The 254,830-nt window shown below is 40.7% G+C and overlaps 20 protein-coding genes, 1 long non-coding RNA gene and 2 other non-coding genes across 34 annotated transcripts; 10 read left to right on the top strand and 13 right to left on the bottom strand.

Annotated features, from left to right (window-relative positions):
- Nucleotides 1–22,941: 22,941 nt before the first annotated feature.
- Nucleotides 22,942–35,922, bottom strand: LOC140307673 (nuclear receptor coactivator 5). The gene is made up of 9 exons (XM_072386653.1): nt 35,713–35,922; nt 35,450–35,536; nt 33,947–34,020; nt 32,053–32,176; nt 28,114–28,313; nt 26,390–26,668; nt 26,129–26,305; nt 24,001–24,234; nt 22,942–23,872 (listed from the first exon to the last, which is right to left on the bottom strand). Exons 1-9 carry the CDS (start codon nt 35,772–35,774, stop codon nt 23,835–23,837), a joined length of 1,275 nt encoding a protein of 424 aa, XP_072242754.1. The 5' UTR covers nt 35,775–35,922; the 3' UTR covers nt 22,942–23,834.
- A 1,473-nt stretch (nt 35,923–37,395) lies between these two features.
- On the bottom strand, nt 37,396–63,144 carry cnot1 (CCR4-NOT transcription complex, subunit 1). Of its 7 annotated transcripts, none has more exons than XM_072386649.1 (49): nt 63,003–63,144; nt 61,205–61,499; nt 59,194–59,301; nt 58,720–58,818; nt 58,093–58,161; nt 57,887–57,941; nt 56,503–56,706; nt 56,200–56,368; nt 55,921–56,047; nt 55,030–55,140; nt 53,514–53,684; nt 53,178–53,305; nt 52,767–53,007; nt 52,564–52,683; nt 52,173–52,295; nt 51,906–52,057; nt 51,657–51,807; nt 51,281–51,494; nt 50,962–51,087; nt 50,119–50,243; nt 49,734–50,020; nt 49,574–49,652; nt 49,193–49,438; nt 48,963–49,103; nt 48,698–48,877; nt 48,235–48,351; nt 48,026–48,136; nt 47,822–47,899; nt 47,405–47,582; nt 46,921–47,075; nt 46,201–46,497; nt 45,921–46,061; nt 45,538–45,642; nt 45,252–45,371; nt 44,909–45,103; nt 44,616–44,758; nt 44,344–44,452; nt 43,969–44,138; nt 42,157–42,388; nt 41,804–42,052; nt 41,431–41,594; nt 41,192–41,309; nt 40,995–41,096; nt 40,663–40,836; nt 40,399–40,548; nt 40,131–40,311; nt 38,711–38,843; nt 38,485–38,619; nt 37,396–38,390 (listed from the first exon to the last, which is right to left on the bottom strand). In XM_072386649.1, the coding sequence occupies exons 2-49, from the start codon at nt 61,304–61,306 to the stop codon at nt 38,312–38,314; spliced, it is 7,164 nt and encodes a 2,387-aa protein (XP_072242750.1). In that variant the 5' UTR covers nt 61,307–61,499; nt 63,003–63,144; the 3' UTR covers nt 37,396–38,311. The 7 variants fall into 7 exon arrangements, with proteins under 7 accessions (XP_072242750.1, XP_072242747.1, XP_072242752.1 ...); XM_072386646.1 differs by having other exon boundaries at nt 49,193–49,448; nt 49,575–49,652; XM_072386651.1 differs by having other exon boundaries at nt 51,293–51,494.
- A 1,639-nt stretch (nt 63,145–64,783) lies between these two features.
- Nucleotides 64,784–68,683, bottom strand: setd6 (SET domain containing 6, protein lysine methyltransferase). The gene is made up of 9 exons (XM_072386645.1): nt 68,597–68,683; nt 68,355–68,429; nt 67,693–67,837; nt 67,463–67,604; nt 67,192–67,386; nt 66,952–67,096; nt 66,697–66,877; nt 65,412–65,548; nt 64,784–65,260 (listed from the first exon to the last, which is right to left on the bottom strand). The coding sequence occupies exons 1-9, from the start codon at nt 68,621–68,623 to the stop codon at nt 64,919–64,921; spliced, it is 1,389 nt and encodes a 462-aa protein (XP_072242746.1). The 5' UTR covers nt 68,624–68,683; the 3' UTR covers nt 64,784–64,918.
- Nucleotides 68,684–68,789: 106 nt separating this feature from the next.
- trnap-ugg (transfer RNA proline (anticodon UGG)) lies at nt 68,790–68,861 on the top strand. Its single transcript has one exon. It is a non-coding gene; the product is annotated as a tRNA-Pro (tRNA).
- Nucleotides 68,862–69,996: 1,135 nt separating this feature from the next.
- trnap-agg (transfer RNA proline (anticodon AGG)) lies at nt 69,997–70,068 on the top strand. Its single transcript has one exon. It is a non-coding gene; the product is annotated as a tRNA-Pro (tRNA).
- A 1,222-nt stretch (nt 70,069–71,290) lies between these two features.
- Nucleotides 71,291–72,167, bottom strand: LOC140306744 (cholesterol 25-hydroxylase-like protein 1, member 1). The gene has a single exon (XM_072385337.1). It carries the CDS (start codon nt 72,122–72,124, stop codon nt 71,291–71,293), a length of 834 nt encoding a protein of 277 aa, XP_072241438.1. The 5' UTR covers nt 72,125–72,167.
- Nucleotides 72,168–75,862: 3,695 nt separating this feature from the next.
- Nucleotides 75,863–89,284, top strand: prdm11 (PR domain containing 11). 2 transcript variants are annotated; one of them, XM_072386663.1, is made up of 8 exons: nt 75,863–76,047; nt 78,174–78,251; nt 79,383–79,642; nt 79,751–79,818; nt 81,338–81,525; nt 82,297–82,800; nt 83,499–88,017; nt 88,160–89,284. In XM_072386663.1, exons 2-7 carry the CDS (start codon nt 78,224–78,226, stop codon nt 85,649–85,651), a joined length of 3,201 nt encoding a protein of 1,066 aa, XP_072242764.1. In that variant the 5' UTR covers nt 75,863–76,047; nt 78,174–78,223; the 3' UTR covers nt 85,652–88,017; nt 88,160–89,284. The 2 variants fall into 2 exon arrangements, with proteins under 2 accessions (XP_072242764.1, XP_072242763.1); XM_072386662.1 differs by having other exon boundaries at nt 82,267–82,800.
- An 8,372-nt stretch (nt 89,285–97,656) lies between these two features.
- cd59b (CD59 molecule (CD59 blood group) b) lies at nt 97,657–102,650 on the top strand. Its single transcript, XM_072385294.1, has 3 exons — nt 97,657–97,842; nt 100,406–100,507; nt 102,297–102,650. Exons 1-3 carry the CDS (start codon nt 97,788–97,790, stop codon nt 102,494–102,496), a joined length of 357 nt encoding a protein of 118 aa, XP_072241395.1. The 5' UTR covers nt 97,657–97,787; the 3' UTR covers nt 102,497–102,650.
- Nucleotides 102,651–104,230: 1,580 nt separating this feature from the next.
- On the bottom strand, nt 104,231–110,868 carry kcnj11l (potassium inwardly rectifying channel subfamily J member 11, like). Its single transcript, XM_072386644.1, has 6 exons — nt 110,765–110,868; nt 109,764–109,926; nt 109,256–109,495; nt 108,916–109,185; nt 108,609–108,816; nt 104,231–107,063 (listed from the first exon to the last, which is right to left on the bottom strand). The coding sequence occupies exons 2-6, from the start codon at nt 109,920–109,922 to the stop codon at nt 106,630–106,632; spliced, it is 1,311 nt and encodes a 436-aa protein (XP_072242745.1). The 5' UTR covers nt 109,923–109,926; nt 110,765–110,868; the 3' UTR covers nt 104,231–106,629.
- Nucleotides 110,869–113,018: 2,150 nt separating this feature from the next.
- Nucleotides 113,019–123,323, top strand: LOC140307658 (uncharacterized). 3 transcript variants are annotated; one of them, XM_072386629.1, is made up of 13 exons: nt 113,019–113,524; nt 113,621–113,714; nt 114,577–114,664; nt 115,593–115,929; nt 116,612–116,705; nt 117,417–117,504; nt 117,691–117,997; nt 118,137–118,230; nt 118,408–118,495; nt 118,799–119,117; nt 119,991–120,084; nt 120,172–120,259; nt 121,581–123,323. In XM_072386629.1, exons 1-13 carry the CDS (start codon nt 113,464–113,466, stop codon nt 122,157–122,159), a joined length of 2,331 nt encoding a protein of 776 aa, XP_072242730.1. In that variant the 5' UTR covers nt 113,019–113,463; the 3' UTR covers nt 122,160–123,323. The 3 variants fall into 3 exon arrangements, with proteins under 3 accessions (XP_072242730.1, XP_072242731.1, XP_072242732.1); XM_072386630.1 differs by having other exon boundaries at nt 113,621–113,744; XM_072386631.1 differs by having other exon boundaries at nt 113,621–113,744; nt 115,541–115,929.
- Nucleotides 123,324–127,246: 3,923 nt separating this feature from the next.
- On the top strand, nt 127,247–130,144 carry LOC140306697 (uncharacterized). The gene is made up of 3 exons (XR_011915778.1): nt 127,247–127,391; nt 129,272–129,310; nt 129,990–130,144. It is a non-coding gene; the product is annotated as an uncharacterized lncRNA (long non-coding RNA).
- A 1,386-nt stretch (nt 130,145–131,530) lies between these two features.
- LOC140307666 (protein FAM3C) lies at nt 131,531–135,477 on the top strand. Its single transcript, XM_072386642.1, has 6 exons — nt 131,531–131,611; nt 131,814–131,872; nt 133,508–133,558; nt 133,629–133,713; nt 134,345–134,471; nt 135,359–135,477. Coding segments are annotated over exons 1-6 (414 nt in total). The 5' UTR covers nt 131,531–131,609; the 3' UTR covers nt 135,449–135,477.
- Nucleotides 135,478–137,595: 2,118 nt separating this feature from the next.
- actr6 (actin related protein 6) lies at nt 137,596–143,163 on the top strand. The gene is made up of 11 exons (XM_072386641.1): nt 137,596–137,814; nt 138,951–139,068; nt 139,140–139,208; nt 139,294–139,417; nt 139,884–140,019; nt 140,100–140,156; nt 140,235–140,333; nt 140,699–140,777; nt 141,098–141,269; nt 142,050–142,188; nt 142,750–143,163. The coding sequence occupies exons 1-11, from the start codon at nt 137,747–137,749 to the stop codon at nt 142,877–142,879; spliced, it is 1,191 nt and encodes a 396-aa protein (XP_072242742.1). The 5' UTR covers nt 137,596–137,746; the 3' UTR covers nt 142,880–143,163.
- Nucleotides 143,164–143,561: 398 nt separating this feature from the next.
- fcsk (fucose kinase) lies at nt 143,562–157,353 on the bottom strand. Its single transcript, XM_072386626.1, has 23 exons — nt 156,930–157,353; nt 156,146–156,297; nt 155,700–155,750; nt 155,484–155,609; nt 155,257–155,329; nt 154,331–154,428; nt 154,164–154,244; nt 153,847–153,966; nt 152,881–153,052; nt 152,136–152,242; nt 151,847–151,948; nt 151,222–151,395; nt 150,673–150,746; nt 149,440–149,795; nt 148,654–148,888; nt 148,415–148,581; nt 148,060–148,287; nt 147,830–147,973; nt 147,464–147,583; nt 147,199–147,386; nt 146,764–146,863; nt 145,978–146,201; nt 143,562–144,030 (listed from the first exon to the last, which is right to left on the bottom strand). The coding sequence occupies exons 1-23, from the start codon at nt 157,009–157,011 to the stop codon at nt 143,953–143,955; spliced, it is 3,252 nt and encodes a 1,083-aa protein (XP_072242727.1). The 5' UTR covers nt 157,012–157,353; the 3' UTR covers nt 143,562–143,952.
- A 768-nt stretch (nt 157,354–158,121) lies between these two features.
- pclaf (PCNA clamp associated factor) lies at nt 158,122–160,782 on the bottom strand. Its single transcript, XM_072385293.1, has 4 exons — nt 160,647–160,782; nt 159,592–159,675; nt 159,321–159,501; nt 158,122–158,252 (listed from the first exon to the last, which is right to left on the bottom strand). Exons 1-4 carry the CDS (start codon nt 160,690–160,692, stop codon nt 158,216–158,218), a joined length of 348 nt encoding a protein of 115 aa, XP_072241394.1. The 5' UTR covers nt 160,693–160,782; the 3' UTR covers nt 158,122–158,215.
- A 1,107-nt stretch (nt 160,783–161,889) lies between these two features.
- Nucleotides 161,890–171,486, top strand: nedd1 (NEDD1 gamma-tubulin ring complex targeting factor). 2 transcript variants are annotated; one of them, XM_072386633.1, is made up of 16 exons: nt 161,890–161,974; nt 163,407–163,550; nt 164,958–165,052; nt 165,570–165,686; nt 165,791–165,931; nt 166,589–166,818; nt 167,079–167,280; nt 167,421–167,544; nt 167,694–167,822; nt 168,073–168,129; nt 168,217–168,306; nt 168,897–169,063; nt 169,142–169,334; nt 169,443–169,584; nt 170,314–170,380; nt 171,186–171,486. In XM_072386633.1, the coding sequence occupies exons 2-16, from the start codon at nt 163,415–163,417 to the stop codon at nt 171,288–171,290; spliced, it is 1,995 nt and encodes a 664-aa protein (XP_072242734.1). In that variant the 5' UTR covers nt 161,890–161,974; nt 163,407–163,414; the 3' UTR covers nt 171,291–171,486. The 2 variants fall into 2 exon arrangements, with proteins under 2 accessions (XP_072242734.1, XP_072242733.1); XM_072386632.1 differs by having other exon boundaries at nt 167,691–167,822.
- A 149-nt stretch (nt 171,487–171,635) lies between these two features.
- Nucleotides 171,636–175,525, top strand: lyrm5b (LYR motif containing 5b). The gene is made up of 3 exons (XM_072386643.1): nt 171,636–172,123; nt 173,269–173,334; nt 175,177–175,525. The coding sequence occupies exons 2-3, from the start codon at nt 173,287–173,289 to the stop codon at nt 175,381–175,383; spliced, it is 255 nt and encodes an 84-aa protein (XP_072242744.1). The 5' UTR covers nt 171,636–172,123; nt 173,269–173,286; the 3' UTR covers nt 175,384–175,525.
- On the bottom strand, nt 175,409–179,864 carry LOC140307664 (uncharacterized). The gene is made up of 11 exons (XM_072386640.1): nt 179,769–179,864; nt 179,220–179,445; nt 178,110–178,167; nt 177,660–178,029; nt 177,434–177,528; nt 177,269–177,361; nt 176,607–176,682; nt 176,429–176,520; nt 176,234–176,352; nt 176,061–176,160; nt 175,409–175,650 (listed from the first exon to the last, which is right to left on the bottom strand). The coding sequence occupies exons 2-11, from the start codon at nt 179,351–179,353 to the stop codon at nt 175,579–175,581; spliced, it is 1,209 nt and encodes a 402-aa protein (XP_072242741.1). The 5' UTR covers nt 179,354–179,445; nt 179,769–179,864; the 3' UTR covers nt 175,409–175,578.
- Nucleotides 179,865–180,183: 319 nt separating this feature from the next.
- sycp3 (synaptonemal complex protein 3) lies at nt 180,184–185,572 on the bottom strand. Its single transcript, XM_072385292.1, has 8 exons — nt 185,446–185,572; nt 185,277–185,358; nt 184,926–184,960; nt 184,718–184,835; nt 183,889–183,988; nt 182,884–182,982; nt 180,761–180,865; nt 180,184–180,536 (listed from the first exon to the last, which is right to left on the bottom strand). The coding sequence occupies exons 1-8, from the start codon at nt 185,570–185,572 to the stop codon at nt 180,483–180,485; spliced, it is 720 nt and encodes a 239-aa protein (XP_072241393.1). The 3' UTR covers nt 180,184–180,482.
- A 2,239-nt stretch (nt 185,573–187,811) lies between these two features.
- On the bottom strand, nt 187,812–190,713 carry commd9 (COMM domain containing 9). Its single transcript, XM_072385291.1, has 6 exons — nt 190,626–190,713; nt 189,985–190,101; nt 189,557–189,696; nt 189,058–189,092; nt 188,234–188,337; nt 187,812–188,123 (listed from the first exon to the last, which is right to left on the bottom strand). Exons 1-6 carry the CDS (start codon nt 190,677–190,679, stop codon nt 187,986–187,988), a joined length of 588 nt encoding a protein of 195 aa, XP_072241392.1. The 5' UTR covers nt 190,680–190,713; the 3' UTR covers nt 187,812–187,985.
- Nucleotides 190,714–191,876: 1,163 nt separating this feature from the next.
- cetp (cholesteryl ester transfer protein, plasma) lies at nt 191,877–203,810 on the bottom strand. Of its 2 annotated transcripts, XM_072386639.1 has the most exons (18): nt 203,369–203,810; nt 203,125–203,291; nt 201,612–201,726; nt 201,387–201,518; nt 199,826–199,896; nt 198,881–198,968; nt 198,727–198,796; nt 198,578–198,638; nt 198,021–198,112; nt 197,685–197,779; nt 197,100–197,184; nt 196,944–196,994; nt 196,713–196,865; nt 195,167–195,234; nt 193,546–193,585; nt 192,882–192,954; nt 192,449–192,534; nt 191,877–192,358 (listed from the first exon to the last, which is right to left on the bottom strand). In XM_072386639.1, the coding sequence occupies exons 2-18, from the start codon at nt 203,258–203,260 to the stop codon at nt 192,281–192,283; spliced, it is 1,494 nt and encodes a 497-aa protein (XP_072242740.1). In that variant the 5' UTR covers nt 203,261–203,291; nt 203,369–203,810; the 3' UTR covers nt 191,877–192,280. The 2 variants fall into 2 exon arrangements, with proteins under 2 accessions (XP_072242740.1, XP_072242739.1); XM_072386638.1 differs by having other exon boundaries at nt 203,125–203,810.
- A 1,980-nt stretch (nt 203,811–205,790) lies between these two features.
- Nucleotides 205,791–215,106, bottom strand: herpud1 (homocysteine-inducible, endoplasmic reticulum stress-inducible, ubiquitin-like domain member 1). The gene is made up of 8 exons (XM_072386625.1): nt 214,714–215,106; nt 213,190–213,267; nt 211,941–212,018; nt 210,610–210,806; nt 209,905–210,015; nt 209,451–209,822; nt 208,377–208,497; nt 205,791–207,549 (listed from the first exon to the last, which is right to left on the bottom strand). The coding sequence occupies exons 1-8, from the start codon at nt 214,864–214,866 to the stop codon at nt 207,361–207,363; spliced, it is 1,299 nt and encodes a 432-aa protein (XP_072242726.1). The 5' UTR covers nt 214,867–215,106; the 3' UTR covers nt 205,791–207,360.
- A 1,476-nt stretch (nt 215,107–216,582) lies between these two features.
- Nucleotides 216,583–229,496, bottom strand: slc12a3 (solute carrier family 12 member 3). Its single transcript, XM_072386628.1, has 26 exons — nt 229,242–229,496; nt 228,737–228,874; nt 227,927–228,002; nt 227,726–227,821; nt 227,495–227,634; nt 227,283–227,393; nt 227,052–227,163; nt 226,724–226,854; nt 226,521–226,605; nt 226,077–226,237; nt 225,548–225,655; nt 225,302–225,425; nt 224,661–224,762; nt 223,102–223,257; nt 222,916–223,015; nt 221,146–221,257; nt 220,918–221,055; nt 220,422–220,528; nt 220,237–220,319; nt 219,963–220,034; nt 219,742–219,840; nt 219,535–219,646; nt 218,518–218,604; nt 217,031–217,169; nt 216,875–216,942; nt 216,583–216,728 (listed from the first exon to the last, which is right to left on the bottom strand). Exons 1-26 carry the CDS (start codon nt 229,494–229,496, stop codon nt 216,587–216,589), a joined length of 3,054 nt encoding a protein of 1,017 aa, XP_072242729.1. The 3' UTR covers nt 216,583–216,586.
- Nucleotides 229,497–254,830: the final 25,334 nt, after the last annotated feature.

Below are 254,830 nucleotides of genomic sequence, written 5' to 3'. Positions count from 1 at the left end.
TTCTGCCATGTTGCACAAAACCAGCAGTTTTGATGCAAGATGATTTTTCTATCTACGTTGACTTTGATTTCATTGCAGACAGTTTAAACTGAAGACATTTTATGTTTATTCTCATCAGCTTCGTTTATCAGTATACACTCACCGGCTACTTTATCAGGTATACCTTGTTAGTAAAAGGTTGGACCCCCTTTTGCCTTCAGAACTGCTTTAATTCTTCGTGGCATACTTTCAACAAGGTGTTGGAAACATTCCTCAGAGATTTTGGTCCATGTTGGCTTGATAGCGTCACGCAGTTGATGCAGATTTGTCAGCTGTACATCTATGATGCAAATCTCCCGTTCCACCACATCCCAAAGGTGCTCTGTTGGATTGAGATCTGCTGACTGTGGAGGCCATTGGAGTCCAGTGAACTCATTGTCATGTTCAAAAGACCAGTCTGAGATGATATGAGCTTTGTGACGTGGTGCATTATCCTGCTGGAAGTCGCCATCAGAAGATGGTACACTGTGCTCATAAAGGGATGGATATATAAGTCTGTATATATGTATATATATACAAGGGCTGTCAAAATCAATCAATTAATTGTAATATACATACACATATATATTTAACGTGTTAAATTTGACATATTTATAGACACCAATAGAACGTGCACATGTTAATCTTGCCTAAAAAGCTAATTTTGCGTTAAAAGGTTAAATTTTGGCTAACTTGTGTTATTTTTGAGAGCTCTACCAAAATTAACACAAATTGACCCGGTAGCCACTAATTCAACTGCGACAAGCGGTTCAGAACCATAAAACTAAAGCCAAAGAACTCAGGAACAGTTTTTATCCCCAAGCTGTGACCTCCATCACTGAAGATGGAAATATATTGCATTAAAGAAGTGTCACTTCAGTCACTGTATTTGCCCTGGACAATGTGTTTTTAAACCATACAACTGATGCTGCTTTAGGTTTTTATTTTTCTTATTCCATTGTTTGTAGGAGTATGGTTTTTTTTATGCTTCTGTTATTTTCACTTTTATTCTATTTCTATAATGACAGAAGCCATTAAAGAATTTCATCGTACCTTGTGTCGACAAAGGTCACATCTCTCATTCATTCATTCATGCATGGTGACTGGGTTTAGTAAAATACATTTCAAAGTGTCAAACCTTTGCTTTGAGTTGAGTAAATTTCCTACATACCTTTAAAAAAGTTCCAGAAGTCCTCCATAAAACGGATCCTCCTTTATTCTCCAGAAGAGAGTTGAACATTTCCTTTAAGTGTTGCTATTGTTCATTTTATTCAAAGCAAAGCAAGACATTATTTATAATCATCACCTCTAATATAACTAAATATGCCTGAAGAATCAGGAACATCCTAATGAACACAGCCAACTCACATCCTCTGTCAGTGCACACACTTTTGTTCAACTCAAAACTGTGAAAGCAATTATTTAAACTGAATTCATTGGTTCAGCCTCAGGAAAGACGCATTTCTTTGTGTTAGTTTTGAACAAAACAAAAAAAAAGTGTGAAAGTGTGTGTAAAAACCACATGCAACCATACAATGAAATGGTTGTATTCCTGAGTGTGTCTCCATCACTCTGGGCTGCGCCTGCCTCGGTCGCGAGGGGTTGAGAAAAAGAAACAGTGGCAATGTGACAACATTACAACGAAAACCAAATCGACTTTCTTTCGTTGCCTTTCTTTCTTCATGGTCTCTGTTCTCATTGAGTACTTAGCTCCAAACAAAGCCACGGTTCCCCCGGCGATCTCCCTCTGCTGGGAACACACCCCCTTCTTCCTAATTTTCCTCCACCAAAACAGAAAAGAGCTCCGTTAAAGAGCGTCATTAGTGCCAGGCCATTTTTTTGTTTTCATACTCTCAGAAGAAAGAGGAAGTGTTATCTGTGGCGGACAAACTTAACCCAATTAAGATCTGGTGGGGCGTAGGGGCTTGGCTTGGGACACGGCTGAGGCTGCCAGCTTGCCAACCAGGCACACGGCCAGCCAGTCAGCCAGACAACCAGCTAGGAAGGCAAGCAGCCAGCCACCCACTCAGTCAGCAAGTAAAACAGTCAGTTAGCCAGGAAACCAACCAGCTGCCAGTTCAGTGCACCTATCAGCAAGTCAGTGAAACATCTTAGCTGTCACGAAACCAGCCTGACACTTGGCCAGATATCAGAAAGCCAACAGCTCCGCCCTGCTGCAGTTTGACTTTTAAGAACTGAACTTGGGGGCTTTCTTGTTGACTGGATGCTCCCTGCTTTATCTACAATATGTGTATGTTTGCATGTGCCACGGCCAACTGTGCAGTAAAAAATGGGTTAATGAGGGGTTGCAGAGAAGAAATGTTTCATTTACAGAGTGTTGCAGTGTAGCAATGTTACAGTTCAGTAGAATTTTAGAGTTTATCTGTGCAGAGAGCAAAGAAATCACTGAATGAACTGACGATTAATGGCCAACACTTGATACTTGTGTTATGGATAGGAATTTCTCTTTTGTATTTTGTACTTTAAAGGTGCTGCAAATAAAAATCTGATCATTAAGAGGCAGTTAATTTCACTATTGATGATGCTGTGCTCTGTTTCCAACATAATCTCATGACAGAAATGGTCCATTTCCGAAGTCTCTGTTGACTAAACAGAAACAGCTTTAGTTTTAATTTATCCACATGTTGATGTCCTATGTCTTTCTCTTGTAAGTGATGGTGTCCATTTTCCACATCTTGTTGGTGTTTAATTAATGGTAGGTAGAAGAGGATAGTGCATCAGGTTTCTAGAGATCGCTGGTTTGAGACTCGCCCCGCATGATGTTGTACTTTTCCACTTCACTTCCATTCACAAATTCTTGCTTTTCTGCCGTGTTCTCAGCTGAAAAAGGTTAGGGTTAGGCATGAAAAACACATAATTAAGATTAAAATCAATGTACATGTCACAAAATACATGAGATTGATCTGGATCTTATGGAAGCCGAGAGAGAACACGCTTTAACACATTCTAATCAAATCAAAAAGAGATCACAGCTCATTTCGTTGTGTTTCGTTAACAAGTTAATTATGTCACCTCAAGATAACAAGTCTTGTTTATACAGGATAATGGATTCATATATTTTGTTAGTTTGACCGAGTAAAGTTTGTTTTCTCCTCACCGCTAACAGTGAGATGACCTGAAGAGCAGCTGCTGGCTGAAGCATCCACACACACAGCTGAAGCTTTGAATGGAGCATTTTTCAAGCAGGAATCATATGGTTTTCATATCTGGTTACAATCTGACTCGTCTCCTAGCTGACTGCCTTACTGAATAAAGCAGATTTCTAAATTACTTATTTTCCCTGGTGCTGACTTGCTGACGTCCTGCTCAAAACAACATACAGTTACCATGTGTTGGCCTGGTGTTTGTCATACAAGTGTACACAGACTCTCTGCACCTGTTATAGCTGCTTTTATTGTTGGTGTAGAGGCACATACGTGCACAAACGCAGCAAAATTAACTAAATTTCACCATAACAGTAGCGTTGGAGTTGGTTAAACTCGTACCTAAGATGCTACTGTCTGTCTTCTGTCTCAGAGCATTAATTTACTAAATACAGTGCAGGAAACAGAACTACTCCGGTATGTCTTGTCTTGATGTTACGGATCCTCTCCAATTGTCATTACAGTGATAATTAACATTGAAAGTAGGTGTTATTACAGGAACCTCATCTTTTTAAACTCACTATAATCAGCTTGTGACTTTGAGAAACCAAGGCTCATTTTCTCATGATAACAAATGTCGTACTCTGCAGAAAATGAGATATATTAACTTGTGCTTTGTTAGCTTAAGATAATGGAATAATCAACTAAAAATAAAACATTTAACAAAGTTATCTCTGCACACCTACGTAATTGTCAAATGACAATTTGACATTGTGCAAAAGTTTAACCGAGCTCAGCTATTTTTAACAGATATGTCTGAGTTTGAGGTTAAAGTCGTCCACTTCTGAGCTTGAGAGCAGCCTCATTAGTACAAGACATGGGCATTTGACTTTTACTTTAAGACTTACAGGTGTCATGATCCATGGTCAAAGAGATGGTAGACCCAAATGCAGACAGGCTGACTTCAAGTGGATGAATCAAAAAGTCTAAACTAAGGGCGCTGCCAAGCAGGACCTGTACAAACTAAAGGCTGAGCACAACAAGGTAACCAGACAGAATAAGCACGGGAAAGAGAACAACAAACTGAAAAAAATGACTGAAATGACCTGAGAGCTATAAAAACCGATGGCGTTGATGAGTGATCTAACAGGAAACAGGTGTGCACGAAAACCTAAGGTTGAAACGTCATGGAGTTAAAATAAGGTGGCAGCAAACATTTTTAAGGACCGCACTTACTTACTCTCAGCTGTGATGTGGGTCTGAAGCTCTGAAGCTACAAATGTTCCAATAAATATTCTACAGAAAGTGTTTTATCTATTACAGTCTTTACATGTTGTGACATGAAAACTAAGTCATATATATATTTTATAGAGATAATGAAAAAGGACAGAAAAGATTAAAAAGTGAAACATTGTGCTGCCACAGGCTTCTTATACTCAACCTCATGCCCTCATACTTATCCAAATAAATCACAATTAGCACAGCTGGATGAAAATAATCGAGCATGGATGGTCCAGTGTATCCTCTGCTCAATCAAATAATCAAGGAAGCAATGGAGCTCCTTCCATTAGTATTTAGATAATTCAAACAGCTCTTATCATGGCTGCAACTTAGATACTTCCAGGTCATTTCACTCAGTTGGGAAGGTTCCTCAACAAATTTACAATTCAACCGAATCCCAAGAAAGGACCTCCAACTAAAGCAAGGCCTGAAAGTAAGTAGAAACTAAACCGAACATACATGAATACAAACAAAGTTTAATACAATGACAGAAAAACTAAGGACCTGGGAAACAAATGCTAGAATCGAAACAGGACACAAACAGAATACAAAGTCGTACGACAGCAAAACAACAGAAACTAACAGATACAAGTGGAGACAAAAGGAGAATACGTGAAGAAGAAAGGCCAAAGGAAATACCAGAACTCAAACAGAATCAAAACACACAGCAGAGAGAACAAGAAATATGAGGAACAACTAAACCATAGGGCATAGAAGGAAAAACAAAGCAATTACAATGATCAGACTAAGATAACAGAAGTGAACAAAACATGAAAAATCAGGAAAATAAAAGGCAAAAAATAAACTAAAAACTAATAGAACATACTAGAAGAGACAAGTAGAAAATCCATGACTTCTTTAAATGACAGTGGGATGAATAACAAGCCTCTTTGTCATACAGTCTGCTGTACTTGATGTTTCTGAACCTCTCTGCAGTCCTAAACACTGACAAGCATCTCTGAGCCCAGGACGGTTTGGAAGCTCAAACGACTGAAGGACGATCTGCTTAACATGTGACAAAGGTCTGGTAATTTGTGTGTGTGTGTGTCTGTCATGCAACAGAAGCATTGAAATGGTGTTATTTCTCAAACAGAGCATTTGCAATTAACCAAACAACAAAAGACCTCGTGTTATATGCAAATGTGCATCGAGACTGAGACATCATCGCCCCGAACACGGGAGCATACACCCTCATACAGACACACACAGCAGCGTATTCCAAAATCATCAAACCTTCCTCCCCTGGTGCCACACCTCACACTGGCACACACACAGACACGCTCACCCCATGATCCACGCACAAGTGCCAGAGACACACTCTAACAGCCAAACATGTTGATAATTAGAGCCTTGTTATTGGAAGGTGTTATCACAACAATTAACACCCTAATGTGTGTATGCATGTATGTGTGTGTGTGTGTGTGTGTGTGTGTGCAAGGGTTCTGGTAGGTGGTGAGGAAGTGTGTGTGTGCATGTATGTGTGTGTGTGTGTGTGTGTGACGGTGGTGATGTGAGGGAAGTGGTTGTTGTGTGCGTGCGTGTGTGTGTGTGCAAGGGTTCTGGTAGGTGGTGAGGAGGAAGTGTGTGTGTGCATTCCATTAATTCTGCTACAGAAGCTCGACACACACACACACGCAGCGAGTGTTCGGTGTAACAATGAAACAGTTTCCCATTTGATGAAGATCCTGTGAATTCTGACACAAAGGCAGCAGGAATAGGTGGAGTGATAGATTCTGATTGATATCCAGTGGGGAGCAGAAAAAATGGGGAAGGGGGCTGGCGGGCAGGGGGAGCGAAGGGTAAACTAAGGGAGAACGATAATGAAGGGAACTGTTCAGGGCATGATATTACCTTTTATTGTACATATTTTGCATTGTGCTTATACAGAGTCGATGCGCTCCTTTTTGAAGGGAGCAAGCATTGACCCGACGGTGTGAAGGGTTAAAACAGGAAAGGGACTGAGTTGAGTGTTGAGAGAAAAATTACACATGGAGATGGGCAGGAGTTTTCCCACACTGGGAGAAGACATCTGACTGGAGCAGAGATGGGGTACGAGGCTGATATCGGACCGAGGACCAATCAGGGAAAGCAAAGTCTAAACCACTGCTTTTCACCAACGTTTGGACAAATATTATTTACATCATGTTTGTTTGGCAAAAGTTTATTTTGCAAAAGAGTGTCACCCTTTTTCTGATCAGACTGCCTGGCAGAGACAGGTCCACAGCGCTGTGGAACTTTTAATAAATTCTGAGCTAGACTCTCAGACAAACGAACATGACAGAACTGACACCAGATGGGGGACGTCAGGGGTGGACAACAGAGGAAATAATGGCGGAGGAAGGAGAGAAGAAGGCATTCATTTTAATTGTGCATTCATGTCTTTTCACAAGTCTCTGCTTCAATGAAAAAGACTCGTGATGACAATGCAAATGGAGAATAAATGAGTCCACTCGAGAGGCGAGGAGGTGGAAGGAGTGCAGGCAGAGGTGGGAAAACAGAAGGAACAGTGTTAAAGGCTGGGGAGGTGAGGAGAAGAGGGGAGGTCATGTTTTAATGAATGGTGAGAGAAAAGAATTTAAAAGAATTTGAAACTTGTCCTGAATGAACCCAGAACTGTTTCATGTAGACACACAATTAAAATCAGTTTAATTCTGTGGAGACTTTTTGTGGTAATGTCTGTAAATACTCTGCCACAATCGGCCAGAACATTCAGCCATTTCCCCTGATCAAAGTCTGTTTTGAGCTTTCTCTGCCATGTAAAATTCACACTGGAGTAGTTTGTCCCTCCATGAGATTGTAAAGCTTTATGATGTGATTCCCCGTAGTCTCCGTAAATCTGGATGCTTGTAGAGATTTCCCAAAGCGGACAAGATACTGCATATGTTTTACAATCCAAACAGAAGGTTTGTGGAATAGTGAACAATATTTCTGTATATAATGTGGCAACTTGTTCGATAATCCAGAATTAGATTTGTTGTGCAGTCTGTCCGTCAGGTCTGCTCTGCTTTGCACTGAAATGATCATTTCTCCCACGTCCATCACTTGAAGGAAATATTTCATCTGTACGATTAATTTCAAATACTAAAAATGAGCCACTACACTACTTTTATTCATAAAAGAATATCAGCTCATCTTTAATTTGATGCCAGCAACACGTGTCGAAAAAGTTGGGACAGGTCCTTTTTTTCCCACTGTGTAGCATCCCCTCTTCTTTTAACAACATCTGTAAACATCTGGGAACTGAGGAGACCAGCTGCGGGACCTTTATCCCATTCCTGTCTGATAGAAGATTCCAGTTGCTGAGCAGTTCTGTTGGTTAAAGGTCTGGACTGCAGGCAGGTCAGTCCAGCACCCGGACTCTTCTACGACAAAGCCGTGCTGTTGGAATAGATGCAGGATGCAAGGCCTTTCCTGAAAAAGATGTCACCTGGATGGGAGCAGATGTTGCTCTAAAACCTGTTTATACCTTTCAGCATTGATGGAGCCTTTCCAGATGTGCAGGTTTCCAGTTCCATAGAAACTAATACACCCCCATCATACCATCAGAGATGCAGGCTTTAAACTGAGAGCTGATAATTAGCTGGATGGTCCCTCTCCTCTTTAATCTGGAGGACGCAGCGTCCATGATTTCCATAATGACTTTTACATTTTGATCCATCTGACCACTGAACAGTTTTCCACTTTTTTCTCAGTCCATTTTAAAGCTTTGGTCCAGAAAAGACAGCAGTGTTTCCGGATCATGTTCACATGAGGGTTCTTCTCTACATGCTAGAGCTTTAACCTGCATCCGTGGATGTTACAGTGAGCTGCGTTCACAGACAGTGATTTCTGGAAGTGTTTCTGAGCCCATGCAGTGATTTCCGGGACAGAATCACGTCTGTTTTCAATTCAGTGCAGCCTAAGCTCTTCATGATCAGACATCTAGTACTGATTTGTTTCCCTTGCCCACACAGATGTCTCAAGATTCTCTGAATCTTTTGACAATATGTACTGTGGATGATGGAACATTCAGTCATCACTATTTTCATAATTCTGAAATCGCTCCACAAGTTTTATCTTTATTTCTGAGAGACTCAGAAAACACACGTTTATAGAAAAAAAACAATCTTGTCACTGACCTGTTGCCTGTTAACCTGATCAGTTTTCAACATCCCCCTCCAAATGTTTCTTTTATGTACAACTGACTTTTCCAGGCTTTCGTTGCTCCTGTTGCTGCCATTAAATTAAACACGAGCTAACATATCTTTTTACAACAAATGGTGAAAAAAAATCTCCCTTTAAACATGCGTTATATTTTCTATGTTCTATCTCACATAAAATATTAGTTTATTAGATTTTCAATTAATTGTTTATTATTTTATATTATAAAATCAAATAAAAAAAATTGTTAAATACATCTAAAAGATTCCAGGCGATAATTCGCTTAAAGCAAATTGAAAACATCCCAGGTGGGAAAAAGCTTTGAAATACAGCACATCGGATAAAAATCAGCACTCGACAAATAAGATAAGATACAATTTATCTCTTGTAGACATCTCTGTAAAGGCAAGAAAAATACCTCAGTAAGATGTTAAAATTATGAATTTAAGGCACTAGAGTGACAACAGTATGCTGCTTTCAAACACACACAGTGTCCAATCAGAGTGTGTGTGTGGGCTGGTGTAATGAGGTGAAGACGGTTGTCCATTACTTCCTGAGTTGATGGGCTCCTCGCAGCAGCGCTCCCACAGCTGGAGGAGAGGAGGAGGCGAACACCACACACATTCAGGCATACTCGTGTATGTTCTGTATGTTTGTGTGAGTGCATCATTCTCTCCTCCCACTTGGACTTATATCAGTAGTGATAATAATTATATTAATGTATAAGTCCTATGTTTTAGCAATAAAAGATTGAAAGTCTTATACAGTTGTGTAGTTTTACGTTGATTAACAACCAGAATTCCTCCGCAAGCTCAGGGAGCAAAACATTAAAACCTGATTGAAATTCATTATCTGCAGTTTGATCAATTTTTACAAGATTAAAACTTGAATTTCTTGTGTACTTTAAGTTGTTATCGCTTGCTGTCCTGTAGAGGTGTTCATTTAATACTTGTGAATGAAAATCCTGATCCCATTTCTTAGTATTCATACTTTCAGTTATAGTCAAGTTTTCCTCAACTCAAGGGACTTTACATTAATATACCTTCACACTCTTGAGTATTTGCCTCACTTTACATCAATTCTGCACCCTGAGATTAAAGTTTTGCGACTTACTTTTGAACAAAGTGCAAAAATTATGTATTTCAGATTAATTTATGATACACTAAACAAATCTAAACTTTTCTTCAAGATTTCTGTGTATACTCCTACAAGCAAGCTTAAACTGTACGTTTTCTTAAAACATTACTGCCAACTTAACATATTAATTTAGTGAAGCGTTCATATTGTGAGAACAAAAAGATGAAACTGACAGGAAGGAGCCAACTTTATAGCTCTTTGAATGATTTCCAAGAGTTGGTGTGTGTCGCCATCTAGAGTTTAAAAAGTGTAAATGTCATAAAAATGGCCCATTACATATGATCAGAGTCTGGCAAAGAGTATGTTATTATAAAAGAGGTCATTAACTCATATCTATTGGTAATAAACCATTTAGACGCCTGAAACCAAGGGTACAACTTTGAGTTGAACATTGGGTTGGCTGAAGCAGGTCTGAGGACATGCCCCGCATGAGAAAATCTTTAACTATATATATATAGTTAAAGATAATTATTACTCAAGTTGGCTTGTCCTGTCCCAGCTTTTTTTTTTTGCGATGGTGTCGCAGATACGTTGATCCTTTTAATTCTTCATGAGAAATTCACTGGATCCTATCAGTCAGAAACCACAGGGGAGTGTTTTGTGAACATGACAGGAAATAATAAAGATATCTTATCGATGTTGCTTTTTGACTTTTTTTAATTTAAATTGTGCCTTGTCAGAGCATACTATTCCTACCTGCTCATCTGAAACCTCTCTCTAGTTGCTCTCAACTGGTCTCTCTTCACCTAGTTTGATCTGATACACATTAAAACAAAACACAAAATAATTACTCATTCTAATTTCAAATCATCATGAAAGTGGTCACTTTTTCACCATCACTGATCTTATATAAAACCAAAAAAACTTTTGGGGGAGGGTGAAGCTACGGATTAACCACCAACCCTATTAACTATGGCATATTCTTCTATTTCCCTCTCGCCTGGTCTCCCTGTGTAAGAATGTTTGTTAAATGTCAGCCCTGTGAGGTACAATCAAGTATTTTACACCCTTTTTTCAGTCTTTAAGAATATTCATGACGTGGTGGAGTCATATACACCTAGAAAACGTCATATGACCTCATATGGAAAGGAAAATAAAAAACACAGAAAATTATTATGAATTTCTTTCTAAATGTTATACAGCTGTTCTTTAAGGGCTTAGGGCTCAGGGGGAAATAACAGATAATGACAGATAGAGCTGGGTATCATCAGCATAACATTGGTATGAGAAGCCATGTGATCGGATGATCTGTCCCAGTGAGTTGGTGTATATGGCAAAGATAATAGGTCCCAGTATTGAACCTTGGGGGACCGATGTGGCGAGGTGGTGCGCTGCAGAAGTGTGACCAAGCCAGGATACTTTGAAAGACCGACCAGTGAGGTATAATTCAAACCAGGAGTGTGCTCTCCCTGTGATGCCCATGCTCGAGAGTAAGGACAAAAGGATACTGTGGTTGAAAGTGTCAAATGCAGCTGATAAGTCGAGCAGGATAAGTACAGAGGACTTAGCTGTCGCTCTGGCTTCTTTTAAGGCTTCTGTCACAGCCAACAGAGCCGTTTCGGTGTCCACTTTTAAACTCAGATTGGTTTGGGTCAAGGAGGTTGTTATGTGAGAGGTAATCGGTGACCTGCTTAAAGACCGCCCTTTCAATGATTTTAGACAGAGGAGAGAGACCATGAGTTGGATGGAGGGAAGGTTTCTTGAGCAGCGGTGTAACCTGAGCTTGCTTGAATGTGGTAGGAAATGTGCCCGATGTCAGTGAAGCATTAATCACATGCGTGACTGCTGCAGTTACAGTAGGAGCAATGGATTGGAGAAGATTAGTAGGAACGTGGTCCAGCGGGCATGTAGTAGGACGGCTACATGTGAGAAGTTTAGACACACTGCTCTGAGCGAGAGGGGTAAATGAGGAAAATGATGCAGTAGGACTTCTTGCATGCAGATTTTGTGGTACGAGGTTCGGTAAACTGTTTGCTTATAGCTGCCACTTTGTCAGTAAAAAATGAGGCAAAGCTGTCCGCTGTTAGATTGGTAGCAGATAGATTCTAACAACACTCAGTGGGATTACATGCTTGCCATCGGATCGGATTAATGACTAAATTACAATAATATTGAGTTATTCAGTTCATGTAGACACCTTAATCTGACAAGAAATCGAATCGGATCGGGTTACTTGCAATCGAATTAATACCCCGAGATAACTCGATCCAAATGCCCACTGAACGTGCACGTAGACGACAGTGGATTGGATCGAGCGCTCTGCGCATTCTCGAGATTTTTTACCACAATCGACACCCGAAAGTCAAAGGAGATGATATTACAGTTGTTGTTGGAAAGCAATAAACAATGCGATGGAGAATGCGCCGTTGTGCATCGTCTGTGCCATAACCAGCTCATCACAGATGGAGAGGGACGTAGCTTCATCTTGCTCTTCGTTTGCCATCTTTCTCGAATGATAGTTTTGTTGTTGTTGGTGAAGACGTCAACAGGAAGTGGCTCTATTAGCGATAGTTGAAATGGATACAACGCCACCTATCGTACTGGGGTATGACAGGTTTTGTGCAGTGATTCGATTCATTCACCGCCATATATCCAAGGATAATTACCCTTACTCAAATAAGGAGCCCAACCCAAATATAGCTATAATCGAGTTAATAATCGAGTTAATCACATCATGTAGACCCAGTGACTATCAGCCCAGTTCTTTATCAATACACTTGATAATTGGTTATTTGTGTTATTTCTCCCCAGTGTGGAGAAAGATCCAGAACCAGAACCAGAACTGGACCAGAGACAGCATCAGCATGTTCAAGATGCACAAACAATTTATTTTACACAAATATCAATCACCATGACGACAAAGTCAGTGGTTTAAAAAGAGGAGGTATAACTGCTCAAATGTGTTTGTTTTTATTTAATTTCATGTTTTAGTTTCTTCAGACGCTGAGAATAAAAGTTTTAGTGGACAGTTGTTAGTTTTCAGCCCCTCTAAGGTTTTAGAAGGACTTTAAACAAAGCTTTGGCTCTGAATGGTTTACCTGCTGGTGTCAAACAGAACAACACACCATCAATTCAAGTTAAAGAATCATTTTATTAACTCACATCAGACTGAATTAATATGTCAAATCAAAGCTTTATATTATGGGCCGTGGACATAATTGACATCAGAGGTGAATCATATTTCTGAGTGGAAGACATAAATGTAAATGCTGTAATGAACAAAAAGATCAGAAAATGAAACTAAACCAACACAATAACCAAGATAGAAGACCCTGTGGAGAAGGGCAGAGTAATCAGACTGAAATCAGGACTAAAGGAGCCACAGGTGTCCTCCCACCTCCCAGCAGAACAAACAGACACTCGTTAATACCACAACCAACCACAAGAGGACCCACGGGGTCATCACAAAGGTCATCATTAGCATCATTTAAAGCTGAACTCCCAGTGAAATGGATCTGAGGTTTCTTCTGGAACACATGTCCTTTGTTCGCTCTTCAGAAGGAAAATCCAAACCCAGATGAATACATGTACTTTTCATATTTGTTGGTTTCATGATGCCACCAGCTGTCCCTGTATTCATGAACCAATCAGAATCACGTTTGTTCACACAGTTTGGAGGCACTGGGTCTAAATTCAGAATAAAGTGGAACATGGTCTACAACTGTTTGGCTGTCCTCAAGTCAGCAACATGTGAATCAGCTCCCTCTGATTATACTGATGCTGACCAACTGATAGAAACACTAAGTTGGAGGAGCTCCACCAACAACAAAAGTGACTCCATCATTATTTAAAGTCTCTCCGTGTTCTGCTCTCAGGACTTTTGGAACTTCTAACTGAATCTCAGTGGTTTAAACTTTAGTTTCTCCATTTTTCTTTTAAAACATCAGGCTTGTTTTCCTGTTTACTGATCATTTTACTGCCAGGTTGACGGAAAAGAAAAGTTTCTGTGTGAAGCCAAAAACATGTTCAATTGGGTTCACAAAGACAAAGAAGAACAAATCCTGATGAATATAATCTACTCTGTTTCTGTTTTGTTTTATTTGTTCTTTGGTCAGCAGATGTTGGTCTATAGGAGGTTTTAGATGAACATAAGATCAGTCTGAGGAGGAGATGTGAACATGTGACTGAGCTCTACATCACAGAGGGACAGAGTGAAGAGGTTAATACCCAACATGAGGTGAGGCAGCTTGAGACAGCTTCCAAGACCCTCCATGACACTGCAATCAGGTGCCACGACATCCTTAAAGCCTTACCTGAGCAACATGGAGCCATCAGAGTGGTTCTGACCAACTGCGTCGCTGGTGTTGGAAAAACCTTCTCAGTGCTGAAGTTCACTCTGGACTGGGCAGAGCGCTTGGAAAACCAAGATGTCAGTGTGGTGAAAAGCTTCCTGGATGATGAAAATGTGGCAATCCAGAGCACTGGTGGAGGTGCATGGCACTGGCCCAACACACCAGCACCAGCTGTGATCCAGCCTGTCACTGGTTGATGTGGTGAAAGTGTTGAAGGTCAACATCACTACTCCATATCTGACTGCTGGAAGGCTTTATTTTTTTTGTGGATAAGGAGGTTACTTAGAGACCACAACACAAACTTCCACACATACACCTATTTTTGTCTGTTTTCTGTCTAATGTCTTTATTTGTCCTGTCCTTTTGTGTTCCACTGTCACCGATTCTAGTCTTCTCTGACAACATAAAGGTTTTTTTGTTTTTTTTTTATAAATCAAGGTTTTTTTTTGTTTTTTTTAATCAATAAAGCTTGTGGTCAAAGAGGGCTGGTGATGGAAAATATATATATATATATATATATATATATATACGTTTTAAAGAATTATTTAAATCAACAGAACAACCAAGAACCCCTTTGTTCAGCATTTAAGAGGCTGGATGACAGATTGTGATTGGTCAGCTGATGCCACCTCCACCAAACCTGGCATCATAGCACCGCTCAGTGAAACCTTCACTGTGTTAAAGATGAGCTGAATAAGCTGAACCTGCTCTGAAGTTAAGGCTCTGATGAGCTTTCTGAGGCACAAAGTCACAGATCTTCTCCCATGAGTCCATCTCTGTATCAGCATGTTTGTGATAAAGATGCAGGTCCAACATGTTTAAAGACAGTGGGTGCTCAGAACATTCCTCCAGCCCATAATTCACCATATAGCTCTGGGATAAAGACACTGTTCATGACCTGTACATCTCTGTACCATCTGCTCTCTTTGGGCCTCAAACTGGACGGCTGGAGAGAACATGTGTGATGTGATCAAGCACACGGTTTGTATTTAAAAGAAGGAGAAAACACAGGAATACGAATACAAAGACTTTATTGTCAGTTAAATACATAGATTCAGAAAGTTGTGGAATTCTTCATCCAAAGCTTCTTCTGAACTTCCGGTCCCGTCAGGTCCATTAAACCCAACTAGAAGTTATAAATCAGAACAGTTCACATTAAAAAGGTCGACTAATAATTATTTATGTAACAGAAATTTGGCTCATAAGAATGTTTTAAAACTTACACCCAGCAGCGACGTCCTGAGAACCCTGAGAGGTAGGGTGGGATGATCCGCAGGTGGGGGTGGGATGATCCGCAGGTGGGGGTGGGATGATCCGCAGGTGGGGTCCGATGATCCGCAGGTGGGGTGGGATGATCCGCAGGTGGGGGTCCGATGATCCGCAGGTGGGGGTCCGATGATCCGCAGGTGGGGTGGGATGATCCGCAGGTGGGGGTCCGATGATCCGCAGGTGGGGTGGGATGATCCGCAGGTGGGGTCCGATGATCCGCAGGTGGGGGTCCGATGATCCGCAGGTGGGGGTCGGATGATCCGCAGGTGGGGGTCCGATGATCCGCAGGTGGGGTGCGATGATCCGCAGGTGGGGGTCTGATGATACACAGGTGGGGGTCTGATGATCCGCAGGTGGGGGTCCGATGATCCGCAGGCGGGGTCCGATGATCCGCAGGTGGGGGTCCGATGATTCGCAGGTGGGGGTCCGATGATCCGCAGGTGGGGTGCGATGATCCGCAGGTGGGGTGCGATGATCCGCAGGTGGGGGTCCGATGAGCCGCAGGTGGGATGTGATGATCTGCAGGTGGGGGTCCGATGAGCCGCAGGTGGGATGGGATGATCTGCAGGTGGGGGTCCGATGATCTGAAGTCAGTGACCACCCGTAAACAGCCCTTGATTACTCTGATTTCTGATGGTCCAACCGAGGCTACGAGACAACAGGTTTTTACCCTCGGATGGGTTTCGGTCACTTGCTCAATAGCAGATATTCAATTTAGCAAAGAAACTCAGAAAAACTTACACTAGCAGACACACAAGGCTCTATCCGTAAAGTTCTGATACTTTCAGTGTGCTGTAGTGAGTTTTTAAAGCTCTTGCTTTAGTGAGAGGACCGCTTACCGAGAGTTAACCAAGAAGTTGTTTAAAGGAGGTGAGTGACCATCCGTTCACAGCCCCTGATTACTCTGATTTCTGATGGCCCAACCGAAGCTACTAGACAAGTTTTACCCACGGATTTCACTATAAGATAAATAAGTTTCAAAGACGACAGAGTTGCATCGTCTTAATCGGCTGTAGGTAGATGTAGTGCTGAACTGTTATTGAATAAACGCTTCAACAGTCAGTTAAATGTAAATTAACGACATCAATTTACAGTTAATGTAAATTGGTGTCGTTAATAGACAATTGAAGAAAAGACGTTGTGATGTTGGAGCGCAAAAACTTTATTTGGAAAAAGAAGGAATAGACGAAGGACGCATAGAAAGGTAAAAGAAAAGTAAGACTTACAGTTCGCTCATCTGGTTGTAGATCTTCAAACGTTCTGCCTGTGGAAGAAGGAAAAAGAAGGGTGTTAAGTTTTACAGAAGAAGTTTGTGGGTCAACTAGGTTCAGAGATGAATTCAAACAGAGACATTTAAGAGTTTTTAATCTTTTCATTGGTTTTGAAGCTCCATTTTGATCAGAAGTATAGTTTGCAACCATTAAGCTACAGAATCTGGATGCGTTCATGTTACAGCTGTAAACCTGAAATATATCATAGCTTCTTCTGCTGCTGTATCCGACCAATTCAACTGTTTAAGAGCAATTTAACACAAACTTCTGATAATTGGGATCATCCAGCATAAACCGGGAAACTTCTCCCCTTTCATGTCTCTTCCACTAAATTGAACCCATTGTTCTCAGTGTATTTGAGGGGAACAGAGCTGCTCACATGATTTTATACCGTTATATGAAACCGATTTACATAAGAACTCAGGAAGCATCTGGCTGCAGACAAGATGGCCGACCTTGTGTAGCATCTGAACAGACACAGTTAAAGCACTTCATTAACTTTGGGACCAACAATTGATCCATTTGAGATGTAATTAGATGCCCTCTTTAAATGTCCACCATCTTGTCTTCAGGCAGATTCTCAGAATTCATGTAAAATATCGGCTGAGCCATGAGCAGAACCTTAACGGGTTATCCAGTCCCAACAAAAGGCTGATAACCAGTCTGGGAATGTTTTATGAAATCAAATCAAACAGGATGCAAGTACCTCTGGCTTCTCGTTTCTCGTGCCTTTTGTCTCCGCCCACTGTGCGATGTGTGTCCAGGTCCAGTCATTCCAGCACAGTTCTGTTGATGAGAATCAGAACATCAAAACCACATCTAACCAAGATCTTAGCATCAAGTTCAGACACATTGGATTGGATCAGAGATAAGTTTCAGTGCAATCTCTTGGTTTCCTTAGCTCGGCTACTTTTTTTTGTTAAATTGGCTCTGTATGAATTATAATTGGCTTTGTTCTTAGACATTATGTATTCATATTCTGTATTTTACTAAAAACCTATGTTCCTAGTTTTTACTTTTCCACTCTGCTCATACTACACAATAGATGACCTTAAATGGTCCAAGACTTTAAGATAGCATAACTCGATTAAATAACTGGATCAGATTAAGCTTCTGTGTCTTGTCAGACAGACTGGTACACGCCTAAAACAACACTCACACACACACAGTCTAAAAACTTGCCAATTACACTCTGTCGAGTGCGAGTACAACCTCTGTGAGATAAAGCTGAATATAAATATGAAATGTTTCCGGATATCGGGGCTCAGCCTGATGGATTTCCTGCAAGAGCTCGGTCACTCCGAGTCCAGCGCTGCCATATACTTTACATGTGATCACTAATAAATACTTTGTTTAACTTAAGATTTCTGCAGCTTGTTCTTGGGCTTCCAATGAAAGGATCAGGCTATTAAATCTTTGAAGCGTTTTGAGGTGACATTTGTTGTAATTTGGTAATTTATAAATAAAACTGATGTACTGAGGGCCCAAGCAATTTAGTGCTTTATGAGCTACTTTATTCTGTATTTTACAGGCAGCCAGAAGAGGAACTTTAGTGATGTGCAATGCATTCAAATGCCCGAGTTTTTATCAGAACTCTGAAGGAGTTGAAGCCACCCTGCTGATTGTTTGGATGAGCCTGCTGATAACGCATTACAGTAGTTTACACTGATCAATATGAATGAAAGCAGTTGTGGTGACGCTGATAAAAATCAATGAAACTGAGATCAGATGCAAACATCCATCAGCTCTTATCGTGTTCTTACGCAATTGTGTCAACATGGAAGCTCTTCAAGTCTCGTGTAGGATATCTGAAGTTAAAAAGTCAGGCAGCATTTTTTAAATGACCGTTTTAAGAAGGTTGACGTGTAAACTAGACTTATCAGAGAGAATAAGTGAAAGATGAGGCATACCTGCCGGGAAACAATCTGCGAGAACACGCGAGAAAATAATGTTTTTGGAGGGAAAATGTTTTACTTCCTGTAATCGGTTTCCTTGTGAATGAAAACGTTTATCTTTGTAACCTGCAACACTTAATTTGATAAACATTTAACCTATCGGCTTATCCGTAACAATCAGGCGTGTTTATGCATTTCGCGGACTTAAAGCTGCTGTTCTGCTATGAACCGCATTGAATTAGAGGCGGGTTGAGGCTCTCGACAGCTCCCTAACCTGTCGGTGAGCAGCTTTAAAGTTCTGTTAACATGCAGCTTTACATGTTAAACACGTTTAAATCAACACCACCCAGATGCGGCATCCTGTCCAAATAAAACTTATTTCTTACCTGTTGTTGGGATGCGTTTCCAATCCTCAGCAGCCTAACTCTGTTAGGCGTCTGGCGTCGCAGTTAGTGAGGGACTCAAAAAGCCCAGCTGATATAGGTTCCCGCCAATTGCGCGCTCACCTGCAGGCACACCTGCTCTAATCAGGCGGAGCGCTCACCTGCGCGCACACCTGCTCTAATCAGCCGGAGCGCTCACTTGCGCGCACACCTGCAGGCACACCTGCTCTAATCAGGCGGAGCGCTCACCTGCGCGCACACCTGCTCTAATCAGGCGGAGCGCTCACCTGCGCGCACACCTGCTCTAATCAGCCGGAGCGCTCACCTGCGCGCACACCTGCTCTAATCAGCCGAAGCGCTCACCTGCGCGCACACCTGCTCTAATCAGCCGGAGCGCTCACCTGCGCGCACACCTGCTCTAATCAGGCGGAGCGCTCACCTGCGCGCACACCTGCTCTAATCAGGCGGAGCGCTCACCTGCGCGCACACCTGCTCTAAGAAGCCAGTTTCATTAACGCTTCATCTGTTTTCTCTTTGCTTTACGTGTTTTCTATTAGAGTTAGCTCAATACTTTACACCTCTGTGAAATCTCTGAGATGTTTCCTGTCTATAATATTACTAATAATAATATAATTGGAGTTCTGTTTGGGGATGCTTGTAGGTCTGACTGTAGAACACTCGAATCTGTTGAATTACAGTGAAGGCTGTGTGGTGCTGATGTCCACAAACTGGTTTTGTCTGCCCAGCAGTTTGGTTTTACCTCTGCTGTTCATGCACAGAGCAAAAGAACTGTCCTGCTGTGGCTGAACAGTTCTAAACCTGGGCATTACCTATTGGATAAGCTAATAATTTACTTCCATGCATATCTAAATTATATCTATACTGAATCCATGTTCATTGTGTGTATACTGGAAAGAGATTTAACTTATCAAGTTTATTTCTTTGTTGAAAATGAACATGAAGACTTATATTAGTAATGGGAATAGGAATATTTCACGTGATTTAATAAATCATATAAAGTAAACCCACACAGCTCAGTTTATTGTGGCACAAAATTACTGAACTCAAGCTACTTTTATTAATATGAAGGTACTTTCACATTAATACAAAATATAACAGGAAAATGGTGCAAATTTCATGAAAACGAGCAACACAAAAGCTGTATTTATTCCTTTTTTCTTTTAAATAACCACTGTAGGAGTTAGTCATCTCCTAAATACGCTTCTGTCTTCCTCAAAACTGTTAACATCAAAGGTTTTGTCAAGGAAAACAATAGAAATGTTCAGTTCTGCCATTGGAGAAACTCAGCTGCACATGTTTGAACAATGAAGGGATTCTACAGAGAAGGAAGATAAATTATCTGAGTAATATGTTTAATTATACAGGGTATCATGTACCAGGTCTTATAATCTGAGATATACCAAGTTTTCAGCTAATAGCTCTTTGGGAATCACCTTGTTGCTGCAGAAATGCTATTTTCTGTCTGTCAAACTGTGTTTTCTTTGCTGTTTTTCATAGATGCAACTGAAGAAATGGGAACAAATGATGTGTCTTTGTGACAGGCTGCTGGTAACAAAGTGCCTAAAGATTCAATTTAAAATGGCTTCTTTGCTAAATTGTCTGTTCTGTGTCGACACAACACTGGTTCATCCCTTGAGTTCGGAGCCTTTTCTCTGCTTGAATGATTCATAGGTCAGAGTTAAGTGGCTTAAAGAAATAAAAGAACACTGAAAATAGTTCAAGACCCCTTTAAAGATTACAGGAAAGTTTGGTTTCTTGGAAGTAAATCATAAGGACTTTGGGTCAAGATCAAAACATTTGTAGAGTACATTGTCCAGTTTTACTTAGTTAAAGTTATAAATGAACAGCCTTACTGTACAAATAACTCACAGCTGCATTCTTATGCACAACGAGCAGAAATAAAAAACTAATTAAGGTAATAAGCACTTCACAGCCTCGTCTTCTCATCCCTCTTCTGGTTCTGCCTCCTGAGCTGCTGTTCCTCTCAGCAGTGACTCACCAGTTTTTTATCCAGGCAAAGTCATCCTGCTGGCTGCAGGAGAATGCCACCTGTGAAACAAGTTTCCTCGCTACTAACCTGATTATTAGGTTTCTCCAATATTCTGTTGTTCACTGTTTCCTGGAAATTCTTGTTATATGTGGCAGATTCAGGAAATTCTCTAAAGGCTTTCGTTTCGTTTTCATCTCATTCTAAAGGCCATATCTTGAGTTATTATTAGAGAAAAAGCTGAGAAGGTAAGTTGCAGGTGACTTTAGTAAGACGTGATCCACACTAATCTACCTGCAATTTAGAATTTCTTGTTATGATGACGAGGTGATGCAAGTGTGTGCAGTTTTGGGTTGATTGCATGAAAGCCATTAGCAGAAAACATGGTCACCTTCTAAAAACTTAAACAGAACACAAAGGAATAGACTAAAAGTGAAAGCCAAAGTTAATTGAGCCAATCTGTGGTGCAATTACAAATGTTTTAACTTGCGGCACAATATTGAATGTGGTGCACATCAGAAGGCACTTAGAAGTGGGAGTACTCCATGAAAAAAGATGCTCTCAGCCCGTCTCTCTTCACCTAGTTTGATCTGATAGACATTAAACCAATACACCAAATCAACCACAGCAAGCCTTTTTGCATCCTCCAAGTTTGGCATTTTAGCCAAGCTTACAAGCAGAAGAGAAGACGAATAAATGTTAATGGTTGAGCGCGCTCATCTGTTGTTAGCGTACACATAAGTACAGTATAGCTCGACAGAGATTGCTCTCTAACAGACGAGAGACAGAAAGAGGGAGGTCCGCTGGGTGAGCGACTTTCACTTTTAACGGGAGAGAGCGGCGCACCGCGCTGCTACAGCTCGTCTTCAGCAGAAGGCAAGATAAACACAAACAAGTCAAGCATGGATCATTTCCAACTCTATGTATGTTAGGAAGTATTAGTTTTACTATCAAATAGTGGCTCATCCTAAATTGAGATCGTGGTGTCGCGCCTGCCGGACGCACGCACAAGTCTGAGTTGGGCAAAACCAAATCTCAGAGCAGGAGGGGTCGCAGACAAAAGTCACTATTTTTTTACTTCTAAATTGAGAAAACCTACCATTGTCGTGTTTATAATACTTAACATTCATTATCAATAATTATGATGTCATATTGGGTGGGTTGTGATGTCTGGTGTGGATTATTGGTTGGGTTGCAAAAAAAAGTGAAAAAGGTGTTCTGGACAGACGAGACCAAGATGGACCTGTATTAGAGTGATGGCAAGAAGACCTAAAGGAAATACTCACGATCCAAAGCAGAGCAGCTCCTCTGTTAAACATGACGTAGGCATGTATGGCTGCCACAGGTACTGGCACACTTATCTTCGCTGATGATGGAGCTGCTGATGGCAGCTGCACATTGAATTCTGAGCTGCATAAAACATCTGATCTGCCTCCAAACTCATTGGACGGAGCTTCATCCTGCAACAAGGTAATGATCCCAAACATCCTGCTGGAGCAGCAGCAGTTTCTCAGAGCGGAAAAATGTGCGTGTGCTGCGTTTTTTTTTTTAAAGCTGACCCAGTCACCTGATTTAAATCCAGCGGAGCGGGCTTTCTACATGCTGAAGAAGAAACTTAAAGGGAAACCCCCCCCCGAACAAGCAGGAGCTGAAAGTGACTGCAGTAGAGGCTTGGAGAGCATCACCAGAGAAGATACTCAGCGCCTGGTGATGTCATCAATCAGTCATTGTGTGTAAAGGATATGCAACAAAGTACTAAACATGGCTGCTTTAATGTACCCACCATTACTCTGTCCCAGACAACCTGAAATGTACGAAGATGACTTTAAATCAAAGTCTGGGATGTGACTTTAATCACGAATGAAATGTTTGATTTAGAGAGAAAGCTTAAAGAAAGATGCGTCTTTGTTCAGAACATTATAGCGGGACCTGTACATTTATATTAACTTGTACAGATGTTTACTTTAGTCTCTTTTGCTTCTTTTTAAAAACTTGAGCATCCACAATAATGAAGTGCTAGAACACAAGTTGACCAAGTGAGTAGGAACATACGTCATTTTTAATTCTTAATCTTTAAATCTCTTTGAAACAAACAAACAAAAAAAAACATCAAAAATCTCAAACCAAATCCAAAATACTAAAAACACTTTAAGACATTTTATTCATACCAGTTTAACACGGCTGCACCTATAGTTAACCCATCTGCAGCACCAAATGGATGAATATTTACATTATATCCTTTTTGAAAATGAAGACATCAAGTACAAGATTTAAACAATATCTACAAAACAGAAAAGTTGACAGGCAGCTGGAAGGAAAACGAGTCTCTTTACAGATATCCTACATGTTGTACAATGGCTGCTTTTCCCAAACAACAGAGCTGAGAAATCTGCCAACATGATATCTCTCATGCACTTCTACCTCATCCTAACAAACGCAGAGTTGCCTTTAGGTGTGGAAATCAATTTTAATAACCAACCAGAAAGATTGCAGAAATCCTAGCAATGATAAAAAGACGTGCAGAAATCGTAGGACAAACCAAACGTTAATCCAGAATCACAATGAGCCATTTTTAATCATGCTGCTGAAATACTCTCCTCCAGAGACTCTCTGAGGTCTGCTGGTGACATTTCAAGCACCATCTTAAAAGGAAAATAAACAGAACTGACAGGTTACTTGGCAGAACACACACACAAAAAGGAAGAATTCTTGTTACCATCACATCGGAGCGGCCACATGTGAGCGTTAATGTGCAAACTGGATGTACGAAACATTACAAAGAAAAATAAGTTCAATGATGCCTGAGGGATTTTGAAAAAGACACTTAAAACTGTCAGTCTGCATACTCCAGAACATCCTGCATCAATTCATCCACACGAACTTAAAAATATCTAACAATTATCACACTATATTTTAGTTGAATGTGTTTACTACTTACTTTAGGAAAAAAAAGTTAGTGCCGCTGAAAGGTTAGCTGAAATGCTTTTAAACACTGTAAGCTGCATGTGGTACAGTTCTTGTATGTGGATGTAGTTTTTAGTGTCGTGGGCCACTCAGTCGTGGAAGAGGGACACCTGAGAAAAAGAAAGACACGACAAAAAAGTTCTTTCAAAAAGTTCTCTCCATAAACGGGGGATTGAATCCTAAAATCATTTTCAAACTACTGCAACCACACATCACAAAAAAACATGAAATGACCCACCTGGGGTGGATAGAAGTGGAGGGCGAGAACTCTTTAAAGTGGGAGGGGTCACTCGAGGCCCGTGGGGGCCTCTGGGGTGGAATAGGGGACCATGGAGGAGTAGGGGCCCTCGAGGCATACCAGAAGGACCGTAAGGGTTATGTAAGGACAGGGAACCTCGAGGGACAGGGGGCCCTAACGGGCCGGGAAGCCGATGCAAAGAAAGCAGCGGTGGAGGTTTGGTTTTGGGAAAAGCTACAAAGAAAAATATTGCAGAACATTATGAAGATGAAAAGAAGAAAACCACATCAACATGAAGATGGAGCAGATTAAAGTATGTTGTATGAATGGAAGTTATCTGTAGGCAGTACTGAGCAAAAGTTCTGATCAACCCCTCATTTCCTTACATTTTCCTTCCAAGCATCCAGAATTTCCATCTTTTTAATGAGGAACTCCGGTATTTTCAAACATAGACCTTATTTCTGGCATGAAATACATTTATTGATGAAGTGGTCCCAGTAGAGGTGTGTGTAGAATTCCCTCCGTTAGCTCTCCTATAGCTGCAAGTAGCCACATAACAGCAGCTATGAGCTAACAGAGCTATAATACACGTTAGTTTATTCATTCGTCTTAAAATATTGGTGAAATAAAGACAGATAATGCCTTATTTAGAGGCTGCATCGTCTATGCCCCGTTCACTCCGTTATATGGATCTCCAGTTATCTAAATAGCTTCTGAAGGACGCCGACTTTCGCCAAACTGTTCTCGGTGAGTAGATAAACGCATTTCACGCCAGAAATAAGGTCTAGGTTTAATAATACCGGAGTTCCCCTTTAAGTGTTCTTAAGCAACAGTTCTCCAGGCCTTCTGAAGATCTTTCAAAGTTTTTCTTTGGACTTTTGCTGTTTTTCACTGAAGTCCAGTTCTTGTACCTCACCATTTAACAGTGCAGAAAAAAGGTTCCCAACTCAAGGGATGAACCAGTGTTGTGTCGACACATAACACACAACTTAGCAAAGAAGCCATTTTAAATTGGATCTTTAGGCACTTTGTTACCAGCAGCCTGTCACAAAGACACATCATTTGTTCCCATTTCTTTAGTTGCATCTATGAAAAACAGCAAAGATAACACAGTTTGACAGACAGAAAATAGGATTTCTGCAGCAACAAGGTGATTCCCAAAGAGCTATTAGCTGAAAACTTGGCATATCTCAGCATGGTGTGCAGTGTGTCCTTAAAACATTTGAGGAAACTGGACAAGTGGAGGACAAAAGAAGAAGTGTCAGGCCTAAAACTATCTACAGCAGATGAACAGGATCTGAAAGTGATGTCCTTAAGAAAGAGGAAAAAATCCAGCAAAGACCTGACAGGACCTGAGAGATGCATCTGGACCTTCAGCTGATCCAGCTACTGTTGGCCCAAGCCTCATCAGAAATGGTCTCCATGGAAGGGTGGCTGTCAAGAAGCCATTCTTAAGGAAGGGAAACAGGGAGAAATGGCTGAGCTATGCCAAATGACACAAGAAGTGGACTGAAAATCAGTGGCAACAGGTCTTATGGAGGGATGAATCCTCCCCAGAGCCCAGACCTCAACATTATTGAAGCAGTGTGGGATCATCTGACAGAGAACGGAACAAAAGGCAGCCGACATCCAAAGAAGAGCTTTGGGATGTCCTTCAAGAAGCCTGGAGAACTATTCCTGAAGACTACTTAAAGAAATGACAGAAAGCTTGTCTCAGAGGGTTCAGGCTGTGTTGGAGAATAAAGGAGCTCAGACCAGATATTCACTTTAAAGCTCATGATACAAACTCTGTTGCCTCATATGCGGCATTTTCATTTAGGTTTTACATATTTCAATCAACTGCTGCATCTTTTCCCTGTTTTCTGAGAAATAATAGTTGGCTTAAAACTTTTGCACAGTACTGCACATAACAACAGACACTTATTAAAGTAATAAACATAACTAAAAACTAACATCGAGACCCAGTTTGTTCATGCTTTCTAAATAAAAAGTGAAAAGCTAGAAATGGCAGGCAATATAGATGTAGGAACAATAAAAAGAGTAACTCTGACATAAGATATTGTTGCCAGCATGTGGTCCTGAAATCTAAATAAGTAGCTGACTAATTGGTGCAGTCTGAAGTCCTAACCTGGTGAAGGCAGGAGAGGTACAGGTGGAGGTGAGGAGTGATCCGCCATAGAACCCCCTGCTAAAGATCCAGACTGAGGCTGTGAGGGTCCAGGTGGAGTAGGAAGCAGAGGAGGTGGTTTCCCCAATCCTGGAGGTAACGTATTCCCTGTGTCACCATCTGTGTTCGAGGCTAGAGCTAAAAAATATAAAATGAATAAGAATTGCAGCCAGTCACACTGACAGTACGAGGCCAAACCCCTGCTGGTGCCACGTGTTTCACCTTCTATGTGTTCCAGCCGGGAACTGATGTACTCAGAGACGGTTTCCAGCTCCTCGGCGTACAGATGGACTCCCTCCGCTAACAGCATGAGAAGCTGCCGTGTTTCAGAGGGAACAGCGTGGCGTGCGATTTTCTCTCTGTCGAGAAAGTCATCCAGCAGCTGCGACGCCTGCGCTGCAATGTCTGCAGGATCCCTCGGTGGGCGCTCTTTGGGGAGTCCACGACTGTACTCGGCTTGGACAAAGTCCATGGCCTGGTCTTTGGGCATGTTGCGATGGACTGAGGGGGGAATGGAAGGGTTAACGGTGAGCTGAACTGAGAAATGAAATCAAATCAAATCTGTGGGGTTCTTTGGTTTCTCTCACACCAGACTGAGAACTATGGTCTTTATGTGATGTTACGATCAGTAAATTTGTGATAAGTTTTTACTTCGTTAAGCTCTACTTTTGAATGGAAGCTGGTGTGTAATGGAGGGGCAGCAGTAAATACTGCTTTTTATTTAGCTTTGTGCTTGCAATGACCATTTAGTATTAAATTATGCATTTAGATGTGTCTTCTCAGGAAAATTAATCCTTTTAAATGATTTGTGCATTTTCTGGTGATAAATAATATCAGCTTTATGAGGTTTAGGGGCATCTAATCGTGTTTAAATGAATTCATTTTGTCCAATTTGAACATGTGTTTATGGTGAAATGTATTTTTTCTGTGTCACGTGCTACACAGAAGCACCGTCGTTTTGATCCCGTTTATCTGTGTTATGCAGGTGTGTTTGCACATGGTGCACTAATGAGTTTTATTCAACAGTAGCTGAGGTCATCTGATCTGCTGGTTAACACAGGTCCAAACTTGTTCCGGCAGGAAAACACAAACAAACTCTGATGCAACCCCTTCATTTTCCACCTCCATCCAAACAGACTTAAAATGAGTAACTATCATATTTATTGTGAAGGTCCGGAGAAGATTAACCGCACGATTCAGGCATGAATAGAAGCCGCTTCAACCCTAAAACTAATACAGAAATCTAAAAAGGAACACAATAGCAGATGGTATTCTACAGCAGAGATCAGGAGTTTCGCTGCACTCAGTAACTGATACAATCTGATCTGATCAATCTGAAAACACCCTCATTAGGTGAAACTTAAGAAACCAAGTCTTAACCCTCAAAAATTCTAATAAATATGGGGACCTCAACTTGGGCTCCATGTTGTCACAAAGTCCTCATCAGTTGGTGCCCCATCAGCTTTTGGTCCCGTTGGGATTTAACGCACAACCCGGCTGTGATCAGACGCACGTCGAAGGTAGAGAAATACCGAATGAAGTCCAGTCGAAACAAGCCGGACCAACTAAGCTCTCTGACAGAACGATGACTCGTATTCCAAACATGCAACTCAAGTTGTAATGTTTTTGGGTCCTTTTGTCAGCTTTTTAAGTGTGCAGTGCTCTGAAGTGTTGGACAGTTTGTCCAAACACTGTTACTGAATAAATACTGCGTACATTTGATGGACTTTTAAAACACTTAATGTGAACATTTCAGTCTGAGTAAACTTTCAAAGTGGAGAATTGTCTGCATGTTGATGGGAATATTTCTTGTTTTTGTGCATGTCAGATTGTAGGTTGTATAAATGATATTAAACATAAACTGCTTCGGATGGTTGAAAGGGATGGAGGGTTGTACTTAAGGTAGTTTGGGCAAGCTTGAAGGAATACGAGGGGTACGAACTTACTTTTGAGGGATTCTGAGAATATGATAATAGTGCAGGAGGACAGAGCTACGTTTTTCTGCTCCACCAGTATACATAACGGGGAGCCATCTGCTCGGACATCCTGCAGGGCCCGGGTCAGGCCCGATTCCGCTTGAAGGTAGAGCATTTCCACTGACAGGCCACGCTCCTGCAAGCACTGGCTTAGCGATTTGGGGTAATCCCTTTGAGAGGAAGAGAAACACTTTGTTAACTTAACATTTCTGTAGTGCATGTGCATGATCTGGTATACAGAGGAACCTTGACATACATCTCTGATGGGATCAGAGGGTCATCTCTTGGCTGAACATGTGTTTTACCAACAAAAACAAAAAAACAGTTTTTATTCCTGGAGTTTTGGGTGACACTAAAGCCCTTTTCAGACAGGTGTATGAAACCTTTACTTGATCTGTTAACACAGGTCACTTATGTTCATGTTCCTGAATACTTCATAAGGCCATACCCAGCCATGCAAAGCTACAATACCATAACAACTCATCTGTTGAAATCTCACATCTCCAGAAGAGCTGGGAAATTTTCTGAAAATACAACCACTTAAATATGTAATTTGTCAATTTGTTTGAACCTAAATCGACCCGAGAGTCCAAAGAAATTATTTTCAATATCTTCACAAATAAAAACTTAGATGTTAATTTAAAATATAATGCCAGTAACACAGGTTTATATAATCTACAGTAACAGTGTTCTGGAAGATTCTCCAATCAGCAGATTACCTGCTGACAGGTGAGGGTGTCAGGATTGGGTATAAAAGCAGCATCCACCAAAGTTTAGGCTCTCCAACAAGGATGGGTCGTGGCTCACCACTTTGTACCAAACTCCATCAGAGAGCCATCAATAAGTTAAAAAATAAAGAGTAAGATTGTAAAGAACTTTGGTCTTTTAGCATCTACAGAGCAGAATATTGTGAAAAGATTCAGGGAGTCTGGGGAAATCTCAGTGTGGAAAGGCCAAGGACAGAAACCACTGCTGGATGAGCTCGGAGCCCTCAGGCAGCACTGCATGAGAAACCGTCAGGCCACCATGATCAATACAGCCACATGGGCTCAGGAGGAGCTCGGAAAAGCATTTTCACTCAACACAGTCCACGGCTGCATCCAGAAATGTGACCTGAAGCTGTATCACACCAGGAGGAAGCCATATATCAGCTCTGTGCAGAAACACGGCCCGGTTCTCTGGACTCCAGCTCATCTCAGATGGACAGAAAGACAGTGGACACGTGTTCTGTGCTCAGATGAGTCCAAGTTTCAGCTGCTTCTGGGAAAACTGACGTCTGCTTCTACAGAGATGAGAAAGAGCATCCAGGCTGTTATCAGAGAAAGGTTTAAAGCCGGCGTCTGTGATGGTATGGGGCTGCATTAGAGTCCATGGCATGGATGGCTTCATCTGTGTGAAGGTACCACTGATGCAGAGCTGGATGTTGGAGTTCTGGAGAGACAGATGCTGCCATCAAGGTGACGTCTTTTCCCGGGAGGTCCGTGGTTATTTCAGCAGGACGATGCCAGACCTCATTCTGCAGGACTTCCAGCAGCTTCATACACACAGAGTGTGTGTGCTCGGCTGCCTGCCTGCAGTCCACATCTGTCTCCTGCTGCAGATGTTGGAGCATCATGAAGAGGAGAACAAGACAACAACAACCAGGAACTGCTGAGCAGCTGAAACCTTGGATTCAGCAGGAATGGAGACAGATTCCTCTGAGAAACTGCAACAATCAGTGTCCTCGGTTCCCAAAGCATTAAAAAGTGTCATTAAAGGAAGCTGATGGAACACGATGGGAAACATGACTCTGGAACAACTTTTACTGAGTGTTGCTGCATCAGATTCTACATTTGTTTCCATTTTCTGAAAACTATTACTCTGGACTTTGATAAGATTTAAGTTTTTATAACATTTTTTTAAAATTTCCCAACGTTTCTGGTTTAGATCCTATGTTCAAATTTGTTGAACAGGTTGAGTTATTAACAGTGTTTCTTGCAAATAAAGATTTTGTTGCACCTACAGTAACAAATGTAGTTGTGAGGTTTAGGGCTCTTTAGAAGAGAACATATGTAGCTACCCTGCATCTCGTTTCAGAGTAATCAACCTTTTTTGTGCACCATTTAAAAGGGCTTAAAGTCTACAAATCTCTGAACTTTTCAGAAAGATGCTGGTGTGCTAATGGTTGTTTCTTGGAGGTAAACAATCATGTGGATGAAACCGTTAACCCGTGGAACCCTCATTAGTGACAAAAATGATCAGAAAAAAGGCAAAAACTTTTTTGGATCGGCTCGTTGACCCTGGGGGGCTTTTTATCACTGTTCAAGTCGCACGCTTGTTATGAGCTCGAGCAAGAAAGATGTGAATGGAAGCCCTTTGCGTATGAGGCCCGGGGATAGGGGACATCAGAGAAGGCCCTTGAAGTGGTGTATAAAGATGAAGAAGTGGAAAAGTGACGCTCATCCAAACATGAAACCGACATGTTCAGATGCTGTGAGAGTTCATGTCTGAAAAGGGCTGCATACAAGTGTTTGGTTCTGTTGAGTTTAGCGTTGTAGCAGGTCTGTGTTTGTGTTATAAACCAGGTAAAACAGAGTGAATCGGTTTGATGTGTTAGACTTTTCTGTCTAAGAATAAAACACCACAAAACCTTTAAAATGGTCGCAGCAGCTGTTGGAGATGTTTGAGACTGTTGCTGTTTAACTGTGGATAAAAGCATGGATCTTTAATAGTTAACAGGCTTGGATGGTTGCTTGAGTGTGCCCAACAGCAATATTAACATCTATTTTGTGTTGAAACTGAACGCCTGACTCAATTTTTGGCAATAATGGGTACTAAAGCAATAGCTTCAGGAACAGATCTGGTGTTTAAACACCAGTGGAGGATCCTGTTTTGCACCAATAAAATGCGACTATAACAGTGTAATTAACGCTATTAATGCTACGCTGCTTCTTATTTTAATCCTGTTTCTGCCAAAGAAACACAGTGTAAATAAAAACAACTTCATCATTGTCATTTGTGTTAAAATAATCGGTTCATATATTTTTGTGGTAGTGCAACACGTAGAAAGTGTCAATTTTAAATGTGCTTCTATTATCACAACTTTAAACATTTTTATTCATGTAGAAAATAACTACTTGTGTCTGTTGTGAGCCACAGGGGTCCAAAGATGTTTTGAAAAGATGTGATCACACTGGATTTAATATGTGATGATAGCTTTTCATAAGTGAGCGCGTACAAGCGGGAGTGATGCAGTCCAAAACCACATTATCTGTGTGTGTTATTCGAATTTTGAGAAGTTTGAATTTGAACTTCTTTGGTTAGACGAACCCGTTTTAAATATAAAGGCTTTTTGTTGGACTAAAACATTACATTTTTTGCCTGGTGTCGTGTAAAGTTCCTTAATGTTGCACATTTTTACAGCGTTTAGGGTGTTTTTAGCTCATAACTGCTTTGAAACAACCAGAGATTCGTGTTTTATTATTATGATTTGTCAGCTTTCTTGTCGCATCTTGAGCTCCGTTTCCTTATTCGTTCTGAAGCTGGAAGAGTTTGAATGTTGTGTTTATAATCAGTTACAACTATTCCTGTAGTACAGTGTCATGTTAACAGCTTTTATGAGTTATTGTTTATATCATAGTTAAGATGAGTGAGACAGAAAAGTGGGTTTAAAGAGCTGAGCAGACTGGAGCTACACCTCCTGATAACAGCAAATATTTGAGGTTTGTCCCATCTACTGGAGTCATGAGGAATATTTCCACTGCATTAAGATAACAGTCAAACTCTCAGGTCTTACAAGACAACCCCAGTTATAGCTCATGTAAAGACTTTAAAGGTCAGCGTGGTCATTCGATACGTCTGAACAGACGTTTAGAACACAGGAGCCTCACAGGAGTGGTTGTAGTTTGGACCTTTGGTTGAAGTACTCACAGGCACTCGTTGGTGACGGAGAGGACCACGCAGTCAGGCGGCTTCCTCTCCTCCTGCACCTGTCGGTAGAACTTCTGATACAAGGCCTTGCGTCTGTCCGCTGGAGTGCAGGCGTCCGGCTTGGCTGCAGGTTTGAGGAACGGTTAAAGATGTGGAGATGAACCGTGTGATCAGAGTCGATGTAAGAGGACAAAGTTTAAGTTGAGAAACAACATTTTTGCAACTCTGAATAAGCAGTTTACTACATTAAATACTACATTTAAAATACTTTTGCATACAAACCAGTCATGCTTGTAAGGCAGCTGAGCTGAAATAATACTCTATCATGAGATCACGATTATCCACTTACAGCTTTTCTTGCACTTTTATGTGAACATAACTTTGTGTTACATTCCTGCTGATGTATAAATCTTTCCTTCCTTTATTTATATAAATAAAACTGGTGATCCTCATTCAACTAAATCAGTCAGTGGGTTTACATGATGAGATTAACTCAATTATAGCTATAGTTGGGTTATGCTCCTTATCTGAGGGTAATTATCCTTTGTTACATGGCGGTGAATGAATGGAATCACTGGCACAAAGCATGCAATACCACAGCAGATAGGTGGCGCTGTACCCATTTCAACTATCGCTAATAGAGCCTCTCCATCTGTGATGAGCTGGTTATGGCACAGATGATGCACAACGGCGCATTCTCCATCGCGTTGTTTGTTTCTTTCTGACGGCGGCGACAACAACAGTAATATCGTCTCCTTCGACTTCAGGGTGACGATCGCAGGAAAAAATCTGGAGCATGCGCAGAACGCTCGATCGTTATCTCGGGGTCTTAATTCGATCGCAAGTAACCCGATCCGATTTCTTGTCGAATTAAGCTTGTTACAAGAACTGAATAACTCAATCTTATTGTAATTTAGTCATTAATCCGATCCGATGGCGCTCATGTAACCGCTCTGACTGTCTCTCTCTGAAGAAAAATAAACGGGGCACTTCCTTGACTGTGTTTAAATACCGTAATTACAACAGCTGGCTGGTGTTGGACCGTTCGCGGTTTCTACTACCATTGGTTGATGCATTTGTCATACTGCAGTTTGTGGTGTGTTTTCAGACGGTTCTACAGCTTTTTCTACATATCAACGTCACTTGATAAGTAATTGAGGGATGAGCTCTCCTCCTTCCTGTGTGCCAGGCATTTGGGTTTTGTTTCCACGCTCCGTTCTAGGAAGCTTCCAGCTGTGACTGGTGCATGCAGGCACATGGTCAAGAGGCAGTGCTTCATTTACTTTCGCTTAGCTTTGCATTCCATTCATTTTCTATTCCCAATTCAGGGTTGCAGGGGGCTGGGGCCCAGCCCATCACAGGGTCACACAGAGACCATTTAGAGTCTCCAATTAAGCTAACGGCAGCTGGTGTAAACCGGAGTATCTGGAGAGAACCCACAGGACACATGCAAACTCCACAGAAAGCCCGGCCGGGATTCAAACCAGGAACCAAAACCCTCTCACTGTGTGGGGACGGTGCCATGCAGCCCATAGGTGGAGAATTCATTTTAAATAACAGACGATCACGAACATTTAATAGTAGGAGGTCAAAATCGAGAGTTTTTGTTAAGAACCTTTGAGAGTATTTTGAAAACGATAATGTTTCTGTTTATGCATTTAGCAGACGCTTTTATCCAAAGCGACTTACACTAGTAGGCAGTCAGGCTAAGGGGGTCTTGCCTAAGGACCCCTACTTGAGGTAGTACCTTTCATGCAGGGATTTGAACCCATGTCTCCCACACGAAAGAGGTGAAGAGCAAAGAATGTGAAACGCACCAAATAAATTATTCTTGTAAATGTGTTGGCAGGTTCTCACAAAAAAAAATAAAAATAAATAAATAAAATTGTCTCACCAGCTGGCTGATGCTTGAATCCTTCGAACTTCACAGTGCTGCTGAAACTCTGAATTTGTTCCAGTTCTTCATAACTATATAAAAAAAACACAAGTAAAAATAAGTTTTTATAATATAAATGGGGGTTTGTTCTCTGGGTCATGATGATGTTTCACACATCTGATGAGTTTCTGAAATTTAAAACCCCATGTTAAGATCACAGTGAGTTCCTGTCAAAAATCTCACTGCGATGTGCATCAAAGAGTGGATTTCAGAGGTGAATGAAGCACATTTAGCCAAGAAAGAAGTAATCATTTTATTTCTCATGCCGTTTCTTTCAGGAAGACGGAACATCTGCAAAGCCACTGCATACACAGCTGAACGTTTAGGATGCCTAATTTGTCATCTCTGACTGAAAATAACAGCGACAGTCAGCCCTCATCCAAGCCTTATCTGATACCAACAAAGAGGAGTTAAAAACAGCTGCCTTAAGTAGTAGTGCGACTAAAAGACTGGACAAAAGAAAGATACAATCTGTCCAATTTTGGGGCATGGATAGCAAGCAAATTGCCTGCAAAACGGCTAAAAAAAACATGATATGACTGTTCAGTCAGAATTGAATGCTTTAGACTATCCTTTTCAACACAAAGCAGGATGTGAAGCAAAATACTGAACTTAATGTCACAGCTGAGGAAATTATGTCAAGTGAGGCCAACCTCACCCCAAAAACAAGTAAAAAGTACTTTTGCCCACATCTTCAAAATGTATTAGTGCCACAATCCAGACTTAGAAATTGGGAAAACCCTATTTTCAATATGCAGCGTCCATGAGACAAGCATCACCCATGAATCATAAAATATGTCAGCCCTAACCTTGTTCATTTTATTTAACTTGAATCATGAGGAAGTAAGCCGATGAAAGCAGCCAATGTCCAAAGAAAAACACTGAAAGTGCTTCAGAAAGCCTGGACAACTATTGCTCAAGACCACTTTAAAAGATTAGAAGAAAGTCTGGTTGCTTGGGAGGAAATATAAAGAAGTGAGAGCTGGATCAAGACTTTTGAACAAAGCTGTAAATATAAAGACTGTCAGCTTGTAGGTTTATATCAGACGTTTTACCTATTTAAAATCCGTTTTCCCCCCCAACAAACTCAAAAACAACGTATCTGTTGGGCTCTCATTAATAAATAGGACCCAAAGGTCTCACGGAGTATGCTGCAGATTCACTAGTTAGAATGTAATTGGACTCATAACAGTAAAAAGCAATTAAACTTTAAATGTAACAGAATATGGACCTCTGTATGGTAGTATAAGCTGCTCAGTTATATTATATAAAAAGAAAAATGTGGTAATTTCCCCTCAGTGTCCCATCCTTGGATATTGTTTCTTCTCAGTACACAATTAACAGTCTGGAACTAAGCAGAGAAAACACATTCATTGCGGAGTTTCCCGTCATTTCCATTACTTTCAGCACAAACAATGCACTCTGATGTAATCGAACAGGCGTTCAAGAACTGGCTCATACCTGTCCAAAGCATCCTTTAAGTCATCCGTCCTCTCCTCTCTGGTGGGGTACGGAGCTGCTCTCCGAAACAGACGGAGTGGCTGAGCACTGCACAACACAAGAATCAGCTTTATTGGGCGGCATTACGCAAATCTAAAGTTTAAACCGAGTGATGAGATCAGTTTTAAGTTGGTGAGCGGTTTTGTTTTGTCCAGTGGCTGCTTTTTAGCATGCTAGTTGCTAAAGCTAATGCTAATTGTCCGAACAGCAATGAACGGACTCACCTCCCGTTTGGGTTTCCTGGCGGTCGCCGTCCACCTGCAGATGACTTCGCCCAAGACGACATTTTATCTTCACTGCAGCCTCAGCAACCTAATGTTTTTATTAACACGAACTGAGTGGGTATTCCCCGACGCTGCTCCACCAGTGTTGCTAATCTGTCTGCACTGGTGGAAATTAAGTTAAGGGAAGAGAAGGAATTCTTCTTCTACGAGTGGTCACCGCTCTCACCGCAAGTTTACAGGCATCTACCGCCCCCTGCCGGACGACGACATCAGCGGTTTACAACTTTTCTTTTCATACTTCTTCTACTTATTGATGTTATCAAATAAACAAGTTCAACACAGCTCATGCAAGACTGTCATCCCTGCCCTTTGACAGTTAACTAGAAGTACAATAGTTAATAATATTATATTGACAGTTATTAACAAGCCAATAATGGTACAAATGTGTACATTTTCAACAAGTCATCATTTCTATAAGTGACATTATCTGGTTTCTTTTAGTTGTGAATTAAAATACAATGAAACAAAAAACAAAGCAATTCATTAAAAATAAAAAAATACAACGAAAACAAAACTGCAACCTGTCAACATTTCAGACAAAAAATTAGGATATTTCTCTAAGAAAAATATATCTAAAATCTTTTCGTGGTGCATCTCTGAGATGTTGTTTGCAGATTGCAACTAGTGCTAAGTGGACCCTTCTTTTCAGGGTCTCTCTGGGAACCCTGTGAGGGTAAGCTACCAGTTTCAACATCTAGAATACCGTTTAGTTAGTAGTTAAAAGTAGGGTAAAGTTGGCCAATACATAGTTGTCAGATTTAAGTATTCTGCAAAAGAAAAAAAATGGTTATAAAGAGTCCTTTTGAACATTTTTGAGTCTTAACTTGGGAAGCAGTGGCACGTCAGTCAGATTTATTTTACGTTTCCAATAAAAACTTTTCCTATTTCTTTTTTGTTATATATAAAAGCTTAGTTTACTCGACACTGTTGCAACTGTCCATTCCTCACCTCTTGTTCTTTAAAAAGGTTAATTTATCAGTGTGTGTAAATATAAGGAGTGAGAGTGGCTGTTGATAAACAGCTGGAGCTCAGGAGAAGAACAGTCGGAGGGTTGGTGGGGTTAGGACCACATGTGGAAGTGTGAACCCCACGCTGCCGACTGAAGCATGTGTGAATGATTAGAACAAAAAGCACTGTGACATGTAGAGTGAAAGCGCTCCGAGTGGTCACATTGACTAGAAAAGCCCTATACAAGCACAGCCCATTTACTATTAAAAACATTAAGGTAAAATAAGACATATTACTCAAAATTCACATTAAACTTGGTCTTCAATTGCTGCCAATTTGGAAAGTAACTAATGACAGGGTTTTCCAAAAGAATCAGAAAATGTTAAAAGAAAAAGTGATGAATCAGATGAGCTTAAAACCGTCACCAATGAGTCTGCTCATGTTTGTACTGTAAACTGAAACTGGGCACTGAAGCTGCTTAAAGAGAAACAAATTCATTTCTGATAAAAGTCACGGTAGTTGTTGTGTCAAAGACGGTCAAACTGCACAGAACTAGTTAAAACATTTTCCTCCAACATAGTGGGACTGAGCCAGCGAAGGAATCCCTCCGATGAAGCAGGACCTAAAGAAAACTACCTGGCGTTTTATCACCTACTCCTGAAAGAAAACACATGATTGCAGTTTGAATGCTTTATTTCCTGTATGTATGCATACTGCAGTTAAGTAGCAAGAACTAAAGGCAAACTAGAAAGGACTACAAAATACAACACACGGACCAATACATTTACAAAACATTCAAAATGTTACAAAATGGGCTGTATTGGTCCTTCTATTGTTCTTCAATTTGGATCTTTATACAAATTGTCAAGTTACGATGTTACCATCACTTTGCACAATTTTACAAATGCCAGGGAGAGACCTCAAAGAGCCGGTTTCATACTGACAAACCATCAGCAAACCGTCTCCACCAACACACCAGGAGCAGACCCCCACCGCACCTGGGAGTCTTTACAACAACGTTCAGTCCCACTCAGGAAAATAAAAAAAGAAAAAGGAAAAACAGGAATCAAATGAAAGTAGCAGGCAGTTTTCTTTTTTTTTTTTCTTTTTTTCTCTTCTTCAATCAACCATTTCAGCCTCTGAAAGCAAAAGTAAAAGTCAGAAAAGAGGTTTTGTGTGGGAGGGAAGCAACCAAGGACTTTGGTAGTGAGTGAAAATATGTTTCGGTGTCTTTACATGTCAGGATACATTTTATTTGACATGAACATTGCGATCTGTTTGTCTACTTCCCTGCCTCCCTTTTTTTTTTTCAATATTTACATAAAAAGCATCAAAATAAGTATATTAAACAACATGTCCCAATCCATTCTCTCCGTCTCAACTCCACCCCGGAGGGGAAAAAAACGAAAATCTAACTCTTCAGATCCGTGAGCAGTAGTCCTTCCACATCCACGTTTGAAATGGTATCCTGCGGTAGCCAGTTTATCCAGTGCCAACAGTAAAGTGGGAGGTGTGTGTATGTTTGGTGGGGGCGGGGCGGGTCAAGGCCACGGCATCTCTCCCAGCAGTTATGAGCTGGCTGGTGCACAGGCTAGCTGGCGCCGGTGCCCTCCATCACCTGCTGGGCCTGCTTCTGCCCCATGCAGCACTGGGCTACGGACTGGAACAGCCTGGAGACAGACGACAGGGCTGAGACGTTAAAGGAGCTCAGAACAGTGACTTTAATGCATCGCCTGTTAAGCTGCAGCCGCACAGGGGACCTACTTTTCAATCTCAGGGGCACAGTGCACAAAGTCGTGACTCCAGAACTTGAAGGCAGGATTCTTGATCAGCTCAATGAAGGTGATGAGAAGACCCCACGGGTGAGGCCTGTTCACAATCAGCCTCTCCAGCAGAACTCTGGAAGAAGAAGAAAAAGAGTTTCACCGACAGAACTTTAAATCACTACTTAAAATTCACGAGCCTCCAGACTCAGGACGGACCGCCTCACCTGGTGATCTGCTCCTGGATGGCCTCAGTGTTGGCCTCAGCAAACAGGTAGAGCATGGTGCAGCTGAAATAGTGAGTGTGGCTATTTGGGTAGCGCAGCTGATTGGCGATTGCATTCAGGAACAAGTAACGCCCTGGAAAGACGAGAGAAAAAACCTGATCAGTGCTCTGCTTTGCTGCCCAAGCTGAACATCTAAATCTGGTCCTGAGCTGCCCACAAAGACGCAGCATCAAGGTTTCCACACGCTTTTCTCATTTATCTCGACAGAATCTGAACCGAGAGATACACAAGAACTGTCCAACTCTAAAGTAAAGGTGCTCCGACCTGAACTTTTTGGGCCAATCACTGACTGCAGAAAAATACACAAAGTGTATTTGATTTATAATGTAACATTATTTCCTAATGTTCTATTTTTTCTTTTTTAAATAAGATTTTGCCAACATCACACTGACAGATTTTTATTTGCTCCCCCTACAGGTGTGGGATGTAACACCTCTGTCATAAAAACAAACCTCCATGTGAGCCCTGCACATGTACAGCAAAACAAGTATTTGTTGTCATGTTGAAGAGGCCACAAAGACGCCATCCAAAGCCAACGAAAATGTCCTAAAAACAAACCATATGGTGCAGGGCTGGAAACCAAAGCTGCCAACTGCGGTATCACAGCTCCCGGGCACTCGGTGGCAGTTTCAGACCCTGGGATGTTACTCTAGAAACATGTTACCGTGTCTTCCCTCTGATCCCTTTATGGTACTCTATGTCCAGCTGATTCACTCTGTTCTGTGAGTTGCAGTCGTTTCATAAAAGGAGTGCAAATTAGAGCTGTGTGGTAATGATCAATGACATGTAATGCAGACTGTGTCTATATGCTAATTAGCCACGTGTTTGTTACTCTATGTTAATGCCTGTCTCGAGATTCAGGCTGCACCCCGACGTCTCGCTTGTTTATTACGGACCAACTCATGTGGAACCCATATTGTTACCCAACGGTAACATGGACTTGAAGTCCGCTCTTGTGAGTTATCAGTGAAGTTACTTTGTTGTTGGACAACTGCCTGCTGCTTGTGTTGGATTTTTGTGTCTGAATTTGTTTCAGATGGTTTTGAGATCTGATCCGGATAAAAAGCCTCAGCAGCTCAAAACAAATAAGTTATTGGACTAAATTCCAGTTCAGAGTAATCATGTGGCCCTCACATAGGATGTGCTTCAGACAGTGCAGCTCCACTCTCCATTTAAAAAGAAAACAATTGACCAAATCAAATTATCTAGGGTGAAAATCAGCGGACAATGATTGGTGCGTAATCGATCGAAGCACCTTTAGTTTATACACGACATAAGATGTTGGCTCAACACCCGAGTTACATTATGTAATTACACAAAATGTTCTTTCTTTTAGATCTTTATCATCCTGCTTCTTTACCCTCAGTGTCCAGGTCCACAGCAAGGTTCTGGAAGATGTCCATGTGTGCAGAGTGGGTGATGGTGCTCATGGAGGGGGTGCTACCCTTGCTGTGGATGTGAGCGATGGCCTGTGTGCCCACATACAACACCAATGCATTGATCAGCTGGATGTTGTAACGGTTTCCTGGTTCATTTGACACCTGTGGCAAATATTAAGAAAAAATGAGATTGCCTTTATCTTTATAACTAAAACTCCACAGTGAAAAGAGGATGGACTCTGATCGTACCTGCAGGTTACTGCGCAGCTCAGATAGGAAAGTGACAGGTGAGCGGGTCTTCAGATACGAGTCCAGATCCTTCTTGAACTGGGACGGCATTACACCTGTGAAGTTGGTGAGGATGCGAGGAGCGATGTTGATCTCACTCAGCATGTCCACCTACAATAGTCATATCACCCGTTAGGATTCTTACACAAATTAACACGAAATGTGCAAGTCATTAAAACGGAGCAGTGGGAACTGTGGAGCCCCCACAATTCTCTGTCCGTATACCTTCAGATTGGGTGTAAAGGGGTCAGGAAGCCTCATGTTGCGTGGAAAGGCACTGAGGATAAGGTTACGGAGCTGGATGCAGTTGGGCGGGATAACATCACAGAAGCCATAATGGTAATCACACAGGAACTCTGGGAAGTCGTGGAGCAGAACCAGGAGCACCCGCAATGTGCCCTAAACAACCAGCAAGAACAAACGGAGAAACAAAGATCAGCTAACATTAAGGCCTCAACTAAGGAGTATAAGCACTCGTTTTTATGCTTCACTTCAAGAAGTGTCAAGGTTTCATAGAAACCTATTTAAACAAGAAACAGAAATACCACGAAGCGCACCTTGTAGAGGATTTGCATAGGTTTGTTGAGCTCTACATTCCTCAGGAAGGGGGCAAGGTACTTGAAGAGATCAATCAACAGCTGCGCGTACATGGGCCAACCCTGGAAGACAACATCAGTCCATTCATACAGAAATTCACAAATACGTTCATGGGCATTAAATAACAAGTGCGTGACAATGAAGTGGTCGCCTTTACCTTCTGCTGGGGCGTGTGTGCTAGCATCCTGGCAATAAAGATGCGATGGGAGATGAGCTCCAGCCAGGCGTACACGAATCCAGGTGCTTTGGTGGGCCTCAGAATGTGGAAGGTATTGCTGCAGATAAAAGCACAAAGTGAGAAGGACAAATATTTAAATCCTCTTCAGCAGCATCTGAGGCTTTAGTCTACCAACTGATAGCAGCCCTCAGGCTGGAGGAGATTATGTGACATCCTACCAGAAGGCAGTAAGTGTCTGGAAGTTAATGGTCTCGAGGACATGTTCGGGGGCATTGAGCTCCAACAGCAGCATGATGAAAATGCGGTGGTACGGCAGCTGCTGGAATTCTGTCTGACGAACATCATGATCCTGGATCAGAACACCAACTACAATACCCAGCACCTGTAAGGACAATGTGTGGTCAATACAAATCAAGTTAACCAGGGTAGCTTGACCAATCACAGCTTTTTTGTTCAACTTAGGAGCTGTTGACATGTTACAAACAGTAGAACCATGATCAGACTACAACAAACTTGTTCTGTTAAAGGCTGGTAGGAATTCCATCACTCATCTTTGACCCGATATCAGGCTATATTTGACTGTTGCTGTACCTTGTTGAGGAGGTTGATTTTGGTCACTGTATTGGTGGCCTCTCCAGAGTGTTTCACCAGTAGGGCTATGAGCCTCACAAAGGCGTCGAGGTTGTGGTAACACTTTGCTCTGATGATGGCAGCGCTGGCGGCTGGGTTGTGCTGTTGTTCAGCCTGAGCCCGGTAGCTGATCTCCACACACATTTCTGTGCACAGTCGGAAGAAGCGCGTGATCAGGTCATCCGTCTTCAAGATACCCTGCTGGTGCATCTGGAGAGGAAAAGCATAAACTGGTGAACCAGAGACACGAGGAACATCATTACTCATCACTGTGTGTCATTTGCATGCGACTTAAAAGATAACTGGGTGTTAACCTGGCCAACAAAGGCAGAGAAAGCCTTTGTGCTGTCCCTTCCAGCAGCAGCTGAGTGATACAGGTTGACCCATTCCCTCAGGAGGTACTCCGCCTTCTCTCTCAGACCTGGGGGATCATCATATTCTGAAGCCTGTGAAATCCCAGAGTGCATCATGAAGTTGGGTCCACCATGGGCCCGGTCCATCATGGCTTCGTAGTTTGAGCGAACAACATCCATCAGTTGGGGAAGTCTAGAGGTGAGGAGATGAGCACAGAGTCAGTTTTGCTGCAACTAACAGGGTTTTACGCATATAAAGTCAATTTGTGGACCAACTCAAGTGGCAGAAAAATCTACCTGTCGGCACTGTTGAAAAGCAAGAATGGAGTAAAAGGTAAATCAGAGAATACAGCGAGTTGCGAGAGCACCACACAGAGCACGATTGATGGTTCAGTTATACGGACAATCATACGACCTCGTCACTTTAGACTTGCAGTCCAAAATACTGCTACCATCAGTATGATGACTCAAGGTTCGTTTGATTGAGCTAAGATGCGCTAACTGACCACATCAGAAACCAAATGCATTTATAGACATTCTTCTCTGGAAGATTTAGTGAAAAGCTGCTGAAGAGGGGATAGAATATTGTTTAAAAGGAGTGATAATTAGCTCCCAAAAAGGACATTTTGTGTATTTCTTGTGTGACAAGCACCACAAAGACTTTAAAAACTGAATAAATAAAAAAATAGCTTCTTACAGCAAGTTTTGTACATGAACGCATTAAAATTAGTGCTTTAATGAGTGGTGTTAGGACTTCTAAACTTAACAAACATGGCAAACATGACGGGAGTTGCTCTTTCTTGTGGCACTGAACAACATTCTTGTGAAGGTGTCATGCTAAATTATGCCTGCACGCACGCTGCAGGTGCACATTCTGGCAGAAGCCCCAGATTATTTCTGCTCTAGTAATCAGGCATGAAAACCAAAAATAGAACCAATTCAACTCCATTAGAAAATTAAACAGAAGTAGTTATAGACCTGTGCAGAACTACGCTGCAACACAGCAGACAGAAAGTGACAAAAAGTGGTGTGAAGGTTTCAGAAGACCGCAATAACGGAGTGAAAGAAATAAGTGAAACCTGCCAGCTGAATCCGAAAGATGCAACTCTGTGCAGAAGAAAGTCGGAGAACACCCGTAATATAAGTTGAACTTTTGCTTTGACGCAGGCAGCTGTGTGTTCACCAACTGTCCTCACTTGGGTCATGTGCTGTCACCCGGTACGATCTTATCTGTTGTGGTGTTCCTACACCAGATTTTCACACAGCTGCTGCTCCGTTTTCCCAGTTCCTCTTTGGTATATGGCTTGTTGTTGTTTCTGGATGTTTTGAAGATGCACCCCCCCCCGTCCTCTGCTGGAGTTACCTTAGCCTACCTTAGATGTATTTGTCACTGAGCCTCTGCTTTCATTATTGTGTGAAAATCATCAAATAAAGCAGATTGTGCACTAAAAACGTTTTTCTTTGATTTTTAATATCTTGATAATTAAAAATAAAGTAGATAAACACAGATATGCACGCGTGTTTGCTTAGATGCCTGAACGGCCTATGTTCCTACACTTCAGAGCACTGAAGAAGGTAAATTAGAGTTGGTCACAAAAAAAGAGATAAAACATGAATTAGTTCATTTTGGGACTTCATTAAGAATTTGTGAACTATGAACATGAACTAGTTCAATTTAAATCAATGTGAACTGAACTTTAAACTAGTTCCTGTGAAGTGTAAATTTGCTCCCTGGTGTGGTGTGTGTGTATAAATACTGTTGTGCTTCTTTACCCCTCTGGTGCGTTGGCTCTGGAGTGTGCACAGATTCTCATTAAAGCCTCGATTGTTTGGAAGAGGTCAGCTTCAGTGACGTGGCTCACGCTGCGTTCATCCACCAGCAACAGCTTCACCAACTGCATGGCAAATGCAACCGCCATGTAGTGCAACCCATTTTCCATTGACTGAAAGGAAACAAAAACAGCTTCATGAGTAACAGATCAAATAGTACCTGAGCAGACTTGTATAGGCAATGTGCAGCAAAAACTGAGGAAGTACACCAAGGTTATGTTTGGTATTACAAATATCTAAAGTATCACTACGGAATAGGAAAGAACTACTAAACACGAGACACCAAAAAACAGTAAACAACTAAGCAGAACATATTACCTGTGCCAGGTGCACGTCATACTGCTGCATATTAACTAGATGGTTTCTGATCAGAAGTTCCACTGCTTCTACGTTGTATTTGTATTCATCACGGCATTCAATCAGACACCTTGAAACACAGTAAGAAAGTTACACACAAACTACGTCCAGCACAGTGTAATTCAGATAAAATCAATTAACTGTTCACATTTACAACATTCCACCAGCTTCAGTAGGCGATGTTAAAATGTTAAGAGTTAAAGAGTGCAGGATATTTCATTTTTTCTACTCGCCTGGTGATCTGCTTGTTGCACCACTGTGGCCCATAGGCACGTCCATCCTGCAGGGCTTTCAGCACCAGCAGGTGGCACTCCCTGTAGCGAAGCAGCAAGTCAGCATCAGCCCCACTTGTAGCATCCAGAAGACCTTCAACAGCCTGGAAGAACAGAGAGCAACTCAGTCGCACATTAACTCGTGCAGTTTCCCCCGAGAACAAAATTTCCATCTGTGCAGATGTGTAAACGGGGGCGACGAACTTGGAGGATACAGCAATCTGACAGATACCCGTGAAAATTAAGTGCGCTACCTTCTGCAGGAGGCCGAGTGCAGCAATGCCATCCCTGGAGTTTCGAGCTAAAGCCACAGCTTCCAGTAAGGTCCGCAGGGCCTGAGTCAGAGGATTCATGGCAAGGGCTGGAGAGATGGCATGAAGATGCTGCTCCAAGTCTGCCATACACTTATCATAGATCTGAGCCACATCATCAGTGGCCCATGCTTGTTGCTAAGATAAAGAGATGGAATCCAAGTCTCAGATAAACATCGTAAAACAAATTCATGGCATAACAACCGTGAGCATTTAGTGAACAGTTTTCTGTCCGAGTTTCTCTTATCCTGGATATGAGGACTGTTGTCACAGAAAATAAACTCACTTTCATGGGCTGAGCCAAGAAGCCGGTGGGTTGGGAAAGATCATTGCTTGGTAAAAAACCTGGAATGTTCCTTGCAAACTCCTCATAAACAGCCAGCTGCTTGGGGTCCACTCCTCCCACCTGCACACATACAAGCATTTTGTTATGCTACATGTATGAAATTCCCCAGACTGTTCCTCCGAATAGATTTCCTTTTGTACATATTGTAGATTTGCACTGACAAAAGCAACACAGCAAGTGTTCTTTTTGTTGCCATTTACATTTCTTAATATTACCGTGATCTTACCTTGAGTCTGATCTGCTCCGGCATACGCTCAGCCTGGTAAGTCAAGACAACGGGATCACAATAGCGACGTCCCTCTTGGCGTGCGTGTTTCCTCAGCTCAAACTCCTTGAGTAGAGGCCAGAGGGAGTTATTTATTAGTGACATGCAAAATAAACAAAAACATTGAAGCAAGTAAAGGGAAAATTATAGTTTTGATGTCTTAAAGCCCACAATTCACACCAGGAGTCTAACTATGTGATCAAATAAATCTATATCAGCAAATAAAAAAAAATTAATTAAAAAAAACTTGTCCACAATACAGATCATTCAAAATGCTTGTCAATGTTCAGCTCGTCTCATACAAAAAGTTTGGGCAGCTGAGATAGTCGATTTAAAAAGCTCACCGTGGCTAGTCTCTTATCCATTTCAGGGCCAGCCTTTTCCACAGCAGTTTTCTGGATAAAGCAGCAGGCTAATTCACAGTTGTCTTGAGCAATCCTGGCTGCAGCCTCTTCCATCATTTCCCTTTGCTGGGGGGTTGGTGCCTGAGAGATGGAACAGTAAATTACAAAATGAGGATCAATGCATTCTACCAAGAAGAAACTGTGTAAAGGGAGGGTGTGTAAGGAGAGAGTTGTTTTCATGTACTTGGGATAAAAGCCCTTGTTTAGGCTTTAAATTTACCCTGAGTGCAGCAGCGAAGCTGTTTTTCAGATTGGTGGCGATGCTCATGAGCAGGGGCTCGCGGCATGTGATCATAGCCATGCCAGCAGTCAGGTTCCTCATCATGTGGTGGGCAGCCACGCGCATGCGGGACTCCTCCGAATCCAGGGCAAAGTCCTTCCTGATGATCTGCTCGCAGGTTGTCATCGCTATTTTGATAGAGCGGTCAACCACAGGGTGCACAAGCTCCTGGACCGCCCGCTCCACTGACTGCCGAACACATTGTTTCAACTGTGGATGAGCCTGCAGCAGAGGGATCTAACAAGATGGAAAGAGGCATGAGAGAAATGTTGCAGTAAAAGCCAAAGAAAAACAGTAAAATAAATACACGTTTAACTGAGAATGCATGATCCTGTGTCTTTTAAGAGGACAAAAGTATTCATCGGTGTGCTCAAATTATTTATTCATCATCTTAAAGTCGTTGGAAACTGAGTAACACATGAGCAGTCTGCACACGCCACAGATGAGTAAACTGGACACTGGATTTTCTTTGCAATATGAATCTTATAATGTTCAAACTGTATTAAACATCTTTGAACATGTGAAACAGTTGAACTCGCTAACAAAAGGCATCTTTTTCTTGCAACAATTGTGCCGACTTGTGTGGATGCGTGGAATGCCTTTATGTGCATGTGCTCGTCTGCCCCCTGACACCAAAACCATGAATTAGCTTATACTTACAGTGACATTTATATTGATGTGTGGAGCCAGGCCTGCCAAGGCATACACATTGATGTCATGGTAACTGAACTGTGGGGTGGGGGGGCCGGTGGTTGTGCAGGTGGTGGTGGTAGTTGCTGGGGTTGAGGGAGGAGCTGCAAATGGAACGAAGTCTCCTGTTGGTCATAAAATGCTAATTTGATTAAAATCACAAGAAAACCTGATTGAAAAGCCAACATCAACAAGAAGGAAACACATAAAACAAAGCTTTTTAAAGAGTGATAGCGACATTCTATATTTCAATAGTCACATTTTCAGGATTCTGTTGTGCGAAATGATTAAATTAACATTCAGTATAAAATACAATGAATATTAAAAGGAGTTTCATTTCTTCAATAGTTTTAAGAGGGACAAGTTGCAGTTTTGTTCTCACATGAAAAACAAATCCAACCATGGTTCAAAACAGAGAAAAAAAGAAGAAAACAACTTAATGAGAAGTATCAACCTGTGGTAGAAACTGGAAGCATCTCCTCTGGTGGCTTTGCCTCCTTCTTTGGTGCAGACAGCTGCTCCTCCAGGCTCTTCAGCTTCTCCTTGTCCTTCAGCAGGTTTCCTGGTTTCAGATCATTGATGTCCAGAGACAAGTTCTTACACAGAACTTCAATCTCAAACTTTAAGTTCAACTGCAATAACCAAGACAAGAATGACAGTGATTATTTGTCCAGATGTATAATATTTCATTTTGTCCTGTGAAGTCATTGATAAATCAAAATTAGTAAGCTCCAATATGGCTGAAATGTGTTCAAATCCATAAACTCTAATAATCATAACAGTTGAGGAAAAAGCAGTCTACGAGGTGAGCTGCACCTCACATCTACAAACACGGACTCTTAAGTGATTACGTGACAGAGTAATCTATTACTTTGAGATCGTGCTCCTGATGCAGCTCAGCCAGAACATTCATGATGGCCATGGTCCAAGGATTCTGAGGCCTGAAAACCTAAAGCATTGAAGAAACACACAATTATTAACACACAGCTATCTGTGTATTCCGGAGAGAACCATGGGTTATTCTAATGTGTGCAGTAATACGAGTGTAAAGTCAATCTGGGCTTATGATCCTTACCATGCTTCGCAGACTGGACTCCAAAACTTTGGCCACAAAGGGAACCACATAAAGGAGCTCCTGCTGGCCTTTCACATAGGCTTCCAGTAACAGAGATTTGAGTTCCAGATCCTGTGGGGTAGGACAAAAAAAGTATTCAGCTAACTAAAACAGAAGGGCCACAGCATCATTTTACAACAGAACCAACAAACTTAAAAAAAGAATCTTACTGTATAAAGGATAGGCTTGTTTTTGGCTAGTGTAATCATGCCCAACCAGTGGCCCAGGTTCTTCAGCAGGGAGCGATCAGAGAAATTAGCAGCTGCCTTGTCCGAGGTCAGAAGCACCTTTAAGAAAAATATGAGCAATTTTTTTATTTATTTTTTTTTTTTTACCAATTCTTATTGTTTTTCCAGCAGTACTTCAATTTGGTACGTAGGAACACATAAATATGAATTTATCTAGCATGATAATGTGAGTTCAGAAGACGTGCAGTTGTTCTGGCAGACTGGCCAGCTGCTTGATGCCTCATATGTGAAAAAGTACAATATATTTTACACTTGGCAAGTTTGGCACAGGCTGATATTAAAGATAACAAAATTACAGCAGGTATCAAACAAGATTTGGGATGAATGCTTACAATTTTCAAGTCTTCAAAGTGTAAAGTTACCATCTTTGCAGCCCAAATCTTACCTTGATATTCCTGTAAGTTTCATTGAGAACCATCTTGACAAACTCAGGGTTCTTCAGGGTGTCCAAAAAGTTGGAATAAAGACTGTGAAAGTTGGGCTCAATGCTGACACGCTTCATCACCAGGTACTGAGACACCCATGGCATGAATTCTTCTTTCACCGTCTCTTTCAACTCTTCAACCTGATAAAGTAAACTTTGCTTTAAAAAACATTTCTGAATATCAGGGCTCTTCTGGTGAAGTATTATTTTATCCATTTCTCTTTACCTTCTGTGTCATGTTGGACTGAGACAGGTTATTGAAGATAAAAGCTATCTTCTCCTGGACATTCTCTGGAGGCTCAACAATCCTTTCTGTTTGGTCAGTGGCTACCAGCAGGGTGTCAATGTTGGTAGTGTTTATGGAAGGCTGCACATAGGTACAAGCATGGAAATAATTAATTAGGAGTACTGACAAGACTCATAGTAAAGCTACAGTCATCAGCAAATCAAACCTACAGGCATATCCTTCTTGAAGCTGCTGGGTGTTGGTCTCGCGATGGTGGTTGTCTTGGCTACCGTAGTTGTAGTTGTGGTGGTGGTGACGAGCGTGCTGGGTTGGCCTGGCTGTGGGGCCTTCAGGCCACCAGGTTGCTGTGACTGGGCCTGGGCTTGAACTTGTGCCAGTGCCAGGCTGCCTGGTGTTGTGATGGATCCCTGCATCTTCACCGGAGGGTCCCGTGACTGTTGGCCATACTCGATATACTGCACGCACAGGATATTTGAAGAGGCAGAGCAAAAGATTTACTTTTATCTGTATGGATAGGTGTCCCCAGAGACGGAAAGTAAGGCAAACACTTTACATACAAACACAAAAATAAATTAAGGAAACCTGATTACCTCTTGTAAATGGTGGGGAAATTGCAAGAAGTGAGCAATTGAGGCCAGATGTTGGCAATACTGAGGGTAGTCCTTAAGTCTAGAATTACAAATAAGATGTCAGCTTGACAAATAATGACTGATAATTATACTTATTTTTGCAAAGAAAGAATCTCAGTACCTGTTTTTGAACCTATCTAGGGCAGCGATTCCAAAGTAATACATTTTGGATCCATATGGTTTCCGTAAGGCTTCAAGAACATATCGGAGGGCCAGGCCCAGTGCCATGTAGGTGACGAGGCCCTTCTCAATAATGCCACCAAAGAGGCAGGCAGTGATGTGCAGCTCCTTGTCTGGATACTGTGGGAAGAATCTGTATTCCTCAAACAAGTTCCGAAGCATGCAATTAAACACCTCCCGTTCCCGCTTGATGGTCGAGTCCTTGAACCTCTGAAGCATCTCCAGTACCTGGATAGGGGAGCATCAACAGTACTTAAAGCCTGTCCAACTATTTTACCAGTACAACTGAATTTGTATTTTGCCAAAAACATGTTATCATGACTTACTTCATCCACAGACATCGTGGGGTGAGGTGGGTGGTTGTAGATACGCTGGAAGTAACTGTTTGCTTCGTCGTCTATCTCCTTGCTAAAGTGCTGGTTTGCCTCAGGCCACACCTGAGAAAGATCAGCTGGGAAAGAGCAAAGCTCCATTATTATTGTGTGGCTAAGGTTTTAATTAAACAGTGGTGACACATGGGCAAAGCAATTCAAACAATGATAAAAATCAGTGAAGTCAAGTGATACAATCAGGCATCAAAAAGGTGTCTTAAGAATTAAGACAAAATATTTTTCTAATGGCTTCAGGCCTCAAGACTTAACCAGCGTCTTTCTCCATTCAAAACAGCTTCTGTTCAATGTGGATCAGGGATTTATCACGCTTTTAAAAAAATGCCAATAAAGCCAAACACACGGAAGAGATCCCCTATGTTTATGTGTTCCATCAGACCAGAGAAGAAAATAACTCTTTGCTGTGATGTGGAATTCACGTTTTTTAGATGGTTTACAATCGAGAGACAGTAACTGATCCAAGTCAGACCTTTTTGATACCTGAAAAGTAGGCAAATTACATTGAAGTGGGGCTGTCAGCATAAGCAGACAAGGAATGGAAGACTGATCTGTATTTCCTCTGATTACATCAGATATGAGACAAGGCAGAAATTTCAGTCACTTCAAGAGTGACGAGATCAAAAGTTTACACCAATTGATATCGCACATTTAAGCGCATTAGAATTAAATTTGCAGATCAGAGCCATAATCATCATCGCAGAGGAAATACAGTGCAGAGCAGCGCAGGGCGGGGCTCTCAGTCACACCACTACCACCACCACTTACAGGCCTTCATCTTACTCTGCTGAAAGGTAGGCGGGTTCAAGCCTGGTGTGCTCATCTTCCTGGTTCCAAAAGGATCAGTGCTTACTGATGACATCCCCAAACTAGAGCCAATACCAGAGCTAATACCCGAGCCCAAGGGACCTGGAAGTTACAAAACATTTCAATATCTTATCTTTATATCCTTATCTTTGATATAATATTTACATCATTTTAATGCAACTGCAACTAATACCCCTAACGTAACCTTTTAATGAAAACTAATAGCACTGAAAATGTAGTACGACTTAAGTTAGTATGAACGTGTAATGATGAAAATAATCAAACAGCATAGTACCAGAGTCCATACCAGGGAGCTGCGAGGTCAGACTGCCAATACCACCAAACGGCGTGCTGGGGTTAGGGTTGGGAAGAGGGGGGAAGGCCTTTGCTGGGGACTGGGGATTACTGAAAGCTGAACTCAGTGAGGTCGGGAAGCCCTGCATGCTCTGAGTGTGCGAGGTGGCGGTGCCCCCCAGGTTCAAGGAACCCATGCCAGTTAAAGGGTCCATCTGGAGAAAAGCACGAGGATGAGAAGTTCATTAGGCGGGAATTTACGGTGTAAAAAGTTAATTTTAGGACTATTAAGAAAATCCAAATTTACAATGTCAACATATCTAAAAAAAAATAAAAAATAAAAAAAAAATCGCCTGCATCATGCGGTTTTCACATACCTGTACAGGTGAGATGGCATCCAGGCTGCTGGTGCTCGGGGCACGTCCCTTTGGCATTACTCCTGGTGGTGGCTGCCGAGCTTTATTCATTACATTGCTGCAGTTGGCAACCATGGTAAGAATGGTCTCTGACAACTCCTGTGAAACACTCCTGAGAATAAAAAAAAAAAAAAACAAATCATTGAATGGGCCTGGAACAATGAAAATGATACAACACAACAAGTGAGACCAGGCAGTTAAGTTTCTCACCCAGCACAGGACTGCAAACATGCAAGCATGGTGGCTAAAGTCTCTGGGGGCAGCTGGGCACTTTTGGGCTGGTCCTTGTCTGGGGCCAGACCCCCCATAATTGATGGGCAGCGCCTCTTCAGGAATGTCACGCATGCCTGGATGAAAGGTTCCTAATAAAAAGATTTTTTAAACAATCCATTAATATTGTTGGGATAATAAGAGTCAAATAAAACAGGAATACACGCAACACTGATAAATAAATCATAGTTTAATCTTGAGATTTACCCCATGCTCTCTGATTTTGTCAGTCAGCCATTTATCAAGTTTGAGGTATTCACGTCGAGAGGCAAGTGCAGCGAGGTCAATAACAAAGGCAAATGGAGTACCATTCAGCAGCATGGACAGAGACTGGTGAGGGAAAAAAAAAGAAAAAAAAAAGAGGAAATTAGACTTAACTTAACTGCTGACAACTGATGAATTGTTGACATATTTGAGATAAAACAGATTCAGTAACTTTCTTCAAATAGTTTTTTGCTATTGCTACAAACTCAAACGTGTTTTGGCTTCCTTTGTCATCATTTGAATGCCTAATTTCAGCTACTAAAATGTATCCTAATTTAATCATTTCTTTAAAAAGAAGCCACAGGATTACAGTATGTCTAGTTCTTGAACAAACCTTCAAGTCCTGTGCCACATCCAGGATGCGAGATAGCTTAGCCTGGTCATACTGCTCCCCTCTCATGTACCACTCAGCCATAGAATGCATAATTAGCTGACGAATGGATGGAGACTGGCCCTGTTGGAGGTGTAATCCAGGTTAATTACTAAATTATGAACGAAAAACAGACAAACATGCTGGAATTAGAATACTCCACCAACCTGTCCATGCCAAGCATAGTGCAGAATAATGGCAGAGTTGGGGTGGTTGCCCAAAAAGATGGGCATTAGGGTAGAGATGAGCTCATGTCGCAATGTGTGCCAAGAGGTGGAGATCTGCAGCAGTGCCAACACCAACATGTCTGGGCAATGTTTGATTGGGAAGCTGAAGAGCTGCTTCACCTGTTCATACTGCCCAACCTCAGAGAGTCTGAGAAGACTTTCCACCAGGTCCAGGCTTTTCCTGAGAAGAGTTCAGGAGAGTAAATCAACAAGGATTCCTTTGATATTCAAGTGCTGTAAGTGAGTGACTCAAGAACCCAATACAGGCAGCAGACTAAATCATGTCTCCACTTTCAGAATAAAGCCTGAAACGTATATACCGTAAAAAAATAAGCATCAAAGCTTTCATACCATGTGGCAATCTCCCTGTTGTCATCCTCTGGTGGGGCTTTCAGGATGTCAATCGCCACACTGTGACAAGGGTAGTCTGCAAAGCAGAACACTTCTGGGTTCATCAGGGAGTGCTGAATGAATGACAACTGGGGAAAAAAAAAAAAAAAAGAAGTTAGGTTAGACATTTAAAAAGAAAAGGCAAGGCTTCACACTTTGATTACTCATACTGCACCAGATCCTCACAGAAATGTACGACGTCACAATTACTTTATTTTTAAGAACAATAATTCCGTTCAAAGTTAGCAGTTAACACCATTAAGCATCACACTAAAGTGGGAGATATTTGTCAGTCACCTGTCCCTCAGCATGTTTCCACGGTCGATAGATGAGATCAACGGGGAACACCTCCATACCCAGCCCTCTTTGGATACCATACACCACGATATGCAGGCCTTTACTGTCCCGGATTATAAAGCCTGGGTGGTCCAGTTCATACGTCACCTCTTTGAAGTTTAGGTTGGGATTCTGGGTTGTACAGAAAAAAAAAAAATTGAAACATTAGGCACGGATTTTTCCAGCATTCACTGTGACATCCATGACAAACCACTGTGTACCTTTACAAGCCTGTTTTACAAAAAAACTGGGACACGGTAAAAAAAACATTCTACCGTCAGTTACACACTTCAAAAGTTTACTTCTAGGTGGTTGGCAGATTAAACCTTTGTGAGCAAAGTGTTTAAGAATTTAGGAATGATTCTCAACCTAAAACTGCAAAAGAATTAGGAGATTTCATCACAACAGTAAATATTATTAAAAGACTGAGCAAGTTGAGAAAAATCACGATTAAATGTTTGAGATCTTCCAGCCTTCAGAGAGCAATGCATTAAAAATCAGACAGGATTCTGAAAACACTGTACGGGCCTGGGAACATTCAAGAAAAGTAGAGAAAAAGAGCTCGTCTCTGCATCTACAAATTCAATTCAAACTGCGTGTAAAAAATAAAAAAACATAAGATTAACACTCACTGAACATGAGCTGAGCTGAAGTAGAAAGCTGTGGTTTGACCAATCTGAATTTAAAGTTTTCTTTTTGGAAGTCATGAACATTCTCCAGGTTAAAAAGGTTTCATATCCTCTCACAGTTAGTCGATATGGGGATGTATTAGTGCACATTCATGAGGGGGCCACGTCACAGTCTGCATGTATTACAGCAGCAACACTGCTTCACTGGCCCACTTTTCATCCTTTGAGAACGTGCAGCATTGTAAACTCAAAGTGTGACACAGGATGGCCTGAATTGTGCTGCTGAAATAATCAGCCCACAATGGGGATTTCCTTCCTTTTCAAATTACAGAAATTAGTCATTTTAGTTCACAAACACTTACAGAAAATTGGCGACAAGCTCTTGAAACCTTTTTTTTTTTTTTTTTTTTTAATGTGGTTCAGGCGTCAAACTCAAAATTTCCTTTTTTCAACAAACTCATTTTGTTTATATACCATTTCACATTCAATTAGGTCATTTTTTCTGACTTTTTGACCCAGTATCTTTGTTTTTGGAAGCAGGGTTTAAACCCATGTACTGGTGTAATATTGACTGATGAAATCAGGTAAAGTTTCTGTAAAAAATGCTGGTTACATCAAACAGTTGTTGAGGTTGCATAAATCAGGCTAATAATCACAGAAAAATATTGTGTTCAATTAATGTAGGTAAAATGCCATCAGATTTAGAGGAAATCCTGAATCGGTTACAATAAAAATTAGTTTGAAATTACTTGCTGCATTCTAGTCACACAAAACTGTGTGTGGAAACCATTCAATTAGTATTTAGGAAAAGTTAAGGGGGATTTTAATAAAAACGATAGTTCACTTACCACTTCTTTGACAATGTCAATGAGAACCTCGACGTTCCACGTATGTGCCTGCGAACCATCATTCTTGTCCTTTCCATCACTCCAGATACCACTTCCTGGAGCTGAGATGGACTGTGGGTGAGAACAAAGATAAAGCTCTGATGCTCCACAAGTCAGCGTGCTCAAAACAGGACAGGCTGTATTTTTCTAAGATTTTAAAACCAATGATGCTTTATTAGTAGAAATTGCATCAAACTGCTGTCTCTTATCCTGTCCAGCAGCACAAAAAGAAAATCCCACAAGTTCTGAGTTGATAAAACTAAAACGGTCCAGTTTTACTCCATTAAAGACCCTTTTCCACTCGTACCTACTTGACTCTACCTCACTCAACTTTTGGGGTTTTCCATTAAGTTGTAGCACCTGGTACCAGTTGGATTTTTAGCACGTACTTCAGCCGGGGTTCCAAGCGAGCTCAGTCAAGCTAAAAATCTACAGACTGCAGGCCACTGACAGGCCAGGGAGGGACGTCTCTGTACGAGTCATGAAAGCGAGGTAAATGGCTTCACGCAAAGCCGACCGAGCAGCAGGCATACCATCGCCTCGATGTCCTTCATTTTTGCGAATTACAAATGACCTCACAGGACTTTTGGACTGCCTTGCTATAACGACCCCACCCACATTGAAGTGGTAGTCGATTGTAATAGAAAACAACCAAAACAGAGTCGAGTCGAGCCAAGTATGTACTCGTGGAAAAGAGCCTTAAGTTTGGACCTTTCACTCTGTGAAAAAATTACAACTGCAATAAAACAGAATGTTTTATTGAATCCACATCATGAAAAAACAAATTCAAATAACCAATGTGCCCTTAGACATGCCTTATCTTGTGGCCTTTTGACCAGATAAGTAGCTTACCTGAAGTGGGATGCCGTCAGTAAGGCCAGAGTGGGTTCGAGCCATCATCCCCAGGACCCTGGCTACCTGGCTGGCTGTCACCTCTCTAACTCCATACTGAAGGATTATGTTTCTGCATTCATCCAGACTGGACAGATGACACAACAAACGGGGGTCAAAGCCAAATATAATTCACCATCTTCAGTGTTTGTATACAATCTTAAATCACTCAAATCTCATTAGGGCAAAGATGGGACAGTTAAAGTCAGTTTGCCGTTAGTACGGTGCCAAAGTAGTCACCTGGCACAGAAGCCATAGCCAACTTCTTGGATGAAGTCTGCAAGAGAACTCTCCATGATGGTTTTAGCTAACTCCCCCGAGTCTGGTAGGATCCTGTCCATGAGAATGTCCCGTTTTTCAGGGTACAGCAGTGGTGCGAGCACCACAGGGCAGCGCTCCTGGGGGAAATCTGAAACCCAGCACACATGCACAATTTATACAGTTTCGATCCAACTCGTCTAACTAAGCCACAAAACTTCAGTAGGAGATATTCACGATACATTCAGGTGGTCGCAATAGAATTTCCGCAAAAGTCCTTCATACCTCGGCAAAGTGTTTTGAGGAAGGCGTCAATCTGCTCCTGCCCTACCCCACTGGCTCCCTTCTGGCCAAACAGTAGATGGGAGAGCAGCAGGTGCAACACCTCTATAGCAATGTCCTGGAAGCCACCTTCCTGGTTTCCTCCAAGATCTGCGTCAACGTATGATCGCAGGAGGTCTGGAAGCTTCTGCTTGATGAACTGCGCAGCTGAGAGACAAAAACAAGCACAGACACACTTCAAAAATCTTGGCTATACGAATACTAAAAAAACATGCCATTTCCTGCATCTCTATTGGATGAAGAGTTCAGATTATTTAAACAAACACTGGCAATGCATCTGTCCCAAACTAAGTTTATTCTAATCAGGGTTAATCTGTTCATTAAAGAAGCTGCACTTTTTGACTTGGACGCCATTATACGGACATAACAGGTTGATTATTCTGTTATCAAGGTAACAAAGCTCGTTTTCATATAATAAGTTCTTTTATCAAGAAAACTGCCTTTTCCCCTCCTCAACATCACCACATTATCAGGAGGATAAGAGGGTTCTTGTGTTTGTTTTTTCAATTATGCTGCAATGACAGTTTGGGAGGATCCACATCTTAGTCAAAGCATGAATGTGTAACTCTGTTTACAGCACAGAGTCTAATAAATGTCTCCTCTCGAGCACAGACAGTGATGTCGGAGATCGATAAGAGTTTAAACGACTCCGCTTCAGCCAGTAACTTCCCTCCGGGACTGTCTGCATTGACAGGAAAACCAACTACGAGCCCGAACTAACGAAAATTATCAACCCATTATTGATGAATAATCGTGTTAAGATTTAAAACAATCCCTCTGTACTTTATTACATGCCTCAGTTACGTAAATAAGCTTCAACATAGTTTCTGTTTCAGGCACAGACTTTGACACTTAAAGTATTCCATAAAACCTTAAATTTTCTTTTATCAGTTACAGCACTTCCGTACACTTTGTAATTACCCCTGATGCTCGTTGGAGATTTCTAAAAAGTTGGATTATAACATGTTCCTTCATCACAGGTCCTATTAGTGACAAATCTAATAACTGCTACCCATGATACTGTCAGCATGGCCACAACATTTAACAGCTGCCAGGAGTACAACCGTCTGCAGATAGCTGAACACAAACCCTCTGATGAGGGGTGTGACAGCACTACACCACAGCCCCTCGGTTTAAAAGCTTTTAAAAATAAGTAGCATGTTCATTTCAGACAGGGTGGAACTCTTAAATCAAGAATCATATCAAATTAATTTGGAATTGTTATGACAACTTTGTAGTTGTTACTGACAGGCAGACTTTAAGAGCAGGATTTCAGATTAGGTTTGTAGCAGGTTGAAACACGTGTAGGCTCTAACAGAACACTTACCAAAACCACGAAGGTCTGCGTTGCTGGAGTTGAGCAAAGCGAGGCCAAATATCACCTGTGAAATTAATTGATTAAATAAAATATGAAACAATTATGGGGTCTAATGTGTCTTATGTTCAGTCATTTTTTTCCCAGAATTGTCAAATCCACAGTAAAGAGTTCAGATTGTCCCTTTAAATCTAGCTCTTAGTGCAGAACTGATTTACCTCTTGGACTTTGCTGAGCTTAAGAACTTTACTCAGTTGAGTGAAGAGGTGGGCTGAAGGCTTCAAACTCTGAAAGACACATTAAATAAAATAACTTCATACAAATTACAAATAGACCGTACTGAAATCGACAGATTCACTTGGGAGTTTCTGTGATGTGCTTAAGAACAAATAATTATTACTATACCATCATACTATGTGCACCCTTCACTTCACCTCAGTGTGATGTCCTTTTAGTTTAAATTACATTTGAATTTGGCTTTTCATGTTCCACAGTGTAGCAGAGTAAACTGGAACAAAGTGTTGAGTTACTGTTACTCGAGTCGACTACAACTCAATTAAATTACTGCAGGTAAAGAAAAAAACATTAAAAAAAAATAAAATGTTGGATCAATGTTGAATATACACATCTAAAAAGGTCAGGCCAAAATATCTGAATCTGGTCACAAGCTTTGGTTCTAATGGAAGGGAAGCAAGCTTCTGGCAGAGCACTAGCAGATGATTACAGCTGCATCAGAAAACACATGAACTGACCTGCCGAAATATGGAGAAACACTGATATGTCTGTATATACATGGTTGTACGAGTTAAAGCCTGAGCTCCAAAATATAAGAAACTGCTCCATACCTTCTGGTAGTGAAGGGGATTGTCAATGGCGTAACACAGAGTAGAGATAAAGTTAGGCTTTGATATCAGCGACACACACTCCTGGATCAGAAACTGCGTCTTGGGCAAGTTGAAAAGAAAAAGAGAGAAAAATAAAGGAGAGAGAAGAGAAGCGGGTGAAATACAAGATAAGACGTGTCAAAAATCAATATGAAACAACAGTCAGCGATAAAAAACTGACTGAACAATCATGAAAAGGAAGTAACTGCTTTCAGTTCAGAGAACAAAGCATTAACACCCGGTGACTTATGGGCACAGTTCTGTTCAGCATAGATCATAGAAGCATAGAAGTTTCCAAATAGTCTTAAACAACTAAGAGAGTGTACAACAAAGTAGACTGAACATATCCAGACTTCATTTCTGGTAGCTGGCTCAACAAAATCAACACAAAGATCATAGAAAAATTGAAAATATGCTTTTCTGACCAAAGATTACCTGGTGAAAGTCCTTGCCACTGCTTTTACCATCGCCACTGAAATCCACATGGGAGAAGAGACAGCGTAGTAGATGCCTGTCTGCCTCAGGACCGTGACGATTTACTATCTGGAATTTCACAAAAAGTGGACATCAGATATTTTAGGCACCCAGCTGACTACATCATTTCTTCATAGTGGGACATTTACAGGATTTCCTAACTGCAGACATAGGGCTAGGCAATATGGAACAAAAATTATTTATTTGCATTTCTAGACAAAAAGACAAACAAAAACTATATCTTGGCTTCTTCTACAAATATTTACTATTAGTTTAAGCATTTGCATTGTCCCTGATATCAACCACAATCAGCCTCCAACATCAGTTTGTTCCTTTCCTTTATGTTCCCATAAAATGCATTTTATCACAATCACATTAAAACGTCATTCTGTGTTGGGTTTTTTTGACAACGCAACAAGCCAGAGATAGTAACTGAAGTAAATGTTTTTCTATCGTATAGCACAACCCAACATGATTCCACTACTCGTATCAACTTCCAATATAGATAGTTTTCTCACGGCAGGATCATCATTATGGTGAAGTTAAAGTTAGTTTGAGTTAGTGAATTCAAGAGATTTGAGAATCTTTAATGGGCGATTATAACTGTGCACCACAGAGCTCACCTCCAATCAGCAGAGAAATAAAGAGCCATTGATACTATGGCACTTGGTTTTGCAACACTTGCCCACAGATTTGCAAAATGAGAGCTAAAACTCCCAAACAACTTCTTTCTTCAGAGAGCAAGGAAACGTGTCAATGTGTGCAGGACTTCAGAACTGCAGCAGCGCTGACATGGACACAGGGGAGCATTTTATCGAACCAACTGGTGGTCTGCAGCATTTTCACATCACAGCGTAGTACTGGCTCAGCTCACTTGTAACCTCAGCTAAGGACATACTGAAACAAGGTCTTTTATGGAATACTACCACTGTAGTACACATTAAGCAGCACTAACTGACCTTACAAATCTGACACGACAAAATTACTGCGAGCAACAGCTGTGCTTTCATTTCAGCTGTTTTTACATATGAAATGATGACTTAGAGATAGTTGGTTCACAAGTGCAGCTCACATCAGAATGTGATTGAGCCACCCAGCAATGCAGACAGGTGATGAGGAAAAAAAATCCACCTGTAAGGTGTTCTGGTAACTTTCTTCATTAAAAAGAAACTACAGGTCCTCCAGAAGTTTGCTAGATTTGATTATAGGTGCTTTTAGAAGAAAAAAAAAAAAAGAAGAAGCACGACAAAACCATTTAGTTAGCAGTTAACAGTGAATAGAAGTTGAGAGCTAGTGTGCAGCTCACCAGTTTAGTTCACATAAACAGAAGGCAGAAGCCAGGCAGCGCCGTGAGCATAAAACAAGGGAAACACTAGCACAGCTTTCCAGAAGAAACTAATAATTTAATACAACACTAAACCATAGCAATAAAATAAAATCTTATTTCATAAAATAAGATTAAGAAATTGTTACACAGCACTGCCCTAACTCCAGCACAGTTCCCGACACCGCCGCTCATTCACCTCTGAGATAACATAGGAGGTAGTAACAGAGGATAAGCGGGTTGCGTGCGTAACGGCAAGCCGGCATTGAAAAACGCACCGCTCTAACCAACAACGCTGAAGTGGCTCAACTGATTCCTCAACACCAGCTTGACGTGTGTAAGCGCACACCGATGCAGGGACGAGTCTCCTCTGTCTGGCAAGTGTGAATTACCAAAGAGGAACAGTGAGTTAACAAGGACAACTTTTATACACTAATAAGCATCAACTGATGTGTGAAAAGGGCCACAGATTTCCAAACCATTGACAATATAGAGAAATTCAGTTGTGTAGAGAGAAAAATGCTACTCTACTCTAGATTAAGTGAATACATATTTGCAAATTTAACTGGCTTGATGTAGAAGCATGTAAAGAAATTGCTGACAGATGTTTTAAGAATGAATTTATTTGAGGTTGCCGCCACTACTCACATGCTGTATTTCTTGCTGGCTGGCTCGGTAGTTTTTCTTTGTTAAATTGTCCACCAGATAGCTGATTTGAGACAAAGCCAGCGAGAGCGAGTCAAGATTCATTGCTGGTTGGGGCGGAAGCAGGCGGCCGAGCACGGCGCAAAATCACCATTATTCCCCTTTAGTCACTTCAGTGATAGGTTACTTCTGCTCCCCCCCCCCAAAAGGTGTGACAAGTGTTGGCTTCCAAATATGTGTTCCGACCAGTGGTTCCCAGTGCTTGCAGAGTCTTTCAGTTTAAAATCAAGTTCAGCATCTGTAACGAAAAGACAAAGTATTTATGAGTCATCTGACAGACAAAGACACCGTTTTGAGCTACCCTTAATTTAACAGTGTAGCTTTCTAGCAATTCAACATAAACACAAAATAGTTTGACAGGCTTTGAGGCCTGCTTTGTTTGACAGACCCAAAAGTACACCAAGACAAGTTTTCGTCCTGGTAACTTGGTCATTTACATACCCATGAATTCCAAAGTTATGTTCAATCGAAGTTACAGCTAATTAGTTGTTTTTTTTTTATTATAATGTAAAGGGTTACTCAACTACATGTAAGTAGACAGTACTAGGCCTCACCAGTACCCTCCTATATGGTATACAGAACCAAAATGTGCTAGTCGCCGTTCAAAAACACTAACAGAGTACGTGACAATTGCAGCATCCAACATATGAATTGAGAGTAGCAAATTGGCAAAAAATGTGAAAAAACAACCGTTAAAAAACATTCGCTGGAACAAAGAACAAGCTACCGCTAGTTAGCAAACGAAATCAGCCAACCACTTTCAAGCAATACTTATTAGTCGGTGTTTAATTGAGCCATGATTTCACCGGATATGCTGATAGTATATGAGGTAACATAAACTAACAGGTATAAAACTGCATACACCTTTCAGGGACCACAGTCCTGTAGCAAGCGGGTCAACTATCTGTGTACTGTAGCTACCACCGCCATGACGCTGATAAACACCGCTACGAAGTTAACGTTAGTCAACATGTTCCCTACATTTTTCACCCAACATCGACTCTAACCGTTACAATCGTAAAACAATATGTTTTATGTTCCCTTAATCTATATTCTTATCTCAAGTTACCAGTATAGCCTTGCCGTGGTCTGCACAGAGGAGTGACAGATGTTAAACATTACCAACTCTCTGAAGGCTAACTGCTAATGCTAGTAAATTAGCATATTCGAGAAGCTAATGTTAGCTACATGAGCCCGTCTCAAGCAAGTGAGCACGAGACCGAAACCCCAATTTCAATTTTAAGTTCTCACATTTCTAAAAATACAATTACATACATGATCAATCACAGAGCCACAAAGAGCAAATTTCGGCCACGAGCTTGAAGGCCGTGGGTACTCCCGACGAGTTTTGAACGATCGAACTAGCTAACCATAGCATTAACCTTGTTAACGTTAGCTTGTTTCCTTGGTCTCCGACTATTCTATGGAATTGCTAGCATAGTTGCCAACGCTGATGATATTTAAACAATGCGTAAACCCTACACCAAACTAATGTCAATGTCGTCTTCAGCGTCCACTTGATTATCACGATTATGGAAAAGTTCCTATATTGCACTGAAAACACTGTTAAATTGAGGAATTCTTACTTTGTGGATTAGAGCTATATGACATTTGCTTCTCAGCAAATAGACCTCCCCTTCGTTGCTGACCAACGGCAATCGTCCGTATTAAAAATCACAGATTATGTTTAATGTATGAGTCTGTCGATCGTTTTTAAGTTAAATATATTTTAAAGTCTCACCGTGCTCCCAATAAAGTAATTTAGGTCTTCATCCCTAGTCCCCCACAACAAACTTGACGAAATGGAAGGGTTGCAATGCTCCAGAACAGTTTGATTTTCAAAATAAAATGGCGACTGTCACCGCCGCGGCGCGCTCACGCGGCGAGACTAGTGCATGAGTTTATTCGCGCCCCCCTTCGACAGACGCCTGAACTGTTGAAATGGCCACTAATCTTAAAGAAGTAATCTTTTTTTTTTCAGACGGTGAAAAAAGGAAATAAACTGTTTTTCAGGTCTTTTATGATCCATTTTAACAATGAACATTTAAACGAACATTTGGACAGGATTTGAAGCTGCACTTCTATCTCACTCGGTACTTTGACTTTAAATAAATGAATTAATTTAACTTGCGAACAAGTCAAATTTACAATAATGTACAGTTTTAGTTTGTTGTTATAACACAACTTAAAAAATTACAACCACGAACAAATGACATCCATATTAGTAATACTACATCAATCTAGAAATTTATATGAACCTGAAGGTTCTGCAGTTTTCACTATACTTTAAGGAAACCTTAAGGTAACACCCCCTAAAGATTACATTCATAATGAAATTTCAAGAGAACATTTAGGGAACTAAAGGTTCCCTGAAGGATACTATCATCCCTGACACTGTGCCCTTTATAGAACGACCCCTGAAGGTTACAGATGTTGAGAAAACATTCTGTAAAAGCAAATCAGGTAATTCACCTGAAGTGTTCTCATCACATTGCTTTACTGAGGATGTATTTCATACATCATCATAATGTAAAATATTACATCAGGTCATTTAAAAAAAGGAAATAAAAAGCCACAAGATTCACAAAGAGTGTTGCCACTTGCTCACAGTCAAATTGTCATATTCATCTGCATGATCCCAAATAGAATATAGACTTACCACAGGTGAAATCAATTACGTTGACAATTATTACGTGCCCCAGCAAATTTTGACAACAAAGCAGAATACCTAAAAACAAGACTCTCCCCCAAATGGAATGCAGCCATATTTAACACACCTATGCATTTCCTGCTATGACATGTAAAAATGTCTGATGTTAAAAAGGTTGATAGGTCACTTTGAACATGGTGGCTGCAAAGAATGAAAGCATCCTCATAAAGGGAGGTCCAATGTTTCTTATACTAAAGGAGGTGATAACGGAAACATTTTACTTCATTAGCATTTAGAGAATTCAGCCAGCTCTTATCATTGCTGCCACTTTGATGCCTGCAGGTTTTTTAATTCAGAAACCATTCAAACACAACAACTGTTCGCAACCAGTTTAACTTATCATGTTTGTAAAAATAATGATCTCCTTGCTAAACAGCACCAACACAAAAAAGCCTAGTTGTGGAAATCCTATACACGATCTGAATTTGGTCAAATAGGATGTGTATATATACATATGCAACCTTGGACAAATTTGTCCTTTTTTTATTTTTATCAAATCAAATCAACAAATTTGGTAATCAAGTGACATTTCCAATAAATTCTGCTGGATCTCCTCTCATTTTCTAATAAAGTCCAGCAGACACGGGAGGGAATTCTGACATCCACTGTCATGCAACAGATTCAACGAGTCTTAAACGTTGTAAAGGTTCTGTTTTCTTCTTCAGGGAAATGTTGAGACTTCAGAATCCCAGTGCAATTAAGAACAACCCTTACTTGATACAAGGGGCGTCCTCAGTGCTTCCTAAAAATGATATACCTTGTCATAAATTTGACTCGTTTTCTTGTCCAGTTAATAACCAACACTTCAAATGTCAACATTTCTTACATTATTTATTGTCTTTTGTGGTACAAATGACATTTTCAGAAAGATACTGACTGTTTGGAGACAGAAGTTTCGAACACTTCGGATTAAAAAACTCCCACCACGGCCCCTGTCACAGCTCAACTCATAACTTGGTGAGCTCCATCAGTCTGTTCAGGATCATCTTCTGACCAAAGCGAACCTGCAGTGCCCTCCTCTGCCTGCAGCTCAGTCCTTTAAATGCTGCCCTGTCCTCCATTAGCACCCGATCGCTGTCCACAACTTTTTCCTCCTCCTCCCCGTCTCCATACGACCTCAGAGTAAGCCGGGCTGCTTCATGAATCAATTGTTTCCACGAAGGCTTTAATTCAAGAAGACCCTCGCTGGAGAGAGCCTGGGAAATCCTCTCATCATCCTCATCATCATCGTCCTCCCATCCTTCGTTGTCTTTGAACTCTGAGAACTCCTCTTCTGACATGCAGAACACCTAAAAAAAAACAAAAAAAAAAAACAGAGGGTAATGTTTCCGCAAGCAAACAACTTACTGGGCAATGAGGTAGTACCTCGTGTTTTTTCGGACTTTTGCTCGGTGTATAATCATACTGATGTAATTAGTACTGTTACATGCGTGTCATCACCTTGAGTGCAGTGTGTAGCTCTGAATCTGTAAGGCAGCCCTGCTTACTGAAGACGAAGGCTCCTTTGTCTTGCGTCATCTGACAAAGCAACTCCCAACGCTCCTCAATCAGACGCCGGTCCGAATCAGACTGAACACCTGCAAAGAGGAGAGCAAGATGAGCTCTAACTCTGAAGTTTCCGCACAGTTAGCGTTTCTTAAATTCATTGGCTCCCTGTTAAATTCAGAACAGAATTTAAAATTCTTCTCCTCACATATAAAGCTCTTAATGACACAGCACCATCACATCTTAAAGATCTCATAGCTGGATATTTTCCCAACAGAGCACTTTGCTCTCAGACTGCAGGTTTACTTGTTGTTCCCAGAGTTTCTAAAAGCAGAATGGGAGGTAGAGCCTTCAGTTATCAGGCCCCTCTCTGTGGAACGAGCTGCCAGTTTGGCTTCAGGAAGCCTCTTTAACTTTTCTTTTTGATAAAGCTTATAGTTAGGGATAGCTCAGGTGACCCTGAAACATCCCATAGTTAAGCTGCTATAGGCCCAGACTGCTGGGGGAGCTCCCATGATGCACCTCTCCTCCCTCTGCACTCTTTACTCTCCATGCATATATGACATCATTGCTGTCATTAACTTGTGCTTCTCTCTTTCAGCAGGTATCCCTGGCCTGGTGCTATGGTGCTTGTTGTTCCTCTTTCCTGTCCTCTCAACCCTCAGCCGGTCCAGGCAGATGACCGCCCTTCCTGGTTCTGATGGAGGTTTGTTCCTGTTAAAAGGGATTTTTTTCTTTCCACGCCTCGTGCACACTCAGGACAGGGGATTGAATCAAAGAGAAGTTTCAGTGCAATCTCTTGGTTTCCTGAGGCAACTTTTTAGAAAAAAAAATTGACTTTGTATGAATTGGACTAATTTAAAATGTCAGGAATTTGATTGGATTGGATGATGATTGGCTTAATTTGGACTTTGAAGTGTCTTGAAATTACATTTGATGTGATTTGGTGCTCTATAAATAAAATTTAATTAAACTTAATTGGAATTAATTTGAATATTGCACCAACAGTAATGAGCATATTAGTTTACTCATGTCAGTAATTTTTCACTTCACCGGAGGACACCATCTTCACCGACATCTCACTGATGTACTAAATTCTGTCTTCTAAATTGTTCAATTTACACCTCCAGACGTGTCTTGCATAGACAACCAACTTGTCTTTTGTTTTTGAACATTAATGATGTCTCTGGTTTGGCCACATGACTGAAAAGCTGAAACACTTCTAAGGAATGGCGATCACCTTGTGTGGCGGCTTTGTAGAGGTTGATGACGGGGATGTCAGCAGTGTCATTGCTGTTGCTTTGATACGGCTCAGTGAAGCCGTACATATGAAGAAGCTGACAGTTGGCCATCTGCCCATAGGTGTTAAATACCTCCTCCCCTTTATGGATGTGGCGCACACAAACCATCTTCAGACTCTCCTAAAAGAATAAAAAGGAATGTGGAACAAGAACGGTTTCAAACTGTAAAACAGAAAGTGGATGTGTCTCCTCACTGGTGTGAATTCCAGATTAGCATTGTGATTGGACACGTGGTTGAGCATGTCTGCCATGGGAACCATCATCGGTGGGTTGGGGGCTTTCTCCTCCTCGTCCTCCTCATCCTCTTCATCGTCTTCCTCATCCTGTGGCTCCTGGAAGCTACAGAGGAGAAGAAAAAGCAAAGGTTGAAGGAGATGACTGGTGAATTTCACAGAACAGAGATACAGAGACCTATTTGTCTTATGTATGCTAACCTGTACGCCATGACAAAGGCCACCAGCTGTGTGTAAAGATCCAGTGTGTGTGTGTTTGGGTTCCATAGGTCAGGATGCCTGATCATGAAAGGCAGAACAACATCTTTATACTCCCGCTGGATGTTGGATAAGTCTGTGTCCACCGCCTCTGGGATGCCTGTTCCCCTCAGCAGTTTGACTCGCTCCTCCTTAGACCTGATGGGAGGACATGAAATTCTAAAAATGTGTGAAAGTCACACAGCAGATTTCTTAGATAGGAGTTAAAACAAACCAGAACATGGGATGATCCAGTGCTTTGAAGTCAGACCACAGAGAAAGGTAAGGTTTCCAGTGGGACTGCGAGGGCGTGTACTCATACAGCAGAGCCAGCAGCAGGGGAACCCAGCCAGAGGAACTCTCCAGAGACAACTTCTCTGTGGAGGAAGACGAAAACGTTACAAACAGCAAGGCAGAGATACAGTCAGCTATCATCAATATCTCTAACTTATTTGAAACCTTCACCTTTTTCCAACAAGGAAGAAACCTTTGTCGTTCCCTGGTGGAGAAGAGCTGATCTGGGGATGGTAAATAAAACCTCTCCTTCTTCAATGCTGTCCTTGGCGAGCATCCCATAATCTGCAGCTGTTCCCTCTTTACTCACATATACCTACAGACACATCAACTCAGGGATCAACTCAGCTTAAGAGAGCTGTGCTGTAAACCTCAATGAGCTGAAGCAATGTTGGAAAGAAGAGTGGGCCAAAATTCCTTCACAACCATTTGAGACACTGATAACGTAAATTAAGTCTTTTACATTGATCTCATGACATATTCCACTGAGTTATAGCACAATCATGAGGAAAACATTGTTTTGTAAAGTGTCCTTCAGTTTTTTGAAAGGCGCTTTTCAATAAAATGTATTATTAATATTTTTAGAACACACAGGAGGTTTTGTTTTTGACCCCTGAATCCCACCGTCGTAAAGACATCTTTAATTTAATGTTGGGTGGCTTGAATTATGCAGATCAAAATTTCCTTATAACAGACAAATGCTTTTCAAAATTACACCCATTTTAATTTACAGTTTATAAATTCTGCAGCCCAAAACAAAACATCTTAGACATATTTATCTATATACTGTGTTGAGACTGAAGTCGGCTTGGGTGCAGGTTATAATAACACACCTTACTGCTGAGAACCAAACCAACTCTGTCGCACCACTGAAGAAAGTCCTGCAGGGACTCTGAACCATCATCCACCTGTCAGAAGAGATATATGGACAAAAACTTTAACATTAGAAGTATTTGAAAGTAGCAGCTAACGAACTCTCAAACGCAACAGTGGGCCACTGTAGCTGAAGACCACAAACACAAACATCTAAACAGTTAATCAGTAATATATTATTGTATAAATGGATAAATGTAACCTTTTGGCGCTTGGCTTCTGTTGCCATCTTGTCAGTGTGACACTAACTGCTCAACTAGCCGCTAAGCTAACACGAGGACTGAAGACGTGAGATGAAGACTGAAGTTTGACCCTAACGATAACCCGTAGGCAGCTGCAGAAATATTATTAATTTACTTATTTAAAAACTTAAATGTTCACCGTGATTCTCGTGTGGCTCGTTGGTCTAGGGGTATGATTCTCGCTTTGGGTGCGAGAGGTCCCGGGTTCAAATCCCGGACGAGCCCAGAGCTTTTTTCTGTACTGGCAGAGTCTCATCTTTAGTGTGTACGACTAAATCACCGATATCAGTTACCGGCAATTTCGTTACGTTACAAAAATACATCGACACTTTGTACAAACGAAAACTAGAGTCAAGAAATGTACGATTTGTAGGTTTTATGGTGTAAAGTCCCCTCTGCTAAAAATCAAATCACTGATTTTTATAAGCATTTTTCTGTCCTGGTTTGGATGCTGTGCTGCTGGAAGTAATTTGTTTTTACATATGTGCATAACCATGGCTGATTGGAGCAGCTAACTGAGCTTTTCAAAGCCCAAGCAATGCCTGGGATAAGAGCCCAAATCAAGATGAGTTGAAGAGGAGACGTCTAGGATGCAGACAAGCAGCAAATGGAGAAAAAAGGAGGAACTCATCGTTTCTTTGCTTGATCATCATGAGAAGAGTGAGATCATGGGCAGATAAAGTTGACAAGCTTGGACCCCTAATAAGAATACAAAAGGAATATCAGGAAGGCAATGTAATTTTTTCATTGAGACATGGCTGCAAGAAAAAATTTAACGCTTCTCTCCTCAGCTTTAAGACTATTCAGGCAGACAGAGCATGCTGACAGAAATGCAACTGTAAAGAAGGAGACTTACAGAGCTTGTTAACAACAGATGGTGTAATCCTGGATATGTCAGTGAGAAGTACCGTCTCTGCATCCCAGATGTTGAACTGTTGGCAGTGAATTTCTGTCCATATTGTCTACTGTCTGCTGTATATGTGCATATAATGGCCATTATTTTCTTTATTATAGTTTTGCTGTTGTCCTGGAACTAGTTCAGGATTACGTCTGTACTTTTCTTAACTTTCAAACTCTGTAATTATGTACACATTTACAAAGGAATGTGTAAACCCTCTTGTAAATCTTCATAATGTGCGGGTGTGCGAGGAGTGAGAATTTTGGGCACAGTGGTGAACGTGTACACAGTAGGATGAAGCAATTTGGGCACAGTGGTGAACGTGTACACAGTAGGATGAAGCAACCATTTGTACCACTAGAGGGTGCTACCGCATTAAATGAAGTATATGGTTCCAACTTCCACATCACCAAGTTTGGACCTTGCAGTGCAGGATTACAGATGTTTTCGGTTTCTAGGAGAGGCTCGTTGGTCTAGGGGTATGATTCTCGCTTAGGGTGCGAGAGGTCCCGGGTTCAAATCCCGGACGAGCCCTTATTTTGCATACAGTAGTTGATGTTACATGGACAACACATACATGACTCCAACAACAGCTGTTATAGCAGTCTTGTTACGTAGTATCACTAAAAGAAATACACAAACTGAACTCAGAGTCATAAACTTAATCAATACAAAAGCCCAGTAACAAAACGTGAATACCTAAAACAGTGGAAATTCTCAAAGATTCAAATATATCATCATATAAAGACACTAAACTGAAAATTATCCAGAGTTGGTTTTCAGACAGGTATTAACCCTAATTCTGATATAATTATCTAATTACATAACAGAATGTAAAAGTACCTGAAGCATGAATTTGCATAATTATGTAACAGCTATATTAGTTTCATCCACAGAGGAACATGCAAAAAGCAAAAGATTTAAACGATTAACATAACTCACCAGGAGGTGCTTTACTGGTGCAAATGTGTTTACAAGCAGATTTTGTGTGTTTGTTTGCTGTTGTTGATGGTGAAAAGGATTTTTGAGCTTAGGGAATATGAGGAGAAGGCACACTGGCAACCCAGTGACATATAAGATATAAGCATGTGTAAGATATACAGTACTTCAGAAAGCCTGGAGATTTATTTGTAAAGGATTACGAGGAAATCTAGCCTCTTGGAAGTAAAACATAAAGAAATGGTGGGCAGATTAAGACAAGTATTACAAAATATGTGGAGAATAAGAAAACAGTTGAAAAGAAGTGTATGAAAGTGTGTTCAACATTCCTTGTTTTTTTGCCAATACCATTTTAAATGAATTTCACACTCAAGTCAGCATGGCTGAGTCCAATCAGAGCTCAGCACTTTGCCAAGCATGGGTTGGCCCTAATGCTTCACTGAACAAAGTGTGACAAGCTTGAAAATGAGATTCCTTGTTGATAATCTCGATATTCTTTTGTGGAAATCTTAATAAGCTCAATGTTGCTGAGTAATGTTCTTTCAGAGATTTATATGTTGTAAGAGGATTATCACAAACTGTAAACAGGACTTTTTATTTGCTTTGCTTGCAGGTTTAAGTGCTGGAGGTTGAAGGAAGTGAACTTGCGTGCACACACAACTTTTATTTCACACATCAGGCTTCTGAATATGTGTTTATTAAATAGAAAGTTATTCACAGAGAAGCTGAAGAAAAATGACAGGCATGGAAGCAGTGAATGCAACACAAGTAACAGACTTTTGAAAACAAGTAGCAGCCACAGAGTTGTTCTCACTTATCATTTTCTCATACTTTTTTCACCCAAATTGACGGCACTGCCAAATATTTTGTCCCAGTGGCTGAAGAAAGGAGCAAAGTTCCTGCTGGGCCACTGGTGGTGCATGTCGTGAGCAGGTGCACCACCCAGAAGACCAAAAGGCACTAGATGATTCAGGGTCCATGGCAGGTCATAGCCTATGTGGTCTTCTACAGACATCCAGATACTGACAACCGTCACACACCATGTGGTTAGTGGATGACACTTCAAAAGAATCGGGTCCAGGTTGCTCCAGAAGCCCACGGTCATCAGCTCTGGGATGCTGAGCTGCTCAGTAGACCACGAGAACGGTGCCATGTATTCATGGTGAACTGCATGGACCCAGCGGTAAAGCTGTGGATTCTTGTGGTGTATGAAATGCCAAATGTAATACTGAGTGTCAAAGAGGAGAAGTACAGCCAGTCCGTCAATAAATACCTCATACAGAGCTGGAGCTTCCTGCGGCAGTGTTGGTGTCGGCAGTATAAACATGCCAATTATTACAGCTGGCAGAACAAAGAAGATGTGATTGTACAGAGCTTTCATGAAACTTTTAGCCATCATCCCCAGTGTTGGCTGCCTGTCTGGCTGGATCTTGTACTTATGGAATAGAGGCACCCTTTTACCCAAGAGGTCCAACACAGCAAAAGGTAAACTGAAGAAAATGTAGCTGGAAAAAGCAAGAATGACAGGAAAAAAGGGAGAGGAGATGAGAGGTAGGTGGTGAAAAAGCAAATAATCCCAGAGTGGTTGCAGAAGACGGTCCGAGGCCCTGGAGGGCAGGGACAGCAGAGGAAGCTCATTGATGTTCAGCATCTCTGTGTGGGGCCAAGGCAAAGGCTGCTGCAAGGCTTATGGCCGAGACAAAGTCCAGCTTTATATAGTGGACTTCAACTGGAGGGATTTTGCTCTGAATCAAGTGGAACCCCAGCTTTTATTCCCCCTTTCAGCTCAACGTCTAAAAAACATACCTTCACAAGATTAACAACAACATTCAGCTCAGGCCTTGCCCACTGTTAACGTGAAAATTCAAAGGTTTTGTGCAAAATAAATTAATGTCAGCTACGTTGACCAGATGATGAAGATGATGCAAAAGAGGCAATACAGAATGAGAAAGTGATAAGAAAAGTGATCAGAATGATCAATCTCATGATACATTTTATAGAACATTTAGACAAATTGTGGTGTTGGATTATAAAATAGACTTTGTATTTTTAATTCCTCAGATAAACAGCAGTACCACGCAAGTGGACAGTTGTTAATAAACAATAAGACATCATACTAAATGCTTTCAACAACTATTGAACTGTTGATCAGTCCTCCTCATCAGCTTGGAGGAATTATCCACATTCCTCCACAGCTTGAACTCGGGGTCATGTACATTAATAATCTGATGCAGTAGAAATAAATAAATAAATGGTTTTAATTAAAAAAACTGCATTTTTCAAAGAACAATATCTACTTGATAATGATAATACAAAATTTGATTAATCTAATCAATTTACACAACAACAACACCAGAGAAAAAATTTGATCATATATCAGGGCTGCAACCAAATAACCACACCCTCCATTAATTCACTCACTGAACTATATTTGTACTCCTTTTATTAATTTACATGACTGTTATCTATCCATCATTTCTTAACATTTTCTTCCAAGCAGCCAGACTTTCTTGTAATCTTTGAAGTGGTCGTGAGCAATAGTTTTCCAGGCTTTCAGGAGGTTTTCCAAAGTTGTTTTCTTTTGGACATTGGCTGCTTTTTCACAGAATTTAAGTCCAGTCTGTGTACCTGACCATTAAGCCACTTAACACTGACCAATTAATTATTCAAGCATAAACAAGGTGATTCCCAAAGAGCTATTAGCTGAAAACTTGGCATATCTCAGCATGGTGTGCAGTGTGTCCTTAAAACATTTGAGGAAACTGGACAAGTGGAGGACAAATGAAGAAGTGTCAGGCCTAAAAAACTATCTACAGCAGATGAACAGGATCTGAAAGTGATGTCCTTAAGAAAGAGGAAAAAATCCAGCAAAGACCTGACAGGACCTGAGAGATGCATCTGGACCTTCAGCTGATCCATCTACTGTTGGCCCAAGCCTCATCAGAAATGGTCTCCATGGAAGGGTGGCTGTCAAGAAGCCATTCTTAAGGAAGGGAAACAGGGAGAAAAGGCTGAGCTATGCCAAATGACACAAGAAGTGGACTGAAAATCAGTGGCAACAGGTCTTATGGAGGGATGAATCCTCCCCAGAGCCCGGACCTCAACATTATTGAAGCAGTGTGGGATCATCTGACAGAGAACGGAACAAAAGGCAGCCGACATCCAAAGAAGAGCTTTGGGATGTCCTTCAAGAAGCCTGGAGAACTATTCCTGAAGACTCCTTAAAGAAATGACAGAAAGCTTGTCTCAGAGGGTTCAGGCTGTGTTGGAGATTAAAGGAGCTCAGACCAAATTTGTGCTTGCACATGCTTCAGTAAATCCCTGCACCTGTCTACCGTTTTCTCTGCAATATATAAAGAAGAGGAGTTGCTCAATACTTCTGCACAAATTTTTTTCATTTATGAATTGTTAAGAACAGTCATTGTTAATAATGTAACAGGCTGGCTGGGGGCTCCCTTCTTTTTTGTCTCACTATCTCAGTTACTATACCTGGAGAGAGCAGAAAGGTCTGTGCATGCTTCAGCTCGGGTCAGTTATATTCTCATTTTCCTTCTCAAACATCTGGATTCATTCTGGACACTTTGGGAAACATTTTAGCCATGAATTGAGATGCTAACCAGACAGTCTTCCACAGATAACGTTGCCACAGTTGACTCCCATCCCAGCCTTGTAAATAATCGAGGCTATTTGCCTAATAAATTCTTACTTACCTCCATGACCATGTTTATTTCTGCTCAGGGTCCTACAATGCATTAAAAACATAACAAACAGTCATTTCAAATGTATTTAAATGAACTGAAACAACACTGCATGCATTTCATATTGTAGATGAGCATTTTCACTCTAGTGTAAATTTAATGAATTTGTTTGAGTTTAAGATAATTTGGTGCCTTCTTGTGGGAGCAGGATAGTACTGCTTGTTTCTGTTGTCCACAGATTTTGGCCTCATACTGTTTGAACTTCATAAAACAGAGACATTGAGCTCTGATTCCACTTTTACAAACATAAAAAGCTTATTTTAGAGCTGTTTTTGTTTGTTTTAGTCAATTGGAAAATCATGTGACCAGGACAGTTGCTGCATATCTGCATTAAGTAGCACCTCCACCATCAGTAATGAGGTCATTGTCTTTCTTTTCATTGTAATCCTTCATTTATGGGGAATAAATATATTTTTTTAAATTTATCTAGAAAGAGACCAAATGACAAAATTTAATGTCCCCGATAATGCCTCCCTAAGTACTGACCTCCCTACTGAAAAAATAAGTATATCATATGGACCTGCAGTCAGAAAAATCCTCAGTAAATGTGGCAATAATCAGTCAACTTCAAGTTTATTATTTTGCAACAACTAGTTTTGTTCTACGTATATTTTAGTTGTAATCAAATTGTAGAAAAACAAAATCAAAATTGTATTTTGTGTGCTGTAGTGGAACACCTTAAAATATATAGTTAGTACACTTCAGTACATGACTGTGTATGTACTAATTTACAATCTCGATTAGCAAAATAAAGTTGACTTACTTCCTTTCATGAGAATGTAAAGATTTATTCCTGAAGTGCAACTTGTCAATATGCCATCAATAGCATTCTTAATCATACTTTTCACATATTCTTATAAATAAAAAGTAGTCTTTAATGGTAACTTACTAATATACTCTGTTATAACTTGATGGGTTTGAATACAAGTATTGAAAGTGCACTTAAAATTAGCCTTAAATGTCATTTTAAAAATACTATAACGTCAGGTTATTAAAAAAAACATATTTCAGAAAATCTCAGTTACAACAATAATTCAGTTTGAGAATATACTATTGGAGTATACAAAAATATTGAACCTACCAGAAACCTTTATTCCAGACTTTATGTACTAGGTCATGTGAAAAGAAAGTACACCCTCCCTCAATTCTAATTATGAGGTCCCATTTGTGCAAAATAAAAGTTTTCAGCTTTGCTTATATCCACTGAACATGTGACAAAACATTTGTCCGTGTTAATGTAAGTTTGAATACTTCAGCTATGGCAAAACTACACCGTTAATATACTCAAGTCTGAGGTTTTACACATATAGACACATTTCTGTCTTCTCTTTGAACCGCAAACACGTGAATATTTTATTGATGATTACTTAAGGTGTGAAGCTGCAGACACTGTCCCGTTTCTTATCATGATTATTATCATTATTGTTGTTGTGTGTTGTGTTCTGCTCTGTTCGGTAGAACCACCGCTTCCTTCTGGCCACTTTGAGCCGGGTTGAGGTTTGACGTGAAGCGGCCGAAGCCGCGCCGCCTCTCGGTCCTCTCTGATCGGACTCTGCCTCAAATTCAATCGGTTAACTTTAATTTCTGCGCAGATGCTTTCTTCCGTTTTTCCATGTCATTTCCTGTGATAAAAAATGGTGGTCACAGCACGGAGAGGCGACTGAGTCGGTGCAAAAAAATTCACTCCAAACTTTGCATCGGCCGGCACCGAGGAGCAAGCGGCCGGGGTCGGTGCTCTGCGTCCGGTGGGAGGGGGAAGAGAGCGGAGCTTAACCCGGGGGAGACGTTCCGTGTCCCCACTGAGTCTCCGCACAAGGTGGGTCTGTGTCGGTGGCCACTGTGGCCAGTGAAAATGGCTTCCGAAAACAGCAGGCAGATTGCCAGATGCCTGCAGATGGAAGCGGAGCGGAGCGGAGAAAGCGTGGCGTAGATCCCATCTGAGCCGCCAACATGACAATAATCCGCTAATTTCTCACATTAACGGGAGGCTGATGACGTAGAAAGTTGAAGGCAACTTTAGTTTGATTGTGTTTTGTGGCTCTGCTGCACCCCAGCTGAGAGGAGCTCCTGCAGAATGTAGTTGATTTCCAGATGGATGCAGGACTCAGTTCCTGTCCGGGACCGAGAAACTGGTTTAACTCTTAAATCAGTCTTAGATTAATGTTCAGCTCTGTTAGAGGCACAAAATATCTGTCAGATAAAGAGGAGGCCAACCAATACAGAAGACTTAAATCTCATTTATAGCATGTATATTTTAAATGAAGAGTTTAAATAAGTCAGTCATTAGTTGGCCATGGTTTGCTTAGTTATTTTAGATGCAGAACTCAGTTACAGCTTCTTAAAAGTGACACATTGATGAATATATTTGCCAGCCTGTGACATAAAAAACGCTATGTGGATCTCCACCATCGGATTCACAGTCCGACATGCTCTGTAGAATTGCTAAATCCTTCTGAGCACTGATCCTTCTTGGTTGTGACATTGCATGCCAGGCATTCCCTATTTGTGGTTGTTTCTCGCCAACAACATTTGCACCTTTAACGGCACTCCCTTCCTTCATCGAATCTAAACTGTACGATGTCCATTGAGTCTTACAAAAGGGCACATCAGTTATAATCAAACCCACGTAGTCAACTTGAAAGAGGCCATTTCTCAGGTAACACAATTTGTCTTAGACCCTTGTCAAATGCCAGCACAGTTTTTGTTACAAATGTAATCGTGGAAAAATGGCAAATATTTTTGGTTAAGTGCCTTTTATGGCCAGTGAGTCTTACAGAAGGGCACATCAGAGTTGCTGGCCGCAGAATATCCTGTGTGTGGGGGTGGGGTGCTGGCAGGGACACAGCTCAATAATTAGGCTTCTTTACACAGCAATGGAGGCAGATAGTGGTATGTTAGACTTATTCATTGAAGGCTAAAGTCTGCACTTTGGGACTTCTACACACAATAAATCAACCAAATCCATTTCCAAGTGTGTAAAATCCAGTGTTGGAAAAAAGACTTTCCACAGAATAAATTAAATAAACACAGAGAAAAATGTGTAAATCAGTTTCTTACAAGGTGACAGCTAAGACTCTTCAGTTAAGTAAGAAACTTTAAGTTTCCGTCGAAGCTTTTGTCATTTTATCACAAGTGTGCGTATGGAGAGGTGTCCAGCATGCCCTAAACAAAGGCTATGGTCAAACATTCACTATATGAATTATCTTGTCCTAATATTTTATCTTGGGAAAAGAAAGGGGGGGTTAAGGTAAAATGGAAGTTTGTAAAGAGTGATGAAAAGACGGCAGTGATGTGAGTCTGCAGCCTTGAAACTACAGATGTGTTGGATAAAAAGTGTTATCTTATCATGTTGCCACACAAAGTCTTTATCAAATGTATATTATCATGGCGGCTTCCTGATTGCTGAATCTTTCTTAGCAAAAAATACTTTTTAACCGGATTAAAAACAACTTTGCTCCTGTGTACATTAATCACATGCAGAAGAATGTTAACTTGAACATAAATCATTCAAAATAGCCTGTAAATATATTCATAATCTGTCTTTTATCCTGTGATAAATTGTCCAAAAAAAAAAGTAAGATTATTGTCAGACTATTTAAAGTCTGAGAATTTCAGACATTAGTCCTCTTTGGTCCTGCAGACCATCCTGCAACACTTTTACTGGTGTAAACACCAGAGGATGCATACAGCTGATTCTTGTCAAATCAGTGCTTCAGAAATCAGCTGATGAGCTTACATCAACAGAAATCAGCAGATCCCTGTGGGTTCCAGTTGATGGGTCCTTCAATCTTTGGCCAACAGGGGTCGCTTTTTGACTGGGCATCTTGAGACGTTACTGAATTCAAAGCAACCACTGCTACTGTTAGCTCACCTGATAAAGACCAGCCAGGTGACAAAGGGATGACCCCCAGCAGCAGTAACAGATTGTGTTTTGTTCCACAGAAGGTTGTGAAGAGGACAGCGATCCGGCTTTCTACCAACATGGTTCCACCATGAGCGAGCACCCGTTGGACCTCTGGTGTGAGTTTGAGCTTCATCTCTTCCACTGTGTCAGAGCTGCTCACTTTAACTAAACAGAAATAAAGCAGCTTGTCACTGTGCATAGGTGACGCTGCTTACCTTCATCTTTAACAGTTTTTATTTGCACTCCGATCAGTGAATAGCTAAATTAACGCAGCTGTTAGACCTTTCCAGTACATCACAGAGCGAGGGGTTTGTAGGGCGTAAGAGAGGCTCTGTGGTATACATTCAACACTGAACTGACGGAGCACTGACCTGTACACAGTTTTGATTTGCAGTGTGGAACTTTCAATGCCGATTGACACCGTATATGCGGAGTACTGTATTTCAACTCCAAGTGCCAGATGCATAAATCTGTGTCTACACAAAAAGGTAAAAATGTTCACACGTGCCAGAAAATCTGAACAATCTCTAAATATTTGTTTTCTTTTTGAAGTTTCATTATGTTTTACACAGCCACTACTACCATCACATTGATATGACTGTTGGCTTAAGGCCAGCAAAAAATTATAAACAAATTCTAACAATGGATAATGAGAGGTTCAGCAGTTGAATATCACCCGGTCTTATATGACATTGACGCCCCTCATTTTGAATGAAGAAAAATAGAGGACAGGGCTTGAAAATGAAATGCAGGAGTTTTGGGAGCAGAAAATTGGCGACTGTGATATTACCGGTAGATGCAACTGATTTTGTCCAACTTAAGGCAGCTTGTTCAGTCAGGTATATGTAACACTTTTAAATGCTCTCATTTTGGCATGAAGCTGCTGTTGGACAGAACAAAACTGGGACTCAACTGTGTCCAGTGGAAACTAAGACTGAGACAAAAAGGCAGAAAGAAGATGGAAGTTCTCAATCAGTCAGAAATGTCCAGTGCTGCACATCAAAGTACTAATACCCTCAAGTGTACTATAAATAACAACCGAGTTCTTTGTAATGCATACCCTGGTATTTTTGGACTTATACGGATTCATTTTTTCATGTTTAAGACTCTCATAACTTAGAACTGTGTTTATTGTCGAATTGAATATTAATAAACACAGTATTGATTGCATTATATAGGGTAGGATATAGTGTTGAATAATGAAACCTTAAATTGTTGCATCTTTTGATCTTGCGTTTGTCCTCCAGTCTGTGAGGAGTGTCAGGACTATTTCCAGAAGGACTGTCCATCTCATGGGCCCCCACTGTTTGTTCCTGATACACCCGTGGCTCCTGGATTGGCCAACAGGGCGGTGCTTACGGCCCCATCAGGCCTGGAAATTTTCACTGAGGGAGACGAGGTGGATGTTCGTTGTGTGGATACAACCTTTCCGAAGGGGGCAGTGTTCGGCCCGTATGAAGGAGAGCTGGTGTCCAAGGACGAATCCTCTGGCTTCTTCTCTTGGATCGTAAGTTCGACCAGTCTCAAGTCAGTATAATGCCAGTTTATGATGAGTTCTCACCCACATTTTCAAGCCAACTGTCTCTGTTTTCCTTTTCTCTGTTTGATGTTCCAGATAATTGGCTTGAACAACACCTATCAGTCCATCGATGGCAGCGATGAGACCAAAGCCAACTGGATGAGGTGAAGTTTAACACATACTCTGTAATTATATACTTGTAAAGTAAATAGGCCCATGTAGTGTTTACTCATGTGACCCGACAGCTTTAATCTCAAAGATAACCAAGTTTGTAGGACTCCTTATTCAGCTTCATGGTTCCGTATACCTCAAGTGTCGACCATCAGATTTGGGAGTTAAAATGTTAGAGAAGCTCTGCCGGAGGTGAGAGTTGATCATTTCCTGGACTGGTGCCAAACATTCCCTAGTTAGACGCCGGGTGCACCGAGGGCATCTGGCACCTTCCTTGACACCTGAACTAACAGGTGGTGAGGTGTTGACAGCCCCTGCTCCTCTCATCATTCAGGTTTCCGAGACATATGGTTGTAGATTTGATACTCAAGACAAGATTACAGAATCAATCATTGACTTGACACGTGGAGTGTCCTGGAGCCAAGTCCCTGGGATAGTCTGCCAAAGTGCTGCAAGGAAGAATCCGCCCTATATTTGAACCACTCATTCTGGATGAGCAATTCAGTTGTCTCCTGGTTTTGGAACACTAGATGAGCTCATTAACCTTGCAAAGATGCAGGAGGGTGTTGGGGGGGATTTGCCCAACCCATTTTGATGTGTTTCACCGACTTGAAGAAGGGCTTGTTCCTCCTGCCGTACTGTAGGAGGTGATTTAGCAGTATGGGGTTATGGGCCCTTTGCTCTGGAGCATTTGGTCTCTCTGCAATCGAAGTGGGAGCGTGTTTGTTGGCAGTCACACTCATTTCAAGTGTGTCGGACTCCGCCAGGGCTGCCCTCTGTCGCAGATGCTGTTCATAGCCTTTATGGACGAATATTCTCAGTACAGCCAAGAGACGGTGGGTGTTCAGTTTGATCAATTTAAGACTGCATCTTTGCTGTGGTCATGCTGGCTTCTTCAAGCAGATGCTCTTCTAGACACCTCCCAGGGGAGCTGTTTAAGACATTTCCTACTGAGAAGAGGTCTTAGGACAGACCTTTGAGTTACCGAAGACATTGTACCTTGGAAACACTTTGGTGTTCAGTGGATCATCCAGTGCTCTCTACTCAGACTACTGCCCTGCGACTCGGTCCCAGATAAGTTACAGTGCATGGGTGAGTGGGTAGTCCTATAGTTTGTCAGCTACCTGGAGCTTTAAAAAAAGTGATTGAATCTGAAAGACATTTTGCTGACTGCATTATTGATCTCGCAGTCTGACCTGATCACCTACACGTAGATGACATTTACGTTGCAGAAAGAGATTAATGACTCCTCCCTCCTTGGCAGCAGCTCATCGTTGAAAAAGAAAAACAGTCCCGGTTAATGAAAATTTGAGTAACTCTGGCAGAATGCTATCTGGTTAGCTGTGTAGCAAAACTTCTATCCTGTGAAAATCAGTTTTAATTGTACCATAGTCGACTTGTTCCCTAGAATCACTTCATGGCTCAAACCCCCTCCCCCAATACTGACCACATGAGATTTCCAACTAAATGTGTCTGTTTTGGGGGGACTTGGGGTGGTTTTTTTACCCACAGGTTTGTCCGAACCTCATCAGAGGAGAGTGACAGGAACCTGACGGCGTTCCAGCACGGTGAAAACATCTACTTCAGAGTGTGCCGAAAGCTGGTAGCTGGAGAGAGGCTGAGGGTTTGGTACAGCAACGTCTACATAGAACGACTTCACTGTGTCTCTCAGGACAGCATTGACCGCAACCTGGATACAGGTGAGGCAGACAGATGGCATATGAGAACAGTGAATGGAGCCACAGGGGTGTTTATAGTGTGGACAATCCAGTGGAGTCAGAATAAAATCTAAGGCAGTGTATGTCCATTTTCGCACATCACCTGTGGCCTAATCCCAACTACCACACTAGTCCATAGTTTTTCTTACTTTTCTTTTGGGAATCAAGTGTTGTTCAGCTGGCCAGCCATATTGACCCCAGTGCTCCAGTTGAAGGGCTAAATGACCACAATTCCATGATCCCTAAAAGTAAAGAAGCAACTTAACTCCCTAAAACTGAGGGTTGAGGCCGAAGGGGAAGTTGAGGTTGGGCCTTTATCTGTAGGTAGATATGATGCGCCTGTTTCTTCACATGGCTGTATAATGAATTGTGTTATCAGCAACACATTTGGGAAAGCAAATCAATGTTTTTTTTTACATACCTTTTGGATACCTTCCAGACCCACATCTTGTTGTTGGCTATGGCTCTCTGGTGTTTTTTTTTTATTTGAGGTGATAATTTCCTGAGTATGAAAAACAGACAAATATGCTTCATTATAGAGTGATGGTAAACTTTATCAAAGATGCCTTTAAAAAAGTCCCACATTGAGTACTGACATCTGCCCTCCAGCAGGTGGTGCTGTTTACCCACTTGTTTTCATTCTGTTTTTATCTCAAACTGTTTCAATTCAAATCAACATATAATCACCATGACTCAGACTCTTCTGTTCTCTTGACCTTTCAGCTGTAAATGTTGGAACTGGTTTTGTTCCAGATCTTGGGAAGCCAGCAGCACAGCCCAAACTCCAAGAGGACTTCAAATCTCCTTGCCTGCGGTCAGCTCTGCAGGGCAAACTGTGCCCCAGTAAACAGCCCTGCGAAGAGTCAGATGGTCAGCCTCCTGCCAAGAGGAAGAAGATCGACCTCATCTTCAAAGATGTTCTAGAAGCTTCTCTTGAGAAGTCCAGCAAGTCAAGGTCCAAGTCTTGCCTCCTAGGTGAGAGTAAAGGACCGGCACTGGGCTTCAGTTCATCTGAAAGCAGCTTCAGTGTTCCCGACCTGAAGGTGGAGGAGAACCAGAGCACTGAGGAAGCCTCCACTTCCTTCTGTCCTAACTGTGTCAAACTGAAGAAGAGGATCCTGGAGCTGGAGGAGGAGCTATCCCGTCTCAGAGGCGAGCAGGGGGACACAGTCGGTTCTTTGATGTCAGAACGGACTGAGCCCCAACGTGATCAGGCCCCACCACATCCTGAGCAAGGCCCCGTCGAGGATTTTCAAGGTGGGTTCTGAAAAATGTTGCAGAGATGTCACTGATGATGGGAAGCAAGTCCTCATGTGTGTGATGATTTCTTTTAATCTTCACTGAAACAGTCTTGTGATAAATGTTTGTGTTTTATGGAAGAGTCTTCTCAACTTTTATTTGTGATAGTTATGTTGCTGATATGTTCACCAAATGTTTGAGTGATCTCCTATCACAATCATTTAATCCTCCAACCTTATTTCTTCCTCAAAGATGATGGTTCACCGCTATCCTTCCACATTTTAATAATGCATTGCACAGTAACTGGAGTTAACATGTTTTCCACAGCCACAGGATGCGTTTTGAACCACAGTTGTTTAAGGAATGAGAAGCCACATTCCTATAAACCAGGGATGTCCACATCCGGTCCTCGAGGGCCACTGTCCTGCAGGTTTAGATGTTTCCCTGCTTCAGCACACCTGGTTCAGATGAAATGGATCTCTTCAAAAGATTGTTAAGTCCTGCACAAGCCTGCTAATGATGCCTTGATCTGAGTCAGGTAGCGGCCCTCGAGGACCGACTTTGGACATCCCTGCTATAAACTGTTATAAAAGCTGTTAGTCTGAATGAAATATCTAACATTTCTTTACGTTGCATGATATTAAACAATTAGATTACTTTGTTTGATTGTACTTCAAAGTTTCTTTCAGCAGAGACTAATGACTCTGTCTTTGCAGGGATGGAGCCGTTGACTCCCACTCAAGTGGTTTTGGATGAAGACGACCAGGACGTGGACTCAGCTGATGAGTCAATTGTAGCGGATCTTGTGATTTCTCCAGAGGACTCCTCAAAGCTTTACTCTGGGGGAAGCAGACGGATTCGCCGCTTCAAACAGGAGTGGCTGAAAAAGTTCTGGTTCCTTCGTTACTCACCGACCCTGAATGAGATGTGGTGCCATGTCTGCCGCCAGTACACCGTCCAGTCATCTCGCACCTCAGCCTTCATTATCGGCTCTAAGCAGTTCAAGATCCACACCATCAAGCTCCACAGCCAGAGCAACCTCCACAAGAAGTGTCTGCAGCTGTATAAGCTGCGCATGCACCCAGAAAAGACGGAGGAGATGTGCAGGAACATGCTGCTGCTATTCAACGCAGCGTACCACTTGGCTCTAGAGGTGCGCCCCTTCTCTGACCTCCGTCCACTGGCAGAGCTGCTGAAGAAGTGTGAACTCAAAGTGGTTGATCAGTACATGAATGAAGGTGACTGTCAGATCCTCATCCATCACATCGCCCGCGCTTTAAAGGAGGATCTGGCTGAGAAGATGCGTCTGTCTCCCTTTCTGAGTGTCATAATGGATGCCCAAAATGATGACATTTTCTCAGATGCAGTGGCAGTTTATGTCCAGTTCATAACCAGTGAGGGCTCCCCCAACACTGAGTTCCTGTCTTTACAGAGACTGAGCGTGGCCAGTGTGGACGGATATCTCCAGGTTATGGATCGTGCCTTCAGTGTGGTGGGCCTCAGGTTTCAGGACTTGCTGGTTGTGGGTCTTGGGGTGGATGGCACCAACATCTCCTCTGGAATGAGAGCAAACCTGTACATAGCAGTCCAGAAGACATTTCCATGGATCCTCTGCCTTCCCATCATGATCCATCGACCTCATTTGGAGGTGCTGGATGCCATCAGTGGAAAGGAGCTCTCTTGCCTGGAGGACCTTGAAAACAACCTCAAACAGCTTCTCAGTTTCTACCGCTACTCTCCTCGCATGATGGCTGAGCTGCGATCTACTGCTCCAACACTGTCAGAGGAAACTGAGTTCCTGGGAGACATCAGAGCCGTACGATGGATTATAGGAGAACCAAACGTCCTAAATGCTCTCATCAAGGACTATTTGGAAGTTGTGGCACACCTCAAGGAGATCAGCAACCAGACACAGAGGGCTGACGCTGCTGCCATCGCTCTCACCCTCCTCCAGTTCCTATTGGACTATCAGTCGGTAAAACTCATCTACTTCCTGCTGGATATCATAGCTGTTCTCTCACGATTAGCCCTCACCTTCCAAGGGGAATACCTGCTGGTGTCACAGGTCGAAGCCAAGATAGAGGACGCGATTCAGGAGATAGGCCAGTTGGCAGACTGCCCCGGAGAATATCTGCAGGAGTTTGAGGAAAATTTCAGAGAAAGTTTCAATGGTGTTGCTTTGAAGAACTTGCGTGTTGCAGAGTCCAAGTTTCAGTCCATCCGAGAAAAGATATGCAACAGGAGCCAAGGCATCCTGTCTCAGAGGCTGGACTTTCAGAGCCGCTCCTTTGCTAAAGCCTGCAAGGTCCTGGACCTGTCCACCTGGCCTCACAACCATGAGGACCTGCAAGCCTATGGGGAGGAAGAAATCCAGATTATATTTAACCATCTCGAGTCCATTCCCTCTGTAGGTCAGGATGTCCGTTCGGATACCAGAAGCAGCCTGGTGGTGGAATGGAAAGATCTGAAAGCAGACTACTACACTATGAACGGTTTTAAAGAGGTCATCAGTCACATATGCAGGTACAAGCAACGTTTTCCGCTGCTGAACCGGATTGTGCAGATTGTCAGGGTCCTGCCCAGCTCCACAGCCTGCTGCGATAAAGGCCGAGGGTCTCTGCGGAAGATCTGTAAGAACAATCATTCCCGGCTTGCCCCAGAGCAGATGAATGACCTGCTCACTGTGGCCGTAAACGGGCCGCCCATTTCTAACTTTGATGGGAAGCGAGCGTTGGACAGCTGGTTTGAGGAGAAGTCTGGCAGCAGCTTCTCGCTCCCAGCTGAGGTGTTGAACAGGATGTCTGCTGCCGATCAAAAGTCTGTCCTGCACAGCGTTGATGTCAACACAGAGTTCTACCCTGACATCTAACAGGCAAACCCAGCGGTATACTATAGTAAGAGAGTGATACTGAAATGCCACTTTGGCTGTTTGTCAACCAGGTTATTCTCAAAAACAGAGAGTAGAATTTCTTAAAATCTGTATACAAGTGTACAGGTGCATCAAGACACAAAGTATTTCAGTGATGCTGATGAAAAGATCAGGAAGAGTTAATGTTACTCACATTAAGTTTTCAGTTGTAGCGGTCAGAAATGGAGTTTTCCTTCAGCTTAAAGTGAGTTGAAAAGCCCTTTTCAGACATGGGAGTACATAAGGATAAAACATAATGTTAATGTTTTCATCTGTACCTCAGTTCTACACAAGTGTGCTTTTAGTCCATAATTCCACCTGAAATACGAACTATACCCCCGAGTGGTCAATGTGAAGAAATGTATTTATTTCCAGAAGGATACACATTTCTCTGCAGTGATGGTAGATGCTAATTTCAGATCTTCTTTTTCTTTCTTCTTTTTTTTTAAAAAACAAACAGTTTAGGGCTGCAACTAATGACTGTTTTGATAGTCGACTAGTCATCGATTATTGAAACGATTAATCAACTAATCGGTTCATTACTAATTAAAGCAATTCAAAACTGAAAAAGGATATATTCAAGTCATATTTTATCTTGACTTTTAACATTAACTGAAAATGCTAAGAAGAGTGCGGCTGTAATGCACCAACAGTCAAATCAATACCAAAAAGTGAAAAAGAATACCGCCTGGTTGTAACTTTGGACTGTGAAGTTGAATGATACCATTTTAATGTTGCACTTTAATGTTAAAATCCAAGACAAATCCGCTTATTTATAAGTATCTCCCAGAGCTCCAACCTGCTTTCTTTTCAAATGTTCATGCATGACCAATGTGTTCCCATGATACGTGAGGTCGGATTTACAAAACTTGCAGGTAATCTTTTTTTTCTGAGTGTTGAGGGTGAAATGCTCCCAGACCCTGAACACTTTTGGACGAGAGGACGATCATTCAGCCGCAGCCATTTCACTGAGTTTATACAGGTCATCTCAGGTTATTATTTACCATAACGCGCATGCATCTCTAAGCAGGGATGGGTAGGAAGTAAGATCACTCACTCCGTACGAAAAATGATGTTCAGCTCGACGGAGTGAAAAAGATGTGTGACGTAACCGACAATTAATTAAATACGTCGACGACTAATTATGTTATCGATTTTTGTCCACAACGTCGACTAATCATTGCACCCTTAAATCAGTTTGAACATAATCTGTGCATGGAAGAACCACGATAAATGTCATGAACGATGCTGCATCAGCTTTTTATGTTACACAACTCGCCATCCATTCAGTCCTGTTTTTTGCTCAAAGCACCTTCAGTTTTCACTTGAAAATTTGCTCAAACTTGAGTTATTTCTGTTAATTTGACTCAGCGGCTATGAAAAAAAAAAGCCAAAACTTTGCTGTAGCAAATGGTGGTAAGGAAAACCATGAAGGAGGAAAGTTCTTTAATAATATGATCTGTTTGATTCCTCCTGAAAGCAGGTAATATGCCAAATTAAGACCCAATGCTTCTGCGTGTGGCTGTTAGACGAGTCTTGAAAGTGAATGTAATTCAAGTTGATAGAGAAAAGCTTTGGGATCTCATTCAGGTCTTAAGGCAACATATTCAGTTACTTTCAGGACAACAGAGCATGTCTGAAAGGGGCTTTCGTTGGTTATGATGACAGGAAAAGAAAGAATGACAACAACCAGCACAACTAGATATAGCCTAAAAGGTTTCTACTTAGGATGCACAATCATATCGGCATTCAGCCGATGAAAACTTAGATAACAGTTAGATAACAATAGTGGCCAAAAATCTATGCTGACATGCAGATAAAGTCAAATTTGGCCTTGTCATTTCAGGGTTGTTTGGTAGGATGTGATCACCCAATAACATCAAAACAGGGATGAATGTTGCTTAAGATGTTTTAAAAACATAATTTTAGCATATTTTAGATGTAATCTTAAGTTTTGTTTTTTTCTCAGATACTGTAAATTTGAGCCATCTCAATAAGAGTAGAAATAATATTGTCAATTCCTTTAAAGAGGAGGCTTGGTGATTATTATTATATAAGTATTGCAATTGGTCCGAATTAGCTGGAAAATATTGATCTATCCAATATCGAAAATCCAGTATCGTGCATCCCTAGTTTCAAAGTTCAGTTTCTGTATCTCCAGATATAGATTTGAAACAAAAGAAATAGACAAAGTTTTCACATAAACACTCACTGTATTGTATTTCTAGTACTAACTCTATTTTATTTGTAGTGAAGTATTACTGAGCATAACCATGAACCCAGCTGTTTGTCAGAGAGGCCTTTTACATTGGACTTTATGGGTGATAGTGGCACAGATGATAAAAAAAATGGCTGGGACCAGATTTCTCTGTCACAGTTATGGGCAGACGAGTTTTTAATAGAGATCATGATTCATCTGGATGGATGGATTAAAGGACAGACCTAACTGGCACAAAGAGTCCGGGGGAGGGGTGGGGGGGCTTTGAAATGCCACAGATAAAGACACTAAACGATCACAAAAAGACAAAGACTTACACAACTGCAACTGAGAAAAGACTGAAAACAAAGACATGCAAGATCATATCAAGAACACACAAAGACAGCAACAAATCTTACAGTGACCCTTAATACGCACAAGATATGACAATGCAGACTCAAAATGAACAAACAAAGATGGAAAATGTCCAAAGAGACCTAAAGTGATCACAAAGAGAAACACATAACGTCTGTGTCGTTGTAACTGTGTTCCATGTGTGTGCTCAGGGTTGCGCTGTCTCATACTGTGTCCACGTTCAGCTGGACATCATGCTGGAAGCCTCCTTCTCGGGTTCACTGACGAGCATTGTCAGGCTGAGCTGCACTTGTCAGATTTAATAATAAAGCACTTGTCACCAGAATAACAGCCAGTTACTCATTGGGAACAATCAGTTAGTGTCAAACTAAAAGTCTGTGCTACTGAGCCGCTCTCTGCTTAAGCTTATTTACGAGTGGGACATTCAGACTCGTAGTGCCTGAGAGAAATTAAAGTGTAAGAATGTATACAGGCTTTATATTTCTATTAGAAATGCATTTCGCCCTGCGTACACTGTATATTCTGGATTAACTGTCCATACTGTAAATGCTTTTGAGCCTGTTTTTAAGAAAAGTATTTTCTTGAATAAAATGATTGTGCCAAAATGATTAAATGCATGAAGCAAAGGTTTCCTGCAATATCATGTTGTATTTTGCCATATTTGTTTAGATGTTTACAGCAGCTAATGATCTATGTTAAATATGTTCTGTTTGAGTGATGCATCAGCATCATATTTGAATGTTTAGCAGGATTTCTTCCTCTTGAAATAAGTTTTAACAACTGCATGATCAACTGATGCTTTAAGCATATTCTTAAGAGTTTCACAATTATCGTGTCTGGTTTCTAATGCAGAAATGAATGTGAGGATGTGAATAAAACAAGCTTAGAAAGTCTTGAACTCAGCAGGATGAGCAGACAATCGCTTTATTCTTACCAAATATTACTGATATTTGATCTTTGTCTGTAATTTAAAGGAACAGTCTGACATTTTTGGGAATACAACTTATACATGTTCTCTCAAAGGTGCTTTTTTCTGACTCCTGGACATAATGTTTCTGACTGTGACAGTGTTTCCCAGTTAAAATGAAGAACAACGGTTTCTTAAAGATGCAGTCGTGAGGTTTTTCAGAACGTAATAAAAAGGTCAAGGTCTTAGAATGAAGTAAATGCAATCTCAGATGAACAACACCTGAAATATTACACAGTGTCATTATTTACTCAACAAAAACTAAGTTTTCAACAGCTTGTAGAACCACCTTAGTAGTAGCATCTGTCATACACTTATTTAAGCTTATCTAATGAATTACCATGTTGTTATTATTCAAACTAACAGTTAGTGAGGTAGTCAGTCTTGTTCAAACTAACTGTTAGCAGTTGGGTAGAATGGTGATAATGGTGCCGTCTGTTTGGATAGAGGAGTTAGAAGACATCCCCATATGCTGTTTATCCCTTTAACATCCTGCTCTATGATATGGTAATGCTCATTTTTCAAAGATTAGTGGAAGTGAACCTACCTAAACCAGCTCTAAAACTTGGTTTTGGTATGTAATGCTAGAAGAAACCATTTGTGCTTCCTCGAGAAGTAAAGTCTGTTATATCCTTTCTTTTCGACTGCCTCAGTGTTGCTGAGGAAGCGCTCACTGCAGGTGCATCTCAATCAATTAGAATATCACTAATAAGTCAATTTATTTCAGTAATGCAATTCAAAAAGTGAGCCTTATAAGCTGAGTGACATATTTCAAGCATTGATTTCTTTTAGTTTGGATGATTATGGTTTACAGCTAACGAAAACCCATAACTCAGTATATCAGAAAAAATAATATTATGTAAGACTAATAAAAAAAATATATATTTTTGACACAGACATGGTGTCCTACTGAAAAGTATGTCCATGTACTGTACAGTACATGCACTCAATACTTAGCCCGGGATCCTTATGCATGAATTACTGCATCTGTGCGGCATGGCATGGAGATGATCAGCCTGTGGCACTGCTTAGATGTTATGGTTGCTTTGATAGTGGCCTTCAGCTTATCTGCATTATTGGGTCTGGCGTCTCATCTTCCTCTTGAGAATGCTCCATGGATTCTCGAAAGGGTTTTGGTCAGGTGAGTTTGCAGCCCAATCCAGCACACTGATACCATGGTCATCAAACCAGGTACTAGTACTTTCTGCAGTGTGGCCAGGTGCCAAGTCTTGTTGGAAAAAATAAATCAGCATCTCCATAAAGCCCTCGACACAAGGAATACGACAGTTGGAGCCAATGTCGTGGATATATCTGTGTGTGGTGGCTCTTGAAGCACTGACTCCAGTCATCACAAGGCTGCGGTTATCCCTGTTGCTTGTGCACATTTTTCTACCACACTCTTTCCTTCCACTCAACACTCCATTATATTCTTGGATACAGCACTCTGTGAACAGCTAGCTTCTTTAGCAATGACCTTTGTGCCTTACCCTCCTTGCGGAGGTTGTCAATGACCGTCAATGACCGTCAAGTCAGCAGTCTTCCCCGTGATTGTGTAACCAACTGAACCAGACTGAGAGACCTTTTAAGGGCTCAGGAAACCTTTGCAGGTGTTTTGAGTTAATTAGCTGATCAGAGTGTGGCACAATGAGGCAAACATATTGAACTTTTTCATTACATTCTTATTTTCTGAGATACTAAATTTAGTTTTTTTTGTTAGCTGTAAGCCATAACCATCAAAACTAAAAGAAATAAAAGCTAGAAATATGTCACTGTGTGTGTAATAAATCAATATGATATATGCATACTGCTTACATCTCACAAAGTTTCAACTAACTGAAACATCACAGACAGACAATTTAAGTGAAGCATTGTGCAGGAGTTAGAGAATTGTTTTTACAACTGTCAAGTCCATAAGTGGGATGTTGTTGTAACCTTTAAAACGAATCTGTCAATCTGTTGTGAAATAGTGACAAATGTTGAACTACTTGTTTAATAAAGTACTGTATTCAACTTTCAGTCTGCAGAGGAACTCAGTAGGAAGTGAGGGGGCCCCCGGATGGGTCAGAGGTTCTGGAGTCCGCCTTCCATTTGACATACAATTTATCCCTCAAAGCAACAAATCACACATTCAGTACTGAAATTATTAAAAGAAAGAGTTTGTCTCCAGGAGACGGAGAGCAAAGATTTAATCGGAGCACAATCAGCTTCCTGCCAAGTTTCACAGCCACATGGACACCAGTCAGCAGGAGAGGAAGGGACTGACGGCACTGGAGCAAATAGGGTAAACAGCAGAGACAAAGAGAGCAGCAGGAGATGCTCAGAATGCTTCCATGTGAGAGGAGGCAGGGCAATCAAGTCTGAGTATCTGACTTCAAGAGGTCAAGTCAGGTCCAACAAGTGTGTGTTGCTGAATATGAGCTGTTGTGTCTAAACAGTCAGGGCTGTCGACTCGGACCTGTTGGATCCGAGCAGTCAAGTCCGAATTGTTATGTCTGGACTGTCGGGTCACTGCAGTTAATTCAGGGTTCTAAAGTCTGAGCAGACAAGTCTATGCCGTTCAGTCCAAGCAGTTACATCAGACTTGTTGCATCAGGGCTGTTGAGGGTGAGTATGCACAGTTGAATCTTAGTAATCAAGCATGAGAGGCCGAGTAAAGGCGAGTAAGACCTGAGTCAAGACCTTCGAGTATGACTTGTTGAATCTGAGCACTCAAATCCCAGCCATCGCATCTAAGCCGTAGATTCTGAGCAGTCGAGCCTGTGCTATTGATGCTGCCAGAGGGTGTGAACGGATGCTGGCTGATGGTGAAACTGTGACATCTTTGTTGTTCTGAATGAAGTGCTCTTTGTCAGCAGGCGAAATAAAAGGCGTTGAACAGAGTCTGCAGCTGCCTGCGGCCTGATCACCTGCAGACTCATTAGTTTATAATCACCCCACAGAGCGTGTATGTTTTCCTCTCATATACACAACAAAAGGTTTGTGTTTGAAGATGACTTTCATCTTTTTTCCTCATATTGCTGCATCTGTCATGTGAGTTTAAAGCAGCAATGATCATTTCAGTTACAATTCATTAAAATTAATTAAGAATAAATCACATCCTGATGTATTGTAAAGAAGTGGAAACAGAGGCCTTACAGTGATAATAATAATATTGATAAATCTTATTTTTGGTAACACACATCATAGAGATATTTTTCTTTGCTAACCTTTTGATTTGAATACTATCCTGTACTTCCTTAGTCCACCACAAAAATGGTGATAAATGTTACAATCAATTATTTTTTTGGGGCATTTTTGTCAGTTTTCGTCCTACTTTTCTCTGGCTTCCCCCTACCATCCAAAAACATGCATATTAGAGTAAACGGTGACTCTGAATTGTCTGTAAGAGTGAGTTAGCATGATTGTGTGCCTCTGTGATGGGTTCTGGACCCCATCTCTTGCTGAATTGGATAAAGTTGGTTAGAAAATGAATGGATGTTTACTATTGATGGGTCACAATTCCCATCATGTCAGGTGGATGCTGCACACGAAAATACACTCGGGAGTCTTTGCCATCACAACATTTCCGTGTATATTGTTTTTCTGTGTATGTACTTGTGTTTTTGTCTAGTTTATCTCTTCATTTTTCTTTTTCCTGTTGCTTTCGCGTTCTTCAGAATAAAACAAAGAACACAGAAAAATGAAGACAAGGAAAACGAATCCAAAGTCAGAAAATTCACAAATTACAAAAGGGAAAGTAGATGTCAGGAGGTTGAATATTCTTTGACCTTCATTTCATATAAGTGAGAGTGAATCCAGAAGTTTAGGATTAGGTGAAAGGTACCAAAATACAATTGACTATAGTGTCAATATCTGTCTTCATCGTGGGGGTGTCTTTATCAAATTAATGCTCCACAGAGAAAGTGAAGTATTTCCAATGAAAAGTGACTGTTTGAGACAAAAGGGCTGCACGCAGCCTCAGGCAGCTGCTGCTCGCCGGACAGTTGCTCCTCTGTCAGCTGCAGCTGACGGTCCCGTCTCTCACGAGCTGGGACGTCCATCCCGACCTGAACCCTGCGTTACACAACACTGACACACACTGTGCAGCTTTCAGATATCACTACTGAAACCTTCTGAGAGCTGTTTCTTAGTTTTGTTAAAGATTTTTTCAAGCTGTTCCTCAAAACGTCAGAATCAGGAAACTATTGAATTGACTTTACATCCACATGCACTGATGATTCATGCATGTAAAGTGTGCCAAAAATTAAAATCAGGCCCACTAAACACTTTAAACTAATACTGTACATGTGCTTTGTTTTTCCACTAAACTTTCTGCTTTAAGGACCAATTTGGAGTATGTAAGAACACCTGTAGGCTTGAATATAGAATATATCAAGGCTAAAAGATCTGATGTCTCAGCAGGACCTGGAAAAACTAGTCCATGCATTCATCTTTAGTAGGCTTGATTATTGTAACAGCATCTTTACAGAACTACCTAAAAAATCAGTTAGACAACTGCAGCTCATCCAGAATTCAGCTGCTCGAGTCCTCACTAAGACCAAAAAAGTGGAGCACATCAGTCCACCTCTGAAGTCTTTACACTGGCTGCCTGTTCATCAGAGGATAGACTTTAAAGTTCTGATGCTGGTCTATAAAGCTCTGAATGGTCAAGGACCAAAATACATCAGTGACCTCCTGACCCACTATGAACCTTCCAGACCCCTCAGGTCATCTGGATCCGGTTTTTTATCAGTTTCCAGAGTCAAAACCAGACATGGAGAAGCTGCATTCAGCTTCTATGCTCCACATGTCTGGAACAAATCAGCTGAAACACTCAGTGTATTTAAGTCCAGGTTGAAGACACATCTATTTTCAGCTGCATTTGAATAAGCTTGACTTTCAAAACGGAATTATATTTTAACTATTGATTTTATCTTTCATATATATAATTTTTTCTGATTTGATCTATTGTTCCTATTTCTTTCTTTTGCTTAAATTTTAAATCATGCTTTTTATTTTTTATTTCTTCTGTTTTAATGTCTCTGTAAAGCACTTTGAATCACCTTGTCGTTGAATTGTGCTCTACAAATAAAATTGCCTTGCCTTGCCTTGCCTAAACTGAAAAATTCAATCAACTGAACACCCACAGGGAAAGTTCAGAAATTAGACTGAGAAGTAATTTCCTGTATCAGTGCTATCATAAATAATAGATTAAAAAAAGATTGGTTGACAAACATTTAGAAAACTGAAATAAAGCAGGGGAAGGTGTTGCAGAAACCTTCTGAGATTGCCAGGAATTAATTGGTGTTTGTATTTGTAGCTTAGCAACAATTTAGCTGATGATGAAGACAATATACAGAGAAACACACAGGCAACAGTTCAACATCTGGGGGGCAGAGACGCTCCTTCTTAGTGACATGACAGGGATTACACCATCTCTGGTTAACAAGCTCTGCAACCCTCCTCCTCTACTCGTGCCTCTCTGTCTGCTTGTTTAGTCTTAAAGCTGAACTGAGAGCTGTTCCTGCAGCCATGTCTTGATGAAAAAAATTATATTGCCTTCTTGATGTTCCCTTTTGTATGCTCACCAGGGGTCCAAACTTGTTCATTTTATCCACCAGTGAGCTCACACTTCCCATGATGATTCAAGGGAAGAAATGGTTTAAACTTCCTCCTCCTTTTTCTCCATTTTGTTCATGCTCTGCGTCCTGGATATCTCTTCAACTCATCTTGATTTGGGGTCTTATTCCAGGCATTGCTTGGGCTTTGAAAAGCTCATTCAACTAATTTCAGTTGTATTATAGTGTAGTTACCAGCAGCAGTACAGCATTCAAAAATCTAAAAATTGTGTTTTTACTAACGAAAAATATCAAGTAGATACAATGACAGACACCATATGTTTAAAACTGCAGCAGCAGTCTTTATCTTGTGTATGTAGCACTTACATAACCTACATGTTCCTTACACCGTCACTATGTCACACGGTGGTAGACACATCAGGTTCCTTTGGTGTAAGAATGCACATTTGTTGCTTAATTGTGGTTTCTCAAAACCTAAGATGGCTGCATAATTTCTGAGACATCAATCCGTAAAAAACTAATTATGTATGTTATTTATACGTATAAAACCAGCCAAAGGTTTGGACACATGTGTTCGACCGAACGTTTAACTGGTGCTGTACATGTGAGCTTAAACAGAAATAGATGAGAAAATAACTGAAAATGCTCTTGTATTGTGTTATATGTGTTGATATTTCCACATTATTTTCATCATATTTATATTCCCTTTATACTGGTATCATATCTTTAAACAGATTTATTGTTTTTGTGGCACTCCTATCGGCCCATGTTTGTGAAGCAACTCTAAAGGTTAAGATGTTGTGGTTGCGTCAGCGCCTCTGGAGCCTCTGAGGCGTCTGCAGCAACAAAAATACTCACATACCAAACTGATTCCAGTTTCTCCCACGTTACAGAGGAAACAGACTGAAAGGCTGCCCTGTGGGTGGATTAAAAACTCACACAGAATAAGTCATTAATGTAAGATGAGCAGCACGTCTAACAATCTGGATTCACTTTGGGTGATATATTATAACATTTTAAGTCACATCAAACACCACCAACACAGCAGTTTGTTTAATGAAATAAAACAACTTCTATAAAGTCTAAAATATTCGGAAATATTTAAAAACACTGGAAATTTAAACATCAGAAATATTTTAGGCTCTGCTCTGATCGCAGAGGCAGAATTCAGGTGCCGCTCATCGTCTCATCACAGGCTTGTTCTGCAGCAGCCATCAGTCAGCTGTTTGCAACAGGACTGAGCTTCAAGTTTCCTGCAAAAAAATCTCTGACTGAGTGAAAGTGTCGGAAGGCAGATTGTTGTTGTGCGTAATGAGGAGCTTCATCAGCTTCACATCCCAGCTGGACAAAAGGAGCAGTTCATTGAGTCCAAAAACACTTTATGGAATCTAGATCATTTGGATAAAAGCAGCATCAGAGTGAGAAAACCATGAGAAGACTGATACAGAATCCATCCTCAAGACCTTTTACACAACAGGAAAGTTCTGCAAGGACTCACTGTGTTTCCACCACAGGGATCAAAGTCTTTATTAAGTTCCAGAGAAACAATTTTACCCCAAAGCGTCCCTGTAAGGGAGCTACTACTTTTCAAAACACGGGAACTTACTGGTGAGGTTTGCATCATTGAATATTTCTGATTAGTCGACCACTCACAGCATTCTTTTCGCCTCTACTTTCAGATTCTGTGGCATAAGGAAGGAAAACAGAAAATCAGTGGCAACAGGTCTTATATCAGGACTCTGGGAACCTCAGGGAGGGGTCTCCTGCTGGTGCCTAGATTCAGGACTAAACAAGGTGAGGCTACGTTTCAGTTTTAAGCTCCTAAAATCTGAAACAGTCTTCCAGAACATGTGAGACAGGCCTCAACTCTGACAATGTTTAAATCCAGACTGAAAACAGTTCTTTTTAGCTGTGCATATGACAACTGAAAGTATTTATCTGCACTCTTCGCTTTTAATTTAATCAGTTGATGATTATTTTTATGTTCTGTGGAATTATTTTATTTGCCTACTTATGATTCTATGTATCTGTAAAGCACTTTGAATTGCCTTGCCTTGCCTTGCCTTGCCTTGCCTTGCCTTGCCTTGCCTTGCCTTGCCTTGCCTTGCCTTGCCTTGCCTTGCCTTGCCTTGCCTTGCCTTGCCTTGCCTTGACTTGCCTTGCAGAGGAATGAATCCTCCACAGACCTCAACATTATTGAAGCAGTGTGGGATCATCTTGACAGAGAACGGAACAAAAGGCAGCCGACATCCAAAGAAGAGCTTTGGGATGTCCTTCAAGAATCCTGGAGAACTATTCCTGAAGACTCCTTAAAGAAATGACAGAAAGCTTGTCTCAGAGGGTTCAGGCTGTGTTGGAGAATAAAGGAGCTCAGACCAAATATTCACTTTTTGCCATATACAATATATTCTATTTACAAATAATCACTACACGTATTTCCTCTATTCTTAGAAATATACAAAGAAATGAGTGGTGACTCAAGACTTAAGCTCAGTACTCACATCTATTTTCAGCTGCATTTGAATAAAGCTCCAAATAAGCTTGAGTTTCAAAACGTAATCATATTTTAACTACTGATTTTATATTCAATCTTATCTTTATTGCTCTGATTTGATCTATTGTTCTTATTTCTTTCTTTTTTGTTTAAATTTTAAATCATGCTTTTTATTTCTACTGTTTTAATGTCTCTGTAAAGCACTTGAATAATTTGTTGTTGAATTGTGCTCTACAAATGAACTTGCCTTGCTTTACTGTAGTTGAGAAGCAGTGTACATAGACAAGATAATAAAATCCACAGTGAGGCAGACGCCAAGTGATTATTAGAGAAGGAGGAGGACGTTTGAGCAGACAGCAAGTCTTTGTGGTCCAGTGGACAAAGAGCTGCTGTCAGTGTCACAGTCGTCTTCTTTGGGTCACAGACGTGTACCGAGCCGGACGCACTGCTGCCGCCGCTGCCGCCTGCTTCACTTCAGCTTCTCTTTTTGTGTGCAGGGAGACGACATGAAGCACTGCCTCGGATTTGTCCTGCTGCTTTTTTCTGGGATGCTCCATGCCGGTAAGGGGAACGGGACACAAACTGGACTTCTGTAGACTCACACCTACATGCTTTAATTCTCATTTGAATAAGATACTGTGAAACTGTGAAATTAGCATTTCCTCTTTGAACATTTTATCATTCATCGAAAGGGTTAGGTCAAAAAAAGTTTCTTTTATTTAAAGCAAACACAGTGGCTTCATTTAACTGACAGATAAGAAAACAATAAATTATATATGAAGACAGCAGAAAAAAATAATTAAAGTAAGTAAGTAAAGCTAAATAAAAGAATAAAGAACCACAGAGAAACATCAGAAAGGACTGCATATCAACCATTTCATTCATAAGAAGCAAATGTGTGTGTGTAATTAGTGTGCATCTGATTTCTCTTCATAAGTCAAAGGAGCAAAAACACAACAAATGAAAATCTGACTCTTCAGAAATGCGGCACACTTGTGTTACTCACATGCTCATCTTTCTTTAGATGAGACTTCTTGCTCCGTGGCTTATTTCCACTGATTTTGCATGTGTGGAGAAACATTAAACCAGTCTCTGGGAATTTATTTTTAGCTGCATCTCCTGTTTTTTCCCACCTCTCAATCACAGGATAAATATTCTTAAGCATTTGGATGTGCTTCTGACAACAACATTTGCAGTGACAGCAGATGAAAGTTCATCACGGTGGCCCATAATTTACACAATGATAATACATCACAGCCCACAGTTCAAGTTTCCGCCCTCTATGATTCGCTCCAACATTAATAAAATCATCTGCTGTTTAACTGCCTTTGATTAAAAATCTCAACTGTACATCACCTTCACTGTTGCTGAACCCTGCTGCTCAGGATTTAAGAGATAACATGACCCATAAAAGACAACAAAGGAGCTGAAGTCATGCAGCTGATCGGGCTCACAAAGCCCACTTATGTGCAGAGATAAATGACACTTTCTAGCCACTAGGCCAAAATGAAACTGTAACCTCTGTGTTATTTTTGCGATGACTCCAAAGATAAACCCTTTAACTGCAAAGCACATTGGCTAACAACAGAAATACTATTGATTATGTTTTAACAGTAAATTATTGTAAATTTCAGAAACTACAAATAAGCACCTCATAATTAACCAATAATCATTTTACTAACAGTTGCTGTAAAGATAAACAACTTATGGTATGTTAGCTGTTACATTCGTAGTATTTAACTGTAAAGACACAGTGAGTGAGGCTAATTCAGTTCAGCTTTTGAGCTAGCTCAACATTTTAGCTTCTATTATTGGTTATAGAAATAAAATGATTTGTCTTGTAAATAACAGTGTTGTGCGCAAGTTGATAATTTTAATTCTGACTTCGAGCTGTGTTGTGGCAAACTCCTCCACAAGAACTTCTTTGCCTACAAATTATGCAAATTTTAACAGTTTTGTAAGTCTTTGAATTATGATAAATTATGCAAACAAATAGCTGCTGGTTTTCTGAAGTTTTCTTTGGCATTTGAGAATTATTTGCATAAGAAGTGTCAGAGATCGTGGAGGAGCAGGAGGCTGAGGACCCTATTAAAACTAAAGTAAAGCGATGCTGGAGCAGGACAAACAAAACCATGAACTGAAGGTACAAAAACAAAAAGACAGAAAAAGAAACAACTGACAGAAACTACAGGAAACTCACAGAGGGACACAACATGATGAAGTGAACTATGAAAAACCAGGAGAAAACCAGGAGAAAATATATTGAAGGAATGATGAGGGAAATTAACAACAGGTGGGGCAATTAGCAACAGAAACCAGATGTAACCAGATGTAAAGATGAAATAAGTACAACAGCAAACATGTGGGGGAAATATTACAAACTAAAACAGGAAGCAGGACATAAAATGCTAAATTAAACCAAATAACTCAGTTTAAAAACTTTCCAACAATCATTGCAGTGTTTCAGGCTGCAACAATAAAAAACTAAAAAAACTGTGAAATATTAGAGGAATTGTTTAAATGTTAACCTGAAAAACATACAGAATGTGTAAAATTCCTACAACTGTTGGATATTACTTACTTAACCCTATTTGGGAACTTAAAACATCTTATTATAATTATCTCCCTGAGTCTCTTTGACGAACTTGAGGAACGCACAGTGTGACCCACAAAGACAGCAACGCTAAGATAATGAAACAGAACCATCCTTTAATTAACTTAATCTCAGGTAGTTCAGCTGATTTCACGCATTTCACAGGAAAAATTATCCATGGTTTTATTTTAGTTCTGTTCTACTTAATTCTAGCTGAGGGGTTGATGTCCTTAACTGCAGTTTGACTTGTTTGATCATCAGAAACAGTTGGTCAGTTTGATTAATCTGAACAAATTAAACTACTTAGGGTTCAAATTAAGCTGCTATTCAGAAGCTTAAAAGATGCAAAAGCTGATTTAAAAGAGAATAAAAGATGATGTTTGGTGAAACAGACCATAAGAAAACATGGACCCACCTGATATTTTCATACTGTCAGAGCTGTTTCACCTGCGATTACCCTCGCAGTAAGTTTGATGAAGCTTTCTTCTGACAGTCTCTGAAATAAACACTTGTCTTTTCACTTTTTTTCAGGATCTGGACTTCGCTGCTATAAGTGCTCAGATTACACAGGACGCTGTGAGAATGTGCAGGAGTGCACTTATGAGGACTCGTGCATTTCTCTGAGTGAGAGAGGTCAGTTTTGCAAAACCACAGCAACTGCTCAGAGGTCACAGAAATATTCGGGTTTTTCTTTATCGAAACAAATCAAACATATAAAAACTAAACATCAGTGACTGAAGAAACCTTTTGATGCTCCAATGTGTTACTGAGTTTGTTCTATTACACGAAACATTAATGAAAATCATTAAAGTCATTGAAATATCAAGCAAATGCTGTTAAACGCTAACTGGGATTCACGGCAGGGTTTTGCAGCCCTCCTGGTGTTATACATGCTGCAGTATGTCGTTCTTATGCAGGAGTTTGAGCACACAAGTCTCTCAATGCAAGAAATTCAAGCTGATAAAAACCAAATCAACTATTTACATAGTGATCCAGGCACAAACCTTGAGCCTGGTCCTTGACTCATAAAAACATGAGATTACATGTGTTTTACTTGTGTAAAACATGTGTTTTACTGAAGAAGACAGAAAATCAAAACTTATCATCACTTTTGGGTCAGAACCAAAAAAAGCACCTCTTTTGTGTTTGTGTTCAGCTGCAGATGGTTGACAGTCACACAAGGTTTTCTCCCACTCTTCTTTCCAGCGTTGCTTCAGCTCATTGAGGTTTGCAACATTGGTTTCTGCACAGCTCTCTTAAGGTCCCACCACAGCATTTCAGTCAGGCTGAGGTCTGGACTCTGACTGGACCATTGCAACACCTTGATTCTTTTCTTTTTCACACATTCTGTTGTAGATCTGGTGCTGTGTTTGGGATCATTGTCCTGTTGATGAGCCAGTTTCAGCCCAGCTTTAGCTGTGGGACAGATGGCCTCACATTTGACTCTAGAATACTTTGGTATCCAGAGGAGTTCATGGTGGACTCAATGACTGCAAGGTGCCCAGGTCCTGTGGCTGCAGAACAAGCCCAGATCATCAGCCCTCCACCACCGTGCTTGACAGCTGGTATGAGGTGTTTGTGCTGATATGCTGTGTTTGGTTTCCTCCAAACGTGCTGCTGTGCATTATGACCAAACATCTCCACTTTGGTCTGGTCTGTCCAAAGGACATTGTTCCAGAAGTCTTGTGCTTTGTTCAGATGCAGCTTTGCAAACCTAAGCTGTGCTGCCATGTTCTTTTTAGAGAGAAGAGGCTTTCTCCTGCAGCCCTTCCAAACAAGTCATACTTGTTCAGTCTTTTTCTGACTGTGCTGTCATGACCTTTAACCTTTAACATGCTAACTGAGGCCTGTAGAGTCTGAGATGTAGCTCTGGGCTTTTTCACCTTGGGGTGAACTTGCTGGGACGTCCACTCCTGGGAAGATTGACAGCTGTCCTGAATGTTTTCCACTTGTGAATAATCTTTCTCTGTAGAATGATGGACTCCAGATAGTTGGGAAATGGCCTTATAACCCTTCCCAGATTGATGGGCAGCAACAATTGCTTCTCTAAGATCATTGCTGATGTCTTTCCTCCTTGGCATCTTGTTAACATACACCTTGATGCTCCAAACTCCTGCTTTTATAGAGGTGCTCACACTTACTGATGATCAGTAAGTGCATTGATCCGCAGCACCTGGCTGCTACTTACCCTCTTACAGTGTGACCTCATTTTAAGACCTTGTAAGCACCAGATTGTTTGATGTGTAAAACCTTACGATAGTATTTATATTTGTGAAAACAACTCTGAACTCATTTCCTTTTTTAGAGTTTACCTCAGTACTTTTTACTATTTTAATTATTTAAAATTTACTTTTCAACATAAAACAACGGACGTGTCATTTTTATTTCTTTCCAGCTCATTTAATCAGTGTTTTGTGTCCAGGTGGGAAGACCATCCGTCAGTGTATCAGATACACAGACTGCGACATCGCCCGCCTCACCCAGATGTTCCCATCGATTTCCAGCTTCACGTACAGGTGCTGCAACAACAACCTATGCAACTCGGGTAACACCATCACCACGGCGACTCCGGTCCTGGCTCTGATGGGTTCCCTGCTGAGCCTCTGGTGGTGTTGGGTGTAACGCTCTGTATTCACTCTGTATTTTTAAGTTGACATATGGGTCACATTTGTTTTCTTTTTCAGCTTCTCAGGTGTTTGTTTTTTTTGAAAACCACACAAACTTCAATTTTCTTTACTAATTTTTAATTTCACATTGTGAATTTTTTAACAATAAAAACAACAAAATGAATTAATGTCCAGTGTTTTTTATTTTTCTATTCACCTTCTCAGTTCGAGCTATGGAGCCAGGACAGGGACGTACGTTATGTGTTTATGCATTTTTTTTATGGATATGTTCAAATGTTTGAATGTTTACAAGTCAAATCTAAAAGTGTATGGACCAAAGCTGCAGAAATGAAGAAAATCAGTGTCAAAACGTGTCTGGTTGGAGCCACATAAAGAAGACCCACCCTCCTGGCTCAGTGACTGGATAGTAAGGTGCTGCTCCTCATTGGATAAAGAAAACATTTGATGGTTTCCATTGACTACTCTGATGCTTTATCTGTATGGTGGAAGATGCAGATTTGATTTGAAATCAAACATTAGCATCCACTGATCAAAAACTTATTAGACAGTCACACATTTGAACATATTCATGGAAAACGTTTTCACAAATTTAAATTTGGTGATGAAGTTATGAAACGTATGTCAAAGCCTAAGCTTCGTATGGAACAATCAATAAATTTAAGTAGATGATAAGCAAATGATAATCATCCCCCAAAATGCAAGAAAAGATTTGTTTGACTGATCAAAGTTATCAGTTCAAGGATTGATTAATATGGAATCACCATTCTGGGAGCATGTTCGTTCAGCTGTTTTGTTTTCTGGAAGAAAAAAATCACAAATATGACACAAAATAAATCTAATTAATAGCCTAACATTCTGGTTTTGTAAAACATACCTAAAAAGGTTTGATACAACTGATAGAATCTTCATCAGTCCATAGAAGTTGAAACTAGGGTTGCGGTGTTATCAATGATGGTGGAAATGTGCTCGTTTTCTTCAGCCAGTCATCTTTCTAAGCTTCATTGTACCTTCACCAAACTAAAGTTTCAGCATCATCTCCTTGTCCAAAGCAGATTGGTGATTAATCTCCGAATCTCTCTTCCAGCCAATCAGCTTCAGTCCATGACTGCTTCTCTTTGGCTCACATTAACCTGGCTTTCTTCTCTTTAGGTGTCACCGATTGGTTTACTTTTGGCTTTTCTGGATGTTTTACTAAGTCAGAATTTAAGTTGTTAGTTAACAATTATTTCATTTCATCTTTGTTTTTCTATTTGTTAAACTCACAACATATTGTTTATCTATTAAGTTTGTGGTTTTCCCTTCAAAATAAGAGAGATGAATGAACACCCTCCAAAAGTGATAAGATGACTTTTTGCCAGGGGTTGAGGGCCACTGATACTGGAACCATCGGTGATCATACTTGGATAAGGGGATGGAACTGGAAAGCAACAAAAAAAAAAATATTGAAATATGAAATTTTTTTTTTTATTACCAGCACACTGATCAGAAGAGGTTAATCTCCCAAAATACATCATACTGACATATGGGGGAAATGGTAGAAGTTTTTCTGTTTATTGACCAGGCTCCTTGGAACCAGAGATGTTTTAGAGCAGCACCTAGTGGCCCACATTGGTATTACACCTTAAGTCACATGTAGTCCATAATTTTCTAGGTCATATAATATGATTTGCGGATCTCTGATTATGTTCAAATCTATTTTTCAATAGCACAAATAATCTAATGAAATACAAACAAAAAAACAAATTTATTGAATGTCAAAAATAACATCTGAAAGACTGAAAGATTCTTTTTTGAACGCACTTTTTGTTTACACAGAGCTACGACAGCACAACAACCTGTGCCGGAACCTCAGTACTGGTCTTACATGTGCTTTATTTACAGTTTAATAATCAATATACACAGCAGAGTCGCAAGAGGAGAAAATAAATTACAGCAAAATAGGTGAAAGTACCACAAAAAACATGACAATCACAAGACAACACGGAAATATTTTCATCAAAACTCTAACAGTGTCCCAAAGACAATAAATACACAACCATTCAAGGCAGATTTGAGTCTGTAGTGAGTTCAGATGGGAACGTGAGAAAAATAGGTGATGCACAAAGAAGAATAAATGGGTTTAAGTGGTTGTTTGAATCAGATTTATTATTTTATACTTCTTTGTGCTTGTTTTGTGTCTGTTTTTGTCACTTTTTAAAATTTCTTTGTGGCTCTTTTGAGTCTGTTTGGAGCTGTCTATCTCTACCTCAGGTTTATTTGCATCTTTCTGTTGTTGTTTTGTGTTCTTTATAAACCACATTTTGAGAAAAGTTGTCCAAAGCCCAAAGAAGTGATTTTCAGTGTCTTCATTGACCAACTTCATTGTATCTAGAAAATAGAAACAGATGTAGAATATGAAGCAACAACACACTCAGTAAAAGTTATTTCCCATTGTGTTCCATCAGCTTCCTTTAATGACACTTTTTAATGCTTTGGGAACCGAGGACACTGATTGTTGCAGTTTCTCAGAGGAATCTGTCTCCGTTCCTGCTGAATCCAAGGTTTCAGCTGCTCGACAGTCCCTGGTTGTTGTTGTCTGGTTCTCCTCTTCGTGATGCTCCACACATTTACAATAGCAGACAGATGTGGACTGCAGGCAGGCAGCCGAGCACAAACACTGTGTGTATGAAGCTGCTGGAAGTCCTGCAGAATGAGGTCTGGCATCGTCCTGCTGAAATAACCACGGACCTCCCGGGAAAAGACGTCACCTTGATGGCAGCATCTGTCTCTCCAGAACTCCAACATCCAGCTCTGCATCAGTGGTACCTTCACACAGATGAAGCCATCCATGCCATGGACTCTGATGCAGCCCCATACCATCACAGACGCCGGCTTTAAACCTTTCTCTGATAACAGCCTGGATGCTCTTTCTCATCTCTGTAGAAGCAGACGTCGGTTTTCCCAGAAGCAGCTGAAACTTGGACTCATCTGAGCACAGAACACGTGTCCACTGTCTTTCTGTCCATCTGAGATGAGCTGGAGTCCAGAGAACTGGGCCGTGTTTCTGCACAGAGCTGATATATGGCTTCCTCCTGGTGTGATACAGCTTCAGCTCACATTTCTGGATGCAGCCGTGGACTGTGTTGAGTGAAAATGCTTTTCCGAGCTCCTCCTGAGCCCATGTGGCTGTATTGATCATGGTGGCCTGACGGTTTCTCATGCTGTGCTGCCTGAGGGCTCCGAGCTCATCCAGCAGTGGTTTCTGTCCTTTCCACACTGAGATTTCCCCAGACTCCCTGAATCTGTTCACAATATTCTGCTCTGTAGCTGCTGAAAGACCAAAGTTCTTTACAATCTTACTATTTATTTTTTAACTTATTGATGGTTCTCTGATGGAGTTTGGTACAAAGTGGTGAGCCACGACCCATCCTTGTTGGAGAGACTAAACTTTGGAGGATGCTCCTTTTATACCCAATCCTGACACCCTCACCTGTCAGCAAGTAATCTGCTGATTGGAGAATCTTCCAGAACACTGTTACTGTAGATTATATAAACTTTCTTGGCATTTTTTTATTCTCTACCAACTTGTTTGAGTATATTAGTGCATCGAATTCTAGTTTTTAATTTTTTTTTTTAAATGCAGTGAAGTTAGTGAAGACACTGAAAATAATTTCCTTGGACTTGAGTCTGTTGAATAATTAAGATTTAAGTTTATGTTGCATTTTAGAAAACTAGGTATGTTTTGTTGTTTTATGTCTCTGAGGTTTTGTTTAGCTGCAGGTTATGACCGTATTGTGACCATTTCTGGTTATTTTGTGTCTTGTTTTTGTGTCTCTGTCATTGTTTGTGTCACTTTATTGTCATTTTGAGAGTCTTTTTGGTCCTTTAGTATATCTTTGATGTTGTTCAGCCAATAGTTTAAACAGTGCAGTAAATGCAGCTTTCTATCTGCCAACTAAACTTACCAAACAGACATTCATTGTCACTGCAGTGAGGTTTCACTCTCAACCTTTCTCCGTCTTGTGTCCTGAGTGTTGCATGGTGGGAGAGGAGTGTCCCTGAACACCACACTCAGGTAAAAACACCACAAGTGTGTCAGTGATGTGACTTTTTGTGTTCACTCCACAGACTAAGAGGACCTTAGTTAATTTAGTCACTCATGTCCTCAAGTTCGTCCTCCTCGATCTTCCGTCCTATCACCTCCAGCTGCACCGTCTTCTTCTGCCCCTTCTGCTCCACCTCCTTCTCTGTTTTCTCTGACTGGGCGTACCAGGGCTGAGGGGTGGAGCTATCGCAGGCCCGACTACCTCCCCGGCGGAAACCTCCTCTGCCAGCTCGAACCAGCCCCCACCCCTGCAGGTGAGCTTCTGACCCGCCCTCCTGGACTCCTCTGGTCTGGTCCAGCTCTTTGGCGCTGAGGGATGACATCCGGACAGGAACCGTGTTGCCGAACTTGGAGTAGTCGACGCAATACCTGCTGTCCTCCTCTGTGATTATGGACACGAAGCGCCTCCCCCACAGGATTTCCTCAGGGGTGTAGGAGGTGCGAGCCTGCATAGTGATCCCTGTTGTTTCCACCACACCTGGAAGATAAAGAAAGCTTGCACACTCAGAACTTTGTGACATGACAGATGTATGTCTTGTATACCAAACTAAAGACCAAATGTGACAGGAGGCCCTCCGCCGGGTTTCATCACGTTGCCAATATCTGAATAAACAAAACAACGTTTCAACAAATTGCAAAGATGGTTTCCAACTTCCAGCTGAGACGGACAAACTATGCCTGCAAAAGAAGACTCTTAGATGCAGAAGGGTGGAGTGGCATGTTCGTTATAAAATAAGACCACATGAATTAAAGCAGAACTCGTCCCTCCAGTGAGGGTTATCAGCCATATAGTGAATACCACAGGCTTTATTCAAGGAACTAAATCCCAAAAACCCATAAATCATAACAAGACTATTTAGTAGAAATGAAGATGACCAATCAGAAGAGATTCTGTGAGACACATTGAACTGATTTCTGAACAGTCAGTCAAACATTGGTGGAGCCGACAAAGCTGACATCAAAGAGTCACAGACACTCAAAAATGCTCTGACTGTGCTCGATGACTGATTGTCTGCTCTGTGTAAAAAGGACTCTTAGACCAACCTGAGGAAACCAAAACACTGACATCTCCAAACTGTGAGAACAAAAGTAACACACACAGGAACTCGCAAAATACTCATTTATAGTGACATAAAAAACACTTTGTAGGTGTTTATCTTTGTGGTCTTGCTGCAGCAGTTTATGGATGTTTCACGCTAACGTTTGTCATGGTCAGTGGTTTTTCTTGATCTTTGCTCTGGTTTAGTTATTACTTAGGGCAATGGTTTAGTCTCTGTTCTGTGCTCTCTTGCGTTCTGTTTTAATTTTCAGTCCTCACTATTTCAGTTCCTTGTCTTTACCCCTCGATGTTCTCAGTCGTCTTGCTCTTGTCCCCGATCTCATTCACACCTGTTTCCTGTTAATCACTCACCTGTTGTCCCTCAGCTCATCAACCCTCCCAGCATGTACAGCTCTCCAGTCATCCATGTAATTTGCCAGATCATTGATGTTGCTGTAATGTAGTTGTCATCGTCCTCCTTGTGTTTTCTCTGTTAGTAAGTTTGTCAGTTCGTCTTCCCTTGATAATGTTTGAGTTTGTTGGTCCTGCCTCAGCAGCGCTCCTTTATTCAAACAAACATTTATTATCACTGCCTGTTTTTACCTTGTTCCTCTGGTAGTCCTGTATTTGGATCCTAACTCTGAGTCACCTGCTCACTGTTTTATAATTTTGCATCCATTTTCTGTAACTTTATTGACTGTTTGTGTCATGAAATGGGTCCTTTTGCTTGTTTTGTGTATCTTTGTGGTCATTTTTGTCTCTCTCTGTTGTCCTCTACACACAATAAGATCTCCATACATTAATGTTTTGTAGCCACTCTCTAAATGTGTTAATTTGTTTTTTATCTTTTTAGAACAAACAAACTTTAGTTGATAAGCTTTCACAAAGAATAAGACATTTTTTAACTAACTTTAACTTTTTAATTTAGAGTAGCAGTGTGTGAGGATCCTAGTGAACAGGATCCAGGTATTTGTGGAGCCTCACCTTCCAGGATGACAATGATCTCCAGATCCTCGGAGGCCAGCGACTGGGCGGACAGCTCGTAAAGAGGGCTACCTCGCTCCATGGTGTGGCTGATGATCAGAGGAGACACCAGGAAGATGCCGTTACTCCTCAGAGGGTTCTCCACTTGAATGTCGAGCTGGCACACTGGGATCACCTCGCCCTCTGCCGTCATCGTCCGACGGATCACCTGGAGAGAAACAGGCGATCATCATACTGCACTTCAGACTGTCTTTGCAGTTGTTGTGGGGTCTCTGTGTTGTGGGGTTTCGCATGTCATAAACATCACCTGCAGCTGCACAGTGGCTGAGATGATCATACTCTTCCTCAGGTCTCCGACTCTGAACATGAAGGTAGGCCGGCCGTTTCGAGGAGCAATGACAGCATTTCTGGAGAAGATGAGCGTCTCTGCTCGCCGGTTGGCCTGCGCCGTCTTCATGAACACGCAGCCAAGCATCACTGCATTGATGATTAACCCCAGAATGTTCTGGATGATCAGCACGATGATGGCCACAGGACACTCCTCCGTGACCATCCTGCCGCCGAAACCAATGGTCACCTGGACGCGACAAGAGTGTTACCAAACAACAAAACACCTTCATCAACCAGAGACCAGCAACAGCCCCCACCTGGACTTCGATGGAGAACAGGAAGGCTGAAGTGAAGGAGTTGATGGCAGTGACGCAGGGGACAGGGCCTGGCTCGCCGTCAGGATCACGGGGTTCCAAGTCTCCGTGAGCGAAGGCCAAGAGCCACCAGATCATTGCGAAAAGCATCCAGGAGCAGAGGAAGGCAGAGGTGAAGATGAGGAGGGAGTGCTGCCACTTCAGGTCCACCATGGTGGTGAAGACATCCTGCAGAAAGCGACCCTGAGACACACCGACAAAAACATGAATTTATTTTTTTTGTTTTACCATGAAAGTGGTGAGAAGATCAAACACCTGCTGTGTAAGCTCCCTTTGTATTATGGCTGTATTCAGTTTTTAAGACAGCAGAAATGGGAAGAACCCTCTGAAATGCACGAAGGTATGCAGGTATGTGAAGCTTCTGCGCATTTTTTAACCACAATGTCTTTTTTTTTAACCATAATCGCAGAGACCAAGTCCGTCTACCATGTTTGATGGTCTGTTTATCTACCTGCTCCCTGATGTTCTTATGAGCCACGTTACAGGATCCACTCTTGGTGATGAAGCGGGCTCTCTGAGACCTAAAGCGGGTACGGTTCGGCTGGTTCTGGTCTTCCGCCAGGCGGGTCAACAGGAAACCATCAGGCAGGAGGCCCTTCCTGGCCAACATGATGCTGCACACACAGAATCACATTTCAAGTTCAGGATAAAAACATGAATAAATATCCCTGGTACTGTAATCTAAACCTGCGGTCGGTCAAGGCAGATGGCCGCCCTACCTGGTTCTGGTTCTGATGGGGGTTTCTTCCTGTTAAAAGGTTTTTTCTTTTCACCATCGCCTTGTGCATGCTCAGGACAGGGACTGAATCGAAGAGAAGCTTTGATGCAATCTGTTGGGTTTCCTTACCCCTTTTTTTTTACCAGCTCCTTTTGAATTGGACTAAATTGGATTTAAATTAATTTAGTTTGATTTGGCAGTATTATGATCGCATTACAATTAATTGGATTATAATTGCCTTGAAATGCACTGTTTCTTTGAAGTGCCTTGTGATGGAACCTGTTGTGATTTGGTGCTATATAAATAAAATAGCTGAATTGGATTGAAAACTGTACCAAAACCTTTAGTCTTTAGTGCTAGTTTGATTCTTGGTGTCTGAGCAAGTGAACAAACGTTCAGTTAAGATTAGAAAAAAAGGGGTGGTGGTTCCAAGTAATCTTCATTAAGTGTTTTCGGGCAGTGCTATTTGAAGATCTGAGTACTTCCTGCAACTCTTCTTTCCCGTGTTAATGTGTAACATCCCAGAATGTCCCGGAAATTACCGCAGATAATTAGAAAATGCTACGAATTACAATCATAAAATCTAACTAATCTTACAGACATGTAGCATCACTTCCACTGGGATCAGCAATAATAAACACAAACCGTAATCATCAGCATCAGCAGTGACAAAACACATCTGCCTGCGCGTGACACTGACAGACACGCATCTGCAACCCGTCACGTGATCTTACCTGTGCAGGAATCAGCAGGTTGGACACAATAAAACCAGGTGAACTTGACGATTCTGAGATCTTTAAATCGACGTGAGTTGCTGCACGGACTCCATCATCCAGCATCAGGACGTTCACACAGCCGGACACGACCCGGGTCAAGTTAACATAGGATAGAATAAGGCTTCCGCTCAGGATCTTCAAAATAAAAGACTTAACGTGGCTATGAAGAGAATAATTTGAATTTGGGTGAAAGAAGTTTGACAAAGAAGATTATAAATCAGTAATATGAAACTTGTTTAAATTCATCTTTAATAATTTAATTTAAATTCATTCTGATATGAATCACTAATATAATATGTGACTTTAAGACGATTATGCAAATTTTTCATATTTCAGCTTTTGCATTTTTCCAAATTTAAACACACTCCATTAACTTTACTAAAAAAATTAAAAAATAACTTTACTAAACTTTTAAACTTCTCTTGAAGTTCTATCATATGTCATAATTTTCTGTGAGCCTTTTCACTTCTTTCTTGGAAACTGATTGACTGAGAAGACTTTTTGAAAGTGCTTTTCCGGTTTTGTGCTGTGTTAATATATTGAATTTGACTTTGTGCTGCAGGATGCTGATCAGGTTCATTCTGCACAGGTTTCCTGCTGCCAGCAGAGGGCCGTTTACCTCCCAAAGATGGAAAGATGCCAAAGTCATCAGACTTGAACCAGTAAAATGTTAACGTTTGGTCAATCCTCTAAACTTAAAATCCTAAAATGAACCTAAAACAAGGTTTCGATGTTTGTCTGTCCAGCCTGTATTGGAGGGATCACTATCTGTTCTCGTTCAATTACATATTTTTTACAAATTTAATTTGCATAAAGTGGTACTTTGTCTGTTTTAATTACCGTGAGCTTATTTCAGTGATAATTAAAAGCCAAATCAAAGACAAAGTCTGAACATTAGTCACGCCTAAAAGTGTCATAAACTCTGCAACAATTGTGTCTTTATGCAACAGTGCTCACAGGTATCAACATGTAAAATAAACAAAAATAAGACATATCTAAATAAATGTAATATATCTTATTGTATCTCATTTTTTAATATGACATTTTTTTATATTTTTTTAATATGAAATAACAACAGTAAAAAAGCATTAAAGATATCACTGTATCAGCAATCTTTCACTTTTTTATTAATGTCAGGTACACATATATTTTACAGCTGAATTTCTTTCTTTAAATTCATGAATCCTTGTTCATGAATCAACATCAACTGTAGCAACATCAAATTTAAGCCAAAGTAACCTTTAGTCGGCTGGCAGGAGATGGCTCCTGGGGGTGCAAAGAGACTTCAGTTTGTAGTAAATGTACTTATATAATTTATGGCATCAGTAAGCATTTTAAATAGTTGGTCTTTGTTAATTGTTTTAAATCTTCTTTTTCAGATTATGATCTTGATCTAGTAATACAGTTACATTAAAAAATGTCTTTGCTTATAAGACACGGCTACCTCTCGATCAAGAATTTATGTCCTGTCAGTCACACAGTTTAATTCTTCAACCATATATCTGAGGTTTTCATTGGTTCATTTGCATGTGGGGCGGTCTCCAGTGTGGGTAAACACACTGAAATGAATGGGTTCATATTTTTCGGGAATTTCTAACTGAACATTGTTGATTGAATGTTGTTCTAGTCAACAGTCAACAGTGAACACGCGATTTCTGCACCATTAACAGGCATATATACATTTTATTATTCGGACATGATAGTTATAGATGTGTAGAACTGTGCAGTAAAACTCCAACAGCAGACAAAATCTGACAAAACATGGCGTATCAGACAAAAGGAGATTTCAGAAGAGGCTATATAGGAATGGAATAAGAGTGAGGTCTCCCTGATGAATCTGAATTATTTAATAGATAACTCTGCACTGCAGAACAAAGTCCAAACATACTCAGTACAGATGTTTATATCCACTATTTCAGGTATTTGATTAGTCTTCCATGCATCTCATACCTGCCTACATCTTACATCCTGCATAAAGCTGGCAACACCAGCAGGACTCAACTTAACTGTGATAAAAAAATAAATTAAAAAAACTTAATTTACTGTTAATAAACAGAAAATAAAATAATTTACTATAATATATCGCACTATGTTGTATTTTGTATACATAGAGCGTTTTAAAGGTTTCTAAAATACGAAATGAAATAAAAAACACTGTTTATGTCCTGTTCCGCCCTCCCCAGCCGTAGATCACGTGACGCAGAGCAGGCGTAGGTGATGCGATCGAACGCTCCCTTCTTTCAGAGCAGCGCTCATGGAAAGAAGCTAGCTCCGTTCAGGATAATGGCTTTATTTACACCGCTATGCGCTTCCGGAACGATGACTTAAAATCACGGCAGGCAGCGGGTGTCAGAACCAGTCCAAAATAGCGGGAAGAGGCGTCGCTGTGCGGCAGGAAGCTCGGTTCTGTGTCAGTTTGTTGTGCAGGGTTAGCTGCCTGAGCTAGCTAGCAGTCTGCTTCCTTTAACGTTTTACCGGGAGTCAGCCCCGAAGGACACAGTTAACCGCCGCCCGGTCAAGGGGGCGTTATCTCGGCCCGGACTGACCCCCACAGGATGGATAGGGGCGCCGCTGCAGGGAAACGAAGCCGCTAACTGGTTAGCATTGGGCCTGAATACCAACACACCTCCTTGTCTCCTTCCAAGCTGTACTTCTTCATGATCACTATGGAACCAGCCCTGAACCCGCCACCACAGTTTTCAGAGAACTCCTATAAGAGTGAGTACCTGCTGAGTTGTGTGTTGGATAGTTAACTGTGCTGCGTGAAAGAGCTCTCCAGTGGTAACCTGTGACCTCTGACCCCTCCACCTGCAGTGACAGAGGACGATGTGAAGAGGCTGATTGAGTTCAGGGCTTCAAACGAGTCTCTGTTCACAGGAAAGAGGAACTCAGCCAAGATAGCCTGGAGGTATGAAGTCTGATGCTGATATTGCTGAAGGTGCAAAACTTTGTTCTGTTATAAACATAAACTGTTTTTGTTTTTGGGATGGCTGTTTACAGCTACAAACACACGCTTACAGGGGTCCAGACAAAGTCAAACTTTCTATGTTTCTAGTATTCATTGTTGCCATTACTGAAGATGAAGGATAAAGGTCATCTAATTGACCCTGGCGCATGAAATCCGGTTGAAAATTGCTGAAACTCTCTGGACCACATCTCCTCAAACTGAACTGAACTGACAGATTGAACCAAAAAATTCAGGATCCAAAACAGATTCACACTCCAAACAGGAGGGTACTGACTGTGACCCGCCTCATGTTAGTGTATGGGATAGAAATAAATCATTGAAGTTATTATTGATTTTTTTTGGTCAAAATATATAGAAAACACTTTGGGATAAGCCAGTTGAGGAAACAAGGATGTATTGTGTCAGGGGAAAGTTTGATTTGGGCGCACAATGCTGCAGCTGCACAGCAGAAATGCATCAAAACACACCTCACAATTTCCCCAGAGAAGAGTTTCTGTGCAGTTAACCACTAAGAATAAACTCTAAACCAAAAAAGTGTTTGTATAAATCTGTTGCTCACCTTCCACCGTCAAAACAACACAACAACAATGTTGTCCTTCAGTGAGTTCTGTCAGTCTGTGTCCGCTGTATATAAAGAAAGCGCTCAGCTTCATAAGTGAGATGCATCCATGTTTTCACGCTGTCCTGCACAGTAAAAAAAAAAAAGCTCCTGGTCAGGAAGGCAGATGGCTGCTCCAGAGGGCCAATCCTAGGTGTTGATTCTCAAAATTAAGACTCAAACATGTTTCATGTTTCTCACTAGCACCATCTTGAAAGGTCTGGGGCTGGAGGGGAAGTTGACAGCAGACCAGATCGCCAAGAAATGGGACAACCTGCGGACAAAATATAAGGTAAGATGTGATGTTGTGTTGGAGTCATTTGTCCAACGCACATCCTAATTTACTTTTATCTACACTCCCAGTGAAAAACAGTGAGGAGATTTTAATGGTTCCTGTGTGTAGAAGATGTTTGAGAGTTTTCTGGAGGATTTAGATGCTCGGCTGACATTAACTTTGGATTATTATCTGTACATGTTCTCTTTGTCCTCTTCTCAGCATTTAACAGTTGTTAAATTCTCCATCGCGTTGTTTGTTTCTTTCTGACGGAGGCGACAACAACAGTAATATCGTCTCCTTCAACTTCCGGGTGACGATCGCAGGAAAAAATGTGGAGCATGCTCAGAATGCTTGATCCGATCCACTGTCGTCTACACGCACATTAAGTGGGCAATTGGATCGAGTTATCTCGGGGTCTTAATTCGATCGCAAGTAACCCGATCCGATTCGATTTCTTATCGGATTAAGCTTGTTACATGGTGAATAACTCTTATGTGATTTATGTAACTCTTAATAAATCTTATTTTAATTTAGCCATTAATCCGATCCGATTGCCCGCATGTAACCGCACTGAGTGTCACAGTATTTGGCCACTTACTATAAACTGGTCATACAGATGTTTGGCTGGTTATATCGTCAGTAGGCGGAGCCTCCAGTCAGCTGACCGACCTACTGCAGCTTTTTGAGCTTCTCATTTGTGATAGCTGTCTTACATCAAACAGATGTTTCACAGCTGCATTCAGCTTCATATTGATCCTGAACCAAGTAGTTAGAGTTTTGAATTAAGTTAGAATTCTGAAATTAAACGACTTTTAAGTGCAAAAATATTTGAGACAGTTTTCTTTCTTTATTATTTGGTGTGACAGGAGCTTCGTACTTTACCTCTGACAGGTAGTACACATTCCTATATCAGCCTGCAGGGGTCACTGTGTTACTTTTCCAGGACCTGAAGCAGCCCTACCAGGGTCAGGACCACATCGGGGGTGTGGTGGAGTCGTGGCCCTGGTTCCATATCATGGATGAAGCTATGCAGGGTCGCCTCTACAACAGCAACCTGGTGCTGAGTCCGGAAACCGCCTGCAGTGCTGCTCAGCGTGGCAACAGCCAGCCCAACCAGAACCAGGAGAACACGGACATCCTGGAGTTCCTCATCAAGACGGAGATGGATGATACGGTGGCAGCAGAAACAGCAGAGTGCGATGGGACGGTTCACGCAGAGGCTGCACCAGCAGAGGGAGTCCCAATGGGCTGGAGGAGGATGACCGAGTGCTCGTACAAAAGTAAGTTGATCCTTCTGGCTGACGAATCTTCATATGACACGTGGTTAACTTTTACTAAGTTCATGCTGCACACTGAGAGACCTTTGTCTAACCTTCTCTCTGTGTTAGAGGTTTAAAAACGTAAAAATGTTGGAACCATCACAGTCAGGTTGCTTTGTGTCTGCTTTCCTGCCTCTGCGCCGTCAGAGCTGTAGCAGGCAAGTCCGATTGGTTTCTAACTTGGTCCTGTGAGTAGAGCTGCTTAAGAAGCATCTATTTGTGCAGCTCTACTCAGAATAGTTTTATATAATTAAATGGTGATTTGGTGGTAAGCAAATTCAGTGAATTAAATTGTTTTGTACCCAAAAGTTCTCTCGATACGTTGGTGTGCAACTGGCAGAAAATACAAAACCGTTCTAGGGTGTTAGTTCAGCTTTTTTATTTTGTAGAAAACTCTTTTTAGAAAAAATATATATACTAAGCGAGCAGAAAACTTGTTTTTAAATTATGCTATTTTCTTTCAACTCTTCTAATGACATTTGTGCTCGAAAGCTTTGACAATTCAGCAGTAGAATAAAGTAAAAGGATCAAACAGAAAAATGCTCCCAGACGTCTTACTCACCCTCACTGTGACGGTATGTCATCTTGGCCTGGGATGTGCAATGACTTCTCCTTTCAGAGAAACATTTCTTCTTTTGAACAGTGACAGAACCAGAAACGGAGAGGATGATCAAACTTCGAGCTGCAAACGAAGCGCTCTTCACTGGCCGGAAACACTCAGCGAAGCCGGCCTGGAGGTGAGTTCACATGGCTCAGAGCTGCACATGGCTCAGAGCTGTTGGTTAAGCAGACTCTCTCTGGTAGAGAATTATCACAGCATCTTCAAAACACCGTCTCCCTGTAGGTGCCGCAGATAATTATCATTATAAACTTAATTCAACCAAGAAAGAGTCTCATCGATATCAAATATCTCTCTTGACTCACACAGCAGCAACAGCACAGTTATGTCTTTAAGATTTCATTAGAATTATACAAAGTTTACATAAAACTAAAAGTGAAACAAGAATGCCTGAATGAAACTTAAAACCACGAGATGAATATCTCATGTAAACACCAACAAACACAAGAATTAATACAAAATCCCACCTGTAAACTCTCCTGTTAATCCTCCGATCAGTATTTTCCTGACAAAAAAAATGTAAATTTTTTTTATTCAAAATATTCTCACAGATGTAGCACAAATAACAGCAAAACATAATCGATGCTTTAAGATCTGATGGAGTCATGGAGAAGTGAAGAGTCAGACAGAGAGCCTCATTTCTGAGGAACATGTGGAGCTGTTGAGATAAATATGTTTTGTACCGTTTATATTTCCTGGACTGTTGTGTCTTCTGTTGGGTTCATTCTCAGGATGTTTGCAGGTACTTTCATTACATCTAATGCAGCTGATCCCAAATCTGCTATTGGTAGTAAGAGATGATGAAAGATGAACTTGTTTTGTTCCACAGAGCCATTCTGTTCGAGCTGGGTCTTCAGGGAAAGCTGACCACAGACCAGCTGGCCAAGAAGTGGGACAACCTGAAGAGGAGATACAAGGTATGTCCACCCACCTCCGGCAGCAGGAGGTGATTATTCAGCTGGGCGGGGCTACAGGCGCACGGGTCTTTAACAGCATCCAGTGACTCAGATAAGCAAACACTTAAGTGGGTCTTGAAATTGGAGTGTTTCTACATGTTGATGTTGATGTTGATTCGAGAGTATGGTTGCTCACGTCTCCTCCAGGAGCTGAAGTTTCCTTCTCGTGGCGTTGAGACGAACCCCAGCTCCTGGCCCTGGTTCTACAGAATGAATGACGCCATGGAGGGACGGTTTGCCGGTGCCGCACCCATCCTCACGCCCATCGTGGAGGATGAAGACGAGGACTGTGAGTCGCTGTCGCCAACACCAAAGAAACGAGCCCGTCGGAGCAGAGGGGGGATGGCCGAGTTCCTGACGGAATCTGAGATGGACCTGTTGGTTGACAATGAGGAGAAAAACGGATCCACGGCCCTGGGAGATCTGCACCGGATATCTGAGTTCACTTACAAATGTAAGGAATGCAGGAAAACGTAACAAGAATCTATTCATGAATCAGACTGGGTGTAGCCTGTGGAGGGATCCGATTTAGAATATACGATCAAGACAAAACTAGAAAACGACAATGTTTGAGTTCTTGTGTTTGTTGGCAGTGACAGAGGAAGACACAAGGCGACTGATTGAGTTACGAGCTGCTAACGAGTCTCTGTTTACTGGGAGGAGGAACACTGCCAAGCCTGCCTGGAGGTGAGGCGCATCCCAAGGATTCCTTTTGAAGAGCTTGGTGCTGTGTGTAATTTGGACGGATTTATTAGTTAGCTCTGATGATCAGTCATGACCAGAAAACAACAGTGTGTTTACTTAACTGAAGGTTTTGCTTGTACGTCTGTTAAAAAGCATTGTCCATTCACCATGTGAATACAGGGGAATAGTGAAGGAGTTGGGTCTGACGGGGAAGATAACACCTGACCAGGTTGCCAAGAAGTGGGACAACCTGAAGACCAAATTCAAGGTGATAAACTTTCAACAGTTTTTGCTGCAGTGCGAGACCTACAATCCAAAGTGTCGAATAATTGGATCAGCTCGTAAAGCCTGGTTTTCGTGTCACTTTTTGTTTTGGCTTCATTTTTTAAGTATTATAAACAAGAAAGGAAAAGGAAAGAGGAGCTGTTAAACCTTTCAGTGGATTTTTAGAGGTCAGAAGATCAGTTGCTTTGATTAAATTCGTTGTCACTCTGATCTGCCTCTGGAGGGCAGCTTTGTTTCATCTCTAACCACCTCGTCGGCTCTGCTGTGTGTCTCTTTGTGCCTGAAGGACCTGAAGTTTCCTCCTCGGGGGATGGAGGGTCAGAACAACCCGGCCTCGTGGCCCTGGTTCCAGTTGATGAGTGACGCTCTGGAGGGACGTCTGGCAGGAAAAGCTCCCAGAGTGACGCCAGTCTGGACCAATGAGGAGGACAACGTGTTTGTCTCATCTCCTCCCCCCGACAGAGACTGTTTGATGGCGGAGAGGAGCAGCGTGTCGGAGCTGGAGAGCATGGTGGGCGGAGACAACCCTGAAGCTGACGGGAGCATCACTTACATCGACGCCAGTGGAGAGGAGTGTTCGACACCCTCAGAGCTCTCATACAAAAGTAAGACTTCAACATCAAAGATCTCATGTCAGCTGTCCGTGAGCTACAAAAACCTGTTTCTTTTTTTGGTACAGACGAGCACTGACTTCCAAACCTACCATGTGCAAAAAAAGCAGAAGTAAGCTTGAATGCGATAGAAGTTACATATTTAAAAAGTTTGTACATGAAAACCACAATACAATAGATACGATTATTAGAGTTAAGCTAATAGATCCTTTTATTTGTCAGAATATTTGTCCAGTCACAACATTACTGGTTCCACAAATTTAAAAGTGACATGAAATGAGAAGTACAGTGTTGGATATCCATTTAAGTATGACAGCTGACACAGAATATGTGTTCTGTTGGATGGAAAGAGAGCTTCGGACCCTTCGAGTCAAGGTTGAGCGTATTCATGCAGGAGTGATTTGATCGGGACAAAGAGTCCCGCTTTGGTTGCACTGACACAATGAATTACTTTTTTGCTCACTATGGAAGCCTAAAGAAAGGCAAAGCAACTTTGACCATCTGTGTTACCATCTTGTGTCTTATGTGAACCTTTATTCCACCGTTACTCTTTGCTCTATGTTAGTGTCTCGTGGTTATGTTGGAGCAGTTCTATTTCCCTTAGACTCGCTATCGTTCTGGTGAGCACATAAAACTTAATTGTCAGTAGAAATAAGGGAATAAAGCAAAGGTTTGATTTCAGTTTGGATTAAAACTACATTTGAGCCAGTTGTTTGTCGGGCCGCTGCTGTAAAGTAATGCAAATACACGATTGAAACCACATTGTCCGTTTCTGTGTCTAAAAGTGAAGGTTAGAGGCAGAGCAGGTATCCTGAAACTGAACATGTCTTTGCAACAGTTCTATTAAGTCTACTGTGTTTATCACAGTGACAGACCAGGACACCAGGAGGATGATCAAACTTCGAGCTGCTAACGAAATGTTGTTCACTGGGAGGAGGAATGCTGCCAAAGCTGCCTGGAAGTGAGCGGGATATTTAATGGGTCAGTTCCTTACACTTGTGTAGATGAAGTTGTGGTCTTCATGCTGTCTGTCCTGACTCACACTCAGAGCCATCCTGAAGGAGCTCGGGCTGCAGGGGAAGGTCTCCACCTACCAGATGGCAAAGAAGTGGGACAATCTGAAGAGGAGATACAAGGTAGAATCCTCACTAACATCCTGTTGGCTGGATTTTTGTTGAATTGATTCAGACACAAAAGTAAGGCGATATTTAGACTCTCTGATTCTGCCTCAGTGAAGCTTTACCTGCAGACACACACTTCAGTAATGTGGCGTCTTCCTGTAGGGTTGTATTAATGTTTGGATTTTCTTAACTACTCTGAAACAATCACTGCTTTGTTCTCTCTCCTCGTTCATTCTCCACATCTCTCCAACACTCAGTGATGTGAACATGAAAGTCTGAGCTCTAACGTATTCTTTACAAACAGAAACAACTTGAAGTGAACAGATCTTATGAGCTGTGGTGGAGATTAAACGTAAGGTGAAGGTGACAGAAAGGTGGGAGTAAAATGTTGGGAATACTCGACCACTCATAACGGTTCAGAGGTGCAAACCTCACCCTGAAAGTACCAGGTACTTTTAAAAGTACTACCTCCAAGGAGGTAGATGTTTAGGAGGGTTAAAGAAGTTCTGATGTAGAAAACATCTTCAGGCTCTTGTACACCAAGCCAACAATTAACCAACAGGTACATATGGAGCTTCTGTGAGCGTCTGTCTCTTGTTTCTTGTGTGTAATACACCATCGGCTCAGCTGTTTTTTCATTTTTTTTATAGCCTATGCATCACATTAAATCATCGTCAGGTCAGGCAGTGACAGACAGAACTCTGGTGACTGTTCAGAGTAGTGAAGGAACTCTTTAGTAAGTTAAAGCGACAACAACTGTTCTATGTTTTTGTGCGGAAAGCTTAAATGTGTGTGTGCTTAAACTAAAACAAGTTTTTGAATTTAGACGTATTAAAACTTAACTGAGCTCGAAGTATGTTGGTTAGGAAAAACTAAAGTAATACTGACCTGACTTTATACAAACACTGCTTTGCTATAGGCTCCAGTTGTGTCCTCTTCTTCTGCCACTTGGTCTATAAGAGCCCTTCCTCACTTGACTGATCACATGATTTGTTTCTGCCTTGCGAGAAAAAACATGGCCTTTAATTCCTGGAGACCCATCTCCACGTTTCCCTTGTAAATGACCGAGGCCTCTGGTTTTGGTTTGTATTCATCCCAGTTTTGTTTCCAGTTTGCGACCAGTACTCTGTTTATTACAGCCATATAGAACACAGCCTGTTTCGCCTCCTGCTGACACTAAACACTCTGGTTTATTCACTCCCAAGCAGCTAATGGAGAGGAGCCTGATGAGTGTTTTCTGTGATTTTAATTTAAATTTTTTTTTGAGTATCACCTTCTGCTCTTCTTGAAGAGGGAACATTTTTCATTTTCTTTAAATTCCCTTCCCCCTCCTCAGGACCTGAAGTATCCTCCTGTTGGGATGGAGAGTGTAGCAGACGGTGCCTCTTCCTGGCCGTGGTTTCACTTGATGAATGAAGCCATGGAGGGAAGGCTGGCAAACAGCGCCCCCCTCCTCACCCCCGTCACCCAGGATGATGATCAGCACCCGGACCCCGCGCCCAGACACCGGCCCCGTCCCGCACCTAACCCTCCCCCACACCCACCCTCCTCCTCCTCTGACTTTGGACAGGAGGTGTTCGGGGATGGCACAGAGCAGAGCCAGAGGACCGCAGAGCCATGCGATGGGCCACTGGCAGGACTGGAGCGGGAGTGGGAGATGGTGGAGAGGGAGCGGGCGGCGCTGGACCGAGAGAGGGAGATGGTGGAGAGAGATAGAGAGGCTGTGGAGAGAGAAAGGGTGACGGTGCAGGCGGAGAGGCTGTGGCTGGACCGGGAGCGGGCGGCAGTGGAGCGGGACAGAGCCATGGTGGAGCAGGAGAGGGCAGCGCTGGGCCGAGAGAGGGAGGTGCTGGACCAGAGAGCCTTGATGCTGAACTCTGTGGGACATTCGGGACACCTCAACAGCCTCATGTAGACCAGCGCTGTAGGGACACGGACCGTCCCTGTAGAGACATCCTGGTGGTCTGTCGTGGAGGAAATAAAGACCCGCTGCACCTCTGTGGATCCAGATGGTGGATGCTGGGTGAAGAACTGAGCGTGCTGGGAGGCTGGTCCTGGACTAGAGCACCACCTGGGGGATGTAGACCATCTTAAAAGGAGGGCTGTGCATAAAAAAAAAATGGCAGTGATGAGGTTTAAGTGAAGGTAAAGTTTGGACTTTTGGAGGCAAAAAGCTTCACTTCACAAAGATCCACTTTTTACGTTATTCAGCAGAGCCATTTGCACCAAAACCTCAGTCGTATCTTTACACTTCTGTTTAACGTTCATATCTACAGAGATTACGAGCCGGACACTGAGCATACAGGTGTCCTACACTCACTGCTGTTCCTGGATGTTCATGTTATGTTTGAATTCTTTGGAGGGCCAATTGAAGATGTAGTTTTTTGTCAGTCATTCTGAGTCGATCAGCTCAAAAAGTAGGATCAGAAAAAAACTAATTCCTGTGTTAAACCGAACAAAATTGAACTTTTAAGATACCTACAAACCTTTTTTATTCGACTGAAATCATACACAACTGAAACTCTGAAAGCTGGACTGACACACCCAAATAAAACAGTTGGGGATCATATATCTCCCGCATGTATATGTTCAGGCCAAAGTTCCACCTTTTTTGCATCTTTTTATGAGAACAGTAAAGTGTAAGTGTATATTAATTCAGCTGAATTCCCAGTAAATCTGCTCTCATTCACTCATGTTTCTGTTTCTTATGTCAGACAGCCAAAACACTTGAAAGTTAGATGGAGCTTGAACATTTTAATATCTCAGGTCTCCTCCAGTGCATGTATACAGGGACAAGAACAGTGGTTCAATGAACTGGCCAAGTCGGGCTGTAGTCACAGCTCAACGCAGGAGTTCTGACAGCAGAAAGTTTCTGACGAGTGCAAACGTCTCACAATTCGGTGGATTAAGTGAAACGTCAGTTTGCTGTCGGACTTTGTGAAACTAAACTGTTGGAGCTTCTCCCAGCTGCCATCGGGAACATACAAACTCCCCGCTGAACGGTCCGAGCCGAGATTCAAACCGGGAACCTTCACGCTGTGCGGCACCAGTGCAGAAATTTAACATTCTCATCACAAAATAGAAATTGTGATGAATCATCATATGAACCTGCACTCTGGTTTAGTCATTTTATCTTTTTTAACACTCGTGAAAGGTCTGGTTCAGATCTGGGATCAGTTTATGTTGTGATCAGCACAGATTTAATACATGAGATAAGTAACGTTAATGTCCTCATTAGTCTGTCATTAGTCTGTTAAAGGGGCATAAATCATAGACACTGGTCACGTTTAATGTGCAGTATGGCATGTCACCAAGTCCTTGTGCTCAGTTTTACTCCACAAGCAGCACGTTTAAACAGGTTTTTCTAACATTGACACACCCGCTAAAACAATTTACTTACATCCTTTCATACTGCCAATAGGTGTGTGTTTGCCCTCCGTCTTTACAATAAACACTGACTGGAGTTGTGTGCAGTCAGAATCACTACCTCTTCGGGGACAAATCTGTAACTAGAACTACATGAAGGGATGACTCTACACTTCCTCCAGGCTGTGTTGGAGCACGGTTACTTAGAACCAGAACCAGTTAATTGTTTTTGTCTGGAGCACTTCAGGACTGATAGTGAACCCTCTCACAGACAATTTCACCAACAGCTCAGCACTTTTCACACTTCCGCAGCCCTCAGTACTAATTTAATTTCTCAAACTTTGACAACAAACAAATGCTCTTAAACTTACTTTAATTAGATTGAGCTGGTTTACATACAAAGATACCTGTGTTAGGTAGAATCTGAGCTGATCTATAGCCAGTTTATAAGTTAAAGATGCTTGTGTTTCTTAAAAACTTGTGATGTTGCAGCTGATTGTGCAGCTCTGCCTGCTCAGAACTGCTCCCCATGAACAACCACTGTATGTAGACTGAAAAAAAAAAGCGGGATTTTGGACCACTCTGGATTCTTGATGTGGCTTCATCTCCTTTCAGAAGGTTTCAGTCAAACTGACTTATAAAAATCACGTAATCCACACAGAATCTACTTGGACTGTTTGTATTTATTTACAACAAATCACATTTTTATGTTGTTTTTATTTAACAGATTGTTGCAGCAGCGACGTTTTTATTCCTCCCATCATGTGTTCTGTAACATCAGTGTTGCAAAGGGAAGCTTGACAGAAAATAAACTTCAGCTGATGGTTTTCTTCTCACAAACTGTTTTAATGAGACCAGTCCAACCTGTAGGAGCAGATGAAACAATGCTGTGACAATATGAGTCAGTCTCAAAGAGAAACTAGATTTCAGCTGTGACTCAAGTGTGAAACACTACCTGAGGTGAACTGATGTTCGAAGCAGCATTTCTTCTCAGTTTTCAGTCATGAAGTGCTTTAAAGGAACATGGGACATTAATTTTAAACACTGTCGAATGTTTTCTACAGAAATGTAAAAATGCCTTCTGTTTTTTCTGTCTTGGTGTTACATGTCTGCTTATGTAAATATCCCAGTGAAGGATTAAAATTAAAATTTTGTCTTTGATAAAATGATCACAACACAAAAGTTTTTTTTTTTATCTCCCGAACTTTTAACCCTCATCCACACATCAGCAATTTAACCCGAGGAAGCAGGAGAAAACAGCTGCTTGAGCATGCTGCAGACGGTACATTAGTTTATTTATTCATTCATTTGGGAAAAATCAAAGCTTAAACAATCAGTCGATCAACAGAAAAATGACCAAAACAGCTAAACATACTGCATTTATTTATTTCAATAAAAAAAACTTTACATGCTGTCATTTAGCACACACTTACAATCAATGCAACTTACAAGTGATGACAATGTTCCTGAAACGAGAAGGAGTGTAAATAACTCGCCACACGCCCAGATGTCACTCTGTATGCAGCATTAGTGACTTTAAGTTGATTCAGGCAGATATAGGTATGCAATGGAGGTCAATGATAGTGGAGTGGACCTGCTTAAAGAGCATTACAGTAGTCAAGGGGAGAGATATGAGTGGCCTGTATCCGGTGTTGGGTGGTATACTGAGTCACACATGGCCTGATTTTTCAACGTATGGCATCAAGAGACAGAAGCTACAACGTCGGAGAAGGGTAGCTGACTCCCAGGTTACAGTCTTATTTTTGGAGAGACAGTGAAAAAGGCTTTTTCTAATGTTGATATTTTGTTGGATGGAATGATCTTAGGTAAACTAAATGTAGCACAAAAGCCTTCTCTAGCACATGATTGTAAATGCAAAGAGCTGGTCTTCCTTTTCTGGAAAAAGAAGTGGGTTCCCTCCTTCAAACACTGGGTGACGGATACTCTCCATTTGGAGAGACTTGGATTTATTCTGAAAGACGAGCTGAGGGATTTTGAGAAAATTTGGCAACCATTGATCTCTTGATAGAGAAACCAATCAACATCTCAGAGTAGCAATCCACTCCTAGGGAGGGAGGGGTGGATAATGGTAAAGGGTCTTGGGGAGGGGTCATTTAAAGGCCTGAGGAGATGGAGTATATGGGAAAGAGTGGGGTTTACAGTAATAAGCCATGGGAACTCTCTACCGGAGTTTAACAGGTCTGAAATCATTAAGGCAAGTCTACCTGCTCATTTACTGACAAAAGGGTTAGCACACCCACAAAGTAAAAGGGTTAGAACACCCACAAAGTAAAAGGGTTAGAACACCCAACACTTTGGATGTCGGCTGCCGTTCTCTGTCAGATGATCCCACACTGCTTCGATAATGTTGAGGTCCGGGCTCTGGGGAGGATTCATCCCTCCATAAGACCTGTTGCCACTGATTTTCAGTCCACTTCTTGTGTCATTTGGCATAGCTCAGCCTTTTCTCCCTGTTTCCCTTCCTTAAGAACGGCTTCTTGACAGCCACCCTTCCATGGAGACCATTTCTGATGAGGCTTGGGCCAACAGTAGATGGATCAGCTGAAGGTCCAGATGCATCTCTCAGGTCCTGTCAGGTCTTTGCTGGATTTTTTCCTCTTTCTTAAGGACATCACTTTCAGATCCTGTCATCTACTGTAGATAGTTTTTTAGGCCTGACACTTCTTCTTTTGTCCTCCACTTGTCCAGTTTCCTCAAATGTTTTAAGGACACACTGCACACCATGCTGAGATATGCCAAGTTTTCAGCTAACAGCTCTTTGGGAATCACCTTGTTGCTGCAGAAATCCTATTTTCTGTCTGTCAAACTGTGTTTTCTTTGTCGGTTTTCATAGATGTAAATTAATGTTTGATCTCAAGCTGCTGCAGCATGTTTAGTTCTGTAGTGCCAACAGTTTTCTCTGCAGGCGGTTCACCTCTTAGAGCCCTTTTCTGTCTCTTGTCTTCCCCAGGTGGGTGGTCAGGGATGTGACTGTACCTGAGATGTGGGAAAGCTTAGGATGATAAAATCCTCTTCTCACAGTCCAGACCCTGTCTTTGTGTTCAGCCATCCTTTTCCTTGTTTAGCATCTTTAAAAGCACAGATCTGTCATCTCTCACACTTCTCTCTTCTTACACTTCCACAATTCTCCAAGCCTCCTTTTGTTAAATGTTACAAAAACTTTCATTTGAATAAGTTTGGTGTGGTTTCTCCTCTCTTCTTACCAACTGGTGACATAGTATTTTGTGTGTACAGATTAAGTGGGTATAGAAAATGGATGGATGGATGAAGGTTTATAGGAAGTGTTTCAGCTGTCAGTTCTGCCACATACTCTTACATCTAATCTTTAACTAAAAGGCTTTCATGAGCAGGTGACCAAACAGTTTTATTTTCCAGCAAATCCCTCCTTCAGCCACCTCTGCAACATCCCACAGAATTTGATTTTGGCTGCTGCTGATTGGTTATGTGGCTTCAGGTGGCAGAACAGGATCAACTTGTTTTGTTCTCTGAGGGCAGGAGGGAACTCCTCAGTGTGAACGTCAGCAGGACATCAGAGACATGCTCACCATCAGAGTCGGTCAGTTCCTCAATTTTTTTTCACATTTTGTTGACACTTGTTCAACTCTGTCGGTGTCCATCTGTGACACCATGTGTTTACTTGCTCTAGTGTAACCCAGCCTTCAGACAGGAATTGTAGTCACACGGGTGCTTGTTCAACTTTGCTGAAACTCTGAATGAAGAAGCTGTACTTCACAGGAAGTGTTTCATTGTTTCATTTCAGGTATTTCCTCTAAAATTATTCCAAAAATGTTTAGGCCCGCAGCTTCTCATGTGTGAGTGTTTGTCGCTTTGCTGTGTGCGACTTTAGATCTTTAGTTACTTTAGTAACTGGATATCTGGAAACTATCCAGCAAAGACTTTTACAGCCTTGTCAATAAGAAAAAATCTGATGTTTTCTGCCTCTGGCTTATCTGTATAATATCTCCTGATATTCTGCTTCTTCATCTATGTGAGTCAAATTCATATTTTGGGGACTTTTTATACAATCATCTGCTGTGTATCATTGGTCACAAGTTAAGTTGAGAGACTGTACGTGTGGCCTGCATGCAGAAGAATTCCACCTTTTTCTGGGATTGTTGAAGTCTTTCGGAGGCAGATAAACTTTGCTGTCTTCCTCGTACATCACCGATCTGGTCCCTCCACTAAGGACAAGAGTCAAGAGGAGTCAAGACAAGAAGACAAAAATACAACGTAGCAGAAATTCAGCAACCAATAGGGAGACTCTGGAGGACACGAGCCAGCCTCCACCTCTGCGGAGTAACACCTCTAAACCCCATCTAGGTCACTTCCCACCCCATGTTTTACTTAATGAACAAGCTCCTGTCTGCCGAACTTTGCTCGCCTCCTGCTCAGGATTTAAATCAGTTTTGATACATCTGTTTCAGTTATTAATCTCAATCAAATCCTCCCTCTATGCCACCATCAGCATCGTCCTCAAATTCTTCCTCCAGCACCACACATCCGGGACTAATGACATGCTTATATCGTAGCTGATATTAGCTAGGATGAGACTAGGATGACACTCATAACTCTTCCCAGGAACAGCTGACGTTTTCCATTTGTTACAAGGAGAAACACTGTCACATGTCAACCACATATGGTTGTTCACTGCAACCCATCAAAGAAAGGAACACAATGTAATAGAAGACAAAATTATTTCAGCCATATGTGAAAAGCGATCTTAAACTTCTTCCCATTTAGAGCAGTGGTTGAAGTCTGCAAACCATTGAGAATTGAAGAATGTGTGTAAGAACATTCACACCCTGTGTGTGGAATTTACAAAGTTGTAGGAATGTGGGCAAAAAGAAGCGCAGCTCTGACTGTTTCAACAGGGAAAAACTGCAAACAGAGAGACTGCTGGAGTCACCGGAGACAGTGTCAACATCCATAATTTGTTTCTTCAAATTATTAATCGCTCCGTTAATAATTATGTTTAGTTAGAAAGTGAAAAAGTGTAAAACTTAGAAAAGACATCAGTGACGGGTGATCAGGCATTATTAGAGGATTATAAAATCCATGTGCTCCAGACTGAGCACAACTTCAGAGAGCACAGAGTGACCTCAGATCAGTTGTTGCCTCCCAAAAGAGATCCTGTTAGATTTATGATCTGAGATTAGAATTTGGTATCGTGATTGCAGAGACAGGAGCCGGGCAGCTCACTGTTGACTTTACGGCCTTCATGTAGGCTGTATATTAGCACAAACAGCTTCTTTTCTTCCTGATTCTTCAGACCTCTGAACTCCTCACAGAACTGTGACCATCTTCCTTTCCAGTCAGGGTGATATGCGATTACACTAATTTTGCCTTTAATGGTGTGTTTGTGGAAGATGAGGTGTTTTGTTTGTGCTTTTTATCTTGCAGTACTGCTTCATAGCGGATCATTAACTTTCAAATCCTTAGATTAATTAGTAATAAACAATTAGTTATTAAGCTGATTTGAGTAAAGTTGTGTCTGAGTTTTGTTGTTGCCTCAGTGGAATTTCATCACAGCCATGAGGTAAATTACCTGAACCAGGTGTTGATACTGTGACACTGTCCTGCCGTGTCTGTCTTATATTTCTCTTTTTTTTTTGTCTGTTTTTGTTTGTCTGTTTGATTCAGGACAAGCAAACATGAAGAGTCAAACAGGTCTTCTCAGATGTAAGTTTTCTCCATATGTGCATAATACAGCCACTTGCTTATTGATTAATGTTGAAGGTCACCGCTAAATTCACTAGCTGATCTTAACTGAAATACCTGTTTGAACTGATGGAAAAAAGAATGATTTCAAGCATGCAGCAGTGGAGAATTACTCTAAATTCTGATCACTTTAGGACCTGCTGTTTTTAGAGCCTGTGGATAAAAACAGATCTGACAGATTTCAGCATAAAGTTATCAGTAAGAGGCATCATTTTAGAGACTTCCACAAAGTTTCCACAACGAAGAAAAAGTTCTTCAGGATTTAAAGATAAAACAGTTCAAATAAAAAGAATCAAGGGCCGATTTGTCTTCTCAGGCAGATTTTAGTCATTCAGTTCAAAGACTGTTCTGCTTCCATTGTTCATGTATCCAAACAGTCAGACCTTTATTATTATTATTATCTTTATTATTTTATTTTATTCAGTCACACAGTAAACAACAAATGTGTTCAGTACAATCAATCAAAGCCTTTTAAAGTGACTGAAAAAAGGCACAGGCTGAAGCGTAAAGCTTATATTTAAGCCTGTCCTATTGAAAAAAAAATTAAGCTACCCATCAATATATTATGATATATATTATATATATATACTATATTTATGACTTGCTTTACATAAATGCTTTGTTTGTGTGCCTCCCTCAGGGTGTTTGAAGGTTGCGATGGTGTTTGTGCCAATCCTCGTTCTTATCATCGTCGTCTTGCATATGTACAGCAACCCGTCGACAGGTAGCAACATTTATCCATCCTGCATTCAGCTTGTCTGAGAATCTAGCAGGGTTTTTTCTTTTCTGTTGGGAGAAACACGAGACATATGTGGCACTTTGACAGTGATGTGATCCATGGAGGCTGTTTCATGTTGATCTCCAACAAATTACATCTTTATGCAAATCATTTTTCACAGCAAATACATTGTAAAGGCAACAAAAGCTGCAGCCAGATGTTGACATGGTGAATGTGTCAAATCTACATGTGGAAGAATGTCGTCGTCCAACAAGAAACCACTAAATCCTACATCATATCAAAGATTAACATCTATAGATCTAAACAATGATAATTTACATAAAAACAAAATTAACAAATCGCATAATTCATTTTGCGTTTTTTCTATTTTAAGATAACTTTTTATGAAGGATATGAAATAAAGTTGGACAACAGCACCTCGACAATGTATGTAAGGTGAAATAGATAAACATTATTTATTTAACTTAGATTTTCATAAAAATATTTATTTTGTTTGAAAAATACTGCTAAGTTCACATGTTCTGTTTTCGTCTTTTGTTTGTACAATTTAAGTCCCCACATATGTTTCATAGAACGTTTTTTAAAATCCCTCCTGGTTTGAGAACGGGATTCAGTCAGCTGGCCAACTTTGAGACAATGATCACGAACGTATTAAATGTATTAGATTTGTCACATTGGAAGAATTTTAGTCGTTTGAAGAGAAATTCTAGTGACCTTTTAACAACTGGGAGGGAAAAAAGAGAACAAACAAAGCTAAATTTCAACTTAAGGTTGATCACTGTTCAGACACTCTATCCGAAATATAGAAAATATAAGTTCAAAGTATAATAATAGAATTGAAACACACTATATTATAAAGCATATCCTTGATGCCAAATTATTTTCCTTATTAGTTTTTGGTTATCTGAGAGGTCGCAGGCCTGTTTACTTCCACAAAGAGAAATCCATAAAGTATTATTCAAAGATGATCCAGTTTAAGAAGTATTTGAAGGCAAGAAATCGAAATAAACCATGTCTGTGACATCAGTGATAGTTTTCATTGAACACAATCATGGATGTCATGACTGGATGACTAGCCTCTATTTAGATTTTGGATAAGGCATAAATGCCAGTATTGAGGTTACTGATGCCTTTGTAATGTGTGCAGAATGTGGTTTTACATTGTCTGGGTTGAAAAATGCGTGGACCGTCCTGGAAAAGATGTGGTCTTGAAGGTTAAGGGTTACCGTGACGAAACTTTTGTAGTAACCTGTTGTCTTCTTTTGTCCATCCAGATTTAACCAGAAACTCAGCTGCTGCCAGTGAGAACAACAACGGGGTTTCCAAGCGTTCAGGTTAGCGATCGTTAGAGCTGATCAGGAGTCAGTCGACGTGATGAAGGTGTTGGGGGATTAATCAGTGTTTTCTTGTGCAGCTGGAACATGTTCTGTAAAGAAAGTTTGTCCAGAAGATCAGTTCAGCTTCTACATCCAGAGCGGAGCTGCAAACGCCGTGGGTCCAAAAATCTGTGTCCAGAACAAGATGTAGGTGCTTCTTTTCTGAGAGCCTGTTGTCATTTTTGTCATTGTGTTCATTTTTAGTCTCTTTTTTATGCTGTGTTTTGCCTTTGTAGTTATTTAGTTGCACATGTTGTGTTTTTTGTCTCTTTGTGGTCAGCAACTTTGTATGTTGTCCAGGTTGTGTGCCGTTTTATGGTTGTTTTTCATTTTGTGGTCATTTTCCCAGGATTCTTGGAACAATTCTGAACAACGTTGGAGTTGGAATAAACATTGTGACACTAAATGGTGAGTGTTCAACAGTAAACTGGGGATGGCATGCCACAGTGTAGAAGCTCATTGTATGTTCTTGTTGCAGCATTTATCTTCATTAGGGTTTTTATTACAAATTTGTTTTGGCTTCTGTGGATTTTCCCAAGTTTCACTGCAGTCATTTTCTATCAGAAAGTGGAATATCAATATATATTCTTATATCAAAATACTTTTAAAATCTTAATGGATTGTTGAAGAATTCCTGTTCAAACTCAGGTAAATGTAATAAACATCCCTTAATCAAAATTTTATTACAAACCTCACTTCAAGAATACTCATTAGATATTCTAAAACGCAATGACAAATGTAAATATGTCATTAATTATTCTGGACCTTCATTTAACTCAAGTCCAATGATTTTGTATTTACTGCCCAATTTGATTGTATTTGGAAAAATAAAATAAAATCTAGAATTTTATGCAGCAACCCACTCAGAAAAAGTTGTTCTCAAGTCAAAGAATATCAGGAAAGTTTATATAATCTACAGTAACAGTGTTCTGGAAGATTCTCCAATCAGCAGATTACCTGCTGACAGGTGAGGGTGTCAGAATTGGGTATAAAAGGAGCATCCACCAAAGTTTAGTCTTCAACAAGGATGGCTCGTGGCTCACCACTTGGTGCCAAACTCCATCAGAGAACCATCAATAAGTTAAAAAATATTTCTCAGAGTAAGATTGTAAAGAACTTTGGTCTTTCAGCAGCTACAGAGCAGAATATTGTGAACAGATTCAGGGAGTCTGGGGAAATCTCAGTGTGGAAAGGCTAAGGACAGAAACCACTGTTCTGGGGAAAACTGACGTCTGCTTCTACAGAGATGAGAAAGAGCATCCAGGCTGTTATCAGAGAAAGGTTTAAAGCCAGCGTCTGTGATGGTATGGGGCTGCAGAAAGAGTCCATGGCATGGATGGCTTCATCTGTGTGAAGGTACCACTGATGCAGAGCTGGATGTTGGAGTTCTGGAGAGACAGATGCTGCCATCCGTGGTCCGTGGTTATTTCAGCAGGACGATGCCAGACCTCATTCTGCAGGACTTCCAGCAGCGTGGCTTCATACACACAGAGTGTGTGTGCTCGGCTGCCTGCCTGCAGTCCACATCTGTCTGCTATTGTAAATGTGTGGAGCATCACGAAGAGGAGAACCAGACAACAACAACCAGGGACTGTCGAGCAGCTGAAACCTTGGATTCAGCAGAAATGGGGACAGATTCCTCTGAGAAACTGCAACAATCAGTGTCCTCGGTTCCCAAAGCATTAAAAAGTGTCATTAAAGGAAGCTGATGGAACACGATGGGAAACAACTTTTACTGAGTGCGTTGCTTCTTTAAATTCTTGATTTGTTTCTATTTTCTACAATCAAGTTGGTCAGTGAAGACACTGATAAAAGGTTCAAACTAATTAAGTATTTACAGAGTGAAGTTTTGGTTATATTTTGGAAAAAACTTTTTCTTGAGAAGGGGATCTGTAAAACAAATTAAAACAATCACAGTTTGACCTTATTACATGTCTGAGCAGTCTGCAGCAGCACAGAAAATTACAGGTAACTATGTTATTATTATGAAAAACAAAACGCCAGCAAAGTATTGTTTCTTATTCTTTTACTATTCTCTGACAGGTAAAACAGGAGAGGTCCTGAAGACAGGTTACTTTGACATGTATTCTGGTGGTAAGTAACAAAAACAGCTTCTGTTTAAGAGGATGTAACGGAAGGTTTGAGTGACATGTCTGTGTTGCAGCTGTGGAACCTCTCATCGAGTTCCTGAAGAGCATTGAGATTGGTTCTGTGATTCTGGTGGCGTCCTTCGATGAGCCAGCTTCAAAGTAAGTGTTTCTTCTTGAGATACTTTTTCTTTAAGCTCTTTGCATAAAATGTTTAATCTACTATGGTTAAAAAAAGATCAACATACAGTTTGTTCCTGATTCACAGAATTTCAAATTACGACAGTGTATTACGGATTAGTGTCAGTTTATATGAAGAGAGTTCAACTAAATTAACCCATAAAACCAACTGGATTTATTGGAATTCATCCTTTAATCAGAAAAATGCTGTCATTTGTCATTTTCAACATCTCTGTTTGGAAATATAAGACATGCAATACATTTTCTATACATTCAAATTGCTTAAAATGACTTCATGATATAATGAGTCAGAAAAACTAAAGCAAAGCTGGGAGATACTTCCATCAACAACGAAACAACAGTACTTAAGAACTTCTGCTTCCACATATTTGTAGCTTGTACGTTTCTGATTATGCTGAGAGCTGCATTTATGTGACACAGACCTTTTGTGAATGAGCAACTTGTTTCACTTGGACACACCAATGAGCTTCGCTTGCTGAGGCCTTACAGTAATGGTGATTCAACTGTTTATGATATTTCTGTTTAGACTGTTAAAGCCGTTTGTACTAATTTGAAACGGCCTTCAGCTCTGAATATTGATGTGTTTTAACAGGTTAAATGAAGAAGCAAGAAAGCTGTTTGAAGAACTAGGAAGCTCCTCAATCAAGTTGGTGGGATTCAGAGATAACTGGGTGTTTGTTGGAGGAAAAGGACTGACAATGAAGAGCACCTTTGAGAAGGTAAATTTATCACTAATATTGGTACTGTGCAGCTGAAGTAAAGTAAATATTTTTAATATGTTTAATTTAGTCCAGCAGTGTTTGAGGATTTAATCTCACCTTACAGATGATATAACTTCACTCCTGCTAATTTCTTTGATTGTTATCTTTTTATCGATATATTTTTCTGAAATTGACTCCAGACTAAAGAGGGCTGAGCTGTTTCACGCTGAACTCTTCAGCTTGTTTAATTAGAAAACTGATTTATTTGAAACTTTAAGCACTTTATGATATGAAAAATGCTTTACAAATACAGTTTCTTATCACAACAGCCAGCCTTATGGTGCCAACACTTTTGGCCTGAGAATGGCCTCAACAACAAAAGTTTCTTTCCGAGCTGATTTGGCTCCCATCTCAGACAGGTGTTCTGCATGTTATGGAAGTTTTCAATCGCTTCCTTCCTAATACTTCTGATGAGCAATGAAATAGAGAACCTTACTTTTTCTGCTGGCCGGCTAAGTTTTTATTCTTCGTTGCAAGGAAAAAGATCAGTCCACACCATTCAGCGGCAATGGTATGAAAAGATACAAACAAAAGAAATACAGAGCATTTATACCCGAGGAGGGGGCTTTGTTCTTTAGATGTGTAATCACATCTCCGGGGGGGGGGGGGGGGGGGGGGCAGGATGCAGTCTTGATGATAATTAAGAAACAGGAGGTTAAAACAATTATCTTGTCTGAGTGTTAATTAAGAGGTAAATAGTTTAAAACAATTAGCGTGTCTGGGTGATACAAATGGTTAATGTGGATTGGAGAGTCTGTCAGTCCTGAGACATAAATTTTACCATCACATGCACAACACTCCTCCTGCCGTCTGTGAAACTAAACCCATCTGTTCGTCTGTTTCAGTACATAAAGAACGAAGAATCAAAAAATAAATATGACAACTGGCCTGAGCTGATTGATATAGATGGCTGCATCCCCAAATTACTGGAGTGACCGCGACTTCATCCTGAACCTGTAACCACCAGCTACAGAAGTGTGAAGCTCTTTGTTTGACTCGGCCTGACAGTCTGATGAAGAGCTACAGCGTGCTGCGTTACTGATTCAGGCGAATCCATCTGATCTGATTGTTCCTCATCTGACTGAGGAGCTGATGTGAAGCTGAGGTCGGCAGCTATGACTATGAGGGGAAAAATTACTTTTTATTCATTTTTACTGAAGGGTGGGTTTTTAAACTTTGGTCACAGAATGACTGCAGATACTATTAGTGAACAGTGAAACCCTTATCGAGTTTTGACTGGAAACAGGTTCAGGATCCCACTTCTGCACACATCATCAGAAAGTGCAAAACTTTACAGTTATAACTGTGTAAACTATCTAAAGATAGCAGCAACAATATTTTTTTTGTTGTTGTTGTATTTGGGGTCTTCAGGGTGCACATGGTGAAAGAATCCAACAAACAAAATACTTCCAAGCCTAGAAAATTCACATTTTCATAACAACATTTACTGCTGAAGAGGAAACTGTTTCTGTGAAGGAGTGTTACAAAAAAACTGTTCTAACTGTTTGCTTTTCTTTATAACTGTTTGATAATTGATCTATGTTGACTGAACAAACAGCGGTTTAGATGTGGACTCAAGCCAAACAGGGAACAGGAACAATGAGGCTGGCACAGGTGGCGTTAGTGTTTACATCCTGTTGTGCAAGCCTAATTTTTCTTGTTCCTTGTTTGGTTTTGGTCCACAGCCAATAAACGTAAGACAGCAGGTACAAGGGCCAACTGTAACAATTTATTATACGAGCTAAAATTAGAAAAACTTGGCACAACTTGGAAAATGCTGATTTAAAAATAAAAACACAGTGATTCCAACACTTCCTTTTACCCTTATTTCACTGCAGACAATATGAACCAAATAAATTACATGATTTATCTCATCAACTTCAGGCATTTCAAGCAACACATTCCAAAAAGAGTTGTCACAGTAAAGCTTTTACCGCTTTTTAATGTTTCCATTCCTTCTCACAACATGTAAAAGACGTTCTTACATTGAGGATACCAAGTGATCAAGAGTTTCAAGTGTTATTTTTTCCCATTCTTCTTGCAAACACGTCTTAAGGTGTTTTCTGCATTAATGATGCCATCACAGAAGTGGAAATGAGTTTTGCCAAGAACACTGATACAACCCCATACCATCACAGAGCCTGGCTGCAGGGACTAGTTGCTGACAGCAGTCTGGATGCTCCTTTTGGTCTTTGGTCCAGAGCAAATGGCGTCCATTTCTTCCAACAAACATCTGGAATACTGATACACCTTTCCACTGTGTGATGGTCCATCCCAGATGCCTCCGAGCCCAGAGACTTCAATGGCGCCTCTGGACAAGGTCAACAAAAGGTTCTTTTCCACACAATAAGATATGAAGATATGAAGTAGAACGCACCAGTTGCTATGGGTGGGCCAGAGCCCCTATGGGGTTTACAATGTGGTATAGATCTGAAGTGTAAAAATTTATGTACTTTTAACAAATTAAAAGAAGTTTACAAGACTAAACATGAAATGTTTGATGGGCTCAAACTGTCTGAAAATAGACATATAATAATAGATTTTTTTTCTTTTGTATTTTCCACATCATGCCAACATTTTATGATTTGGGGCTGTAGAACAAGATTTTTAATGCACACAAACATCATATATATGCAACAAAAGAGATTATTGCTTGTTTTACAAGTTCTCTAAAAGTTTTTAAACTAATTAATTTTTTAAAATTAGGTAAATGATGCTCGTGTTTTACCAAATGCAGCCTTATTTGTAAAATTCAAATAATATAGAATGTAACTGCTTTCATTATATGCTTACGTTTTATATGTTTGTAGTTTGTAGAAGGAGAGATGGGGTGGAAATATGCAAGCACTGCGAAACTGTAGTTAATAAAAGGACAATTCTCAGGGTGGATTAAATTTTCTATTTTCTTTTTAAAGCAAACCTTCTGTGTTTACGGAGAAGCGGAACAAAAATAAGACCGTGTTTCCACTCGAATTATTTCGTGCAAAACCCTACACCTCGTATGGGATTGGTTATCAGAATTATCCATGTGACCATAAAGCGACCAAAGAGAAGCTATGGTTGGTTCGCTGACGGCCGGAAACAAAATGAGGAGTAAACAGATTGGCTGGTGGATTTAATGTATTCTTAATGGCGGATCTTTGTGTCCGCGAAAGTGTAAAAATGTGTTGCGTTATGTTATTTGTGAAATAAGTTAAATGTATTAAGTCCACCTGAATAATTCAGGTTTTAAAATGGCGACGTTAGTTTTGGATAATGGAGCCTACACGGCGAAGATCGGTTACAGCCTGGAGAAGGTCAGGTAAGATGGGATAACGTTAAAAAACAACGGTTTCAGTCTCGTTTAAGGTGGATTTTCTGACATTTAAAACTATAAGAGGGAGAACAGCTACGTGGTTTGTTTAACCTTTTAAATGTTGTTGAATTGAGCACCTGAGTACCCAAAATTAGACTTAAATACAGTTAGTGAAAGTTTGGCGATCACACGATGTCTGAACCATCTCAGTAGACACCTTTCGATGTGGAGGAGCAGCGGCTCTACAGCGAGCTCCTCAACTCCATCTCTAAAGTCTCGTTTATGCTTCTGCATCACGCCGTCAACACGGACCCCTACGCCGTAGCCTGACGCGTCCAAAAAATCCTAACTACAGGACTTCAAGGGCTGTGATTGGTCCGCTCTGAGCGTAATTTCCGGCAGTTGCTTTTTTTGGGTCTTTCTTCCTACACCGCCATTTTTAAAGTTCTTGTGGACCGGTTGGTAAACAATGGACCAAGCAGAAGAAAGAATCATTGAGAAGGTCAGGAAATACGACCACCTTTACAACTCCTCTTCGAAGAACTACAAAGTGTGCAATATAAGCATTTGTTCGTCAATATTGATGAGATCCAACTGCAAATACAGCTGCTCCACCTCGGTTGCCATCGTTTACTGTTGTTTACTGTGAATTGCAGAGCAACGCGTTCCCTTGACGCAGAACTCCGAATGCTCAATGACGGCGTCATGCCGTGAACGTGATGTAGAAGCATAAATTAGGCTTAAGGCTGAGCCCAGCCACCCCTCTCAAGTAAACTCATTTCAGCCACTTGTATCAAAACAATTGAATGTGATCAGTGCGAGGCATCTTCAGCTTTGCTGTGGCGTGGAGAGATACAGGAGGTCCTTCCTACCAGCAGCACTACCTCTCTGTGATGAAAGTTTCTGATAACTGTTTATTAACACTGCAACAATACCATTTCCCTTTCTTCCACATTACAGTCAAATGCAGAATGTTGTTAAATTTATAGAAAACATCAGACGCATAAAAACATCCTGAGCATCATCCAACAGATACTGAATGACTTCAACCACCTCAGAATGTAGAAATGGATCTAGCTTTTAACCATTGCTTGAAACTGTAGCATTCTCAGACCAGATATTTTCCTTCTTTCCTCCTTCAGCGTCATCCCAAACTGTCAGTTTCGCTCAAAGACATCCAGACTGAAAACATTCACAGCCAATCAGCTGGATGAGATCAAAGATCCTTCAGGGCTCTTCTACATCCTCCCCTTCCAGAAGGTGAGTGAGCACCAGGAGGTGGAGCCTCACATCAGGCCGTAGCTTCCGTCTCACCTGCTCTCTCTGTGCAGGGCTACTTGGTCAACTGGGACGTCCAGAGGAAAGTGTGGGATCACCTGTTTGGAAAGGAGATGTTTAAGGTGTTGAACCATTTCTTTTTATCTTAGAGGGAAATATTTTAATGTGTTCTTTCTCTGCCAGTGACTGACTGTTTTCTTTGTTCAGATGGAGTTCGCAGACACCAGCATCATCATCACAGAGCCTTACTTTAACTTCACATCCATCCAGGAGTCGATGAATGAGATCCTATTTGAAGAGTACCAGTTCCAGTCGGTTCTTAGGATCAATGGTGAGTCAAACTGGAGTAAATCAGACGGCAAAGGGACGTTTAGGGCTGATTGTGCTCGCCGCATCAGTCATTGCGTGCACAAACTGTTAAAGTGTCTGAGGTGAATTTCACTTAAACAAGTCATAAACAAACAATTTCAACTTCAGATCGTATCAACACAATTTATAAAGCTCATTTGAATTAACCAGAGTTGATAAAACTGCTGTGCACAACATGAACTCACAACAAGAAAAGTATTAAAACTAATTCAGGACTACTCTGCTTTACTCTTCAGCCGCAGCAGTTTATGGTAATTGGACCTACTTTGGTTTAGATGAATTGTATCGATACTCGTAGAGCTCAAACTGATACCAAAGTGCCCGACATGCGCTGTGACTTTGAGTTTCTCTGAGTGAATGATGGGATTGGTGTGAGTAATCGCTGCTCGGGGATCACATGTCCTGTCTGCACTCTTTTCTCCCTCCAGCCGGCTCCCTCAGCGCTCATCACTACTTCCACACGAAGCCCTCGGAGCTCTGCTGCCTGGTGGTCGACTCCGGGTTCTCCTTCACCCACATCGCCCCCTACTGCCGCAGCAAGCAACTGAAGGAGGGCATCCGCAGGTCAGAGAAGGTCAACCTGCAGAAGTGACAACAACAGTAAGAACAACACTAACAGCCTGTTGGTTTATTCTGTCTTTCAGGATCAATGTTGGAGGGAAACTGCTGACCAATCACCTGAAGGAGATCATCTCCTATCGGTAAATCCACAACTTCATGCTCTTTTTGTGTTTCTGGGTTTTACTTTTATTTGTTTATTTCTTGCTTTAATTTTCCAGCCAGTTACATGTGATGGATGAAACTCATGTGATCAACCAGGTGAAGGAAGACGTCTGCTACGTCTCGCAGCAGTTTTACAAGGACATGGAGATCGCTCAGTAAGCCACACAGACAGCTTTTACGATGCTCATCACCTTTAAAACACACACTGTGGATTTGTTGTTAAGCCTTTTTTTTGCTAGCAGCTTTATATTTGACCCTGGATAAGAGGAATCTGAATTAAAGGAGATACAACTGAAGTACAGCCATTCATTGAACTAACATTTGTAGCCTGAGAAATGTTAATGGTTGTGGATATCTGGATGTTTCCCCTGGAACTCAAATGCCACCAAAACCTAAGAAGCAGCATCTTTAAGATTAAAAAGGCTGATCTATTTTTAATTAACTGGACAAAAAACTCAGATTAAAGCAGTGTGTGTCGTGCCAGTGAAGTGTTTGACGGCCGGTTCTTCTGTGACTTCAGGATGAAGGGTGAGGAAAACAGTCTGATGAGGGATTATGTTCTTCCAGATTTCAGCTCCATCAAAAAAGGCTTCTGCAAGGTGAGACGGCGTCAGCCTGTTTGTGTTGTTCATCTTATTCAAGGATGTTGCTGTGAGAAGAAATAACCACTGATTATTGAATAATCCACCAGCTGTTTTATCTTGTGATCAATAAAAATGACGAAGTGATGTCTTTAGATATGAATCTAATGTTAATTTCTCAGTGTATCTAAGCAACTGTTAGAGATCTTATTGAAAGTGATAAGCAACTAATGGATGCATCTCCATTAGATATTGATATTTAAGGATGAAGATATGTTGCTTTTTGGGAGTCTGTGGAGCCATCTCAGGTCTTTCTTTCTTGTGTTTTTGTTCATCAGCCACGAGAGGAGATGGTATTCAGTGGAAAGTACAAAACCAGTGAGCAGATCCTGAGGTTGGCCAACGAGCGCTTCGCTGTTCCTGAGATGCTCTTCCACCCGTCAGACATTGGCATCCAGGAGATGGGCATCCCCGAGGCCATCGTACACTCCATCCAGTCCCTGCCGCAGGGTTCGTTCAACAGCACATTGAACGAAACGCAAACACTGCTGCAGTTTAGTTTGAACTACTAACAGGGACTTTATTAAACACGATGTGAAGGAACATTTAATGGTATCAGCTTTGGTCAGATCATTTAAAGGCAGCAGAAAGTGAGTGAAATAAGTCCCACTCACACCAAAAGGAGAACTGAAAAATGACTACAAGCTGCGATGTGTTGGGATGAACTACTGACAGGGTACTGAACCAAGAACTGATTACTTTAAAACAAACAGAAGTGGACATGTACAAGTTGCATCAGCAGAAGGAATAAACAGGAAAACTCAGAGATTCTGTCAGTAATCCCACAGATGTCACCTGGACGGGCCTTTATTTTTGGATGCTGAGCAACAGAACTCTGACAGTTCTCAAACTCGGGTTAAAGTAGGTGTGTTTAAATCCCAAAGCTGCACAGCTTCTACGTTAATATATTCCTTTAAGCCTACATGTGGCTCACTAATATCAGAGTTTGTCTCATATTGTGGCTGAGAGTCTTCACCTCCGGTGGATCAGCTGCACAGTGCGTACAGAGGTGATGTAGTGAAGTATTTCAGTTTGAACAGAATAAATCACAAAGTTGTAAAACTTGCGAAGCAGACATAGACAGTGTACCCAAATAATGAAGCATTTAGATCAGTTAATAGGATAAAATGACTATACTGTAAGTTTGTGTTCAGTTCTGATTACTACACTTTGGTTCTTGTGCAGCTTTTAAGGAGAATCTAAAATCTAACAGTTCCCTCTGTCCATCAGAGATGCAGCCTCACTTCTACCAGAACATCGTCCTGACCGGAGGAAACACGCTGTTTCCAGGCTTCAGAGAGCGTCTGGAGGCGGAGCTCCGATCACTCGTCCCCGCCCACCTCCCTGTGTCGGTGCTTCTACCTTCAAAGTAAGAAAGCAGACTCTGATTCCAGCTCAGCTTTAGAAGCTTTTTCCATCACAGAACCACATCATCCTCACTGTTCTCACACTGGTTGTGTGCGGTCTGAACCTCCCGCTGGTGTATTCTGCGTTTCTGTAGCTCAGTGTAGGGACAGATCCCCACACATCACAGTTTTTGTCTCATTTTCCTTCAATATCACCAGTCTGTGTTGGAAACATTGTTTGGGGGCACAACTGGTTCAGCAGGCGGCCTGTTTACGAGGCTGTAGTTGCTCTACGCAGCCCACCCGGGTTCGAGTCCCGGTCTGGGGCCCTTTGCTGCATGTCTTCCTCCTGTCTGCCCCATTTCCTGTCTACCTACTGTTGAGTTTTTTTTTTTTTTAAAAAGCAGTTTTTTTGTGAACAGGAGACAGTCAAACACAGACGGCTGGTTAAACACGTGCAAATGGTGATTGTGAATACTTCTGTTTTTGTTTCTTTTATATTGTTACTGGAAGAAATTTAACAAGCGTGTGCTCGGACGTCACTACTTAAGTTAATATTAACTGTGTTTCTGTCTTGTTTTCAGCCCGGTCTGCTATTCGTGGGAAGGAGGGAAGCTGCTGGCTCGCAGTCCAGACTATGACGAGATGGTTGTGACGAGGGAGGACTATGAAGAGAACGGACACTGTATCTGTGAAGAAAAGTTTGATATCTGAACGGAAACTCTTTGCCGCAGGATCTTCTGATTATCTCTAAAAACAGCTGAGATCAGAATCTGATTCACAAGTGAGTCCAAGTCAAAGGCTAAAATGCTGTTTTCTCCACCAGTCATGCTCTGTTTCGGGACATCGTATCAGGAGAGCGTTTGTCATTCCACGTGTGCCGATTGCTTCTGAGCTGTAACATGTTTAAGGTTTATCTGTCGTCTTTGCTGTTGTTCTCTGCTTATGTTTCACTGCATTTCTCCTGCATTTGAATCATGTAGAGAAAAGAAACTTCTGCCTTCAGTAATTCTGTTAAAAGCTAATAAACAGTTTTAAATAAACTTCCTGGATTTAAAAAAAAGCGATGCTCAACATTCAGCACAGCTTCTTTCTCCAGGATCACTCTTTGTGTTTTCACTTTTTACATTCATGGAAGGACTTTTACACGCAAACTTCGGGTGGTTGTTTTGTTCCTCAGCTCTATGTTCGGTCCTGTTTTGGATCCTTTTGGTGGATTCGTTACACTCACAGAAAGCTTTGGAGACAGGATAATCACACATGTAAGTGCCCACATACTAATGATCTGGACTGTACGTTTGGATTTGAATCATTTCTCATTGTGAGTAAAGATCCAAATGATTTGACACTTCAACAGGTAACTGATTCACAAACATTCCAAACAATGAGCTTTTTGGAGTTTATTTAATCAAATCACAGATCAATACATTCAATCAAATACTGAAACAAATATTAAGATAAATTCTACAACATAATTACCAAAAATAGACTCCTGAAGTGTAAAAACCAAAGTATATTTAGAGAAAAGAGTTGGTATCAATAAGCGATTACATTCTGATTGATCAGCCCTCGTTGGTATCTGTAAAACTCAGTTTAACAGGATTCTAACTTTCAACTTGGCTTTCAGTTCTTTCATCTGAAGAGGGACTTAAATGTCTGAATGATGGCTTTACTCTGCTGTACAACAGTCAGTTATCATATTTATTATTAAAGCTTAAATACCATCCAAATAAAACATTAACAAGCAGAAACACTTAATTTTACCCATGAAACATGTTTTTCATCCATTAAGTGAAGCACGGTGGTAGTACTGTAATCCCATCCATGTCCAGCTCCACAGAGTGAACGCTGAAGTCCCCCAGACCCTGAAACAAACCAGTTGCATGATGGGATGTCACCAGTACCAATGCAACACAAGTCAAGATATTCTTACATGTGCATCCTGTCGCTCTTTTCCAGCGAACAGTATCTCTTATATCAACATTGTGATGCCACAAAGTCAATTAAAAATAATTAAATGAAGGTTATTAAAGATGAAATAATGATTTAATCAGACGGATCATCTCTGCAGAAAGGGAAAAGAGTGCAAACGTGACCACAGAAAGGTCCTCTTTGACCTTGATGATTCCAATGCAAATTAACTGGAATTTAACCTTTTGATGCTAAATTAGCTTTTTAGGCAAGATTAATGTGTGCACGTTCTAGAAATGTCAAATTTAATGCATTAACGGATCTATGCATATCTATATATAGATGTGTGTGTGTGTATATATTTACAACTAATTAATTAATTAATTTTGACAGCCCTTATATACACACACACACACATATATACATATATATATATATATATATACATACATACAGACAGACAGACAGACTTGGGCTGCCACAAACGATTATTTTAATAGTCAACTAATCACCGATTATTTTTTTCGATTAGTCGACTAATCAGATCATACATACATTGAAAGTAAAACATACAGCTTATCGCACCAGGAGCTGCTCTTATATAACCATGATTAGCTTTCAGCTTGGACTTTTTAAGGTATATGCTAACTAAAAAAAAAACAATATCATAGTTCATTAATCCTTTCATGAAATATGCAGCTTGTTGCAACAAACAATTATTTAACTGTGTAGCAAACACACAAAAATAAATACTTCAGGTTTTTTTGTTTTTTTTTAGGTTTTTCTTTCCTTCGTTTGTCTCTGGTATCAAACATAGCTGCATTTAAATCAAATGAGGTAGACACCTGACACTAAGGAATTATTCACAAAAAGTTCTGGTCTCACTGACTCAAATATAACACCAACATGTTCGGTATGGACTCAGTCAGGACATTTGCTTGCTGAGGTGTGCATGTAGCTTTGTAACAAAGCCGTCCATTGAAGATGAACGTACTTTTTTAGCACTGAAACATAACGTTAGAAAACATTATCGTTCCCATTCAAACACTTCACTGTTATAACGTTACAGAAAACAAATGAAATATGTGTGCTAAGGCCAACTAATAAAATATTCACAGCTAATGTTAACGTTTACAGCTATCAATATGAGTAAGTAGCAAGTTAACTCTCTGTTTACGCTAATTTTAGCAGCTAACTAGCCAGTTAGCTTACGAAGATGAGGTCCCTCTTCACACTCAGCCACAACAACATGCTTCCTTTTCAGGTGCTCGTGCATCATCGTTGTGCTGCCATGGAAGGCAAGTTCTGCCTTGCAGATATTGCATTGCACACATTTGTCTTTAGTTTTCATAAAATGCTCCCACACTTTTGAGCTCCGTTGTATGGGTAGCCATGATACCAGAGCCCGTCTGGTTTAACTTCCTGTGACATCACGGCTGACCCCAATTACCACTACTGTGCATGTGTGTCAAGGACAGAAAGCAGACGCAGCAGTGGAAGGTGCTGCAGCAGCTTTGAGAGAAAAACAAAGTTTGAAAAAAAAAACCCGACGCATTGACAATTAAATTAGTCATCGACGAATTTAATAGTCGACATAATCGTGACCAGTCGACTAATCGTGGCAGCCCTTATATAGACATATATATCCATCCCTTTATGAGCACAGTGTACCCATCTTATGATGTCATGTTAATGTGGACCAAAATCTCTGAGGAATGTTTCCAACACCTTGTTTAAAGTATGCCACAAAGAATTAAGGCAGTTCTGAAGGCAAAAGGGGGTCCAACCTTTTACTAGCAAGGTATACCTGATAAAGTGGCCGGTGAGTGTATATATAAATATATGAGGTCTCACCAGTGTGTTGTATTTTTCTGTGTTAGTTTATCTGTTCTGGTTCTTACCGGTGTGTTGTTGAGGACCTGCAGCACCGCCTGCTGTTGATGGGGCTCCCGGGTCAGCAGATACAGAAAGCCGCCTCCTCCTGCTCCGGCCAGGCTCTGACCCAGGACCAGCGGCCTCAGGGCCTGCAACATGGCCCTCACTGAGGCCGGTTCACAGCCAGGAGCCATCAGCTTCTTCTGCTGCCATGAGCGGTCCAGGCACTGACCCAGTCTGGACAGAGAACCTGGTGAGAACACATCTGTCAGTCTAATTAAAAACCTGCTGATTTTGTGGGAAATGTAGGAAATTATTGTTACTGACAGGCTACTAAACTAGTGCACTTCTTCATTCAAAATCTGTTGACATTATGATGCAGAATTATTCAAATGTGATTAACACATGAATGAAAACACCTGAAACTGGTTAAACTCCCAGAAACGTTACATTCTGATTACTCTCAGAGTCAACCACCACAAACGATACAAAATAGTAACAGCATTTCCTGGATCCTTTCTGATTTTCATTTAAGTTGCTCGTTGAATCCCTGTTGGAGAACCTTGGAGTCCAATCAAGCTGTCTGACTCTCTGAAGAAGGCCAGCAAGCCGAAACATGGTGTCTCAGATATCACTATGACTCTGCCATTAAACAATCTTTAGAAAGAGAGTGTCTAGAAGTTATTTGTAAAGCTGAGGTTAGTGGTACAGATTAAAGTCTAACTGGATGTGTTTGGGTGCCTTGTGTCATTATGACTGTTGGCTTGAGATTGTCCTTCCTGTGGAAACTCTGCTGCTGTGGAGTGTCTCACCATCTGAACAGGCTCTGGCACAATCCTCAGAGTTTGACACCAACTGCTGAGCGTTCAGGACCATCGACGGCAGTCGGCTGTACCAGCTGCGAACCACATCCTGCAGACATAACCATCGTAGTCATCACAAGTCTGGCTCCAAATCAAGTTCTGAACAATCCACCTCCTCAACTGGACTGCTGTTTTTTTTTTTTTTAGAAAGTTCAGCTACACTGAAGCGTCTCATATTTTTACCAGACCGAGCGGTTCTGACCCAACCCACAATGACGAATAAATTGAAGAAGCTGGACCGGTGTCAAATTCTGGTTTCAGGGAGCAAAGCTGAACAAAACAGAAGACTTCAGCTTTACTCTCTGAAAGGTAAAAACATAAGCTTCTTATCTTGAGAGGAGTGGAGCATCTTCCCAGAGATAAATCTCTGACTAACGTACCAACCTGCAGCAGGTTTCGAGCCAGTCGGGTCTTTCCGGTGTAAACCAGCAGGAGATGCTGCTCCAGAGACACCAGGAAGTCCTCCGGCAGACTGAGACGCTCCACTTCCACTTGCAGGGGCAGAGACGCTCGAGAACGGCCAACTTTGACTCCTCCTACTAGACCTCCCACCTGATCCTGCCAGCCCCCACCTGTAAGAGGATGAAACGATGATAAGGAGGAAGAGGTAGAGGAAGAAGTAGACGTTCAGTGCAGAGAAAACAGCAACCTGTGGTGAGAATCTGCTCCAGGTACAGAACTGCGTGGATCAGAGAGTCAGTGTCGTAGGTTCGACCGGTGCACCTGTAGACTGAAGCCAACAGCGCCCCCGCCAGGATACTGCTGGTACCTGCAGGACAAGGACTGATCAACCTCCTGAAGCTCTCCCATCATCTGTGTCTGACCTTCAAATTCATCACCACACTTACAGATGTTTTGTTCAGATGTCATTTCTTGTTTGTTGTTTTTATTTATCTGCAAATCTGTCCGCAAATCTCTTTATAGACGTTTTTATGCTGGATCGTTTTTCCTCTCTGCAGTTTTTCATGCATGTAGGCATATGCATGTTTGGTTTTGGTGAATATTGGTTTCTTACCAAGTCCAGAACCGGTCGGAAGCTCTGACCAGCTGTGAAGCTCCACCCCTCCCCCCCACCTCTGCATCAGCTGACGCCCCAGAGGATCCTGGGAGGACAGAGACACCAGACCGCTGCACACACACACCGCCTTCAGCAGGGCTCCTGCAGCACACACACAAACACACACAGACTTCAGTCCTTCGCTCTTCCCGTTTACCTCAGTAACCAGAAAACCGGCGGTCTTCTACCGGGAGCATGAGGCTGACAGTAGTCCTTCAGGTCGTCCAGGCTGTCACACACTGTCTCCGAGGAAACGCCACTGTGCCGCCCTCCGGCGTAGCTGACCAGCAGGAGGCGGGGCTCCCTGATGCGGCGGGCCCGGGCACCGATAGGACGCTTCCCATCAACCTTCACTGCGATGTTTGTCACGGAGCCGCCGTGCTCGAAGGCGATTGGTGGAGTGTCACTCCAGCCGCCTGAAACACGAAGACTATTTATTGAAAGTCTTTTCTGCAGCATGTAACTCTACAAACAAACGCACCAAATCACATTAGAGAGGTGTTCACTGACCAACAAGAGCTAAAACTGAAACTCCTCTCTCACCTGCCAAGTCTAGTCGGGCCGGACACTGCACTTCCTGCCACTCCTCAATGGGCGGGGCCTCTCCCTGCCCAATGGAGATGAACCTCTGTGAGGACATCACAGCCTGCCGTAGAAGCACCTGTCCGGCGCCTTCGTAGTGCCGTGCAGCCCGCACCAGGAGGTCCGGCCTGCAGGGGGCGGTAACACAGGTCATCATACATCCACCAACACAACAGCACGAAGTGAAACAGGACTCCCACCTGCTCAGCCACAGCTCTCTCTGTGTTGCGAGGGCGTGGACTCCAGCCCTCAGGTTACCCTCCTCCAACAGACGGTAGGCGGAGCTCCAGGCCTCATTAGCAGCCGGTCCACTTCTCAGACCCCCCTTCCTGCCTGCCATGCACACCAACACATCGGCAATGCAGGAAAGACAGCGGGCGGCCACGCCCAGCTCTGCTCCAGGCTCCGCCCCCTGTTTTATGCTTCCTGCTGCAACTGAAAACAGATTTTTTTAGATATCGTTCATTTTCTGATGCACTTCAGTTTAAAATAATGTCTCTTAAAGCTGCAGCTCAAATACTCTTGTGTGGAGTGTTCAGCTGACTGCAGCTTGCAGTTTGGCCACTAGGTGTCACTACATCCAACACACCAGACCTCTAACTATGTTCATCTGCTGTCCTCACTATTTAACACGCTGTAAGTTTCAATACCACCTACAGAGATCACTGGACTTCAGATTAGAAATATTTTGGGTACTGATGTCTGTAGTTTACCTTCTTTTCTCTGTCAGGTCCATAATCAGGAACATCTCATTTATCCTCTGATGGTATTCGAAAGTGTTTATTTTCAACTTTTATAACATTACACACCCACAGAAGTCCAGTTTAATTGTACGGGACACATGAGCCGCTGGTATGAACACACACAGGGATAATGCAATCGTTTCATTCGCTGATTAACTAAAAGATGGGTTTTTAAAACATGTCTCAGTGACACCTGTGATCTACAACGAGCCTGAAACTGTGTCATGAAACATAATAACTTACTGCTGTCCAGAGTCTCCAGCAGCGCCCCCTGCTGGCCCCCCAGCACTGCGGCCCTGAAGCAAGGCAGCAAGCAGATGTCAGTGCGACTCCACAGGGCGTCAGTCACTCTCCTCCTTCCCGCCAGGAACTGCAGCTCCTCCCTCCACTGCAGCTCCACGTCTTGGTGAGTGAGAGACAACACCTCCCTCAGAGAAAGCCTCCACGCCTCCCTCCACTTCTGCAGGCAGCCGGGTCCCCCCAGCAACCAGCCGACACCTCCCTTCAAACCCACAGCGCCTCCTCTGGGGTGGAGGACCGGGAAGAGACGAGCCTCCAGGAGGGAGCGCTGTTCTCCTTTGACCCACAACTCCTCTGGCCTGAGGACAGAGAAGAGAGGAGTGAGGAGAAGAGTAGGGAAGAAAATAGAAGGATGAAAAGAAAGAAATTACAGGGGATGATGAATAAAAATTATCAAAAGAAAGGAAAGCAAGGGATGATAAAACTAAGAAGAAATAATGAAAGCTAAGAAAATGAGGAAAATAAGTAGGTATAGAAAAGAAAAGGGGGGTGAAATGAAAGAATACAAAGAATACAAAAGACAAAGGACGAAGAAGGAAATAAAAGAAGGTAAATTAAATGAAAGAAAAGGAAAGAGGAAGGAAATGTGAAGGATCAAAAGAAAGGAAAAGAGAAAAGAAGAGAAATTGGATTAAATGATAGGATTAAAAATATAATGAAAGGGAGGAAAATGAAAAGACAAATGAAAGGAGAAAAATAAAGATGGAATGACTGTTAAAATTAAAAAAGAAAGAAAATAATGAATGGAGCAGATGACGAGGTAAAAAAAGGATGAAATGACAGGATAGAAAAATAAAAAATAAAATAGAGTCAAAGAAAAGAAGAAGAAGAAGAACGCAAAATAAAATGAAAAGGGTTGAAAGAAATGTTGCAAAAGAAAAGAGTTAAATTAGAAAAATAAAGAAAAGGAAAAATGTTTAAATGACAGTAAAGAGAAAATAAGAAATGAGGGAAAGAGAGGAAAGAAGAAGTAAAAATGCTAAAGACATGAAGAGAAGAAAGTAAAGGAATGAAATGGAAACTGGAGATGAAAAAATTAAATATTAATTTCTGCTGAACTACAGCAGCTTACTGAACCGATCTGTATGTTTCTGTTGCACAGAAGTCTGACCCCCTCTGGAAGATTTGTTTGGCTTGTTGAAGGTAGAAAAGTAAGAGTCTAAGTTAGAGTCCTACTGTATTCCTGTTCTGCTGTAGAGGGTGCTCCATCTCTGGTTGAGGAAGGAGGCGCTGCTGCCATCAGAGGAAACCTGAGGAAGAGGAGGATGAAAGACAAGAAGAGTCACTGTAACATCTCAACCTTCTGGTTTCAGACGAGAGGGAGAAAGAAGTGTGGAAGTTCAGCTTTTTAAAAATAAATAGTGACGTCAAGGAGATTAATGAATGAAATGTTTTCTACATGTTTTCTGAATGAAAAGGTTTTCTACATGTTTTAAGCATAACTCCTTGTTTCTTTAGTCATAAGAATTCAATTGTTGTTGGTAAATGAAGCAGAAACATGTCTAAAACAGCAGAGATCCTCATAAATAGTCGAATCTCATGAAGATAATGGCACACCAGTAAGAGGATAAACTAAACAGGAGTGTACACATGAAACTTGACCAAAAACAACTCAAAGTCACTGGACCTCATCATATGATCCATCTCTATCCCAGAAGAAGAAGATGAGATCCAGCTGAAGGCTGCAGATTAAACTAAAAAAAACCTTGATTGCTTGCTCTTTACCTGCAGGTCGTCTTGTGCTCCCATCACCATGTACACATTCAGCTTCAGCTGCCCCAGCACAATTCGATGTCCTTGGATGATGATGTCACTGCTGAGCGTGAGCTGCCTGATGCACGGTGACGATGACGCATCGAGACCCGATAGCAAACAACCCGACGGGACGTCCAGAGGACCCTGGAGCACATTAGTGGAGAATACATCAGTACATTTACTTTGTACTGCACCATTAATTAATCTTTTAGAATTTTTAACTTTGATCACTGTCTAATAATAGTGTCTTAAGCATGTATTTTTGGTTGAATTTTCTAACTAAATTGTTTAATAATTGGTCATAATATGGAGCCCTGAGGAACACCTGTAGTTCTCTCAAAAAGGCATGAACACCCTGGGTTTCATCTACAAGGTACCTTCTGAAAAATGTCAAATATTTGAGACTGGAGAGAGCTCTCCTGAGTTGAAGAAAACTTAAAAAATATAATCTATCAATGAGTGTTTTGTGAGTCTCCTGTTGAAGGAAAGACTAGAAACTACCAGCAGCAACTTCATGCAAAGAAATGTTTTACCATTAGAAAAACAATCGAGTTACAACAACACTCTGAGCAGGATGTTTCAGACTCATTCTGACCTTTAGGTGGCAGTGTTGCACCACTGCCCCAGTCGCCACGCCAACATCGCCCTCCAGAACGCAGTTAATGACTCGACTTCCTTCACTCACTACGCTCTGTGTCTGCAGGGAAAGAGGAAGTTTTAAACCGTCATTAATATGAGGGAGCAGAAGCGAGCTGTGAACGTTATACTCCTGTGATTTGTTCTGGTTTTTACTCTGAAAAGCAGCCTGATGTCATAACGCTGAGGTGTGACAGCACATGAAAATGTCAGGGATGAAGATTATGCTGAGGAACAGGAGGTGTCACCTGAATGTGAGACAAAGTGTTACTGTCCGTCCAATCACAGGTCAGACGGTCGATGTGTTGCTTCCCGGACAGAGTCAGGTAGTCATAGCGACCGCCGGGGATGTACACTGAGAAAGATGAATTTATACGTTCAAGTCACACTTATTTAAAAAGCTAAACAAGCTTTCAGAACCGCCCGAGCTGCAGGGATTACCACAACATACGTTCAGCTCATTATTTAGAAATATTTCCCACCTGTAACATATACATAATGCGCTTTAACATTACATGTATGACACCAACAAAAAGTAACAGTGAATCCAAAACCACCAGCACGAATATTAGATTTATTTTTGCAGGAAATGCTTTTTCCAGCTGTGACATGTTTTCAGATGCAGTTGCACATGACCTGACCTCACTTTCAGAGTCAGTCTGTTGCTCATTTCTGCCACATACTTCATTACATTACACACATGTAGAAATATTTCCATAGATGACTTTCAACTGAAAGACGGAACTCAGGAGTTAGAGTGGCTGCCTGTCATGTGGGAGGTTGCTGGTTTGATCCCCGTCTCTATGTTGAAGTATCTTTGAAAGATACTCAACCCCACATTTCTCCCTTCTGTGTTTCTTACTTATAAGTTGCTTAAGATAAAAGCATCTGTTTAAAATGAATGTGATGGAGATGTAATGGGTTAAAATGGTTCAAATCTGTGTTTGCATGGATTAAATCTAACAGAGGCCAGAAAAAGAAGGAGATACTGACCCAGGGTGAGGGGAGCTCCTCTCAGGATCCTCCACAGCTCTGCCCTGCCGCCCCTCACCGCTGCCCCCTGTGGCCCTGCTGTGGAACTGCAGCCAGCTCTCTCCTCACCCACAAACTGATCCTGAGTCAGATCTGTGCAAAGACACTTCAACAGGTCCAGGAACAGAGAGATCTGAGGAAGAAATGCAGGGTTGTTCACACTGTGAAACAGCTGACAGTACAGCACACAACAGCAATGAGATTTTACAGGAATCCTCTGCTTTGGTGAAACACAGATCTATTTATTTTTGCTTATAAATACTTATTATTTCATATTGTGTCACAGTTAATAAACCCACAAATCCCCTCTGCAACCAACCAAAGAGTCTGCACAGAAGACTAAATGTAACACATGACTGAATGATATTCTACCTTAAAACGCTCACTTTTTAGAAATACTAGTCAATTTACATTATTTTTCTTAACAATATTAGATTTTTAAGCACTTTTTTCACATCTACATTGAGCTACCATTCCATAATTTAACCCCTAAAACTGAAACATCTATATTCAATAGATCTTACTTTACATTTATAACCCTCATAAAATGTAGTTTTCTTCTCTTAAATGTAACCACTGATAACTCTTTATCTCATATTCTGAACATTTTCATTTAGAATTTACTTTTTTGACTTTTTATGTCAAATTTTAAAGTATTTATTCAGTTTAAATTTTTTTTAAACTTTTGATGTCTTACCTCAAACTGTTTTGTCGTATGACATCGTTTGGAGTATTTTTTCCATAATTTCTCCAAATTTAAACAATATTTTCCAATAGATTTTTTTCTCCTACATTTGAAATAGAACATTAGAAAGGCTAAATTCGCACTTTTATACTAATCATGAGTAACTTCTCCCCTACTGGTAGAAATGGGGTTTTATACTGAGGAGTGTAAAGTGTGTGAACTTTAGGGACAATGGCAGGCACCTGGAGGGGCGGAGCTCCAGAGTCCAGGCCCAGGTAGGTGCAGCCGTCCAGAGGGGGAGTGACGTGAGTCTGCAGCAGCTTCTCTGACACAGAGCTGCTGAAGAAAACCGGACCCGACACCTACTGACAAACACGTCAAACATCTTAACTTTAAGATGAAAAACAATCTGTTAAGCTTCAGTCAACAAACATTAATAACCTGCTGGGCCTGTTTGACTCAAATCTGCCCAAATTAAAGTAAAAAGTATTAATTTTCAGCTGTTATCTCTGTTAATGAACAGGGTGCTTTGATTTTACTTCACAGGAGTAGGACGCACCAGAGGAACCTTCCCATCGGGCATCACAGCTTGTTGGATCTGCTCTCTGGTTCCCCTGTAGATGATGTCACGGACCCGACCCTGTGGACAACATCCATCACTTCATGAACAAACAAAGGAAGTGAAAACAGGAGGAAATGAACATAAAGTTTAAATGAAGTGAGCACCTGTGGGTCGGACAGGTAGACTCCGTGATCGGCGGCATACGAGACGTCACCTGATAATCCCAAAACCCGAACACCAGAGAAACCCTCCCAGGACAAAACTGGCACAAACACATTTTTTCTGAAGGTTATGAATAAACAACCAGAAAAACAGAGAAAACTCATCTTTTTCTGTCTGGTCCATGCTTTCTGGATTTTGATTTGCCATCTTTTGGTTCCTCAGTCTTTGCTCTGGTTTAGTTATTCTTTATCATTTCCTTGGTTCAGTCTCTGTTCCTGATATTTTGAGCTCCGTTTCCTTTCCTTATTTTCAGTCCTCAGTGTTAGATGCTGTTTTCTTGTCTTGGCCCCTAGAGCTCCTCAGATTTCTTGGTCTTTTCCCCTGGTCTTATTCACCTGTTGTAACGCAACTCACAAATTTTGTTTAGTTTTAATAAAACCTTTGATAATCTACTGCCTATCTTCACCTTCTCTGCTGGTTGTCCTGCATTTGGGTCCTTTACATGAAACTCATCATGAACCGTGAAACACTGAACACAGAAGAAAGCCAAAGTCATCCAGTGCAGCTGAGCAGTAAGTGATGGCTGTTGCGTTATTTACTTGTTGGATGAATGACAACAACAACTGAAACGACTGATACGAGCCGTCGAATCAAACTGAGACCCAGCCAAGGAAATAATGTAATCAGTTCCTGTAGATTATGTTGACCCAACCCAAACATTTCATTTGATAAAACAGAATGACTTATTCCTGAAAGAAAGCAATATAATTGTGTGAAATTGTTTAAGTGCTGAATTTGATCAGTTTAACAAACCAAAACTCATGAAAGCTGATTTCTATTAAGTCAATAAAACGTGCACATGCACCTTTTTTTGTTTTTTTTGGAGTGTATGTGACACGTGAGCTGAAATATATGACGGCACACTAACCAAAGTTTGGAGGTACGGTGAGGATCATGTCGGTGCTGCAGACCCAAACACCAGGAGGAGAACCAGGACAGATCTGAGTGAGGTGCAGAAACAAAGCCAGCAGAGTTTAATGTTCATTACAGCTCCTGTATGATCTTCTCAGTCTAACATCAGAAGTCGAACCAAAAGCGCCCGACTGCACGTTTTAACTCTCATGATGTGAAGCTCTTTGCTTTGTCAGAGCAGACCTGAGTGCTGAGGCATTCCAGCAGCAGGTCCAGACAGCAGACCGGAGCCTGGACTTTCTGCTCGGGCTTCCCCTGAGGCAGCCAGCAGAATGCCCGGCTGCAGGAGCTCCAGGGAAAATCCCGACCCTGGAGGAGGGAAAGCAGCCGTCTTCATCGAGAAATACCAGATTTCATTAAAAAAAAAAAGCTCTGACCGAAGCAAACTGCTGGACTCACTGTGTGGAGGATGAGGATGTGAGCTTCGGCCAGGACGTCAGCTGTCACCACCTGGAAAAAAAACACCATGTGGACCTTGGGATTAATAATCGAACATTATCTGAGTCTAACTTGGGCCTAACTTAATCATGAACTATGCAAGACAATAACCTGCAGATTGAGTTTTAAAGTGGAGTCTGGTGTAGACTTTCCTCTTATCCTTCTCAAATGGTTCCTGCAGAGATAATCCGAGGGATAAATAACCCTCAATCTGTTCAGAGGGATTTCTGAACAATAATCCTGCAGTCAGTTAATCTGATTAGGCGGAGAAGTGTTTTAACTTCCTCTAAAACCACATCAGGATGTTATGTCTTAACAACGACAAATTAAACCAGTTTGCTGTTGTCAGTCAGGTGTGAAATCCGTGCACGCTCCTGAAGCAGATGCGTGTCATCAGTGTGACTCACAGTGTGTCCGGCTCGGCTGCTCAGGTGTTCAGCCGCGACCAACAGAGCGTTCAGTGTGGCCCCTCCGCTGCCCAGCGGCTCCTGGCGATCCCGCACCGTCAAAACAAACGCGCCCTGAGAAAGAGTGCCACGCTGCTGCCGCAACTCCAGCTCTGATGCACAAAGACACGCAATGCGAGTAATTTATAGAAGGTCCACAATAAATGGAAAAGAAAATATAATAAGAAACCAAACAATCTGAACACACATGAGAAGTTTACATGGTCACGTCAGCATCCAGGTGTGATCAGGTGTTCACCTGCCTCTCTGTCCTGTAGCAGACTGAAACTACTACATTTTAGTTATCTAACTTTGATTAGAAATGTTGAAATTAATCATCATTTCAGTGTTTTGCTGGTGTAAATTCCAACTAGTTTAGGGCTTGGAATTTAAAGTGCAGGATTTGAACTCAACTGAGACCTCTTGGTCTTGCTTTGGACCTTCAAACAAAACCTGAATTCAGTCAGAGTGAATAATTATCAGTGGAACTCTGAGTGTGTTAAAAGTGTTTCCCCTGTTCTTCATATCAGTTAGGGCAGGCTAAATACTAACACATCCTTCAGTAACATACTGCACAGCGTTCAACACAAACATATGATGAAAAGGGTAGTTTGGTTCAACTGGTTCTTCACTGACACGTTTAATTCAGATAAACGCGATTCCGTTCGGTCCAGCGACATCCTAAGGCTGGTTATGGGCACTGCAGGGGAGTCAAAGATCGTCTAAAGCACAAAAAGATCCTCACCTCTCTGAAAGGAGTACACGCTGTCTTTGTGTTGGCAGGTGAGGACGACCACCGTCCACTGGAACTCGCCGCTGGCCGACATCTTTCGTAGGCTCGAGGCTGTTTGTAAAAGTCCTAAATTACCCAGGAGGTCATATCAAACTCTGCAGTAGCGGGCAGAAACCGTTCACCTGTTTAACCGTTACCAAACAAACACAGCGTCTTCGGTTAAGTCGGATCACAAAGCTAATGTCATCAGTCAAACGAACAGCAGCAATGGGGCGGAGTTAACCGAGGAGGAGGTAGACAAAACTAAAATCAACGAACCTGTTAAATTTATGTCGATTCAGCTTCAGTATTGCTTTAAAATGACAAGTTATAAAGTCATACGATAGTGTTAGTTTTGTTTGCTAGCGCTATCTGCGAGTGTTGACTGCGTGGGCTTCCGTACGCTACAAACTTGCGTTTGATTTCAACCTTTGCGCCTCCTGTCAAGGCGATTAACCAGTACTGTTAATCCATACACAACTGTGGTCTTCACTGGTTGGAAATCTTGTGTAAAGCTGTTCCTCTGAATTAATCATGTTTATTTATTCTTATTTCTGATATAAAATGCTGGAATCTCGGTCTGCTGAACATGAAAAATAAAACTTACTGGAAGTTGTTCATGTTATTCCTGTAAACCACGTTTCTAATGTAAAATGTAACACATTACTGGATAAATGAAAGAGATTTCTAGTAGGTACCATGACTTTTAATCATTACTGTCAGTTAATGTGCTTTGTATCTGGAGAGAAAAAAAAAGAAGCATATTCAGGTGACTGAATATTTCAGTGAGGAAGTCAAGCTGAAATATTCTGTTCCCCCTTTGTTTTTAAACACATATTTGCAGATCAGCGTACTTCCACCCAATGAGTTTGAGCAGTTTTATTCAAAGTCTTTCAGTGTGAAATCTAAAAAAAAAAAAAAAACTGAGCAGAAAACGTACGTTTGTGGCGTTTTGAGCAGATTTCACTTTCAAAACATCAAAAATCTTTTTTTTTTTTTTTTTTTTTAAAACAATGAATTTAAGTTATTTTGTTGGTCTGTAAAGTTGTTAAAACGACTGATCATAATCATTTCTGCCTTTTAACTTAAGTGTTAAATAAAAGTAATCAACTGGCAACAAGGCACCGATCAATGAAACATAAGACAGCAGGTTAAAAACAACCAGTTTAATGAACTATACAAGATGAATTCTGCAGAAATTATATACAGATGTACATTAGGAAGCCTGTGTGGGGCCAGCAAACAGATCTGTCCATCTTTCAGTCGTCATCTTCCTCGTCAGGCAGAGGTCTGGACCTGCAGCAAACAGGTCAACAAACATGACAGTTTTAAAACCAACTAAAGCTCAATCTGCAGCTAAACAGAACAGTCTGCAACGAAGATCAGCGACCACTCAAACAATCTAAAATACAGATTGGTAGATAAGTCTTAAAAAAATCATTTAAAAAAATAAATGAATAACATTAAAATGTTTCCTAATAATCTCCTCTCCCAGTCATTTGTGACAATCATGATAATTCTGTGCAGTGGATTCCAGTCAGCTTCACATTAATGGTGAAATAAAACAACAGAAATGTCTCCGACAGTGTTCAGTTAGAAGAATTTCATCCCATCGTCTTTTCCTTGACTGGTAGAAAGTGTCATGGAATTAAAAGTTAAGAGGAAGAAATGCTCACTTTAACCTTCTAACAGCCCACAAACTTCATGAGATGTTTGTAATTGCGTTAAAGAAGTTTTATCATGGATAGGACTCGAGGTTGAGCCAAATGTTTCTGGGCTCACTTTGTTTCCGTGAATCCTGTGAGAGAATCTGCAGTCGCACATCTTAAACCGTTTCATCTGACCAACGGTATGAAATCCGAAAATATTTAGCTTACTGCCACGTGACCCGAGAGGTTGGAAACGGCAAATGTGTGACAAATTTACTTTAGAAACAACAGAACAAGCAGTTTGATTATCACGGAGAATTTAACTACCTCTACTAGAAATACTGTTTTAAAGTATTTTGTTGGAAGTCTAAATAATTCTCAGAACTACTATAGAACTAAGGCAGCTCAAAAGTGAACAACTGGAATTGAGGATCCTCTATATTTATATCTGAAGAGACTTAATTGATGATCTAATTAGATGATCAGCTTGTTAATATTTAGTTTCAGCTCCAAAGAAATCACAAAGAAAATAACAACCCCAAACTCAGTTAAAAGAAATCAGTTTAAAGACTTAATTTCTGTTCTGTCTGTTGATGGAAAGTCCACAGATTTACATCATTATTAATATAAATCTGGATTTAATTTGAGGTCAGACCGACAGTTCAAAACCTCTGGAAAGCTGGAAGTAAAAATAACAATAATGCAGTAAACGTACTTCTTGCTAGCCTTTGACATCCCACTGCCACCAGCTTCTTCATCATCCTCAACCCCACAGGGCATCTGGTTCTCCTTCTCAGGCTTTCTCGGGGGTCCACCGAAGAAGTCCCCGATCCCCTTCTGCCAGGTCGGGGTGGGACGGGGACACACTGGGTTTCCCCCGGCATATTTGTTCTTTGCTGTGAATGACAAACCACAACTTTAGCAACAGTCAGATTGTGTGCTGTAAGCGTGTTACGGTTGTGTTTTAAGGTAAAACTCGGACTAACCAAGGGTGGAGGCCTGGCTGCTGCAGGAGGCAGAGTTAGCTGAACTGGAGCCCAAAGACTTGCGGGGTGCAGAAGCTGCAACAGCTGCAAAACAAGATCAAACAGTCTGATGAGTGATAAAACAACGTCAGAATAAAGCAGGAACACTTGACTACAGCCCGAGAAAGAAGTAACAGAGAGCATTTACTCCATTTCAGGGTTTGATTTAAAAAAACAAAACTAAAAAAAAACCCTGTTTATTCACTTACCAACTTTAAAGTTTTCATTCATTATTAAATATTGACTGAAATTATATTCCATATCAGGAGCATTTAAAGAAGGACGAAAGGCTGCAGTGTGAATTTGCACAAGCATCTACATGCGAGGTCAAAACAGGCCTTTTAAAACCAAGTTTTAAAGGTTACTACTAACCAGAGTGACAAACTGCGGGTCAAATGTATACCAAATTTAATGAAAGCTCAAATAAGACAAAGAAATATAGTACATAATATCCTCTGATAAACTTTTATTCTAATATAAGACAGCACCTATAATTATATAACTTTTTAATGGGGTGTAGTAAAACCTTTGCACAAAGCCGTACTGCAGCGCTAAAAACTGGCGCCAGTTTACAGAAAGCGAGACACAAAGCTTGAGAAAGACCTTGTAAACTGATCATTTGTTGGAAAGGCCAGAATGTTTAGATAAAACTAACTTATGACTATAAAATGACAATAAAGAGTTTAAATCCTCCATGTTGGTCAGGAAGATGCAGGAAGGCAGCTGAGCCAGACTCCGTATTGGCGGGAGGGTGTTGTTGGGAGGACCAGCTGGGGCTTTAACACATTAACACGTTCCTACTGTCTTTCACGTGCTAACAACTGCTCAGTTTATTAGAATATATAGAGAGTTAATTTGAGGGATTGTTAAAGAGTGAAACTTTAATACCTCTTTACACGCATCGTTTAGCTGACTGCTCCCGGCCCGCCAGACTATGTGACAGGACAACCGGGTTCTGGCACAAACTAAGTATTAAAAGCTGATTCAGGTCAACTGTCAGTAGATCGTTACTGTACCTTTTCTGTACGACCCAGGAACACTATCGGCTTTAGTCCTCACCATGTTGGCAGCAACCTGTACCGTCAAAAGGCGTTGGAGTGCAAACTACACCGAGCACTATGAATGAAGCGAAGCCTCCCGCCTTGGTTTAAAAAGATCAGCGGATGGGGCGGGAGATTTCTTCTTCTCTTGTGCTGCTCAGTCACACAAAGACACAAGATTATGTACTACCTCCCTCGCGTGTTCAAAGGCTGTTACTGCAGCCCCAATTGTAGTAGTGTTGACTGTGTTGATTGAATGAGCTCTCCGTGTACACAACAAAGACGAGGAGAAACACACCAGAAATCTGATAGAAATTCTGCAGTGGTACAGCAGTAATACCAGTCTTCACTGACCTGGAAGAGCTAAATTATCAGTACTTAACAAAAAGACTTTAGATGTGAACTATTTACGTAATGTAGTTAAATCATGGATTGCGTTAAAATATTACGACGTGGACCACACAGCGGGGGCCCAAGCGTCTGTATAATTCTCCAATCACGTTGCCCCATTTCCATTTTTGGTGATAGCCAATCACGATGGTACTTCTCCGTCGGTAGAGCATGAGACTCTTAATCTCAGAGTCGTGGGTTCGTGCCCCACGTTGGGCGAAAAGTCTTTTTCTCAAGAGTAAGTGTGTATAAATAAAAAATCTTTTCTGCTGCTTTGAGCAAGATTAATTGTAGATTATAATTGTTCTAAAGAAATGTGCAATAGTGAAAACCTTATTTGTTGACAATGGCCATCATTAGAAATATTGAAACCATCACGTTGTGATATAATTTCATCAGTACAACGCTGGTGCATTGCGTCTTTTTATGATAGTGTGGTGTCATTTTCATGCGAGTTAACATGTTAAATAAATGCTTCTCTTTCTCATCAACAAAGTATTCAGAGTTTAAATAAACAGACTCTACTTCAAATAAACTAAAGGAAAAAAATGATGGTAACTGCAAATTTCACAAAGAGTTTTTTGCACGAATATCTTAATGTAATAAAGTGGCTGATGCGGTGAAATAAATGTAGTTTTGCAGTAAAATGTACAATAATTTCCTGTGTACTGTAGAGTAGTAGAGGTATAAAGTGACATCAAAATAATGAACAAAAAATATCAAATATTTAAATAAATTTGTTTGGTCTTACAACATTGACTTAACTTTATTAAAGTGAAATATATGAACAAGCAAATAAAAATCGTACTTGTGTTTTTGTCCCTGCTGAGTTTCCGTAGTGGCGGTTCATTACCAGCAGGCGGATTACAAACCCAACATCTTCATCAGTTTTCAGTGATTATTCTTCTCTCCGGGTTTGTATAACAGTTCTTACAGTTAACTCTTGAACGTTTCCAACAACTTCCCGCTTGTTTCGTGTAGTTTTACGGCTCTTTAGCGACTCTTCGGTAACTTTGAACCCGCTGACGCTCGCGCTCTGTCAGTTGTAGCTAGTGTTGACTGGTTGCTAGTTAGCGTTAACTAACTGTAGCTGCTGGTTAGTTTAACGGATTAAAGTCATGTTGGCTGCGGACCACAGTTTCTCTTCAGGAGAATACCTGCAGGTTGTTGGTATTTTAGAAGTTAACGCAGCTGATATGAGGTCAGTTTGATGTAAATAAAAACATCTGTGTATCAGCTGTTCACATGGCAGCTCACAGACCTGAAAAACACTCATGTAAGCTCACAAAAAAAGGATTTTAAGGGCAGAAACTTATTCAATTTAACTTATAAAGACCCTGGAGATATTCACAACCTTCCTCGGGAAGTAATGTTGCTTATAAAAGGTTTTAACTGAGGATTAACTAAAAAAAACGTCTGCTTTTATTTATGAAAAATTGCCAACATAACTTACCTTGTTGTATTTTATTCCTTGAGTTCCTGGGTGCAGCAGTTAGATGCATCCCATCATTAGGGATGATTATAAAGAGCTGGAATATGATTAACTACTCTGAGCCAGGACAAGAACATGAAAAATACAAAATAATAATAAGGAATTGCATTCACTTTAGACTTTTATCTAATTTCAGATTGTATGAATTCAATATATTTAATGTTTGCCTTTTGTCAACTTAATCTTCTTTTCATTAACTTTCATGTCTCCAAAGTATTTTTCTAAAAGTTGGGAGTGGGATAAATCGGCGATTGTTATTAGCTTAAGAAAGTTATTTCAAACAGGTGATTGTAACCAGGTTTTGGTCCAAAAGCAGCATTCATGAAAGGCTGAATCTCTGAAGAGCAAAGATGGGCAAACGATCTCCAGTTTGTCAACAAATGTGTGAGAAAATCATTGAAGTGTTCAAAAACAACATCCTTCAGAGAAAGACTGGAAGGGATTTGCATATTTCTCCTTCTACAGTGCAGAATATCATAAAAACATTCAAGGAATTTGGAGGAACTTCAGTGAGTAAAGGAAAAGGGAGTAAGCCTAAGCTGGACACCCGTGATCTCTGATCCCTCGGACGGCGCTGCATCAAGAACCGTCATTAATCAATAGCTGACAGAAGCACATGAACGAGGGATTACTGTGGGGAAATCTGAGAGCATCTTTAACAAAACATGAATCGATCTGCAGCTGCTGAGGATTTTCCTTATTGACCTTAATGTTTTCAGATGAAACGTTAACTGACTGATAGTTAAAAAGGGCTCAGAATGTAGTGAGTGATGCCCATTGTTTCCAAAACCCTGAAGAGAAGCTCTGCACACGATTTCTGCTGATTACATGGAGGTGTTTGTTTTTGTCTCCAGCTTTTGCCATGGAGGAGGTGACCCGCCTGGTGTCAACCGGAGACTGTGTGAAGATCTGGGATGCGGCCTCCATGGCGCCGCTGGAGCAGTTTAACCCGCACAGTAGCAGCCACCCTGTTGCTCAGGCCTGCTGGAGCTCCAACAGTATCCAGTTGGATAGAAGGACACATCTGTCCTGGTGGTATAATACAAACATTTAGGGTTGCAGTGGAGGCTAACTGTTGTGTGTGTAACTGCAGACTTTACACCATATAGCATTAAAGGAGAGATATTTTGCCCTTTCATGACATTTTTAGATTTTTTTTTTAACAATTTGACCCAATTTTTTGTGGTCTTGTTGGCATGTAAGAGACAGGCTTTGGTCAAAATACCTGCTAGTTTGAGCTCGGTGGCTTTTCTCTCAGCTCTGTGAGGGCCCAACTCCCCCCTTTTTAATGAGGTCAATAGCTACTCACCCCCAAGTTAGCAACGGATGCTAATAAACAATACATTTTGGTCAATTGTAATGGACCATTCCTGAGATTAACACAGCATCATTTGTAGTAATGCATGTGTACTTTTAATTACTGCATTTAAACATTTTGCGTATATTAGTGTCATTGAACAATTATACTTGGAGACCTACAGTACATCTTTAGGGCTGCATGGTGGTGTGGTGGTTAGCCCGTTGCCTCAAAGAGAGTTGCTGGTTCAAATCCCTTGTATGTGCTAGTTCTCTCCAGATACTCCAAATTAGTGACTTTAGATTGATCTCACTCTTTAGGAGTGAGCCTCTCGCCCAGTGACAGCTGTCCCATCCAATCCACTGGGCTCTTATATCCTCCGAGTCTGGTGGTAGATGTAAGATGCTCCTCGGCTTCCTCAGCCGAGCAGGGTGTATGTGAATGGGTGGGGTCCAGGCCTAACAGAAGAGGAGTGAACATCAAGAATGATGTACATTTGAAATGAAAATCAGAACGGCTCGTTAAAAGAGGAACTTTAAAACTTTTGTTAGTGACTTCAGACACCCTCATATATGCTCCCAGAAACAAAAAAGGGGATTTTTTTTTACTCGGGTCTTTTGTTTGTATCAGATTATGTTAACATTGAACATCTATGATTCCACTCATGCACACTCCCTGTTGTGAATATTTGTCACTAGTCTCCACATCACTTACTACATATGTCCACACACAGAGTCAGATTATGGTTAGAGTTCAACCTGGACATTTAATTTTTCTTCTGTCCTTATCCCAATATCCCCCTTATCCCTTTGAGAGCTTCAATTTTGCACGATTTTGGTCAGACTAGCATGTTTACATGTATTTTAAAAGGCTGGTTTTGGTCCGCCCAGTATGTTTAGAAGCTGGAGTAGAAATGACTTTCTTAGTAAAAATTTAACCCTTTGTCTTTTGGTTTGGGGTATTTCACTCATTTCTTTTATTTTTATACACAGAATATTTGTTATTTTGTTAACTGAGTGAGGAGTTTCCTGTGATCACGAAATCTTAGAGGTTATACTGTGACCACTTTGAGCTTTCACTTGTTAATAGCCTTTACCAGTTTTCTCAGATCAGTACCTGGTCAGCTCCAGCAGCAGCGGAGACAAACTGGTGGTTTCAAGCCTCAAGTCGACTCCTGTTCCGGTGGTGGAACTGGCCGACGGGGTGAGTACACACCGGAGATGTTGTCATCATCTCAGCATGGAGTTTCATCTGTTTCTTTTCATGTATTGCACGATGCAGTTCAGTTCTACTCTGCAGAGTGTCAGTCGATACTCCCACTGAAGCAGCATCATTTTCTGTTTGGTTAATTCATCCAGTCTTCATTGTCAGTCTGTTCCCAGGTGTTTTGTTAGCATTCAATACCAAATATTTATATTTTCATGTGGAAAAGTTTTTAAATTTTATTTCTAATGTATTAAACTTGTAAAAAGTCAGTTTATAACAGCTGCATTATCCTCAGTGGTCCTACATGGAGGTATTTTGATTACATTGCGTGATGTGATTTTTATAACCTTCACAAGTTTCCACAATCTGACTCCATGATGCATTGGAAAGCCGGAACAATAGAACTGAGACCACATTAGAGTTGGGAACATTTGTGTAATTATTTTTTGTTAGTCTTTCTGCTCACATGAATAAAAACTTCACTTTTGATTATTCTAATGAATAATGTGTTCAGAAAAAGCAAACCCGGGTGTGTTTGAGTTCTTCGTCCCAGTTTCTGGTCAGCGGCGGTCTGGATCACTGTGTCCACATCTGGGACCTGAAGACCAAGCGACTGCACCGCTCCCTCAAAGTAAGTGCTCTCAGGACCGGGCAGCAGTTCAGCATCCTCAAACATGACTGTCTGAAATATCTGCTGACATAACAAGCAATTAAAGGATTAATCTTATTTCTCAGGACCACAAAGAAGAAGTGACATGTGTGTCCTTTAACACCAACGACAGCTGCATCGCGTCTGGCTCCACCAGCGGGGATCTGGTGCTCCACAGTCTGACCACCAACCTGTCCAGCAGAGCATTCGGTCACGGCAGCAACCAGGTGAGATAAACACTGCAGCTGCTTTTTGGTTGTTGTGTTGAATCCTGCATTTCTCACCTGGAGACCAAACACGGAGCATCCCAAATGCTTTCAGTCAGTTAGAAGATTTTCTTTTAAATCCTGTTTTTGTGCTGCTGAAGTTCTAAAATGATTAAAAACTCTACAGCCTGTCAACTGTGCCGAGTACTCAGCTTTTGTGAGCATGTTTGTTTGTCACTGTTGGAAAACAGGGCCCAGTTACACCTTCATTTAAGATTTTCTTGAAATTAAGGATTCTTTTGATACAAAATTTGTACAAAAGTTGATGTATCACTGGATAATTTAGCAAATAGTTTGCACATCTGAGCCCTGCACAAGTACAGCCATGCACATGTATTTGTTGTCATGTTGAAGAGCCCACAAAGACGCCATCAAAAGCCCATAAAAATGTCAGGCAACTGTAACTCGTGGAAACCAAAGTCGTGAACTGCGGTAGCTCAGCCCCCTGAAACCAAAATCCCAATATTAGAAGTCTGATTAAAGAAAAATAAGAAAAAGCTGCATGTTGGAGACAAGGGAACACAATTGGACGTCGTCATAATGAGGCAGAAAATCAAAGAACCTCTGCTGCCGTGTTTTTTTTTTTAACATGAACACTACATTCTGCTTCCTCTCCAGCCCATCCACGACCTGAGGCTGTCCATGGTGAAGCGCTCGCTGATGGGCAGCGTCTCTGACAGCGGCACCGTGGTGCTATGGGACTCCAACACCCAGAAGGAGCTCCACGTGTTCGACGGCGCTCACAAGGCCCCGGGCTCCGGTATTTCCTTCTCCCCCACCAGTGACCTGCTTGTGGTCAGCGTTGGCCTAGACAAAAAGATAGTCTGCTACGACACGGCCAGCAAGATGTGAGTGAGGACACAATGCGGCAGCTCGTGCGCACGCCACTTTCATTCAGGACATTTTGTTCAGCTTCTGTCAGGCCCGTTTATGTCGACGTTGGCGCCTCTTGGAACAGAAACCGCAGCTTTAGTACCTCGGAGAATGTTTAACCTTTTCTGTGTAGGCCGCAGGTTCTGCAGATTTAGAATAATGTTGCTGATAAAACAATTTCCACCTCAGAAAAATACAGCTTTCTGCAGCGTAATGTGTTGGTGTGTGTCTGTAGAGTCTTGCGGTCAATCCGGGTCGACAGTCCTCTGACCTCGGTGGACTTCACTCTGGATGGTACTGGTCTGGTAGTTGGGTCCACTCAGGGGAAGATCTACCAGTATGACCTGAGGAACTCCAGCACCCCCACCAGGATCACTGTGGCCCACAAAACCTCAGTGACCTGCCTGCGCTTCCAGAGCAGCTCCAGCAGACACAAGGTAACCCCTAACCCTGAACATGAGGGTGGTGGTGTCACCCACTAATGATGAAGTATCTCTCTCTCTCTCTCTAATGAAATGACCAAGAATCCACCTGCAACCAGACTTTAGTCAAAACTTCTCTTTCTGTTCCCCCTCAGTCCAATAAACTGGGAGCCACCAAGATTTCTACTACAAAAAGATCCAGCTCCAAGCTGTCCAGCAGCCAGCTAGATACTACCCCCAGCACAGGCATCGCCTCCCACAGGCAGGTGACCAGCACAGGTGGGTCATTGTGAAAATGTCATCGGTAATATCACGGTAATCGTGATATGAGCCTTTCTCAGCTCTAACATGAATCAGTAAAGTATCACCATCAGTCCAGAACCATGAGCAAATGTCTCATACAGTAAGTGGTGCCTTGTGTCCAGCAGGAGGCGCTGGTGTGGAGGTGATGTGTCGGGAGACTGAGGGCCAGCAGGGGGTGGAGCCACATCCCCCGGCAGAGAAGTTCACCAGCGTTGGACGAAACAGTCTGGATGTCTTCTCTCCCGCTCGTGAAGGTCTGACCTCTGATTGGCTGGAAGCTAATGCTGTCTCTTTTAAACTGTACTTGATTTAAATCCAGTCATGAAATCAGGATTATTCTCTTGAAAAGATGTATAAAAAAGACAGATGTCTGAAAAAAGAATGCGTACACATGCTTATTCTGGCTGCTTACCTGCGTTTGTTTGGTGCATCGATTGATTGCTAAGTCAAGTAAAGTCAAGAAAGGTTTGCCGAACCTCCACCTTTATGTCCTGATGCTTTTAGGCCCAGACTCTGGGACTCACGGGGCCACCATGGACACTCCGATTGGAAGAACACCAGGTACAACAGGAAGTCACTTCTGAGTCTTACAGAATCCGGAGTGACGCTGCTCGTTTTGGACTAACTTTTGACTCTGTGTTTCCATAGTTACCAGTTTGGAGATGCTGTCCAGAGAAGGGGAGGGTCAGCCGCTGATAGGCCGGGCTAGTCTGGACATCTTCTCCCCGGTCCGAGAAGGTCAGAACTACGTCACTGTACTGAGTTGTGCTGTGGGTCTTTGGTTTTAAAAGTATTAAATAGCATGAACATTCTCTGTTGCTCTCAGGTCTTCTGGAAGGCTGTTCCACAGATGTGGACCATAGTAACAGAAAATTGTCTGGGTTTTAGTTCTGATAAATAGCCAGGACTAATACCATTAAGAGCCTTAAAAACAAGTGAAAGAATCTTAAAATCTCTTCTGAAGCTGACAGGAAGCCAATGCAGAGACGTTAAAACTGGTGTTATACTGTATGTGCTCTCTTTCTGGTCTGGGTTGGAACCTGTGCAGAGTTCTGATGGGGACTCCAGAAAGAAGAGCACTGCAAAGTGTCTCTGTATTGGCTTGAGAGAAACAATATTTTTAAGGTGATAAACAGTCTTAGTTACACCTCAGACATGTTGCTCTGAACTAAGAGTGTCATCAGCATAACTATGGAGATTAATGCCAAGTCTCCGGGTGATATTTTCTAAGGGTTCTGTAAAAAGATTAAAAGGTGTTGGACCTAAAATTGATCCTTGAGGGACACCACGGTTAAGATGATCTGAGGTTTCTGTTCGTTGTGTCTCAGACTCTCACTCAGGTGCCAGTTCACAGCGTCGGACCCCTCTGGGAACCCAGCTGGTGGCCTCTGGGGGGCGGTGCTACAGCCCACTGTCTGTCTTCCAGTCCCCGCTGCCCATCAAAGAGGAGGAGCCAATCACAGCTGCAGCTGTAGAGCCTTGTGACTCCAGGAAGGTGATGACCTTAGACCTTTGACAGGATGATGTGTGACTAGTTTTAACACTGATACTAAAAAGGCTTCTTGTTTAACAGTCTGACAAGGTCGGCAGTCCCAGCCTGGAGAGTGAGGTTCAGGCCACGCCCTCCATGTCCCAACAGACCAGCCACAGCCAGCCAGCCCCACCCTTCTTCACTCCAGAGCCCAGCCTCCGGAGAGCCAATGGTATTCAAACCCAACTGAGCTACGACTCACCTGTCAACGGAGCTCCGCCCACCACCGCAGCAGGTAAAGCGAGACGACAGCAGGTCAGTCGAAACAGCGTGCCGCTGCTAAGTGATGTGTTTGGGTCGGGTTGGTGGAAAGTGATGCTCCTGGTTGTGGTTGAACCTTCAGGTCCAGCCGTGACGACGGCCGTGTCTTCCTCGCTGTCTCAGAACATCGCAGATGTGGTTGGACAGGGCGGAGCTGCTCCTCTCACCTCCCTGCAGATCCACTTCATCCAGAACATGATCCATGAAACTCTGGAGGAATTCAGGTTCGCCTCTGACCTTTGATGTAGATTCAGAAAAGCTTCAGGACAACGCTGGATAAAGTTTGTCTGTAGAGCTTCTTACAGAAGACGATAGGGGCGTAGCTATGGAGACCAACCAGCCATGTTTAAAAACCAGCGTCAGTGTAGCTTCTAGTCTGTCTGATAACAAGAAATAACAGTTTTTACGCCAGAAATAGTGGATGTATGAGGGGTAAATAGTCCATGTCCTTTCCTTTATGATACAGCTGGCTTTTCTGTAAAGTCGACCAATATATATGTCATTTAGTGGCGTTAATGTGATCTCAGCAACCCTTTCCTCTGCTGTGCAGCTGGACAGGCTCTCGATGGTGGCCTGAGATTTAAAACATATTTTCAATTTAACGAGGAGATAAAAACAGTAAAAGTTAATAAGCAGATGTTTGGGAGGGTGACATCTACATTAATCAGAGCCAATAAATACCTGCAAACCAGAGCCATTTAACACAGGTTTAAAAAGCCAGATGTTATCCTTTTTTTACCCTGATATTAGTGGTTTTTAGTTTTCACAGCAGACTTTAAAGGCAAAATCACAGAAACATCTGATGGTTAATGATGTTGGCTCAGATGAATCAGATTCGTCTAAAAACACTCATTCTGTGGCCATTGACCTTGTTATCAAGACTAAAGAACAGCCCAGACCTTAAAGGTATATAGAACCCTGTTATTCTTCATGTCTTGTCTTCTTCTCTTCAGGAATGCCTGTCACAAAGACATCATCAACCTCCAGGTGGAGATGGTCCGACAGTTTTACATCCAGCTGGTACGAAGCATCGCAGATTAACTTCAACACATTCTCAGCTTCCACTTTTTACTCTGATGACTTTTTGTTCTTTTTAAATCTTTAAAGGAAAGCCTCCAACAGTAGAACTTCACACTCCGCTCCATGTTGACGTAATATAAATTAAAGTAGGAGGGATGTTAAGATTAGCCTCGTGAGAGACGAGCAGCCTAAGTTGTGCTGCAGTTTCAGATCTCTGCATCGTTCACCAGAGATTGAGTTTCAGTCAACGAGAAATGTGACTCTTTAATCATGCGGTTAAATGACATTTCAACACTTCTCAACACTTTCCCTTGTTTGGAGGTTTCTGTGGAGTTGCTGACCTCCAGCAGCTCTTTATGAGTCTCCTCCTATCTCGTTTATCTCCAGCATACAAGTGATCCGTTACAGTGCCTTAACTCATCAGCTCTCAGCCCGGCGGTGTTAGTCACGCGTCAGCGCGTTAAGCATCGATGAATTATGTCACGATAAACACTGAGCACGGCTCAGACAGTCAGTTTTATTCTGACCTAGTATTGGACCTCCTCCAGGGTTGGTGGAAAGAAACTCTGCTTGAGTTTAAAGTTGTTAAAAAATCAGCTGCAAGAGTTTCATGAGGGAAAACACTCCACATGTGTTCCTTGTTAATCAAGTAGATTTCCAGTTTGGTCCATTTGAGATCCTCTTTCAGATACATAAACGGCTGTATTTTAGCTCATCCAATTGTGTGTAACTCAAGCTCAGATGTGCAGAAATAAGCCAGATCAGAACTACAAGACAACATGTGACGTATGTTGTTGTGTTTCAGACAGAGATCCACGGTCTGATAGATAAATACTCTGTTAACGAGTCTCTGGTGGAGGAGATCGAGAGGCTGCGAGAGGAGAACCGCCGTCTGAGAGCCAACTACTGACCTGCTGCAGCAGACCTTATCTGTGGCGCCCTGAGTTCAGCCTCGCAGGCTGCAGCAGCTCCAGGGTTTGGATCTGTGGTTCTGCAGCAGTGATGCATCACTTCCTGTCCTTTGGAGGTCACCTGCAGGGCCTCCTGCGTGATGTGTGAAGTTCATGTTTTTTTTTTTTTTTTGGAAGGAGACCGACGTGTCCTTAAATCACATTAAATTAAATTACATTAAAGGACATCAGAAAACTGGATTTATGTCTCAACATTCACTAATAAGTGTAACAGTGTTTCTGCTGTTGTGCGCATGCCCAGACCAGCGCTTTAATCCGCTGGGGTTTACCATCTCTATCTGTGCGACTCTCTGATTGTTTACCTGCTACAAACTCAGCTCAATTTAATCAAAGTTAACGCAAAAGTTTGCTTTAACGTCAGTTGTAGTATTTTTTTCTGACAGACGGACTAAACAAACCGACCGGGAACTCTTTCCCGGGTTTAACCGGGTTAAAGTTCACTCTTGGGTAACTCGGGTTAGAGTTCGCCGAAGTAGCTGCAGAGAGCAGAGGTCACCTGAACAGCTGGGGAGCCGACGTTGATATGATTGTTAGGTGTTTTAACGCCGCATAAGAAAGCAGGGTTAAGTTATTAGTTAGTTGTTGGTTTGTTAACCACTTTACTTTTATCTGAGAACGCAAACCAGCTGGTTACCACTGCTACCAGCTGTTAGCCGAGTTAGCTAACTGCTGTTACTGTTTAAAGCTCTGAGAAACTATAAGTCAGAGATCATTAAGTTGTTTAACAAGGAAAAAGTTCAACCAGAAATCTGATTCTGCAGTAGAAAACTGAGTAAGTTATTTTTTTTTCTTTACATGGTCCTTTCATTGTTTAATATTTATCAGATGTGTTGTATAAGTCTGCAAACAGAGTCACTTGTGATGTTTAACTGGGTTGAACAGTGAACTCAATCTGATTCTCACCTGGCAGACAGGTGCAGCGTCATTAAATACATGTTTGTTAGTTATAAGATTAGATTGAAAAAATATGTCTTTAAAGTCAGAGTTATTATGATCAGAGGGGCCTATGTTATATCAGTTATGGATCAGATGATGGATAATATACAGAAAGCCGTAAATCTAAACTGGAGTCAGACCAGTTAAACTCAGTGACTGAATGTTCAGAGAAACTTTAATCAGGATAGATTTTCAGTTGATAATTAAAAAACAGAAAACATCATCTCCTTTATTAAACCTGATGACAATCGCAATGAAAGCATAATCTGCTGATTAAAAGTTTCCTTTAACAATTCCCATGACAATGTGAATTATTGTTAGCATTATTTTATGTAACGTTCTGACGGTTTGTTAAACTAAGCTAATATTTGTAGAAAAATACAGGTTGGACTCTTTAAAAGGCTGAATTCAGGTTCATAAAACTCTACGGGATCAAAGTTCACCAGAAGGTTTGAGTTTGCAGTTATTTTTATTTAGTTAAATCAGTACTGACATCTTTTGCTGTTCACTTTAAAACAAACACACACTCAAATCAGAAAAAGATGGGATGCTATGATAATGAGAAATTACATTCCAGAAAAAAGTTGGGACTGTAAATCTTTCAACAGTTTGTAATGTCTCCTTCTCCCAGCACTTAATAGATGTTCTGACACCAATGATACAAAGTGATGAAGAGTTTCAGGTGTTATTTTGTCCCATTCTTATGTAAATATGCAAATCCCTTCCAGTCTTTCTTTGAGGAGTATTGTTTTTAAACACTTCAATGATTTTCTCACACATTTGCGGACAAACTGGACATCCTCTGAGCATCTTTGCCTTTCATGGAGGCTGCTTTTACATGAAGTGATGCTCAGTCACCTGCTGACAAACAAACCTGAAGTTCCCCCCACGCCAGCTTTTTCAAAAAATATGTCACAGGCCAGAAATGTAAAAAAAAAAAAAAAGACGTATATTAACAAATTAAATGTGTTTGTTGTTCAGCTCTGACGGCCCTCTGAGATGATGGCGAACCCTCTGAGGGCTGAAGTGGTTCGACTCTACAAGAATGTGAGTCTTCACAATCATTGTCTGGTTGAAGGATCTCAGAGTGGGTTCTCGTATAATTGTTCATGTCAAATTTAGGGATTCAGGATGTTACGTTTGAATCTTTGACTTTTTATTGATTAATGCGGAACTAAAATACAGCAGTTGCCTACAGTCACAGCTTTAAAAAATATGCAATCAACCATAAAAGCATCTTAGGTAGAAAGATTAGAGCTGGAAAGAGTTCATATGGAGCCATCGATCCAGCAGCTTTGTGGTCAATCATTTTATCGTTGTATTTTAAGCATCTGTGAGCTTCTTTTACTCACAGCTGCATAATTAAAGATTAAAGATTAGATAATTAGATGGAAGCCTGGTTTCCAGATGCTGGTTGTGGGAGAGGCCAGAGGCTCCTTTCAGTTTTTTACAATTTGTGTCTCCTCGTTCTTCCTGTGACCCAGACATTTATCTTATTACAACAGAAAGGTTGTTTCAGCTCCTAAAAGGCACAGAGAGGAGGATGTTGGAGGAGCTATGAAGAGGATATATCCTTATATTTTAGTACCTGTGACGTCCCATTTTGAGTTTAAATAAGATGTTAATAAATAAGTTGTCGTGAACTTGTTTATACGAGTCTGAAGGATCTCATTCAATAAAGCAGAAAGAGAACAGACGTTGTCAGGACTTTTGTTTAAAGAGACGACCCGAAGGTTGAGTCTGTCCACCTCTGCTCGCATCCCAGGGAGAAGGATGAAGATGCGAGGAACAGAATATGTGCAAATAGGGAAATGGTACAAGGAGAAGATGCCTGGTGGGAGAATGACAGAGGAAAGTCTAAAAGAAGGCGGAAGAACGGGGCAGAAGACAACTGGACCAGAATCATGTCAAAATTAGGAGGGTGTGTTTCACGGCGTGGGGAAAACAGACGTGACCCAAAGATGCATTCAGAAATTTAACTTCCTGTCTGTTCTTTGCAGGGTCTGAACATGTTTGTCAGGCCCGGTTCAGTTGGGTTTCCACCGAGGTTTGAAGCTCAGACAGCTGGACATTCAAAGTCAAAGCACAAACATCTTTAATTCTATTTTTATCCATTTAGGACTCTTTTTACCTCTTTTTTTAATCGTTTTTCTTCTAATCGTTGATCTCCAGACCTCCCACTCGAGCCCCACTTTGGGAACCACTGCTCTGAAGGCTGTTTATTACCTTCAGAGTATCCTTCCGTCACTCTCTGCCCTGCAGACGGACTGATGGACCTACGTGAAATCCCCCTGAAAGCTAAATGGGCATAAAGATGATTATACATGTCGATGGAATGCTTAACACTTCCAACGACAGCGCCGACACAAACAAGCAGCTCAGATGCAGCACGAAACGCTGGAACTCGTCTGTTTGTGGGAGCTTCAATGAATTACACACAGAAAAACCCACAAACTTGTAGAAATGTGTCGCATGAAGAGATTTTTAGTTAATCCAGCAGATCCTGGTCTGACTGCTCCGCAGGCCGCTGTGACCGGCGCCACAGCCACAAAACATTTCACACTTCCAACGACTCACCGAGTCTTCCCTGAACTTCGGACCTCAGTGCAAATGAAGAAGACTGAAATCATCTTTTAGCTGCTGTCATACAGACATTTGTAGCATCTGATTTAGGACAGCGAAGTAAGACAGATACAGATGTATAGTTTTTATACTGTGTAACTAAAACAGTGGTATAAATAGTTAGACACATACTAATATTCACACTATAATGTGAATAAAGCATTAAATTACGGCTCAAATTGAACGTTTTGTCCAAACGTAAGTGGAGGAATGATGTGAGCCACTCCGCCGTAGCATGCAGGTAATCCTCCTGTTCTTCCTCCACAGCTCCTCTACCTCGGGCGGGAGTACCCCAAAGGTGGCGACTACTTCAAAGACCGTCTGAGAGCGGCGTTTGCTAAAAACAAGTCGGTCCAGGACCCGGAGCAGATCAAAGCCATGATCGCTCGAGGGGAGTTTGTGGCCCGAGAGCTGGAGGCGCTTTACTACCTGAGGAAATACAGAGCCATGAAGAAACGATACTACGAGGAGTGACCCGCCCCCGCAGAGACTCGAACACGAGAAAAGAAAAATCCTCTTTATTTGATCTAAATGTGTCTGAGCAGCAGAACACGACAGCAGCAGCTTTAGTCTCATCAGTGCTGTGGAAAACAGTGACTTAATAAAAGTATAAAAACACAAAGACGAGTTGATGAGTCCTCCTTCAAACAAACTCCAGCAGGGGTCGAGTCAGAGGGCCGGGGGGGCCAGAGAGTCTCCGTCAGCCAGGTTGACCCTGCAGATCGGACAGGTGGGGTTGTCCTGCCAGGGGGGAGGAGGACGGGTTAGAGGCTTATTCTGAACAAAAAGCCATTTTCAGGAGTCCTGAGACATTCAAGAGTTAAGAGCTGCTGCTTCATTCTCCTTACCTGCATCATGCCCTCCACTCATTCAATTATTAATATGTCCCTGATAGATACATATACCATGTTGTAACAGTTTGTTACAGTAAAAAACAAGTTCAAACTTGTGTTTTCTGCGGCTCAGTTACATCAAAGTGGGATAAAACCTCCAGGAAGTTACCGCTTCACACAAAAAATAAAAAAAAAAGTGTTTGTTTGTTTCAGTTTTTGTGCAGCAGAAACAAACCTGGTGAAGCATGTTGGTTCCATTGCTCTAAATCTGGGGTTTGTGAGAATAGATTTAGGTGTTTGGAGTGTGTGAGCGCCTACCTTCAACCATCGGTCTATGCACTGGACGTGGTAGTCATGGAAACAGGGCAGCATCCGCAGCTTCTCCCCGTCGGTGTAGTCACAGAAACAGATCTGACACCTGCAGATCAATCATCAGAGGTGTGAGACGAACAGGTGACTTTTAAACACTTCAGACTGGCTGCTGGACTCACTGCGTGTTCCCGGCGTTGCTGGTGGACTGGAAGGTTTTGGTGGGATATCTCTGGATTTCCCTGCGGGTCAGTTTCTTGGACACGACGGCACCCTGACGCTCCTCGAATGCCAAAAGAGCCTGAAAGACGAGAAAAAAGTCAATAACTCTGTGGGTGGAGGAAGACTTCACATCCAGAGAGTTTCCTCCTCCTCACCTCGTAGTCATTTCCCTGAAAGTCGTCAGAAAGGTTGGGTAATATGTTCCTCCTTCTGCTCCGCCCACGCCGCCTGTGCTGACCAGTCACATCTGTGAAAACACAGCAGCTGCAGCAGTTAAAGTGAACACATGGATCAGACTCATTCAAAACAGAGGAGCAGCGATTGTGCTCGTACCGTCTTCCACGCCCACCAGAGGGGAGACGGCAGCCAACACCTGAGACATCCAGCTGGGCTCCATGTAGGTGTAATGCTGCAGACAGAGACCCACAGTCACCACACCTCCACTTCAACATGGTTCTGGGTCCAGTAGAACTTACTGAAAAGCTTTGTCTTCCACCTCAGAGCCACATTATGACATCACTGTAAACAGCGGTTTAATGTTTTAATGTTTGTGGATGCTGCCCAACGGGCTGCATAAAGCAACATTCACCACTGCTGCTTTTAACTCGATTTCTGAACAGTTTTCCAGCTACATGCACAAACACTGTCAGGTGCCGTTTATAGGTTCTGCTTAAAACAGTGTATAAATCCTGTTTGCAGCTGCGCAGTTCAGCGCTGCAGAGACACGTTTACACACCAGACTGGTGACATAAAGACAGTTTGAAGGAAAAACAGACTGATCTGTGGAGATAAAATGTCTCCCATCACAGTGGTGCTCTACACAAACTCTAAATGAAGTCATGCTCTGTGGAAACTCAGACCAGAACCAGAATCTCAGAACCAGCTCAGACCAGCCCGTCGCCTGGCCGTTAAATGTTTAAGAACTGGTTTAAGATCAGGAACTGGGAGATGTAAAGAACAGATCCTCCATGTTTCCTTTTGAGTTTGGCTCTCACCCTGTGGTCGCTCTGCTGCTGCTGCTGATGATGATGATGGTGGTAATGGTGATGATGGTGTCTGCTTTCTGACTCCTCTTGGTCAAACTGAGCCTGAACAAAGAAACAAAGATGAAGTTGGCTCCACCGGCTCATGTGTCTGTAGCTGCGTATGAAGGCTTCTACCTGCATGTTTCGAGCTAGCGCCTCATCTTCCTCCATCTGTAATGTGCGAACGACGGCCTCCTCATCGTCGCTGATGATGATCTGCTCCGCCACCGCTGCAGAAGAAACGACCAATCAGAATAAAACTGCTGCTGCTGAGAGATCTGTCTCCAACAGAGCCTGAAGATCAGAATGTCGAGCTCCCACTTACAGCAGGACATCAAGTTCAGGTAAAGTTTCTCCTGACCTGATGTGGCGTCTCCTTGCTCTCCGTTCAGCCACCTCTTCTCCTCTTCTGTCAGGAAGGACAGAGAGTCTGAACTAGATGCTGCTGCTGAGGGTGACACTGAAGCTGCCGTCTGAATCTGCTTCAACTGAAGGACTGAAACAGGTGTGAGGTAGGAGGTGGACGAGGACGAGGACGAGAATGAGGAGGAGGAGGAAGAAGAGGATGAGGAGGAAGCCTCCAGCCAGGTGCCAAGAGGGAAAGTCTTCAGAGAGGAAGCTGGAACAAAGCCGGCGCTCTGCTCAGCCAGCCGCCTGCGTTTGGATATATGTGCAAAACCTCGTTCACTGGCGATGTGTTGCTTTGGTCCCGGAGAGCCACCGACCACCACCTGAGGACCAGAAACACAAAATATTTTCACAACGAGAGAAAGCAAGTCAACCACGGCCTGTTAGCAGCACGGCTACTCACAGGGCTGAAATGTTCCTCTTTGGTACGATGACGTCTCCTCCGCTTGCCGAGCTGTGGGCTGAAAAACCAGACACAGAAATGCTGTAAAGACAACAGCTTGTTGGGCTACAAGAAAACGATCAACTTATCAGACAAGAGAAATTGTCCTCAGAGATTTTGGAAATCTGGATCTGAAGTATGTTTCTATTTTCTCCCGACTAATGGACAAATGTCTTCATGAGATGTGAAAATAAACTGATGTTACTGGAAGTCAGTGGCATAGAAATCCCTGAACTTTAAACCGTCTCTCTGAAAGTGAAACAAAGTGACTCAAGCTTTGCACAAAGCAGATGGTGTTTACACACATCCACTTTTGAATTGTGGAGAAAAGAACACACTCAGACAGCAGTTATGAAGTGAAACAGCTAGAAAAAAGGAAAATAATTTTTTTTTTTTACAGTATCTGAGTTAGATCTGGTTTGTTTCACTTTATCCAACTATGTACAAATGTTGTTTTTTGTCTTTCTTACACATAACTAAGAACAAAACAGACCAAACAATATTAATGGGGAAGTCTGAGCCTTGTACAAGATCAACAACAGTCTCATTCACACTGGAGACTGTTTAAAGTCCCGATCTCGCCCTCATTTCTTTATATATTCTTTCAAAAAGCTTCTTGTAATCTTTTAAATAGTTCTCAAGGCTTTCTGAAAATCTTTGAAAGAATTCTTTGGAGATAGGCTGCTTTTTACACAGAAAGCTTGTCTAAGAGGGTTCAGGCTGTGTTGAACAAATAAAGGTGCTCAGATCAAATACTGATTTTAAAGCTTGTTGGAATTGTACAAACCCTCGTTTTGCCTCATATGCCACATTGGCATATGTTTCAATTAATTGCATCTTTTTCCTGTCTTACTTGATATATATAAAGAAATTAGGGCTGACATATGGCTGTCGTATCCTACAGTTATTTACACAAACAACTTTATGCCACTTTATTCTTATTGGAGAAAAAGTCCTTATTCAACTTAAGGTCTGTTATCTACATTTTCTCAGTATTCATCAGTATAATTGAGTCCAAACACAGTGATTAAACCTCATGTTTATGTGTGAATTAAACACCTGACGCGATACCTGGGGGTTTCTGGGACCATGATTGAGAGATCAGGGTAGAGGACGTCCCCGGGTTCAAGGAGGCAGCCTCGGTTTAGACCTCCGGGACTGTCCGGTTCTGACGAGCAGGGGCTGTCTGCGAGCCTCTCAGCCATGGTCTCCTCCAGCCCCGTTACACACCTGATCCCAAACCGTTCAATCACCTGAGATTCAGACTCATGTCACCCTGATCGTGAGAGCAGCTTACCTAAAACACAGAAGGTTTATTACACCAGAGTTTATTACAAAATAAAACCTAGTTCGACTGTTTAGCTGACACCTACAGATTCATATTAAAAAAACACCACGACAAATATTTCGCCGTCTAAAGTAAAACCAGCTTGTTTTTACCAAACCGGCTTCAGGAATCCAATGATACCCGCTTATCTGTTAGCTCAGTTCGCTCAAAGAAAAAGCTACGGAAGCTGCTACCGAACAAAACGCGACGAGCAAAATAGTTATAATCAATTAAACTTCACTGCTTTCAACTGGAATAACATTTTTTTAAAAAAACATAACAGACAATTTTACCTGGATGTTGTGGTCTTTATTTCCGACTTGTTAGCCACCATAAAAGAAAAAGCCGTTTGAAGTCACAACAGGAAGTGCCATTCAAAATAATAGCGCATACTTCCGGTGTCAGCATGAAAAGTACCGAAATCTCTTCTGGTCATACCTGGTAACTTTCAGTTTTAAAATGTGAATTTTTATTTTTTTAATATGATCTATCATCCTGTGACCAGGAGAATTTAATACAAAACACAGACCAAATTAGTCTCTGTGGACACTATTTTATTTTCCTTTATGCAAAATTATTAAGGAAAAATGCAAAATTACAAACATTTTTTTAAACGTCAAGGCCCTTCAAAGCACTTTTAAACATTTAAATTTGATGTAAACACTTTCATAAATCCTCACAGTTAAGTTAAGATCAAGCCTCCAGACTTTTATTTGTTGTTGTTTATAAATTAAATGACAATACACAAAGCATCTGTGGTAACGTCTGTTATTTATTGAGCTCAGCGACTCCCTGCGGAGTTTGTTGGACTTTTACGTAACGCAGCACGAAAAGACGCAGCACCGTAAACTTTGTCTCTTCTCAGTAATGAACACATAATATTCACAAGACTCACAACAGTAACAAAGTGTGAAGTGAATGAACTCATCAAATGTTACTGTAATAAAGAACAAACATTCAGCATAAAACATCCACGAAATGGGAATGGTCGCCATGGTAACAGCAGGCTAGAACAGCATTGACTGCAGCGACTTGCGGACGGTGGCCATCTCCTGCTGTTGCTGTGGAATAAAACAACAACAGGACTTGATGTGGCATCATAAACTTCCTAATGTGCATGTTACAGAAGAAGCATCAGTATGTATCTCCAAAACTGCTATTTTATAGCCAAGCCAACTTCGTACTGAAGCTCAATTATTTTAATATATTTTAAAACACTCTCTTTATGAAAAAATGATTACAGTAAATGTTATTTGACTTTAGGACGATTTGACCCTGAACTCACCGTGTCCATGAGTATCTTCTTCTGCAGGGTGGCCATCTCCTTCCTCAGCTCTTGTTGCGCCCCCTGCAGGAAGGAGTCGTGGCTCTTCTCCATGTCCTCCATGTTCTGGGGGAAACACAACGACAACTTCCTGTTTCACATTAACATTTAAACATTCAGGTGACAGATGCATGCTGGATCATATCACTCAAGTCAAAAAAGAAAACGCTGAGGTAGTTTATATGGTATGTCAATGGAGCACATCTGGAGAGAGAAATGTATTCAAACAGTCTTCTTAAGAAGAAAAAGCCGCTCCAGGATTGACAGAAGGTAGATGTGATGGTAAAAATGTCTGTATCATAAATACTAAAATAATCAATTCTCTAAAGCCCTGATTTCCACCGGTGAAAAAAACCCACCATAATGTCAAACATTAACAAACGTCTGGTGTAAGTTTTTCTGTTAATATACTGAAATCAGCCTTTCCCATCACCAGTCGCAGTGTGTTAACTCTTGATGGCTACAGCCAACAAAGAAGAGGAAAAATATCAGTAACTACCGGTAAAAAATACATGTAACGACCGCAACATGAAGGGATGGCATTACTCTGTATCCTGCGGTGGACCACTGTTTCTTATAATCAGGATTTTCTGAGCTAATTAGACAAGCATATTGTTTTTGACTGGACTGAGTGAGCTGTCATACTGATAGTACAACTTCAGGTTGTTGCTCAGTTTTAGATCCTCCATGTGAGACATTACAGTTGGTACCCAGCATCCTCTGGAAATTAGCATGTGCACTAAGGTGCTGTTTTCAGCAATGCTGATTGGAGTTGAAGCCAATAAATACCCACGAATGCAGTCATTTGAAGCAAGACTGGAGGCCATTTGAAAATTTTCGATTGCAATCAAAAGACGAAAAGGGCTTTGGAAAGGTGTAAAGACGGTCGGTTAACAGAGGAGAAGCATGAGCTGATGCACACTGAGGCAGAAACAACACCCAGAATAAAGATCCTACTAAATCTGGTCAACTAAATCGTGCCGACTATAAACTCAACTTGTACAACCGATCACCTCAGACTACAACTGATCAGAGCTACAGCAAACCATTATTTAGTTAATTTAACATTTTATGGATTATTCCATCAATTAATTGAGTAACCAGATAAAGAGAAAAAAGCCTAGCCCAAGCCTCAGCTTCTTTCTGCTCCCTGCTCGCGTCCTTCTCAGCTAACAAGCCGACTGATTTCCATTAAAATGCTCATGTGAAACGTTCCCTCGTGTTTGTTCTGCTCAGTGGACTCGATATGTGAACTGGCATATCCTCCATCAGATCAAGCTGCTACAAGCGCAGCACGTTGTGTGACAGTAACAGGGTGACCACTGAGCAGAACATATCTGTGGGAGTTATTGAAGTAATAGTTACAATATATGTGATCTTGATTATAGGCGACTTTAACTAAGGAGGTAGAGCAGTCGTCTGCCAACTGGATGGCCGGTGGTTTGACTACCAGCTTCCTCGGACCAAGTGTTGAAGTGTCCTTGGAACCACACACTGCCTACTGATGCAGCCACCAGTGTGTGATATATTTTTTAAAAAGCATGTAGCCTGTAACACTGTATAGACTAAGATGTGCTGAATAAGTGTGTGTGACTGGGTGAATGTGGCTTGTAGTGTAAAAGGACTTTGAGTTGTCAACTTGACTTGAAAAGCTAATAAAGTACAGTCCATTTACAATTTAAAGGATTCTGTAAACCTTAATAACATGCAGGAGTTTTTAATGCACGTTTAAAGATAAGCATCCTGCATGTTATATGTATAATAAACCATCTTCTGCCACAAGAACAGAAAGTCCCAACAGTAGATGATCTAACCTTCACACAATTAAATATGATGGAGTGTGTTAACAAGAAACGGAAGACAAAAGTTTAGGGGGCGTCCTCACTTAACTTTCTAATATTTTTGCACAGAGCTTCTTCAAAGATCCATGGAGTAAAGACAGGTTTTTGAAGTATTGTTTTCTTTAGACTTCTTATTCTTTTAATTCAGTACATCTCCGAGTAAAACACAAACTGAGAGGAACGCACTTTTAGATTCATGTGGCTTCACAGGTGAGCCTCTGTGTCAGATGGGTAATGCCTCACCTTCACAAACTGCTCATACAGCTCTCGGACAGTTTTCAGCTTTTGATTTTGAACGACTCTGGCCTGCTGCAGGATTTTCTGCTGCTGCCGGAACAGATTCTGTGAACACCAAGAGCAAAATGTAACACCAACACAGTTTACATCTCAGCCCTTATCGGTCCTCTGTTAAACACATTCATCTTTAGAAGAAGCTGTTGTGATCTGTACTGTTGGATGATCCAACTGCTTTAAAAACAGAAAACAGATTCCTCCCTGTGCACATCGTGAATGTGGAACCCGTCAGACGTCTCCACACCTGCTGTGTGATTACAACATGTGAGCAGAGAGGACACGGCTTACACTGAAGCACGATAACAACACCAGGATCAATGTGAAGCACTTTGAGAGTTTTTCAGTTTGGGAAACTGCACAGCTTGTTGTGATGCCAATAGGACATAAGCAAATGCAAAATAACAGATTTCCAAATATTCTACTGTTGCCATCTTGAGAGTGTGAACTGTTCGAAATGTACAATGCTGAACCAAACGATCACAGAATGAGGAATAACCCATAGTAGTTCGAAATCAGAATAATTACTTTGAAGGTTAAGACAACGATGCTGTAGTTATCATGGTTTACTTTAACAAAGTGTGGTTGCTTGTGAACTCAACAGTCAGTTTAAATACACTTCCGTAACAAAAACAATAAAAGACGTGAATGGCTGGGAATTTCAAGCTAGCGAAGCTGACACTAAAAAGTAACATGAAAATCCCAATAAAGCCATAAAATCATACTCATTACTTTTTTAAAACAAAGTTATACTCCTTAGAGCTAAACAACAACTGAGAACCAATCACATCACGCCTTTCATGTCCTTGATTGTTTTCAGAGCTGCGGTGAATATCAGCAACGAGTGGCACTTATGTCGAGGTTGTACAATCTATAGCGGAGACTGATGCAGAGTGGAGTTGAGCCTTAACATGTAGTGGAAATGATCTAACCCAACTACCAACAGAGTGAACTAACATTGAGCTTCTCCTCCTGCTCCTCAGCTCGCTGGGCTTCGATCTCCCACTGCTGCAGTGCAGAGGACACATGCTGAGAGTACTGCTGAGTCATCTTTTTCCTGCACACACATTGTTACGGTCAGCACAAACACACAAATACACTTTTACTACAGTACATAAAGCCAAAAGTGTCAAGTTATTAATTTTTTATGTTTTTTATAGGGCTGCCACCAACCAAAACTTTTCTTGTTTGAGCAACAGTTGCAATTTAAAGCCACGAGTCGACTCTTTGCTGCATTTTTATGATAGATACACAGCTATTTAGGTGTTTCCACGCAATTGTTGGCTGCATGCTGTGCAGAAGTCTATTTTTATTCTATTCTGTTTTTATCTATCTATTTCATATTTTATTTGATCCTATATTGCACAGTTGTACACAGAGCTTGTTGCAATTTCATTTCACTGTGGGTGTACATCCATATGTGACAAATAAAAATCTTAATCTGAATACACCGCTCTTTCAGACACTGAATAAATACATGATCATACACAGAGGTATGCTAATCAGATCACGCAGTCATTAATGACATTTAGAGACTTCTTTCAACCAGCACTGATTTTACTTTTATGAAAGAACCCACTGAATAATGTAGAAATGTTTAGAGCAAACACTTATTATTTTCTGTGTTGGACAGCCCTTCTCTGCTTCAAGCACAGGCATAGAGATTTATAAATACCATACATAATGATCATACAGCTTTGCAGCCAAAGCTTAGTCGACAATTCGGGGGCATCCCTTATATTTTTCATAAATTTTTCTGTTTTTCTGAAGTTATGGAAGGAGAAACCTCTGTCCATGATAGTTGTTCCACAGCTGCTCCAGTTTGTGTTGGCTTCCCTTCATGTAGTTCTTTGTCAGACACTCCAGGCGTTTCTTCTTGGTCTGCATCACCTTGCTAATATCAGCTGAAACCACAAGAGAGACATGCTGCTTTTTTAAAATTCTGTTAAACTGAGAAGCAGAGCTAGAAACAAAAAATAACAACAGCTACTTACCCCCAAATTTCTCCAACATAGACTGCACTTCATTTCTGAATGTGTGAAAAGAGAAAAGTTGGTGTCATATTGAACTAAATTAGGCCGGTACAATGGTATCTACTGCACCGGCATGACCAAACATTCAATACAGTTGTATGAAGCTTTAATGGACTTAAGACATATAAATGTCTCTGCACGAGGACTGGTGATTTTCTTTGTCACATGATAGTTAACTGAATATATCTGTTGGTCAGAAATAACAGTATTTCATGGTGTCTCTTCAGTATGTTAGAAATTACAGCAGGGATTTTTTTCATTATTTTTAGCTACTCTGTAAAATGTCTATTAATCATGAAACAGAGACTGTACCCGACAGCACATGCTACTCCCTCTTCCTCAAAATCAGCAGCGGTTCTCTTTTTTGCCACCTTGTCAACTATTGGAGTTTCATCTTGGGATAACAGTCATAAGAAATTCAAGATTAGTATCTGGAAAGCAGCTTTTCCTAATATAACCAAGCCAGTCATTCCGCACAAACCTTCTCTGACATCGTCCTCTGAACCACTCAGCTCTTTCTTTTCATCTTCTTCAGTAAAATCGAAAACCTTTTTATCAGGTTTATTCTCCATATGCTTTTTCTTCATCTGTTTTCTCCCTGTTGCCATTATCCGAACCTGTTTTGTGGGTGGAGATTAGTTAGCAAGCTTAGCTAATGCAAAAAAAAAAAAAAAAAATTCTCTGAAATTAGCTTAAAATGCTAAAAGGAAAAGTAGAAATTAAATTAAACTGTATGCCCTGAAAAAAAGAAACCGACACACTCATAATGAACAAAGTCTCGTAATCAAACTTACCTCTATTCTGACTTCTGGCTGAACTTTGTGAGCGAGCAGACTGTTAGAAACGGTCAAACTAACCTGAATCAAGCTAACAGGCTAACTAGCTGAATTACGCTGGATTCCCGCCACAACAGGTGTAACGTTGAATTTCGTCTTCCTGTCAAGAACTGGCTGTCCGTCAAGCGGAAACCACCCTACAAATTTAACCTAAACTAGCTTGCTTAAGTAGTCACGTCTTATCGTTAATTTTGACAGAATTATTTTCATCATACAGAAAATTATTCATACTGTATATTATAAACTTTTTTCTAATGCTTATATAATTAATACGTTTGAATGTCCACACACGAATGTGCAAAGTGTTTATAAACTTTATATTTTACTATTTTACTTAGTTTATACTTTTTTTTCTTTTTGTTATTTATTTATTTTTCTATAACTACTATATAGTTTTGTAATTGTTTTTAATTTGTGTATTTCTGTTCTTTGGGGATTGATTAAGTATATCTGAATCTGAATTTCAAGGCTTCAGATTTCTGACAGATTTCTTAATATTTAATCTCACAGTATTCAAAATTTTTGGTTAAGACATAAAATAGCAGAGTACTTATATTGTAAAAATATATATGAAGTTTAGTGAATCGAAATAAATAAAGTTTTGAAAGGGAAAGTGTGCCCTCTTGTAGTTTGGCATAAAAAACTAGGACTTAACATAGCGCATGACAGTTTACACTGTTTCATTATTTACTTAACAAGAACTAAGACAAAATGGAGAAGCGGTGTGTGAAAAACTAAGTGAACCCTATGATCCAACAGCTTGTAGAAGCACCTTTAGCAGCAGTACGTTGCAGTAATGGTTTCCTGTGGGATACTATCAGTCTCTCACATGGTTGTGGAGGAATCTTGGCCCACTCTTCTTTCCAACGTTGCATCAGTTCATTAAGGTTTGCAGCATTGGTTCATGCACAGCTCTCTTAAGGTCCCACCAAACCTTTTCTGTCAGGTTGAGGTCTGGACTTTGACTGGACCATTGCAACACCTTGATTCTTTTCTTTTTCACACATTCTGTTGTAGATTTGCTGCTGTGTTTGGGATCATTGTCCTGTTGATGAGCCAGTTTCAGCCAAGCTTTAGCTGTGGGACAGATGGCCTCAAACAGAACAATCCCAAATCATCAGGCCTCCACCACCGTGCTTGACAGCTGGTATGAGGTGTTTGTGCTGATATGCTGTGTTTGGTTTCCTCCAAACGTGCTGCTGTGCATTAGGACCAAACATCTCCACTTTGCTCTGGTCTGTCCAAAGGACATTGTTCCAGAAGTCTTGTGCTTTGTTCAGATGCAGCTTTGCAAACCTAAGCTGTGCTGCCATGTTCTTTTTAGAGAGAAGAGGCTTTCTCCTGCCACCCTTCCAAACAAGCCATCCTTGTTCAGTCTTTTTCTAATTGTGCTGTCATGAACTTTAACCTTTAACATGCTAACTGAGGCCTGCAGAGTCTGAGATGTAGCTCTGGGCTTTTTCACCTTGGGGTGAACTTGCTGGGACGTCCACTCCTGGGAAGATTGACAGCTGTCCTGAATGTTTTCCACTTGTGAATAATCTTCCTCTTTGTAGAATGATGGTTTGGAAATGGCCTTATAACCCTTCCCAGATTGATGAGCTGCAACAATTGCTTCTCTTAGATAATTGCTGATGTCTTTCCTCCATAGCATTGCATTAACACACACCTGAATGCTACAGAGCAGCAAACTGACCAAACCACACTTACTGCTGATCAATTATTCAGTGCACTGAATAATTCACGTCAACAAGATTGAAATGGCTGAAATGTGTCTTTATGAAGTGGTTAACGCTGTCACCTCACAGCTGGAAGGCTTTGGGTTCAAACCTGATGGTTGGGTTTAAACCCACCTGATGTCACATGAAACCCAAACACATTAAGGTAAAAGTGAAAAATACCTTTTAATAACTTTGACTAGAGTATAAAATGCAGATGAATGTCGAGATGCAGATCATATGATGGAAGTTTATTTTCATATTAGTAGAAGGGAAAAAAAACAAATAACTGCTCATCTTTTCTATTTTCAGCTTTTATAAAAAGAGGTTTTAGTTAATTATCAAAACAATTCTAGAGTCACATCCAAGAAAAAACAAAAAGTAATCAACGCAAAACATCAGCATGCAGCACCGTCAGTCCAAAGTCCACAAACATCAGCATAAATCTGAAAAACATCTGGATGGTTTCACTTTCCAGCCACCACAGACAGCTGGTCTCTGATGCGTCCTAGTCCGTCCAGTATGGTGTCCAGAGTCTCCCTGCTCAACTCAACCGTCACAGTGGACACAGACTCCATGCCTGCTGATGGACACGGATCCTCCAACTGAAAACACGTCATATATGTGAGATCATTCTGCAACATCAGACGCAGTTCTCACTTTCAGTCATATCGGAGGTCATATGACCTCAGCAGGGTGTGGTTCACCCACTCACCTTCAGCTGAACCAAACAGGTCGGCACAGACATCCGACTGACCGAGTCTGAGCCGGTCACCATGTCGACTCTCCAGTCCAAGCCCTTCAGCTGAGGGAGGGAGACTGCATGCACACACACAAAAACAGGAAACTGAGTAATTGACACCATATCTCACACATGCTTAATGGCCATCTTTGTGAGGACATTCTGCATTCCTGAAAACATGCAAAAGTTAATTAGAATAAATTAATTAATTTTCTGGGACCCTAAATTGGATTAAGTGGATATAGAAAATGGAGGGAAGTTTTAAAAAACAGAATAAAATTTTTTTTGTGTTCTTTTTTGTTACATTTTTTTTCTCTAAATAAAACAGCTGAGGGAACATCCTTTAAGAACAGCGATTCTTTATGTTTTTCCAGGTGTTGTAATGTTGTAATGTAGCACATCTAAGCCCAATGCAGTTGGAAAACAACTAATATGCGGTAGCCTATAAAATAGGTAGGTTGTTCTGCTGCTTTAAGGATTAATGATCACTGATCAAATATACATTTGTCTAAATACGAATCAGAATCAAATAACTACTAAAGGTTGTGACAAAAGTCATCACAGCCTGTGATCTGCGTGCTCAGGTGCTGATTTCAGTGCAACTGGCTCTAAGGGTTTCACTTGACACAGGTCAAGTGTGCTTTCATCTTGAACCTTTTTGTAACCTGAAAGCCCGTCTGAACCGTCCTGTCGGCCGCAGGAGGTCTGACACTGAGAACTGGGCGTGTGAAATTCCCACCTGTCCACACAGAGATAGACAAACAGCACAAAGTACAACTCCAGTGAAATACACTCACTCTGATTACTGAGGGCCTCCGTCCTCCACGCCGGACTGAAAAACAGCAGAAGAAGACATGTGATGATGTCATTACCCCCTGCTGTTACATCACCCTGCATTAACCAATACTTAAGATGTTAATTTAGATCTCTCTATATATATTGTTTTTACTGTGATACAAACATAAATTCATTATTTTTTTTATATTTCTATTCTATTTATATTTATAATACTCTAATACTATAATATAGTAAAAACTTCCCATCTTCTGAATAATGCAGATGAAGTATCTGTGTCTGACACATCAGCAACAATCAGTTGAGACACAGAAAATACATGAATTATATTATCAACTGATACTTTTTTCAGCCTCTGTAAGGCTCTTTATGAGATCTGTTTACATTCAGTTTACAGATTCACTTTTGGTTGCACTGATGATGTTAAATCTTTGAGTGTGCAGGGTTTTTTTGACCTGAACAACCTGAGCAGCAGTATGAGGTGGTTTCTGTGGAGCTGACCTGTTCTCTAGCAGGATCTTGGTGATCAAGTTCTTTAGACTGGAGTGGAAGGACTCGGGGAAGAGAGAGAGGATCTGCTCGGGGGTGCTGAGGTTGTAGAAGAGGACATGATGGGACAGAGCGTGTAGGGACTGGACCAACTGAGGGACACACACACACAAGGTTTATGTTCACACTGAAAACTACAACTGTTTAAAAAGACCGACAAGACCATTCACAGTAAGCTCCTTTTTTAAGTAAATCAGCAACAATCAGTTTATTGCAGTTTTTGTGTAAATACAACATAAATTCGCCTCTGATCATTGATATCATTGAGACCTTGTGGTTTTATCTCCACAAAAGAGTAAAAAAAGAGATCCTCAGAGTAACAAATCAGATTAATTAGAAGCGCACGGGCACACACACACGGGAGCAGGTGTGTGAGTTACCTGAGCAGCCTGGCCTGCAGGGATGCTGAATGTTGCTGCAGTGCTCTCAGTCAGCTGGCGACATGGACCTTTGTGACTCTGAACACAAACTTCTCTCACAGCATCTTTCGACGGAGCCTCCGGAGAGAAGAGCAGCCCAAAGTCAACAACGTCAAACGGGTAAACAACAACGTGCACGCGCTGCTGCTGTCCAGCAGCCTCTCACAGGTAAAGATGGAGGGTATATTTATAGAAAATGTCATCAAAACGCTGCAGTCATAAAACTCAGGCCAAAGAAGCGAATATTATAACTAAAGAAAAGTTTTGCCTGGACTGTGTTTGAACCTGCAGATTTAAGATTAAAAGTCTTGAATTCAGTGGGAAATTACTTGATTTTTGGTCAATAACTATTCTTAAATGTAACAGTTTAACTTAAAATGGCTTTAATTTTTCTCCACATCATGTCCGGATAGACACAACCACGTTTTACATTGAAACCCAATTTTACTTTCCCCAAGCCACAGTGAGTAAACTGAATAAGAAAGATCCACATAAAGCTTAACTGACAATTGTTTAGCTCTTTATAGCAACAAGCAGCCAAATGAAACGAGTAGATCAAGATGCTTTTCAGTCTGAAAAACATCTCAATAAAAGTATAATACCTTCAAAAGAAACTGTAAATTGGTAAAATCTTCGTTGGAGATCGAAGCAGCCATGTTTACCAATGACTGGATAAGTCATGTGACACAATGACGCCCCACGTCTTCTTCTTCTTCTTTTTTTCTTTTCTTCTTCTGGTGTTTATTGACGGTGACAAACAGTGTTATGGCGCATTACCGCCACCAGCAAGCCAAAAACGAATCGAAACAAAAGAAAACAGACAAAAAAACAACTTTTTATTTTTATCACCAGTATTCTTTTAATCAGACTAGATGCTGCCAGATAATGAAACATTATTATTATTATTTTTATAACAGAACTTAATTGTTCTGTGAAATGTTTATTGGGTCAAACTTCACTTTTATTTCACTAGGTTTACTTTTAATCATCTTTATCCTTTCTGTCTCGTATTTTTTACACGTAACTATATCATGTTCTATTCACATCGTCCTGAGTCATTTTTCCACCTTTCCATTATTCTACTCTTGATAATAATGCCATCTTGTGAGTACAAATCAGCTGCTTCACGATATCAGACAGAAGCTCCAAACTGTCTGAACCCAGGCAAAAATATCACAAACAGATAGCCGTAAAGACTAAATAAAGCATAAAAATAAATAGCCTTTATTTTCTCTTTTTCTTGTGACTCTTCCCAAACAACTATTAACAGGAATGGATCCCTCAGTGACTAATTTTCTTATAATTTTTCTTCAGACCCAACTGGTTGAAAAGAGAGCCCATTTTAAAAGATGATTAAGCACATTTAAGAAGAATAATCATCTTTATGCTTTTCGAATCAAATAATTATGTGTGTGTTATAATGTCTGAACATCATAAATATAAAAATGAAAATTGTCCAGTCAATTAAGTTGTGTTTGTAACTGTTTCTGAGTCAGGGTGTGAGTAATTTATAAATTAAAATAAGTCACAGATAAGAATTGAACAACATTCCTCTTCCAAAGGTCCAACAGCTGGTCTCCTCAGCTCCAAAAGTTTACAGACTGTTGTTAAAAGATGAGGGGATGCTACACTGTGGGAAACATGGAAATAGTAAAATGTCTCTGTTTATATTTACATTTTACGCAGCATGCCAACTTCTTTTTGGACCTGGGGTTGGAGGTTTGCCTTTACCTCAGCTTGGCATATCACCACGCTGAGCAGATAGCCTATGGGACAAATTATTTGCCACTGGGAGCCCAAAATTAATTTTACTGCACTTTTACTGACAAATACACACACAAAAGAATTGGAACTCTCTGTAGAGTATAATTTTAATAGGGTTTACAAAACTACATTTGCACAAACACAAAAAACTTGAAGAAAAGTTTTTCCATTCTTGTTTACATTCCATACTCTCATTACATTTCCAGACAAAATAACAGATAAGTAACTTAATCAAATCTATGAATTATCTTTTATATAACTAATAATTTTATGAAAAGAAATGGGCTTGTCATGATGAATCTGCACAACTCCTCAGCTTTATGTAGTGGTGTAGTCAGTTTTAGCTCGCTTAGGTTTCCATTAAAACGTTTATGAGGTGGTCACTTTAGAACATCACTGACAAGCTTGCCTGTTGGCTAGATTTTCATCCAAGCAAAAACTTTTAGCCTGACTTACAAACAGTTCTGGGTTAAGATCCAAACTAGCTGCCAGGTTACTGCAACGTTCTCTTGAGGAAGTCAACCAAGAGGTGGTGAGGGAAGCCGAAATCCATCTGAGTCAACACAAAGCCCTTCAGCATGGACAGAGGTAGAGAAAGAAATGATGTGAATGCAGAGACAACAGCAACTAAACCAAAAAGAGGACAAAGAGCAGCTCTTACATCCTGATGAAGCACTTCAGGGTTGATGATGTCAAATAAGTTGGCCCCCTGTTTGTCCATCAGCCTGGTTATCTCAACCTCAAGAACTGAAACAAACACCACATTTCAGCACCGCAATGTACCGACACTCTTATAGCTGGAGAGCAGTGCTGTGAATAATGCCATATAAATGTTAGAAACATAAACAAAAAGCATTACTGAACAGCTGAGAAGTGAATGGTGGACACATGACATCCACACTCAAGAAGAAACCGCCTTTAAAAAGCATTTGTTTTACTAATATAGAAGATGGAACAAATTTAAGTCATTAAATAGTCTCAATTATTTGTGATCTTAGTCAATTTTGTATTCTGTAAAAGGCTATATTCAATGAAAGGTATGAATGATATGTAATTGGTGTAAGAGGGTTGATGTTTGAGCATGAGTTTCTTACCAGACAGGACTTTAGGAAGGCCTATTTTCTCCACAGCTTCTCTTAAGAACTCTATTTGTGCCTCATCATGCAGCTAGAAATGAAGGAGAGGTGACTGAACAAGTTTAATTAAAGCACACACTGCATGTTTGTCTGCAGGAGTTGCATCATTTTATCAATAAAAAAACATACTGAAGCTCTGACGAAAGTTCAGTTACAGAGATGTGATCCATTTCATCCACTCTTTCCTCCACTGTTTCACCCTGATGCAGCACTGGAGTCTAACTGTCAACTTTATTCTGATTCTTTGCACAACAAACTTTTTTACCATTATTTGTGCACCAATAAATTTGTGTTAACCTTTCATTTGATCTGTTTTTAATTACAATTTAACTTTACAATGCAGCTGAACTAATAAACATGTCGCCAAGCACATGTTAAAACATAATTTATCAAGTGTCATTTTTGTATTTATCGTCAGTCAAACATAAATTATGATTTCATGATGTTCCTTTTAAAAAGAAAAATTGAGGTAACTCGACTCCTTATTTCCTTGATTTCTTCGCAGTGCAGATGGATGAACCCATTGGGACAACAATAGCAAATTTAAAGGGAAATAAGGTTAAAAAAAAACACCAGAACTCTGCTTTGAACAAAGTATGTTTTAAACTGTTTTAAAACGTACCTGATTCTGTGAGTGCAGCTCAGCGTGGATTATAAAGATCCTGTGAGGATAAGAAAAATTAAAATCAAGCGTAATGCAAAACATAGAACAACAGTAAGACAAACTGATCAAAATCATAAGTACACATGGCTGTGGCTCATCAAAAACCATAAATAAGGCCCTTTTCCCCACCTCACTAAAGTCATAATATTGATTTCAGTAACTCTACCTTCCATAGCTTCTTACCATACAATAGATTTAGTTTAAATGGGGATCTTGTTCTGTCTGGTCTGTATAGCAAAGTGCAAGTCTACCCTTTAATTTGTGCTTTAATAAACTCATTCTGTCCCACTTGGTCGTCCTTTTCACGCTACATGTTCAAAGTGAGGGGTCTGGCGCGTCTTCGTTGGGTATCACTGTCTCATTGGAAATCATGGAGGTGGAAGGACGGGTGTTGGAGCTGACATGCCACTGAGGTGGCCGTCTGTTGTCAGTGCTGTTAACGCTCAGGATGTACTTGCCATTGGAGAGTACAAGCTGATACAAAAAGGGAACAGCAGCAGCTTTATTTGCACACACATATCTAACCTGCTCTTCTGTGAATCTTGTGAGGAGAAACAACCAACTATGGTATGAGGAAGGACTAAGCATGAATCAACCACAGTCTGATCCATGCCAGCTCAATGCAAAGCACTTTGAAGCATTGTGTTGAATCGTTCTATATCAATAAATGTGCCTTGTCTTTTAAGATCCGCTGGTAATAATTTGTTTTCTGATAGCAGAAGACACTTTCGGAGGCCTTAGGTATGGAGGAATCGTAATCTTAAATAAAGACGAAAATATATAAATGGCTAAATAAATAGGTTTGTAGGATGATAAATGCTGCTAAAATAGCTAAAAATGCTGCAAAGTAAATAAATAGCTAAAATTAACACAAGCTTACATGAATGTAGTTTAAAATTAAAGCAGGGAAATGTATTTCTTTCCCATTCTAATAAATTAGTTTGATCTTTAATAGTATTCATCATCATATAAACTAAATAATTTAGCCATTTCTATGTCTTTGACAGTTTCAGTTCCCCATACTGGATGAGTCCCAGGCTCGGCCAGTGTCAGGTTGAGCTTCTGTTTTGGCTCATTCTTTTTGCTTTGTTGGCCTATTGATTTATTATTAGAATCTGCCTTTAGAAATGGGATCCTGGTGCTAACCTGATACTAAGAAGAATGCCCTTTTGTCTCGTCTTCTTCTATTGTTTTACTTTTACCTCAGTGTGGTACCTGTATTCATATCTTAGAGCTAATAGTATCTATACATTTTAAAATTGTCAACATGATTTAGAGGAGATGACTTAAAGAGAATTTATCTGAAAAGTTATCATCATTATATCAACCAACCACAACATGATAGGCCAAGACTGGACTTTATGATGGGACTGTGAACAACTAGAAGCACTTTTACCTTTAAATGTGGTTGGACTACTTTGTTTTGATGACATAATTGTGACCATATGCAAAGGGGACGATGGCACTAAAGATGGAAGTTGTTGTAAAGAAACCAGAAATTTAACAGTGTTCCATTTTGGGCTTTGTGTGTTTGTTGTATCCTTGTTTTTTTTCAGAAATAAACATAAAAAGGTCTTACTCATTCTGTTTACTGTGCAGGAAGAGCTTCTTGTCAGCATAGGAAGCTGTCACATCTACAGCCACATCCTAAACACCAGAAACAAACCAATCAAACAGAGACCCTCATGGAAGATCCCGCCTCCATTACATCTGCACACTATTTCAGAAAAACATATTATTTCATTTTTAACTCAGACATGAGCGGTTCATTTAATTTGGTTGTTCTTGAACTAAAAAAAAAAACAACAACATACAATTAATAAGTACAAATCCTGTATTTTGCTCCAGATGCTTCCAAACATTTCTCTATGATGATTGATGATCTTAATTACTAAATTTGTGATTTTGTTTTGTTTGCTGTGTTTACATGTGTCTTTAATAAAGTGAAGCAAAGTAAATATGTTGTGTGTAGCTGTGATGAGGACCAAGATTAATTAATCAATTAAGACTAATCAACTCTATTTTCAACCAAACTTTAGTCACTGCTGATACAAAGTGTCCCAAATTACTGACAGAAAAATCTGACAGAAACTCACTAAATATGAACAGAGGTATGAATCAACAGAGCAATGACAGTATGGACCCTAAAGGAAACCAGGGAGAATCTATACAACGGGAGCTAATGACAAGCTCAGGACAGCTGTAGTAAGTGGCAAACTAAATCCACATCCAGGTGTAAGGGGAAAGAAGAAAGCCAGGGTCTGGTGGAAATAACCTTCTATAATCTTTTCCAAAGCTCTGTCAAATGTCACGAGGTTAAGGAAAGATTGTAGGAGAAACTCATAAGGCCTTAGGAGGACAACCAATATTCTACAAAAAGTTATTTAAATACTGAATCTAATGCACTCTTATCATGTTGTTATATGGGAACTATATCATTAAACAGTATATATCATACTAGCAAAAAGGATATAATATAAAATATTAATTTATTATCAAGTTTGGTCAGTTAAACAGAAAAAAAGAATAAATGTAAAATATATTGCTGTTACAGACTGCTCACACTCTCCTGTCCTCATATCTGTCCACGAAAAATCACAGTTAATGACCAGATAAATTAAATCAGGTGCCACTTTGAAATTTGCAGCTGCAAGGCATTGCGGGATAGAACTTTCATGGTGTTTCTTGTGCTAAAGGAGGTAGTAAAGACAGGACTGTTGCTCATTTCCTCAGCATTCAGAGTTCAAACAGCTCTCATCATAGCTGACTCTGATTTCACTTCTGACAAAGATCAACTTACAGCTAATTATTTCACAGTTTACATCTAAAAAAATTGTTAAAAGTTAAGGGAGTTGTTTATCTGTTAAATTATTATTATGTTCGGTAAAGGGTTGCTTACTATTTCAGCTTATTGTTGATTAACTGTCAACAATAAGCTTTTAGTATCTTATCCACATCATTTTCCCCCAATATTACTATAAACTGTTTCTCTTTGTCTTAAATCTAACCCCGTCTTACGGTAAAAGCATGAAATGAAACTCATTATGTGGCGTAACAGCTGAACTCAACATTTTGTTTCCTTTAACTTTACAAAAGCCTGTTGAAAATGTCTCGTCACAAAGTACCGCTTGAAAGGAGAGCGTCGGCGTGCTTTGACCCCCACAGCGGAGTTCTCCAGACACCTGCCCCCAAACTGAGGTACCGATGGTGGAGGTGTTAACGAAGGGAACAGATGAACTCCACACTCTTAGCTCCGGAGAAGCTGATTCCATTAGACACTGAACACAAATACAAAGTAATTTATCTCCTCTGATGTATTATTTTGAGAATAAGTGACATACAGTTTTTATTCTTACTTGTTCAATGTATGCAGGCATGACACTGGAGAGGCTCGTCTTGAAGAGTTCCTGAGATTGTATTAATCAGATAAGAAAATAAGAGTTCAGGTTTAAACATCTGTGCCCACCTGTCACATTATTGTTTGCAGGCCAAGCTGAAGGTGACGTACTTACAATGAGCTCATTTGATGAGATGTTTAGCTGGAAGCGGCCATCGTGGTGAGCAGCAGCAATCGGGGGGTTAAAGAGCTCATCTGAGGTTAAAACACAAGCTATTCAATTCTGGAGGTTAATTCTGGAGGTTACCTTCTGAAGTAGATTAATAAGTGAGACACTTGACTTTTTCATGTTAATCTGGTCTTATTTTTAATGAACTTATCTTTTATTTTTAGCCTTTTCATTCACAACATTCAACTTTTTTTGGAAACAAAGTTGCATATCTTCATGCCAGTGGATAAAACCTTGGATTAAAGGTGAGTAAACACTGATGTTGCAGGTCTGACTCTGGACGCAAAGTCTTCTCTTCAGCTCTTTTGTCTGTATGAAGAATTTCTGCACCAATATGAAATATCTTCTCTCGTTTTAAATCATGATGTGCATTTTGGCTGGACTACTAAAGAAAAACAGTTGTAATGTTGATATTCTGAGCTGTAGGTCAGATCAGCAGGTACAGTTTTGACCACTTTTTTGTAAGTTTCTTTTCTGTTATTTCTGTTGTGCTTTAAAATCTCTAAACACAATGACAAAAGCTGACCTGAGAACCAGAAGTAAAGCATCCTGCTTTCAGTCAGCTGACTTGGACTGAAAACGGAGTTATTCACCTCAGAAGTCGTGTTATTGTAGTTGGTCAGACCCTGAAAGCAGTAAGAAAAAAGGACATTTTTAAGAGAGAATATACAGTTAGGTAAGTACTTCAATGATTTTACTGTGCGGACCCTAAAATATGATACAAGAAAATGTACTGAAGTCGGACTGTAGTCTTTTATTCATCTTAGCCAAATTACTTGCATTTGATTAATCAAACACATTTATCTACACATTTTAAAGAAGAACATCAATGTTGTCTCTTAAACTGTATACACAGGTAATATTTACCTTGTGGTATGATTCTATGTAGTTAGCAGTGATGACGGGTGCCGTAGTTACTCCGATATCCACACTTATGTCTCCATCACTGAGGAAGTGCGCTGTCAACACAAACAAACCCAAGCTGTAATACAGTACATAGCACTTTAATACTTACAATACATATTGTGTTGCACATGTATCAGTTTCACTGACACATTTGAATCTTTCTAAATTTGAAATTAGGAAAATGCTTTTTTGTGAAAATGCTTTTCATCCCATGTATTATAGTATATAAAGTCTTATTCTTGTAAGGTCCTGTAACATTACCCCACCCTGTCTCTTGAAAATGTTGGTGGCTCCAGGTCTCTTTTGTTAGCCTCTAAATAGAGACAACAAATGTACCTGTATAGCTGTGGATGTGCAGGACTCAGACAGAGTGGTGCTACTTCCCAGAGCTGTAGGTAGAGCCTGGTGATGCTTTAAGTGGAATATGGTACCAAAACGCTTTGACCAAGACTGTACATAGAAACACAGAAAACTGAATTTAACGATGACCAGATGCTACCTCTCATATGCGCACACACCTGCTGTGTCTTGTATGAAGTCAGCCAGTATATCTGCCAGCTTGTTGATCTCCTTGCAAATCTGCATTTAGGGACAGATTTGTCATTGTTTCAGCCTGATCAGACAGACAAACATGAACAAAATAAAGGCTGTTATCTTTCATCCTCACCTGTCCTTTGATGGCCAGCTTGACAGTGAAGGTGATAAAGTCAGTGAAGAGCTTCTTCAGCCAGTTCGGTCTGGTCAGCGCCAAGCAGACACACAAAAACAGGCTCAGGCACAGCGATCATGAAATGCAGATGGAATGCAGATCAGTCACTTACTCTTTGTCTCCCTGCAGGTGAAGGCGAAGCTTGTGAAAGTTCAGATAACAGTCTGATGTGTCCGCTGCGACCTTCCCTTTACCGCAGTCTGACAAAGGAGGCAGACAGAGGTAAACGAGGTTAGAAAGCAGGCCATGTAAGAGGAGATAAAAGATATAACATGAGTATATGTCTATATTTTATTCACCACTTGATAGCTGCAAGTAGACTAACAATCATCCTCAAAAAATGGCATGAGACTGAGGGAAAATGGGATTGGGAATACTTAAGGACTTAGGAAGCAAAATGGTATTCATCCAGAACAATCTATTGTCATGGTTTATGAGTTTCTGTATTTTAATATTATCTTGCCTTTAGAGTCATGTTTAGGGTTTAAATTAGCTCTACTTTGTGCATTTTTGTTAGTTTTGCTTCCCATGTTTATTTGCTTCGCACCCGTTTTGTGTTTCGTTAATTACCCTCCTGTCATCCTGCCCTCCCCACCTGATCGTAATCAGTTAGTCACTCTGTATATATACTCCCCAGATTTTTATTGCATTGTATTCATGTCTGCTTCATAAGTTGTTCTGTTCTTCAAACTATTTGGAGTTTGTTTTTTGGGACTTTGTTGGATTTCCTGCCAAACACTGTTGATGTTTGTCCTTGTGTTCCGTTATTTCTCTAAGTCATTTTTGCATTTTTAGTTTCCTGTTTTGGGGACTCTCTCTGGTATTTTTGTTATGTTTTGGTAAATAAAGTGAATTATTTTTCTCATCCAACTCCATCCTGGATTTGGGTCCAACACTGCTCAGCATGGATGTTTCTGTTAGTTTTTAATGCTAATTATCTGAATTTGAAAGCTAAATTGTAGCTCAAAATGACAAAAAAAATGTAGACATTTACAGTAGAGTATAAAGTCTAAGCACTTTAAAGTTGTACAAAAGTTCATGTAAATATGTTACTTACAAAGTTTTGGGTTGATTCCAAGATCAATCTGAGAATCAATCTCAAAGTCAAGAGTCTGTGCAACGTTGACACTAGAAACAGGAGAAACAAGAAATACAAAAGGCAAGAAATCAAAATCAATTTGTGATGACTCATGTTGACTTTGCTTACATGAATTTATTGCAACTTTGGTGAACTTTGAACCTTGTATCTGTGGCATTAACCAGCAGCATGGTTTTATTCATAACAAACCAACCAATCCATACAACTTGCAGGGTGTAAACTAACTTTTCAGGCTTGACGATTTGGAAGAAGGTTTATAAGACATTAGCAGCAACATAATACTATTGAGTGTCACCTGGTAGTTGTTGGCTGATTGGGAGAGGAGTGGATTAAAGACATTTGGGGTGGTCCCAGTTGGTTTCTGACACTGGTGATGATGTGAGCCTCGTTCTGTTTTAGTCAGCGAGGTAAACGAGCTGTCTTAACGTTGTAAACTTAATCAGACTGGATTCAGTTTAACTCAGTATAACCTTTTTAATGTTATAATTCTTTTGACATTGCAGTGCTGCCACACAAGTGCTGTGATGTATAATAAAGCTTCTGTGCGTGCTGAATGTCGACAAATATGAATATGAAAAGCTGGTATTTAGATTGTTTTTAAATTGTGATTATCAAAATTGTCTCAATACTCAGTTGTTAATTAAATTTTTTATTTTACAGTTGCTGAGGGTCACTTGCTCTGTTCCTGCTGTTTGATTTGGTCCGCCCAGCCTTGCATGGCCTGCATAAAAGATCTAGGAGTTTGTCAGGTGGACTAACTAATTTTTTTCTGTATATTTTTTGTTTGTCTGGGTTACTTTACCATTTAACCTACTGTGGCAGTCTTATAGCCTTAATCATTAGAAATCCTGGACCCAATCTATGGGTAAGTTATCGATGTTTGCTCTGATAACTGGAGTGCAGGGATCTGTTTGCCATTTTTAGTTGTTTTGGGTGTTCTTGGCATGTCTTGGGCATTTAGGAGTACGTGATTAGCCTTGACTGAAACAATGAGGAACCCATTTGTTTTGTCTCAAACTTTTCCTAATGTCAAGCTTTTGGTGGTCAGTTATCTTTTGGGTGAATATTTAGAATGAAACTATTTACCAATAGTTTTTCCTTTTGGCTCTGTAGGGTTAGGGTGATCGGATGTGATTATTTTCAAAATGCGAATGGATCACATCATTAAAATACAAGTAATAACTGTGCAGCATTTTTTTGCACTTGGGGAAATTTTGCAGGGCCTCTTTTTTACTAAAATGTAGTACAACTTAAATAGTACCATAGTGTCACCTCTAGTGTCACCTCTACACCAAAGTAACCGCACTGTTCTTTAAAGTTTGGTGGTGATCATGGCTGAATTATAAGGTGCAAAATACTATGCAACGACTCGGTCTTGCTGCCTTTTCCCCACAAATGGCTGATTACTAGTATGACAAAAACTACCTCTGTGGGATTTTTCTGTGGATTTCATGTTTCTAGTTATTTGCACTTCTCTGAGCTGAGAAAAAAGATGAAAAATGTCTGGTCACGCACTTACAGCCAGCTGCCATATCCATACTGGATGGTCCCTTTGAACACTGCAGACACATTGCTTATCTCCAGGGCAATACCTTTTCCTGGATGCAGCTCAAAATTGCTCAGGCCAATTGACAGGTTGTGAATCTCCAAACTGGGAGGGTTAAAAAAAAATTAGAAAAAAATTAAATGAAGCAGTGGCATGTAGTGCGTAAATTTGTGTGCTTGATATGCTGTTTTCCCTCACTTGTCCAGGCCATATGAGACTTTGCCAATGAAGAGCAGAGATTTTTCTCCCTGCATACTTGGGTATTTGGCATGTTGAAATGCTGCTTCAATCACTTTGGTGGTCTTCTCATTCACTGCCAACAGATAAACACAGACACGTTGGCAAAGATACTGTAAAAACATTTGGATACTGGATTTAAAAAAAAAAAGAGCACATTTCACACATGTACAGATAATTACAACAGGATACAGGAATTGTATTTCCTGTTTACAAATGTGCAAACCAGCAGGATTCTCTTTTTCCAGGCCAAAAATGTGCATTATAGAATAACTGGTCATTCCAAACTGAGCAAAGGTGAGAGCATTTATTTTTCTTTTTGTCTCTTTGTTCTCGCTGAGATGGACTTGTGACCTGTCCATGGTCAACCAGTAACAGCTGCCATAGACTCTACCTTGCCTGCAACCTTGAACAGGTTGTTTGGGCATAAAAAGCTTTTTTATGAATTTGATACAAAATCAGGAAAGAAAGCTGGAAGTCTTGCAAAATAAATGTACAAATATGACTCTTGGAAAGTTGATATGTGGTGTGGCTGAATCTTCGGTTATCGCCATGTGGGACTGGAGTGTTTCTGTTGCATGTGTAAAAATTCAGCTGATGACGTCACTCACAGTGTTGGCAGGTAACAACTTTGTCTGCAGACAACATTGACAGGAACTCATAGCCGACAGTTCAACATTTGGGCAGCAGAGACTCTTTCACAGTTGCATGTCCAGGATTACACCAAACTACCTCTTTATTTCTTTCCATTTTGTTCCTGCTCGGACACCTAGACGTCTCCTTTTCAACTCATCTGGATTTGGGGACTTATTCCAGGTGTCCAAATGTATCCAAATGTCCAAATGTAAATAACTACCCTGTTTGCATGGCTTATTATTATAACAGATGTTAAAAAAAACTGCCACGGTTGTTATTACAGCAGCACAGGATCCAAACTAGAAAAAAAAAACAGAAAAAAGCTCAGAAGATTAAAATAAAAGACAACAGTCTGTAGTTGTAGAAGAGAATTGGTTGCTTGGGAAGAGGTGCTTCTACATGACCTCTTCTCTGAACTCTAATCTGATTTGGAGGATCCAAAAAGAGCTACATTTATGACAATAGAGACACAGAATTTAACTGGTTACCTCTTCAATTCTGCTTCATGTAGCAGGCACCTGCTCTGGCAAACTTCTGAAAACTGGGAGTCATTTTATTAGCCAGTATTTTGATACACCTGTATTTATGATGTTATCTACAAATGTCAGCTTTGTGTACCACTTCCACATCTTAAACCTTCCACCTTCACTTGACATAGTTTGAATTTAATGCTGATGAGCTACAAAATAAGCCTCTGGATGGCAGATATCCTCTGTAGGATACAGTCTTTAACCAAGCATTTTCTTGTAATTTTTATTTGCATGAACATAAATGCACTTTCTGAAATTCAAATGCTTCTTTAAATCAATTGAATATATAAAAGGAGCAAAAAACTCACACACAACAGCAGCAGGGTAGGTGAGACGGCACACAGCCCCAGAATATCTATAGGCCGAAGCAGGGTCCTGCAGGCAGCCGTGGGTCATCCCAAACAAAGACAGGAGCAGCAGCAGTGGGAAGACATCACCAGGCATTGTGCTCGGTCCAAGTTTTTAACCCTGCCGACTGCTTTTAGTTCTGTAACCTTTAAAAACTGACCTTCAAAATATGATTCCCTGCTATAAGAAATAAGGTTTACTAACCTGCAACTATTGAGTGAGAAACTCTGTCCTTCATCCAATCAGAGAAAGACAACTTGTGCGATTCACACTTGGAAAAAAGAGACAAACATTGACTCGCCAAAAAAATGGTCAAAGTGCAACCTTTCCGTGATGTGAGAGCTACAGAACCTCTGTTAGCATCAGGCTGAAATTTACGGTGTGTAAATGCGTTTAAAGTGAACAGAAACACAGAAAGAAGACTAATTTTAGTCAAAATTGAATTCTAATCTCCCTGCTCTGCTCAGCTAACTAACATCACTATTTCAGGTCCAACACTGACAGAGAAGGTCTCAATTTGTGCAGGTTCACAGTGAAACTGGAGGAGCTGAAACCTAACTATTCATTCCCTTCGGGTGATTTATCCAGGAACTGAGTGTAATTGTTCTCCTCCAAATCTCCCAGGTGGGTGACTTGGATTGAACCTGAATCTTACAAAGACTGAGGGGTGGGAAGGGGGAGGACAACAAACACTGGGCTTCTGATGTCATTAAGGGCTCTGACAGGAGTATCTGTGTTTGTTTTTGTGTTGCAACAGCCACCACATGTATAGCATTTGCTGACTATTGATCAGCTCTTCCTGTGTGGTAAAAAACAAAATAAATGAGCAGGAACAGAAATCTGAAGCAGCTGCAGGAGGTTCACCGTGTTCAACTGTAAAAGTTACATTCTGGTCTGATGAATCTGATGAAGAGTATGCAAATGGTTGGCTCAAATATCACTGTCATGAAGCTGTTTGCCCAGCTTGTGTTGTTTGGAAAGTCCGTGCTGCCATGGTGGGAAAATTGCTGTGAATGAGGATAAACTATGAAATGTCAAGCTTATGTAACCATCATAAAGTCTGAAAAAGTCCAAGAAAACTAGTTAGGAAGGTCAGAATGCATTAGTGGGGAAGAATGACTGCTGGTAAATTGACCTAACCTCTGTATCCTGGTAACCACACAAGAGAAGTTTGTGAACCTTAAAACTATGCGCTTCTGATTAATTTTTAAAGCACACTGGCTTTTGATTATGCATATTCTCAGGCTTAAAACTGTCCTAGAGCTCCTGGGGCTGAGATGGCACAGTTCATGACGTCATGAAATCCGTCCTTCTATAGGAAGGACAATAATGTGCCTTTGATAGCGACAAAGAAATAATACACAATATGAAGTACTCAGCCTGTATTTGGGTCTACAGGCTGGAACTCCTTTGAACTTTCTAATTATTCCAGATTGACAAAAAAGAAGAGATTTCACTGTGCTCTTTAACATTTGGACCTTGCTAACACCAGCTGTAAACAGCGAGGCCTCTTCAGCCATTGAGTTTATTGAAGGTCAAAATGCCAGCCCCTGTGCCCTATAGTGACTTTTACCTTCAGCGAATTCTTACAGCTACATGTGGAGTCAACGCACTCTGGTTGTGCCTTCAGTTTCCAAATGACGCAGAAACAGTTTCTCACAAAAAATAAAAATAAAGACACAAGATCGGCACTAATTGAACATACCCAACATATCCTTACACACATAACTTGGAGATAAAAGTTTATGAAAAGCAAAGTTGCTACACAAAAACACCCTCAGACATCTGGGTTGAAGAATGACAAAGATAAATACTGGAGAACCAGACTAGACTGGTACCACATAAAGATTTTAAGCCTTGGTCCTTTACAGGTATCACAGCGATGTTTTCTGATAAACCAAAACTTCTTCAGATACCTTCAGGATCTATTTCAACAGCAGTGTTCTGAATGCTGCTAAAAAATTAAAGTTTCACAAAAAACTTATGACTGTCACACAAAGAGACTTCTACATTGTATTTTAAATCAAAATGGGAGGGGAAAAAAAGCTAATATAACTATTTCAGAGCAGGAATGGCTAAACATCTATCAAGTTCAGGTCATTGGAAAGAATTTCAGTGGAAAAGCATGATGAGATATTTTATTACCCCTAAAACTGGACAAATGCAGGAGGGTCTCCCAAACACCCAGATGTGGATCGCTTCCAAATCTTCTGGCACTGTCCAATTATTCAGCCTTTGTGGACTGAAGCGATAATTGATTAATTAAAAAGCATAAATTCATATTGTGCTTTAAGATCAGAAAGTATTTCTGCACAATATATCAGGGGAACATAATTCTGCCTAATTAAGATAATATTAGCAGCAAGTTAAAAAGCTGTACTAAGAAAATGAGAGTTTTTAATGATCTTCTTTTAACTGCTGACTCGGTACGCACTTGGATTAACAGAGGTGGTCTTTCTTTCTTTAATGTGACTAAAAGTGTGACCTGTAGGGGTATAACTAAAAGGACACGGTGGTAATGGCATCCTGTACTTGGATAAGAATGACCTACATTTATTTACTCTCTCTGTGCTTTTATCAAAGTTAAAAGTTAACTTTTTTCATAAATAAAACACAATAAATCGTCTTTAAGTCAAACGTTTATTGCATCCGTTATTGCAAATCCTTATCAACACACGCATCGTTGTACAGCACAGGCAACTCGCACAGATGAGACATTAAAAAGTTACATTTTAATAATACAAAGTGAGCAATGTCACAGACTACCATCCTTCCCCTCAAAGAGGAATCAGAGTGCTAACTTTACAGCTTCAATGCAGTATGCAACTGGATGGCATGAGGAGTTACCTTTACTCTCTTTACTGAAAGGTTTCTCAGAGACATTTTTAGACAATTAAATCCACTGATTTACTGTTACAGATTGAAATTTCATGCGGTTAATAAACTCAGAACAGAAAGACTTAATAATAGAAGTTGATTATTTTCTGATTTAAGATGAAGAAAGATAAAGACGGCCGGTAGAAGCCAGAATCTGGAATGTTAATTAAGATCTGCGAAGACAAAAAGGCAGCTGAGACATAACCTTTAATCTTATTTTATCATAATTCACTGACTCTTTAACTTTGATTGAGACTTTTTAACTCAACTTTGTTCTCTGCAGTTCTGAGCCCTCTGGATGTTACATTCTTAGTAAAAATAATAACCCACAACCCCTCCTTGTGTTTAAAAGCTTGCATATGATAAATGCTCTAAAGTGCTTTGTGTACATACAATATATTTACAAAACTTTTTGCAATCGTCACTATTTTACAGATTAATTTGGCAGAACGAATTGTATTTGGTCCCAAATCTCTCTTCGATAAAAATAGGAGAATCCACCTAAAACAGACCACAGATCTGGGAAACAACGAGAGGTACAGCGTTATGTTCCGTTTTTGGCTTTGGATTGCGTCGTCTTCATTCAGTTTTATTCAAAATAGGAAGCAAACAGGGGCCCCAAAATAACAAAAAATCCCATTTTTATTTCACATTTTTGGTCACCTTTTGAGAATTTTTGTTAAAATAACGCATATTTTTCCTTAAAAACTATAACTAAGAACTGAATTTTCCTGAAATGGCACCTACAGAAAACTGCATAAAACTGTCAAACTCAAAATGCTTTAAAGACAGCACTGACGCTCAGCTGCTCCCGGTCGATACTTCCACAGAGAGAAAACCAAATCTGTCCTAGTTTTACAGCTGCGATCACATACAGGCTCCCACATACCCCTCCACACAGCCTGAAATCAGATCCAGCTAACCAAAACATACAATGAACACAGTGTACATAAACCTCCCCACAGAAAGAGGCCAAACTGTGTCTGCAGAGGTTCATTTTTACTCTCAGGTGCCACCTACTGTCCTAGCTAGCTCTTACAAGGCTTTGTGATGGGGGGGGGGGTAGCCTAAAACCTGTGGTCAGTAGCCTGAAATGTGATATTTTTGGCAATTCGAGGACTGCTTTACATTGCTGGCTATTTCTGTTTCCCACTCACAAGAAGGATCACGTCAGTCGTTGCTCAGATTAATATAGCGCCTTTGTTTTCACATATTCTGCAGCTGAATCCTTCCACCCACGTTTCAAACAGCATCTGAAGATCACTGAACAATAAAAAAACGAGTCTGTTGTGGTCCATATCAGTCGTCTGTCCGGGAGCTCAGTTGGCCACACCCTGAGGAACCTCGGGTATGAGGGAGGAGAAGAAAGTTTTGAGGAAGACCCAGGCCGTCCACATGACCGACACCCTGTGGGGAGGCACTAAAACTGCCGTCATCGACCCAGATTGCTCTGATCCTTCAACTGCAGCCGCTGGTTCGTCCATCTGTCTGTCAGCCGGCTCGTCAGCCTAAAAGAGAAAAGGTTTTTTTGAGAAAAACTGCACAACTTCCACCACATATCAACCTTTAGTTTATTCAGCCTACTTACAACCATTGCCTGGCTTTTAACCTCAGTTTTTACCTTTTGTCAACGCTGATATTTTACTGAAGAAGGCTCATTGGAGACTTTTCTGTCTTAGGAAACTCAGATGCTTTGACGTTAGCTCAAGGCTTCCAAATATCTTCCATCTTCTATCATGGAGGAGGCTGGCTCAGCTATTGGTCGTTCCCAGACTCACGTGTGGTCTCAACTAAAAATTGTCCTGCACTTTGAAGGTCATCCCATGCACGGTGCTTTTAAAGGGACTCACCAGCTCTCTCGGGGAGCAATTAGCGATGCGTCAGAGCTCTGCTGAGCGACTGAGAAGCTCTTTTGCTCCTGCAGCTGTTGGATATTGCATTGATAGTGTTAAATGTGGATTATTACGCAGCAGCATGTATAGCTTTGTGTGCAATTATGTAATTTAATTTGGTCCCTTTGTTTTTTTCCATGTCACTTTGGCTTTTCGTGTTTCTTTGTTTTTTTAATGATTTTACTGCCCTCTTGTGGTAGAATTATTTATTTATTGCTGTTTTGTGATTGTACTTTTGATCTGGTGGCAAACTGCTTTACCTATCAGGATTAATAAAGCATTTTATTATCATTATTTGATATGATTAGTAGCATTCTGGTATATCTAACGGGACGAGGCCAATAGGAGAGTAGACCAGGAACCAGTAGTGCACTGGCCTTGAAGCATTAAGATGTGAGAAGTTTTTTTTAAATAGATCAGGAAGAAACCTCTGTGTTTCTTACTGGATTTATGTTTGGGTCCCTGTTCTCATTCTGCTGGTTGTGCTGGACCTCTGCAGGCTGCAGATTGTTGGGTTCTTGGACCTGAACTCGCCTTCTAAAAGGAAACCAGCCAACGGTGTGTCTGTGGGGGAGGAAGACAAAAGAGTTTAGAGCTCAAAAAGCACGATTTAAAAGAAAATATGAATCATCATGTATGAGCCCAAACCAAACCAAACCAAGAAGAGTGGTTAGCATGCACTGACGCATTATTCACCCACTGAGATGATATGACAACTGAGAAGCAACCATTTAGGTGATGCTTGTGTCAGTTACATGAAAACAAAATAGTGAACGGGCTGCAACGATATTTATACTTTTCTACTGTGTTTAACAGGTCAAAACACTTTGCAATACAAGTCAGTTTTGTTTTTAGCAGAGTCCTCGAGTCCTATATTTGCTGTCCTTCTGGCTCCACTTGGTCTCTGCTCATAACACTCCACAATGATTACCTGATGAACGTCACAAAAATAAGATACAAGATAACTGTTGAGTTTGTAGCTCTGTCAGATTACACAGAACTAGCCACTGTTATTATGAAACATTGACTACAAGACACATTTTGGTGGTTTCTGAGGTTGTACAATGATTGCTTGATGCACCATCAGTTTTCCTATGTGGGATGAAGGACCACATTTCCTTTTTCCATGGCCTTCAGCTGTTTCGATAAACACTGATTTTGATTTACTGGCATCACGACAAGTTTCAAGGATAAATATTCTGAAGGCTGGACGATGTGCACACAGCCATCTGCTCCTGTGCGCCCCCTCCTGGTGAGTTGATTGATCGTTACAGTTTCAAACAGGCAGAAAAACAGCAGAACAAAAGGAAAGGAAAATCCAACATGAAGTGTTTCTGTAAGGTGTACATTTGTGTGGACTTAAAACTAAAAATAACTCATTCTAGGTGCGTTTGGCCTTGATACTGAGAAAAGATCCTGACGCCAACACGAGCAGCTGATAAAGGCAGGTGTCAAGTTGCTCAACCAAGTTCAATAAGAGGCAGCTGTGAAAGTAGGAAGCACCTGGCTGAACTTACAGGTACATGAGGAGGAGGGTGCTCATCACCAGCAGGAAGCGACTCAGGTTGGAGTTGAAGTAAATGATCATAAGCAGAACACCAAATCTAGCTGCGGAGTACAACCAGTCCAGCCAGTCGCGCTCCATGTCCTCCTCATCCTCCATTACCGGCCCGCCCTGTGCGTTCATCCGCATGTTCTGATTGGCCTCCCCAGGGTTGATGAAAGCGCCGTCCTGCACCGGGTTCTGATTTGCTGGAAGGTTGTCGATTGGGTTCTGATTGGCTATGGGAGCTGGGACAGGTACTGGGTGGGCGGGAACAGGTGGGTACTGGCCAATCGTTGATGCTGGTGGTGAAGGAGTGGAGCCTGCTGCTGCCAAAGCTGCATGGCTATTGGTGGAAAGATCGGTGTTAGAGACCGTTAAAACAAAAACTGTGATGTGAAATGTTGAGAGCTTGATTTAAAACTCACTACTGCATGTAATATTGTCTGGCATAGACATGCTGGAGCCACAGCAGCTGTTGAGGGCTGTACAGAGAGTAGGGGGGAAAGGCTGGTTGGGTCATCTGTGGCGCTCCAGCCCTGCAGGGAAAGATCACAGAAAATCTGTTCAGTGTTTGAACTGAAGATCACTTTTAGCTTTTTCAGATTCACAGAAACTTTGTTTCTAGTTAAAGTTTGAAATGTCAGAGTATAAATCAGCATCTTGACAGTGTTTTTAAATCAACGGAGCATGAAGCTGAAGCACCTTAAAGAGCCCCAACACAGACTACTGCTGGTTGCAAACTCTAATCAGCTTTCATTCAAATTGTTAATCTCAATTGCTAAACGCTTGCTTTTACTAAATTCAGAATTTGAAAGGTTTTGATTTAAAAACAACAACAACAAAAACCTGTTGAAATGTGCAATTTTATTCCCTTGGTCCGTAAAAGCTGAGTTTACTCAGTCCCACTAAAGTTTTCAGTGTGACCATCACTTAAGATTCCCTGAAGGGAAGCGGAGAGAGGAAGTTTCATACTTAAATCATTAAAACCAACAGAGAAATGTTCTATAATGAACTTATTTAGACATTGCATCACTTTGCTAAATTATCTGAACATAATCTTCCTTCATCCAGCTTCACACTGGTTTTCTGATTAAAATACACCTGCACTCCTACATTCTTTGGCAGCTTACATTGCAGCAGCAGCAGCAGGCCATGAAGGAGTTCCTGGTGGAGACGCTGTGGTCTGTGCATGGGCTGGGGAAGCGGCTGAAGCTGAAGAGGTCGGCCTCCTCTGCCTCACCTCTGGTGTACTGGGAGTCTGGACCGGTGAGGCAGAGGATGGCGTGGGCCTTGGGCTGGAGGGTTGGGGCTGTTCTGTCTCTTTGGTCTGCAGATTCAAGCAGAGTTTAAAAAAAAAAGTGATGGTTGATGCAACAAAACCAGCTGTGAGAAAATGCTGTAGATGTTTGTTTTATTAGATTAGGTTTTGGAGCAGAACAGTTTATGAAACTAATGTGAGTTATCTTTAGACTTCTTAAGTTGAAGTGGAACAGTTCCCCTTAGCTGTAAGAAAGGAGGCTGGGAAGGAGTGCACCTGCTGCCCAGCTTTTCCAGATAACCTGTTGGTTGTTATTTGACTAAGAGTTCAAGCCTGTTTATGTACTTATGGTGGAGGAACACCGATACCACGGAGTTCACCTTGATAATAGACTGGTCTGGAAATACAACACCGAGGCTGTCGAGCAGCAAGACTGTTTTTCTGGCACAATAACTCCCCACTTTGGTATTAATAAAGCATTATTCCAGTAATTTAAATCAGACTGAAAGTAGCCTTTACAATCTAAAAAAAGAAAAATCTGATTAGAAAAGATCAATTAGAAAAGCAGACCTCCTTTCTTGAATAAGCAACTTCATTGAAATGAAATGAGGATATAAAATAGCCGACTATTACACAGCACATAAGGAAGCTGAGTATGCAAAACAAATGATGAGCAGTGGAAACACATTGTGGACGCAAAGATATTTCTTTTAATTACAGAGTCTCATAATTCAAAATTAAAACCTGCAGAAGTTTCCCTAAACAGAAGCTTTAAGGGCAAAAATGGAGAAAATATGCAGAATTTGGCTTTCAGTCTTATCCACTTTAGGATTAACAACCCTATCTGAGTTTGCTGTTAGGAGACGCCACTGGAAATAAATAAAATGGTCTCATGCAAACTTTCCTTTACACAAGTGTGTGGGTGTAACTTTCAACACAAGCTGTGACCAACAGGATTCACTTTACACCATCTGTGGTCTGCATTCACACATGGATGTATATGATAAAACAAAACACACCTGCCTCCTGATGTAAATCAAATAAGGTTGCATCGGTTACATAGTGCATGACACTAAATATCTGCATATTAACCTGAAAGAAGATTAAAGCCAGCGCATTCACATTATTTTCCACGAGGCTCTGAAAAAAAAAAAAAAACTACTTCAAGTAAGTATTTATTCTTGAATGTTCCCCATTTCTCACCTTAGGTCTAGCTCCCAGTGGCCATTGCGGTGGATTCCTCATAGCACAAACCAGGTGCAGTGTGGGAATGGAGTCAGTCTGCGAAGGTGAACATAAAGACAAACTGTTCAAACACACAGAATGTAAGACGGGGCAAAAATAACCATGTTCTACATGTGAAATGGTCTCAACCAAAGCAAGAAACAACAGAAACATGACTTTAAACACAGCCAATTTATGTGAGTGATACCCAATTCGAAACCTTTAAAATGATTCAAGTTACAACTGTATGTAATAAATCTGTAGGGAGGACATATTTCCATTTGTTTACACTGAATCATGTACAGAAAATCATGGCTTTGTCCCGATAAACAAGCACTGTTTCCAAGAAAAATGCATTTCCTGCAGTCTAAGATGTGAAACTGAGCATATTCATGGTGCGTTTTCTGAAAACATACAGGATGATTTCACATCTCTGTACCTCAGGAAGTTAAAAGTTTGGATAACTCGTGCACTGCACGCCTTTGCGTTTCCAAAGAAAATTTGATTAGCAAATGAAATATTTGTGAGCTGAAGCCACAGAGCATATCTGAAAGTTTCATTTTCTGTCGCATGCTGCTTGTGTTTGAAGACACTGAAACAAACCTGCTGCATTTCCCCTTTATAACAGGGACATGTTCGCTGTCCTTATTGTGCCTCGTAGCTGCGTTACATCCTCATAGCTTATGACACTACATCTATGTGTGGGTTAGAACGTGTCTGTTTCACAAGTAAGATAAGTACTGATCTGTTGTTTAAAGTCATTCATTGTAGCTGAACATACTGGAATCATGAAACCTGGGTTGATTGGAAAGTCATATTGGAGGCATTCAGTTCTCTGTCTCGCCCTGTGTACAATCTCTTTAAAAGGCAGTTGATTTTTGTTTTGTAAAATATGTTCCTGCAATACTGAACTTCTTTATAGACTCTGGTTAGTGCTGGAGTTAAATTACAGCTGGTTTTGTGTCATCTCTGGCTATATGAGCCTCTAATGGGATTCACAGACAAAAACCATGAGCCAAACATATGAAATACTATCCTGTCCTGTTTTTTATAAAGGCTGAAAACCCCTTTCACAGTCCACGGAAATCCATCTGAGGCTCTCTCACATCAGACAAATGTCAATGAGCGAAAAGAACTTGTGATGTTCAGAAATATCACGTTGTGCATCAAGTATGTGTAAAACTTCACTGACAAGTTCCAGGAGCACAAAGCACACTCTCATACACACCTGTCTGAAGAGTTCTTTAATGTGCAGATGATCAGGAAGCAGTTTCCCAGCAAAGATCAGCCTCTGGTCACTCACAGCCTGAGAAAAAAAACAAACAAACAAGTAAGTTTCAGTTCATTAAAAACTTCAGGATAAAGGCAGTTTCACATCATATATCCCCTGTGACTTGACAACGTCAGTAGCAGTTGTCTTTAAGCCCAAATCTTCAAATATGGGCACAGTGTGACCATCTGATTAACGGAAAATTCATAAACTCAGACTGTTTCAAGAGAGGGTTAGAATAAACTGCTCTAAAAGTGATGGGCTTTTTATGATTATGATAAAGCTAATCCAAAATAATTGTAAAACCTATAACTCATTGATATTCTGACAACTTTACACCAGGTTTTTCCACCTAACAAGACAGTAAACTTGCTGTTCTAGCTTTAAAACCACAATGTGTGAAAAAAAGTGAATCTTTGGGTAAACTGTTGTGCTTTAATATAACTAAACAATCAATGTTGTCCTAATTATGTCAATATATATTCTATTATAATATTAAAGTGCTGTGTAAAAGCCATGTGTTCTGTGTCCCTGCTCACTGAGCCTCATACCAGCTAACACATATGGCTAATTTCCCAAAGATTAGACAGAGTTGATCAGCAATCATTAACTTGAGAGTGAAACTTCACTTTTCTTGTGAACTGAGACATTTCTCAGTTTCATGCCAGCACACCCTCATCTCAATCAAGCATAGATCCTCCTCTCATTTGTTCTCTATCATCTCAGTGTTTGGCGCCCTCAGGGAGGATGAAACTTGGCCAACTCTCTGATGAGAATTACAGAAGCCTTACTTGAATTAAATTATCATCAAACAGCTACATTGTGCTCTGATTTAGCTTTTAGGATGTGTTGAAGCCATGTTCAAGATCATCAAAGCCTCAGATGATCTGATCACAGAGCAGGTTTATTGCAGCAAAACCACGTTTGGACATCAAGTTCAAAGTCTGAACTTTACATACAGTAACACTGAAGTTAGACCATGACTAGAACTGTTTTAGAATCAACTTGAAGCAGATGTTAAAGAGGGATCACTGTAGTGGTTTTATATTTGTCTTACATTGTGCCCTTTGCTGCTCTCCCTATATTTGCTGAGTTCTGCCCCAATGCTTTAAAGATATATGTGTATATAATGCACATACAGGTCACATTAAAACCTTATTTTTGCAGTTATAAGTTGTTTTTCACTTCCTCTGAAGTTAACTACCTGTTGAGGACGGCTTACCCTACACAGTCTCTCAATAAAGCTGACTTAAGAGTAGAGAAGAGTAGCATGACTCCATGGATACTCATTTCGAGGCCTGTAATAGCTGTGCATGTAGGGTGTTAGCAGAGGGACAGAAAGAGGGACGATAACAGGGAAATGGCTGACAGATGTTAGCTGGAATCTGCCTCTCCAGCTGGTTCGTGCCATAACATTCCTCAACACAGCCTCCAGTTCCGCTAACATTAGCCACCTAACTTAGCCGACTCCTCAAAACTCACCGGTTTGTTTGGGTAAACACTCGACAAATGCGTTTTTAGGTCCTTTACAGTCCACGTCAGGTTGACTCCCTCGATGGTTCGGTCCTCCTGAGCCTGGTTGGGCGTTTTAATGACAAGACTGATCGTCTCTTGTTGAGAATCTCCCACATCCATTTTCACACTCGCTGTTGCCTCAAACTGAGGACGGTAACTGCTACAACAATGCTGCTCAAAAACAGAGAAGTCCGCTGACACAATTAGCTTATAAACGCGAAAAAAGTAGGCGGAAATGGTCTGGTCGATGGATAAACTCCCGGCACTGTGCTTGGTGTACAAATGTCTCTGCTGTTTGTCATACGGGACCTAAGAGGAGGAATGTTGTTGCCAAACACATTGTGGCTGCTCCTGATTGGTTACTGTCCGCGTTCAGACGTGGAGGCTTGCAGAATTGTCACTCCGTGAGCATGCGCATCGATACACCACACTGTTGAAGATCGTGTTCTCAGCAAAACGAACGAGAGACGTTGCACACTCTGTTGCCAATTTGACAACTTATCGATAAAACTTGATACACAAACTAAAACAAAAATAAATCTTAAATATGTAGAAGAACATAAGCCACCAGAGTTACAAAATTAATCCCTTAAACATTTTATTAAACGAATTGACCATTTCGGAAACTTTTCTTTCGCCTGTTTACCGGCCATGAAAAATAAGACAGAGTGAGACCTTTTTACTTTTTTATCTTCTCTGATCAGACTAGAGGTTTTGCAAAGCTTTGTTTATCCGGTGAAATTACATAAGTAATGTTGCATCAGATTTAGACTGATTTATCATAGACGTGTGTTTTTCCGTACCAACACCAACTCTACTGACCTCTTCACTTCCATACAAAGCCAGTCTATTTTAACTTTAATAAGACTAAATGTCTTATTAACATTATGATGGAATTAGGTACATTTCCTAAACAAATAAGCAACATAATAATATAACATCATTCCACTATCAGGAGATCAGATGATTCTCACGCGAAAGAGCCTAGGTACAGAGAAAATAGCACAGTAATGTACTATAAGTGCTGTACTGTTAAGAGCTAAAAAGTTAAAAGGCCAGTCAGTGACATAACCTCAAGTTTTTCTATGCAATTTTTAAAAAATATATTTTAAAAACACATGTAGCAGCCAGAAGCAATCAAAATTGAGAGTAAAAGAAAAACAACAGACAAATAAATGAAAACTAATGCCTGTTATTCTAATTAAATTCATGTGATTTTATTGATTAAACTATCAACAAAAAGTGGTAAATGGAGTGTTTGTGAAATCATGTTAACTACTCAAAGCACCAGTTGAAATGAGTAAAGATTAATATTCAGCGTCAAAGAGAGCGAAACATGGTTTCATAACAAAAGAAATCTGTATATATAATGCATTACTTCTGCACTGCAGCCACTTCCTTTTGCCAGAAGGCCACACACTACAAGTTGAATCAGCTCCAAGATTATTCATCATTTTACAAAAATATTCAGTGGGTTATTAATCAATAACTCAAAAAGACAACTTCACAGCTCAGAATAAGCATGTAAAAGAATCATTAATGTATGATTGTGCTTTTCTGTCATTATCAATGACACACACCAGGCTTGAATACATGAGAAATTTCGTTTAGAGATATAACTCACACCTGGATAGGGCAGGGACTTTCATCATTTACGAAATTAATTTAAGAGAGAGAAATAAATAATTTAATTTGCACATGAATGATGAATTCCAATTTTTTACATGATTGAGATAATACATCAAATTTGAAAAATGTCACAGGATCAGTTGATCATTAATTGGGAGACGCTGGAATGTAAGATGTGCGTCATTATCAACAACAAACTCAGGGTGACATTTTATTGGCAGTAGAATGTAAGAACGCTTTCCTGGTTTCCTCTGACTAATAGCACAGGAGGTCTAAGATCCCTGGACAACATGTCGAGCCAAGCAAGATAAAGAGTGCTGGGACACACTCCTCTCCGCCCCACTGGCATGGTTCTGTCAGGAGATACAGCAAAAATGACATAATGTGGTTTATTTTCTGCTTGTAATAATAAACTGCAAACATCTACAGGCACTCCTTTTCCCCTTTTTTTGTCTGTATTCTAAGAAAAAAATAGAAAACAAAGACATATATAACTCACATGATAATAAGAGCTGCCTCTCTGGAGTAGTCCTGCAGCACCTCATTTAGACGGACCTGACGGAGAGACTGATGTCCACAGAAAGTGTACAGTTTTAACAGAGGAGAACAAGGGGAAAATAATCATTTAAATGTGTCTTATCAGCTTGTGTCAGACCTTGGCTCTGTTCCTCTCAAAATCCTGGTTAGAGATCATCCAGGGCACCTCCTGCTGTCTTGGAGGCCCAGAGTCTGAGTCCTGTTTGGGGCTCGAATCAAGCCTGAAGCGACTGATCATGTTCTCAAACTGTCCGATGCTGGAATGAATATACATGCAGGGGTTAAGGTTCGGATTATTCAAAGCAAGTCTGGGTCAGTTTGGGATTTTTGGTTTCTGATGCTTGTCTTTTAAACTTTAAAAGGGAATATCACATCCTAGAAACCTTTCTACACAGTGATTTTGACATTTTCATTAGAAAGAATACAGTAATGTGGAATCGTGACTATTTCTGGTGGGCGCTCACCTGAGCTGCAGTTAGTACCTGGACTAGTGTGATTGGGAGGGCTGCAAATGAAAAGCATCTGAGCCCAAAACAAACTTCCCCAAGGAAACAACAAAGTGTGTCATATCGCATCACATTGTGTTGTGTCGCATCGTCTCATGTAGTATTGTATCATATCGTATCTTGTCATGACATATTGTATCATAATGTATTGTATTGTGACCAGTCTTGACCCTTTAAGCGCCACCGTTGCCACAAGCAACCACACTGAAGAAAACATGTTAAACGTCCCACATAACATATGAAATCGTGTTTATACTCACTGCCACCACATGGCAGACATACGTCATTTTAATTTAACCCCAGCGGCTAAGTGGAAATGTTTATATATATATCGAAGATGTCTAACAAGAGAAGAAGTTTTGGTTCAAATGTGAAGATTCATGGAGTGAGACGTTCCCAAGAGAGTGAAGGAGGTGATTTCAACCCATTGCCCTGCAACAGTGAGGGAGGCATGGGTTGACAAGACTTTAATGACGGGGGGAAAAGGTGGATGTAGATGGGGCACAGGGTTGGTCTGATTGCCGCTGCAAACAAGTGTGTCAGTACTAATAACGGCTGGTATTTTTTTTAACACTGATGACGTGTATCAGGGGTGGATTAGACACTTTTATTAAAGCCTGTCCCTCTTCTCAATTGATGATTTCTGGACACTGAGAACAAATGAAACTAACAGATATGAAGGCTGTTCAAACACTGAAGCCAAAATCAAGATCTGATTAAACAACGTTTTACTGATTCTTATTCACATTCTTTTAACTGATTTTCTATTGTTTATGTGGGAAAAAATTATGAAAAAAACATAACTTGGAATAGATTTGCTCATAGTTGTGTACATGAATTCAGAGAAGGACGACAAAAGAAAAAAAGGAAATAAAACCTTGTGTGAATGCATTTAAAATCCGATATTCACTAGAAGTTGTGCAATTCAAGGCTCCATCATATGGTGATGTCATCAATGATGATCAATATTGGTTTAGGAACATTAGATATATATGTTTTTTAACTTTTACCAGCCCTTCAAACAAGTGGTTTGAAATCACAATAGGACCTTTTCTTTCCATTTTGTTCCATCCTCCCACTCGTGCTTTGGTAGTCTTACTTCTCAGGCTGAGGACTCTGATAGATGTCAGGAAGCACTTCAACATCTTGGAAACCAAGACGGAACCTCTTGATCAGTGACAGAACCCTAAAAAGAGAATGTAGAGTTGTAGTATATAACAAAGATTTGGACTTTTTAAATTTTTTTTTTACAAAATCTCATATTTAGAAACTAGCAGTCTTTAATCACAAACTAATGCTCATTGCTTAATGTTTCGTGGACATGCAGAGGGAGTTGTCTGTGTCGGGTTGACATGGGGTGTTCCAGATACGGCATCACTTGTTGGCTAAGACAATCAACTAGTATCATGGATGCTCATTTTCTGTTCCGATTTCAAATCAATGCTGATTCTGTGTCTGATGGCTGTGCAAAACTGCACCTTCGTGCTATGAGTGGTTACATTTGTAAATCTTCTAAATAACATTTATGTAACATTTTTGTATTACTTTCGCTGCTTAGTTATTTAAGGATGTAAACAAACAGGAAGTAAAAATAAAACAGCTGTTTTGTGTTTGTAGAAGCCTGAAAAGGTGGGTCACACGAGGAGACAAGATGGATTATTTGTCATGATGTCTGTCCTTGGTGTGCATACCAGTCACAGACATATGATGGAAGTTTTACTTTCTTGTAAAGACTATTTAAAGAATCTAATTTTAAGTCTTTGTTAAGTGCAGATTGTCATCCACTATGTTACATAACATGAGATCACATTCAGTGCAGATCCCTCCAGTCTTCAGGTCAGCTATTTTTAGTCCCTAATATTTATTTTGTGATTTCAAACAAATGCTGATGATGTGCATTTGTTGAAATGTTTGCATTACCAATATTTTCTGGTGTGTTTTACAGCTTGATTATGCTGCCAATGAGTGGCCAAAACCTGTTGTTTTCCATCTATGTTCTGCTACACAAGACATGTCTTGTGAAATAGATCTTCATTAATCTCTGTATGCACTCTGAACAAATTCCTTCCCCAAACCACTACAATTTTAAAGATAAGCAAATAAACCCTGCACTTACTCCTCCCTCTGCTGGTCCTTCTTGTCTGAATCTCCTCCCACAAACACTCGGACCTTACACCTGGCCCAGCGCTTCCTGCGGGTCAGCAGGTACGGCAGCAGCAGTGTCAGACCTGGAGAAGACACATTTACAGATGAGGAAACCTGCTGTGATATTCCTGAAGTGAGAGATGTGGGAGATGACTGCTGAATGGAGCTATAATCCCACCTCCATCATCAGACAACCAGTAGACATCAATGGTCTTCTTTCCTTGTTTTTTCTGAAATATGGTACTGAGCTGAGGCTGGGGTTCAGTAACAATCGAAGCTGGAAAAAAAAAAAAAAAAAAAAAAAAATCAATATACATCAATCAGTTCATTTTTCACAAAATACATAGAGATTTTCATAAAATAAATGCAACACTGTGATTTGATCATGTGTATACATACATGTAGTGCTTGTTCGAATGCAGGAAGAGATGGAGTTTATAGTGTCTGATTCTCCATCAAAACCTTGATTAACTGAAAAACAGGAGAATTTTCTGATTTACTTGCAGTCATTCAGATAAATGATGATGGATGAATGTGGACTGCGCTTCTCTCAGTACCTCTTGTTAACCACAAGCAAAAGTGAGATACAAAGCAGCAACTGTAAAGAGGTTATTGACGGTGTTGAACTAATTTAGTTAGTGCACCCTGCTCTAATATAAATAAAGCCTCTCACCGTGTGATTGAGATGGATGACAGACATCCAACCCCTCTTTCATTCTGAGCAAGCACACTCCATACTGTAGGTCGAATGCATCACTGAAACCCACATAGAGCTTATTGTTACTGTGTTTTGATAAATAATTTTTAATATCAAGCTTGTAAAAATAGTTTACAAGTAGTTATTTCTACTCTACTCACTGCAGGATTCCAATGTAGTTGTGTGCAGCCTGAGGTGAGTCACAACACCAATCTTTCTTGAAACCCATCAGCAGAACATTTGGTTTCATACGACCCAAACCTGCGCCCTGGTGGACAGTCAGCAACATTAAAGGAGGAGGAAGAGATATAAGTCTTCATGTGGGATTGGTTCAACAGAATCTGCATGATAAACACTCTACATATTGAACCACAACAGCGAGAACATGAAATGCAGGACAGTTTCCTGAATCTGAATAAACGCATCAGAAAGCGAACTAGACTGAAACCGTACGTTGTAATGCTTTTCTGAACACCAAATTTTACTGTCAATTCAATACTTGTCCATCTTGGAATCCTTTAGGAGCTCATAATCTTGAACAAAACCTGTTCCTTGTAGATTGGCCTTAACTCAAGTTTTCTTTCTGACACTGAAAAAAATGGGTTAGTTTGCAATGTTAAACTCACCAGAATGGAACATGTGAGGTGCAACTCTGACCTGTAACAGCATGTTAACCCCTGATCGCAGCTCTGTGGCCACCACTCCTCTGTAGAATGACCTGACCTTCCTTTGGTTCAACCATGAGACGTGACTGCTGCTGCTTGCCTCCTCAAACACTGATGGAAAGGAACCAACCTGAGAAACATAGCAGCAAGAAGAAAAAGCTGCAGTTCAAAGCTGTAGAACATGAACCTTTGATGAGTCTGTATTTTAGGCTGTACTCACAGTGACCACATTGCCACACATCATGAGACTGAGATGTTTCGTGAAACAGTTGCTAAGATCCACAAGAGCCGGGCGACTGCTGGGTGGACCAGTTAGCACCAAACACTGCGGTCTGAAAGAATCAGAGCAGTTTATTCTAGAACAGGGCTCTCAAGTTTGAATGAAGGCAAGAGTGAGAATGGTTGGACAGGTCTTTCATTACTTATATTATTATTAATGTTATTGTTACTCTGCTCAGACTCATGGGAGACGTGCTTGTTTAGTGCCGTTTCCATAGCAATAGTGGCGTGCCCGAGAAATTTATATAATTTTTTTTCTTTCAGCGTGAGAAATACCACGTGCGTGAGCGCAAGAACTTGTTGAAATGCGTGTCTCACGCTCATTGCAGAGTTCCTGACAGCTTGTAAAGGGAAATGTCAATATTTTAATCTGATGATCTATTTCATCAGGTTTTCGGATCTAAATTATTTATCATGACAAAGAAATTTGTAATTGCTCCAATTGTGAAGAAGCTAGCTATCATATAATCATGCTATGTGGGACAATTGTCTGCACTTTTTGGAGTTATTCTGCTATGCTTTTGAGTGTATTGTACCAATATAAAACAAGCTAACGAAAGGAAATGACTCACAGTTAGTCTGCAGTAAGTCTCTCTGTTCTTGGAACAGTATTTTTGGTCATAAAAAGGCACTTTGGAGAGCGTACAGACAGAGGAGTTTTGTGTTTATTTGTGATGAGAATAGCCTTAACTTCTGCATGTCACAATCCTGTCTATGCAGGAATCCTTTCATAATGATGGCATATGATAATCTGATGTTGTCTGGAAAAAACAAGCTCTCTCAGGTTAACACGGACAGTTACCCAGTGGATTTTCAGATCAGCTATTTTGATTTGCTTAAACCTTAACCAATTGCAAACTTTTTTTGCCCACCATTAATCAATTAGACGACTTAAAACATTAAAACATGATCAATATCTAAGAATAAACCAGATTATCTAATTTCATTTTCTTTATTTCAAGATATTACACATCTTTTACTCTTGTTTTGAAGTCAGTCAAATATCTTTGTAAGGTCAATAACATGGCTGATCCCAATCAAAAGTTTTGGATTTGTCTATAACCGCCACATTGTCTATTACTCCCACAGCACACATAAATGGTGAAATCACTCGGCTCACTCAGAACCTCAGGTAGTACTAAAAAAAATACCTGGTAGCAGGTACTATCTACAACAGAAAACCTAAGAGTAAAATCGAGTTAAGGCACATAATGTAACGGAAAAGGGACACTATTGTTTAATAAGTTTATTTTTGTTTGATGGTTAAAAAAACCCTTAAAAAATCTAAAACCTAATCTCTCTAAATTAAACTATTGTGCCAGTACTAAGTTGAGGTTATGTATATCACTTACAACCAATCAGTTAATTAATAAAAACTCTATACATAATTACCACTAGATGTTCATGCATTACACTTTCAAAAAAACTATTTATACTTTATTTGAAACATCAATAAGATAAGGATTCACAAGACTATGTAATTTCTGCATTACAGGTCTATATTGGCAGTGGTTAATAAAAAAAATAAATCCAAAGTTTAGATTAATGATAATTTAAAAGTACTTATTTTTGATGTACATTAAACACTAGACAATTTTAATCATGGCCTATGCAAGTCTGTCATGTTCAAGGAAAGTTTTACATGTGATTCTGTTTCCAAACAGAAGAAATCAGAAAAACTCTGTTTCAGCTGAAGTATTTCCTCACTGACCTGTAGTTCTTCACATGGTCCTCCACCAGGTTCAGGCCAACACAATGGTTCAAAGCCCTGTTGTAGGAGCCAGCCTGCACTGATGAGCCCCAGTTTACAGCTAAAGACAGCGAAAGAAAGAGAATGAAGCAGCAGTGTGGCTCGACCCTTCTTGTTGCGATTTTTTTTGCCCATGAGTAGGTTTACCTGGCTTCTTGTAGAGAGTGTATCCCAAAAAGAATAAAACAACACCGATTGAAATGAGGGCCGCCCACCATGTCAGCAGGAACATGATCACCATACAAACAACAGCACAAAGCAGCGACAGCCACTTACTGTAGAACCTGAATGACGGACGCCAACCTGTTCACACACACGTAAACATAATACATACACTCCTCCCGGTGAGACAGATGGAAAAATATTATTGTGTGGGCACGGGTTAGAGGGAGATACAAGACAAACAAAGATAATCTGGCTGCAAAAGGATGCAATTATAAGTAAAAATATCCACGTTATTTTTATCCCATTCTCCAGGCATTTCTTTTGCATCCACTTGTTGTCATGTTGTCTCCCAGATCCCTTCGTCCTCTGTTGATGTCACAGACTTGCATTTATAATCTGTGGTTTGATCACCAGTGCATTGCCGTGCCTCCAATATGTTCACCAGCGTGTGAGTGTAGAGAAAAATTGCTGCACATATATAGGATTAGAAAGGCACTATATGTGTGGACTATTTTAAACATCTGTATATTATTTATATATCAGTCCCTGCATTTTACAGAGCTGAATTAAAACTCTTAAGTTTAACTAAAAGAGACTGCATCCTTTAATTAAGACTATATCCTGCAAGTATGATGCTAACACAACACAGCTTGCACAGTGCTGCCACTCAAGAAGAGCGATTACAAAGGGCTAATATTTTCCCCTCCAATGTCACCTGAAGCAAGACAAGGCTCTATCTCTTAAAAGTTGGAATATGAAACTTGTAATTCGTGTTTCATTGTTATGTTTTCAATCATATCAATCTTTGACTGGTGATGGATGATCTGACAGCCAGCTTGAATGAAATCTAAAATATCTCTTATCATCCTATTGGTCTAGAATTGGTCATAAACCATAACTGTTTCAGTGCAAATGGAATCATAACCTGCATGCATACACATTGTAAGAATTTAACATAGCCACAGTAATGCCAGTTGTTTTTCTTGGAGCCAAGAATGGTCATTTTTGGACAAATGAGCTTGAGAGTGATGCCTGAAACCTGACTGGTTTTCATGGATCTTAGAATTTCACTAGCACCTAACTTTAACAAACATTTGCATTTGATTCACTGCTTTAAAGTGACTGACCATGTTAATCATTTTTGTACAGTCTAGGGAAGGGACGTGAGCAGTGGTAGCAGCTGTGGCTTAGAAGGTATGTCAACACAGAGGTACCATAGAGTACAATATCACTGAGGATTATTACCGTAAGTGCTGGCACTAAAAGTTTCATTCGCTGGATTCCAGTGGCTTAATTGATATCAGGAGAATCATTTACCTGAACACTTGAGTTACATGCTAATAGTTTTGGTCCAGTTTTGATTTAATTAATGCTCATTTCTGCAACATTATGGCCCAGTGGGAGTGATGATGAGTCACTAATCTATATGTGCAGATTATCATTTTATACGCTGACTGAGCTTTTTTAATATTCACCCATTTATTCACTCACAGCATATGTCTGTCCATCAAAGCCACATGGATCACATTCAAATGTTCTACCTGGTGAGTTGGTGATCGATGCATGGAAGCAACTGAAGTTGATTAAGGAGTAGGAGCAGAGGTAAAAGTTGGAGATGATCGGAGCGATGGTGTTCAACTCAGCTGGCAGAAGGTGAGAAAGAGAAAATGATTATGTCTAATATTCACATCTTTAAGAGGCAGTCCGTGGCAATGCTTTGTTGTGTGACCAATACATTGCATTTCCTCTTATTGCTTCACAATAAAAACATATTGTGTTTTGTTATTTGAATACTTTTGAAGATAAATTAGGTAATGACCTAATGTGTGTACCATATAGCTTTAACATATATATATGTAAATATACACATATATAATGTGGCACTCCACATTTGTTTTGAGAGAATAAGAACATTTAAAGAAGAATAAATGGAGATTGATAGGTGGAAATATAAACAAATACAACTGCTTCCATACTAAGCTAAGCTAGTTAGTTTTAAACACCACTAATGTGCTTCATATTTGGTGTTGCCTTTAGTATTTCTTTATTATGATGATTACTGTCAGCTGCTGAACTGTTTGTGATCAGAAACCATCAATTATGATGTTTAAACATCAAAACAGATTTTTAAAATAGAAATAAAACAAAGTTATTTGGTTAAAGATTCGCTAAAAAGCCTCACCAATTATAATGAAGCAGGCCGCTATGATGTATGTCAGAAGGTAGCCTCTGAGAGGTTCATGGTTTTTGCCGTATCCTTTGCCAAAGAAGCCAATGAGAGGGTAGAGATGGTCCTTACAGAGACACTATAACAGGAACAAAAGCAAGCAGAAAAGTAAAACAAATGCAAAGAAAATTTTAGCCTACTTTCTTTCAGGTGCAAAGACATGACATTTACTCACAGCTGTTTGAATGAATCATTGTGTACCTGAAAGACCTTTGGAGCAGACACAAGGCAAGCCAAAGCAGAGGACAGAGTTGCTCCAAATATACCAGCAGTGATGAGTGGGGCGAAGGCTGCTACCATGCTCAGTGACTGGAAACAGAATTCACTTATTAGGGCTAATTTCTTCCACCACAGAACAGAAAATGACTGTATTATCCAAACTTCTATTGATAATATTAATAGAATATTGTTAATGAAATAAAGAAAGATGTACACTGCTATTTTCTTATAATGCTACACTGATAATTAGCCTGCAACATGTCATCCATTAAGATTTTACAGCATACAAATGACACAGATGCAATGACAGTGAAGACTTTGATTGCATGTACATGTCTTGTTTTCTCTGTCAACCTTTTCAATCTGTTTCTGGCAAAACAAACCAGTAAGAAATGGTGAAAGCAATTGCAACAAAGTCTTTAGGAAATGCACACTTCTTTACTTTACTTCATTGTGCAGACATGAAACAGAGGTTTATATTTAGAAACACATAACTCGAGCCTGTGTTGACCTGATAGTAGTTACTGATGCCGTAAGTGCAGGTCTTATTGGCGATACACTCAGTGAAGTCCCATCCATGCTGACATGGTAAACCAATACAATTCTCACTGGATGACGAGGAAGACAGGGTGTCGTTTACCATGCCAGACGCATCCCGCACCACGCAGGAGCCTGATAAAAGAGGGAAACATAAAGTCCTTCCCATTACTGAACTTCTAAACAAGAATGAATACACTTTTTGTTCTTTTGATTATTCCAACTTTAGTTAACTGTAATATATTTCTAATATGGTAACAGTTGTCAATTAATCAGATACATATCAGATTGACTTGTTATGGATATAAATCAAATTGTGATTTATTCATTCACTGTGACCTGTTTGAAGAAAAGGCTTTGTTAAGTAAAGGAAAGAATTAGTCTACATGCAGAATTTGATAAGTGGCATGAGCATTACCAACGGTTGCAGTGATGATGAGGTAGGATAATGTAGTCCAGAATATCGCCATCAGTGTCCCTCGAGGGATAGCTACTGTTGGATTCTGGGAAGGAGTGACATGAAGTAAGACATAAACAAAAGGCACTACAGTTACAGTGCAATTCTAAAATGCTGCTAACATGTTGATAAAGATGCATATCAGCCTGCACACACAAGCAAACCTTCAGATCTCCAGAGATGTTGGCTCCAGCTAGGATGCCCGTGGCAGACGGGAAGAAAATGGAAAACATGCCAAAGAAGCTGCCCTCTGTCCCCCGCCAGTTGGGCACAAAATTGGTAGCAAAGATATCCGCTGTTAAAGGTGAGAGAGACTCATTAGCTACTGTAATTTAATAATTAATTACTTTTTCACTTAAAAGTCCTGTATAGGCCACTGAATCCCAGTCAGAGGTGTTTATTTTAATCAAAGAGCTTTACTTAATGATGAAACTTTATGATTAATCCAACAGTCGGTGGAAACCACAAATTATATGACGACTGAATAGTTACCTTTGTAGCCAAAGAAACCTTTGGCCTGTTTCTCTCGTGAAGCAGGCATGATTGTTCCAACAAAGTAACTGGCAAATGACACCATGATGACCAGGAAGAAAATAATCTGGGCCTGTGAAGAGGACAATATACTGTAGGTATACAATTTGACACCTATTTCTGTTAGTTACATTCCAATCACTAAATTATTAAATCCTATGGCAGTTTACCACATTCTCATATTCGTCTAACCTTTGACTCCCATGCCATGCCAGCCAATGAAATGCCCAGCAGACATGTGACAGTGATGATGCCGATAATGCGAATGTCATTGGTCCGGTCCACCATCATAGCACCGTTTTCCTGATTGAGGGGTTTAACAATAGTTTTTTTTTTTTTTTTAAACTGCAGGATATCATAAATTGTGGCTCTGCACATGCATGAATATAATGCCTCCTCCTTACTCGCATGAGATCTGTGACAGTCTCAGCAAAGCCCACAGTGTGCATGGCCACAGCTACAGCATTTGCAAAGGCAAAGATCAGACCTATGGAGCCACCCAGCTCTGGACCGAGGCTGCGACTAATCAGGAAGTAGGTCCCTCCTGAGGGATGAAAACTGGTCACCACATTACGACTCACCAGCAGTGAAAAGTGCAATGAATTTGCTAAATACGATGTCGCATGTGACCAAACCTCCTTTGACTTTGCCATTGGTGGCTATGGCTGAGGTTGACAGACCAGTGATCCCAGTTATACAAGAGGAAAGCAGAACAATCACCCAGGTCAGCCCTAACAGAGGGGAAAGCAGTCTGACTGAAGCTTTATATTCACAACATACTTCGTGATCTGCAGTGAAAAATACACATGAAAATGTGAAAGTCTTGTCAAACATACCTATGCCAGCTTGAGCTGTGATCCAAGGCAGCCTCAGGTATAAGATCACTCCCCAGATGTTTAACATGCAGCGGATCTATAAACAGACAAAATGTGGGCACCTCCAGCCTGCATTTGAAGCTTATCAACGTCATCATTTATGTTTACGTTTATGTTTATGTATTTAGCAGACGCTTTTATCCAAAGCGACTTACAAATGAAGATATAACAAGCTATATAAAAAGTTAACAATAAACTACATAGAAGGAACCCACTAGTCCAATGTCTCTTGTTTGGCCAGCGCAATGCAATGCTCACTATAGATTGTGTATATTGATTAAAAAAATGGATAGTTTCCCAGCGCCAAGGCCAAAAAGTGCATTACTGTGTGAAAATGTAAGTGACTGTTAAAATCCATTTAAAATCCAGATAAAATCCAATTCAGACTGACAAAAGGAAGAAAAACACCAACATTTAGTCAGTAAATGCTGAACATGAAATCACATTTGATGCAACAGCAACAAAGTACTTAAATTCTATATAAATAGTAGTTGAGCAGAGATTCAAAGAGCAACGGGAACACTGAAGAACATTAAAAAAAACAGTATGAAGAACCACTTAAAACCAGAATTTGGCATTATTCTGTACAACCATCCCTGGTGAAAAATAAATGTACTCACTTTGCTTCATAAGTTTTCTAAAATTTTAATCGCAAAATGTCCCTAATATTAGGGCATTATGCCCTGAATATGTAATTGTCCTTAAATTGTTTTATTAAAAGCTTTATTATCATAATTCTTACAGGTTTTAATATAAAAATGCTGCACCTACCATGACCCCCTGTATCCAGCCAAAGCGAGTAGGTTCATACGGTTGCTCCTTTTGCTCATCCTCCTCTTCCTCAGAGCTGTCTTCATTGTCCATTTTTCCAGCAGTTGTCTCCTCATACATGGGAGGTCTGAATTCATCCTTGTGAAATTAAGTTAGGGTAAATATTTTGACATAGTCCAAACATGTGAATGAGTAATTTGATTTGCAATCTGCTCAGCATGTTACTCTGCATTCACCCCTTTTGATATAGGCAGTGATAATTATTAAATAATCAGTGAATAGACATCAATGACCCATTTGTGTTATTTTTTATTTTTAGCATATGCATCTAAGTAGCCAGTCTTTGCTTTTAGAAAATGAAGTAAATAATAGAATTACAGACTATTACATCATAATGCATTGTGTCATGAAGAACAAGTAGGTGTCACAGTCATAAATGTGTTTTTTGTGTCCAAAAATTGTCAAATAATAATTCCTTCTCTTTGTTTTTGGCCATTTCCCTCACCTCAGGGTCGGCGTGTAGCTGGTACAGAGATGGTCTGAAGCGCCTCCGTCGACCCCACGCCTCAGTGTTGGCGTAGAAGTCATAGTGTGGCGGGGCGTCAAGAGTCTCGTAGCCAGTTAGAGCACCAGATGTTACACTGCTGCCATCATCATGACACTGATAGTAATCAGACTCATCAAAGCCTCCAGAAGTGGTCTTGCCATTAGGTCTGTATGCAGCCAAGTGAACACTGTCACTGGTGGCTGGTAACTCCATTCAGAATGTCCCAAAAAGTATTTGGCCACAAGTACAGTAAAGAAAGCAAGCCGATCGTTCCCGTATGGGAAAAGGAATATTTTCCTTTATCCGTAACAATCAGTAAGTCAGTGAAAGTGAGGGAGCCATGCCGTAGTTTCAGGTGAATGAGGGAGGTTTTATTGCTGGGTTTGACTTTAAATTTGACCTTAGCAATGCAGGAAAAGCCTGAAGCCACACAAGATTTTCACAAGTTCAGTGAACAGTCAAACAAGACTCATTACAGGAATTGTTTGGCCCGACATGGACAATTTCACATTGCAGGGTCAGCCAAGAAATAATTTTTAACTGGGCTGGGCTTGGAAATATGTTCTCTCCATTTAGATGTTATATGTAACATCTTCTACAGATACATTTAATTTTCCCAACCTTTGTATTTCCTTCTATTTTTTCTTTTGTTCGTTTCTGATTATATCATCCATGTTGATAATAATTAATCCCCCGAGGATATTTTGGTGAGAATGTAACTTGTAAATAATGTCATTACACACACTAACTGACCTGTAAACTAACCTTGACTAGGATGAAAGATGTTTGAGAGATATTCTACTGTATAAAACTCCGCACAGGTGACCAACTATTCAGTCTCAAACAAAGATTGACCAGTATTAAGTAACAAGTGAACTACAAGTGAACTCCGTTGTTTATAATCATAATTGCAATATATTTCAAATTCTACTTTCGTTAAGTAAATGCCAGCTAGAGGTTTATGAATACTGTTTATAAGTACACCAACAAGTTCACAATAGATCACGGTATAGTTGCAATATAAAATAAGGCTCTGACGCATATCGTAAATTCAAAGTAAGCGTTTTCTGCCTTTGTGTGCTGATAAGAGTCGATGCCTTCTCTTTTCTACTTGGTCCTCTCTATTGTGCATATGTTCTGATGCATGCAGCACTGACAACAAAACAAGAAGCCTCTTCTATTCTCTACATGTTATGATGAAATCACTGCTGAAAATCTGGTGCAGACTTCTCCACTTTCTCCTGAACATCTCTGGTCTTCATATGTGTAAAAGGCTTTTACACATATTGACAACTTTGACATAATAATTTTGGAAATATACTTGAACTTGACTCAAGTAAACTTCAAATAACCTTTAGTATTCTCAAAAGAACAACATCTGACAGCAAAATGCATCCAAAGACTGACCTGCTAACTCTTTGTCTTCCAGTCTGGAACAGTAGCTGCAGTAATCTTAAAATTTGGGTTATTTTACACACAATTTTGACAAAGCCTCTCCAAAGCCAAAGACAGGACATTTTACAACTAGCAGTTATAGCAGACTCTAGCAGACTCTTTATGGCAAATAAGCTTTATGTCTCAAACCTAACAATTATATTTATCGGATGTTCTCAAACTTTGACAAGCCTCCATCAATTGTGTGTGCGGTATAGTAAAAGTTACACTGTCCTTGGTCCTTTGAATTTCTCCTTGAGTTTTCAGATATTGTTGAATGATTAAGCTGGAGAGTTTTGCTTGAAACTGTGTAAGCCCTTGAGTTTGAAACTTAAGTCCTAATGTTGTGAACACTTTGCTTGAATCCATACAAGCTACTCAATCACCCCAGACCTTAGTTTAGTCATTTACAGCAATGCCTCACTAAAGCACACACTGGTATGTACTTCACAACTACCGCAAAGTCACAGCTTCCTGCTAAAGGTGTGAGCACATACCTGTACATCCTTTTAACACATATTTAGAGGTTTTACATTGTGTACACAGAGAATCCAAGGTCACCATTAGTTTTAATTAGGAAGGAACCATTTGAAACTTAACACTTATTTCCCTTCTTCTGAACGTCTGCAAATTACCCATGGGTACAAGTCCTGTGTGTACATGCATCAGTGGGGTCTTTATTTAATTCTACTTTAATGTATTATCCCTGCCAGAAAAACAAAAATAAAAGCCTAATTATCTAACTTTTACTGTTTGTCCGTAAGTACTGTTAACAGATTTTTATGACATCACTCCAAGTTGGAGTTACCTTGTGCTAAAATGGGACGATAAAAAAAAAATTATTTCTTAAACATGCGTTTAGTTTTAGCATTTGCTTGCGGGATTCCTTGTTTTCTTGCTCTGTTACAGTTCTCCTTCAAATGTTTGTCCTCATACCCAAAAATTGTTTCTGCACCCAGATACTGTTACTTCTACATAGGTCCTGGGCTCTAGTTGGACTCCTTATCCTTGAATTCAGGTTTCTTTGTACTTAAAGACAAAACTTATTTTGAATTTTTCCTTTTAATTCTCTCATTCCAAGAAAAGTTTGACAGAGTAGCTATTCAAAATAATTTGGTCACAACATGGACTTTAGACATTCTTAATATACAAGCAGACAGTGGATGATGATCCATGTAGTTATTCAGTTTCAACTTCATTGCCTTTAAGGAAGGAAATTCATATGCATTAGTGACCAAGATATAGCAGTCATGATCTGTTAAGATGTCAAGTGAGAGGCATTTCACAACTCACATGCAACATATTCTGCTACGGCTGGTTCACTTCATCAAGACATCAAAAGCTGCTTGGCATGCGGACAAAGATCAGTAAACTTTAGCTTCCATTGATTCATCTTGAACAAGCACCATACTCAAGTCACCACAGAGTTGCTTTGATTCGGGCTAGGATTCCTACTAAGCTTGACATTTGCATGTTTAGATGTAATCCACTGATGCTGAGCATAGGAGCATGATAATATAGTGGCTGACAACGTTGTTATACAAGACTCCATGTTGGACCAGACAGTGAAGACTGAATACAGTAACTGAGTGAAGCCGTTTTTGGATAAAACTTTGATAATTGGATAGAGTGACCATAGAGCAAAACAGGTTTTACCATCAGAATACAGTCCTTATATGCAGAGGTCTTGTTGGAAGGATAGACCACAAAGCCGCTGATGAATATGTCCCAACTAGGTTGATATTCTTGTCATTGGTGACTGAAGCATTGAGCTGCTGAGCAGGACTGAACATAAGGGAAGCAAGTGATTTGGAGAAGTGCTGATGACACCCAAAACAGTATTTTGAAGTCAGAGTTTGAGAAGTGAGCTGCATTTAAAGAAGTTGGTAACAGTTTGGATGCAGCAGAAGTTTAAAAAAAATTCCAGAAGACAGAAGAGTTTAGTGAAACTTCATGGAAAGAATAAACACTGGAACAAGACTTTTGTAAAAAAGGAGCCGGGCCATATGCGTTACATGTAACTTGTAGGCTGCGTGTTGTCCACATCATATCGTCTACGGATAAGAATATTTTGGATGGGGTTGGAGCTTGATTCAGCGAGATACTGTTGATTTGTTGGAACAAAGACAGGATTTGCATCTATATATGGAGAATACTTATCCTGTTCTGGAAAGCGATAAGTCTGCCTTTGTTTTTCTGGCATATGTGAACAGTCTGCTCCATCCACACAAGGGATTTGAAGGTTAGGCTGAGGTTTCTTATTCAGGGAGGGCGATTTAAAAAGCTCTTTGAGTGCGTCTTTTTTCACAGAGACGCGAGTCTGAAGTTTTACAAAAGGTGTGTTAGAATTTATCGGCATTTCTGCCTTGTTTTTTCCTGGGACTCCATCATCATGTACAACCTTAGCTGCAAAGTAGGCCTGCCCAGCAATACCATCATCTCCACCCTCCTGGTCTATAATAAGTTTAGGGATTTTATGTTTTCCATTCAGTTTTGGTTCATCAGTATCCTTTCCAAAGAATCTGTCTTGGGTTTGATAATCAGTTGAGGGAGCAAACGGATTTGACAAAGGGTTAGATACATCATAAGATGTTTCATGCCTAATGCTGTACTGGTAAGGGAAAGAGGTGGGTTTCTGCCACTTTTGCACCTTGCCTGCTTCATAATTAGTGGTAGTCTCCTCCCATTTGGGGGGACTGATTGATGGAAGATCATATGGGATAACGGAACTATAACGATGTCCTGTGTCTCCGCTCTGTGTTTGATCTATATATGGTTTAAATCGACTGCCATAACGTTCATAAGCAAAGGTAAGTGGAGAACCAGTTGGAGGATGCGTTAAACCCTGAACATAGTCGTTGCCATTTGGTTTGACATCTGCACTGTAATATAAATTTTCAGATTGAGAGGGACGCGGCAGAATTGGTTTTCTTGGGAGGCTGGTGTGGACACTGTTGATGCCGGTATGTTGAGGATATTCTTGGATGGGCAGGGGTGGATAATTTGTCACACTTGGCTTTTGAAAACCCCAACTCTGTACGGTGGGGGTTTTATCCTGGCTGATCTGCTGGGGACTTGTATACTGGCTCGAGTGCAACGTTGAATAGGTTAATGTTCCTTCAGTGGGTTTTGGTTGAAAGGGCTCATAGGCCGGCTGTTGAGTTTGTTTGTATCCAGTATCAGGATTCAAAGCCGGCCATTTGAGTTCAGTCCGGTGCATTTTCTCGTGCTTAGTATCAAGATTTAAAGGCTTTTGACCACCCCAACTCTGTCCGGTGGGGGTTTTATCCTGGCTGATCTGCTGGGGACTTGTATACTGGCTCGAGTGCAACGTTGAATAGGTTAATGTTCTTTCAGTGGGTTTTGGTTGAAAGGGCTCATAGGCTGGCTGTTGAGTTTGTTTGTATCCAGTATCAGGATTCAAAGCCAGCCATTTGAGTTCAGTCCGGTGCATTTTCTCGTGCTTAGTATCAAGATTTAAAGGCTTTTGACCACCCCAACTCTGTCCGGTGGGGGTTTTATCCTGGCTGATCTGCTGGGGACTTGTATACTGGCTCGAGTGCAACGTTGAATAGGTTAATGTTCCTTCAGTGGGTTTTGGTTGAAAGGGCTCATAGGCCGGCTGTTGAGTTTGTTTGTATCCAGTATCAGGATTCAAAGCCGGCCATTTGAGTTCAGTCCGGTGCATTTTCTCGTGCTTAGTATCAAGATTTAAAGGCTTTTGACCACCCCAACTCTGTCCGGTGGGGGTTTTATCCTGGCTGATCTGCTGGGGACTTGTATACTGGCTCGAGTGCAACGTTGAATAGGTTAATGTTCCTTCAGTGGGTTTTGGTTGAAAGGGCTCATAGGCCGGCTGTTGAGTTTGTTTGTATCCAGTATCAGGATTCAAAGCCGGCCATTTGAGTTCAGTCCGGTGCATTTTCTCGTGCTTAGTATCAAGATTTAAAGGCTTTTGACCACCCCAACTCTGTCCGGTGGGGGTTTTATCCTGGCTGATCTGCTGGGGATTTGTATACTGGCTCGAGTGCAACGTTGAATAGGTTAATGTTCCTTCAGTGGGTTTTGGTTGAAAGGGCTCATAGGCCGGCTGTTGAGTTTGTTTGTATCCAGTATCAGGATTCAAAGCAGGCCATTTGAGTTCAGTCCGGTGCATTTTCTCGTGCTTAGTATCAAGATTTAAAGGCTTTTGACCACCCCAACTCTGTCCGGTGGGGGTTTTATCCTGGCTGATCTGCTGGGGACTTGTATACTGGCTCGAGTGCAACGTTGAATAGGTTAATGTTCCTTCAGTGGGTTTTGGTTGAAAGGGCTCATAGGCCGGCTGTTGAGTTTGTTTGTATCCAGTATCAGGATTCAAAGCCGGCCATTTGAGTTCAGTCCGGTGCATTTTCTCGTGCTTAGTATCAAGATTTAAAGGCTTTTGACCACCCCAACTCTGTCCGGTGGGGGTTTTATCCTGGCTGATCTGCTGGGGACTTGTATACTGGCTCGAGTGCAACGGTGAATAGGTTAATGTTCCTTCAGTAGGTTTTGGTTGAAAGGGCTCATAGGCCGGCTGTTGAATTCGTTTGTATCCAGTATCAGGATTCAAAGCTGGCCATTTGAGTTCAGTCCGGTGCATTTTCTCAAGCTTAGTATCAAGATTTAGAGGCCAGTTTGATCCAGTCAGGGTTGAACTTGACTGTAGTTTTGTTGGCTTCATGAAGGCATTAACAGAACCAGTATGTTGAGCAAAATGGCCCTTATTGTTTTTGGTAAGGTCTCTAGATTTAAGTGGAATAGGGACAACTAAGCTGAGTTGGAAACTCGACTTGAGAATTTCAGGCTCATTTTTTCCTCCATTTGTGTCCTTTTTGGAAGCATTTAAAAGATTAGAACCAGGAGTGTTGTATCTGCTTTGGATTTGAACACCAGAAGGAGAATGGGCGACATTTCTTTCACGAAACAAATCAGAGCCTTCTTTTGGAACTTTGTCATTTTGCTGTGGATACGGAGAAAGATGGAGTTTCCTTGGGTCAGGTTGAGACATTTGATTTTTATCATAGTCTTTTCTTGGAGAGGTTGTGTAAGCACTGTAAACATATTGAGGATAATTTGGGATAGGCAGGGGTGGAGGTTTGGTTACAACTGTTTTTTGAGATCTCCAGCCATTTCCAATAGGGGTTTTGTCCTGGGTGATCCATTGGGGACTTGTATGCTGTCCAGAATGCCAGGATTTACCATCTATTGGTTCTGTGTAAATGGACTCAAATACCTGTGATTGAGTTTTTTTGTGTCCAGCATCAGCAGTATTCAAGACTGGCCATTTTGATCCCAACTGCTGTTGCACTTGTTCATGTAAAGAACCTTTACGAATTAAGGGAGGCAATCTTATTCCAGTTCGTGTCAAGGCTGATTGTAGTTTAGCTGGCTCAGGGTATCTGTTCTGAACAAATTTACGTGTAAAATGTTCTTCACTTTTAGAAGGCATCAGAGATTCATCTGGAGAGGGAAGAGAAAAGCCGAGTTGGAAGCTTGGTTTTGAAACTCCTTGGCCAATTTTTCTTCCATCTGGGTCTTTTGTGGCATCTTTGTTCCAAAGATTATCAGAACCTGGAAATTTTAAATTGCTTTGGATGCGAGCACGATTTTGCTTGTATTGTCGTGGTTCAGTGCCATCATTTCCATAAGCAGAGTCTTTAGAACCTGAACTTATTCTTTCATTTAGGCCCAAGATGTCAAACAAAGGGACAGCCCTGTTGAGCTCAAAATTCCTGGGTTTGTCTGATGGATATCGTCCCTGTGATGGGTTTTGCCACATTTTGACCCCATTATCAGGCTGCTCGTTTATGTTGGACTGCCTCAAAGCACGAATGTGGTGAAGAGGGCGACGAGTCGTATAGCCATTTACCTTTAGTTTCTGTCCTCCATCCTGCCATGCTTTAGAACATAAAACAGTGTTATAGCAAATAATCAGCTTTATATTCATTGTTTTTAAAAAAACATGTTTAGTAATAATACATTGAACAATTAAACATTTTCCTTTTCCTTATTAAGCAGGTTGGGTTGCAGCCAGCTTTTTAGAGATTGCATGCAAATTTCTAAAATACAAATTACATTTCTCCCTTAAAAGCTATGCCCACTTTAACCAGTGAACAAAAAGTCATTGTTAGAGACATAACAGCAACTTTAGATAACCCATAAACAAATTCAGAATAACATTAGCTAAAAAGAACTACATGTAGCAAAACATTCATGTGAAACTTTGCTTGTTGTAAAAGGTGTCCTTGATGTACAAATTATGAGCCAAGTGGCACAGCCAGTATGACTTTAATCCATTGATGTCTGAATGATTTTCCCCAAATCTATATGTTTAACAAATGCATTTGGTAATTCTCAGTGGTTCGTGCACCCTACAGCCATCTCATGAACCTCTTATGAAATAGCTCTTTGTGTTACCCAACAAAAGGTCAAATTAGGGCCTGATTACTGCTATAGAAAAACACGTCAGGTTTACCTGTTTGAAGAGCTGAGGAGTAGCTCAGGTCACTCAAGTACAAGAAAACCAGCAATATTCTGTGAGGGAATTAGAAACAGAGTTCCATCACATTTTGATTACAGTCAACCTAAAAAAAGTACAAACAAACAAAAAACACTTAGTTTTATATATTTAAAATTGGCTTAATTTCACATTTAAATTTGGTACCTTGTAATCAGGAAGCCAGCAGCCATGACTGCTTCAGGTGCACTCACAGTCCTCCCAAACCTTCGAGCTACAACTGCTAGCTAGACTGAATGCAGAGCTACTCTGTTAGGTGTAGATCCAGGCAACCTCTCCAAGTACACCCACAAGTTACTCCAGCCCAAGATGTAGCACCCTCGATGTGTCTGTACTCCCTACAGATGGCTCTCAGGTGTTGTGTATTATTCAGATGTTGACGAGAGACGTCAGTCAAGGAGGAAAGAAAACATATAAACTCTTCCTCGCACAGGTGTGACTGCTTACTGTGATTGCACTGGGAGCGGGAGCTGTTCCCTGGAGACCACTAATAAGGATAAATGTGATCCTAACTCCAGGAACTGCCTATCAAGTGCTGCATTATAGCAGAACAGTTTCTTATGTGCCTTTTATATAAAGTTTGACTTGTCATATGTACTAGTTTTAGAAAATATGATAACGCTAAAGGAAAAAGAAAACTTTCAAATATTGCTGCCCTTGCAGCCTCTGCAAACTGGCACTGCTTTTTGCAGCTATTCAAGATTCTTTGGCCCATATTAGGGGATTTTCAATAAATGCGTAGATAACAGTTTTACTGTCCTGTACTGTAACACCCTCTTATTTGAAGGTAGACTTCTGTCAGCTGAAGAAAGCCAGAAGGTGTAGTTTCATAAAGAACTCCGTATTGAGAATGTCCTGTTCTTTTTTTTCTTCTTCTTAGGTTAAGAATAGACCTCCTCACAGTCACTTCTATGGACGATTTAAAATCACCAGTTAACTTCACATGCATGTTTTTGGGCAGTGGGAGGAAGTTGGAGTACCCAGAGAGAACCAACACATACACAGGGAGAACATGTAAACTCCACACAGACTGGCCCCAGCTGGGATTTGAACTGAGAACTCTTGCTGTGAGGTGATGATGCTAACCACCACACCACTGTACAGCCTGTATTTGTAATGTTACAAACATAAATCTTTTGTTTTGAGAACTGGTACCAGTGTGAATTGGATTAATGTATTCTGGTGAAAATGGTAAAACTTCTTCTGCAGAGAAGTTTATCACAAAACTTTTTTCAAATCTAAAAATGCTCATTAGTTACATCACTTGGTGCCTTGAAAAATATTCCTTAATTATCAAAGCTGATTATTTCAAATGAAAATGACAAAAAAGTGGCTCCAAACCCACTAGTAGTACTGGTGCTGGAGCACAATATAAATTAAGTTTTTCTGCTAAACTTCCATGTTTTTCTTCACATTGACAATGTTTAAACAAATATATCCGGTTTATTGTGAGTCAGTTTACAGAAAGTTCTGCTGTAAATCAAAGGGGAAATATTTTTTAAATAGTGCTGTAGAAATTGTTGGCCAAATTGAATTTTGGACAGCCCAATAGTAAAGAGTGACCATTGTCCAACCTTTAAGTAACAAACACATGGACCAGGTTTTCTGCATCACAAAGACAAAATATTCTTAATTTTGGCAATGTTAAGAAGGTGAAAGAAGGCAGTCCTGAAAAAAATGTTTGTGTCAAAGGATAGATTCTGGTGTAAAAAAAAAAAACTCAAACCAAGGAAATTCAATCTAAAGTAAACAAGACAGTTTCTCCCCAAAGCACTCAGGGCCAAAGGCAACAACCTGAAATTAAGAAACAACATTCAAGTTTCAGTGTTGTAAGACATTCTTCTCCATACATTAAATGCTGAATCAGTTTACATCCATCTAAATGAAAAAATGTAGGTCGAACAAGTGCAAGTAAGCTGCATTAGTTTTAGAAGAGTTTCGAAAGAGATTGGTCTCCAAGAGTATTGAGGGTAGAGATGGACAATCCTGTTTTCATATCCTTTTTGTAGCTCTTCCATCACTGTGGAATGGTCTACTGAGACTGCTGTTTTCAAAAGGGTGGTGGTACCAGGCAATAGTTCCTGAGGGGAAATGGAGTGGTCACTCTAAACAAGCACTAGTGACTAGAATTTGATTTGGGCAGTACGATAGTTTAAAGAAAAAAAAAAAGGGTGAAAAGGTCTTAATGTATTTAGTACCTATAAATGGAGTTCCTGACATATATGCAAGTTCAGAAGAAATTTATTTCCAACTAATTTTCTTCTCATCAAAAGATCTGCATGTTAAGGTTATGACAGCGCTGGAATAATGGCATGGGCCACTCAAAAATCCCTCTAAACTCTGACAGCTGCAGGATTGAAACAGTTTGCTCTCAGAAATAAGTTCAAATGTCATTTTACAATAAAAAGTAACAGGTCTACTGTGCAATAATGTTTCAGTTGTTAGGGAGGCAACATGAGCATAACTGGAACTCTTAATAGTTCAACCTGATTAGCACGATTACACTCTTAAAACTGTCAGACAAAGTTGTGGGGGTGTCGGAGTCCAATACTCAGCACGTTACTTGCTTAAATTGTCACATACAAAGCATGTTTAGTACATAAGTGAATTGACATTTCTAGATAGTTTCATCACAACCCATGACCAAATTGTGCTGAAGCAGATGAAAATAAGCCAGAACATTTACACGATGGTGCTTCGATGTCTTGAAATTCTGAACAGCTAAGCAGACCTCATGGAGCTACATGCCTTCCCACTTCAGTTGACTGAACACCATGCTTTTGTTGAAGCAAGGCATTAAATGCTTTTATAGATGTCCCTAGTAAGTAATTTAAGATAAAGCAAAACCTGAGTACATTAAGCCAGATCATTTTTAGACACTTATCATAACAAATACACTTGGCGTGTCCTTGGCTGCGCCGGCCATGCTCTTGGCTGCAGCCGCCACATCCTTAGCCGGCTGTGTCCTCATCCACCGCCGTGTCCGGGGTCGCCGCCTTGGCCTGGGACCTGATAGCAGGGTTGTCCAGGGTCATCATGGCCGGGGTAGCCAAAAATATGATCATGGGTGTTCCTCACAAGCAAGATTTGTGACAATTCAGCCTGAAAACAAAAATCCCAGTATAGGATTCCCATTTGAATACAAGATTGCTGGAATAAATGCCTCACTTATCTATAGAGTGATGGAAAATAAAAAAGTTTTCTTAGAGCACCTTTACCAATGATTATGGTGTGCAAGTGGCATGGTTTTGTTTTGATAAGAGAATGTATCATCACAAATTTCCATCCAAGATCTTGCATTGTTGATGGGAGAGTTGGGCCACTGCATAAAGTATTCTCCAGCACATCCCAATGGGTTGGGACAGAATTTAGGGGGTTAAGGTCTGGAATCTGGTTGCCAGACATGCTGCCTCGTACTCCCCGAATCGATCACAATTTGAACCTGATGAATCCTAGCATAGTCATCTTGGAATACAGAATGCCTTTACTGTCAGGGAAGAAATACTCTGGAAAAATATACAGCTGACTCTTCAGTAAATCAAGTTAATTATCTGACCTCATGTGCACATGATTGCTGAACCCATGTTGGTTCCAGGGTACTGTAGTGGGCAATGTCTAGAAGCCTTTTGACAAAATGGATAACTTGTACTGCTTTTGGACTACAGAAACACAACTTGGGAAATTTAGTCAAAACTTGAAAGGTTGGATTGTACTGGTTTTCCGTGAGTTATTCCAGCATGAAGTTGCCAAGCAACTTCATTCCAACCTGCTGCATTTGCGTTTTTTCAAGTTCAGAGCAATCATTTTCCCCACAATCTGTGACGGGTATCAGGCATCTTAACCATATTGTGAATTAATCCCCCTCCCCATACAGCTTAAATAGAGCAGCCATTCAAAAAGAGTGGGTAGAAATAGAGCTTGGACATTTTAATGAGATAAGCAAACAGCAGATCATGTGATGCTTTAGTTTCAGCTGCATAGCCTGCAAAGAAAGACACTTGTTAGAAACCATGAGATTATACCAGCTGTCAAGTCTGAAAGTCATGACTCACCTGTACTCAACTCCACTGTTGCTTCTCTGCTTTAAACTGAAGCCATCAAAAGCTGCTTGGCATGCAGACAAAAGTCTGCAAACTTTGACCCCATGTAAAATATACATCCTGGACCATGGATTTATCTTGAAGGATCACAGAGTCCAGGAGTGTGACAATTCAAATAGACATGAATAAGAGCTATTCCTTGTGTATCAGGGAAGCAGTAATGCAATGCGCAAACCAGAACGTGGCAGTCCTTGTTGATAGGATAATCCTCGTCACCAGTAACACATGCATCATGCTACTGAGCAGGCTTTGAGAACAGAAGGGAATTGCAGTCGTTTGGCTGCCATCAGAGCTGGAGATACGGTTTTGGGAGGGGGGGGCAACGTGGCACTGCTTGTATTTGGGAGTTGTGGAAGAGTTTGGTAACGGAGTTCCACCGAATAAAGTTGGCCAACAGTGTCGAAGCAACACAATTTGCAGAAATAGATTGAACAGTTTAGAGAAACCTCATGAAACAAACACTGCAACAAGAATTTTGTAAGAGGACTTAAGGCCATATGCATCTTGTAGGCTACTGTAGATCATGTTCCACATGATATGGTCTATGACTCAAGATACTTTTAAACGGATACTGCTGATTTGATGGAAGAGAAACGGCAATTGCTTCTGCATATGGAGAATATTCATCCCGTTTTGGAGAGTGATAAGTCTGCCTTCGTTTCTCTGGCATATGTGAACAGTCTGCACCATCAATGCAAAGAATTTGAAGATAAGACTGAGGTTTCTTATTTGGGGAGGGGGCGTTATTAGACTGAAACCAGGGCTTCAAGTTCTGCAAGAGATCAGTTGGAATTTTCAATCTGTTCACATCAGTGTCCTGTCCAGGGAATTTGCTTTGGGTTTGATACTCAGTTGACAGAGCAAGGGGATTTGGTTGAGAGTCAGATACGTCAACATCATGAGACGCTTCTCTCCTACTGCTGTAATCGTAAGGCAAAGAGACACGTTTCTGCCACTTCAGCTCATTTTTTGCTTCATAATTAGGGGCGCCAACTTCCCACAATATTGGAAGGTCATATGGGCGAAGTGGATTAGAATAGTGTTCCCTCTCAATATTCTGTGTATAATTAGTGGATGGTTTAAATTGACTGTTGTCATAAGGCTTATTATGAAAGACGAGTGGAGAACCACTTGAATCCTTTTTGAAACCTTGAACATAACTGTTGTGATTTGTTTTGACTTTTGCATTGTAAAATAAACTTGGAACCCCTTTAGATGGGTCAGGTTGAGCTTTATCATGGTTTTTTTTGGAGAGGCTCACAAGGGTACTGAGGATGTCTAGAGATGGAGGTTTCATCACACCTAATTTTTCAAATCCCCAACGCGGTCCATTAGGGCGTTTATCCTTGCTGATCCGCAAGGGATTTGAAGGACTTAAAGGAAGCTTGTTTAGTTGTGAGAGAATGGGCTCATAAAGCTGTCCTACTTGTTGTATACCATCAAGATTGAAGGGTGAAATCAAGCCAAATTGGTGGAGCGTTTTTCCATCGTCAAAATTTAAGATTGGCAATCTTAATCCAGTTTGTGAGTTTAGTTCGGGTTTTGATGGCACTTTAAGATCTGCAACAGAACCACCATCCCCTTGAGAAGGCTTTGGAGATGAAGCTAGAGAGGTAAGAGAAAAGCTAAGAGGAAAGCTTGGTTTGGAAAGTCCGAAGTCATATTTGCTTCCATGCGCATCTTTTGTGTAGAATTTCTTCCCAAAAATATCAGAAACATTAAAGTTTAAACTATTTTGCCTGTATGGCTGTCTTTCAGAACCATTATTTCCAAAATAGTCTTTAGTTGAACCGGTTCTTTGGTGTAAGAGGTCCAAAATGGGAACATCCACGTTTAGCGCAAAACCTCGGGGCTTGACTGATGGATAAGTTTCCAGAGATGTGGACATCTGCTGCATATTCCTGTTAGGATGCCTCAAACGCTGAATGTAGTGAAGAGGGCGACGGGTCCCATAGCCATTTACCTCCCGCTTCTTTCCATCCTGCCAAGCTATAGGATGTCCCAATTTGGCTGTTCAGAAAGCAAAGTTATCATTAATTCTTTAAAAAAAAAAAAAATTTAAAAAGCCAACATATAATCAAATTCAATAATCTTTTTGTGTATCAAGTGCAATCTGGACTTAAGACAATACTTCAAAGAAGAGTTAAAGATACTACCTATATGATGATACAACGCTCAGTGGACCACTTTTGATTAGAAGTTCAAAGGGCTTTTGTGGAAAATGTTCCATTAACATATAATTTGTGCAAGGTCATTTCAACACAGACACCTCACTCTAGTATTTCAACATGTAGCACAATGCGAGTCAGGTTTACCTGTTGGAAAAGCTGAGGAGTACTTCAGTTCACTCAAGAAACAAACCAGCAGTATTCTGTGAAGAATTATAAGCACACATCCATCAAATTCTGGTATCAATACACATTAAGCCATCCAACAAATAGCAACTTCCAGCACTCAAGAATAGAAGTTGGGTTTCAAATCTAGAATTAGTACCTCGTAGTCAGGAACCCAGCAGCCATGACTGTTGCAGATGCACTCAGCATGCTCTCAAGCCTTCCTGCCACAAATATTGAGCTGCCCTGTCAGGTATGGATCCAGAATACTCTCATCTAGGTGCTCCTCTGGCCCAGGTTTTGTGCAGCTTTCCTACCTGCAAGCAGCTCTCAGGTGTCATAAATCTTGCATTTTAATGAGCAGAAACAACCAAGGGAGAACCCCCCCTCTCTGCCTCACACAGGTGTGAGCACTTAGCGCGATCACCCTGCATACGTTACATGGGTGCTGATCTGTTTCAATGGGGAACAGTGATCAGTGAATGTGATTTGAACTCCTGAAAGGAATTGCTCCAGTGAAGTGATGCATTATAGCAGAGCGTTTTCTGGTCAGCTACCTGACTGACTTACTTATCCATATTTTTTTGTTTGTGGGATTTTTCACATTCAACTTATGTTAAAATAAATTATTGTAGAGCCTCAGTTTTCTCCTTTCATTGACAGTTTGCTGTCTGTATCTATTAAAACACTTTTGACAGACTCACAATGAGACTGAACTTAGAGAAAAAGAAATGCTCATTCTTTTCCAAGCAAAAATAGTTCATAGATAAGCTATCAAAGTGGAGCGACCATAATATGAAGAATAATCAACACTGCAACTGCATTGTTGTGTTTCTTGTACCTATGCATAACATACACCAGATAGTCACTTAAAATAACTTGGCTTCTTTTCATATTTAGCATGTCCAGTTAATGCTAATGCTCTGCAAACTATAGCACTTAAAGTGTTGCACAATGCTGGAAACACATCACATCATAAGGTGGACAATTCAATAGGCCAGCCGGATGGAAACATATAATAAAATTAAATTAAATTCAACCTACTTATCAAATAATAATACTCATCACAGAATGCAAGTAATCAGTTCAATGCAGAACAAAAGTAACAAATTCAGCTCCACCTTAACAAAAGTAAAATCAGACTCTTGGATGAATGCATTTTTTTGCACTCTAGACTTGAACTTTTTATCCTTTGAATACATTTTCCTGAAGCATACAGTTTGAAGAACTGTTAATGCAGTACTTTAACTGATAATCCATTTATGGTATGATATCACTCAAGGAAAGAACCCGAGAACTCCACCAGTGTTACACAGCATTTCATTTTCATAATTCTGTAAACTTTTGCTATGAAACAGACACTTTAAGGAATAAGTAAAAAACTGTGTACAGGGCACAATATAAAGTTGTGCATTACTATATAATGTAAACAACTAAATAAGAAGAAATAGATCAGAGCATGAATTCTGCATGGGAATACAACAGAGTGTAATACATCCTTACCTGTTGGAGGAGGAGGGATGATAGACTGTGAAAAGTGGAAACTGAGAGGTGAGAGAAACCAGCAGGGGGCAGAAAAGCACCGTAGTATATCTGTCCTTCACAATATCTGGAATAAATACATATTTCCTTTCATTAACCCTTGCACTTGCTCAACAAATTAAGATTTTAAATAATTGACATGTTCTAACCCACACCATGTACTTTTAACTCATAACCCTAATGTTGGTGCACATTCTCAGTCATCCAGGTCATGGTGATCTGTCTGGGGACGAGAGTCAAGGTTGCATTGTACCTGAAACCACCTTCTCTGTTCAAAGATGGTTTTTCCAGTTTAACACAGATGACTTCCTTGACTCCCCATTCAAAAGGTGCGAGACTTAAACGGGGCCTTTTCTCAAATCAGTTGAGTAATCTGGTGAAATCAACTCAAATAAAAATTTATAGAAGAACAGGCACCTACATACAAGTGACAGAAGTGTGTTTGAAACTTCTGGTGCATTTCAGACCCAACAGCACCCTCAGACAGATACTGGTTCACTCAGAGGACAAAACACCCACACACATACTGAGTGGCATCATATGTACAGTACAGTGCAGCAAGGAGTGCACATATCTTTATATAGGAGAAAGTAAAGAACCACTTCACAAGTGCATGGCATGGCACTTCCTCTGGATCTCAGGAGAAGATCTTTTGAGGACAGCAGTGTACACATTTTGGTCAGTATTGATGGTTTGAGCTAGTTTGAGAGAGAATTCAAAGAAGCCATCTATGTTCAACTGGACAGAGGAGGTGGCTTTGGGTATCGCCTCCTCCAGCCAGTCAAGACAGATGGCCGCCCCTTCCTGGTTCTGGTTCTACCAAAGGTATCTAACTGGTATAAATTAGTTTTTTTAATTGGGTTGTTTGAGTTGGACTAATTTATAATTTAATGAATTGGATCGAAAATGTAGCTTTTATACAGAATACAGCTTTTGAGCCTTCATTGTGAAATTGCTATGTATTTTTTCATGGACCATGAGATCGTGTCATTATTGGATAAACAGGCAAGCAGGAGGCAACTAGAGTATATTAATACATTTAGATCCACTTAAAATCATATTCATTAAATGTTATTGGTTGTTCAATTTTAATGAGGGATTCTAAAAGTATTACCTTGCTGCCCATTTACTCATTTTTTCTTTAGAACAATTCAGGTTTATGTTTACTGATCGAAACGACTCATGGCATCAACAGAACTGACACCATGAATCTTTTCTAACTGTTCATTCAAAACACTGCAAGGACAAAGTGAAGGTGTATGGGAGGTAATTTACACCTTAAAGGTGCAGCATTGTTTGTCTACAGAACTTTTAATTGTTCAATTTTTCTCTCACACTCAGCAGTAGCTCTGTATAGTGATGCACAACTGTCATTTGTTGTTCCCGTCATTCTGCCCCAGATTGGCTCCTTTGTGCTCGTGTCATTGTGTCTGGGCTGAGTGATGTTGTTCACTTCTCTTGACAAACAATCAATTCGTTATTTTTTCCTTTTCCTGGTGTCTCACACTGTTCACGTGAACACATGCTTTTGTTTATCTATTTCAAAGAAAATGCACAATGTTTCACCTGCTATTTGCTCCACATATTAAACAGTTAAATGTGTACCTGCTTGCATGTGGCTCCATGCACTGAAGTACTTGTGCCCTCATGTATGTGCAGAATAGTCTTAATTTGCAGCGCTACATAGTGAGCGGGTGACTGAGTGGGCGCTATTAATGTCAAGTATCCTCTTGTAGAGGCTGTAAGTGCAGGAAACCTACTTCCTCACATGACAAAGATAATACAGTTTGGGACATCTGACTAAGAGATGGAGATGTAAGAGTTATTAGATTTATTGGAGCAGAGTAAAGTGTGTGTTGATTAATGAGGTGGAAACAAACGGGAAAGTAGGGTTTTATTTCTTGCAGATTAATTAGCTGTGCTGTAGCCATGCCAGTCGATGAAGTGGTCCCAGTAGAGGTGTGTGTAGAATTCCCTCCGTTAGCTCTCCTATAGCTGCAAGTAGCCACATAACAGTAGCTATGTGCTAACAGACCAATAGTACACATTCGTTCATTCATTCTTCTTAAAGTATTGGTGAAATAAAGACAGATAATGCCTTATTTAGAGGCTGCATCGTATTTGCCCCGTTCACTCCGTTATATGGATCTCGAGAAATCTAAATATCTTCTGAAGGACGCCGACTTTCACCACACTGTTCTAAGTGAGTAGATAAAAATATTTCATGCTAGAAATAAGGTCTAGGTTTAAAGATACCGGAGTTCCCCTTTAACTCAGACAAACCAGAAATATTCTGCAACAGTATAAAAAATTCTGGCAAATTTAATCATTGATTAGTCTAGATGAATACACAGGGACGTCTGGGTTTCTCTGTTAAAGTTGCTGCCCCCGCAACCCGAACCCCGGATAAGCGGTAGATGGATGGATGGAATACCACAATTTACACACTGCAGTTTAGTTTCACATTTAATTGTGTTACTTTATAACTAGAAACCCATGACTGCATCAGCAGCATCCAGGTACGAGTGTTGATCTGTTGTGGACTCTGAGGCATTCAAACATTCACAAATGAACCCACCGGTTGCTCCAACCAAAAACACATGACACCCCAAACTGCAGTGGACATTGATATGCGCTCTTCTTTATGTGTCTTTGTTACCCGCAGAAGGTTCTCAGGTGTTATCAATCTTGCACTTTAATGAGAAGTTGAACAGAGGCAGTAAGGAGGGCAAAAACCCACACAAACTGTCTTACACAGGTGTAATCACTTGATGTGGTTATCCTGGCAGAGAGTACTGATCTGTCCTCAATAGAGGAGTGATCGGTGGGGATAAAAGCGATTCTAACTCCAGGACTGGATTATCCCGTTGGATAACTGCTTTATAGAAAAACATTTTTCTAGTCTGTTAATTTTCTTTATTTTGTGTTTTGACATTCTTCACTACAGTGCAATGTTTCTCGGGTGTTGAACATTACAACGGTATCCAACAACATTCCTTTAGCTTATTATTATATTCATTAATTGTTTACATTGCAACGGAGTGCCTGTCAGTTGTCGTACGGCCCTTGTTCATTCTCTGTGCTTGAAGCAGAGAGGAGCAGAGGTATTATGGGTTTTTGCCTGGGTGTAGGAGGTGTGACCTCCACAATCAATTTGACCATTCAGCTTTCTCCAACAATTTAAAGTTACCTGACACTGAGTTTTTATCTAGATAATCTGCCTTTTTAGAATCAGAATAAGATTTAATTGTAGGCAAAGTAATTATTTTGGTGATTTTTTTACATTCATAATGACGGTCTCAATTCTGCATTCAGATTTAACTGGAATCAGTATGTTTCTATCACATAGTGACACGATTTACCTAGTGTCACAATCCTATGCTAAATCTTGTTTTGATTTAGATGACTGGTATCTCTGTAGATCCTCCTTTTGTCTGACCATCTCCATAAAAAATTTTTAAATCACTAACAAAGACAAAATCACTTTAAAGAAAAATATTACCATAGATGTCTGACTAACAACCATGTGACAATTTTTAAGGAATTATAGAACAGTCGTGCACGTTTGTAATTGCAGGTGAGAAGATGATGCAACACTGAAGCTGTCAAATGGGGATCATGAGAAACATCTGCCCAAGCACACAAAAAGAACTTCAAATTGAAAATCGATGAAAGTTCCCTTCAATGAATATCTGCTGATGGCACAGAGACTGCGAATCAATAGCAAGAAGGTAAGTGTCATCAGAGAGCCGCCAAAATGTGGATGTGACATATGTCACAAATGTGCAGAGAGCACATTGTTAAGTTTGTTCTGTGTTCGCTTCAGATGGCTTGTCTGCCGGACATTGAGAGGACACACGCCAGATAGAATAGTGGAGATGCTCTGGCATAAAACTGCAAACCTTTCAGATGCAAAGCTTTAACAAACAGGAAACGGCTATATCCACACAAACCTGGCAGTTTTCTCAAGTAGGTAGACCTGTGGGAGTGAGCCCACACTGTGGGAGTGAGCCCACACTGTGGGAGTGAGCCCACACTGTGGGAGTGAGCCCACACTGTGGGAGTGAGCCCACACTGTGGGAGTGAGCCCACAGCCCGTCACTGTCGCTCTCAGAGACCGCATCTCCTGAATTCACCTTTTGAAACTGGTGGTTGGAGCCATCCTCAAGTTTGTGAGCGACTGTTGCTGTTTGAGGGAGTGAATGCAAACACTTTCCAAGCATCACTTTTAGGAGGTTGTAGCCCTTTTTTCTCTTTTGCTTCTGCATTCCGCTTACGGCTTCTGGCTTTACAGGTTGAAAAGTGGTTTTGGAAAACTTTTCATGCATCTATAGAAGTAGTGTTAAGACGGCGGAGGGCTCAAATTGAGATGCATTCTGAACCCGAATGTAACGGTTATACCACGCAGAGGTAATATGAATCAATGAATTACAACAATGTAGCAGACAAACATGCAGCTGTTTGAAATCAAGTTAATTTATGGATTCTCTTAACATCAGAATGATTTTCGTTTTTGGATAATCTGGAGGCTCATTAAGATCTCTCATTAGACTGCTAGGCATCCCAGCCTTTTTCTGACGACCATAATGAAAATAACACCATGTCCTATATATTTGAGTTCTGAGTAAAACAGGTTTAACTGTCACTAGGGGTGTGAAATCGGTCCCGTCTTCAGATCATTCGGTTGTGGCCACTGTCGATAGACGAACCGAAAATCACTCCATCCCTATTACAGCCTATTATTTATTTAGAAATATAGGTTTTGCGCCACATCTGCACAGACAGAAGTGTCTGTGGCTCAAAATTCTATTTTGGTTTGGTTATCTGTGTGAGGAGCATTTCATTTACGCACGCTGATCCCTCGATTTAGTAAAGTTATTGTTGTTCAAATATATGCGTGAATTGTTTATTTTGTGACTAAAAAGGAAAGATGATATAGCACACAACTTGTGGTGCAGCGAAAAGTGTTTGGTTGGCAAGCAAGAAGATGAAGAAGAACAGAGGAGACAAAGAGAGCCTGCGCGCACCTCCAAAAAAACAGTAAGGGGAAAAAAGATGCAACGGGTTGTAATAAAGAGTTTAATATTCACTCCTCAGTTGCACAGATCAAAGGGCTCTGTATGCAGACATGTTGCTCCATGAGAAACATTTTTAAGTACATAGTTAAGCGCAGGTTCTAGAGACATTTTTCTTTAACATATTATGGCATTAAATTAATTCAAGATCACCTTAAAGATCGCCATTTGAAAAAAAAAAAAGATCACCGTCCTTCCTCCGATAGACGATCCGATCGAAAATCACTCCATCCCTAACTGTCACTTTCTTAGGATTAAACACTTGTGCTTGTCTGCATGGTACTTTTTCTCCAAATACATACTAGAAATGTAAAACGACAATTTTCTTCCTTTATATTTATAAATAGAAGCTCGCTTGCTCTGATATGCTGTAAGATACAAAAGTTTCCATACTTTTCTTTTTCTTTTACATTCTCTTTTACGTGAAATTTAAATTATGGCTACAAAAACTGAGTTTATCAATGCCACTTTTTTAGCCTACTCCTTTCGCTCAGAGCTCTCTGTCTCATGGGGTGCTCAGAGGAAATTGCGCTAATAACTGCAAATGTCACAGCCCCCGCAAACAGGCCTGCTTTGGATAATTTCTCTGAATTTTAGTATGGGGAGTAAAGTAAGTGCTACTAAAGATCGTTTACACTGAATGATCTTGGAAAGTTGTAAGTTACAAATAAAAGCCACTATACCAGTTTGTCATTTTGAGATGGATGGTGAGTGTAGCTCTATGAAATATTGTGCTTAATTTTCACTTCATAGATGGGATGTAGATGCTCTGTAGCATCAGTATCTTCTTATTCATCTTCTTATGCTTCTAATTACAGTTTTAGTTAGACTGAGGTAAAAAATGTAGCCTGGTTATGTGGTTAGTCAGGTCACCTTTAACCGTATATGGGTCAAAGACGCGGCATGTCAATTCTGGTGTCCGAACCATATTTATAATATTAAAAATACATAAAATTTTGTCTGTCATATTGCAAGGTGTTGCATCAGCCAACAGACCCTGAAGGACCCCCAAGACAGAGCAAAAGGTCAATAGGTCTCTCTTAAAATGTTGACATTTTACCTTTTCGGTCGGTCGTACATGACGTGCACAGTTCATGTGTCTTTCTGGATAACGCTAGTAAAACATCTATAATTTTTTTACTTTTTAAAATCATCTATTTCATGTAAAATATGACATTGATGTGTTGAAGACTAAGCTAATATTTTATTCAGTAGACCCAGTTAGTGCCTGATTATAAAGGAAATATAGTTTTTTTTGTCCTTCTTGGATAACGATATGTCCTCCCTGGATAACAAAGATATTCTGTTACCCAGGACATGTCCTCTGTTATCCAGAATGGACATGTTTTTAAATTCAGATTGTTATCACTATCTGTAGCTTTTTAGGCATTGATTTGATGTTGTAATGTTATATTAATGATAAACTAAACGATTAATGAGGCAATATTATGTATTTTTTAACTTTTAATGTCAATCAAGCCTACAAAACTGTTCTGAATGTCTCTTTAGTGAAATGTATCATTATGGTGCCCCATAGTTGTCACTCATTCACTGACTGTAGCGATTACTGTGTGTTTTGGTGTGTTCTCTGTAGAATTTTTTTCATTCTCGTCAGTCTGTGTGGCTATATCTAAATGATTACATGTTACCATTGAGGAAGGAGTGCCATTAAGTTGGAAACTAGGCTGGGTTGTTGTAAATGCCAGTGTAATTTCATGATAACAGTCACTCTGGGCAAAGAGCTCAAGGTTGTTCAGTTTGGCCTCCCAACTCATGAGCTTTTGCTGATTGAATTAGCTTTTTCAGGCAGAAATTCAACAAAAAACCCAAGGGCTTCAAGAGTCTTCAAATCCTATTCCCTTCCAAGCAGAGCATAGCAGAAGGCAGTAGATTTTGCTCAAACTAATGGTTGGTACAGAATGGTAAATGTACCTGTAGGGTGCCGTCATACTTCTCACGTTAGAGTCAGGGTAGAAATGCTCATCCTCGCCAAATAACTGCATTTAGAATAACTGCTTTGGTAAGAAATGACAAACTTTTTTATTTTCAAAGAAAAAGTCACTGATGGCAACTGGAAAGATGGAAAATGAATCAGAAAAGTCATCCTTAAAAGGTCATATCTCATACCCTTCTACAAGTGTATGTGTGTGCTGTGTGCTTTACTGCAGATCATTTTTCTAGTTTCTTTTTATTTTGTTGAGTTTGAGATGTTTTAAGGCTGTAACCTTTGAGAGGTTTTGGTTGCTGGTGTCAGAATTAACAAAGCGTAGCAATCCCTGTCTCCTCACAAATCTCCACATAAATTCAGGCTCCATCGTCAGAAGAAACCAAAGAGACTTTCAGGTAAAATTTATCTTGAAAAACTTCCTTTGAAATCTGACAGCACATTGACGTTGTAAATTCTTCATGAATTAAAAAGGATGAATCATGAAAAGACTTAGACTGAAAAAATGATGAATGTGTTAATAGATCAACGCTGCACACATACTGTGTCTGATTTTTCATTCACAATGTGGAAGGATGTAAAGGATTTAGTTGTCAGTTCAGTTTCTTCTTAAGGCCGATTAGTTGTTTCCTTCCTTTGAAATCTTTCCATTTCATGCTGTTTGGCTTTACAAGTGTTTCGTATTTATGTCAGTAAACCAGTGTTCCTAAAGAATATTGGCAACACTGAGTATAGAAGAGAGGCTACAATGTAAGATGTTCTTTCTTTGTAATATCTCAGTCCAACTCCACATCAATCAGAGTAACACATGACTCTCGATCAGTGTTCCTCAGCTCCACTCCTCAACAACCACGTGTTAGATGTTTTCCTACCTTAGCCCACCTGACTTAAATGAATAGGGCACTAACAGGATTGTTCAGAAATTGAGAACAAGTTGTTGACGCGAGCCCTTTTTATTTGAAGAAAACGCAACAGGTCACTCAGTCACACAAACTGAGTCATTCCCGCTGGAGAGAGAAAGTCTTTGCCTTTTAAATTTTTTTCTTCAAACAAACAACACAACTGTTGCTTCCTCTTTGTGTCTAATTTTGTATGATGACAATTTTAAGAAGCAAACAAAATGGGGGCATATTGTGAAGTCACACTGGTGTTTCTAGTCCTAAAACCCGTCTGGACAGTTACCAAAAATGGTTTCAAAATGTCCCTAAATTGCTGTAAAAAATGTTTGTCTTATACGTCTTACAAGCAGCAGGGGTGATATCCCTCCTTCAGTTTACTCCCAATCATAGCTGACTACTTTAAGAAAGGTGTTTAATTAGCATATGGTCAAATTATACGTGCACACTGATACTGGAACTGCCTCTCACACCTGCTACAAACATCTGTTTGTTCCAGATGTTTGATGGGGATTGAGCAATCTAATCAAAATCTATCAATAAAATTGAAACTACATTACTCAGTCTTTATATCTGCTATGTTTGTAAATTGTTTGATTTAGTGGATTATTAAAGTGTATTTTTTATGCCCGTGATGTTTGAACATATTATGAATTATTTAAAACTTAATACAGTTTGGGACACTGTAAACGAGCACTAATATGTACCAGGGTTTTTAATTGGTAGTAATTGTTTTGGGACTGTCGCCTGTTAATCAGTGAACAGTTGGTCACATCAGTCGTTTTAATGTCCTGCAGAGGAGGTTGAAAATGAAAGTGTTACTGTAGCATAGAGGAATATGTCTACTGTAAACAGTGTCTCCTGCTTCCCCAAAAACAACCACAGTGGTTTACAGCAGACCAAACGGTGCACAAAGTGTGTATTCAGATGACTGTATGCAAGGCTGGAGGGACTAAATCCAGAGATTCCTGCTGTTCTGTGATAGTCACTCTTGACCGAGATGTCACAGCTCAGAAACACCACTGTGTCTGGCTTGAAGTGGTGTCTCCTTTATTTAATCAGAACTGTGTCTCCAGGGAATAAATCACAACCTTGTCCTGAGGTTTAAAGGATTTGAAGCTGTGGGAACGTCTTCAGAGGAGCAAGTGAAATGTAACAGGGTGTAGCGAGCACTAAGAAATGTCAAAAATCAGGGTGCAGACGAGCTTAAGGAGATGAAGAATAAGAACGGAAGTGAGGCAAATACCACTCTGAAACTAAATGCTTTGCATCTTTGTGTCCACTGAGAAGTACAAAGAAAAGCCTGATGGTGGAGAGGTGAGAGTGGAGTCACAAGGAAACATTTTCTTTTCTTTATTTTCCTCTCTTCTCCCCACTGCACGCCAGAATTTCACCTGCACTGACAGCCCTTTTTTCTCAAGTGACATCTCAGGGCCAAAATACTCCTTCAGTCTATTTTCTAATGTTTATATTTTTCCTCTCACTTTCAGTCCTGCTGCTACTTTCCAATCCCATATTTACACTTACTCTTTTTCTTTTAACCTTCCTCAGCTTCACAGAAGCTGGTATAAATGCTTTACTAATCCAGAAGTGATTAGTATAGCTAAGCTCAGACCTGCTGCAGTCCACCAAGATAGTGCTATTTGACTGCAGATTGGTATTGTGGGCTCCTGCAATCTCT

Source organism: Leuresthes tenuis, unplaced genomic scaffold (genome assembly GCF_036924035.1).
Source record: "Leuresthes tenuis unplaced genomic scaffold, fLeuTen1.0.hap1 SCAF_5, whole genome shotgun sequence".
NCBI classification, from domain to species: Eukaryota; Metazoa; Chordata; class Actinopteri; order Atheriniformes; family Atherinopsidae; genus Leuresthes; species Leuresthes tenuis.
Note: the sequence above shows the minus strand (reverse complement) of the source record. Positions and strands in the feature narration are given on the sequence as shown.

What these genes read in the sequence shown, in the direction of transcription:
- LOC140307666 (XM_072386642.1), top strand. An exon ending in TTCGATGAGCCAGCTTCAAA is followed by an intron (nt 133,714 to 134,344) that starts GTAAGTGTTTCT and finishes GTGTTTTAACAG; the next exon opens with GTTAAATGAAGAAGCAAGAA. An exon ending in TGAAGAGCACCTTTGAGAAG is followed by an intron (nt 134,472 to 135,358) that starts GTAAATTTATCA and finishes CGTCTGTTTCAG; the next exon opens with TACATAAAGAACGAAGAATC.
- herpud1 (XM_072386625.1), bottom strand. Translation starts at nt 214,866, where the DNA reads ATGGATGTGGGAGATTCTCAACAAGAGACGATCAGTCTTGTCATTAAA. An exon ending in CCTGCTGCTGCTGCTGCAAT is followed by an intron (nt 210,016 to 210,609) that starts GTAAGCTGCCAA and finishes CTTTCCCTGCAG; the next exon opens with GGCTGGAGCGCCACAGATGA. An exon ending in AGACAATATTACATGCAGTA is followed by an intron (nt 209,823 to 209,904) that starts GTGAGTTTTAAA and finishes TTCCACCAATAG; the next exon opens with CCATGCAGCTTTGGCAGCAG.
- setd6 (XM_072386645.1), bottom strand. Translation starts at nt 68,623, where the DNA reads ATGGCAACAGAAGCCAAGCGCCAAAAG. An exon ending in CAGAAGCCAAGCGCCAAAAG is followed by an intron (nt 68,430 to 68,596) that starts GTTACATTTATC and finishes CTCTTCTGACAG; the next exon opens with GTGGATGATGGTTCAGAGTC. An exon ending in CTAATCTGGAATTCACACCA is followed by an intron (nt 66,878 to 66,951) that starts GTGAGGAGACAC and finishes TTATTCTTTTAG; the next exon opens with GAGAGTCTGAAGATGGTTTG.
- lyrm5b (XM_072386643.1), top strand. Translation starts at nt 173,287, where the DNA reads ATGATGGCGAACCCTCTGAGGGCTGAAGTGGTTCGACTCTACAAGAAT. An exon ending in TGGTTCGACTCTACAAGAAT is followed by an intron (nt 173,335 to 175,176) that starts GTGAGTCTTCAC and finishes CTTCCTCCACAG; the next exon opens with CTCCTCTACCTCGGGCGGGA.
- cetp (XM_072386638.1), bottom strand. Translation starts at nt 203,260, where the DNA reads ATGCCTGGTGATGTCTTCCCACTGCTGCTGCTCCTGTCTTTGTTTGGG. An exon ending in CGACGCTCTCCTTTCAAGCG is followed by an intron (nt 195,235 to 196,712) that starts GTACTTTGTGAC and finishes TCTGGTGTTTAG; the next exon opens with GATGTGGCTGTAGATGTGAC. An exon ending in CTGCACAGTAAACAGAATGA is followed by an intron (nt 193,586 to 195,166) that starts GTAAGACCTTTT and finishes TTATCCTCACAG; the next exon opens with GATCTTTATAATCCACGCTG.
- commd9 (XM_072385291.1), bottom strand. Translation starts at nt 190,679, where the DNA reads ATGGCTGCTTCGATCTCCAACGAAGATTTTACCAATTTACAGTTTCTT. An exon ending in CTGCAGGCCAGGCTGCTCAG is followed by an intron (nt 189,697 to 189,984) that starts GTAACTCACACA and finishes TGTGTCCCTCAG; the next exon opens with TTGGTCCAGTCCCTACACGC. An exon ending in GGAGGCCCTCAGTAATCAGA is followed by an intron (nt 188,338 to 189,057) that starts GTGAGTGTATTT and finishes GTGTGCATGCAG; the next exon opens with TCTCCCTCCCTCAGCTGAAG.
- slc12a3 (XM_072386628.1), bottom strand. Translation starts at nt 229,496, where the DNA reads ATGGAGTTACCAGCCACCAGTGACAGTGTTCACTTGGCTGCATACAGA. An exon ending in ACATCTCTGGAGATCTGAAG is followed by an intron (nt 226,606 to 226,723) that starts GTTTGCTTGTGT and finishes ACTCCTTCCCAG; the next exon opens with AATCCAACAGTAGCTATCCC. An exon ending in TGTGTGGCAATGTGGTCACT is followed by an intron (nt 221,056 to 221,145) that starts GTGAGTACAGCC and finishes TATGTTTCTCAG; the next exon opens with GTTGGTTCCTTTCCATCAGT.
- LOC140307658 (XM_072386629.1), top strand. Translation starts at nt 113,464, where the DNA reads ATGATCACTATGGAACCAGCCCTGAACCCGCCACCACAGTTTTCAGAG. An exon ending in GACCGAGTGCTCGTACAAAA is followed by an intron (nt 115,930 to 116,611) that starts GTAAGTTGATCC and finishes TCTTTTGAACAG; the next exon opens with TGACAGAACCAGAAACGGAG. An exon ending in ACCTGAAGAGGAGATACAAG is followed by an intron (nt 117,505 to 117,690) that starts GTATGTCCACCC and finishes CGTCTCCTCCAG; the next exon opens with GAGCTGAAGTTTCCTTCTCG.
- LOC140307673 (XM_072386653.1), bottom strand. Translation starts at nt 35,774, where the DNA reads ATGTCGTCTTGGGCGAAGTCATCTGCAGGTGGACGGCGACCGCCAGGA. An exon ending in ATTCAAGCATCAGCCAGCTG is followed by an intron (nt 32,177 to 33,946) that starts GTGAGACAATTT and finishes TCAAACCTGCAG; the next exon opens with CCAAGCCGGACGCCTGCACT. An exon ending in TCCACTTCTATCCACCCCAG is followed by an intron (nt 23,873 to 24,000) that starts GTGGGTCATTTC and finishes TCTTTTTCTCAG; the next exon opens with GTGTCCCTCTTCCACGACTG.
- sycp3 (XM_072385292.1), bottom strand. Translation starts at nt 185,572, where the DNA reads ATGGCAACAGGGAGAAAACAGATGAAGAAAAAGCATATGGAGAATAAA. An exon ending in AGAGGACGATGTCAGAGAAG is followed by an intron (nt 185,359 to 185,445) that starts GTTTGTGCGGAA and finishes TGTTATCCCAAG; the next exon opens with ATGAAACTCCAATAGTTGAC. An exon ending in GGAGTAGCATGTGCTGTCGG is followed by an intron (nt 184,961 to 185,276) that starts GTACAGTCTCTG and finishes TCACACATTCAG; the next exon opens with AAATGAAGTGCAGTCTATGT.
- pclaf (XM_072385293.1), bottom strand. Translation starts at nt 160,692, where the DNA reads ATGGTGAGGACTAAAGCCGATAGTGTTCCTGGGTCGTACAGAAAAG. An exon ending in TCCTGGGTCGTACAGAAAAG is followed by an intron (nt 159,676 to 160,646) that starts GTACAGTAACGA and finishes CTTGTTTTGCAG; the next exon opens with CTGTTGCAGCTTCTGCACCC. An exon ending in ATGTCAAAGGCTAGCAAGAA is followed by an intron (nt 158,253 to 159,320) that starts GTACGTTTACTG and finishes TGTTTGCTGCAG; the next exon opens with GTCCAGACCTCTGCCTGACG.
- fcsk (XM_072386626.1), bottom strand. Translation starts at nt 157,011, where the DNA reads ATGTCGGCCAGCGGCGAGTTCCAGTGGACGGTGGTCGTCCTCACCTGC. An exon ending in GCTGGAGACTCTGGACAGCA is followed by an intron (nt 148,889 to 149,439) that starts GTAAGTTATTAT and finishes ATCTGTTTTCAG; the next exon opens with TTGCAGCAGGAAGCATAAAA. An exon ending in GGAGCAGATTCTCACCACAG is followed by an intron (nt 147,387 to 147,463) that starts GTTGCTGTTTTC and finishes ATCCTCTTACAG; the next exon opens with GTGGGGGCTGGCAGGATCAG.
- cnot1 (XM_072386646.1), bottom strand. Translation starts at nt 61,306, where the DNA reads ATGAATCTTGACTCGCTCTCGCTGGCTTTGTCTCAAATCAGCTATCTG. An exon ending in ATGCCATCTCACCTGTACAG is followed by an intron (nt 51,495 to 51,656) that starts GTATGTGAAAAC and finishes GCTTTTCTCCAG; the next exon opens with ATGGACCCTTTAACTGGCAT. An exon ending in CACTCGGCCTCCTGCAGAAG is followed by an intron (nt 44,759 to 44,908) that starts GTAGCGCACTTA and finishes CTGTTCTTCCAG; the next exon opens with GCTGTTGAAGGTCTTCTGGA.
- nedd1 (XM_072386632.1), top strand. Translation starts at nt 163,415, where the DNA reads ATGGAGGAGGTGACCCGCCTGGTGTCAACCGGAGACTGTGTGAAGATC. An exon ending in GGCCTGCTGGAGCTCCAACA is followed by an intron (nt 163,551 to 164,957) that starts GTATCCAGTTGG and finishes CAGTTTTCTCAG; the next exon opens with ATCAGTACCTGGTCAGCTCC. An exon ending in AGCCTTGTGACTCCAGGAAG is followed by an intron (nt 169,064 to 169,141) that starts GTGATGACCTTA and finishes CTTGTTTAACAG; the next exon opens with TCTGACAAGGTCGGCAGTCC.
- prdm11 (XM_072386662.1), top strand. Translation starts at nt 78,224, where the DNA reads ATGAGCGAGCACCCGTTGGACCTCTGGT. An exon ending in ACCAAAGCCAACTGGATGAG is followed by an intron (nt 79,819 to 81,337) that starts GTGAAGTTTAAC and finishes TTTTACCCACAG; the next exon opens with GTTTGTCCGAACCTCATCAG. An exon ending in TGACCGCAACCTGGATACAG is followed by an intron (nt 81,526 to 82,266) that starts GTGAGGCAGACA and finishes TTGACCTTTCAG; the next exon opens with CTGTAAATGTTGGAACTGGT.
- kcnj11l (XM_072386644.1), bottom strand. Translation starts at nt 109,922, where the DNA reads ATGTTGGCCAGGAAGGGCCTCCTGCCTGATGGTTTCCTGTTGACCCGC. An exon ending in TGTTCTCCATCGAAGTCCAG is followed by an intron (nt 109,186 to 109,255) that starts GTGGGGGCTGTT and finishes TGTCGCGTCCAG; the next exon opens with GTGACCATTGGTTTCGGCGG. An exon ending in CAGCCACTGTGCAGCTGCAG is followed by an intron (nt 108,817 to 108,915) that starts GTGATGTTTATG and finishes GTTTCTCTCCAG; the next exon opens with GTGATCCGTCGGACGATGAC.
- LOC140306744 (XM_072385337.1), bottom strand. Translation starts at nt 72,124, where the DNA reads ATGCTGAACATCAATGAGCTTCCTCTGCTGTCCCTGCCCTCCAGGGCC.
- actr6 (XM_072386641.1), top strand. Translation starts at nt 137,747, where the DNA reads ATGGCGACGTTAGTTTTGGATAATGGAGCCTACACGGCGAAGATCGGT. An exon ending in CTGAAGGAGGGCATCCGCAG is followed by an intron (nt 140,020 to 140,099) that starts GTCAGAGAAGGT and finishes TCTGTCTTTCAG; the next exon opens with GATCAATGTTGGAGGGAAAC. An exon ending in AAGGACATGGAGATCGCTCA is followed by an intron (nt 140,334 to 140,698) that starts GTAAGCCACACA and finishes CTGTGACTTCAG; the next exon opens with GATGAAGGGTGAGGAAAACA.
- LOC140307664 (XM_072386640.1), bottom strand. Translation starts at nt 179,353, where the DNA reads ATGGCTGAGAGGCTCGCAGACAGCCCCTGCTCGTCAGAACCGGACAGT. An exon ending in AGCAGCAGAGCGACCACAGG is followed by an intron (nt 176,683 to 177,268) that starts GTGAGAGCCAAA and finishes CTCTGTCTGCAG; the next exon opens with CATTACACCTACATGGAGCC. An exon ending in TTCAGGGAAATGACTACGAG is followed by an intron (nt 176,353 to 176,428) that starts GTGAGGAGGAGG and finishes CTCGTCTTTCAG; the next exon opens with GCTCTTTTGGCATTCGAGGA.
- cd59b (XM_072385294.1), top strand. Translation starts at nt 97,788, where the DNA reads ATGAAGCACTGCCTCGGATTTGTCCTGCTGCTTTTTTCTGGGATGCTC. An exon ending in TTCTGGGATGCTCCATGCCG is followed by an intron (nt 97,843 to 100,405) that starts GTAAGGGGAACG and finishes ACTTTTTTTCAG; the next exon opens with GATCTGGACTTCGCTGCTAT. An exon ending in CATTTCTCTGAGTGAGAGAG is followed by an intron (nt 100,508 to 102,296) that starts GTCAGTTTTGCA and finishes TTTTGTGTCCAG; the next exon opens with GTGGGAAGACCATCCGTCAG.